We start from the raw sequence: 286,146 nt of genomic DNA on the forward strand, positions 1-286,146 counted from the left end.
ATTCTATGGCCATTTTGAGGGAAAACTTCGGAGAACAATTCATCTCAAGAAATGGACCGGTAAGTTGGCCACCAAGATCATGCGATTTGACGCCTTTAGACTATTTTTTGTGGGGCTACGTCAAGTCTAAAGTCTACAGAAATAAGCCAGCAACTATTCCAGCTTTGGAAGACAACATTTCCGAAGAAATTCGGGCTATTCCGGCCGAAATGCTCGAAAAAGTTGCCCAAAATTGGACTTTCCGAATGGACCACCTAAGACGCAGCCGCGGTCAACATTTAAATGAAATTATCTTCAAAAAGTAAATGTCATGGACCAATCTAACGTTTCAAATAAAGAACCGATGAGATTTTGCAAATTTTATGGGTTTTTTTTTTTAAAAAGTTATCAAGCTCTTAACAAATCACCCTTTATTTAGAAAGATGTCTTAGGTGAAGTTATTATGTTAGATTTGCAATTAAGAGAAATTAATTGGAAATATGTAATATCCGTTGAATAGAAAATTTTAAGAAATTCATTTGATAAAATATGGCAGTATTTTATTAACATTATCTTTGTAAAGTGGTATACACCCAAAGAAAAAATACTTTCCTCTGGAACGAAATTTAAAGCAAACAAAATTCCCCTTTCTTTTAAAGAGTTCTCTTTGAGAGATATTAAACCCGAGTTTATAACAAACGATTTAGCGATATCTCTAAACTATTTTTTGTGGAAATTTTTGCTTGTCTAAAATTTTATTCCTAGGAAAATAAAACACAAATTGAGATATTTTTAGTTTCGAATGGAAGTTTCCTTAATCGTAAATAGGTTTTCAAATTCTGGGGAGGGTTGACATTTCTCCGGAGGGAGATAAGGCCTAAAAACGCAAGAAAATTTTATGAACTGAATGCCTTTAAATTTTCAATGACATATAAATAAGTTCAATGCTAACTAAAAAACTAACTCATAAATAGCAAATATACACTACAGTGTGGTTAAAATTGCAATGATCACGGCACCTAAGATTTTTTCTTTATTTTTAGTTAGTTTTAGTTTTTCGAGAAAGGTACATTACGTGAATGGTAGTTAAAATTCCAAAAATGTCAGAAAATGTTCATTAATTTAATTAATCTAAAATTTTTGGAATACAATTTAGTTCAATTTTCGCACGAGATAGTTCATTTTTCGCATAACATAGTTTGCTTTTTCTCTGTTCATAAATCTATCCTCTAACAAGTGTGTTACATATCTGGCTATAAAAAAGAAAATTTTGCGGCATTGAAGTGAAAATATAATTGTACTTCAGTTCATTGTACTACCTTGTAAAAAGGTGTATAAAACCTCGATAACTTTATTTTTATTCCCTTTGAAAATATTCCATGACAAACAAAAGACTTAAGACACAAAAATTGTTTCACTCCATTTTGAATCTTGACCCTATCAAAAAAATTAAATTGATCTTTAAACCTAATTTTCCCATAGAAATTTCTTTAATAATCTCTTTTTAAATTGTTTTGAATTAAAAATTAATTATTACTTTAACTTTGCAAAAAGGTATATAAAATAATCTATAGGTTATGATTTACTTCTCTTTGAAAATATTCCACAAACAAAAGACTTAAGACACATACTTGTTTCACTCTAGTTTAAATCTTGACCATTTATTCATATCATCCCTTCAAATTTGTAGCTTTTTGTCTGGACCAACATTTAGTATTTAATGGCAATCGTAAATTATTTAAGAGTCAATGTAGAGGTCTAAGTTTTGATTTGACCAAAATGTAATCAAACCAATAAGCAACATTAGTGTATACCCCCATGCATATGTGCATATTTCCTTGAAATTAAATGCTCCTCATTATGTGGGTATGCAAATTTGTCTTGATCTAAAGCAACGAAAAACACAAGATACAGTTAAAATACAAGGGCACAGAATTTGTGAAAGTATACTAAAATTCATCTGAACAAAATTGAGTTTTCAATACGGCCCTCTATCAAGATTGATTGGTTTCAATTTGATCATTCAAAAACCGGATATTTTTTTTTTGGTAAATTAGGTGTTAGTAATACAATACAATCTTATTAGACATAAATTATCTATCTTGGCCATTATACATACCACAATAAATAAATCTATAAAAGTCGTATATGATTTATGCTAGGGCATTGTACGAGTATATCGTTCTTTGCGCAGATATAAGCTTTAAAAAAGTAATAATAAATTGTTAAAAAAAATGTTTTGATTTGATGTTGGCGTAGTAAAATGTTAAAAAATCGATAACTTTTGATTCTACTGTTTACAATTTCAATTTTTCGAGCCTCTGAATAAACTTGGACTGCGAAAGTGAAAAGCTGAATGTTAGAGTAATTGATGATAATGTCGATTTTTTGATTTTTACAGAGTTCCAAGTGATTAAGATTATAAGCCAAATACCTTATTCCCATTACACCAGAAATGCACTTTACCTAGATTTCAACTGTAATTTGCCTTATAGAACAGGGATTTCAGATCAATTTCGAGCCTAATGAGAATGGGCTATAAGTAAAGCTAGAATAGTAGATTTTGACCAATATCAAAAATTCAGACATTTCAGATCCACCTTTAGTAGATTTCGAGCCTAATGTGAATGGGACCAAAATCAATATTCGATTAATCGATGTTGGTCGTTATCTATTTGGTAATTGTGATTAATGTGAAAAATAACAGGTTGGCTGATAAGTCCCCGGTCTGACACATAGATGGCGTCGCTAGTATTAAATGCATATTATTTTATATAGTACCAACTTTCAAATGATTCGTGTCAAAATTTGACGTCAGTCAGTCAATTAGTTTGTGAGATAGAGCGTCTTTTGTGAAGCAACTTTTGTTATTGTGAAAAAATGGTAAAAAGGAATTTCGTGTTTTGATAAAATATTGTTTTCTGAAGGGAAAAAATACGGTGGAAGCAAAAACTTGGCTTGGTAATGAGTTTCCGGATTCTGCCCCAGGGAAATCAACAATAATTTATTGGTATGCAAAATTCAAGCGTGGTGAAATGAGCACGGAAGACGGTGAACGCATAAAATGATTTTGAATGACCGTAAAATGAAGTTGATCGATATCAAAGGATAAAGATATCAAAAGAACGTGTTGGTCATATCATTCATCAATATTTGGATATGCGGAAGCTCTGTGCAAAATGGGTGCCGTGCGAGCTCACATTTGACCAAAAACAACAAAGTGTTGATGATTCTAAACGTTGTTTGCAGCTGTTAACTCGTAATACACCCGAGTTTTTCCGTCGATATGTGACAATGGATGAAACATGGCTCCATCACTACACTCCTGAGTGCAATCGAGATTCGGTTGAGTGGACAGCGACCGGTGAACCGTCTCCGAAGCGTGGAAAGACTCAAAAGTCCACTGGCAAAGTAATGGCCTCTGTTTTTTGGGATGCGCATGGAATAATTTTTATCGATTATCTTGAGAAGGGAAAAACCATCAACAGTGACTATTATATGGCGTTATTGGAGCGTTTGAAGGTCGAAATCGCGGCAAAACGGCCCCATATGAAGAAGAAAAAAGTGTTGTTCCACCAAGACAACGCACCGTGCCACAAGTCATTGAGAACGATGGCAATTCATGAATTGGGCTTCGAATTGCTTCCCCACCCACCGTATTCTCCAGATCTGGCCCCAGGGACTTTTTCTTGTTCTCAGACCTCAAAAGGATGTTCGCTGGGAAAAAATTTGGCTGCAATGAAGAGGTGATCGCCGAAACTGAGGCCTATTTTGAGGCAAAACCGAAGGAGTACTACCAAAATGGTATCAAAAAATTGGAAAGTTCGTATAATCATTGTATCGCTCTTGAAGGGAACTATGTTGAACAATAAAAACGAATTTTCACAAAAAATGCGTTTTTCTTTGTTAGACCGGGGACTTATCAGCCAACCTGTTAGTTTAGTCAATTTGAAAACCCTGAAAAGTCTATCCATTAAATTCTATTTTAAAACCATCCAAATATCTTTCAATTCGAAGATTATCAAAAATTTACTTCGACTTTTGGAATTTTTTGAAAAAAAAAATCAATTTGGTATTTTAATTAAATGGTATACCCTTAAAAAATTCGCTTCTGTAACATATACCCCAAACACATTTTGCTTCAAGCATATATATTTTCAGGATTGGTCCAAACAAAATATTGTCTGTATTGTTTCACCTTAGAACATACACTGGTAGAAAAAAATGTTAATGAAATTTTCTTTGTGTGGATATATTTTTAAGGCGTCAATTGGTTACTTCCATTATTTTACTTGCAGCATACTCTCTAGGTCTCTCTTTCTAAACACATATATGTTTATAGGCTATTTCTAAATTAATATATGTTTGCATCCAAGCATATTATATTTACAAACATTTTATGTCCCAAACATAATATGTTCTAACATGTTAACATATATGTCCCAAACATGTTATGCTAGTTTATGAACATTATATACTTGCACTTAAAAATATTGTGTTAAAAATTTTGAATTCCAAACATATATTTTTTACACCCAAGCATATGAAAAACAGTCTTGTTGGTCCGTGTATATATCCTATTTAATCAGATAATGAGATTTAGAATGGGCATAAATTTCGACACATCCAATGGAACAAAAAGTTCATTTACATGCTCTAAAATAATCTTGAAATCGATTGCTTCATTAATGCATCGATTGCTTCAACATACATATTGTCCACATTTTAAGTATTCGATGAAGTTATTAAAGATTTATCGATAATTGTATGTAAACCTTTGTAAGCATAAATATATTTAAATCTTGCTATTGAAATCTTAGAAATACAATTTCATCATCAAAAATGTTTCGAAAATATTACAATAACCAGCAACTACAAATAAAATCTATGGTTTTTGTTATTGACAATAGTTGCACAGTGGCTTGATTATTATATAATACTATTTTTCTCCCCTCATAAACATAATATTTAAGAAATAAGATTATAGGGTAAATCTCCATCAATTTAGTTCAAATAGATGTATTCATTCATCCATATGGAAGACATTGATAGCCAAATAACAAATGTAATTGATTTGTTGCACTACTAACCAAGACAATGTAACAAGAAATCAAATCAAACCGTAACGAATTGGAATTAAAGCCAAAATCAAAACATAAATCGAACATGATTACATCAAACTAGCAATGGGAAGATCTTTACAGAAAGCCATACATCACAATTTGTTAATACAAAAAAAAAAAAAAAAAAAAAAACAAAACCAACAATAAAAATAAAAATAAAATGTTCAATCGAAAATGTAAACGGAATTTTAAAATAAGTAAACGTTTTTTGGAAGTTTCATGAAACTATTGAAAATCCAAGAGAGCTGTAAGACTCTCCTACACTTGCAAAGAGATTGCAAGAGCAATAATATAACTCTACTAAATAGCAGGTGTGTTGTCTATGGTCATGGCAAGTTGTTGAACTTTAAATGCAAAAGTATGACGTCTTGGTCTTACAAATATTGCTCTAGTTTTGTGTTGTTGATGTTTTTCTTGTTGTTGTTGCTCTCTTCACTTCTTTAATGTTTCTATAGAAATTGTGTAACATTGAATTAATTGCAAAACCACTTGCATACGGGGAAATAGCGACAATTACGGATAACTAGTTTTGATTTTGCCATAACAATATTACATATCAATAGCATGTGTAATTGCTGAGTCCGAAACGGGTATAGGAATACACTGGCCAGCATCCGGTAAAGGAAAGTCTTTTGCTTAAAGGCGCCAAATAAAACCATTTTTCTCATGGTTAAAACCAAAACAGGATGAAATTATTTTCTGTAAAAGTCGATATGAGAGCAGCTACATTAAGAAGGATAAGTTTATTGAACTGCAGAAATAAAAGACTGAATCCAAAATCTCATTTCAAAAATTCCAATCCGGTATGCATACATCGGCCCATTCCTGGTGATACGCCGTCTTGAAATGGGCGATACTTTAGAATTTTTTAGAGCCAACCTTTCTCCCCAAAATGTCCCAGGCGCAAAAGTCCAACGGATTGAGATCCGGAGATTTTTGTAGCCCTTAAAATTAAAGAGAGGAACCCCTTTTTGAAGACATTTTTGGTTGACGCGCACTCAGCACGATGTTGCAGGAGTCCTGTTGGAATGGCCATGATCTCTGGTCGAAATGTTTGTATGGCTAGGGCTTCAATATTCACCCTTATTCCTGAAGTCGCCCTCGCTCTCGCCGTCGCTTTTTGTCGTCTGTCGCTTTTAAGTCGTCTCGTCATTCATTTGGTATTCCTGTGAAGTGGCGACGGCGAGACGACGATTACATTTTGTACCAATTACAATACTCGGTAATAAAAGGCCGATATCACTAGAAAACAATCAGCTGATGTGCAAAAAATGAATTTTAATTTTTTCGGTTTAAAATATTTTTATTTCTGACACAATTCTGTGTCGGCAAATCAAGAAAAAATATTTAATTTGACGCGGGAAAAAATGTGGATATATATTCAAGGACAGTAAAAGCTTCCAAAACTATAAAAATGGCTATAATCAATGGCACAAGGATCATCGTGAAAGAAAACAATCAGCTGATGTGCAAAACTGAATTTTAATTATTTGCTTTTAAAAATAATAAATGATAAATTTGACTCGGGAAATGATTTACATTATCTAAGTTTAGTGCTAAATAAAATACATTGGCCTTGAAGGGTTTCTGTTAAAAATACATGGAAAAATCAACACGTTTACTTTAATTGTGCAGTTTTCTTTTCTATGATGTGAATGTGATGACCATAATTACTATATATACAGATCAATTTGGTATAAATAGCTCATTTTTATATCAATAGATTTGTGATCGTGGTCAGCTCAGAACATGAGTTCCTCAAAGAGTGGAAGCTGGAATAAATACTTGAACAGTATAGATTTTTTTAATAACAGTTACAGCTTTTCTACCATTTGTTACAATTTTTCTCTAAAGTTCAAAGGCATTAAACTACAAACCATTTGTTCCAACCGGGTTTAAATCGGTGGAGTCAGTCTAGCTCATCTAATGGCTGATCTCTAGTTCCTTTTATTCCCATTTTTTGTAATTGTTCAAGATTAGTCACTTTACCTCTTACCAATTTCCATTTATTAAATTTATGTTTCAATTATTCCATTAATAAAGTCTAAAAAACTTCTTCAAAAATAATCACTAAACTCGTCGCTGGTAAATTTAACGGCGACAAAAAGCGACGATATTGGCGACAAAAAGCGACACCAGGAATACCGATTTTTGTCGATAGCGGAAGATATCGACGAACGGAATACCAATTAGTGGCGACAGATGAAAAGCGACAAAAAGCGACGGCGATGGCGACTTCAGGAATAAGGGTGATTGTCTTTAGGATATTTTCCCAATAATATTTGTTTGACCCCATTGCCGATAAATACGAGCGGGGAGTAAGCATCAGACGTTACGGCGGCTCACACCACTACCATCGATGCCGCTTAAGTTCCGATGGCCCATTGAAGGTGTACATTTTCATCGGATTTCTTGGGCAAGTAAACCCGATCATTTTGTTTGTTCATAAACTACTCAATATGGAAAGGATTCTCATCGGATTTAACCCAAATCGGTAATTGTCCAGTTTCGTAGAAGCAAAGCAATCGCTTGGCTCTTTCCAGTCTATGTATTGGTGAACTCTTGCACTTTTTTGAATTTCAATGGCTTTAGCCCAAGCTCATTTTTTAATAAAGCGTGATACGGTCAAAATTTGGTCAATATAAACTTGACGTATTTCTTTCAATTTTGCATTTAAAAAACCTGAACACCCCGCATTTTGAAGGTGTGTGTGTAGAATGTTGCTCCTATTTTGATTTTGGAATTCACTCTTCAGTTGTCAAAATGCCGTCCAAGCAAGAAGAGCAGCGTATCAAAATTTTGCTCGCGCATCGCGAAAATCCGGGCTACTCGCACGCAAAGCTGGCAAAATCGCTAAAGTGTTTGGGAAACGTTTGTCGACAGCCAGGAAGTCTGGATCGGGGGAAAATCGAAAACCGGAAGCCGCTGAGACGACAAAGAGAGTTGCCGGTAGTTTCAAGCGAAACCCTAACCTCTCTCTCCGAGATGCCGCAAATAAGCTGGGTGTATCGTCTACAACCGTGCATCGAGCCAAAAAACGAGCCGGACTATCGACTTACAAGAAGGTACACACAGAGAAGAGATTGGTTGGAAATCGGTTGAAGTAATGAAAATTCTACATTTATAATTAAATATCAATTGCCCCAATCTATGCATTATATTTGCAATCATACGTGGGTCTCTACTACAATGTTTCGATTATTTCAATGGATTTACGTTTGTGATAGAAGACAGACAGTTGTAGGAGCCAAATGTCTCTACTTTAAAAAATTTTGCCCGTATTCGGATGACGCAACCTGCCGTAATTAGTTGTCGTAACTGTCACTTTGTTATCACAACTTACGGATAGCTTTCACAACCGAATGCCATTTGAATTATTGTACAAATGTCATTTCTATTAAAATATTAATTTCATGTCTAAGGAAGACGTATTTTTTAAATTTTTAATCTTCAAAACATAATTTGTTACCTGGAGAACTCGGAATGTAATAGATCGGATGAGAAAGAGAAATGCACTTCCACAATGGTCAAGGAGTGCTCCGAGACACCACTTTAATGTTCCAATCTTCACAGTTCCAACAGGTATTTAACCCTAGCATCCAGTCTGTGATTTGATCAATTAATCAAAACTTTTGTCTTTTAGTTTAGTAAAATACTGGCCAGAGAGGTTGACAACTTAATTCCGTGCTAAAGCAAATATAAACTCTCTCGATAGCTGGCGACGACGGCAAAAAGTAAATACTTGTAATCTGCTATAATCTCAATAGTAACGATTTTCACAATTTTACGTACATGTCAGCTAAACAGGTGCAGATGTTCATGCAATATGTTACGAGATGAGTCTTCAAGTAAATTTCTTATGTGTCCTCCATTGAGTTGGGTATTATACCCTCCACCATATGATGGGGTGGAGGGTATCGAGATATGGCTCTGACACCCCATAAAGTATATATTCTTAGTCGTGCTGAAATTCGGAGTCGATCTAGCCATGTCCGTCCGTCTATTGAAATCACGTTAACTTCCGAACGAAAAAAGCTATCGACTTCAAACTTGACACAAGTAGTTGTTATTGATGTAGTTCGGATGGTATTGCAAATGCATATTGCCCACATATAAACCGACCCCCCAGATTTGGCTTGCGGATCCTCTTAGAGAAGCAACATTCATCCGATTCGATTGAAATTTGGTACGTGGTGTTAGGTCGATATCGGTCCGTAATTATATTTAGTCACCATATAAACCGATCCCCAGATTTGACCTCGGGAGTCTCTTGGAAGAGCAAAATTCATCCGATGCTATTGAACTTTGGTACTTGGTGTTAGTATATCGTCTTTAACAACCATGAAAAATTGGTCCATATCGGTCTATAATTATATATAGCCTCCATAGAAACCGATCCACAGATTTGACCTCCGGAGCCCCATAATTCATTCGACTCGTTTGAAATTTAGTACATTGTGCCAGTATATAGCCGCTATCAACCATACAAAGACTGGTACATATCGGTCTATAGTTATATAGCCCCCATATAAAACAAACCCCATATTTTAATTCTAGCTATCTAATTAACGCGCAAAAGTTCATATCGGTTTGATCTTTCTGCGTATTTAGTTGTTTTCGATACGAACATATATTAATTAATTTATTAATCAATTTTTATTTTGTTTGTAGTAAAATTTTTTTGCAACATAGGATGATGCGCAAATCCATGGCGAAGGATATACGAGCTGATTTACAACCAACTTAATCGCTAAAAATTATAAATTGTAATTTTCATAATTTGATATGAAATACAATGAATTAAGATTTATTTTCATTTCATATTTTTAAATAAAATAAAATATATTTAATTGGGAAGGAATTGGTTTTTAATTTGGCCATGAGTATTATTAAGGTTGGGCAACACAACCGAATGATGAAGGTAGCTACAACCAATGTCGTCGGCAGACCCAACCAATATCACATTAGGCATTAGTTGTGTCGACCGAATCAGTCGGGTGACACAACTGCCAACTGATAGTTGCTACAACTGCCAAAAGGAGGTTGGCAACAAATTCGGTTGTCACAGCCAATCTGTATTATCTGTGTAGTGACTCCAAATCGGGATGATAAACAAAATACGACGGCCAAAGCGCGATCCCGGAGGCTGTACACGACGATGCTGACGAAGTTTGACTGCGTGGTAATGGACGACGAAATCTACGTCAAAGCCGACTACAAGCAGCTTCCGGGACAGGAATTTTATACGGAAAAAGGAAGGGGAAAGGTAGCAGATATTTTCAAGCACATAAAATTGTCAAAGTTCGCAAAGAAATATCTGGTTTGGCAAGCCATCTGTACCTGTGGCTTGAAAAGCAGCATTTTCATAGCTTCCGGGACTGTCAACCAAGAAATTTACGTGAAAGGGTGTTTGAATAAACGTCTGATGCCTTTCCTGAAGAAACACGGTTGTTCCGTACTGTTTTGGCCGGATTTGGCATCTTTCCATTACGGTAAAAAGGCCATGGAGTGGTACGCCGCCAACAACGTGCAGGTGGTTCCCAAGGACAAGAACCCTCCCAACACGCCAGAGCTCCGCCCAATGGAGAAATACTGGGCTATTGTCAAGCGGAACCTAAAGAAGACCAAAAAAACTGCTAAGGACGAGCAGCAGTTCAAGGCAAACTGGCTTTCTGCGGCGAAGAAGGTGGACAAGGTGGCTGTACAAAATCTGATGGCAGGTGTCAAGCGTGAGGCCCGGCAATTCGGATTTGGAAAAATGAAAGCCTAACTGAATATTTTTCCTGAATTGTATACTAATTGAACTTGAAAAAGAAATTTAATTTGATTTTTTAAATAAACGATTTCACCGATTTACACGCGTTTTCCCTTGACCAAATTTTGACCGTATCACCCTTTATGTGTTGCATTCATTCTCGCGATAAGTTCAGCTCACGAGCAAGTTATCTACCATTGCAGCGCGAATTTCGGTTAAATCTGGCCTTCACTTCACGGATCATTTCTGGTGTTGTTACCGTGTTTTTGTTCACCTTATTGAACGCGATGCAACACTGTCAGTATCGCGGTAGTGAGAAATTTATTTCTGATTGCAATGGATCATATCAGCCAGCCCGTAATCAAATATATCACATATCAATCTACAGATGGACTAGAGAATCCATTTCGGGGTTCGAAAATATAAAAGATAAAATCTAAAAGTACATGTAGTGTGTTTTATGTTAAAATATTTTAATTAAACTTACGGCCATTTTAATGTAGCTCCGTTAGGCTTTACCTGCCAGTTAACAGAAAGAAAAATGGAAATAGATTTTATGCGGTTAACTCTAACTGAAAATTTTTTCAGCAGTTAAGTTCCTAACTGGCATATGGAATATATAAACAAGATGACAGATATGTCCATACTACGTTTTAAAAGTTCATTAACGGAGCTTCATGAAAATGAAATATTACTTAAAATTGTTCTATAAAAAGGCAAAATTTTTCCTTAAAAATTCGATATAGTGTAATTTCGTTATTGTCCACATTGTAATTATTGAACATTTTTATAAAAAGTCCATAAATATATAAATATTATAATTCTATGGATAAATCCATACTAATCAATGCAATGGACCATGGACTTTTTCTTATTTACCTTTAAGAAATCTCCCATCCAAATCTAATATAAAATCATGTTATGTTAATGAAAAATAGAAAATCTTGCCGGTTACTGTCCCAAACACATTTTAATTTGTCAAGTAGCCAAGATGCATGTCAAAGAGGTCAGTCCACTTAAAGCAATATTCAAAGATTTAAATCGCCTACAAAATTCAGTAGAGTTTTTTTTTATATTAAGAGATATTACGTTTTTGCTACTCTTTGCTTTGAAAATTTCTCTTTATTTTAAGCATATGGCCCATACCGTCCGTTACTTGGCTTAACACATTAAACTCTTTAGCTTTGCTATTCAGTTAAGTTTAAAACGTCGTCGATTAAAGTCATAAACGCTGGTAATACGCGCAATAAAAGGTGATTTTATATATGAATTTAAATGTAGTATATTTTAGTGAATTGAATAAACAAAAACAAAATTATATTGAAAGTAAAAAAAAAAGAAATCACAAAATATTTGGAATTTTGCCAAAGAAAAAAAACATGAATAAAAAATTTAACAATAAAGTGATGTACAATAAAGTTTGAGTGATATATGTCGAAAATATTTTGTCAGATGAAATCTTTATGAAAGAAAAAATTAAAAATTGAATTTTATGAATCTTAACCTTTGAAGATATAAATTTATGAGTGTGTGTTTGAGTGTTGACAGTGAAAATAACTAAAAAAAATATTTGGTTTCATATACATATACAGATTTTTACAACAAAAGTAGGTGAAAGTAAAATCAATAAAACCAAAATCAATAAAGCTAAAAGTCAAACCAAAAATAGCATACCATCTTGGAAATCGACAAAAAAATTATTAAGAAAATTAAATCAGATCAATATAGTGACACATAAAAATTACATATCTATGATTCATATCCTTACGTAGTTTACACATATTTTCTAATGAAATAGAAACCAATCACTAAAAATTTTAAAAAGTGACCACACAACTTAAAAAGACCAAAAAAAAATTCAACTAGTCATTTAAAAGATTATACGTATTACAACAATAGCAAAAAATTAAACTACATTCACCACCAATTTTAAAAAACCCAAAAAAAAAAAAAAATAAAACAAAACAAACCCATAATCAAACAGCCAGATATTGTATTTACTCGTGGACTAGTAAATGCAACAGCAGCCTTACAGAAACCCAAAGTGACCACAAAGAGACAGTAACTGGATTGGTTTTGGTTATTTTGACGTTGTTTGCCTCCCTGCTTGGGCTAGGCTGTTGTCTTGTGTTTATTTTTTCAGTTCCATACATTTGGTGTTCATATTTCATTAAGACACAAGAATTTTCCATTTAAAATGTAGCTCACGTCTTTGCGTTTCAATTTCAGATGGTAAAAACATGGCTACGTTTAAGGAAATCCACACATAATGTGTTAAACCAGATTATATATAAATCATTTGAGTTATTCCTTTCTTGTTTGCTTACAATTGGATGCTGTACCACAACCTCCCCCTTCCTTACTCCTACCCTACCCCAAAAACAGTATATTTGCAACAACTTGTTTCTAGATTATACGCAAAAACTGAAGAAACTAATGAAGCTGACTTGTGGCTTATGGGACATCCTTACCGATTTAATTCCATCACTGTCGTCTGCTTAGTGTAACCAGTTACTTTTTAAAGATCTCCATTTGAAAAGTGACAGCTTACCAAAACGTCGCCAGAGCAGGTGTATAGACACATGTTAAGAAACTAGCTACCAGGCATTTGTATCATTGCATTTGACTCGTAATTGGCACAAAAAAGATTTAACTAAAAACCAAAGTGGTTTCAATACCAACCACGCATCTTTTTTTGGTTAAAAAATTGCAAAATGATAACAGGCAGTTCATTAGCAAATAGTACCAGATTTTGTCTGGCAAATTGTAGTGAAAAAGTAAAAACATCATATTGGGAAAAGTATGTCAATTCATTGCTTGAAAGAAATTTCAAAAAAATCCAGGTCTTAAATTTTGATTATGCCTATTTGCTTTCACATAAAATATTTTCATATAATATTAAAACATGTAAAGTATAATTTATATTATACCATTATAATGGAAATCAACATAAATAATAGAAATTTATTAGATAAAATATAAAAGTTGTTTTTTATTATTTTAAAATAGTCCTTATGGATCATAGACATTGATAAAACGAAAGACTTAAGCAACGAACTTAATTTTAACGTAGAAGCCTAATGTAGAGAAAATATTCTCATAAATCCAGAAAATTAAAGAATTATGTTTCTTGTGCTGGAAATATTGAACTAGGATACATGTATGTTGGGAATTTGGGATCCATAATGGAACTGTATAATATGGACTTATAAAAATTACATAGAAATTGAGGTGATTGTTAGGTAAATGAACAAACAGTCTAACGATATTTTATATCAGTGTACGGCTATTCGATGTCCATCTGCCTTTGTAATCATGCTACGTTCTATAACAGGGAAGTCATAGTGAGGAATGCAACGTAAATTTCGAGGATAGGCTATTACAGTCCTCATATAAACCGATTTTGCGATTTGACTTCTTTAGATATAGCTTTTATCCGATTTGACTATTTCGCCCACCCAAAAAAATGGTACTTTGATCGACTATACATACCGATTTTCCGTCATGATTGTTTTTTATTCTGGCTTTATTATAGAACTATAGGAGATATGTGCTAAATATAGTTCTAATCAGCCCATTTTATTTTTCCAAAACTCGGAACTTTTGGCAATTTATCCAATATTTAGAATTCCTATCTGTAGATCTCGTAACTCATCAAGAAATCAAATATGTCAAAAGTAAATTTTCCATCTATCGAAATTTGTCTATTCCAAATTGTGAGAAACGAAAATTAAACTTTTTAAGGTGGGCATGATTTATCCCTAGATAATTGGGAACTTAAGTTTTTTCTTTGTGAAAAATATTTTCTTAAAAATCGTGGTTTCAAAAGGCTTCAGTATTCAAAAATTCCATAGCAACTAAAAAAAAGAAACTTTTCAGCTGCAATGATAAAAGGTATGCCAATATAACCACAAAATTGAGGCCTATGGAAAAACGCATTAAAATAAAGTGCATTTATACATGAAATTTACTACCCAAACTATACTTGAGAAAGATTTTAATGAACAATGAAAGGTAACGCAATAAAATTCAAGTCTTAACAATAAAAATCTATAAAACCGTTGAGGGGTCATCTTAGACCTGACATAAAAGCCATAAATAACAATTGTTCGATTAAAAAACTGACGTAATGTTAAAATTAAATGTTATTGGGTTTGAGAGAAAGGAAAACGGAAAATCTTGAAAATTAAATTTAAAATCGAAAACTATTAAAAGTTATAAATAAATGTTTGGCAACAATTCGAACAACTACCAATCATGTTCAATAATAGTTTTAAATATATTACAAATACATAATTCAATAATGTTATCCACATAATTAATACACGACGATTAAGAATCTCAACTAACTCAATACACCAATAAAATTCAATGATATCTTCAAACGAACTGATGAAGTATACAAGAGCTTTTCTTTGCTTAGTGCGTTTAAAAATGAGTGTAATTAATTTAGTACGTTTTCATTAATAAAACATAGTTTTGATAAATGTGGGAAAATATTTATGATAGATAGATGAAACAGTTTGAACTAGGGATAGAAACTTTGATTTTGAGACTTATCGACTTTTAAAAATGATGTAGATTTTTTAAGGTAACTCTTTTTTATATATTTTGAAAAAGTGGAAAACTCGTAAAATTTAAATATCACAAATTTGAAAATAGACAATGAATTAAACTTTAACAAAAAGGTTGCGAACCTTTTCTATATGCGATGAGAAGGGTTTACATCAATATCCACCTATATTCGATATTCGCCTGCCTTTGCAATTATCTTACATCCTTTAATAGGGAAGTCATAGGAAGTCATCGTACATTTCGAAAATATGCTATTAAGAAAAGAGAGTAAAGAGAGTTATTCATCAACCTCCTTTAGATTTTTAGGTCAAATTTGGCGATCGGTTTATGTTATATAGGGCCCTAAACTTAGATTTTTGCCTCGCGAATTTTGGTTATAGTTGATACTATAACCCCCATTTTCATGAAACTCCGTTAGTGCTATGTTAGCTAACCAACTTTTAAACCGTGATATGTACATATCTGTTATCTTGCGTATATATTCCATATGCCGGTTAAAAACTTAACTGCTCAAAATTTTTCAGTTAAAGATAACCGGAGAAAATATTTTTGCATTTTCTTTCTGTTAACTGGTAGTTAAAGCCTAACGGAGCTACATGAAAAGGCCGTAAAGCGGATCTGTTAGATCGAGTTTTCGCAAAATCTAACACTTGTATAAAAACTCAACTTTTAAAAGCGTAACAAATTCTATCTTTCATAAATGACCATTGCACCACGGGAGCCACCGTGGTGCAATGGTTAACATGCCCGCCTTGCATACACAAGGTCGTGGGTTCGATTCCTGCTTCGACCGAACACCAAAAAGTTTTTCAGCGGTGGATTATCCCACCTCAGTAATGCTGGTGACATTTCTGAGGGTTTCAAAACTTCTCTAAGTGGTTTCACTGCAATGTGGAACGCCGTTCGGACTCGGCTATAAAAAGGAGGTCCCTTGTCATTGAGCTTAACATGGAATCGGGCAGCACTCAGTGATAAGAGGGAAGTTCACCAATGTGGTATCACAATGGACTGAATAGTCTAAGTGAGCCTGATACATCGGGCTGCCACCTAACTTAACCTTCATTCTGATACTGATCAAGGTACCTCTTGCATAGATTGCGCTTCGCTAGTGTACCATCTATAAATCTAGACTATCGATACGTCGATATAAGATACCATGTAAAATAAATTGGTCTATTTAAGTCAATTTTTACTCAATTAGTCGAATTTGGAGATTATAAAAAGTGCAAAAATGATTTGAACTTTAAATTCTCCTATTTTCCTTGAAATTACCAATGTACATAAATGCCATGTTTTCAAACATAAATGGTATTCTCTATAAGACCAAAATGTGTGTAAAACTTTTTTATTTATTTCAACTAAAAGTTCATCTATTATGGTACATAGTTCTCCAATATAGACTTTGTTCAATTATTTTCTTGCTTTTGCATTACATTAAATAATACCTAGTCTTATTATGTATTTTAATTTGATAATTTTGAAGACCAATTATTTCAAATTTTATTGTATAAAAATCAAAAGCAAAATTAAGTTTAAACACCATCTAAGAATATCCAATACAAGTTTTTCTATTGTAAATCTACCAACCTTTTGACTTGAAGGTAAAACTAGACCAAGGCATTCTAATACTAAAGTTGATTTGTTTTTGTCCATATAAAATTTTAATTTCATAATCAATACATTTGATGATTTTAGAACGTGTTTTTAAAAGTCTGGGGAGTTTTTGTTTGTAATTTTCTTAAAGAGTACAAAGACCAAAGAGAAACGGTGCCACTCTCTTTGCTGAAGGCAAAACAATGCTAATCTAACTCTTGTGTTTGTTTTCTTGCTGGAGACCGGGTCGTTTTTTTTTGTCTAGCGTCTCATGGAGACATGTTGAGCTTGACCTTAGACAACTTTTAAAGGTCCGCTGCTCTATAGACTATCAACAACATAACACCAAAAAAAAAGCAAAACAATTATTGTATGGTGGTTGGACTTTAAAATTTTGTGAATGAATGAAATTAAAAAAAATATATATATATATATATATATAAAAAAAATTAAAATGTGAAACTTTAATCAACATACGCCAAAAGAAAAATATAAAATGTGACAATTTATTAGATTACACTATGTAACAAATTGATATTTTTTAAGGGAAATTCTCGCAAGTTTATTTATTTGTTACTCTCGATTTTCCACAAATTAAGTGTGGAGTTTCTACATTTAAGACGTCGTTTTGAAGATTTTGTTCGCAGGCACTAACGATAAATAAATGTTTGTTTCTAATAATATTTAGTTTTTTTTAACAACATTCATTTTCCTGGATGGAAAATCATAAAAAAGTCGATTTTGAAAACATCAACAATAAAATTTGGTGATTACGCAGACTCCTTTAGATCGATCAAACAACAGAGGTAGAAATTTTTATCCGATTTTCACCAAATAGTGGTAATTTAATGTAGAATTTTGGCTAAGTCATCTCTTTCGCCATTACTTGGTTAGAGCATTAATAGTTATGAATGTGTCCACCAAATATTGTGTTCCCATATATGTCATTATTTATATACCGACCGACTTTTCGTCTGAACATCTATTTTGTATTTGAACGAGTCCACAATTTTTATCCTTAATATACTGTCTGTTGATTCTCTAAACATCAAAAATCTATTAGTCCATTTTGGCCATTTGATGATTAGTCTATATTACAATTTTCGGCTTTTATCGCAACTTTAGTGTGAGGGTATAATATGCATGAAAATACGACAGATATATTGGCCCTAACCGCGTCTCATAACGTTTCAAATTTGGCTTCCTTATTTTTATAGCTACATGGGTCAAATTTCAAGGAAGATATTCATTTTATATTTAGCCTTATCGGTTATGATTTAGATATGGTTGACATTTATAACTCCTAGATATTAAGTCAATATGGTAATAAATGAATTAATTATAAAAAAGTAAAAGTATTGTCAGAATGTCATATTCCCAATCTTATTTATTTATCAAATGCTATAAATAAAAATCATGTCAGTTAACATATATACTTAAAAACCAACTTCAAAATATATCGCACCAAGATATTAAGATATTTCTGTTGTCTAGTGTTACTGATTCATATTTTAAATTGATGACTGACTTTTTTTAATTAGCAATTTAAACTTTGTCCAAGAGAGCAATTTAAATTTTAAATACATAAAATCTTAATATTTAAATTTTTTATTTACAAACTGATTTGATTTTATTTGGAAATTATGAGTTTTATGTGAAATACATTTTATAACTGTATTGTTAGTGTAGTTTTACATAAAATTTATATTCATAAATTTATTTATAATCATTAAAAGGTTATTGCCCTTTTTTATTTACCGGTTACTTGCTTAACATTTTCTTCGGGGTTTTCATTTCTCACTGCTATTTCCTCAAAATGCATAATCGGTTCCACTTTAATTTCATATAACGATCCATGCATTTCATTCAAATCTCTTAGGTGGTCAAAGGGTCGTCGTCCCTTGTAGACATACATGGAATATAATATACGCACAATTTCATTATAGCCGTCTTCTTCCAAGACAATTGCCTCTTTATGACTTAATGCCATATAGGTAATTCGAGGCATATGCATATAGCTGGCCACAAGTGAAATGGCATTGAAAAATCTTATCATAAAACATTCTTGCGACTCTAACCAAGGCTCCACATAATAATAAAATAAATGTAAACCATCGGATTTCTCATGTTTTTCACGAGCATAATCTTGAAGAGCTATGTATGTAAAATCCATTAATTCTTTGAAACGATTTCCATTGATTAGCAAACGTAGAGAAATCCACGAATACCATTCTTCCGTCATACATTTGAGTATAGCCACGCCGTATATTTCATTATATTCAGGATCCGAAACCATTATACTGCAATCGTTTTTCAAACAATGTTTGAGTATATTTACTAAGTCTATGTGGAATTCTCTATCCTCATGATATCCCAAAATTTTGAAGAGTTCATTGTCGAAATAATGTTGAAGGACATATTCTATGACATTTCCATGTTGCTTCTCATGTATATCATGTATGGGAAGATTATGATGTTTACTCCATTCGATGGTATTTAAGGTAGCCATGACAAAACCAATAAAATGATTTGTTTTAAATTTTTTTCTATGAAAAATATATTTTTAAATTGATTTTTTTTTTTAATTTGAAAACATTGACAATTTTTTGGGAACTAGATGAAATTTGGAAATATAAATGCCTTAGGTTTCATCATATGGGCTTTTTCGTTTTAAGTTTTCAATATCTGGGTGGGGAGGGGGCTGCAATTTGTCTGCAGGGGCCTAAGCTCCCTCCCTCCAGAGGCCTTTTTAGCTTATAAGCTACTCTCAAATGGAGAATGCGATATATACAGGTGCACCACCGTCTGAAAAAAACCCCACTTTTTTAAATTTTGGTAATTTCGAATTTTCTACCTTTAGACTTTTTTAAAATTTGGAATAGTCGACATTTCGAAAAATCCCTTATACCTCATTCACATTACACTTCTAAAATCCACTTTTACTAGATTTCAACTGTCATTTGCTTTATAAAAAATTGATTTCAAATCTCGAAAATGTAGATTTTGAGTGTAATGTGTAGAGCCTATTAATTTCTCACTTTCATATTCAATGTATGTATTCCTTTTAAAATAAATAATATCGTCTACAGATCTCAGAGTTACCATAGAAATATTTTCAGCAAATTCCCCCTTTAATCCAAGGTAGGCTTACGGACTTTTTCATTAAAAATCGATTAGACGATTTTCGAAATATCAAAAGTAAATGCCGAATTTGAAGATTACAAAAAGATTACGACTTTTTCACTCTTTTTTGATAAAAAAAAATTGTTTGATAATGGCATATTAGTAAAATATACCATTAAGAAAATTGCTCTACCAAAGTTTTTAAAAAGCTCTTATAGAAAAGAGGACAAAAACATTAACGACTTCATTGCTAAGCAAAATTTGGAGAAATTTCTATAATACCATATATTATTGGAAAATTTTTATTTTTCTGGTCAATAACTATGTCGATCAAATTTTCAGTCATTCGTTAATAGGAGGTAACGCAAATGAACAAACGTCAATGGAAAAGTTTTATTAAAGAAAACAGGGCAGACATTAAAACAAAATGAAGTTTGCATTGGAGCGCAAAAAAGGTGACATACTCATCATTCGGACGGACCAATAAATATTGCAATAGAAATAAAATAGCGGGTTGTGAGGGGCAAGAGTTTGCCAACAAATCAAGCATGTTGCTTAAGTCTTTTGATTTAGAGTCGAAAAACAATAGTATACAAAATTTCTGGTATGCAATGTAATGAAAAGTTATTAATAATTTATATACTTTTTAAGTAATAGCTACAGTGATTTCATTAATAGAGCCTATTAATTTTTTCGTTAGACATAAATTAATATGTTATATTAAAGTGTGAGGAAATCTAAGGCCAATCTGGTTTGAGAGGAAATATCAAAGAAATTACTTAAGATTTTACCAAATCCTTTTAATTTTGTTGTCTAACAACAATGTAGTTAATCACAATGTTGTTTGCAATTATGTTATTATTTTAATAAAGCTGAGGCACAAAATATTTGAAAAAACTAATGACTCTCATATGGCTATAATTGTACTTTAATATGACTTGCTATGAATACAGTGGAATAGATAATAATTAAAAATGTATACTGGAGTGGAAAGGAGCATGAACTCTAGTTTGTAGTATAAACTAACCTACTGTTTTGTAGGGAAATGTTATGAAAGAACATTTTGTACCCATTTCTGATAAAGTTCATTTTCCAAATGACGAGGTCTGTATCTGTTAAAAGTAGATCAATGAAAGATGTAATGCTGAAAATACATTATACACAATTTGAAATGTCTGGTCGGAATTCTTGGAGGCCATAATTTCATTCAGTAGCTATTTATCCTTGCCATGTGTAGTGGTTGCCGAGAATGATGGTCATAATATTTCACCCAATGTTGTTTCTTACTCTCTTCTGCTCCATATAACATTTGATTCCATAAAGATTCATTCTTGGTAGTCAGTAATCTTGATGACTACTTACTTTTCTCTTATATAAATTCTAATGTCTGCCGCTTTCAGGATATTTCAATTTTTCTCCTTCATAATCATCATGGTCTAAGCCATAAGACTATTTGGAATTGTCACGTTTAGTCCGTGGGAAGTTTAATTATCGTTGTAGTTCATTTCGATCCATTTTACTTATGAAGTTATATAAAATGGATCAACATTATTCCCAATGGAAAACACTGTCTTCTGTCAAATGGATTGACAGACAGGCACATACGTAATTTCTTGCAAATTTGCCGCATACGTCAGATTCGGCACAAGCAGTTTCTATTGAAATATATTCAAAAAATACATGAGTTCAATTGTGTGCTCCGTCTTTATACCTGTTGTCTTGCATTTTGATAACAATTACATTTTTGTTTGTTAAAACAATTTGGGACGAGGGGGAATTTACTCTACTAAAAAAGGTAGCATAATAAACCACAAGAAGAAAACTGAAAATTACGTCAACAAACATGTTAACTTATTGCATTAAATAATTTACACGCAATATGTGGTGTATATTACTTGCAGAGAAATAACTGGCTAAATGTATGTGTGTGTGGTTTTGGGGGTAATTGTATAGCAGACATTCATTGTTGAAATTGTCGTTGTTGTCTATTTTTCTTCTTCTTCATTATTATTATTTACTCACACTTACTTATATAGTTAAATACATTTCCAAACTAAATGAAAATCCAAAAAGAGGAGCAATTTTATGCTTGAGCACGTGTTAAACTGAGTGGTGGCCTCTCAAACGCACATACACGCAAAGAAAAAAAAACGTTTGGAAAACGTGTACCGAAAACGTTTTTCTTTTGTTTTTTGAATTGCTTCGAAAATTTTAAACTTTTATCACCAAAAAAATTCGTTTGTTACAAAGTTTTTATTTTTTCAATAAAAAAAGTTATTTTTGTCCACACAGTCCATTTCGTTTATATCAAACACTGTTCTTTTCTGACTTTAGGTCTTTAATAAGACACATTTTACAGTTCAAAATTTAATATACTACAATGTAATGTTGAACATTTTTTCGGAATCTTCCGAACATATCTGGAATATATGTTAAAAAAAAACTTTGGTCGAAGCAGGGATCGAACCCACGACCCTTGGCATGCAAGTCGGACGTAGCAACCACTGCACCACGGTGCCAAACTAAATGTTTGTTTCTGTTAAATAAACTTTGTTTATTCGGTTCGTGGGCGCCGCAAGCTATGCTATATAAATATAACGTATATGGATATTTATCTATTGATGACCATAACAGGTACATAGCTCAGTGGTTAGTGTGTTGGCTTACAAAGTGCATGGTCCGCGGTTCGATTCTCCGTCCAGGCGAAAGGTAAAAAAATTTAAAAATTTATAAAATCGTATAATTTCTTCTACATTGTTGGTATTACAGGAAAAGTTGTTAAGAACTAAAAAACATCGTGGATGTGAGAAAGATGTGAGGGAAAATGCAATTAGCAAGACAACAATGTTTTTTTTTTTTTGAGTTTGTCCTTATGAAATTGTTTTTACATCCTGGAAAAGAATAAACGTTTATCACAAAAAGTATTTACTTTTTTCCCAAATACACTTCCTAACAGCGAAAAGCAAATGAGAAACGAACTTTGTTTGTCTAAAATTTCGTTTGGGAGGAAAGAATTATTTTTTTGCGTGTACACATCCATTCATAGATATCACATAGATTATCTAAAGAAATTGTTATGGATTATTTTGAAACGTTTACCACAAAGCTAAAACCTACTCAAGAGATTGATGAGGCATTTAGCTACGATGAAAAATTTACAAATTTTTCATTTCAGTTGTGTGCACATTTTATGTGTTGGTACAAAAGAGAATATTTTAAGGAAATTAGGTAAAATAAATTCAAAACATTTATAATTGTGAAAATAAGGAAGTTTCCATCTAATCACATTTAATATAAAATATTTATTAAATAATTACATGCTTTGCCATAATTGTGTTTATGATGTTGGTACATTTTTTGATTTAACAATGGTTAATTTAAGGGTACGCTTGTCTCTTAAGTCTTTTGTTTTGATAATTGTTTTCTGTGGTTTTTGTTTGCACACCGTAGCAACTATGGTACAAGGTAATAGTGTAATTTGTATTAATCTATTAAAAATTTGTTTAAGTTACTCACAAAGAGAAAATATGTAAGAAAGAGTTAACATTTGTAGGAACTTTTACACCTTATACTAAACCTACTTATATGGCGGTACACATTTGAGTGCTTTACGACAAGAAGGGGTTATATGTTTTTGAATGGGCTTATTATCAAAATATTTCCCAAAATAGTTTGTTACATATTTGTGATAACTACATCTGAGAAAGAAATAAACTGTTTTATAGGAAGAATGAACTAGCTCTTGCAAAAATTGAACTAAATTGTATTTCACATTTTAAGATTTCCACAAAGCGTTGTTAACCCACGAAATTACTCCCTATTACTAGAAGAAAAAATGAACTAGAAATAGAGAAAAAAATCATTGGCGCCAAATCATGACAATTTTAACTATTTTTGGGAATCGTACGAAAATTTTCTACTGCTTTAGTTCATATTGAACTTATGTGTATGGTCATTGAAGTTTTTACCCAATGTTTGAGACATACTTATAAAAAGGAAATTTTCATTGGACTGTGGAAAATTTCGAAAAAAATAATAAAACTTTACTACAAACAAATAATTTTTTGCAATAAAATTAAGTTAAATTCTTAACGTTGACTACGGATTTTTTCGGTGTATCTGTATAATACTTTTGTTTATGAGAATGGTCTTTGTAGGGAATTTGAAGACGACTGATTATAAATTAAGAGGTAATATAAAATATTATCTTGTGCTAAATTTTTGAACGATGTCTTAGGAAATCACGTTGACTTAATTTTTTTCTTAATTGGCCAAATTCAGCGGATTGGTGTAGATTTTAGATTTTCTTTAAAGAAATCCATATTCAATGGAGATGAATGAAATATTATACAAAGCAACAATAAAGATCTGGTATCTAATTTAAACTCTCTGAGAAATAAATAGATCTTATCTTTATACCCTGTGCCACACTGTGGAACAGGGTATTATAAGTTAGTGCATATGTTTGCAACACCCAGAAGGAGACGATATAGACACATGGTGTCTTTGGCAAAAATGCTCAGGGTGGGCTCTTGAGTCGATATAGCGATGTCGTCTGTCCGTCTGTCCGTGAACACATTTTTGTAATCAAAGTGTAGGTCGCAGTTTTAATCCAATCGACTTCAAATTTGGCACAAGTATGTGTTTTGGCTCAGAATAGATCCCTATTGATTTTGGAAGAAATCGGTTCAGATTTAGATATAGCTCCCATATATATATATTTCGCCCGATATGGACTTATATGGCCCCAGAAGCCAGAGTTTTACCCTAATTTGCTTAAAATTTTCCCCAAGAAGAACAATTATTACTATAGTCAAGTGTGCCAAATTTTATTGAAATCGGTTCAGATTTAGATATAGCTCCCATATATAGCTTTCGCCCGATATGGACTAATACGGTCCCAGAAGCCAGAGTTTTACCCCAATTTGGTTGAAATTTTGCACAGGGAGTAGAATTAGCATTATAGCTATGCGTGCCAAATTTGGTTGAAATCGGTTCAGATTTATATATAGCTCTAATATATAGCTTTCGGCCGATTTACACTCATATGACCACAGTCGCCAATTTTTTGCTCCGATTTAGTTGAAATTTTGCACAGGGAGTAGAATTAGCATTGTAGCTATGCGTGCCAAATTTGGTTGAAATCGGTTCAGATTTACATATAGCTCCCATATATATGTTTTTCTGATTTCGACAAAAATGGTCAAAATACCAATTTTCCTTGTAAAATCGCCTCTGTTTAGTCGAAAAGTTACAAAAATGACTATAATTTTCCTAAACTTCTAATACATATATATCGAGCGATAAATCATAAATAAACTTTTCCTTAAAATTGCTTCAGATTTAAATGTTTCCCATATTTTTATTTACTAACATTGTGTTCCACCCTAGTGTATTAGCCGAATTAAATTTTGAGTCTATAGATTTTGTAGAAGTCTATCAAATTCTGTCCAGATCGAGTGGTATTTAAATGTATGTATTTGGGACAAACCTTTATATATAGCCCCCAACACATTTGACGGATGTGATATTTATGGTATCGAAAATGTAGATCTACAAAGTGGTGCAGGGTATAATATAGTCCCCGCCCGACTTTAGACCTTCCTTACTTGTTTTGTTATTATATTTATAATATCTTAATTAGCTAAAGCATTATTACACATTAAAAATGTATTCCGATTTAGCTTTTGACTTTATATTGTCACAAAGTCTACTGGACTGAAAAACTCAAACAACTGACACAAAACTTAATTTTTTAATTAATTATATCTTCCATAAGCTGTTAACATCTATATCTCAAATAAATATACATTCGTGTCATAACTCTTTTGTTATATGTATTATGTTCGCTTCCGTTACCCATTTTTATTTTTTGTATGCAGATTTGACACCTATCAATAAAACTACAAAAGCTATCACCAAAAAAAAAAAGAAATCTCGACACTACACTCTTGATTTCACATCTTTTCACTTCTATTTAGGCATTGCTTTTTTTATGATAGTTGGAGGTTTGTTGGGCTTTAATTCGATACTAAATGACTTAAAATGCTTATCAAAAGTGTGTGTATTTGGGGGATTATGTAATTTTGGCATAGTTGGCTTTTTGTTAAAAAAATGCATTAAATTTCACACTTTTTAAATACATACATATGTATTCATTTTGGTCTCCACAAAAATCCCATTGACATTGGTTTGTTAAACATTAACATATAAATTAATTGCGGTAGACAATGCAATGCTAACCTTTTTTTTACGCCATGCTTGGTAATTATGAAAGGAATACTTGTACACTTGTCAATGACATCTTAAATTTGAAAAACGAAAAATTAGGTTAACATATTTGCAAAATTTTTATGATAGCATTTTGGTAACTGGAACTAGATAGAAGTAAACAGATCGTAAGCTAAAGGGAGTTGATATAATTACTAAATAAACGATTTGAAATTTAATGTTAGATATTAAAAAAAATATAATTTTTAAATTTTAAACTTTGAATGTTCTAATGTACTAAAATGTGGTTTTTCAATAATAATTTATTCGTAGCATTTTTATACTCTATTATTTTCTAAATAAATTAAAAATTTTTTGCACAACAATTCATTTGCAATAAGTCATTGCATTTGAAATCGGCAAGTAATTGCATTGTAACAGCCATGACGAAGAATTCTTCAATATCATTAACCAGTGCAATTAACATATTCGTGTTTTTTTTCTTAATTTTTAACATTAATAGGCATTTTTTCTAATAGCTTTCCTTGACATAGATTAACTTATGGTACGAATAAGTGCAGTATTAAAAAAGTGCATAGTCCGTTTATGACTTGCAAGTGCAATAATTAAAAGAGACATAGCATTAATCATCCACAGTGATAATTGCTTACTGAAAAAAATCATATTTACTTAAATATTTAGTTTCATGAGTAGAAGGTATGTGCACGAGTTTTTTTTTATCGATGGGGTCAAAAAATTTGGAACATCATGTTGCCTATTGTGCCAAGCACTGTAAACTGTAATTATTGCAAAAAATCATATCGAAAGATAACCGTGAGAACCCATTGAGTAAATCTTATCAGTTTGTGTAATTTTTTTGTGTAATAAATATTTCCGTGCAAAAACTCTATAAAATTGGTTCACCCAAGCAACGACTAGAAACATTTCTTTAATATTTGTTTTAATTCTAACTACTGTTTAATTGCCGTCAACTGTGGTTGACGATAGAGTTGCAATATCCATGGGAACTCTAATAGTTTGTTTCCTTGATTTCATTGGCACTATGCGGTGAAGTGTGTTGGGTAACGACGGGAATAAAATACCTGTTTGGAACATAAACTACAATTAAACAAAATTTGATTTATAAATAACTACTGTCCATCAAAGACAAAGCGAGATCAAAGCGAAACCCCAGAGGTGATATGTAAACAAGTAAGACGAGAAAATCTCTATGACCAAAGTATAAAAAGGAATATCCTTTCACAAAACAAAAACTACCAAAATTAATACAGTAAAGCAATTTGTGTGTAAATCAATCACTTTAAACCAGTTCTTGTATTGGAGAGAAACCATTAAAAAAACAATTCACTAAAGATTATATCATTTTCCACTTTTCTTTTTCATTACAGCAGTCACAATGAGAAATCCTCTCAAATTAGTGCCACCTCGCTGGTGGGCCATAATTCTTTGTCTGAACCTACTGCCTAGTATAGTATTTACATTGCCTACAATAGAATCGTCGAATGCTTTAAGGGCCAGACTTCTACAACATGTGGAGAGATCATTTTTTCAACCACCAGCCTTAGAAGAGACCATACATGAAGTTCAACAGATTTTGAATAGGGATCCCAGTTTGCCACGTTTGACAAGGTAAGTTGTAGTTGTAATTAGGCATTAATTACAAAATATTCCCTATCTTGCAGAGGTGAAATTGAGGAACTCTATGAGAAAGTCACACGTGAGGAATACCAAAAAAGTTTGGAAGCTGGTGATAAAGTTAGAGCTGATAGCATGCGTGCTCTTATGCTGGTCTTGCCCTATAATACAGATAATAACACAGAGGAAAATCTACAGGTTCTCAAGAGGAAATCATTAATATATAAGGAAATTTACATTAACCTTTTATTCTTCTTAGGAACTATTTACTCGCCCTCCTGTTACCAAAGTGGTGGACTCTTATACATCGCATCAGCCCATACAATTTCTAACACCTTCCGGCCATAATGAAGGTAAATTCGATAATGTGGCTGTGGGCCCTGTGGACGCTACCACCTATAAACCCTCGTACATGGTGAAACCTCCAGCGATGGCTCCAAATCCCACTACCTATCATCCTTCTAATCCTCCACCAGTATTTTATCGTATGACTCCTTCGGTGAATATTGAAAATTTACCTCAATTTAAACCATTGTCTACCAATCTACCCTTGAACCATGCATATGGACCCGACTATCCTAGTCAGACCCCTAAGCCTGGACAACGTTTTAGTAGTCATTATAGTGCCAAAGATGTGGAATTTCTTAAAAAGGCCTTGGAGAAAAGAAAGCAGCCCTCCACCAGCACTATAAAGCCAGTGGCTGATGTACTCGAATCTATGGGTATTGTAGGACAAACTCGTAATCGTGTGACTATAGATGATTACTATGCTGCTGAATCGGCTCCTTCTCCTCAAATTGTCAGTGTGGCAGATTTGAAAGGGTTACGTCCACAAAGCTTGGCTCCACAAATCAAGCCAGATGCCTATTCAATGTTTAAGCCTCTGAATATAGGAGAAGAGATAAGAGTAAAGCCCGAAGTGGAGGGTTATCTAACCCGTTTTGGTATTGTGAGTGGCCGCAAGAGGAAAGCCATTAAGAAGAACGAAGCAGCTTCAACAACCCAAAATGCTTTGGAACAATTTGGCGAGGGTAGTGAAATAGCCACAGCCAAAGTTCCTGCGGGAAGTTTGAAGCCCAAAAAGAGTACTTCCAGTGGTAGTAGTACAGATGAACTCAGCAAATTGTTGGAAAATCTAAGAGAGTTGGAACGTTTAAATCTAAGTCCCAAAGTTGTGGTGACCACCCCAAGACCCACAACAAAAACGACAACAACTACGACTACCACTACAACAACCCCCAAGCCACCCACAACTCCTGCCCTAATAACCAATGGTGATCCTTTGCTTATCGAACCCAAGAAGCCTCGTAGACGCATAGATCCCAATTTTGATATAAATTTTGGCAGCCAGGGAAATCAGGAAACAGCTCCAGATGACGAATTGTCCAAGCTGTTAAAGAATTTACAAGAATTGGAAAATCTCAATGTTAAACCCCAAAATGCCATAAAGCCCACTTCACCTGTTAATAGGGGTGGCAGTGCCGCCGCTTCGAGGCCAGTTGGTGTGGTTACACCAGCCCCCATAACGGCTGAAGCACAAATTTTAGCCAATCGTTTCTCCCAATCAGGTTTGACGCCACAACAACACCTATTGCAATTACAACAACAAGTTGGTAGAGGTGGTAATCAACCAGATTTGCAACAACTTCAATTGGTTCTACAACAATTACAGGCCTATGAGAAGGCCAATGTCAAAACCTCGAAAAAGCCCACAACCACCACCACTACCACAAATAAGCCGTTGGCCTTTCCAGGGCTAACACCGCAACAAAATCTACTCTTATTGCAACAACAAGCAACTCGAGGACAAACTCAACCAGATCTAGATCAGTTGCAACAAGTTCTGCAACAATTGCAGGTGTATGAACAGCAATCCAATGTCAAAACAACTAAACCCCCTACCACTACGAAGAGACCAGCTCTTAGTCAGGATGCCCAATTGGGACCCACAAATTTATGGCAATTACGTAAACTCTTAAGCGATGATAGTGAATTGGAGAAGTTGTTCGAACAGGCCAAGGCCAGGCAAAAGCCTAAGGCAACTACCACAACAACATCTACCACAAGTACAACGCAGAGGCCAGGACCAACATTAACGGATTTGGTGGAGCTACAAAAATACTTTGCAGAGTTGGATAAGGCTGCGCAGAGAACTTCTACGACGACAACAACTCCGCCACCACCAACTACGACTACAACAACGACTACGACTACTACAACTCCTCCACCAAGCACTACGACCAGCACAACTACAACCACCACCCCTACACCTCGTACTACATATTCTCCACCCATTGATTATGACACACGAGGCAAGAAGCAATCTGCTGATCAAGCCCAATTGGAAGAACTCATAAATCGTGTACAACAATTGGAACGACTAAATACTCGTCAAACTGGTTTGGGAAGTCCCCAAGCTACAGATACTCCCCTTTCCCCCCTTTTAGGATTTACTACTCGCAACGTTAAGGCTCCGCCAAAGGATGACTATCGTCTACCCGTCAACGATTTCGCCAATTTGAGAACCCTCTATAATCAGGTGGGAAATCCTGAAAGATCTCAATTTGGTGAAATTGAAATTTCTACGAAGGCCACGGCAGCCAAGGCCTATGAGGAACAGTTATACGATACCACAACAAGGAGATCGCAGAGTTTTGCTCAACGCATAATTGACATCACCAACGATACTGGATCGGGAAGCAGTTTAAAGGAAGTGGACGCTAACGATTTTGTGCAATTGCAGAAATTATTGAGCAAAGTCCAGGAACTGGAAAGAGTACGTATATCGTTGCCCACTCCAAATCCAAAGACGAAAAATGAAAGAGAAGCCACTCAATCTCCAGCTCTCCAAAGTGCAGCATCTCAAAGGTCGCAAAATGTCCAGAAATTAAATGGTGCCCAAGTTGTGTATCCTAGCAAAGATGATTATCTTGACATCTATGGGAAGGATATACATTCTCCACCCAAGGACTCAAATACATTTAGAAAAGTCGAAGATCTCTTGCTGAGAGATTCTGAGGTGGAAGATTTGAGATTGGATTTGCCAGCATATAAACAAACTTTGGAGAAACCTTATGTCCCTAAACAACAAACCTCCAGCGAGGAGCTAAGAGAAATTGTCTATGCTAAACCTTATGATGAGAGCACCGCTTACAAAGATTTACAACCTCCTATGATACATAAAACGGTGACCAAGGAACCACCTCGATTTGTGGCCACCAAAGCTTCTTCGGAGGTTCATAAATTGAAGCATCAGCAAACAGATTTGGAAGAACTACAAAAGCTACTGAACAATGCCCAGGAATTGAAAAAGCTGGGAATTACCTTACCCAAGGAATTGACAGAGAAACTGGAAACAAAACTAGATCTGAACGGTATTAAAAGTGTAGGGCAAACCCCAAAGAAGGAAACTGCTAGAGAAGAATATTTTGAAGACAAAGAAAGGCCAGTCTTCAGACCTACCACAGAATCGCCGGAAGTATATGAGCCCTCGGAAAAGACTGCAGTGTTTTCTTTGACCACAATGAAGTCTCTAACACCTCGTGAACCTAAGACTACCACTGAAAGCACAGTAGAATTACCAGTATTCAGTGCCACAAAAATCATAGAGGCTGCTATTAAAAGGGCTGCCAATAAGATAGGAGTTTCCACTGAGTTCCCTGAAGGATTTAAACGTAGAAGTGATGAAAATGCCGACGATCTACAGCTTGATGATGGTGAAGATATGGCAGCTGCTTTTAGCGAATTCAACTACCAAATGGCTTTGCCAGAAGGTGACGACCAAGTGGGAGAATTCAGTGAAATGGATTATCAAGTAGCTTTGCCCGAGAGTAGCCCTGCTTCAGAAAAAACAGAAGCTGACGCGGGTACCACTGAGAACCCTATAAAGGATTTGGGTGAATTGCAAAGATTAATTAAAAATCTAGAAGAATTGCAAAAGCTTAACATAAGCAACAATCCCGAGCTTTTGAGAAAGGCAGATGCCCAGTATTTGGAATCTTTGAAAAGTACAAAAACACCTGAAGATGATACAATAAAGGAACGTAGACAAAGTACTGGAACTACTGAAGCCACTTCAAATCCCACGAAGGTTCAATTAAACTTGAATTTAGATGAAGTTTCACCATCATCCACCACCGTAAGCACTACAACTGAGGCCACTTCATCTACCAGTACTACCACGGAGGAATCGCGAAATGGTTCCCTGGCCGATTTGGAAGATTCATTTGGTCCTAATCCAATTACTGAAGAGCCTCCGCCGCCCCAAAAGAAAAATGGTTTCTATTTCTTGGCCGATTGGAATTCCTTCCTTGAGGTGGGTGATGGTGATGATCAGGTGGTGGTTAGGCTAAGTCCCAAAATAGGAGATCCACGACTATTTTTGCCGGTTAAGATTCCATAGAGTAGATAGGGATGGATACCTTGAGGTAATCTAGTTAAGCACTTGTAAATATTTTCAGCAATATCGTGAATAGGTTAAAATATTCCACAAATGAGTGATGCCAAAGATGATTTGTTGAGTGTTGGAAGTTTAGGAAACAACGATTTCGAGTATTGTCAAAATTAATAAAAAACAATTATGAATTGGTTAGTAGTTATCAGAAATATTATCCAAAAATTTGCAATTAAATATTTAATCAAAATCAAAACAATAAAAAGTAATAGATTCCTTACATATTTTAATCAAATCTAAGACAAATTACTCCTAACTACCCAGCAAAAAAAGCGTCGCCCAAAAAGTAGTGAAAACGTTCTTTTTGGATCCGAAAGTGGTGCCAAATTGACGCAGAAGCGATGAATTTAACATGGGCTTGTCATAGGACGGATGCCCACCATTTCAACAGCCGCTGCACTGAATTTGCATCACTTCTTAAGGTGTGAGACGAATTCACTCTTTTGGATGTTAATTAAGAAATGTTGTGATATTTTGACAAATAAGTAATTTTTTAAATTTTTTATGATTTTGAATGCATTATAACGCTTGTCTGGAACGTTTGCCATCAAATATTTTCAAAAATTCGCAATATTTCTAGAAAGAATTTATCATTTTTCTAGGAAAAATTTAAATTATTTGTACCATTTTATTAATTCTTAGTCTGTTTTTAACCTATTTGAAACAAAAAATATAAATATCCCATTAAAAGTATGAAAAAAGCTCAAATGAACTTCCAGTGCAGTTAAAATAAAGAACATCTTTTTGGAAGTTCTTTTAAAGTTGTGCCTTGAGAAGAACTTCCTAATTTTTTTGCTGGGTAATGTTTCGAACAATTAAATTTTTCCATATTTTTTTTTATTATTAAATTTAAAAACAAACAAAAATATTACCAACATTTTTTTTAAATAAAATTTAAATTGAGTTGGAAAAAGTAGTAATAGATTCAATTGATATATTGTAAAATTAATTGAAACCATTAATTTTTATTTGAATTACTGTGTTAATTTGATTACCATTGTTCCTAATATCTATCCCTAGAATATCTTGGCTAGCTCTGTGGCGATTAAAAAATCTAGTGGAATTTTTGTTGTTGCAATTATTAGTTTCATAGTAATATTTATTAATTATACAAAAAAAATAAAGAATTTTACATCGACATAGCATTAAACATAAACCAGAAAGGAGTTGAGATTTTTCCCATAATGAGAAAATATTCGCCTCGAATGAAAAGAACAGTCACATTTAAACGAAATAAAAAAGAACTTAAATAGCTGTAAGGCAAAATTTTATGATGGTAATACATATAAGTAATAAGTAATAAATAAACAAATAAAAAATATTAAATATTAGGCCTTACTATTTAAACACAAGGTAAGAAGGGAGGTTCTCGGGATATACCCATGGTTGAAATTTCATAGAATTTCATTTTATCAGCCAGCAATAATACTAAATAATAATTGGGATTTCCTTGCGAATTGGGCAGAGTTAAGGTAAGGATTTGTTCAATTTGCGAATCACTTTGGAAGCTGGAAAATTTATCGAACCCTTGAGTACCCCGATATTGCCAAATTTGAACTTCACAACAATTTTCGATGAACATTAAAAGAGTTTGTTGTTTAATACGTAATCCAGTCAGGGAATGAGGATTTTGAACATTGATCATTTGATAAGGATTATCTTTAAGATTAGGATTTATATACAAACGAATCTGAGAATTTTGACCCTGAGTCATTGATGACATAATTTTTGTTAGGGCTATTAAACGTTTAGGTCTATTAATGGATCCAACTTCCAAAGAAATTAATTCTTCTTTTATTTGTTTTGTTTGAGGAATTTCAAAATATTCCTGATTCTGTATGGAAAATATACGATCTGTTCTATTAGATGCAGACATTTCCATAGGATCCTCATTGGCTTTTAAAATGTCCACAAATTTATGTAGCTCTATATCAAAAATTCTTAATCGTTCTACGACCTTGTGTAGATGTTGTTCTTGATCTACTGAATCGTAGATATAAGCTTCTTTCAATACATCTCCCATTACCGCGGCTAAAGAATTCCTTATTTCTATACACAAGGAATGGTCATGGGTTTCATTATTTTTTATATGATTATGTATATCCTCCAGCTCTTCCACTACTGGCCAAACTATTTGCAAAACATGACCAGCCAATACTTGAGCAGGTGTTGTTGGCAATGATATGGCCTCATAGTTTATATTTAATTGATCCGGTGTTAAGATTTTCTGTTTTTGCAAATGCTCCATAATGGCCAAAAAGTCGGGTATTAGATATTCATCGAACAAATCCGATTCAGGTATACTCAATTGGGTAATATTCACTTGTCTATTAAGTTTCTCTGATAAATCCAAGAGTATTTGTTCCATAGTTTCTTTGAAATCCTTTAAAGCAAATGTTCTTATCAAGGATGTATTGGGCTTTAGTACAGATATAGTTTCATATTCTGGAAAACCAAGCCAAGAAGGGAATTGTGAAAATGATGGAAAGAATAAATTGATTATATCCTTCTTGGTTCTAGGTGTGTCGAGGGAAACTATTTCACGGCCATTAGTAATAAGGACTTCTTCGTAGCCTTCATGGTTATAAATAAAACGATAGTTTTTATTATCAGTTCTTTCTTGGAATTTAAAGCGCCATTTCTCCAGAGTTTCGAATGTTCGTAAATCAACTTTCTTAACCACATCTTTGCCTAAAACCAATATCGAAAGACCTCTTTCATTGGATGTTTGAAAATCCAAAACATCATCAGTGAATGATTTTTCATGGTTAGTAATATTTTGCCCAGAAATCCACAAATTAATTCCTTTTCTGGTAGGACAATTGAGGGGCTCTGTAGAGTCATAATTTGTTATGAACTTTAATTGTGAAGGATCACTCGATGGTATAACCATTATTTGGTCTATTGGGCCAGATTCATAGATATGTTTGAATTCGAATGTTTCCTCTTCACTGTTCCATTGATAAATATGGGATATACAATCAACATTCAAAAGGAGGAAATGTTTGTTGTCATAATTCAAAGAAAACATTTTTCTTCTTCCATTAGAATTGGTCCTGTTTTTCAGTTCCATAAAGAAGCTCTCCTCCAAATGTTTTATGATAACCGATTTTTGTTTAATTTTCTTCCATATATTTTTGAGCATAGCACACATTTCCATTCGATCTTTAGTTGAATAGCTTCTGGGATATCTTATATGGGAATTATATTGCCACGATTCATAACCATTAATGGGGTATTGGAAATAATTTGGATCTTGCTTTACTGTCAAAGTTCGTGCTGACCAATTTCCTGTTATATTATATTGACCCTCCATGTTTTGATATTTCAAAGAATTCTCAAACCAGTGATTTAAATCAATACCCGTTACCAAATCACTTGTAATTAAATTGGGGCTATATAACGACTTGAAATATATGGGAGATTGTATTTCCATATTATCCTCCAAGATGGCCACATCACTAAGATTCTTGTTACCATTGACTATACCCAGAACTTGAAGGTCCGTTAATATCAAAATAGATTGAATTGATAAAGGTGTTCTTATATGTTGTCCGCCATAGATCTGTTAAACTTAAAAAATTAGAGCATGTAAAGATGAAATATTAAACTTTCCCCATACCATTAAGGTGTTATTGTATTCTTCCAATAAATCCAAATTATTAACAGGTCCATTCACCTCAATGGATCCTTGTAAATAGACTTCGGAGAATTGTATGAATTCTTCAAATTCCTGTGGTGTATTTAAAGTTATGATACGTGACAAATTCAAGTCATTGATAAAATGAACATTCAAAGAGTTTCCATCCAAAGCTCCCTGGGAAAATTGTAAATAATCTGGAATAATATAACAAAAAAGAGTTATTATGTTTAGAGTTGAGTAACATTTGTATTTCATTCAATGTTAAAAAGGTTTATCTGAATCTGTTACATTCAAACATGGGCCAACATCAAATGAGGAGGTTTTGAAGGTATAACTCATGGAAATCAAAATATAGAACCATCTGCTGAAAATTATGGGACCCTTACTTTTTTTAGGATAATCCTCTCCATATAATGTATATAGTATGTGTGTGGACTTACTGATAGGCATCCGTTGAACTAGAAATGATTCGAGGATGACTACGTGGTTAATAATTCTAACAAGTAACTGAAAGTTAGGGGAACCCAACTTGTTTCTTCTCTAAATTAAGAAAATTCTCTCTATATGAATATGTTATAACTTCTATCCAGTACCTTTCAGGATTGGCATCTTTATATGCACTATAATTGGCAACGCGGTTAACACTTGTAGTAAGTTCCTGGCGGTATTGACGATTTTTCTTTGGGTGTATGCTATTTTATATTTCTTACTTACGTGGTATATACTGATTTTGGTTCACACTCAGTGTATCATTCAACCAATCGGCCAAAGAACATCCATTAACAAATTTTGCCTTTAAAAATTTTTGTACGGAGATCTCTTTGAATTCAACCGAATCTTCGAATACCATAGATGTTCCAATAGTTATAGGTTCTAGACCTTGAATAAATATCAATTCTTTGAAAAGAGTCTCCACATTTAAACCATTTAGAATTTTCACAAAAGCTCCCTGCTCTATGGAAACACGGCCTGTAAAATTATTGTAACCCTCAAGATGGCAAGGTGATGTTTTATATATCAAATTGTCAAAGAAATTGCTCATATTTCTCAGCTCATTAAAATCTTCCAATACAGTTAAATCTTCTACAGAGATAGGATTTTCAAAATGAATATCTCCCTTGAGTACAAAATTCTTCCAGTAATCATTGTAGTAGAGGATATTTTCCAAATCATTGAGATCTTTATCATTTACTTGACCCCATATTTCTAGATGAGGGGTTAATAATTTTCCTTTGATTTTAACTGCACCTTGAAGTAGAATTTCCTTAGTTTTCAAAGCCATATTCTCAAAGGGTACACCATTCAAAGCTTGTATTTGGGAATTTTGTAAAACATATACAGGTTTAAAGAAATTTTTAGGAGCTGTTATATTAATAAGTGAGCCATTGTAATCCCTCATTACAATATCCTTCATAAATTGAGGCATATTGCGATCTTGATAGTTTCCTTGTATGAACAAATTTCCTCTGATATCCAAAGGGTTCTTGAAGGTTACTCTTGTGGTCAATAGATTTGGACGATTTAGCCATACCACTGACATTTGTATATCTTCATCAAATAAAAGACCATTGAGCTTATTGGCTTGAACGTCTCCAGTTACCATTATGCGATCTACTTGTATTTGACCATTTAATACCATTTCGGGCATCTCTTCCATATTCCTGAGGAAATCCAATAGAATTTCTGTATTAATGCCATGCAATTCATCAGCTTGTAAACCTTGCGTGGCATAAAGCTCATTAAGAAAGAGGTTGCCCTGTACAGGAGGCTCATTCCAAGATCGTTCTGTAACAAAATCGTGCAATTCAACATTGTTCAGTTTGCCAGGACCCACAATATCTTGAGAAAATTCAATTGTATTCGCTTCAAGATGGTCAAATTCTGCTGTCTCCAAATGCAGATCATCATCCAACAGTTGGAGATTATCCTTAATGGATAAATCATTAATTTTTTCAAGTACTATTAAAGTTTCTGCTTGTAATTCATCCGGAAAAATTAATTTAGTTGTACTCAAATCTAAAGGCTTATCCAATTTGATTATCTCCTTTAAGTCATCCTGTATATTTATACCATCATAGAGTCCTTTTAAAGTCAAATTATAGAAATATACATAACCCTCAAGGTTGGTAATATCCAAGGTTTGAGGTGTATGTACTGTAACAAATTTTTCTACGGGTATTTGGTTAATCAAGCTCGTCTCCAATTCAAAATCCACTGGAAATGATATACGGGAAAATGATTTGGAAGATTCAACAATAATTTCTTCTGTGGGATTCTCTGGAACTTGTAGAACATCTTTTAAAATATCACCCAAAGGTTGACCATCTATATTGCCTTTTAGGACAATGGGACCATTAACTTCCAAGTCATTGAATATACAAGAGGCTTCAATAATATTGGATTCCATTAAAGTGGGATTCGAAGGGAAATTATCCACATTGCGTCCATGAGCTGTACCATTGAGCTAAAAAGATGTTGCGTTGTAATCCGAAATTACTTTTGTAAAAATATTTCTCATTACCTCCAATATTTCAGATACTTCCAATTGACTAAAAACAGTTGATCCCAGCCACTCTTGACGATCCCTTAGTGTTATGGCATCCACGGGATTTTGACCATTTATAACACCATCAGTGTCTACGGAATTGGCTGTCAAAGTATTATTGAAATATTTTTCTGCACTCACTATTGAGGAACGAGGTCCATTAGCCACTAAATACTCATCCGGAAACTCCAACGAATTTAATGTATTAATATTTAAAATGTCTTCCACAATAACTTCCTGCAAAGGTATAGAAAGTCCATGTTTATATAAAATCTATTAAGGAAATGTGTTAGTATAAATAGATGTATCTCTTCTCAGTTGCTGGAATATCACAATATGTGTATGTACGAATGGTCCGCTGAAGTGGCTAGTAGAAACAATTAAAATATTGGAAACGTTGGAATACTTTCTCAGCTGTATCTACTTACGAATTTCTTTGAGTGTATTTATGTAAAATTTCTTGTTTTTTCTATTCAAATATAATTAAACTTACCCCTTGCACTTCCAATGATTCCAATTCCTGTTCTTCATTTGTTAACACAATATTATTTATAAAATCATTCCATTTTACACCATTGATAAAATCAAATTCCAAATCTCCATCCAATTCCAAATCTCCATCCAAATCCTGTGCCGATTGTCTTTTTTCCACCACACGATCCAGAACTTCTAGCTCGGAAATAATCAATTCGCCAGGAAATTGTAAAATACCATTTTGTATATAGAATGGTTCACCATTAAGATTATCAATTTCCAAATCTTCCACATCCAGAGAATCAACAGTCATTTCTTTATAAGCCATATGTGATGAAAGTTCCAGTTCTCTTTTTTGTCTTGAGAAAGTAATGGATTTTTCCAAATCTTCAATACTCTCAATCAAAAAATTCAAATCAACTTCACTGTCTTGAAGGGACCATTTATGATCGTTGAGGTATAACTCTTCTAAATCACCATCAAACTGGATTTGAGGTGTGTGTAAATGATCCAAAGGCGGGGTGGGTTGATTCAACATTTGGCAAAGGATTTCTTGGGGTAAATCAAGAAAAAGTTCAGCCTGGGCAACCATATCGTCGCGTAAACGGATCCAAGCTTTAAGAAATTCAAAAGCTTCTTGCAAACGTAAGAAATCAGAATTTTTTGCTAGTATTTGGGTATGAAAATGTATGAGTTTCGATTTTCCTACCCTGGAGGGAATAATTAAGGAGACTTTACTCTTTGAAGTTGATACTGCAATGGCTCCTTTCAGATTAGGTGTTAATATACAAGCTTCAGAAGGGAGCTTTTGCTGATGTTTAAGGCACTTTACCGGCAGATTGGATATAAAAGAATCTCCATTCCATATTAAGATTTCTATGGAAGAAATATTTTTATAATGATATTGAACCAATAAGATTAAATCATCTCGATAACTCTTCGCTGGTATTGGAAGAAATAAATCTACACATCCAAAGCTTTCATTAAATATGGTATTGAGAAAGAAATAGCCACCTTCGTAAAGGAAAATTTTAGGATGTTTGCCGGCTATAGCTAAATACGATTTATCTGTAATCTTGAATGCGTTAAGAGAACTTAAGCCTTCTGATTTTATGGTTTGCTTTAATTGGAAATCTATTTTATCTCCTAGACTTTCGGATGGATCAAAAGCATAAATCATAACTCTATTACTTTGGGCTATGGCCAACATAATTTCCAGGCCGGTTTCGAGTAAATGGAAATCTTCACAAGGATTTGGTAAATCTATAGCTTGAACCAGCTTTGCAGTTTTGTTGACAATATCAAATTTTAATATATCCACTTGAGCTTGATTAAATGCTATAACCAAATAATCTCCCGAGTCCAAAGAGAAATGTTTGATCTTCTTTATAAAAGTATCTAAGGTCCAGTTTCCAAATAAATCAAAATTTTCTTGGTTTGGAGAGTTTTTGAACCACAACAAATTCTTTTCACTGGCAACAATAATAATTCCCTCCTGATAATTTTCTTCAATATTCCAATAGTTGTAGATTTCCAAGGAGTTTATGGTTTGATTTACTTTAACAACATCCATAGTATGCTGATGATTTTTATGTTCGGAAATAACTAGAAGATCTTTCAAACGGCGACCTATATAATAATTATGGTAGTTTCGCCGCATATGAGACCATTCCAGAACACCTTGGTCGGGCCAATTAAACGAAATGTCTTCTGCGATAAAGTTTAAAACCAAAGTATCCTTAGTTCTGTGCTGAAGCTCTAGGAGATTTTTTAGGTCCTCTTCACTAAATTCTTCAAAATTTCCAGAGGAGTTTACTATTGTAGGTCTTACACTATTAATTGGAATATTTCGTTCTAGTGATTCATAGCTATCATTATTTTGATACTTCCCAGCATCAGATTTTATTTCATAACCAGATTTCTCTCCATTTTTTCCCCTTTTTTCAAGTATGAAATTATCCACATTGTCTTTTCCGGGGTATATTTTTTCCAAGTTAAGGCTTTTCGAAAAATCATATTCCCAGTTCTTTTTTGGTTCAACTTTGCTCGTAATTCTATTTAGTTCGGACTGCAACTCGTCATCGATATTGTGTTTTGTTTCCAAGGCACAAACAGAAAAGGTTATAAACACATTCTGCGAGAGATCAAATCAAAAATATTAAAATTTTAGATATTTTCAAAAATATATATAAACCAACTCACTTTCACTATAAGACCATTTAATACAAAAATTAGCACACCACACAAAATTTTCAACATTGTCCACAATATTGAATTAATTAGGATTGAAATGCCAGCATTTGTTGCTAAATAAAGAGTAAGTTATTGTTATCTCAGATAACGGTAATAAATTAATAATCAACATAAGGCAAAATACTATCTGTCTTCTCTAAAAGGCAATGAAGACAGTAGGGACTGGCAGAATGTCACAAAGATGGGAAAACGGTTTTTTTCTCTTTTAAAACCCATCAGAATTGGAATTGTCAAAATTTTTAAATAATTAATTAGTATTTAATTAAACATTGTTTCAATTCAATTTAAATTTAATATAATTTTTTATAGTGTTGATTTATTACTAAGTCATTAAAAATGTATATTAATTGATCCTATACGAAATTCGGAAAAAGATAAAATTTATATAATATATTATATTATATTGATTTTATCTATCTATTATCTATTATTTATTGTAATATACATTTTTTTGCAATATTTCTTTTATTGATATTGCAAATTGTTGCAAAATATTTGACATCAATTTAAAATTGTTAATACAAATTCATATAAACAAATATTTACATACATGCACTTTAATGTTCAAGCTATTGAAAAGATGTAAACACAGTTACATACCACCCTGTTCAAATGAGCATAGAGAGTTTTCAGCTATTTTATTGCTCTGTCAAAACAAAATTAACATTTCATAACTACTGTTAACTTTATTGAGTGCATACTAAACACTGCTCTCTGTAAACATTGCTCTATGTAATGACAATGTAACACATTCTTTGAAGATATAGCCAACGCTATGAAAACGACCAAATCAAAGATGTGTATAATGAACATCTTTGACCAAATGTAGAACCAGTAGTTGGCAATTTACATGTAGATATTCATACACTGAAAAAAAATAATAGTTTGCCGGCTAAAATGTTCTAATAGAAGCCGCTACACATTGAATCAATGTCCCATTCTTTTAATTAAAAGTTCAAGCCATTCTGAAAAATCGGTTTAATATTATTTACATAATATTAACCAAAATTTAATGTAAATGGCAATGGACTGAATGGTCTGATTTAGCTTGAAAGAAAAGGCTGTCACTCTATACCTAACATAACCCAATATAAATGGACATAAATAATTATTAATTATTAAATTAATTCTCAGTCTAGTTTTTATTACGAATGTCTCTTTTCTTTGTTCGGATTCATCTACATGAAGGTGTTTTCATTGATTTTATTTAAGCAGTTTCTCTATTAGTTCCTCACTGATTTACTTATCCATAAGTAAATAAGTCTATTATTACATTTTTACTATTCCCCACAGTGCAATGTTGTTTGCATCAACGAGATTAAATTTTAGAAGATGGGAAATTGGCTTGCGTCATACCAAATGTTGCATTAACGGCGCTAGGTCCATACATGTTTGTAATTTTTTTATTTGCATTTTTGTAAATGAAAAACTTAATTTTTTTAATTGAACAATGTTAAATTTTGAGCAATAAATTAAAAATTATGTTTTCCCGTTTGTTCAAAGATATTTCCAACACTTAATTTCTTCTTATTTGCATTTAACCAAACGCGTAAACGACAAGTAGGGACCTAGCTCCATCAAGGGTTTGAGTTCTCAGCAGCCAATTTCCCATCTTCTAAAGTTTATTGTCTTTGGTTTCCATTTCATTGCCTTAAAGTCCAACTGCTACCAACTCAAAATTTAATTTAAAATAGCCGGTCTCATTCGTAAACAATGTTAATTCTGTATACAGTCCTCTCCGCAGCTATGTTATTCCTAACATTGATGTTTAACATTCGTATCTGTCAAAGTCATCTCAGCACTTACTTCATGCTTACTTCAGTTCAATGCGAAACGTCAAAACGTGAGAACGAGTTTGTATTGTCGCTGTTGTGTAGTTGAACTGAATAGCCAGGGTTTGCAGTTACACAAAGGACAGACACCAGAAAGGTGGATAAAACAAAAAATAAAAGCAAACAACACAGATTTGTTTATAAAATAAATGATTAATATCGCATAATCGGAGAAATTAAAAGCGAAGTGATTGAAAAAAGCGAAATTTTGTTTTGTGAGGTGGTGAATAAAAAAATCCAATGAGATTATTGGGAATTTTAGAGTAGCAGTGAAATGTGAAAAGGAGCAAAAGAAAAATATGCAACTTGCAAAGAGATATATTATGCATTGATTAAAGGATATTTATTTATATTATTATCCACAAAAATACAAATTTTAGAAAATATTTCAATTATTTCTGAGTAAAACCTCTGTGAAAACCTATGGGAAATATTGCAAAAAGTGTGTTTGTGTTATTGCCATTCAGTGCAGAAAAGGGTGTGTTCGTCGTGCATATTAAAACTCCTCAAAGTCAAGGACTTTGTTATTAAATATTCCTCTTAAAATGAATTATTTAAATTACGACATTTAATGAAACTTATAGGATTTCTATTTAGAAAGTGAAGGTAAGTTTTGAGATAATTCCCTCAAATATACGATTAAATTAAGTTGAAGATTTCCTCCCCTTTTTATGTGTGGATTGTCATCATCGCTCCCTTTTATACCCTGACCTTTTTTTATAGCGACGGCGCTTCTAAATGTTTTTGCTATTTTTGTGAGTTTATTAATGGTACTGGAGTTGCTTAGCAAATATGTACACATAACCAGTGCCTCTACCCTCCGTTTAGTGTTCATAGTGCGAACCTGGGTATTTTGTTGATATTCGGGTCGCTGTATGTTCCTATTTCCCTTTTTATGTTTGTGGTTCCCAGTTTAGTAAGAACTGTTTTCTGTGTGCCATATTTTGGCACTCATGCCCAAAACAACAACTGTTTATCCCTCCATGCCACTATTGTTGTTAATTTCCCGTTGTTTTTCTAAAAATTGTATTTATATTTCTTGGAGCGATTTGTTTCGGTTGGCGCGTGCTGTTGAACTCCTTGAATATCAGCTTTTTAACTTTGGCGAATAATGCTTTTCTGTTTTCTTGCTCAAGTCATAAAATCTCAAAATAGCGGGGAAAATGTGCTGAAGTTTTATGGCTGGCTAAAATTGCATTTGGAATAGCCGGTCATTTGTATGGTTACAAACAGTAAGCAACATGCCCTCATTGGCCATGTTGCTTACTGTTGCTCATATTCCTACAACAAACATTCACTACTACTGGTTGTTGTGAACGATTTTTTGTTTTTTTTTTGGGAAAAATCAATAAATGTATCCGGGATTTATGTGTCAAACCGATGCCACGAATCTCGATTTTCCCTACTCTTATAAACCACCCCCTTGCGCATGTTCCTGCTGTACTGACACATGTTTTTCATATATCTCAATCTCTCTTTTGCAACATATTCAGTTCTCTCTGGCACCCCTCTCTCGCTCACTGTTATGTTTTAACCGCTATCCTGTGACATATCTTCTTAACTAAAAAATGTCAACAACATAGTGGCATTCACATATTTTTGAAAAACGCATCTTAAATTTGAAGGAATGCACTTGTGTGTGGTGTAAGCTATTTTTCACGATCGACTACAAAAGGAAATGGGAGCATGAGAAGGTTCAAAAATAAAATATTCCCATCATAGTGATCTCGTGATGATGGGCCATAATGTAAAATTGCATTAATATGAAGATAAATATGATAGACTAGTAGACCACCACGTGAGGGAAGATTTGGTGTAATCCTTTATAGATGCAAAAATGTTTAAATTTTTGTAACAAAAAACTACCACAATTTGATCACCTTCATTTGATAGAAATTGAAACACATTACTACTTAGATATAAAACTGACATAAGAATACGAAAGATGAAAATTCGATTTTTTATTATTTTCAAATTCAGCTGCTGATATCTTACCAAATTTATGGCGATCAAAGTTTCATGCAATATTAAAAATTCCACTTTTCCTTAAGTGTAAGAAATTAAAAACGCTTGCAATGCCAAAGCCAATTTTCCTAAAGTTTGAAAAAGTATAACTTTACTAATGTCAAAAAGTGTAGTGTCGGCTTTGTACAAATTAGGAAGTTAGTTTTTTTACTTTGATTATAACTTGATGAAGACACCATATTCATCAACGAGATGAGTATAAAAACACGTTGGTATATATTTAAATATAAATTTCAATTAAAATGTATAAAATATATCACAGTTATTAGACCATGAAATTTATAAATCAAATAATTACATTTATTTCTCAATGATGGTAATATTCGTAGTTATAAATTTAATGCATAACAATTATTGTCTATTATTTAGGCAAGGAATTAACAATGTTCCGAAGGTCAAAAATCCTATTTAGTATAATTAAACAAATAACTCGTAAAGTACCGAAAAGTACTTGGACATTTATGATACTTATCTAAGGACGCGTAAGAGCATATGCTACCAAAAATATGTTTATTAAACAAACATGATAATGTGACGCTTCTTAAGGGACGATTAGTCCATGGTTTATAATTTGGCGGTTTTGCAGCTGTGCAGCCAACACGCTCACTCACTCAGGGTGTTGTTATCTTTGAGATCTCTCGGTCTATCTTACCCAAGTATCGCTTGATAATTTTACATCATGCCGTGTAGTTAAGTATGGGCAAGTGTGTGTCTTTGCATCGTCATTGGCAACACTTTGGGGTGGATGTTGTTAATATATTCTTTGTAATTTATATTTTCCCATTTCTGGTTTAGATTTAAAGCTGTTATTGTTGACTAGAATAATTAATGTCATTTCATAGTATGCATTATATGCATATACTGGGATATAACAGTGGAGAGCAAAAGTGTAGTTGTAGATCTTAAGGCATATAGAAAATTGATGGTTCTTCGAGGGGGTCAAACCGTCTACACAACAATTTTCCTATGTGGTAGCAAAAGCATGGTTCAGACATGGATATAAAAAGAAAATCTAATGACATGAGATAAATCAGACTTTTACTACAATGAACTACCATGTAAGGCTTATTAATAAATAAGTAAATACCTAATCGATCGCTACAATGGATACAAATGTCGATAATCGATTTATCGACTAGTCGACTTTTTGTCAAAATAGGGGAAAATATAAGTCGATTTTTGTAATCTTCAAATTCGACTTTTGTTATATTTGAAAATCGAATAAAATCGACTTTTCATGTTGGCGAAAATCGAATAGTCGATTATTAACGGAAATATGGAAAAGGAAATATGAAGTTCACCACTATGTTATCACAATGGACAGAATAGTCTAAGTGAGCCTGAAATATCGGGCTGCTACTATACCTACCTATCCTAAATATGAAGCAAATATTTCTATGGTACCTTTGAGTGTATATCTAGACGATATTGTTAAAGTTATAAATGGGGTTCGTAAGGACAGGCGTGCGGTGAGTACGAATATGTGAAATTATCCGGTTTAACCGTAGATTAACAAGTTAAGAGTTGGAAAGACGATTCTTCAAAATTTCCAAAAAGTCGAAAAGTCGAATTTCCCTAATTTTAAAAAGTAGAAAGGTAGATTATTCTAAATTAGCAAAACAGTCGAGATGTCGAAAATTATATTTTTTCATTCTGATTACAATTTCTAATCGCTACAAGGGATATATGATAACTACTGTACAAGTGAGTGTTCTTTCCTACAAGGAATTTGAACCCGTCTGCTACACAGAAGATGTTATGGAACTTTTAAAGATATTGTCTAAACAATCCCAACAAAAAGTGTCGCCATAAAAGTAGTAAAAATGTTCTCTTTGGTGCAAAATTGGCGCAGAAGCGATGAATTTAACATGGGCTGTCATAGGACGGATGTCCACCATTTCAACAGCAGTTGCACTGAATTTGCATCACATCTTAAGGTGTTATCCAAATCAGTGTTTTGGATGTGAATTAAAAAATTTTATGATATTTTGCAAAATAAATAATTTTTATATTTTTTGACGATTTTTAATGCATTCTAACGCTTGTCTGCAACGTTTGAACTATTTTTTTTTTCAAAAATTCGCAATTTTTCAGGAATGGATTTAGCATTTTTGTCGTCAAAATTTTAATAATTTGTACCACTTTATTAATTCTTACTCTGTTTTTAACCTATCTGAAACAAAAAAAGTTAAAATTACCCATTATTAAAATGTGAGTTATGAAAAATTTAATTAAAAAAACTTCCTGTGTAGTTAAAATTAAGAACTTCTTTGGGTGAACATATCAGGAAGTGCCTTTAGAAGAACTTCCAAATTTTTTTGCTGGGAAGTCTATACATACTTTTATATCGATTAATCCTCGGATGGAATAAATATAACAAATATAAACAAATAATCTACATCTACTTTTGTCTTTCACTATACCAGGCAAAGAAAAACAAACTGTTCCATAGACAAAGATGTCCTGTCACCAGCCCCTACTGGGTTCTTAGTGGTTCTCGAGTTTTGATGCAACGGCTGTAATGCACGTTTTTTTGTAATGAGTTTTCTTCTTGTCTCTTGAATGTTTAAGGAAGAATTGTATCCTGCAGAGAATTTATATATGTGTGTGCAATTCAGCCACCCCTATGTTATGACATAGCCTATGAGAGGAATGTGGACACACGTTTCTTATACAAATGGCATTGAAAAAATGTTGAATCGGGTGGTTCTATTAAATAAAAAATAAACAATAGACACTAACAGAAAAATGAAAGTAATTTGAAGAACAACAATAATTTTCTTTTTTTTAAATTGGTTTATGGTTTTAACAAAAGATCAATAAAGCTGTTGGGGTTTTTAACCAAACAACTTATTGAACATAAATCAAATGGACCAATAATGTCATTTCATGAAAACAAAAGAGCGGCATGAAAACATTAAGGAGAGGGATGATATGATGAAAAGTAGCCCAAGTGCATATGGGGTGTTAAATAATTAATTAAACCCTTTTTTCAAAAATTGCCATATGATGAAAAAACTACTCAATTGACTTGACATCATAAAACATAAAACCAACCGCATTCAACACCCTCTACATTGCTTTTATTTCATACCACCTATGAGTCATTTAAAATTTTTTTATAAAGGATTTTAAATCATTATCCAGTATGATTCATTTGCAATGGTTGTTTATGGCATTTGTGAATATCTATCTGCTTAAGTCGTTGACACCCTGGGTTGTTCTCGGAATAATATCAAGGTAACAGTTTCCATTGCCAGTCATCTCCTTGTGGTCGCTACCACTAAATGTCCATAATGAATGGATTTTTTGGCATTGAATAATTTTTTGTATTTTTCTGCTTATTTTCTGATAAGAAATCGACCTGTACGTAATTTGCGTATGAGTTTCAGTCATCCTTAATATATCAAGATGTCCACTAACATGTCTTAAAATTATGTTTTTCAATAGCATAAAACCCAAAAGCCTTTCGGGTATCTCACATAGGTCCCTTACCTTGATTTTTTCAGTGAGTGAGCATAAACCTCCAAACATAATTTTCATTCATTGCCTATAAAACTCGATTACCTTGTCACAACATTTGTAGTCGCTTGTGTTTCGTGTATGATACGAAGTATTTTTGCACGCCTTCTGAAATAATAGTCCAACAGTGGGATATTAGTCTAAAAGTTGAGATTGGCAATAAGGGGTTTAAATACTCGGATAATGGGAGCTGTATTAAAGATGAAAACGATTTTTAATCAAGAAAAAAACAGTCAATCTAAAAAACACAGTGGGTATATCACAAAAAGACGGATGAATAGCGCTCTATACATTTCACGTTTTGAACGTGAAGTTTTGTCGATCATCTGCTTATTTGGCGAATATTTTTCTCAGCTTGCATTTTTTTTTTGAGATCAGAGAACCGGAGAATGCGATAGTAATTCGAAGCCCAATTCATGGGATTTTGCAATCGTCTTTACTGACTTCTTAGACGGTGTTTTAACAAACTGGGATTGAACTCACGATCCCTTTTATGCACAACGGTAAAACTTTTAATTCTGTCGATTAAACTTAACGACGGAATATTAGGAAATGTTAAAGTCCTGCATTATTCCATCGTAAAATGTGATAAAAATCCCAAATTGTTTGTCTCCCAGGGTTCCTTAACGCATCTGCATACCTAATGTCTGCTGGTTTTAGAGACTTGACTTAAATTTTGTCTGGAAGTCAAAATTGATATGAGTGGCTATGAGAATTGCTAAGAAGTACTCTTTAAGTTCTTTTTGCTACATACGTCGACGTCCATACACTCATGCGATATGTTGAAAACCGGTAACCTTAAAGCGCCAGTCATTGGCCACGAGACTATAGTTGAATTCAAGAAAAAGTTTTGTTTGTGACAAACAAAGCAAATCAAAAAATGAAAAAAAATCTTCTTTTCATATTCCTCAGTCCTTTCATATGACAAGCGCGTGCTTTTAGCTTTTGTTAGTTGTTGTCTGGTTGTTTGAGGTTTTGGAACCTTCTATAGGAGTTCCCTTACAATGCTACTTTGATGATTATGTTGCTGAGATTAGCAGGCAATGGTGAGAAAGAGATACATATCCTACGTACTTTGGGCGCATTCTAAATGAAAACCGGTTGAAGTGTACATAGCATATGAACAACCCACTCATTTCACTTTTTAGTTGATTTCATTTTATTTGTGAGTGAAGAAAAATGAGGTTCAGTTTACACTCTAAGAACAATAATGATGACAATTGCTTCATTCCACAAGGATTTTTTTCTATTTGTTTGAGGTACGAATAAAAAAGAAGTTATATGGCTAAAATATTATACCAAAAATGTAGCAATAAATAATCTTTTGATACAATTATTGCCCGGGAATAACAGGAATTGTCAGCGTAGGATTAAATCCAATATTGTTCCGCCTTAATTGAAGAAATCACATGGAAAAAGCATACTTGAAAAACGCGTGATAAGGATTGGTGCTGATATTTGTAGATGGTGTTCGCATCCAGAGGCTAGGGAAATTCCTATAATTTTCCGTGCCTGTATTTCTATGGATTGGTGTCATCCCCCATTACCCAACTTTACATTTGGATATGAAAACTACAATTGCTTTTCTTTAGATATTTACGACTATGACGTCTTCTTTAATTAAAGCGTAAATTTTTAACTAAAAAAATCACATTATTTATGTATGTATTTGTTAATTGCCCACCTAGATTTTGCTTTCGTTGATCATTAAGTTACTAATGAGTCTACTTCCATAGAAGTAGTGATTAACTTATAGTTGTGAACTACTTTATGAAGAAGATAAATGGTTTTTCCAAATTGTCATTTATTTAAAATGTTGTCACCTTGACAATGATTTCGGAAGTTTTTGGAATGCAATTTTAGTATTAAAAAAATGGCACAAATCAATAGTGCTATTAACAACCTTCTACGAAGATTATGACTAAATAAGGACCAGGGTTTGCGATAATCATCTTCGAAGAGCAAAGCATTAAAATTTATCACATTTTCACTGCGAGTATAATGAGCATAAAGTATTTGATAGTAAAGAATAATGTTTTTTAATTATTTGTAAACATATTTGAATTCTAAGATGAGATTTTGTTAATACATATCTTCTTTCTTTAAAGTAAGGCAAATTGCTAATGGAAATATACTCTTTGTTGGTATAAAGAAATAATCTTTAAAAATAAAAGCATCTTTATTCTTTTGCAACAGTGTATCTCAAACTTCAAACCAAGAGACATCGTGTGACTCCATTGCTGTAAAAATTCGAATTTGCCAGCAATATAGTTTTTACAATCCTATACAAAATAAAATCAATATGCCACTACTCATCTCCCATGCATCGATCTAATTTATGATAGATCCAGATTTGAATCTCCCACATAATTTGCGCAGTTAATCTTCCAGATACTCAAGTTTGCCATGATGGATTATAATGCTTGTTGCATTAGATTTGTGAATACAAGTTTGATTTTTCTTAAAAACTCAAAGCGACATCATTCACCAAAGATTCAGATTTCATAACATCATCCAACAACTACAATAAACAGTGTTAAAGAAAAGAAGACCCAGCTAGATTTTAAAGAAAATCTTCTTTGACAGCTTAACAAAGTGAACATATGTTTTTGTGCTTTGTTTTTTGTATTCAACAAAAGAAAAAAAAATGCTTTTATTATATATGTGTTTCTTAGTACTTTGACTCTATTCAACATTTCCTTATATCTAAATCTTTTAGTGCAGAGGCAATTTGTTAGTTTGCTTGCATATTTATAATCTTTGTTTTGCGATGATGGGGTTTCGTCTTAGTTTTTTAGTTTGCTGTTGTTTTTTTCATATTTTGCAAAATTTGCATAATTTTTTCCTATATAATATGACTGTCTTTATCGAGATATGTGAGTTTATGAGGCTACAGTAGTTGAAAGAAGTATGACACAACCATTTTTGTTTATTTCAAAAAAGTACTTAAATCCAAAGATTTTGACCTTCCCTTCTGGTACTGATTCCGAGCCAAAGATGTGGCTTCTTTAAAATAAAGACAGATTTTAGGAATTTATTTAGCTTTCAATTATTCAAGTCATCAAAAACAAGTCTTGGTCTATATTTGAAGTTTTTTATCTTAAATCCAAATATTCAATATCTCAGTCAATTTAAATATTATTTCTTTAAACCAAAAATATTTTTCTTTACTTTAAGGACACGGCACGACTTTAACTAAATTTAATGCAAAAAAAAAAAACTAAAGCAAATTTAAACCTTCTTTTAATTAAAACATCTTTTTTTTTTAAAGAAAATAGTCCTTAATCTTGTATAAGCAGCGCGTCAAAAAATTTAGGTTGCATAATTCTCCAAATAGGTCAATATGTTCTTCAGTGTATCAGATACTTTAACACTTTTAAAGGAACTTTGATCTTAGAGAAGTTTAAACATATCTGAGTATTTGATTTATATGAAACTTCGATATAGTTGTCGCCTCAGACAATCGGATTCGTAGTTCGGACGTATGTGAAGGGTTGTCCTTTATCAATCACATAACTTTAGAATCCTGATAATCGCACTGAGATGTGAAATAGGTTCAATTCCCGAGAAATTTTGCAAAATATGATTTTTAATTACGAAAGATTCTAATGTAAAAACAAACAGCCAAAAAAAAAAAAACATAATACTGTTGTGACCATATTCCAAAATATTTTCTCACTATATAATTTAATTTTATTATTTGCCATGGTGCAAACTTTTCTCTCCAAATGTATTATTGGATATCATATGAAGTTCTCATGTGTTGGACAAATAGGCTTGAGAAACTAAATAGAGTTAATTATAAGAAGATATATTATTGCAATTTTATTTATTAAAAATAAAACCGTACATATTGTTTAAATTAAGATACAGTTACATAATTATAGGACTGCAACAAAAACAAAAAATAAGATAATCACAAAACAATTAATTTTATAATAACATGTCAGTTATAACAGCTTGAGAATCTCCTTGGGAAAAAAACTTTTAATAAAATGGGGGTTTCGTGATTGATATGATGTTGGCAAGATTATGAATTGAGTGATATATTTTTGTCTTATTTATTTTAATTTAAGTATAACAAAGTTTTTTCTTTATTGACACATTGTGGTTTTTACGACAAAGATGTTTGTCATACATTTTATTTGAATGTGTTATGAGAGGGTAATATAAACGAATTGAATTAACAGCTTTCAATGATTCACAGATAAGATTTTTAACTTTTTCAATGAGTGAAAAATCACAATGACAAATAAAAGAATGAAACAAATATATTGTTGTCCTTATAAAAGGTTAATATCACAATAGAGTGATCATTGATGTATGATGCTATGATTTCGATTTTGATCCATTAGACTTCCAATTGCTAATAATTTTATTTTATAAAATTCATATGAAAACCATTTATATATATTTCATTAGGAAGCATCATATTCAACGGTTATTGTCTATGAAGTGATATTCCATCATTATATTATAGTAAGAGGAAATAAGATAAGTTCCGTATAAATTTAAAATGAAATTGTGATATGTCCGTCCGAATTTTATCGAAAAACATTATTTTAAAACATTATTGAAAATTATTAACTAGAAGTAATCAATATTTAGAATTATTTAAATGTTAAAGTTTTTAACACTGTGTTATTTGTGAAATGTAATTTCTATAAATTTGTTGTAGACTCACGAGGAAGCGATTTAATGTAGTAATCGCTAAATATTGGGAAACAAAATATATAAAAAAATACCTCGAGCCCGATGTTCTTTTGTTGTATTTTTTTTTCAATTTCTTCGAAAAATTCAAACCTCTGTCACCAAAAAAATTTTGGTGTTTCAAAATTTTTATTTTTGTTCCACAGCGTATTTCATTTATATTCATTCGTTTTATGTGTGTGAAGATAAATTCGAATTTGAAATTTGCAGCAAAAAACTTAGCCGAGACACAAACCGCCACCAAAAATATTTTTCAAACTCGAATTATTATTATATTAGTATTTTGCTTATTATTCAAAAACTAATCCGCGTGCGGTATAGAGACTAGGTTAATTGGAAAGGGCTTAAACTCAGCTTTGATACTCACGAAAGTCTTCATTAGAAAAGTATTTGTGAAAAGCGCAAATTGGAAAATACAATTTTAACCAAATTTTCAAAATTTGCCAAGACTAAGCCGAAAAACGCAAATTGGAAAATAAAATTTTCAACACATTTTCAAAATGGGCCCACTATGAACTTTTATTTTAGTTTTGCAACAGTGGGCCCGTTGTAAAAATTGTGGCAAATTATAGTTGTATTGTATCTCTTAATACTGAAAAAACGTATGCATATGCACCGATGAAAAAGAATGTTTTTCATATGTTTGGGTGTAAAAATTATATGTTTGGAACTCAAATTTGTTAACACACTATTTTTAAGTGCAAGCATATAATGTTCATAAACTAGCCTAACATGTTTGGCATAACATGTTTGTTCATATGTTTGGGACATAAAATGTTTGTAAACATAATATGCTTAGATTCAAACATATATTAATTTGAAAATAGCCTATAAACATATATGTGTTCAGAAAGAGAGACCTAGAGAGTATGCTGCAAGTAAAATAATTGAAGTAACCAATTGGCGCCTTAAAACTATATCTACACAAAGAAAATTTCGTTAACATTTTTTACTACCAGTGTATGCCCTAAGGTGAAACATAATATGTTTGATGAAACCAAACAATATTTTGTTTGGACCAATCCTGAAAATATGCTTGAAGCAAAATGTGTTTGGGGTAAAAATCGCTTCTGTCGATTTTTTTGAGGGTGCAGCTACCGAAAATACATAAAAATAAATACATACATCCTTTCGAAATATTGCGAAAATTGTTTGGAAAAAAAATTAGAATATATGTGAAATGGGACCGACTTAAGTTTTCCCTAACTAAAGTCTCTTTACATCGTCTTGTATATGCCCAACAATGTGTTGCTTGTTGTGGCTATAGCAAAAATTTGTGTGTCCATGACAATAAGAGCTACATGGTTCAGTGCTTACAAACTATATTCGATTCTCCGTCTGTCCACGTCCAAACAAAATTCCTTACAGCGAAAGGCAAGTGGTAAACTATGGTTGTTTGTCTAAAATTTCGTTTGGAAGAATAGAATTGTGTTTTTGCATGTCTGGGAGTTCATACACAGTGAGATAAAAATGTAGCTCTAACTTAACTTTTGCATAAACTAAATGTGTTAATATTCTCAAGACTTAATTTATTAATACTGTTATCTGCGGTAGCGGATACGAAATAAACACTAGATTTAGACGGTTAAGAAATAAACCTGTTGATTGCATGTATGAAATATTGCTAATTAAAAGTTCCTTTTGTACAAAATAAGATCTTAAGCTTCTTGTATCTTAAAACACAAAAAGCTTTACAATTTCATTTAATGTCAAATATTTTTTAATCTGTCTTCCCAAAATTTAAAGCAAATGCTATACAGTAGCATTAAATATTACCCGTACTTTACTCTAAAACATATGCAAAGTTTATTGCCCCAATATTCATTACTTTGGCTTATCTCAAAAAAAGAACAAAAATTAAAAATATACAGAAAAAGTACAAAAATATAAATAAGAATATTAAAATGCGATAAAAAACGATAAATAAGACAAACATCATGCTCACACAAAGGCTCTCTTTTGCGTATACAAAATTTTATTTATTTTGTTCGTTTTTTGTATGTGTGATGTTGGAGTTTTAAATAACAAAGGGGGAGGCATGTCCGTGATTGGTATTCTGGCATGGCAAAGGCTGGCATTAATCAATTTGAAAAAAATCAAGAGCAAGTCTGTCCTTTCATATGTCGCACATGAAGGCTGGTATGATATGTTCAATGCCCAGTAAACATACATAGCCATATCCATCAGAATTTCCATAGGCACTGTTGGTGATTCTGTTTTTGCTTGCACTTACAATACTGTAAACAAGTGCAAATTTAATTAAATACAAGTACGGAAGTTAAAAAAGTAGTACTACTATGTTTTTTTTTTAATATACTCGTATCTCTATTCATTCATGTTTTTCCATGACTCCATTCATCAGACATAAGGGATGCATACGGTTAATCCCCAACGTGGTATTAATGAACTCTGACAGTTCGTATTGTTGAGATACAGTCGTGGGCCCACTTTTGTCTTGTTTCCAGCCATGGCATTATATTTGTGAGTAGGCCTATATTCTTTTTGTCTTGAATTTGCGGTACTTTCAGTGTAGTATTGACTCCCTATGTTGCCTATTGACTCTGAGGTTGAATTCACTTCCTTGTCTCTCGGTTTGACAGCAATTACTTGTACTTAGACTTAAATAGATAGATCTAACGCCAATTGAATTTTTGTTAATCTATTGTAGTGTACTGGTGTGTTTCCCTTCCACAAAGATGGGAAGTTTTGTTTACTAAAATTAGTGGAAATTATATATACTCCGTAAAAAACATAATGAAAATATATAAATGAAAACAAGGGGCTAATTGTTGATTTCTGCTGAAATGTTCGTTTCATGAATACTGGCCATCAACGTCCGAATATATATATTTCTTACTTGCTCCATATTATTATGTATAATAATTAAAACTAATTTAATTCCCCTATATGGGATTACTTCCCTCAAATATGTTACTCGTCAAATAGTTGGTGGTTTTAAGTGTGGTTTAATAGGAAGCAAATGCGTTTCAATACCCAGTAGTGCTCCTGCTACTATAACTTTCAAGTTAGCATTGGAAACCCTGCACTAAAGGTAACAATGATAAACTGTGAATGAAGCCTTAAAATATTTCAATTTAATTAAATTCATTTGATTGAAGCTATTTAAAGGTGAGGTGATTGTTAACACCCGCCAATACACTTATAAGCTTTTGTGATAACACTTTCTATGATTAATGGTTGTTTACCTTCACATTGATTGTGTGTTTTTGGTCTGAATATGGTTCCTCTAAGAGGAGCACATTTTAAGTCTGGTTTTGTTGTACATAATATTTTCCAAAAGATTCCAATATGTGAGTAGATACTTAAATTTTTGTTATTGTTGGAAATTGTTTAGCAAATTCTTTTCAATTGATTTCTATGAAATTCATCACATGTTGCTATTGAAGACATTTGACTTTCTGTTTTCGCTTTCAATATGAGAATTTGTCTGTTGACTTTGCAAATATTGTTCACATTAAGAGTACACTGAAAAATATATATTTATAATCACATACAGAAATAATTTTATATAAATTTATAATTTAAAAAAAAATGATTTAATATTAAGGTTGATAGAAACCCCAGTGCAGAGATATTGAACCTTAGAATATATGTCATACATAACTCTGGATATATTGTAGAAAAAATGTTTGCTTTGGTCAGACACTTCAATAATAGCACTGTGACATAATTAAAACAAAATAAGTTTAACTTAAGATTTTTATTTACTTTGCTTCATTAATTGATGACACATTTTTATTGCCTTTTCTGTTGAATTCTTCGAATCGGGCAAAAGTTGGATTCATTTATTTACGCTTACAGTTGCTTGGGTGCAATCCCATAAATAGTTCGATAAACCATAAGTAACCATTTTAATTAATTGAGTTCCCTATGGGTCAGACACATTGTTTAATTAAAGAAAAAATTTATTAACGTTTAGAGCTGGTATGAAACTTTGCCAGTTTATTTGCGTTGCTTTTTGATTGTCAGCAAATAGTCTATGCCTGAATGCAGTTGGTTATAGCTAATTATGAATCAATATAACAGCTGACTCAAATAGATCTTTATTTTGATGGTATCCACCATAGGATGGAGGATATGATAAGTTTGTCATTCAGTTTGTAACAAATCGAAATATTTATGTATAAGAAGCAAATTCCAAGACCATGTCTGTCCGTCCGTCTTTTTTTGTAATTAAGCTACAGAATTCATAGGTCCGCCATGAACATTTTATAAACACTTCCTAATGAACTTTTTTTATAAACATTTCCTAATGAATTTTGTATAAAACGTTTTCTATAAAAAAAAGTTCATAATTAACATTTTCTATAAAAAAATCGTAAAGAACTATTTCTGTAAAAAACATTCATAACAAACTATTTCTGTAAAAATTTCATATCTTAATTTCTGTGTAAGGAAGTTTATAATAGACTTTTTGTAATTAATGTATAACCTTCGTAAGTTCATAATGAACTGTTTATATAAAAAGTTCATAGTTAACTTTCTCTGGAAAAAGGTTCATAATAAACTTTTCTCTAACTATTTTTGTAAAAATATATAATATTTTTCTTATAAAAATTTTCGTTGTGAACCTATTCCAAAAAAATTAATAACAAACAATTTCTACAATAAATTTTTGATCCTTTTCTAAAGTCCGTAATAAACTTAATTGGCGGGGTGTTCGTACCTTCGAATTATTGAGAGAGAGAGAGAGACAGTAAGATATTTTTTTACAATAACGTCTATTATGGAGTTTTATATAAAAAACAAAAAAAAAACTTATTGTACATTGTACCACAGTAGTGGTGAAGGATCATGACAAACTATCGCTATAAAAATTGTCAGCAGTTTTTGCTATAAAAAATATGTGAGGACTCGCTATAAAATGTGAATGATGAACATTTCTCTTGAATTTCTGGTATAAAACATTTACTATAATAGACCCTTTTATGTACCAATTAGTTTATAATAGAGGGGTGCGCGTGACTGAAATTTCACTCACACTCACGCACATTCACGAAACAAAATGTTTATTCACGCACGCTCACGCACTATACTTTTGGTAATCAATCACACTCACGCACATTCACGAAATGAAAACCAGTACTCACGCACGAACTACTTTTAAAGACTCACATGCACGCACGATTCACGACAAATTCACGAGCCTCACGACATTTTCCAAACGTAAATCAGCAAAGGTAACAAAATTCAAAAATAGAATATAGTTCCAGAGCTAAATTAATTTCAGTTAACACACGAGTACGAATTAAATCTTCACTTTTTTCGTGAGCGTGATTTTGCAGAAATTTTATTCATGCACATTCACGAACCGATTTTATTTATCTCGCACGCTCACACACGACATATTTATTTTAGTCCCATTCACGCACATTCACGAGACTTGCGTTGGATTTTGGTCACAACTCATGTGATTCACGTGTGAATAACGCGTGTCACGAGAATTTCGAGTCACGCGCACACCTCTAGTTCATAATGTACTTTTTCTAACAAAAAACATAAAGGCTGTTTTAATAAGGACTTTACCTATAAAAAAATACAATCAAAAAGATTCATAATTAACCTTTCTATACACGCTGAAAAATTATTTACGTGGTATTAAAGATTACGCAACTTAAATTTTTGGATGCAAAATTTACACAATATTAAGGATACATTTCTTTAAAATAATGAAATTTTGATTGAAAGAAATATTTTGGAAATTTTCGTCCCTGCGTTAAAGTCGTATATCTTTGAACTAAGGCACATTTTCTTTAAAGTAAAGAGAAGCATTTTCGTCCCTGCGTTAAAGTCGTATATCTTTGAACTAAGGCACATTTTCCTTAAAGTAAAGAAAAACATTTTTGAGGTAAAGAATTCGTCCTTAAATTAAATGAATTTTCGAATCTTTAGATTTAAGACAAACGCTTCAACCATAGGCTAAGACTTATTTTGAGGACTTTGCATCTTTGGTTTAAAGTTTTTTTTTTTTTGGAATTAAGAAAACATTTTTGACTTTAAAGTATCTGTCATAATTTGGATTTTTAAACTGGCATTTGAATGAATGAATTACTTTATTAATATATCGGAAAAGAGAATACAAATTTCATAAACGAGATCTATATCCTAATTTTAATTTTAAGTATCCTAGACTTAAAGCCAAAAAGCTCCCTAACAATGTCCTTATTTTAAAGAAACCCCATCTTTGGATCGGAATCAATATTAATGTCAAAATCGTTGTATTCAAGTAAACTTTTTTTTGAGTGCATGATGAACTTTTCCATAAATCACCAAATTTTTTCGAATTTTCAAAAACTATTTTTAACCCCTTTTGCATATTAACTACCGTTATATTTTTATTTATTCAATAATAAAAATATATTGCTGAGTAATCATTGGATATCAGTCTATGTAGTAACCCACCAAACAGCAAACAAGGCCAGCGTTGATGAGTTGTATGTTGCATGAAAAAAAGGAAGGCAAATTTCCATATCAATTACAGTAGGGTCAAGAACAATTTATAACATCTATCAATTCTTTTTATTATTCAATATGGAAATGGAAAATTATTCAATACAGCTATTGTCAATTACACATGTTCTTCATCTATTCTAATTTATTTTATGAACATATAAGAAAATTTTATTTTTTAAATGTTTTAGTATAGAGACGGCAATTTGTTAAATAGAAAATTATAAAATAAAAAAGCATATTGTGTTTGTGAAGCTACCCAAAGGAAAAATAGTTTGTTCCGGGAAGAAATTTGAAACAAACGAAATTTCCCTTTAATGTAAAGTGTTTTCTGTAAGAGCAAATGAACATGGATTTGTGATAAACGATGGAACAATTGTCCCCAAAATTGTTTATTTGCTGTTAAGGAAAATTGTTTAGCAACAAAAACAAACTTTGTCTAAATTGTCGTTGAGAAAACTCTTAGTGAGCCTATATAGTTTTTATCTGATCAGCGAAATAAGGCTAGATGTAGCATCCATGTCAACCTCTACAACCGGTTTTTTTACACAAAGAAAAGAATGTCTAATCCTTTATATGCTGTTCGCCTCTAGTAGAATTTAGTTAGGTTGTTTTACTATCTGTAGGTGTGTTTTGCTAAAAAACGCTTCATGTTTCAACAAAGCTCATCTTTAGGCATTGGGTCATTAGAGGGTTAATTCTTCAACCATCCTAAAATTTAGTACAATCATGTCGTTTTTTATGCAGTTTAAATAATCTTCATATATAAGAATCATATAAAATTCCCGAATAAACCAGTATTATTTACAGCCGTCATTTCCAAATTCCATAAAAATTTTTCTTTTGTAACAATTCTTATATATTTAAATATTTTTATATAACTGATCCCATTGTGCAGAGCTTCACTACTAAAATTAATTCATGACTATTTGCAGAAAACTAAGCGGAAATATAGGGAACTATCACTTAATTAAGAACCAAAGTGATGCGTAGTATCTTTCATTGATTATTTCTCTCTTCTCAGTTCATTTTATTTCTTGAAGTTTTTTTCATCATGTAGGCTGAACCCATATCTCCAAAAAGAAACCGAAGATGTCTTTAACATTTTTTTTAATTCAATAATCCCACCTTTTCCTGTTTTTCCCAATTTATAATAGTTTTTAAATCCCCATGCGGCAACAACCCAACATTTGTCATAGTTTTTTTCTTAATTATTTCCTCTGAATATGTAACGATGAGCTTACATGGGGATTTATGACAAGAGTTTATGCTTCAATAAAATTTCATTAGAATGTCAATCAAATTTTTTTATTGTGTTTCTAGTAAAGTCTTCCTCTCACTCCTTGGTGCCATGGAATCACAACTAAAATTAAACTGTCAACAGAATAGTTTACTCCAGGAACAATGTTCGATGTAATGTTGAAGTGAAAATGAAAATTGCTTTATTCATACCCAAGCATTTGAAACCAATTTTGTAGTTCCCAAACAAACCAAACTCGAAAAATGATTCTCTTGGAAAACATATGGCACGTGCCTTCTAGTATATTACCACTTTGCTTCCGATTCCACAGTTCGAGCTTATGTGAATGTTTCCCTCATTTGTGTGTCCGTCTGTCTCTCTTTCGTTGGTTCTGGTCTTGCAGAGAAGTTTTGATATGACTAACCCCAGAGCAATAGCAATGCAGCAGTATGATTTTTTGTCCAGATAATGGTGTGGAGTTCTTGAAATATTCATGGAAATGCACATGTGGTATATTTTTAGCAATTTTTAATGGACAGACTATTCAATGGAGCTGTCAGTATGAGTATCAGGTTAAAATGTCATTGTTTTATCCACAATCACTCTGTAAGTATTTCTGTTCATTGTTCTTGATCTTGGTCCCTCTACATTATTGAATTGCACCCTTGCTTTTCCTAATTTTTGTAATTTTTGGTTGTCATTCAGAGATCTCATTATTGTCTAGCCGCTCCATAACATTGGCATTTATCATCAGTGACAGACAGACAGACAGACAATTTTGGGGATCATTGTAAATCGAATATAAGAAAATTGGAAATTGAAAATTGTTTCTGTAATGGTCCTGTACCCCTTGAACAATTTGGGGAGAAATATAATTCAAATTGGAAAACAAATGTTCTTTGTGTAAAGGTCATGGGCTCAACGCAAAAAAACCGACTATGTAATGTGAGGGGTGATGGGATTGGTAACAGAACTCACCATTAAAATTTGTTGAGTATGATTATCTTTGTTTTGCCCTCCAAAATAAGAAGCTTTTGTTGCCATGGTTAATGATAGTGAAGAAAATATTCTAAACTGTTTTTCAAACATTTCTAATTACAGGCAATTTGTGGTGTTATTGAACCCAGTTTTAATGGTTTCAATTTCTATGGGGAGGAGACTACTTTCTTCCAACCAAATTTATCTTTTAAAATACATTTCGAGTAATGGATTGTTAGCCATTAAAACAAGAGCTTCCATTTTAAATGAAAATAAATCAACAATTCTTTTCTGAAAAATTTATAATTTTTACTATAAAAGCACTGCTGCCCTGTACATGGCATCAGCATAAAACTTTTCAAATTTGAAGTCATGAATTTCAATAAACTCTAAAATATTATTTATTCTTACATACTGTTCTTTGCTTCAAAAGACGTGATTTGGGAGTTTATTGAAATTGAGAGAATTGTAGTGAAGCACACACTTTTCTTGTTAACTTTATTTGTTAAAGGAAATTTTGGACAATGTGAAAAAGTTTTAAAGATCTCCATACCGCACGCGGCTTAGTTTTGGCACAGTGGGTGCCATTGTCAATTTTTTTTTTGAAAAATAATTTTAAAATTTGAGCTTTTCACAAATTATTTTCTAATGAAGGCTTTTATGATTAATAAAGCTGACCCAAAGCCCTTTCCAATGAACTTAGTCTCTTTACAGCACGCTACTCAGTTTTTGGATAATAAACCAAATACTAAAACTCCAAATTCCTATTTGAGATCCTAAATTCGAATTTGAAAAATAAAATTCGTATTTAAATTGGAGGTATCGGCTAAGTTTTTTATACTGCAAATTTCAAATTCAAATTTATCTTCACACACACACACTTTATTTCTATATAACTATGACAACATTTAGACGGAGGGTCGAGGCCCAGCGGTGCAAAGTGGGTTGAAATACAAAACTAATTTGTATATCGTCTGCCATTCGTAAACGAGTAATGATAATTTTTTGATATTTAGAGCTGAAATGCTGCAAAATGATGTGCAGTCCCGTATTTTTAGCAGCCTGTCAAATGGATACCGAATTATATACCTTCGGAATACAGTGTAGTCTGCCAGAATTCTGAAAAAAAAATAATTTTTATTTTATCGTAACGTTATTCTATTTTAAAAAATAATTTAATATATATAAATTAAATTTTTTTAAATAAAATAACGTTTCTTTGCATTCCAACAAAAAATCTGATTTATATTCTTATTTAAAATATAAATGAAAGCAATGCCTTTGTCTTGACAAAAATCAATAAAATAGTGGAAATGCCCGTCTTTATTAAAACTTGCCACTTTTGGATTTGCGGATTTTTTTTGTGCTGTCTCCACATGCTCCATGCCTTTTTAGTCTAAGACAACAATCGCATTTGACTTGATGGTCACATAAAACACGAACCAGCAGGCTGCTAGTCAGGTCAGCCGACCAGTGAGCCAGACATCTAGTCTGTCCAATTCTAAATAAGAAAAAGGCGGAGAAAAAACAATCTGGTAAAATCATTCTAAATATCGACATTTAACGGTGGTTACTCATGGAGCTTTCATTCTTTTATGAGATCACACAAATCACAATCGTAGGTCGTGAATTCTTCTCGTTTTTATATAGAGCTTCAGTTAGTCTCTGTTTGTTTTTAGTTCTATCTTTTTTTGTGTTCATTCTTGGTGTAATGGTCATTACCAGGGGAGCACTAAATTGCAACAAGGGAAACCACTTTGCTTGATAAAAGGCGTTATGCGGTTTAGAGTGACTTATCGATTATGGTCAGTGGAGTAGTTGGTCATGTTTGTCTATGTCTAATTGATGGACATTGAGCAAGAGGGAAAACTTTGCCCTTCATTTAGAGGATATCTAAGAATGAGAAATATTCTTTTTTAGAATGCGAGAACTTTTTTTTTAGTTTAGATACAGTTCAGAAAATGGCGTCTCATATGCATTTAATAAGACAAATTCAGATGCTCTTAATGTCAAGTTGCAAACTAAAGCTAAATTTAACTTGTTTTTATTGGAAAAAAAATTATTTGCTTGTAGTTAAATTTTATTATTTTTATCGAAATTTTCCACAGCTTAATGAACTCTTTCTTTTTTTAAGTATGTCTCAAAAATTTTATGAACTAAACGTGAGTATAAAGTTCAATGACCGTACACATAAGTTCGTTCGTACGACTCCCAAAAATAGTAAGAATGAACTACTGTAAGGTTAAAATGGGCATGATTTGGCGCCAATGATTTTCTTCTTTATTTTTAGTTAATTTTTTAATTTAATTTTAATTAATTTCGTGAACTGCAGTTAAAAAGTACAAGAGGACATTAAAATTGCCTGGTTTTAACAACGCTTTGTGGAAATCTCAAAATGTGGAGTAAAATTTAGTTCAATTTTCGTGCGAGGTAGTTCATTTTTCCTATAAAACAGTTCACTTTTTTCGGTGTACGGACGAACATGGAGGTTAGGTTATGTTATGTTGGGTACACACAAAAAAAATTTTTCTGATTCAATCACGAAATTAATTGATCCAATTAATTTTTTAATTGAAATGTCTTCAATCACGAAAATGATGGTATCAATCACAGTTTTAATTGGGCATAAACAAAATTCTTGATTAAAAAATTAATTGATTTCATTGCCATATTTCAATTAATTTTTTAATTGATTCAATTAAAAATTTAATTGATGTTGATTGCAAAACTCAATTAATTTATTAATTAAAAAAAGGTAACTATTTTCAATTAAATTCTGAATTGGCTTAGAATTTTTATTTGGATTAACAATTGATTGTTTGAAAAAAAATTAATTAAAAATTTAAAAAAAAATGTTCATCATCATCATAAACTGACTTAGTCTTCCGAATTTGATTAAAAGTTAATTGTATCAATTAACTTTTTAATTAAAAATTTTAAAATTTTCAATCATTGACTTAATTAACTTAATGTTTCTATCTTGATTAAAAAGTTAATTGTACCAATTAATTTATTAATTGAAAAAATTTCAAATTCAATAAACTTTTTAATTGGAAATATTTTGGTGATATTTTTTTCTGTGTATAGTGGCAGTCCGTTTTTCAAGCTCACTTGGACTATTCCGTCCATTGTTGTACCACTAGTGTACAATTAGTGCTGATCAACTCTATATTTAGCTCATTGACTGGGAAACTCGTTTTTATAGCCGAGTCCTAACGACCTCTCGGAAACCCTCAGAAATGCCAATGGTAGGACGTTGTGTACAAAGGCCTTTGCATACAAAGGGTTCTCAGTTTCGACCAAACACCAAAAACAAAAAAAACAATTCAGCGGTGCAATATCATGGAATTGGGCAGCATTCAGTGGCTAGAGAGAAGTTTACCACTGAATCACAATGGACGAAATAGCCTAAGTGCACCCGGAGAAGAAATATGATCACATCCTAGAGCAAAATGTTATTATTGGACGGTGAACAAGTATCATGTTTGTCGCAACCATTTTAGTTTGTCGGACATTATATATCTGATTTCGACAACCATTTTAAAAAATAAAATTTTGTTCGATCATATTCCTTATCTGTGTGTGAGTCTGAAATAACGGATTGCATAACCTAAGGCTCATGGGAAGTAAAGATTTCTTAACGAAATGGAACCATTGTGAATTTACGCATCTTCACCCTCCGTGAGAGTCATTTACGCGTCATTTGCTCTCGATTTAGCGACCATTTGGCACGGAAATAAAACCAAATGAGAAATTTTGGTCCCGTTTAAAATAACTTGAATGAGCGTAAGTATTTTTTCAGTATCTGTAAATATATTAAATGTAAAATGAATCATGGTATCAAAGTTCAGACGATTTTTTATTCATTATCTTAGGCCTTTAGATCCTTCTTATTCCAACACCCTTTTTAAGTCCATACTAAATATTTAATTTTCACTACAAGATGACACATAGCTCATAGTGTATTTACTAGAGGATTTGGGAAGTTGTCTAGCATAGTCGGGACAGAACAGTCCTTATCTCCATCTACGAAATAAAAAAATATGTTCATTTTCTTGTTTTATAAGCAGAAAATAGGTTTTATTCAATGAAAAGAAACTTCCATTATAAATTTTCAAAAAGAACGAAAAAACAAATATTGTCTTCATCCAGAGTTTTTATTAAAGATAAGTCAAGAGAAAAAACGCAATAAAAACCCACAGAAACCCAAGGAATAAGATTCTGTACTTCGCCTTGAAATATTTACGGAGAAAACTTAAGAAAAGATGGAAAGCAAAAAAAAATGTGGTAAAGTAACCACTTAATCATGCCTTGAGGCATGATTGTCGACAGTTAAATAGCCACCCACCCATCTGATCATCTATCCCAATGGATGGGGGCAAAAGTGATGATAAAGGCTCGAACATTTTTGGAGGGTGGGCTCTATGTGTTTGAATGTAAATTTTGCGTATCGCTTTTCCATTTTCTTTCTTTTTTCCCTTTTTGTTGCTTTTTCGCTTGCCACAATCATTATCATTAACACAATATAAAAGTTGAACAACCCTTCTTAGATAAGTCAGCAGTAGCAAAGCTTCCTGTTTTATTTTTGCTGATTTTATTTTGCAAAGCTACTACTAATTGTTCCAAAAGGGATTTGAAGTTGCCTCCCTCAATCGCCCTGTAAAAACAAAACATATGCATTCCTCCCAGACACCTTGCTGCTGCAAAGAATTTCAAATGTTCTAAAGGGCTTTTAGCTTCAGGCCCTTTAGGCAAGCATTGACCTTTCTCGAGGAAAAAACAGAAAACAAATCCCTGCACCATTCTAGCATACATAGATTTTCAATTCATGTCCCGCTGGTGTATGCATCTGTAAATACATCAACATTCTCAGGAGTTGAAGGACCATTCACACCAATCTATCTACCATGTCGACATGTAAGCAACCAACAATCCACCCTTAAAATGGGGAATGTCAGCATATGCAGTCTCGGGAGGCTTTTGTTAAATACACCAACCTATTTGTTTGTCTGTCCGCCCTTCTGTCTGTTGGTTCTTGTGTTACAATTTTAATTGTTGCTGGAATTTAACACCAAATGTGTCATTTCAGTGAAAAATTTCGTGTGGCATGTATTAGTTATGTGATTTTTTTTTCACTCTCTTGTATACCAAGGTAATAAAATTGTTCACCGTGAAGAGTCTAGGATAAATGCCCAAGAAGTGTTCCAGTAATAGAGTTAATGTAGAATTTAAATATTTACATATGCACTTATTTAAAATATGTTAATTTTTGCTGTGCTCTACTTGATTCCCAAGTTCGGGAGTTGGGGTTTCCATGGATATGGATCATAACATTCGTATAATAAAATGGTTGTAATCCAATGTGATTCAGTTAATTCTTTCACAGATGGTGTTATCGTACAGGGTGCGGTAAAAGATGCAGTTACTGTTTGTTCAAATGACAAAGATTGTCTATTATTTGTTAAACTCGTTTAGACTAAAACATCGTTTAGTTTGGCTGAAACAAACAAAAATGGTAAATTAAGGGCTATGGTAACACAATAAAAAACAAAACATTAGAAAAATAGCTTAAATTTGTTCAAAAATCGGAATTCTGCTCAAATTAAGGCATAACAGTAAACATTTTGTTTTAGAAACTTTTAGGGTAATTAACGAGTTGGAATATAACAAATATATTTATTTGTTCTTGAAAATACTTTGGTTGAAGAAATCTCGAATGCCGGAATGGTACTGTGACTGCACAAGAAAGAAGAGAATGAGGAGAATTTCGTTTGTCTAAAATTTCCTTCCGGAGGAAAGTATTTTTTCTTTGGGTGTGGATGCAACAGTCATTGAGTCATATTGAATGTAGATCTAATAAAATTTCAATATGACTCAAAGAAGTTTACTTTGCGATTTCTACATTTCTTTAGATATTTCTATAAATAATCGTCAATAGCTGATTATATTGAAGGTAACTTATTTTCAATTTTAACGAGAATGTTCTATGAAAAAAGTACTTTTCGTTAAAAAATCGAAATCATTCCTTAATTATAAGACATTATTTCCACACCACAATATCGCTGAGGTAAATATATGAATGGTTTCGGTAACAGTTGTCTCAAATTCCAACCAGTTTTAGTTGGGTTAAGGTGAACCAATATATATATATGGACACTTCCCAAATATTGGCAAAATTTGGTAGCGACCGTGTGTATCCATCTCTGAAAGGTTTCACTGTATATAGTTCTTCGAGATCTTTGCGTATCTTAAAGATACAATGTTTTATTAACAATCAAATGGGAAACGATATTTGTTTGTCTAATATTTCGTTTGGAAGGAAAGAATTCTAATTTTTAATTCAAAATAAGTGACTACATGTAGTCACTTCCGGCTAGCATATATTGCATAAATGTACTAAAAGCTTATTATCAAGCATATCAGCATAGTTGACTCCATAAGTGTCCCAACAGGAAAATAATCATAGTTCGTGTTCTGGTTTTTGCCATATCACTTGAAAATGAAATGGTAATAGAATATTCTAAAGAAAGACCTTTCAATGTAAAAAGAGTAGAACTTTTGCTTATGGCATACACTCCTTCTTCCAGCGTACCGATCTGTATTGGATTCTGAAGATTAGGGTCAAGCCTGCGTTAGTAATTGTTTCTTTCAAGACTTTATTGTTCTGCTCTTCCGTAAATCTTATTTTTCTTATCTTTCCTTAAAGGTAGAAGGACCTCAGACTTATCCATCATTTGTTTCATTCCTTCCAACTTGCTGTGTTCTTCATTTTAATCGTACACTTATCGGCCCTCTTGTAGAAATCATCAGACATTGAATTAGGAATAAATATTGCAAGGTTGGAGTTGCTTCACAATACCATATGTTAAAAGATTAAAAGGCACGTGTCCCATCAATATTAAAACATACAACTAACCATAAATGAAATTGAGTTTTCATCTGTCCATATCGATTGTTATATGTGTCAGTTTTAACATGCACGTGTCCTTACATAAGTGATGCATTTCTAATGTCTTTTTGACCAATGGACAAAACCATCTAAATTACCGGCTATACATATGGCTAGACCTTTCCCACCACCATTAAATAAAGGATATTCCTTTTTCCCATACCTAGCATTCTTCGTCTATTAGAATATAACAACATATCCTCTTGGATTGACCTTTCTTTATTCCATTTTGTCTACTACCTCTATATCCTAGGGTTGGGTTGTTTCATGCTGTTTTAATTTGTTTAATTAACCCTCATAAAAATGACCACCAAGGTAAAAGTTAAAAGTGTTTATTGGTAGAAAACAAATATATTTAATTAAAAAAATCACATCAACCAGAAAGATGGTAAAGTGATCATTCAATATTGGCACATTAAATGCCAATTTAAGTTATCACAAATGAATTATCACCTCGTTGAGGGTATTATAAATCATTTTTCAAATGTTTAAAATACGATGTAAGTATGTTTGCGTATATGCACACACATACATTGCCAATTATCATTAAGGAAATTGCAATAAGGAAATAAATTGAAATAGGCTTATTGATGTGCAACATTGTAACCAGAAGGGGTATATGACAAGCGCGAGGAAATAGGCATTTGGGAAGTTCACACAATGTGAAAGATTTTTTTCAGAGACTTGGGTCTTCGATATACGTTATTGAAAGGAAACTAAGGAGTTATAATGACGATAATTTAATACGATTGAGTACACTTTGACATGAAACTGGAAAAAATGTAGTGAACTGTAGATCCTGTAACAAGCAGTTATAAGACAATGTTTTGTTTATTGCAGCCTTATCCTGGAAGGTCAAGAAATAAAATCCTGCTCTCGGTTTTTATGAGGGCTATTACATTAAGGACCTATATGGACCATTATTTTATATTCACATATGAAATGTTAACAAAATCCAATCAATATGGTGTCTTCTGAAGTCTCGATTCTCTCAAATCAAAGTATTTGAATTTGAAATGTAGTGAAAATTCTCAAATCTGGACGCTCTGAAAAGTGGAACATTTTTTTGAGACGTTTGCTATATTACCACATTAAAAATAATCTTTCATAAGTCGACAACTTCCAAATAAGGACAAAATTTAGGAAGTCGTGGGTGTCCACCTCTGGAAGGTTTCTTTGTAAATAGTTCTTCGAGATCTTTCCGTATCTTATATGATACAATTCTTTATAAATATGACAAAATATGTTCGTATATATGTTGAAAAAAAAATTAGACACCTTTCGAGGGGTTGCGAACATCCCTATTTATTACAGATCCAAGCAATCAATTCAAAATAAATAACTAACTTGTACTCCATCATTCCGGCTAACATATATAATGGATAAATGTGCTAAAAGCGTACTACTAAACATATAAACATAGTTGACTCCAGAAAAGTGTCTCAACGGGAAAATGTTCATAGTTCGTGTTCTGGTTATAATAGTTTTTGTCATGTCACTTGAAAATGAAATGGTAATAGAATATTCTAAAGAAAGATCTTTCAAACTAAAAGAGAGTCGTTTTTGTCATGTCACTTGAAAATGAAATGGTAATAGAATATTCTAAAGAAAGATCTTTCAAACTAAAAGAGAGTCGAACTTTTGCTTATGGCATTATAAAAAACACACCCAACACTCGTACCACAAGAAGAACTTACATTGTATCTAATACTCCATTAAGACCAGAAACACCTTTGTATGAAGTTTAAGCCTAGACAATTGCGGAATGTGTTATCTTTGAATGAAGCATATGGCTGGGTTCTGTCAAGACCACTAAAATATTGCCTCGATCTACTAAATGTAAAACTAACATATGTGCATTAAACATATGAGTAGATGTGTCATAGCCACTACTACCCACTAAAGAGGAGTTGGAACTCCTACAGCCAGACAGTTAGACAGATAAATGAACAGGGTGATATTTACAATACAAAATGAAAGATGTGCTTCAATATTTGGCCTACCCATTTATTTTTGTTTTTTTTTAGAGAGAGAGGGAGTAAAAAGTCCATATGGAAAATATAAAAAAAATAGCTATACCAGAACAGACATTACAAACACTTGAAGACTTAAATGAAAATATTGGAAGGGGATATTTAATGACGTTTCATACCAACAAAAAGTCCAAAGGAAGTGTTAATAAAAATTAGCCCAAATTTCCCATAAAAGTTTTGGAAAATAAATTTAAAAAAAAAAACACAGAGATATACATACATTTATTATCAAATGCGTTTCCTTTATATAGAACGAATTTTTAATAACTGCTCGAAATTTTTATATAAATATACTGGCGCAGAATGGACTACGGCGATAAAAAAGGTGCGTTTTTATTGCCTCAAGTTAGAGTTCTGTGCTGATATAAACCTACTTACATGATAGCTGATATGTAATCAAAAAATGTGGGAAATAACATCAAATTTTAGAATAAATTTAGATTTGTTTGAAGTGTCAACCTTTGGACGAATTACGACTTTCAAACTATCGACAAAGATTTGACACGATGCACGAATGTGGCTCTGCGGTATTTTGGTCCATTCCCCGCAAAGCAGCATCTCGAGATGATCGACACTTTAGTATTTTTTAGTGTCAACCTTGCTCTCAAAATTCCCCAGGCGCAAAAGTCCAACGGATTGAGATCCAGAGATTTCTGTGACCATTGTGCGGTAGAAATGAAGCGAGGAAACTCTTTTTTGAGCCATTATTGGTTGACGCGTGCAGAGCTTGAGTTCTGGGGGAAATTTCCAGCTGACCCTTTAGCAAGTAAATCCGATCATTATTTTTGTTCACAAATCTCTCAATTTGGATTGGCTTCTCAATACAAATTCGTGCAAGCAAAGCTACTCCTTGGATCTTTCCAGTTTAACTTTTTTGTGTATGATTGAGCTCTTGCAATTCTTGAATCTTCAATGGCTTTAGTCCAAGTTCGATCAAGTATGGTCTTCACTTTTCCGTCCATTTCTTTCGGCGCAGTGTCGCGATGTAGCACTGCCAGTATTACGGTAACAACAATGATACGAGCAGCAGATGATTTATACACAGCGGTTTAGAAATTACAGTTGTTTGCAATACAATCTTATTTGGGATGTGACTTCTCCAGCAAGAAAATCAATAAATTTAAATACATTAAATACCTCGAATTTAATTTAATATTAATCCTTCATTTCGTCAAATGTTTTAGTTATTTCCTTCCTTCCTAACTATCTTATGCCCTTTCTCCAAAAGCCTATATACAATTTGAACGAATATATTGACGTTTATCTGAGATGCGACAAAAAGAAAACCTCAAACGTTTGTAAATAATAAAGACCACAATGATTTCATCTTACAAATTACTCATCTTCACTTCCTACTGTTTTGTTGGGAGTCACATCTATACAGGAAACTCGGTCGGCGCCACAAAACCATAAATGCTAAAAACGCCTCATTTTTCATCATTCGAATATAAACAAGTCCGCCTCTCCTGTGGTGTTTGGCCTGAACTGGCATAGTGTGTAGTGTAGTGTCCAAAAAACGCTTAACGCACTGCATGACATAATTTCCTGGGCTTTTGTGTATTCATGTCCGAAATCCCCTAGTCATCAATGCCCCTAAAGCAAAGTGTTCTCATAGCTCTACACTTTTGGAATCACTTTCCTTTTCACTCAACACTAAGAAGAAGCCTAGCGAAAAACTGGCACACAAAGTGTCTAAAGTTCTAAAGAGGCAGGCAGGCAGGCTGGCAGGAATCAATAGTTTCTTGATGAGTTTCATACTTTGTTATATGCATGTGGTGGAACGACCCCAAAAGAAAAAACTAAAAGAAAAGAGGGAAGGGCTTTTTGGATTGGGCCATAGTGGCAAAACAAACCCTCGTATCATAGAATTGTCGCTACCGTTACCGTCGCCATTTATTGTAGACGAATTTGTAACAAAATTTTACCATCAAAAATAAAATAAAAACAGTCTGGGTAGAGTGCCTTCCTTATATGCATGCAAATGACATAATTTCAACTTTGTTGTTGTTTGTCAAAGTTGTTGTTGCTATTTTGAGCTTTTGGGGTCATAAGTTAACTAATGTATTTTTTTTTTTAGTATTTCAATTTCGAGCTTCATTTAGTTTCTTCATCTATAAGAAATGATGTAATTTTTCGTACATGAATGAATATTCTCAGCTGTTTGTTTCTCCATATTCTGTACCCTTAAGTATGTTACTAGTTCGTTAATGTTTGTTTTACATTTTAAATGTGTATTTTAATAAAAAAGTAAAAGTTATTTAGGCTTGATCCTTTTACAACGGGTCGCCTTAGGATAAGTGCACAGACAGAATCACAGTTGAGTCATGACAACATTACTCGAATTTTGTTTGAATGGTAAGAACAACAGGACTCTCCTTTAACTCATGACAAGTACAGAAAGGTTAATGTCTTCAGCATTTTTAAAGTGAAATAAAATTAAAAATTATTTCATTATTGGCTACTGAAAATAAGGAATATTGTTTTCTGGTTATTAGTCCCAGATCTTATAATACATACCAAACGACTGAAACGACAGGAGTCCCATAAGTATGTTACTTAGCCTACACAAATCTGTACTATTTCGTACCATTTCGACCAATTTGGCGGTTCATGGCGGAAGAGGTGAGCAAGTTAGTCTATTTTTCTTCTTTTCAGCGTCAAACAGACCCAAAAATGCGTCACAATAATTTGATATTTTTATTACACTACATGTAGTCGATGTGGGACTACCTTTGAACTCGTTAAACCCATTTCTGAAGGCGAGGAACCACCCTTCACAGTGTCCAAAGACTCTTTGATTTCGCTGCGCGAAAAATTTTTCAAAACCGCTGGTAGATACTTCCTCTTTTACCCCCGATAAGGCGATTGTTGGTCCACCCTAGTTAATCAGAGATCTGTTTTTTTTTTTTGCCAGAAAACCAAATTTTACGCAATTTTCGTCGACAGGACTCAGGTCGTCTACTTCGTAGGTGTTTTTCTTTGAGAGGGAAAAGTCAATACATAACAGAGGTACAATTAAAGAGTGCAAGTCATCAAAATGTCAACTATGTCCATTCCTTGCTGAGTAATGCGTTTCTTTTGTCCTACTTGGCAATTCAATTTAGTTTTTCTTTGTTTATGATTGACAAACATTATGGTTCTGGTTATTAAGTCCTCAAGGAATCCTTAACAACAAAACTCCGTCATTCATTCACAAGTCATGATATCGGGAAATCAACCATTCTTGGCAACTACCTCTTAATGACGTTTCGGTTGAAAAGCTATTGGTCTTTCAATTCCCTATGGCACTGTAGCACGCACGTTTCTCTTTGTGTATTGTCCTTTTGGGTAAACAACCAATAATTTGTAAATTTTTGTTGAACTTTTTCCTTTTGTTTGTTCGTTTCAGGAAGAATTTTGGCTCTATATTTTTGTGAACAGATTTTTGCTGGAATAGTTTCCAATTTTGTTCAAAAGAAAGACGAGACTGGGGGTTGATTTTTGGTATTTTTTTTTTGTTACAGCTTAAATTCTTTGCTGTAATATGTTCTAGACATGTGCCGGTAATTTGTGAAATGTCGTATTTGTATTAAACTTTATGGGTCCTTGCGTGCTTTTGATGGTTTTCTATTCCAAAGCCAAGTCAACCACAACAAAAGTACATTAAATTTTAGCCAATTTTCGTCTGGCCATGACTATTGATTTTTTTTTTGATAGACTTGTCTACGAGAACTTAAAAAAATAGCATAAAGAAAAGCCTAACGAAGCTGAATTTTTTATTTATTTTATAATTTGTATATTTAAAATAAAAAATAATAAAACAAAAATTTAAATAAAAATTTTAAAAATTAAAAAAAAAAAAATTTTTTTGTTCAAAAAATTAAAATATAATTAATATATTTTATATGTTTTTTCATTATTCAAATTAAAAAAAATCAATATTGTTTTTTTTTTCAAAAATTTTACAAAATATGTCTAAAAATATCTTCTCTTAATTTTATAATTTGTATATTTACCTATTAAAAGAAAAATTAATTGTTTTTAATTAAACAAATATATTTATTTTAATAAAAAAAATATTTAAAAATATTGTCTCTTTCTTTTTTAGGTAATCATATGAAACCTTTAACCTCATACGCAAATACACCCCACAATTAGACGACGTAAGTTGATTCCTTAAAATAAATAATTTAACACTTTACAAATTCAAATTGAAATTCAATACGGACAGTCCTATGGAAACACATAGAGAATCTTTTTTGTATAGAATCTACTTTCTGCTCACTTTTATTAAATCGACAGAAAAAGGGTGCCATAACACATTTCAACCACCCTTTTGGACAGACCCTCATATATTTCTTACCTTCACTTTAGAAAAAAAGAGAATATAGCAAATCCTTCAAAATAGTCTTCAAAAAATCTTTTGTCGTTTGGCTATTTCACTGTCTAGTGTTCACTCTTAGCCCCAGAGAGGTTTTTTCAACACACAACAAACCTTGAATAAAAGGAGACACTTTTCTTATATCTTTCTTTTTTTATTCTCTTATTTTATGGCTTTAAGAAAGCAAAGCCCTATAGACTATTGGTAAACGAAATGGGTTTCCATTTTAAGTTGAAATGTTATATGTATGTATTATTGTTTTTGTGGTTGCCTTGAAAATATCCTATAATCTAATCGGACTTAGAACAGAAGTTATTTCATGGCCAAGAATTCTCCCCCTTAGTTTTGGAAAGTTTCCTCAGTAGGATTGGTGGTGTTCTTAAAGTGTTAAAGATATTTCATATATGGCTATTATGTTACAGCCAAAAGGTATGCTTTAAGTTTTAGGGTAAGAGTGTTCGAACATCAGTGATTATAGTATATGCCTTAAAGTATACTATGGATTTTAGTTTCAATTCGAATTAACTCGTAACAGTGGTGGCTATATACAGTAGTAAGTAGAAAAACAGAATTATACTTTATACAGTGCAAAGCAATAAATTTGCATTATGAATGCCATAGTTGGCATTGGATTATAAATTTTATACAAGTCTTTTAAGCAAATTAAAATATATTTTTTCTGGTAAACGAAATTTTAGACCAAAAAATGTGTCTTTTGTTGTTAAAAACGTTTTCGTGAGTGGTGGAAGCTATACCATAATAAAATCTTTTTTTTTAAATCCAGCAAATTTCTTTTTCTGCCAAAACGCTAGTCTATTCCAATTTTTCCACAGGTAGAATAACACATGTGGACAGACGCACGGGAAGTAGGATATATCGATTCTGTATCAATCGCTATATATGTATAAAAAAAGATCTAATGTCGATATCTCCCAACCTTTTGCTACACAAAAATTCGAATTAAAATGAAAATACCCAAAAGTTTTCAGTGAATTTTCAACATATTTGTATAAGTGTTTTTATTTTCTGCGAAAAAGCTAAAGTTTAAAAAAGAGCTTTGTGTTCAACTATGTATTTTTTTATTTATATCAGTTCTTAAGTAGTCATGACATTTTCATAATTATTATCTAATAAAGAATTATTTATAATTCAAATCTGTTCGATATGATTACATTAATGCTGCCCCCAAAAAATGATTTGCAATTTGCGTAATAAAATTTGTGCGTTGCAATTCTAAACAAGTTTTCTATTCAACGTTTCAATATTCCTTTCCTTTCCTTTGGCAAAGAAGCTTCAATCTTGGCCATAACAAATGCGAGATGTACACGGTTGTAGTAAAAAATTAAAACACATCCATCTTCGATTAAGATGCTTTGATAGTAGTGGGAATGTTGATGGTGTTGGTCATTTGGTCAGCTGCTATGGGGCAGCTCAATGACTCTTGAGAGGTACTAACGTAATCCTCCTAATTGCAACATTCAACAAAAACACACACATACACACTACATATGATGGACAGTTGAAGCCGGTAGGTAGGCCAGAGAGTGGGTTCCCTCAACTGCATAAGCCAAGATTCGGACAAGGAAACATGTTTTGAACATTGTCTATAATGGTCCCAAATGCTAGTTAACCCTGTCCAAATGACACAAAAACGGCACACAAATAACCATTTAGTTAAGCTTTAGTGTGAGGATCGAAAGATGTGGAAAGATGCGTTTTGTTCAACCACTTTACGAAACAACATTCCAGTGGCTGACATCTTATGCAGCCCCAATGCGACATATTTTTTATTTTTATTTATGTTTTTTTTGTAGAAAAATGGCAGACAAGTGACATACATTTTTGGCTATCAGTCATGTACATTTGAAAAAAAGCAAGATCTAAAAAACTATGATAAATTCAAATTTGGAATGCCATTTTTATTGGGATTAAGGATTTATTTTTTAACAGCACTAGGAATATCCTGAAATCAACATTAGTGGATGACAATCACAAATAATAAACACAAGCAAGCTCATATCAGAAGGGTACACAGAAAAAAACCCTCTATAAGTCAATGCTAAATTTTCATTATTTTTAAAATATTTTTATTTTTTTCTGAAAATTCTTACAGCTAATTGCAAATTTCTTTTTCCTAAATATGTACCCAAAAATTCTATATACTAAACATATAAATTAATAAAACATATAAATTAATATACCTTTTGTCCAGGAATTACTTATTTTTTCCGTGTAGAACATCTTATTTGAACTTCAGAAGTCTTAGGTTTAGGTTTATGTTATGTGGCAGGCCGATGTATCAGGCTCACTTAGACTATTCAGTCCATTGTGATACCACAGTGGTGAACTTCTCTCTTATCACTGAGTGCTGCCCGATTCCATGTTAAGCTCAATGACAAGGGACCTCCTTTTTATAGCCGAGTCCGAACGGCGTTCCACATTCCAGTGAAACCACTTAGAGAAGCTTTGAAACCCTCAGAAATGTCACCAGCATTACTGAGGTGGGATAATCCACCGCTGAAAAACTTTTTGGTGTTCGGTCATAGCAGGAATCGAACCCACGACCTTGTGTATGCAAGGCGGGCATGCTAACCATTGCACCACGGTGGCTCCCTTCAGAAGTCTTGTCTGGCCTACTTAAATTATATACATTTCATTTAATTTTAATTAATTTCATTTATTTTAGTTATAAATTTAGTATAGAGTAGTTCAACTTAATTGAATTTGATGGCTTCCTCTCTTATTACACTGGAAAACACTGACCTAAAATTAAAGATTACGCAATTTACAATTTAGAGACATAATCTACACAATATTAAGGACAAATTTCTTTAAAATAAAGTACTTTAATTGAAAGAAAATGCATTACGTTTGCTTTAATTTTTTTCTTTAAATTTAGAACAATCTCTGAACTTTCATAATAGTCGTATATCTTTGAATTATGGCAAATTTTCCTTAAAATAAAAATATTTTTGATTTAAAGTAATAATCTTTAAATTAACTGAAATATTGAATATCGTTGGATTAAAGATACACAGAAAAAAATGTTACCAAAATATTTCCAATTAAAAAGTTGATTGAAGCTGAGAACTTTTTCAATTAAAAAGTAAATTGATATAAATAACCTTTTAATCAAAATGGAAACATTAAGTCGATTAAGTCCATGATTGAAAATTTGTAATTAAAAAATTAATTGATACAATTAACTTTAATTAATCTAAGAAGACGAAATCTGTTACTATTTTTTTTTAAATTTGTTTTTAATTTTTTTTTTGAAAATTTATTTGAAGCAATCAATCTTTTAATCGAACTAAAAATAAGTACTTTTTAATTAAAAAAACTAATTGTGTTTTGCCTTCAACGCCAATTAAATTTTTAATTAATTAAATGAAATTATTTGCTTTGAAATCAATTAATTTTTTAATCAAGTGATTGATGTCCAATTATTGAGGATTGAAGACATTTCAATTAAAAAATTAATTGAATCAATTAATTTCGAGATTGAATAAAAAAATATACAAAATATATAGCTTCCAATAGAGATAAAGGCTTTGTTTCCCATATTTGGTTTAAATATTTTTTGAGATTAAGAAAACATTTGTTTCATTAAAGCGAGATAGCTCCTTTAAAATCTCCTTATTTTAAAGAAGCGGCGTATTTGGCTCAGAATTAATACCCAAATCCTTACGGGAATCAATGACCGTTTCGCACGATAATTTATTTTTTTGTTTGGGTGTAGACCATCATCCATGGCTAACTTAAATTATATAAATTTAAATTAATTTGATTTATTTTACTAATAAATTTAATGACTTTCTCTCGTATTAGAGATCTCTTAAAATCAAAAACCTACTTTTTAAGCCAATTTAAAATATATTTTTCTTTGTTATTCCAAAGAATTGTCTCATTTTGGTAACACCTTCATACTATTCCAACCCTGAGATGAAATGGTAAGTAGCCCTAATAAATTCCAATTAGTGTTAAAGGAAATGTGTCCCAGATGGCACGGAATATTCTTTTTTTACACCACCGCCATAACTAACACCACATCATAAGAGCCATATATGGTTATTGGTTGTGCTGCTGTTTGGCTAAGATTTTTTATGGATATTTATATTTATTACAGTTAGTCAGACACTACCAGCAATTTTGAAGTTTATCCAACTGTCTAATATGTCCAAGTCTATCTATGGCTGCACATTATGCCACACTAGGTCATCATCTACTCTGACTGCCAGTAGCTCATTGGGGGGCAAATGAGCTGTGTTTTGCGCCGAAACATCAAAACGGACAGACACAACATAGGCAAACGCCCACCTTGGCTCTTTATGGCTAAATGTTTATGCTCTAATGAAGCTTTTCGAAGATTATGAGTTCAGACGCATACGTCAGATATTGATTTCTTTACGACAACTTCGTGATAAGCGTAACCTTACTAATTACATACCACATCTACTCGTCTACTAAGTTTATAAGTCCGTCTTTTCTTCTGGCTCACTGGTTGCCTGTCAATCTAGACACTAGACATTAGTACTTTCGTTAGATAGTTTAAACTTTGAAATTTATAAAAAAATATACTTATAGCCATTATTGTTAAATCTTTCGCCTGCAAAGCTTAATGATCTGACATCGGAGGCGTTAATATATCTGGGGATATTTTATTACAACAATAATGATAAAAAGGCCACGTTTTGTAAAAGATCCATGTTGTATGTAAAGGTTATGTAGGTTGTAGGAGATCCAAAAGGTCATGTTGTAGGTTAAACTTGGTAAAGTAAAATAGAACGATATCCAATACAAGAATTTTCAAGATAAGAAATATCGTATATGGGTGGGTGAATTTGAGGCTTGCAGACTTAAGACAAATAAAAACGGAAGTATGTTCGGTAAAGCCAAAGCGTTTACAAATCTATAGAATAAATGATATTGAGAAATGCATATATGAGGGTGGCGCAATAGGTTCCAATAAGAAAGGTTGAGGTTTTAGTCATAAATGTTAAATGACATTAAGAGCATCTTCGCCTGTTTTACTATATGCGCCTATAGCACACAGGGGCTCCATTAAAATATTTTTATAGATGCGTGGATACTCCATTAGGTTAGGTTAGGTGGCAGCCCGATGTATCAGGCTCATTTAGACTATTCAGTCCATTGTAATACCACATTGGTGAACTTCTCTCTTATGACTGAGTGCTGCCCGATTCCATGTTAAGTTCAATGACAAGGGACCTCCTTTTTATAGCCGAGTCCGAACGGTGTTCCACATTGCAGTGAAATCACTTAGAGAAGCTTTGAAACCCTCAGAAATGTCACTAGCATTACTGAGGTGGGATAATCCACCGCTAAAAAACTTTTTGTGTATGCAAGAAGGGCATGCTAACCATTGCACCACGGTGGCTCCATAATCTGTATACTCCATAATCTATGCAAATCTTCCCCAAACTCTTTGCGTTACCAGAGTTTTATTTATATAATATTTATAAATATATACACAAATATAGTCACCCTTCGTCAAACAAATTCCAGCTCACTTTCCCTTAGCCCACATAATTTCCTTTTACTCAACTACCCATCCTCCTCGCATTTCGATAACACTTTATAACAATTTCCGTTTCAAATCAATGATACTGCAAATGCAAACCAGCACCTGTTGCCTCTACGGAAGTCATTTAAATGTGAGAAAAGCAAATAAACAAACTCTTGTTAAAACTTTCAAAAAATCAACAAATTACAAAAAACCAAACAAACAAACATATTTCTCCTTCTAATATATCAGCCCATATCACACGCAATGATAGGTCAAGGCTGGGCGTACAAGAGGGACGATTGGGCTACTAAAAGAATTACCAACAATAATCTATCCAACACCCGCCAAAGTAATGTTTGAAGTTAACATGAAACCGTTGACATTTCAAATTGAACCCCCAGACATAATGGCCTACTGAAAAGACCAGCCAAAAAAGACAAAATATGGAGAAAACAATAGGAAATCATGGCTAAAGGTGGTAGTGGAGGTGGTACTCTGGTGTCTCAGGTAATGAGGACGCAGGCAGGTTGGGTTAGATTCATTGAAATGTGTTGATTTGTTTAAATGGTCGGACGAACGGATAGACGTAGGGACAGCCGTTTGGCAATTTTAAGTGCTGGTATTGTTTATATCTCAGAGCTAATTTGCTATGAATTTTTGGCTAGGTTATATGCTTCTGGCTATTTGCAGCCAACTTGGGTAATCAATCAAATTCTAAAAAGCCAAACAAACTCACACATAAAAATTAAATTGACAATTTGGTTTTGGACATAACTAAATGCGTGTAAAGGGTGAAAGTTGTTGATATCTATACTCCACATATGGTTGAGGATAAAAAGAGAAAGATAGGCGGATTATGCACTTGTTTTCCCAGGAGAAAAATTGGGCTAATGATGACAAGACTATTTTGAGATTAAATAGGGTCAAAACATTGTGAGGGCAATAAACTATTTAGGTGTTAACAATAAATTTGGTATTAATAATTTGGTGTCTCGGCTATTCTTCTCGAATAGGCTTCAAGCAAATTGTATCTTCCCAAGTTCAAAATGTATCTTGTAGCGATTCTTAGAATACCATCCTGATCAGGATCACCCTTTTTTTTAGTTTCACAACCTAATACTCGTGTGAATTTTTTTTTTTAAGTTGCATCAACTCTTTCTAGGTTATTAGGTCTGTGGCAATACGGCAATTTAGACTTATTAATATTTATATTGACTTTCTTTGTTATGGTCAAATTGTATTGTGGCTATTCGGAGATTACTTAATAATGTTTATTGTCTCTTTCTTTGTTGAAACTTTCTTTTGTTTCCCCCCACTTAGTTTTGGTGTTGATATCAAAGTAAATGTTTGAATGAATTTATTATAATGATAGCATTAGCAAAGAAATATTTCAAATATTATGCAATAATTTCAAAAAATCAACAGAGGTGGATGGACCCAAAACCTCCAGATCCCTCCGCTGTCGTCCGTAAACAATTGAGATGTGGTAAACTAATGAGCGAACGAACCCATCTTCACATAAATGTGATTTAAGTTTTGCAAAGAGGTGTAACACCCATTTGATTTGATGTTATGCTCTATTCCCCAATGAAAGACTTTCATTTTCATTCACGAAATAAAAAAACATCAGAAATACTACTGGGCTAATCACAAAGAAAAAACAAAGAAATGGCTATTAATTAATGGAAATTGATTAAGAAAAGGAAGAAAAAACAAATTCGGACATGGTCACTAAGTCAGCAAACAATAGAAAATGTTAACCCGACACAACACAAAAAATTGAACAACACATAATGACCAGCTTTTCATAAATTAACCATTGAAACGTAGACCTCAAGTCATTGACAGCGACTACAAAAATTTTATAAGGCCGGAAGATGTGCAAAAAGAGGCCGCTGTAGCCACCATCACCACATAGCTGCTGCCACATAATCATGCGTTTCATTAAATCATCGTAAGAGTTAATCAAATCAACCAGCAACCATATGGCCCCAAGGTGGGAGGGTCCCCAAAGTGGTCAAGCATCATGGCATCAAGTGTTTCGGGCATTTATACATAACAGACAATTTGAAAATGTGTTATTTTCATAAAGTTTTAGGAAGTAGAAATTATTGGAGACATTTGCAATGATTTCGATTTATTCGATAGACAAGCCTTTCTTTCGTTTTAAAGATGAGTGAAAGTCAAACTTTTAATTATTATTTGCAAAAATCCCGGAATTGTTAAATAATCGGCTTAGCAAAAATTTGCGAATAAAATTTTTATTTTCTAATTAACGATAATGATATGGGTAACATGTTAGAAAACCCATCAAGAGACATTCAATAAAAATTATAATGTTATAGGAAATATGCTTAGTGCCTCATATATGTGGAGTTCTAGAAAAACGTACACACGAAAAAAGTTGATTAAAATTGACACATATCTGATATATGGCCGGTCTCCCAAAAAATCTTTTTATACCCTATACACAGTATGGGGGTATACTAACTTTGTCATTCCGTTTGTAACGCATCGAAATATTGGTCTCAGACCTCTTAAAATTATATTTTATGTTATAGGTCGTGGTGAAATTCTGAGCCGATCTACACACAAATTTTTTTTTCTGATTCAATCACGAAATTAATTGATCCAATTAATTTTTAATTGAAATGTCTTCAATCACAAAAATGATATTATCAATTAAAAAATTAATTGAAGGTCAGTTAAAAAGTTAATTGATCCAATTAAAAAATTAATTGATACTATTATTTTTGTGATTGATTTTTGTTTCAATTAAAAAATTTGTTGAATCAATTAAATTGTTAATTTAATATTTTTTAAAACTCAATTAAAATTTTAATTGGAAAATTTTTCGTGAAAAAATTTTGTGTGTAGCGATGTCCGTCTGTTGAAATCACACTAACTTCACAATGAAACATGCAATCGGCTTGAAACTCGGCACAAGTAGTTGTTATTTATTTAGATTGAATGGTATTGCAAATATGCAATATCGGATTAGTTTTAGATTTGACTTCTTAAGGTTTAATGAGGAACAAATGTTGACCCAATTCGATTGAAATTTGGTACATGTCTTCTAACAACCATGAGAAAATTGGTCCATATTGGCCTATAGATGTATTTAGGCCCCATATAAACCCACACCAAGATTTGACTTCCTGAGCCTCCTGGAGCCTCCTTCCTTAAAAACGTATGACTTTTTCTTAAAGTAAAAAAAATCTTAAATTTTTGATTGAAAGAAATCATCCTTAATTTAACTGAAATATTGAATCTTTAGATTTAAGATAAAACGCTTCAAATATAAGCTTAGACTTATTTTGAGGATTTAGTATCTTTGGTTTAAAGATTTTTTGACGTATTGGAGGATCAAATTTTTTGCGATCCCGTAGAAATTTGGTATATATATGATCTCTAATTCAAAAAAAAAAAAATGTCCATATCGATCCATAATTATGTTATATATCGTCTCCAGATTTGACTTTTTGGGGTTCAAGGAGGCATCGTTTTGATCGGAATGTTACTCATATAGGTATTTAATCTGCCTATCTTATAATTTAGATGACAATGCTATAGAGTTTTAAGATACATTATTATCGCAACTGTTACCAAACCGGAGTAATTCGATTGTATATGACAGTGTTCAATAGAACTTTGTGCGTAATTCATGGTGCAGGGTACATCAGATTCGGATTGGCCGAACTTCGGCCGTTGTACTTGTTTAATCTTCAATTCATAATATTGAACCCATTAACCTTAACATCGGAATGATTTGGATTTCGCAGCGATTTTCCCTCTAAACATAAGAATCGAATCACCGATCGATATTGCTCTTTTCTTTTTTTTTTTAGAATCCTTGGGAACTTTAGTGTTTCAATAACCAATCATTACTTGCTGCTGTTTTTATTTTTACTTCCCTCTCCTTTCTTATAAAAATAAAACAAACACAACAAAGAAACTGGGAATTAACCTTATTCCAGTTGGCATTTGTAATGTCTTAGCACTGATGTTTATAAATTCAAAGTTTATGGGCAATTTGTAACAGCCAACACAATCGGTATTTCTTAAAGATAACCTCATCAAGTGCTGAAAAAAATCGAAATCAAACAACTGATATTGTTAGCAGAGAACAAAACAAAAAAATGATTACAAGAGCACTCCAAGAATAACAACATTTCCATTAGGAAATGTAACCACAACAGAAATGGCAAACCTATAAATAAATTAAAGTCAATTTTGTAAAAAGGATGCTTAAAAAAATATTTTTTTAATAAAATATTCCAAAGAATTTTGTAAATGACTGTCTATTCATAACTTATATTACTGCCTTGACCTTGGAACCTTTTTTGTAGAACTTTTGATTGTTAATACTACCAATGAAATATTGCCCACCTAGGGGTCACTCTGTCTCCAGTCTAGCCTGCAACTATCCGCCTTTGCAATACTTTGTCATCGCCTTTGTTTTTTGTTATTGTTCCATGTTTGTGGTTTATATATTTTTCAAATTTAAAATTCAAGCAAATTACCACACAATGCATCTACTGCAATTGGCATTTTGAGTGCGAGCGATATTTTGCCGCCGAATAGTTATTGGTGCTGATCTCAGCAGTTAAAGCATAGACTATTACCACCATCAACTAACCGGCATTGTTATTGGTTCCCTTGTTGCTAGACAATGCAAGACATTAACAATTTGTTAAAGCTGCAACAAATAAATAAAAAAAAAACGTTATGGCTAGACAATCATCAATACGAAATGGTAGGGACGAACTGTTCGTTCGAAATGTAAAATAAGTCACCAGTTTGCAAACTTCATTGAATGCTGGATACTGATTTCGGGTGGCTGTAGACTTTCTTACCATCCTTCAAAAGAGTAATATTGACTTAACTTGATGCAGTGAATGCCATGCAAAATTCCATTGGATGGATAGATGATGACTTTGCTTGAGAAATGCTTTGTGATATTTTTAGCATTTTTTTCTAGGAATTCTGAAAACCTGGAAAATTACTTATGCAGCCGTAAGAAACATTGAAACAATCAATGTGGTCCCCTTTTTGGTATACATCTTGGTGTTATTTTTAATAATGTAAAGTTTTTTTTTTTATTAGCATTTAATCAACTATTTCAATTACAGATTGTTGAAATTAGATTTTATATGTTGAGTAGTTGTATGAGTGCTGTTTTAGTTTGATCGTTTTGCTTATTTAAAGAACTTGAGAAAAAATATATCTTGGATATAGAGTTAATTGAAATTGATACCCTTCAAGTACATGCAGAGAAGGAGTATGATCCCCCCAACCATGTTCCAAGAGCAAAATGTTACTTTTTCACGGAAAACATATACCATGTTTGTCGAAAGCTTGTTCTTCTCTCGGAAATTGTGTATCTGATTTCGGAAAATATGTTATGTTTGACAAGAAAAGAATATTTTTGCGACATAAATGCTACATGGTTGCTGTGAAAAAGTAACATGGTACTGTTGAAACGTGTTTGATGTGATCATATTCCTTCTCTGGGTGTACATTTTAAAGTAAGATATTCCCTCATAGGTTAGGTTAGGTGGCAGCCCGATGTATCAGGCTCACTTAGACTATTCAGTCCATTGTGATACCACATTGGTGAACTTCTCTCTTCTCACTGAGTGCTGATCGATTCCATGTTAAGCTCAATGACAAGGGACCTCCTTTTTATAGCCGAGTCCGAACGGCGTTCCACATTGCAGTGAAACCACTTAGAGAAGCTTTGAAACTCTCAGAAATGTCACCAGCATTACTGAGGTGGGATAATCCACCGCTGAAAAACTTTTTGGTGTTCGGTCGAAGCAGGAATCGAAACCACGACCTTGTGTATGCAAGACGGGCATGCTAACTATTGCACCACGGTGGCTCCCAAGATATTCCCTTATGCTCTGGTTCACGAATACGCTAAAGGCAACATTTTGAATTGTAATGTTTTTTTGGCAAAAGATGTAAGCCAATTAATGTTTTGCAGAAAAATTTCTTCTTTATCTATAAGAATAGTATATATAAATTTTGTTTTATATATTATACACACAAATTTTTGGTTTTCTGATTCAATCATGAAATTATTTGATCAAATTAATTTTTTAATTGAAATATCTTCACTGAAAAATTAATGATAGTATCAATCACAGTTTTAATTGGGCATAAAAAATACTTGATTAAACAATTAATTGATTTCGTTAGCAAATTTCAATTAATTTTTTAATTGATTCAATAAAAAACAATTAATTGATTTCGTTAGCAAATTTCAATTAATTTTTTAATTGATTCAATAAAAAATTTTTATTTCAAAACTCAATTTTCTAATTAAAAATGTAACTATTTTCAATTACTTTCTTAACTGACTTTGTGTGTTTTAGTTTGTTGAAAAAATTTATTGTATCTATTAGGGTGTCGAAACAAATTAGGCAAATTAAGCTTTATCCTTCTTCTGATCGATTTATTTTTATTTCTTCCTATGGTGCTTCTCTGTTAAAGGTGTCAATCGTAGCTTCCACATACAATTATATCACCCAAAATTTTATACATAAACTATAAATTTATTTATTTTTTTTAATTTTAACTTAGTTCGTATCATTACATGAACAGCATTACATGAGCAAGGCTTAGACAGAAACTAGAAAACTTGCCTTAAATTCCAGACGCTCAAAATCATGATATAATTATTATATCAACTTTGTGGCAAGTACCAGTTTCTTTGCATAAGTCTCACTACTCAAAATGGTATTACAAAACGCCGAAGAGAGGGTCAAGCAACAGGAGATTTTTCCATTTTGATGGTCCACCAAATAGTTTGCTCCATTTCTGCCACCAGTTCCACATTGAATGACATATTCATTTTCCCCCCCTGGCATAGGCTTGTTAACAAATAAAAAACAAATTATTTTGCAGTTACGTTTCTTAATTAATGTTTAATTAGGAAAAATATGAATTTAATTAGGCCAAAATCTAATAGTAAAGTGGTAAATGTATATCTTCCTCTTGCCCGTAGTAGCATGATAGCTTGATGTGTAGAAATTTTGAAGAAAAAAAAAAACTGAAGTTTTACATAATCTTTTGGTATTTGCTGATAGTGAATGGGTTTGGTGTTCACTTTTTATTTAATTCGTAAATTTAACACGCAATTTAATAATAATCATAACAACAAAATTTAAATACAATGTGTTGGGCGATTTAGGAGAATTTAAAACTACATGGATATTCATTTGCCAGCATTACTCACTCACGGGTGTGAAATCATAACAAAATTGTTGGTAATGTATATGGCGTATAACCAAATGTTGTTTTGTTAATTGGACTTTTTAATTTGTGGTCTTTGGCCAATTGCTGCAAATTTTAAGCGTTACTTATTCGCCCATCACCATTATCATTATTCCTTTATATATTGATCATAAAGAAGCTATCATTAAATTCATATAAGGCTGATTTTATATGCGTGGTGATTGTTTGATATACTACAGGTCTGGTCATAAACTTTAGCCAAAAACATTGGTATTTTGTGTAAGTAAGGAGATATCATGGTGGTATGAGGATGGTCACAATAAAGATTTGAAAGGTAGAGAGAAAAAAATCGTGTTAAACTAATGCTCAAATTAACTTCTTTTTATTGGGAAAAAATTATTTTGTTTTATTTTTAAAGTTTTTAAGAAAAAATTTCCAGCCCAATGGATTTTTTTATTCCAAGTATGTCTTTCAAATTTTATGAACTAAACGTGGGTAATATTAATGTTAATAGTAAGAATGAACTACAGAGTGATGATTTGTCGCCAATGATTACTTTTTTATAGAAAATTTAAGAAACTGGTAATGGCAAATGGTACCTAAAATCATCAAAAAATGGCAGTAAATTTTTGTTATTAACAACGCGTTCTGAAAAATTTTTTGGCAATCTCAAAAAATTGAATAAAATTTTGTTCAATTTCGCACGAGATTGTTCATTTTCTCCTCACCCTCAAAAAAAATCGCTTCTCTAACATATGTTCCAAACATATTTTGCAGGAAGCACATATATTATTGGATGCTGCCGAAACATTAATATGTTTGTTTTATGTGATCATATTATATGTTTGGAAGCATTTTGAGCCCAAAAATATTATATGCTTGGAAGAACTTTCCCCAAAGAAGATTGTGCTCATTCCCTAAGCCAACACACTATCCACTGGGCTACGTAGCAGTTATAGTCACCAGTAGACAATTATCGTTATAAGTTACATTTATATAGCATAGTTTGCAGCGCCCACGAGCCCATGCAAACATAACATTATTTCAAAGAAACATACATTTGTTGGCCACGTGGAGCAGTGGTTAGCATGTCTGCCTTGCATGCAAAGGGTCGTGGGTTCAATTCTTGCTCCGACCGAACCATTTTTTTTGTAATTTAGACATTTATACTATATGAAATTTTTATAATGAAACTTCGAAATGTGGGTTATTAAAGATTTACAGTTAGAAACAGTGCTTGATATAAACGGAATGGCTTTTTAATAAACTATTATTTTTTTTTCAAATCTCTATGCTCTTGGTTCCGAATGTCTATTCTCTTTACTTCGAATACTCGTTCTAATATTCAAATTAAATAATATTTAGACTTAAGCATATCAAATTTGTGGCCTTATCATAAAGCAGTTTTCCGAAACAACATGCAACCGTTTCACAGAAATTGTAAACATATATATGTTTACTCGAAATTTGTAAATTTATATATGTTTACATTCAACATATTATTTTTATGAAACATTCATGCCCCAAACAAAATATATTTTAACATATTAACATATGTGTGCCAAACATTTAGTGTTAGTTTAGGAACATTACACATTGGCACTTAAATATATTGTGTTTAAAAATTGTGCCCGAAACACATTTTGTTTATATCGGAACATATGAAAAACATATTTTTCTAACAGTGCTGAAAGCAATTTATTTTTTTTTTTTTGTATAACAAACACTGAAAGAAAAATCCGTAGCTAGAGTAACGATTTACTTGTTTGTAATTAAATGTATTATTTTTTTCGAAATCTTCCACATCCAAAATTTTATGAACTAAACGTGGTTATAAAGTTCAATGATATTACATAGATGTTCAAAATTAACTAAAGCATGATTTCCAAAAATAGAATTACTGTATCGTTAAAATGGTCATGATTTGGCGCCAATGATTTTTTCTTTAGTTTTAGTTCATTTTTTCTTCTATGAAAGGATGTAATTTCATGAATTGTAGTTAAAAAGTTCACCAGTTCACTAGATTTTTCTTTCTTTTAAAAACGCTTTGTGGAAATTTCAAAATGTGGAGTACAATTTAATTCAATTTTCACACGATGTAGTTCATTCTTCCTAAACCAGTTTACTTTTTATCCCTGCGCCACACTATGGAACAGGGTATTATAAGTTAGTGCATATGTTTGCATCACCCAGAAGGAGATGAGATAGACACATGGTGTCTTTGGCAAAAATGCTCCGGGTGGGCTCCTGAGTCGATATAGCCATGTCCGTCTGTCCGTGAACACATTTTTGTAATCAAAATCTAGGTCGCAGTTTTAGTCCAATCGACTCAAATTTGGCACAAGTATGTGTTTTGGCTCAGAATAGAACCCTATTGATTTTGGAAGAAAACGGTTCAGATTTAGATATAGCTCCCATATATATATTTCGCTCGATATGGACTTATATGGCCCCAGAAGCCAGAGTTTTACCCTAATTTGCTTAAAATTTTGCACAAGAATATATATATATATATATATATATATATATATATATATATATATATATATATATATATATATATATATATATATATATATATATATATATATATATATATATATATATATATATATATATCTTTCGCCCGATATGGACTACTACGGTCCCAGAAGCCAGAGTTTTACCCCAATTTGGTTGACATTTTTCACTAGGAGTACAATTAGTAGTGTAGTCAAGTGTGCCAAATTTTATTGAAATCGGTTCAGATTTAGATATAGCTCCCATATATATCGTTCGCCCGATTTACACTCATATGACCACAGTGGCCAATCTTTTAAACAGATTTAGTTGAAATTTGCACCGGGATTAGAATTAGCATTGTAGCTATGCGTGCCAAATTTGGTTGAAATCGGTTCAGATTTAGATATATCTCCCATATATAGCTTTCGCCCGATTTACACTCATATGACCACAGAGGCCAATTTTTAACTCCGATTTAGTTGAAATTTTGAACAGGGAGTAGAATTAGCATTGTAGCTATGCGTGCCAAATTTGGTTAAAATCGGTTCAGATTTAGATATAGCTCCCATATACATGTTTTTCTGATTTCGACAAAAATGGTCAAAATTCCAACATTTTCCTTGTAAAATAGCCATTGCTTAGTCGAAAAGTTGTAAAAATGACTCTAATTTTCATAAACTTCTAATACATATATATCGAGCGATAAATCATAAATAAACTTTTGCGAAATTTCCTTAAAATTGCTTCCGATTTAAAGGTTTCCCATATGTTTTTTACTAACATTGTGTTCCACCCTAGTGGATTAGCCGACTTAAACTTTGACCCCCATATTCATAAAAGTTAACGTAAACTTTAAACCTACTATTACCATACAAATTCCTTCGATAAACTATCAGTAAATTATTATGAATATGGGCATGAGTCTATAGATTTTGTAGAAGTCTATTAAATTCTGTCCAGATCGAGTGATATTTAAATCTATGTACAAACCTTTATATATAGCCCCCAACACATTTGACGGATGTGATATGGTATCGAAAATTTAGATCTACAAAGTGGTGCAGGGTATAATATAGTCGGCCCCGCCCGACTTTAGACTTTCCTTACTTGTTTTCTTTGGAGGTGATTAACTTTCAACGCTTATAAGCTAGACAGTGGACCCACTGAAGAAGTTTGTAAACTTAGATGGAAACACCTTAGCTATCACACAAAGAAAAAGTTATGTTGACTTCTTCATCTTGAAGTAATTCTTCCAAAAAAGCTATTGGAAACCACAGTGCGGTGGTGAAGATTTACCTGAAGGAACTGCAAATCATTCAAGATTTTCAACGACTGCCACTTCAGTTGCTTTGTCGTCCTCAGAGAGCTCGACTACTTAATATCGAGGCCGTCGAAATCGCGCAATCTGAATCAGACTTCTTGTTTTCAGTATCAGAAACTGGAAATTTCATATCTTAATTTTTCTAATTCTGTATGCTCTTGGTATAGGCGGTAAGTCGTTCTCGACCTACTCTAACTCAGCTCATTGCCGAATTTCATGGATTAGGATCTATGGGCTCAGTAATATTCTGGTAATAAACTGGCGGTTTGACGTCTGTAGCGTGCTCCAGGAAATCTTATCAATCATTGTGTTCCAAATTTACCCCATGTGGGATTTGGAAATAATCCATGCAGTTTGGTAACTGAATCGTGCTACCCCGATTGTCAGCATCAAAAAAACTTGTCAATGCCATACACAACATTTCTACCCTTCACGTCGATATATTACTGTCTTTGCTCGGGTGCCAATATTCTGTACATTAAATGCAAAACAGAATATGCAATAATATCATTTACTAGAGACGTACAGTAGAAAAAGGGTCTCAAAATTGCGTATTTTTCGTTGATTATTCAAGAATTACATACTTCTTTAAAAGTCAACGAAAAATTAATTTTAGAGCCCACCGAAATGGAAAATATTAAAAGCGTATTTAGATTACTGCCTCTACTTTAAAATAGCATCGAGAAGTAAATCGAAACTAAGTGGGGAGTTAGAGTTTGGTATCGTTTTCGAATGTTCTCTGGAGTGGACATTGGTACTCAAAGGGTTAAGTGAAACTATTATTTAATTTGCGTATTCTTTTTAACATAGTTGCCTAAAATTGGTACAAAAAACATTCGTAATATTCAGTTAATCATTCATTTTTTTATTTTTCACTATAATTTTACTGCTCCTAATAAAAAAACGACAATAGAATATATCCGTTTGCCATTTAATCTTAAATCTATTCTTTAAATGAGATTTAGCTTAAGTTTCTGTTACTTTTGAAACTTGTATTCGATTACGCTTCAAATATTACTGACCTTACCTACATAAAAATTCTGTTGAGTGTTGAAATAGAGGCCATAAAGTAATTATTATTCCATTCAAAATATTCTCACACCCACATCGAATTCTGAATAATGATTATCGAAACTTTTAACAAAAAAAAATGGTGTGTGTGTTTGGGCGATATCATGCAATGGCTTCACTTTCAATTTCATTATAGAAACCAAAACAAAGAATTCTCCTTAAAAACGTAACAGCTAGAGTGATATTTGTTAACCAATAATGAAAGTGAAATTATTAGCATAGTCGAGTTAGTACCCCATATGAATTCTTAAAATCCCCTACCTACATTCACCAGTTATAATTTCAAAGCAATGAAATCCAATTGAATTTCATTACTTATGGACATAAAAACAAAAGAGCAATTTATTCGTATTTATTGAAAGCATTTAAGTGACAAATGGCCAAAGCTTGGGTGATATAAAAAAAGTGAAAAGTGTCTAAAGAAAATAAAACCAAAATAAAATTTACCCCCATCACTCGAAGAGCCAAATGGCTTAGAGAGTTTTCTTCATCCGGCAAAACCCTTTATTTAAAATTCCACTCAGCGAAAAAATACGGTTTCACTGGCCATTCAGACCCATATGTTTAGCCAGGCTAATTGAACACCCTCCCCTTGTTGTTGAAATGTAAAAAAGCAAAGAAAAAATCTTCCCCCAAACTTACTCATTGCTCACTCTATCTGTCAATGACAAATGGAAACTTTGGTGAAGTACGTGCGTGCCTGGTGCACTAAGCGTTTGAGTAAGCATTACTGCGCATGGTCTTTTTACTTTGTGCTTTTACCCGTTTTAATCATATTCAAAAGAAGAAAGTTTCTTTGAATTTTGTCGGCTATAAAAGTTGAATGACTTAAAATCTATAATGGAGGAGAATTACTAACCATGGTCAATGTGTCTAGCAAATAAATTTGCCAATTGGATGGTCATCCAAGAAAACGTAGTACCACCCTCGGTTTAAGCATTCGGGCTGCGTCAACCAAATATGCTTAAAAGTAGAGGCTAATGCCAACAATTTCATATGGTCACTAGAGGAATAGGCTAGGTGCCTAGATAAGCCATCATTAGCACCATCTGCAACATCATAAAAATAGTATTGGTTGGCCAAAGACATACGAGTACAATGGGCTCAACCTGCGGAAAATGCAAAAAGTCGAAATGTCATTAAACATTTCGGGTTAGCTATTTTAAATATTTTCATATCAATATATAAGAGCGGACGCCAACCCAAAATATACACGCAGATATGGAATTTGATCACCTCAAGCATGTTTCAAGAGCAAAATGTTATTTTTGTATGGTGACCATGTAACATGTTTGTCACCAAAATGTTATTTTCTCGTCAAATATGACCTGCTTGTCGAAATCAGATACATGATTTCCGAGAAAATAACATGGTTGCGAAAACCATGTTACATGGTCACCACCCAAAAATAACATCTTGCTCTTAAAACATGTTTGAGGTGATCATATTCCTTCTCTGGGTGTAATACTTAGTTTTATACTCTACACTTGTATAGAAATGTATAGCTCCCCTTGTACTTTCTAATATAGTCCTTGCTCGGGCGCCATCATCAAACAAAACATGTGGCAACAATATAAGTTAAACACCTAAAACTTAATGAGAGATCAATTGAGAGTATTCCAAGTTTACAATTTATTAAGATAAACTTATCGACTTTTTCAAATTTAATTCTTGCAAGTCAAAAAATCGAGTACTGAATTTTCTAAATTTTGAGACCTTAACAACAACTTGATTATTGAAGACATATTCAATTATTGTGTTATTTTATTCAATTTTTTATTATTTTTAGTTTATTCAATTATTATCATTAGCTATCAAGGGATTGAAGTTCAATTCCGTTTTGCTCTTTGGAACCCACTGTGCTTAAGGTGCAATTATTTTCGCCACAAGTAGTGGCATAATTATCATGCTTAACATGTTATTGTTATTTTCAATTTTTATTCATGTTAATTTCTCATTTAGTGATTTATTTACTTTGCATTTTTTTTTTCGTTTGCTTTTAACCTCCTGATACTCCCAGTCATTTGAAACTTTAAGACACATTTACCCTAGTAGCTTATATCACCGAAACCCTGGGGGCAAAGGGGTATAAGTTGATACAGTACAATGCTACTTTTTCTAACCAAAAAAGAAATGCTTTCTTCTCTAACATTTTGAGATGTATGCCGAGTAGGCAAACACGGACTTGCAAACATACAATTGTGACTCTTTATGAATGTGTTTGTAATGCGTCTGCTTTTGGTGCAATTTCTAGAGACTTTTACCCAGTGCATGGTGTTGTTTATTTACCACCAATCATATATGAGCATTCAAGTGTCTAACTATGGGATTGTTTCGGAGACTTTGGTTTGTTTTTCGACTTTTCTTGGCCATGATGAGGTCTGTCGGTGGTAGGCCACAGCCTTATACAATTTGATTTATAACATTTCTCTAAAAATATATTGCTGATGGATGGATGACTAGCTGGCTGGATGGTTGATTTGGTTTGCGGAAATCTAGATTTCTATCTGCAACGACCTTAGTTGTTTCTACAGACATACTACATATGTCAATGACTGGCACAGTGCTACGCTCATGTTGTAAATGTTGTATTTATGGGCAAAACTAACAAATGTGGATGTGGGCTCTTGTTTTGGTACTTAATAAACTTGGCAAAGAAAAAGTGAAATGTTTGGCTTCTTAAGGTGCCAGAGAGAGGAAATTTCCTTTGGTCAAGAAGAATTTCTCCATGTATGTTTATCTTTTGTTAACATGTAGCTATTTTATTGCAAACATTTTGCTGGAGCAAAAGTAATTAACGCCTTTATTTTTTATGGTTTTTTATTGCAGCATCCCAAATTTTAAGGTGTTTCCCTCCATTAACGCTTTGGAGAAATAGCAGGTGTGTATAATTATTTCGCATTTTCGCCAAAAATCTTTAAGAAATAATTAAGTAAATACTCTATAGAAAGTAGAGATGAACTGTATACGTTGAAACAGAAAAGGCAAGAAAAATATGATCGGGTGCCAAAAATATTTATTTGTGTATGAATTAAAGTGCAAATAATTTTTTATAAAAACTTTTCAACAGAGAATCCGATATTGTATATTGAAAGATATAAAATTTTAAAAATATAAACTGAAAAATAGGATCCAATTAGTACATTTCTAACTAGAGTTTTGTTTAGTACACTTACAACTATTTAGTTGAATTTTCGAGAAATAATTTAGTTCACTAAATAATTTTATGTTTTTAACTGATAAATAAGTTTAAGCCTGTTTTGAAAATAACACACTATATATGTATAAATATTTAGTTATATAACATTCAACTTAAATTTTTTACATACACTGAAAAACGAGTTTCCTTTTGTAAGGAATGACAAAGAAAGTTTTTTTTTTGGCTCTAAAAAATCTTTAAAAAAATAGACACGATTAAATACAATCTTTGCATCGCTTATCATAAATTCGGATTTATTTGCCCTGAAAGAAAATAAGAAAGTGGAATTTCGTTCCGCAGGAAGGTAGTTTTTCTTTGCGTGTACGGATATTATAAATAAAATTTCGCGTTTAGAATTCATAGAATTTAAAAATGCACTCGTGAGTAACGAATAATATAAGGGTCAATTGTATAACATATACTGAAGGCTATGCTCTGGCCGGCGATGAAATATGTATATCAAGGCTTGTATAGATTGATATCTAGCATTTCCTTTATAACAACTTAATAAAACCTTCTTTCACGCACCTTCTTTGTCCAAGAAAACTCGTATATAGTTATCATAATATGTCGATTGATATTTTAAGTCAATGTTGATAAATCATTCAATCGGAAAACTAACTGAAATATATCTGATGGTTAGGTTAGGTTATGTGGCAGCCCAATGTATCAAGCTCACTTAGACTATTCAGTCCATTGTGATACCACAGTGGTGAACTTCTCTCTTATCACTGAGTGCTGCCCGATTCCATGTTAAGCTCATTGACAAGGGACATCATTTTTATAGCCGAGTCCTAACGGCGTTCCACATTCCAGTGAAACCACTTAGAGAAGCTTTGAAACCCTCAGAAATGTCACCAGCATTACTAAGGTGGGATAATCCACCGCTGCAAGGCTAGCATGCCCGCCTTGCCACCCACCATTGCACCACGGTGGCTCCAAATATATCTGATACTGTATTTGTTTTTAGTTGAACTAGATATTAACCCGGTAAATGTCAACGAACGCCATTTAAATAAATAATACAATGTCTATGCTCGGGCGCCAGTTAAATTCACTAACATATTTGTCGCTCAATTTAATAATAAAATTAATTTTTTTATAGAATGAACGTATGTGCAGTTTTTCCAATATTTAGGGGTTCCGTAAAAATCGGTGTACTATATCTCTTGGAGCGATATATATCGCCATTGACCACAAATATTATTCCTCATTATTTTCTTTGCATTTTATTACTATCATAATTGTTCATCTTACTACATCAGCGTTAGAAAAAAAACTTATGATTAATGATGTAGGATGTGTTTTTCTTCTTTCTGAAAAGCAAACAGGATTAGTTGCGTTGGTGCAGCATGTGTGCCACGTTTATGGTCTCTCTAATGGGATAATGAAAAATGCGCTTGCGCAAGATTTTGATAACATTTAATGACAACTTGTTTGTGCATTCATGCATCTATGGAAATATTCAGATAAAATAAAATGATGCTTAGATGATAATCGATAGAGACGTGAATTTGCAACTGGTGTAGGTCTCTCTCAAAAATAAAAAATGAAAATTAATTTTTGATTTTTTATTCATTGACGATTGAACGTATATGTGAAAAATAGGTTCTTATATAAAACACAAACTCTTATTTAATGTCGATTAAAAGTCTTGATGGAAAATTATGCAAAATATTCGGGATGCAAGCAATTGAGGCTATAATGGATATTTTGCTATTCATTTGTTTATTGGAGATAGTTTCGTTTAGATAGAAATCCCAAAAACTTGAATCGAAATATAATCTCATTACATGATTAAGACATTTTTATAAAGTAATTTATTACATACAATGAAATATAATCATTTATGCTTGTCTACTTCTTTCATTCACTTCCTTATAATTTCAAAACTCTCTAATTTAAATGTTTCTTTGATTACCAAGAATAGAATATGCCTATAATTTTATATGGCATACCTTGTTATTCACCGGTCGCCAGCAATCATTCAAACTAAATCCATACTTAATCTTGTGGGTAATTTGAAAAACATGTCTGGTCGTTATGGAACTTTTTTTAATTAAATCATTTTTATGATTAAAAATTGTTCAGTCTTCATCATTTCTTTCTTGGACCCTCCTAAGTGTGTGGAAAGTGGATTTGAGGCTACGTGTCTCTATGCGTTTGTATAAAACAATTTATGGAGGAACATTTCGCATGGCTAGGCCAGAGGAGAGCTCTCACATCAAACCACAAAATAAAAATAATAAAATGGACAAAAATCTAAATATGGGTTGCATTAGAAATCGTGATGATTAACAAGGGGCCATAACATGTTATTTATTTAAGTTTTGCCGGGATTTTTTTCTAACATCGAAAATAATTGCAACATTAATGGGCAAGGAGGTATAAACCATAAAAGTTGAGTAAGATTTTGCCTAAACGGCCAAGATGCATAAGCTTCACCAAGCTAAAGGTATGCCTTTAGCCTAGCTAAAATCTCCAAGTCTTCATAAGTTACAGCAGTTTTATGATGAATAATCAAAATCCCAGATGGACATAAACAGAATCAACTATCATCACCACAAAGATCATGATGATCAGTTCGTGTAGTAGCAGCAACAGCATCTAAGGAATGGGATGAAGTAATAACATCATCATTCCATGATCAGCAGCTTTAAACTACTGCGTCAGCATCATCATTCCATAAACAAAGCAAAAAACCTAAAACAATAAACACCAGCTTCATCACCTACCAGCATCTTCAACATCTACCTCAGTTAGTTCCAGAGCTAACTGACTTCCACTTCTGTTGGTTGGTGTTATTCAAGCATAAAGTTATGATGATAGATTGCACTAGACCTTATGCATTTGTTGTAAGTTTGCTTTAAACCGCTCATCATATTTACAGCAAAGGAACATTTTAAACAATTAGTGTTAGATTTATTTTGTGAAACATAAATATTTCATGTCTTCGAGATGAATATGAAATGAAAAGTGCTTTCTTTTCTATGGGCAGAATCCAATAAATGAAAGTGCTACTTTTTCTCCAAATTAATCAAGATCTCTTAGTCATGAAGATAGGATGTAATCATCGTAACAGCAAAATCATGAATTTTAAAAGGTTTCTTGTAGCAAACAAAAAAAAAAACGAAAATATTACAAAAAGACACAACACAACAGTTTAATCTTAAATTATGAGGCTCTAAATAATGGAAAGTGTTAGGTTTTAATTGGAAAGAAATTCTTTTAGTGACAATGGTTATGTATTTTATACGGGCGCCACATTGAGTAGGGATCATGATAAGCTATCTGAAAAATTCAAGCTACGATCATACAGTTAATAGGTGGTGACTGATTCAAATTTATTAACAATATGAACATCGACATAGCTGACGTTTATAAAGTTTATCTATGTGGCTCTTTTCCTTGAAATCTTAAAATTCTCAAATATGGCGACCGATCATAAATCTCTTTAGAGATTGAATAATATGGATTGAAAGTCTAACGTTTTCCCATTGAATAAGGTTTCTGGTTATTTGCATTTTTTTGTACAGAGCATAATAAAATATGCTTATTTTCTTAATATTACAACATCCTTTAATTTGCTTTAAATTTTTGCAGTAATCTATCTCTGTGAATTATTGGTTGACCTGATTTTAAATCTTTTGCGAATATGAATTGTCTTAGCTTTAGGGTTTCTTTAAATTAATTATTGCCTACATTTTTGAAGGTGCTTTCGATTACCATAGATTTCAACTTTTGATTAACTATGACACTTCGAGTGTGCGTTGCTCTTGGTCATTATTCATCCAACAGTATAAGGTGTAAGCTGTGATAATCGTTTGTCATGTGCTACAGTTCACTGATTTTCTGCTACTACAGCATCACTTAACTAATTTTTTTTTTAAAAATTGTCACTTTTATGCTTGTACTTTTCCCATTCGAATCGAAATAGTAAAAAACACATCAAGCTAACTTGAATGTCTTTTGTTTTCGGTTTCCTTTTGCGCATGGCATACATCACTCTTTGGAATGCATTCTGGTACTTGGTGCTTGTAGAGAGCCACCATCAGCCATATATAATTATCAACACCGAACGTTTGTATGAACTTTTGTTTATTCCAGTTTGTTTATGTTTTTTATGACCGAGTTCATGGAACAAATGAAGGCATATTACGCTCATTTGAAGCTTGCCTTGTTTATAAATGTGTTAATTTTTCCTGCTAGATTTAATTACATTAGCTATCCATGTAAAAGGTAGGGGTTTACTGGTGTTGTTGTGGGGAACGCTTAGTAGACAGTAAGTAAATGCATTTAAAATTGTAAGAGATTGTTTTTTCTCCCCTTTGCAACCATGACAAATGACAATAAATGACAGCATATTAAAAAGTGATAATCAGATCATATTTAAAAAGTTTCACACGCCATAAATAAATAAAACTAAAAATTTATTACATTATCGGATGTAAATGTATGTATGAAAATGTTCAAACATATTGCAGGAAGATTACAAACGGTGTTTAATGCTCGGGCGCCAACGTTGAGGTAGGACGATAAGCTATTTTTTATGTTGTATTGTAATAATAAAAACAAGGATATTGAACGAAGTAAAAAAATTTTGGGAAAATTGTGTCCACATTTTGTTGATATTTCTGGAAATTTTCCAAAACTGTTGTATTACCCATCAAAATTTAAGTGGAATTTGTATATTTTCGAAATGGTCATAAATGAAAAGTTGAAGAATCTATATAATGCATATGCGTATGCTCGGGCGCCATATTTATAGCATTTATCTGCATTAAATAAGACATTCAATTTATATCGTGATCGTCCACTTGTATGGCGACAATGTATAATTTGTCATGAATAGCAAATTGGCCTTTAACAATTTATGCAATATAACTTTGTCTCAACTAAAGCAACTTCGATATTTAACATTTTTTTGTTTATATAATTGATCGGGCGCCAGTCAAAATTAAACACAAATATTTTCCCTTTTAATATTAATAAATGTTATGTTTGGTCAACTTTAGTTTATACATTTCAGATATTTTCTTGAGTGTATAACTTTCATATGAAAGCCTTTTTAATTTTTATTTCACTTATGCTCCAAAGGAAGTGGCAAATGTTACCTGCTGTGTAATTAAAACCAAAGAATTGCAAGCACTTTCCCATGTAGTTTAATGCTTGTCCAGGTTAGCATTCAACAAAGTCAGTCAACTCAATTTTACTTTTCAATTTGTAAGTTAAGGCAACCAAAAGGAATATAATGGACATTGAAGTAAAGCTCCATACATCCTCCGCTTTACATATATGCATCACATAATTAGTATGAAAAATGTTTTATCCTAAAGTTTTGCCCCTTAAAGTTGGTGTTGACACACATGACAATAATTTAGTTTCTAAAATGGAGAAGCATATATACCGAAGAACATCGTCGGATAAGCTTAAGTTGATGTTCCTTTTTTGTTGTTATACATTTATTATAATTTGTAATTAAATAACAAAATATTAATAATGACAAATTAAATTGAAGTAAAAGTGTATGACATTGGTTTCTATTAATCGAATTAAATTAAATTTAAATAAATTAATTAAAATTCATAAATGTAAACTAAATTAGATGACATAAGTAAATCGAAAATGTAGTTACAATAAATTAAATTAAACTTTATATACATTCACTTTAAATTTAATCAGTCAAAATCAAATGAAAATAAATACAATTAGACCAAACTGAATAAAATTTAATGTTCTGGTTTAAATTAAATTTCCTTTTTGCATTTATGCAAAATAATATAATCAGTCAATTTAATAATTGTCAACTGCGAGACTTTCTGATCGATGTCTTTATTATAAAATTCATATACATTTTTTGGGGTTTCTGTTTTAATTTACATCGCCTATAGAATTTGTATGTCCCATGATGACGAAATGATGGTAATGCATTATTTCAAGTGTGTTTACTTTTGCCACTTCGGACCTCCACAAAATGATATGTTATGAAAAAAAAAAACACTTGACTTAATTTATTTATGATAACAAGTAATTGTTTTGATTTATTGAAAGTCATCCAAAATAAAGGTTAGTGACAAACGTCAGCTGTGGGAGTGTATATCTTAAATGATTTAAGTCTAATTTAAGGTCATTTTTTACACTTAGCTAAAAATTTACCACTTATTTGTCCAGCAGATACTTGTTACCCCAAGCCACCTTACCATCATTAAAGTGGGTATTTTGGTCAAATATTTGTCTTGTTTTTGCACCAGCCACTGTTTTGTTTTGCTTAACTCATTAACACCTTTTTTAGCTATGATACCAATGCTGATTGTGATACTTAAAAATATACATCTATTTTTTATGCAACTAACTGTTTATTAGCGGTGTTTTGTCCAAAAAATTATAATAATAACAGTAACAAATCAACGTGTAAATGAACAATAGCCAACCATGGTAGCTTAAGTATCTGTCAATAGGCAAAAAGATTTTAAGTTTGGCAACTTCTTGGCTTTTATGGGCAATTTTTTCGGATGGTTTCGTTTGTTGTCTACGTATTATTGGAGGGGTTTTACTAAAACAAGAAGCTTAAGTTTTATTTGTTAACAAGATTTTTGGTTTGGTTTTGTGCGCAAAATCATTGTTAATTTGATTTGAGGTAGACTAAACAAACGGCAATAACATAGATTCACAGTCAATAAGGAATATCAAAACAAAAGACTTAAGACACAAACTTAAGACGGTTGCACATTTGCAAACAAAAGAATCACAAAAGCGTGCGATGCCAAATAAATTTCTACAAAATTGAATTCTATTCAATTTTGAAAATGTCACATAAATTATTTTGTTTTTTTTGTCACATTTAACAAAATCCAAAAAATTACCGTTTTAAATATTACTACTTTAATATAAGTATTAATGGATACAAGTAATATTTTATAATTGGAAAGTTGGTAATTGGTAAAATATTAATGTTACTATTCATTTTTAATCAACTCCACTAGATGTAAAAAAAAACAAACTAAATTTTCAACTATTTATTATATTACTCTATTCCTAATGGGGTTATGTTAGTAGTAAACTGTAAGAAATGAATACTTTGTGGTACTTATCATATTTAATATTGATATGTATTGTGATCCCAAGCATAAAATGGACTAGAACCCAAAAAATCAAAACAATTTAATGGTTGTACATATAGCCCATATTCAAAATAATCAATAAATAGTTTATCGAAGAATTTATGTGCAAAAGGTAGGTTTACAATTCAATTTAACATATTTGAATATGGGGAATAATTGCTTATTGGAACGCTGTTTCGTCTTATTTTTCAATTTGTTACCAAGTTGTACTCTCATCCGTTCTAGCACATACTTGAATTTTAGTATGATTGGTGTAGGGTATATTATAGTCGAACTCGTTTAATTTTGATCACTTTACTTATTTATTTTGTATTTTAGTATGATTGGTGTAGGGTATATCATAGTCGACCTCGTTCAATTTTGATCACTCCTTAGTTCTTTATTTTGTAATAATCTTGAATTATAATAAATTTACTGGGTAATTTATTTTATTTGATAAATTTAAAAAAATACTGTCGTACCACCTCTATAAATGTTATTTACATAAATAACAAAGCGGCTAACCATTGATCTCAAAGACTCCTCAGGAAATTCTATAAAAAATGATATTTAAACTCCATGCTATTAACGATGGTGAATTGCCAGAAACAAATGACAAATAAGAAATACCTTAAATGATCATATAAAAGGAACATTTCTGCAAATTATATAAAAAACTTCTAGAAAAAAATTTATGACTATTCTTAACAAAAATATTAATAGACTCGAGCCTAGCTCTCAAGGAGATGGACACTCATTAATAAACTTTTAGATAAATGGCAAAAAGCTACACACATTTTCTCCCTTAGAACTTTATAGTTTTTCTTTTGATGATTTCCCATAAAAAAACCAGAATGGTAGTTAATTTGTTCCTTCTTAGATAAAGATCCCTGTGAAAATAGCCATTTACATTTAAATATGAAGTAACAGCCTTTTCGAATTTTTCTATGACAATTAAAAAAGTGAAAAACAACTATAATCTTGGTAATTGACAATAAAATTGTTAAAGCTTATAATTATAAAATTGTTATTAGATTTTAAAACCTTTGGCTAATGGCTTTATAAGAGATTCTTAAAAATGTCATTAAACAAAGAAAAAAATATATTGGAATTTGTTGTCGTCAACAGAAAATCAAAACCTTAAAACCTCTTATGGTTTTACAACCTTAAGGAAATCCCATATTTTTATACGATTAAAGTAATTGTGTTATAATTTACATTTCTCTACATGCTATTCCATTGTTTGTAAAAATTTGCATTTACCTATATGGAATAGTAGGTGATGACGATTGTAATAAAATATACTACAAAAACACGATCATGTAAAACTGACAACATTCCCAGCACAGCCTGTAAGTATAGCTGAGTTCTGTGAAATGTAGACATAATATCAAAAATGGCATGCCATGTATCTATGACAAATCGATCTACAAATATGTCAAATGGATTAACATTTCATCATGCAAAGAAAGTGGGAAATGTAACCACAAAAATAACGACAACAATGCGATATCTAATATTTTGGCATTAAAATCTAAAAAAGAAAAAACAATTTAAATATAAAAAAACACAAATTATTTTAAATTACCATGTCAAGTGAATACGAAACCCAAAAAAGAACTGCAAATATTTTAGAACGGGTTATGTCGGATCACTTATGTCATATAATCGATCTTCCCGTTTTACTCCTTGAGTAGCCAAAGTAGGGATATCTTGTAACTTTTATTTGGACCCACTAACGGGCCTATTTACAATGAAGTCTCAACATGGTATATGAGCTTCGGACAAGCCAAACTGGTTCTTTTTGGCTATGTTGACATTCTTTTAATTAGAATGATTTTTGACATTATTTACTTGTACTATCATAAACTTTATTAGAATGTTCTGCAAATTCAATGTTATTGTATATATATTACAAACTCAAATCATTCTAACTGAAAAATAAAATGTTATATTTTCCTAAAAGGGCTTTATTAATAATTAGATTACTGTACTCATTTAGTTTTTAGTTTGTATTTGTTAACACCAAGAAATTCACTCCTCCACCCACTAATTAACAGAACTTTAACAAACAAAAATTTCAAAATAACAAAAATGTAGAAATTTTACATAAAACACATAGTCATAAAAGCGTAAAATTACATTTCGCAAAAGGAAAAAAATAAACTTTGCAAACAATTGCAAAAATACTATGACCACCACAACACCTTCGCTGTGCGAGCCATGCTACAGTCTATGGCAAAAAAATTAAGACTGTATAGATTTACTTTTGGCTGGGAGAAAAAATCTCAGAAATTCACAAAATGAGTTAAGATACAAAATTATGAGAGATTGCAAATAGGTTTACTACAAATGGGGAGTATATGTGGTTTCTTCAAGTGGGCTCTCTCGCAAAATATTGTTTTTCTCTTGTCGTTTGTCTGTGTTTGTTAAAAGTGGCTCTCTGTTTATTATGATTGTTTAAACAGCTGCATACAAAAAGCGCATGTTTTGTCATTGCTTATGTGAGGGAGCACAAGCAATAACATATTTAAGAAGCCGGGATTTCGCTCACATGTTTGCCCTGAGCTTCAGTCTGGTGGAAAGTTATGCTCTTTGCCGTTTCATAATAACAACTCTGACTGCATTTTTTAGGGGGGCTTTTGTGGTTGATTTCATTGCTTGAAACTCAACACTCTTTACTAATGCCAAAGCACCTGTTTTAACTTGAGACATAATTCTCTTGGTGCATGCTTTGTGTATGTATGAGAGTGTGTGTGTGTATTTTGGAGGGCAATGAGGGGATTTGTATGTTGTTTGGCTCCCTCATTCATGTTTACCAGCCCCCAGACACTTTTATTGCTATTGGTGTTGGTAAGTGTTTGCGGTTTCTGCGAGTCTCTGTTGAGCGCCACTACTACTACTACTACTAGTGCTAGCTAGCCAAGAGTTTATCAAGAGTTTCTTAAGGTTTGACCAAAGAAATCATAACGTCTTAAAACATTGAGCTTAGTGCACGTTTCGTCAATGTGAACGCGCTTCGAAGCTAGCAAAGCAAACGTTTGTTGTTACGGAAATCAAAATATAACGAAACGAAATATCTGCAAAACGCGTTAAACAAATACGTGTGCGGTCTATACTAAAACAATCTTTTGGATATAAGCGCCTCTTTTAATAAAATGTACCAATTTCAAGAAAAATAGATATCAAACATAAAAGTTTTTATAAACAATGCAAAATAAAATGAAACAAAATTTATAAAAATATATAAAAAGACATTTATTAATTGCTGAAATATCTGAGATTTTAAATTTATTTGTGAAAATGTAGAGAAACCGAAATCCCCCATAAAAATATGAAAATTGATAAAATTGTTGATACCAGAAATTCTGCTATAAATCTTATAAAAAAACAATAGAATCTGAATTAATCTAAAAAACTTTCATTTTTAGCAGAGCTAAGGAATTTTCGGGCTCCCCAAATACCTCCATTAAAATGCAAATTATAAAATTGTCACTTTTTTACTAAAAATCAAATGCAAAAATGTACTAAGCCCCATAATTTAATATTCAACACTATATATTTTTAACATAAATTAAAATGGTTAAAATCGAAGAAAGTTAAAAAAAATATTTCAAAACCAACCTAATTTTACTTATTATTAAACAAACAGACACACTCACATAGTCCAGCATATGTAAAACAAGTCTTTAACACCCCTGAAATCATCGAATGTGGACCCCAGCATAGCTAACGAATCCATGCACTTTTTCTGTCCCCCCATTAGTTGTTTTGCATACATAATTAAGTCTTTAAGAGAAATTGTTATGATAATAGCAACAAAACATAGCTAATGTCGCTAGTGATGATGTTATTTATAATAAGGGGATTTCACAAAAACATATAAAAAATGATACCAATATTTAAATAAAAAAAAAATACAAACAAGACAAACAAAAAATATATTTTTGTAATTTTTTTTTTTTTTTGAAAAAACAAAATCGAAACATACAATTAATAGAATTTTTAAATATCAAAAAATCTTCCCTGGTGTAATTTTCAAAAACTTAAAAAAAGAACGGACAATGTTAAAAATCTGTGTTCAAACTTAATTTTTAAAAATAAACTGAGTGTTTGTATTTATGTGTCAAATTGGTGTTAACAATTTTTAATATCAGTTCTATTTCTCTCCTTGGAATTCTACATAACTTTATGTTACTTCAGTCCAGATAAATTTAAAACATCAAACAAAATGTGTTCGAAAAATCAAATGACCAACTTAATGGAAAAAATTAATACGGTGAGTTTTTTTTTTGAAAAATTTAGAGGTTTTTATAACTCAATACAATAAAAATAATAATTGGAATCAGTAGGTTGTCCAATAGAGATAACCTAATGGGAATTTGGAAATCCGAAACAGGTGTCTTCCCTCCATAAAAAGGGATCCATTCAATTTTGCACACAATTTGAGAATTGTGATTTTTTTGATACATGCACAGAAGGAATATGATCACCCCAAACATGTTTCATGAGCATAATGTTACTTTTTCATGGGAACATGTAACATATTTGTCGTAAGCAGGATACAAGATTTTTCGTGAAAAGCTAACATAATGCTGTTGAAACAAGTTTGGGGTGATCATATCCATTCTCTGGGTGTACAAGTCGAATACAGTTGAAATAGGTTTCGATTAGGATGATACGCTTACACGCAGAGTAGGAATATGGTAACTTAGAGCAAAAGGTTGTTTTTGAAAATGGAGAAAACCACATTTTTGCCGCAAACGTAAAATGGTTGTCGAAATCAGATACATAATGTCCAGAAAATAACATGGTTGCGATAAACATGTTACATATTCACCGTCCTTATTCCTTCTGCGGGCGTACTCTGAAAGAAAGCTGGCATAGTTCCAAAGATTTTGTCTTTACTCTGATTACATTAGTATTGATTCCGAGTCCAAGAAGCGAGGAGTTGAACGAAAGATGCATATAAGATGAATTTCTCTTTTGAATTTATTCGTTTCTTGTTTTTAAGTAAAAGTAAAAAGGGGTTTTAAAATAAAGATTTGAAAGATGTTCCATACTTGTGAATGCCTTTTGGTGTTATAGTCAAGTTACAAAAAATCATCGAATTAAAAAGCGATTTCAATACTATTGAAGATTTGTTTCAGATTTTTTTTTAAGTTGACCTCTGCCCTTACACAGAAAAAAATATCACCAAAATATTAATTGAAGTTGAAAATGTTTTCAATTAATAAATTAATTGATACAATTAACTTTTTAATCAAGGTAGAAACATTAAGTTAATTAAGCAAATGATTGAAAATTTTAAAATGTTTAATTAAAAAATTAATTGATTGATTGAATTCGAAAGACTAAGTCAGTTAAAAAAGTGATGAACATTTTTTTTTATTTTATAATTAAAAATGTATTTCAAACAATCATTTGTTATTCCAAATAAAAACTCTAAGCCAGTTCAGAAAGTAATTGAAAATATTGACCTTTTTTAATTAAAAAATTGATTGTGTTTTGCAATCAACATCAATTAAATTTTTAATTGAATCAATTAAAAAATTAATTGAAATTTGCTAAAGAAATCAATTATTTTTTTAATCAAGAATGTTTTCTATGCCCAATTAAAACTGTGATTGATACTATTATTTTCGTGATTGAAGACATTTCAATTAAAAAATTAATTGGATCAATTAATTTCGTGATTGAATCAGAAAATTTTTTTTTGTGTAGAGTCACCTTACTTTAAGGGCAAAACGCGTTCGTCGCGTTATTGAAACAAGTAAAAAAACATGTATGTCAGAGAAAAGCATCTCTATGCTAAGTAAAACTCGCATTCGTATTTTGAGGACAACAAATATTTATGGTTATGATAATATTTTTTCAGTGTACATGAATACATTTTAAGCCGGAACATTGATTTACTTGAGATTTTCCACAGAGAGTTGAGTCATAGCTGAATAGGCCGAGTTTGGGTTCATATTTAGATACATCTCTCGTTCAGCGAGGCTAAAATTTTTTGCCGGATAATTAGCAGGCTAGCGAGGGAGTGGCCCAGGAGATGATTCTGTGTTGCTGGGAAGAAACTATATAAATCGATTTTCACAATATTCGAATCTCCAATATTGAAGATTACATTGCGATACAATGTTGAACGGCAAATTCCTTGATTTTAAATTTTGCCCGTGTTAGCCCACATAACATCTGTCCATATATATGAAAGCTTTAAATATATTATCTAACTATGCTCTTCAATAAATCCATTTACTGAGAAATTCAAGATCTTAAGCGAATACATTCTAATTGCTTGTCCTTAATGACAACTTTTATTGTGGAATAAGATTTATGGGCTTTTGTATGGACATTAATCAATAAAAGTTAAAGAGAACAGCACAATCACATTCCCTGGTTTATTGTGCAAAACATATTACCATGTTCCTGGTAGACTGGAAATTCTAAGAGTGGACTTGTAACATATGCAAAATATATTATTGTTATGGCATACATTCAGTGTAAGTCATGAAAATGGTAGGGGGAGACACAAGCCACCTAACTAGACATGGCAAAAATGCCGGTTTTTTGATCTTTGGATAGCAATACAATATAACTTGTATGACCAGAATCTTATAAACCTCTATTGACTTATGTAACCCCATTTCCATAATATGGAAAATATACCACAGCCACCTCCACCTCCACCACCACTTGAACCATTACCATCATTATGGTTTGAGAGAAAAGGTAATAGAGACCAAGCATTCAAACTCAATGGGGCCAATAGAGATAAGACAACCAACAAACAAACAGAGGCCAAAATAGAAAAGTCCATTGGTTTTGATTGGAAGAGAATGCTGTTGCAGTTGCGCAGCATCAACTGCCAGTTGTTATTGGAACTCAAGACAACTGTTGCAGCATTCGACATTCATGGAAGATAAGACTCACTGAACGAGCAAATATGGCCACAAAACCCACCAGGTTAAGAGACTTAGCGGTAATAGCTGGCCGCAAGAGGAATCCTCTTTTTTAAAAGAGGCCAATGAAGATTCAAAAATGGGTTAACTGCATCATGGCCACTATTGCACAGATTTTATAATATAAAATGCTATGGAACCTGGGAACAAAGGATGGAATTAGATATGTAAAAAAAATAAAATGTACACGCAGGAAAATTGTCATACAATATTTTTAATAGGATTGTCATCCTTGAGCAAAGTAGAGACTTTCCTTCGCTTGGGAGAAAACAAAAAGAAAGAAGAGAAATTAAATTAAATTTAGTAGAACTTACTAATTAAATATAATTATTTTTTTAATTTAAGTTTAAAATTAATTAAAACCATAAGAATTAATATTAAATTTAACCTAATTTAAATTAATTAGAATTAAATTTAGTTTAAATGATATACACTGAAATAGATTTTTTTATTGGTTTAATTTTTATTTAAGTTTAATAGAATTACATAAACTTCAAAATTAAACTATGTTGCATTAGATTAGTTTCATTGGTTAGATCTAATGGCGATTTCGATTGGGAAAAATTGTGCAACATTCTCCAAATTAATTGCAAAATATGAAGGACCCTGTCATAGATTTCGAATCCTGTGTCCCTCACAATATTATGAATTAACAATAACATTGGAATGACACTATCATTTTGGCTAAAATACAATGAGGGAGAAAGTAGTGTAACACCAAGGCAACATATTTCTTGCGAAACGAAAACGCCCTAAGTTAACTTTAATTAATTAAATTATCGTACTTCTACAATATTTCACATCCACACTCTTAATTTTTATCTTCACTAAGTTCACTGCATAGAAAAAAAAATCAATAACGAAATTAGTTGATCTAATTAATTTTTTAATTGAAATTGCTGCAATTACGAAAATGTTAGTAGTATTAATCGCAGTATTTATTAGAAATAAAAAATATACTTGATTAAAAATTTAATTGATTTCTTCGAAACATTCAATTAATTTTTTAATCGGTTCAATTAGAAATCCAGTTGATTTTGATCGCATTACTCAATTATTTTTTTTATTTAGGATATCATTAATTATTGCATTATTATTTATTTATGTACAATTATCTAGTGTTACCTTTAGATTAAATAATCTTCTTGTAATTTTGTAAGAGTTCATCTTTTTCAATTATAATTATAGTTGGATTTTTCTTTGTATTTGAGTCAAAATTTTATGAAACTAATTATTTCAGGAAAAATATTCCATTCTTCATTGAATTTTTTTGAATAAATTAAAATATTAAATGTATTGATGTAAACATTTTCAACAATTTTCAAAATATTATGATGATATTTCTTTCTGTGTGCGATTTTATTTACTTTAATTCAATGTACCGTTAAAGCACATTACTCGCCTTTAGTTACTGCATATCTTAACACTTAAGACTCATAGCTTTAAACTCCCAAAAATAAAAATTGTAGAAGTTTACATTCATTCAATGGTTTCCACATGTTGTGACATAATTTTTTGAGTATTTTATATCTAAATATGTTAATAAGGTTACATAACTGTTTTAAGTTATAAATAAAATTGATAAGAATGAAATGGAAGTAGTCATACTAGTAGATAATAACCCACATATTTTCGTAAAAAAGAAACAAAGCCCCAATAAAACGTGTGACCCATAGAGAAAATGGTCGAACTACTGATCACGAATGCCATGATAGCAGCCACACGTTTTTTCCTATTCGGATGAAACGATTTATTGAAAAGTGGAAATAGATAGTTTGTCTAACCTTAATGACTTATTTCAGAGTTTTTCTGTTTCTGTTGTTTAAGGTATTAGTGGCCTCAGGTGTCAAGATGCTAAATATTCTTAAATGTTTCAGCACTTTCTCTGATCTTCTTTTCATATTGAAATAACAAGTGATTAGTCAAATTTGGTTTGTTGTGGCATAGAATTAAAAAGGGTTCATTACAGTTTTTTTTTCATAAACAGGTGGTTCAATTAGGAAACGAAATAAAGTAATAAGAGCAAAAACATATATTTATATTTTTTTTTGTAAATTATTTTAATATTGGTTTTACCTTTTGCATTTTTGTTTTAGAATATGTTCAATATATGACCAAGGAGACTATTTAGTAGGGTTTTCTTTTTCCAATACTTTTTCTATTCCCGGGAAAGCGGGCCCTGCCGTGCATCTTCAAAATATTTACAAATACTTAATTATACTAAAAAGTAATGGTTTGTTCTTTTACGAGAAAAAAAAAACAATTTAAATGGTAAATTAGCTTACAATTATCTAAAAACAAAAAATGATTTAGAAAACGAACTTGTTTGTTTTGGTTTACCATTAATTTAAAACATGTGCCAGCTAATTTTTGCTTTCATTTTATGTAAAGTGGAAAAAGAAATATAAGGAAATTATTTAGAAATTCTATTCAATTAACCAAAAAGTATTTAAACTTATGGGAAACTATGTAACACTAATTGGAATAAAGTGGAAGACAAAATTCAACAGATAAAACATTTTTATCCTATAGGCTTATTTATTTCGACCATTTTTAAAAACAATAAAGTTGTCCAAAATGGAATAGATTTACTTTTCGAGTGTTTAAAATTTTAAACAAATCGATATTGGACTTTTGCGATTGTTTGAAATCAATTCAGCTTCTGTAATTCATGTCATAAAAGAATAAATAATTATTATTTTTTGCGAAATTTTCCACAGTCCAATGAAGTTTTCCTTTTTTATGTGTGTCTCAAACATTTTATGAACTAAACGTCGGTACAAAGGTTCAATGATTGTACGCATAAGTTCAACTAAAGTAGAAGAACATTTTCGTATGATTCCCAAAAATTGTAAGAATGAACTGCTGTATGGTAAAAATGATCATGATTAGGCCCCAATGAGTTTTTTCTTTACTTCTACTTCATTTTTCTTTTATGAAAGGGTGTAATTTCATGAATTACATTTAAAAGTACACCGGTACATTAAATTAATCCTGGTTTTAATAAGGCTTTGTGGAAATCTCAAAATGTAGAGTACAATTTAGTTCAATTTTCGCAGGAGGTAGTAGTAGTTCATTCTTCTTATAACACAGTTCGTTCACTTTTTTCTGTGTAACATTAAGGGGCTCCTTGAAAATACTATATTTCAAAATCTATTATATAATTTTTTTTTTCAAGAGCTCCAGTAATTTGCATTTTTAGTTGTTATGCAGAGCATTTAAGAAAAGGCTAAGCTTTATGCTTTGCTAAATAGAACTGCTTAAACTTTGGTTGTTAAAACTAACTTGTTTAATTTGTATTTATTAAATTCTTATAAACATTTACTTCACAATAAATGCACAACTAGTTTTCTTATATGTATGAGAAATATAAAAAAACAACAAATAATAATTAGTAACAGTCAACTATGCAAACATTTGTACCAATAATTGTTTTCAGCCGTTGGGTATTAAGTCATAAACATGATTTATATTAAACAACATTAAAAAAGAAACCAAAATAAAAGAACAATCTACTAATTAGTTTGGTTTTTATTATATATTAAATTTATATAAAACTTAAAAACTTTATACAAAAATTATGAAACAATTTTTATATGATAGTTTTATATGATAATTTTCAACATTAATTTTATTGAAGAAATTAATTTCTGATAAAATGGATAATATAGAGAATTTTGAATTTGTCTAAATGGAATCGATCCATAAACTTATTTTTTCATGGTATAATTTATTTTGTGTTATAAGTCCTATTCCATTTCAATTAATCACTGCAAGCAATGACATTCGATATTTTCATTTTAACAATAGTTGAACAATAAATATCAAGAAAATGTATTTGTTAATATAAAACAAAAGACATGATTTGTTATGTTTTTCTTCTTTCAACTAAAATTGATTTTTTTCCTAAGTATTTAACACCAACAGAGATAAATTAATGGTATCCATTGATACTTGAATTCCGTATTGTTCTACACTAAGTGAAACTTCTTTTATTGTATAAACATCTAGCGGTAGTTCTATTTTCTAACAATGAATTCTGTTTAGCTGTAGATTTATATCGAATTTGTTAAAAAGGCGATTAAATATATTAAGGTGGAACGAAAAAAGAACTGCTTCTACATCAAAGAAAAAAAAAATAATTACAAGTTGCCACAATGATTTTATAAAAACATTTTCTTAAAACGGTGTTTCAACACTTTGCATTCCTCATTCGAACTATTGGGCAGTGGATAGGCTGCTATTGTATTCTTTGAGTAGGGCAATTATTTTTCCAACTCAGCGTGAAAAGTTCGCAGTGGTTGTTTTACCATTCTCCAGGACATTCCTCATATTCTTCAGAGAACATCTCTCAACTGTCAAGAAACTTCCACGCAGTGCGCTTAAAAAGTGTAAGTAGAGATTGGGAAAATTAAAAAGGTGGCACATTCAACATTTGAAAAGGTGGCATATTCAAAATTTGAAAGTGAATTTTTTATGTCTAAAATTTTGAAATTTGTATTTTCGTATTTTGCTACTATTGAAAGTTTGACATCAGTGACAATTATTGATTTGTTTTATTATTATAAAATTGCATTAGTTATTCAATAAAATTGTGTATATTTTTGGCTGTTTTACCCATAAGGTATCTTTTATTTTTATACCATCCACCATAGGATGGGGGTATATTAACTTTGTCATTCCGTTTGTAACACATCGAAATATTGCTCTAAGACCCCATAAAGTATATATATTCTGGGTCGTGGAGCTTGTAACTTGGCACAAGTAGTTGTTATTGATGTATGTCGCATGGTATTGCAAATGGGCTACATCGGTCCACTTTTACGTATAGCCCCCATATAAACGGACCCCCAAATTTTGCTTGCAGACCCTCTAAGAGAAGAGAATTTCATCCGATCCGGCTGAAATTTGGTACATGGCGTTAGTATATGGTCTCTAACAACCATGCAAAAATTGGTCCACATCGGTCCATAATTATATATAGCCCCCATATAAACCGATCCCCAGATTTGGCTTGCGGAGCCTCTAAGAGAAGAAAATTTCATCCGATCCGGCTGAAATTCGATACATGGTGTTAGTATATGGGGTCTAACAACTATGCAAAAATTGGTCCACATCGGTCAATAATTATATATAGCCCTCATATAAACCGATCCCCCGATTTGGCTTGCGGAGCCTCTAAAAGAAGCAAATTTCATCCGATCCGGCTGAAATTTGGTACATGGTGTTAGCATATGGTCTCTAATGACCATGCAAAAATTGGTCCACATCGGTCCATAATTATATATAGCCCCCATATAAACCGATCACCAGATTTGACCTCCGAAGGCTCTTGGAAGACCAAAATTCATCTGATTCAGTTAATATTTGGCACGTGGTGTTAATATATGGCCTCGAACACCCATGCAATCGAACCGATTCCCAGATTTGACCTCCGGAGCCCCTTGGAAGAGCAAAATTCATCCGATTCGGTTGAAATTTGGTACGTGATGTTAGTATATGGTATCCAACAACCATTGGTTTATATCAGCACATAATGATATATAACCCCCATATAAACCGATTCCCAGATTTGACCTCCGGTGCCTTTTGGATAAGAAAAAATTCATCCGATCTGGTTGAAATTTGGTACGTGATGGTAGTATATGATATGGACTATGCCAAAAATGGTCCAAATCAGTCCATAATCATATATAGCCCCCATATAAACCGATCCCGAGATTTGGTTTTGGAGCCTCTTGGAGGAGCAAATTTCATCCGTCAGTTGAAATTTAGTACATTGTGCTAGTGTATGACCGTTAACAACCATGCCTAACTAGGTCCATATCGGTCTATACTTATATATAGCCCTCAGATAAATCGATCCCCAATCACACAAAAATTGGTCCATATCAAGTTCATAATTGTATATAGCCCCCATATAAGCGACCCCCATATTTAAATTGTGGCTCCCTACGTACCGTGCAAAAGTCCATATCGATTCGTAATTATTTGTAGACTTACCTACACATACCTTTTTTGTCTAATATATACCACGTATGGACTAACTCACAATTTAGAAAACGATTTAAGATAGCACAACCCAAGTAATTCGATTGTGGATGACAGTCTTTCGTGGAAGTTTCTACGCTATCCATGGTGGAGGGTACATAAGATTGTTATTGTTGGTTCTTTTCGTTATTGTTGCAAAATATTCAACTTTTTCATGACAACAATTTTGTATAGAACATCAACAGCTGCGCGATATTTTCATCGGTCATTGCAAAAAAAAAGTGTATTTACAAAACACAAAAAAACAGCAACTATAGATTAAAACCAACGTGTTTTCTATGAATAGAAATTGACAAATTTAGTATGGCGTTTAAAATGAATGGTTATATCAAAATCATTTATCTACCAATAAACTTCTCTAAAAAAATCGTTGTTCTTGGCGGTCATTGACCGCTTTCATTTTGCAAACATATTGCGGGTATTTATGATTTATAATGGAATCTGTCATAGTAGATGAAGCGAAAGAAAACATCTTAAATTTGTTTAATTATCAAGATTATAATTTGATTAGTATGAGTATACTTTGGAAACTACATATAAAATAAGACTTATTTATTAGGGGAAAATGAAACAATATTTTAACATTTACCGACAAAATAAAAATATTTTTGTAGTAACTAATTAATTTTAAATTAGTATTTTTAAAAATTAATTAGTATGTTAAAAAATGTTTAATATATGTTCAATATTTTTCTTCAGTGTTTTTACCTTACAATATTAGCCCTTCTTTCAGCATCACTTTGAAGGGATACAGGAATAAAAACTGAAAATTTTTTTAAGAACATAAAAGGTCTTTAATGTTAAAATGACTGTTGAAACTGTTATGAAAGGACTTAGTATTTTTTATGTAAAACATTATTTATATTTTACTATACGTACATCTTATACAAACAACTGACTTTTGGTTTTTCTTCTCTCTTTTTTCAGGTATGTTCCAAGGGTGGTTATTTAACAGTAAACACAAATTAACTTCCCAAGTTATGTTTATAAATAATTCGTTATTATTTAAAAGTCAACAACTATTTATAAAAAGCCTCAGAAAATTCTTTTATATTCGAGAAAAGTGGAAAAAATTATACCATTTTATATCCCTTGTCTCAGAACAGAGTTTGCAAAACCTTTGTGATTAAAGTCAAAAGAGATATATTTCGAAAAAAAAAACTAACGAAAAGTAGTCGTAAATCGTATTGCGTCCGTAAAGGGTTACAATTCGGCCTCTATTCCTAAACCTAATTCTGTATTTATGCACATTAATATCAATGTTTCTCTTATGATTTCAAAAGATTCCTCCATATGACCAACATAACACAGGGACATAAATTCATTGAAATTCAAATCAAAACGTTACACTTCATCAAAATTTCTTGCGCCCATAATGTGTTAATTACAGCAATTTCAATATGTTTATTTTGTATTATTTTTTCTTTTCTCTTGTTTATTTTGTTTATAAATTCCAGTCTCTTCTTGAATGTGTAATTGCATATTTTCGTAAAATTAATCAATCACAACAATTTTCACTTTCATTTTTCTTTACAATGACCAGCAAGTGTAGAAATTGTGTACTTTTTTTTACAAATACAAAAAAATTAAAAAAAAGCTTAACTAAAAGATTATGTATGAATAAATATTATTATTATTACCTATCTCATCGATTTCAAATGTATATTTAGTTCAGTATTAACAAAGTATTATTGCTTCAGCTTGAAATTATGAATTTGAATTGAATACATTGGAAAAGCAGCAAATATTTAGGCATTTCAAAACAAAATTAACTGCATGAAACTAAATGGCTTGATTAATACACGTAAAAAAATAGTGAAATTAATTCAAGTGGTTTACGATAATTTGAATAGAAATTAATTCAATTGAATCACATATTATAATTTTCAAGTTGCATCCTTTGTTTTTCCAGTCAAAATAAATTCTCTTGAATTAATTTATTTTTGTTTTTATTGGACGCAAATGTACGAAATTTCAAATTACCAAAGAACTACTCTCCTTAAATCGTGTCCCTTCTAAAAATTCCAAGGGAGATATGCATTTCTTTGAAAAATTCCATGGGAGATGCATTTCTTTATAGTCAAAATAAATTTTAGCAATATTGAATTTATTTGTTCACATTAGATATGTACCTAGAAGAAATACATTGCATTTTAAATCAAATCGGACGCCTAAATGATGATGACCTCTGGGCCACGATATTTTTCAGTCACAATGAACCATTGAACAGTTCTCCTCAATGATTTGGTTGCTTCAAGTTGGGCACCAATATATTAAATTACCAGCTTCTGAAATTTATGGTTAAATTGATTTCAATATAAATCACTACTATATTATTTCTTTTAGTGTAATTAATTGGTGTTTGGTTCCAGTGGCCACGAGAAAAACCAATACAAGTTGATTTTATACATAATTTGTTAGCTTAGTTTGAAAAATAAATAAAAAAATACCAATAAAATAAAATGCCATTAACAACAACACCGAGTAAAGGCTATAGGCAATATTTAACCATTAAGCCAGAGCAACAGTAATACTTTTTTATTGCAATTTCTTTGACTAAGCCACCAGTACGTTTATTACAGCCGCTGTAAGCAACAAACATTTCTTTTTAAATAAACACTCTATAAAATTTAGAAAGTAATATGGGTGACAATATTGTTGCCTTTGCATTGATTTTCTTTGATATTTAATATCACCTGAGCAAACTCACTCTGTGGTGGGCTAACTGGCTCGCTGGCAGCCGCTAATATCACCAACCATTACCATAGACAAAAAACATCTATAGTAACAGTCGAATATCCATAGTTGTAAGTGATAGCTGCTCATAAGCGTGTATAAGCTTTATCTGCTTTTCAGCCTTACCAAAATGTATGCTAAATGAATAACTAATTGGCGTGTGAATGAAAAAAAAAAAAAATAAGTAGGGAAAAGGTTCCCTAGTCTGAAACGACGTCATGAAATATGTGTAATCTTAGCAAGTTCCGTTGAGAAATTTATTTTCCCAAAATTTGTTAATGTTGTGTAGTCGGTTTTGTTGACTAACTAAAAAATAAACAAAAGAAAATTTTAATTTTATAAAATTTCTTTTTTTCTCAATATTTGGAAATCGTTTAAATGTGCTAGTAGAGTTAATTCGACAGAGAGTTGGAATTTTGTGGAGAAAACCAATTTCGAGATCATTTCAATTGTATTGTAATTAACTACTGAAGTTTGTTGAGAACATATTTTTGTATTGTTTCCAGCATGTATAAATTATTTAAGGATGTTGTGCCCACGTTTGGCGCCATTTTTATTAGTTTTTATACAATAGTAGCTTGTATCATATCCTTTCATCAGGAGTGAGTAATTATTGGATCACCCTCATATCGATGCTTTCTTTCCAGAGTACGCTAAGTCGACTTAGGATGTTTTGATGGAGTTCATTGTTTTTTATTCGGACTGAAGTGAATTACATCCTGTCAAAAGTTAGAATTTATTGGACACTTCTATGGTTATGGTTAATATTGTACTTAGCCTGTGACTAAAGTTTTAAAAATGTCAAAAAAAAGTTTGAACTTGTTTCCTGTAAAATTCACTTTTTAGACTTAGCGTACTTTGGAATGGAGACATCGATATTATGATCCTTTAATTTTATTATTTTTTTTTTAATTCCGCGGACCCTACTCACCTTTAATAATACATACAATTTTTGTCCGCGTTGGTGATTTATATTGGAAAAATATTGTTTCAACGAAGCTTCTTGTGTTGGGCGCCAGTCAATTACAATTTTATTTTTATACAATCATATTAACCCTCTATACGCAGAGAAGGAATATGATCACCTCAAACATGTTTCAAGGGCAATATGTTATTTTTAGGCGGTGAACATGGAACATTTTTGTCGCAAAAATATTCTTTTCTCGGCAAACATATGCATGGTTGCAGAAATCAGATACATAATTTTCGAGAAAATAACATTTTTGCGACAAACATGTTAAATGTTCCTCGTCCAAAAATAACATTTTGTTCTTGACACATGTTTGATATTCCTTCTCTTGAAACATGCTTAATATTCCTTCTCTGGGTGTAATAAAAATTTTTCGTTCCGCCAAAAATATGTTGCCTTGGCGTTACACTACATTTTCCCTCATTGTATTTTCACCCAAAAGATATGTGTCATTCCAAAGTTATTGTTAATCATGTGAGTCAAAAGTTATGACAGTGTCCTTCATATATTGCAATCAATTTCGAGAATGTTGCATCTTTTTCCTAATCGAAATCGTCATTAGTTATAATTCTACAAGAGACTGTAGTATATACTGGATTTCACCATATAGATCTTGTTTCGTTTTCTTGATTTTGTGTCATAAACCTTGAATATTTTATCAGCTGGTAAAAAATGGAACATTAGAGAGTTAAGAACTCTTTTGCGACAAATGTTTCATAAATGACGGTCACTCGACGTTGAATGCCAGTTACTTAAATAAATTATACATATTGTATATGACATAGCTTTGGAAACAAAAGCATTTAGCCACCAATTTTTTTAATATACACAAATATATTATTTCAATTATTTAAAAAAAACAACCTCTTTTGTAGAATACTGCCGTCCAATTCTAAAAACCATTGTGTGATAAACATTTTTAATAATAAAAATTATTACAATGTATTCGAGCTTTGATTTCCATTGATTTTTTCCCACAATACAAAAATACGAGTACTAACCCATATCTCTAGAAATATTTTTCATCAATAGGCCCATAATTATATACCAGTGCCAGCAATCATTTAACTAATGATTATATTTTTAATATTTTAATTTTTAAATTAATAATAACCTACATTTTGCTATACAATCAGAGAAATGTACGCATGTGTATGTAAACCATAAATTCCCACCAATCATTTCAAAAAAAATACCATTCACACAAAAACTCATCATAGGTGTTAATTTATAATTTCATACCTTTAGGGAACGGTTTCTATATAAGCAAATAACTTAAAAAAACTAAAATTCTACCACTCACAATGAATTACATTTGTAGTTTTCTATGAATTAAGCGGGTGCTTAATAGATTAATTATAATACGAAAAGAATGAACTATTTTTTTTTTTGTTTAAGAATGAAACAAATTAATTCTTCTTAATCCATATCTAGTAACCAAAAACAAGTCATTGGCCTTTAGTTAATAGACACGCTTACCTCAGATCATTGAATAAATGATGGAATTTTAATTTTCCTACAGACAATCAAAATTTTATCACTTCTCATTCATGAGTTAAGTGGATGTTTGTGTCTTAAGTCTTTTGTTCAATAATAGTGTGCTGTTAAAAGAACTAATCTTTGATATGATTGAATGAATTATAATTATATAGTGGAACTTGTTTTTAATATTAGAACTTGGATTAGCGAATTATATAATAAAGAATCTATTGGACTACATTTGCTTTGAAATAAAATTTAAAGTATTTACAAAATCTATCCTATATAATGGCGACACTAATGTTACACATGTACTTAAAAGATATTAGAAGAACACATGCGCTTGTCCTTGGCACTATTTAATTTTGGTTATATATGTACTCGAATCACTATCGTTTGGAGAATCTACCAGAGACAAAATATTTACCACAACATCTCATCCTTAAGCACTTGTAATTAAGCTCAAATAAAAAGGAAGTTTAGTGGGGTTAAGTCTCCAATAAACAGAGTGATCCTATTCCTTATTTTAGAAATGAAATAGAGCAGCGAATTCAAAGAGCGCAGTGATGATATATACGGCTACCTTATTTCTTCGATGGGTACCGTCAAAAATGGATTTAAGGAGATTAAATAGGGTCGCCAGACGTCCCGGAAAACGAATGTGACAAAGGATTTAGCGACAAAAGTCCACGATATCATTTAGGTAGACAGCCGACTGAATGTACGCGAGATAGACAGTAGGGTGGACCATAGACCGTAGCGTAGACCATATTCGCTATTTTAATCGCGATGAGTTTCGCGTTTGTTCACAAGAGAAACCGTAAGAACATTTCATAGATGCATTATCGCTGTTTAAGCGCAATCTGAGACAGTTTATGAGGTCGTTGGATTTTCTGATACACCCCGGAGATCAAGCTACAGACGAAATAGAGGACTATACTCAAAGAAGACGAAATCTGTCTCATCGGCTAAAAAGGCGATGTCCTGCTTACTCTGGGAAACACAATTTGTGACCCACATCGAATATGTGAAGAAGTGCCAACTGATCAAAAGGCTGTACTATGCGGAATTAAAAATGTGGTGGTGCACAAATGTGTTCTTTCGCCAGGATAGCGCAAAAACGTTTGTTCTCCTTTGTAGGCTAAGTACTTTTCGAACCACCCTCGTATAATCTCGGATTGATACAACACGTCCATGAAATTTCTCGCTCACAGGCACCCTTGCACCCCAAACTGTTTGGGATCATTTATCATCCGTATACTAATATATTTAGTATCTAATGGCACTACAGACTCGATTCGTAGGAAGTTTTATACAGTTTCAATTATGGGAATATTTGCCTATGATATCTAGTCATCTTAGACAAAAATATTAACTTAAAAATGTGACTCACAATTAAAGAAAAAATTGGGTAACGATTTTTTTTGGTTCATCAATTATTTGTTTGTCTCTATTTTTTAATTTTCTCACTTTTGTATAAATTTGAACTGAATGGAAATAAAGATCAAAACGCAATAGGTCTTCCGTACAAATAATGAAACTAATTCTTAAGCATGTTCTTCTGTTTCCGCAAGAAATAAAATTAATTAAAAATGTATTTCAATAAAGAACATATCATTGGGAACTGAGCTATTAACTCTGATCTTTATTCTTAATAAACCAATGTGTGTCTTAAGTCTATTGATTTGTTTCATGTGAATTCTATAAAAATCAATTATTTTAATTCTTGGAGAAATTTCTTTAACTATTATTGACTAATTAAATTTATTGTCCATTTCTTAAGTCGTTATAATTTTATGATTATTCAAAATGCCATTAGAGCGGAAGTTTATCTATGTCAATAGCTGAGGTATGGTTATGGTATTGTATATTATTAATTTTACAAGAAACTCAATAATAAATATAAAGAAAAAAAAAATTGACCCAATTTCTATAAAAGGCCAATGGTGACACACAAGCACATTGCTGCTAACAAACTGGAAGTTTCGAACTAATTGCGTTTGTGCAAAATGACGTCAGGTTTACTTTAATCGTCGTAACCCTCATTACCATGATTACACTAATATCAACGTTAATGTAGACGCTTTTATTATAACATAAGTTTAATTTTTTCATATTTACAATCAGATAGCTAAAATAAGCATGTATATATTTTTGTATATTTTTTTTAAATTTATGGAGCTAAATTGTTTTAAGCAATGCCATTTGTCATGGATTTTTAAATTTATTTCCACAGACAAAAGTCAAATCCGAAACCAAGAGGCAAATACGTAAATAGAACGTAACGCCAACGAAATATTCAACAAATTATGAATGAAAAATATATGCTTCGCTAAAAATTACTACGAAATAATGTAGGAAAAAAACATCTAACACGAATAACATAGACTAAAAAAAGGCAATGAAATGAAAATTATATGAGCTAATTTCCCTTACACTTAAAAGATAATACAAAAAATGTCTAAGAAAGAAAATGAAATTTAATTAGGAAAAAGTTTGAATAATTACAAAATAATTAATTTAAAAGAACTGATGGGAGATTGCTTAAAATATGGAAGGCCTTAGTAGTAGTAAGTTAATAGTGAAATGTTAAAGTATTTCAGAAATGTGAATATCGTTGCAAATAACAAAATCCCTCGTTTGGAATAACAAAAAACTATTTTTTTTTAATTAAACGAATAATATAAGAAATTTCTCTTCTCCGACCCCTCCGATAATATTGGATTGCGTAACACTTTCAATAATCTCCAATTTTGAAATTTAAGTCTTAGCGTCTTAGCCCACTAAATGTGTCTCAATAATTTATAAACCATTTAAGTGCATAAGGCGGTTTTACATCAAACACACCATTCACAAGCAAATTAAAGCCACCTAATAAAGACTTCGAAATCAGTCACCGTCAAATGACCACACACTGTTTTTATTTACTCCAGTAAACTAAAATTTTTGGTTAGACTCGTGCCCATAGCAAAATATGCATTTAAGTTTTATGAAACAAAAACCGACTTACAAGTTAACTTAATCTGATTTTCCGCTTCCTGCATAAACCAGGTGATGACGTTGATTTGGTTAAAAATGCTTTTCTTTTGTGTCTTTGCCAAAACCCCATATGGGAGTACTGATACAAATAACTTTTGAGGTATAGGTAAATATATATGCAAATGATCGACTAACTGGTTTAATGCTACTATCGGAGAGTTAATTGATGTTTATAAAAAAATAATTCAGGATTTGTTTCAGAAAGGCTGAAGAAAATTAATTTATAATAAAATTAATTATTTTTTAATTAACAAAACAGTATGCAAATTGTAGTAATAAAATTAATAGTGGCAGAAGTAATATTTCAATATTTGTTTTAAATAGTTTGGTGTTCCCAAATTAACAGGAAAATTTTGCTGGGCCGTATTACAAAAAAATTTTCTGAAAAAAACATTTTTATGCAAATTGTAGTAAAACAATTAAAAGTGACAAAAGAAATATTTCAATAAATATTTAAAGTAGTTGGTGTCCATATCCTAACATATTAACATGGCTGAAAATTCAGATGGGCCAAATTACAAGAAATTTCCCTTAAAAGACACCAACTTCTACCAAAATAATATATGAAGTTCTAGGTATATGATTTTTAGGTGGAATGAAATTTGGGATATATGGTAATTTGAATTAATTAATGAAGCTTTAGAAGCCACAAATACATTTCATGTAGATTTAATAAAAAATGCTTCATAAGGATATTTAAGGATGGCCTCACTGTCCGCCCCTATGAAGATTGCACTAATTTTCCGTATTTAATGAAAGTAGATGTAAAAAAAGTATCGCCATAATTTTCTCAGTTCAGATTTTGATATAAATAATACATAAACATATTAAAATGTCTTTCTGGTTGAATCAAGAAATTAATGGATGAATTGAAATTAATCAATCACAGAAATAAAATGTATACTTGATTAAAAGTTTAATTGATTTCTAAATTGAGATAATTTTTGGTCAGTTTTTATATATATTTTTTGGTTGATATTCTTTTACCTGGTAGGGCCTAACGCATTGCTGTAAATAAAACAAATTTAATTATATGTTCGACACTTTTAAATAATTTTTGAATTTATTCAATTAACAATGTAATTGATATCGATCCGAAATTCAATTTATTTTTAAACCAATTACTTTATTTAATCAATTATTTAGTTGTATTTCTTTTGTTATTTCCGATCAATATTTACGTATATATTTTTTTGTTTAATTAAAATATTAACTGGCATAATTATGGATGTTCTGGTTATGGTCACCCTGGGTTTTAAACCCTAAAAAGAACTCTCGTCCATAAAACAAATTTTAAATGTTGAACATTGTAACAATCAAAGATCTCACCTCATAAATTTCTATGCCCATCAAGGTTTTCTTCCCCAACAGGAACTGGATATCCCCCTACATTGGTCTGCACAACAATATAAACAAATATTCATTCCATTTTCAATAAATGAAATTTTCCGCATATTTATATTCCTAAACATACCATGAAATTGAATTTCAAACTAGCCACCAAAATTTGCATAACAAAATTCGTAAAATACCTCCAATGTAATCAGTCAATATCCACTAAAATGTAAAGGAAATAAAAACATGAATTATTGAACAAATTAAAAACTAAGGTGTAAATAATAAATAAAATTTAAAATTCCATTTCCACAAAAAATAAAACAAGTTCGTTGAATCTAAAGTCAATTTGAGATTAAAATAAATGTTTATGTTTATTTTTCCCACTCTGTCTGCAAATCGTGCCGAACGAATATTTCAAATAAGAGTGTTTATGCAATAAACAATCAAATAAATTGGCAATTAAAATTGTTTTGTTTTCTTTTTTTTTTTTTGCTTCGTTTTTTAAATAAACGTTGGCTTACTTATAATATATGCAGGCTGAAGATGATAAGCCAGCCATAGACAATGGAGATGGTAGCGGCAAATTGATTAGGCCTAAAAGGCAAAAGGCCAAAAATCATATCAATTGTATTAGGTAGAAAACATGACTACTAACATACATAGATTTTGGATATTTGTGTTGAAATCAAAAATTATTTAAATACCCTTGATAATTTTGTTTTCTCATGGATCTAATATTTTTGAGGTGAATAAAGGTTCTTTTAAATTATGTGATTACCGCAATGAAGGACATGAACTGTAATTTTTAGTGAATGGAAAATAATTATGAGATATATTTTAGATAACCAAATGTCTTAGCAAGCAATTAGGCATTGGTCAATAAAGTATTGTTAATTTAGCATTTTGTGTAAAATAAAACCTCATAATTTATATGTAATCTATTTTGCTCTTACACTGGGATCCCGATAATTTATCTTAGGTTTTCTTAAAAAAAATCACCATTTTTTCTGTATTCAATTAATGCAGTTAAATCATTTTTGATAAAGAGATCCCATATTAGCCATTTTATTTTAATACCAATTTGTAATTTCTATGATATATCTCACCGTGGTGCAATGGTTAGCATGCCCGCCTTGCATACACAAGGTCGTGGGTTCGATTCCTGCTTCGACCGAACACCAAAAAGTTTTTCAGCGGTGGATTATCCCACCTCAGTAATGCTGGTGACATTTCTGAGGGTTTCAAAGCTTCTCTAAGTGGTTTCACTGCAATGTGGAACACCGTTCGGACTCGGCTATAAAAAGGAGGTCCCTTGTCATTGAGCTTAACATGGAATCGGGCAGCACTCAGTGATAAGAGATAAGTTCACCAATGTGGTATCACAATGGACTGAATAGTCTAAGTGAGCCTGATACATCGGGCTGCCACCCAACCTAACCTAACTTAACATCTCATCTTTAGTTTTATCATTATGTAATACAACATTATTACCCATAAACTCATTGGTCTAATGAAGATTAATCAAATTTCTCATCTGAAAGGCTAGGTTTGTAGTAAATTGAATTTTTAAAACTTTCCCATAAACTTAATTTATAGCTCATAAAATTCATCTACATGAGTAGGGGAAATAAATGTCGATGTAAAAAATAATAAAGCTACCAACAGACAAACTAAGATAATGTTACTATAAAAATGACCCTCAAATACAAATTTATGATTATGTGTGCGCTATGACAAGAGTTATGATTAAATGGCGCCCAATGTGAGTCATCAAATAGTTTAAAATTGTAATGAGTATAACAATCTCACTTGAGGCAGGTCACTGGCTGCCTTCATGTGAGCTTAGAATGTCTGAGGAATCTATATGTTATATATTTGCATGAATTTCGTTTTCAGTCATTCTAATCAAATGGATTGCGTCCGTCCGCCTGACTGACTTAATCATTAAATAGCTTTTAGAGTTTATTGGTCGATACAAATTTTATTTTAGATTATTTTCAAGTTGCATCATAGTAAATTGCTCCTCACTTGTAACCGTCAAAATTTAAGGTAACTTTCAATGACTTTCGATGGAAGCCTAAATTAGGTATGGATTAGAATGTTTAAAAGGAGGACACTTTATGAAAATTGTCAAATTAAAGACATAAATTTTTTTCTTTCGAAGAAAACTTGTCGAAATTGCCATAGTTCTAAGAGAAGAGTTATGCCCTTTTCCTGTATATCGAACGAAAGCTTTCTTTCGTATTCCAAACGAAAGAAATTTGATTTTGGTTCCACTATGTCGAAAGTCAAGTCACTTCATATTTTGTTGTCGAGTAATAAACGAACATATACAATATGAGTCAAGAAAAAAGTATCAACATTGTTAACATTTGAATGAATTATCAGACCAAAAATTTGAAAATACTCATTTTTAATAATCAATACATTCTCATACAAACGAATCGAACTTTCAAAAATAGAAAAAACCAAATACATTCGAATTCGAGTGACTGCCTTCCTTTGGAATGGGTTTTCATTCGATATACAGGAACAGGGCATTATACACTTTTCATAATTTTCCAATTCGAAACTCAAGGAAATTTTCATGATCTTTTCTTACAAGCGCAATGCGAAAAAGTTAAAAATGTTATCTAATCACTATTAGGTTACACGCAGAGAAGGAATATGATCACCTCAAACATGTTTCAAGAGCAAAATGTTATTTTTGTATGGTGACCATGTAACATGTTTGTCACTAAAATGTTATTTTGTCATCAAATATAACCTGCTTGCCGAAATCAGATACATGATTTCCAAGAAAATAACATGGTTGCGAAAACCATGTTACATGGTCACCACCCAAAAATAACATTTTGCTCTTAAAACATGTATGAGGTGATCATATTCCTTCTCTGGGTGTAGGTGGCAGCCCTATGTATCAGGCTCACTTATACTATTCAGTCCATTATGATACCACATTGGTGAACTTCTCTCTTATCACTGAGTGCTGCCCGATTCCATGTTAAGCTCAATGACAAGGGACCTGCTTCTTATAGCCGAGTCCGAATGGCGTTCCACATTGCAGTGAAACCACTTAGAGAAGCTTTGAAACACTCAGAAATGTCACCAGCATTACTGAGGTGGGAAAATCCACCGCTGAAAAACTTTTTGGTGTTTGGTCGAAGCAGGAATCGAACCCACGACCTTGTGTATGCAAGGCGGGCATGCTAACCATTGCACCACGGTCGCTCCCATCTAATCAGTATTTAAAAAATTGTAAGTGACCCATTTCCCGTCTGACACAATTTGAATGATTTACGATCTCTATTTCTTTGACATACCCTCTATGTTAAGCCTTTATGAATGAAATACCTCGTACGAAAATTGAACTAAATTGCATTCTATTTGTGAGATTTCCACAATTAAAATAACGAAAATTTAATAAGATTTTTGAATTTGTAACTGCCATTTACGAAAATATTCTTGAACTAAAAGTAAATCACACCGTAGTTCATTTTTACTATTTTTGAAAAGTAAAGAAAAAGTTTTTTTCTGCTTTAGTTAGCATTGAAATTATATGTACTGCCAATGAAATTCATACCCACGAGTAACGCAAAAAAATTTGAGACATACTCGAAATAAAGAAAATTTCTTTGAGGGGGAATTTTTTTTTTAAATTTAAAATTAACCATAACAAATTAAATTATAAACGTACGTTAATTTTAGCACTAGTTTAAATCGAATGTTATCTCCGTGTAATGTGAAGAGTTCTAATCTAACACGCCTTTCAAACTCGATTATAAGATTGAGTATCACTGAAATAAAAATAAAATGTCTATGGCAACTTTTCCTTTTATCCCTTGGTAGACCTACTTGTGGGTCTGACGTCCATTTTCATTTATCTCCGTTAGACTTTAACTCCCAGTTAACAGAAAGTAAAATCGAAATATCTTCTCTCCGGTTAACTTTAACTGAACAATTTTTAGAAGTTAAGTTCCTAACTGGAATATGGAATATATAGACAAGATGACAGACATGTCCATAGCACGGTTTAAAAGTTCGTTAGCTAACGTAGCACTAACGGAGCTTCCTGAAAATGGGGGTGAAAAATATAGTCTAATCGGATTAAAAATTTGTCTTCAATGTTTTTGAGTTAAAAAAGATACCTTTGGTTAACTTTTAAAAAAACATGCAAGTGTATTTAGCAGTTTTTAATGTTAGAATATATTTTAAGAAAATATCAATTAATATTAAAATATTAAAATATTAATTAATATTAAAAAAGAAAAATAGTTGCAACATGTTTTAGGTATATGGATAATGTTTAAAATAAATATTTTTAATCTATTTTGGAGCTGTAGAGTTTTCATTGCTTAAAGCATTTTTCTTACTCTTCACTTAAAAACCAATACAATCTTATTTTAATTGTTAAACATTCTTGTCGAAAATTCTATATAATTGTATTGTAATTCATTTTCTTTTTCTTAGTTTCTCATGCAATCTAAGCTTAGAGGCAATGAAGGGGTTAAATATTTCCCATAGAACAAAAGACTGAAGACACAAACATTTATTAGGTGTCATCGTTGAGAATAATATATATGGTATAATGTATGGTCTGTAAACCACCATGATAAGATTATGTACGTAGGTTATTGCTTACCAATATGTGGATAAAATTTTTCTCCTTATAGTTAAAGTATTATTTAGCGGCACTTGTAGGCATAAACCTGTCGAAGATTACACCATTTACGGCACTTATACATATTTCTTTACACACATGATAGTGTTGAATAGAAGACTCCATTAATTCATTAAATCTCTTGTGGAGTTCTCTTCCTTCTCACTTTTCTCCATCATTACATTGGCGGAATAATTATTTTTTGCAAACCATTAACTGCAATTAAAGCTTCCTTAATAGAAATATTTATAAAATTCGAAGGCAATTTGCAAACGAGTTATATGGCCCATGAGTAACTTCTTGGTAATAATGTTAGGAGAGCAAAAACAAATTCCCTCCATAATCTTGTCTATGGTATAATGGATATCTTAATGCTTGGCCAGTAACTAGATTCTCGAATAAGCTGGCTAATAGCTAACTGTATTTTAGCAAATAGAGAAAAAACGGTAGAGGAAAATGTTAACTTTTCTAGGAGGTTTACAACTGTCTTGTCATAAGCCTATAAAATGATTTGTATTTTTTAGGTTTTGCTTTTTGTTTTTCTTTACCTGTGTTATTAAAACATAAATCAGTCATAGTTTATACACTTAGAAATTGTATGTTTAAGAAGAACAAAGTTTGTTCAACAAACACATTATGGCATAGGGTAAGTTTTTAAACTTTTATGGAAGTCAATATGAGTTCTTAGACAAGGCTATAGAAAGTTTACAGCAATATTGGGGTGTCATAGACGGAAAGACAGACGGACATTGCTAGATTAATTTAGAAGAGAATAATCCCGGAATCGATCTAGTCTGTGCTGTCCGTCCTTACTGCCCATTTGATTTTAATCACATAATAGAAATATCAACTATAATTCGGCAGCTATAAGATTTAACAAAGTTAGCTAAATGACCTAATGTCCGCTTAATCTTATATAGTACAATATATTCCTTTTGTAGTATCCCCTAAATGTGAAAAATGTCAGCATTATAAAGGTTTCATAGGCGGACAGACGGTACAGAATATTTCCTTATAGTACCCCCTAATTGTGATTGACCTTAACTTGGAATCGTGCAGCACTCATTGATAAGCGAGAAGTTCACCAATGTGGTATCACAATGGACTGAATAGTCTAAGTGAGCCTGATACATCGGGCTGCCACCTAACCTAACCTACCCACTAAAGCAAAATATCAGCTCTATGTGCTGAGTGAGACATTGCTTGATTTTGTTTCTAATCATTTTCAAATACCCCACTTTTTCTCAGTGTATGTTTTGTTGTGCTTTATGTTTGCTCTTGAGTCAAACAACATCTTTAACTGTTCAACGATACACTTGAAATCTTAGAATCTGTCTATGGTGGCAATTATAAGGCGGCATGAAAACTACCATTGAATGAGATAAGGGAATTCAAGCCTTACCATAAAGGCTACTAGCATATCGGCAGTGGACCGGTATTATGATTTAGCAGTAAATAAAGATCTAGCAAAAACCAAACAACAAATTGAAATAGAGAATTATTAAAAGGCTACAGTAAACTAAACTGTGGGTAACATTGTCACAACTTTTCACCCAGTACTTGTCATCAATATTTATTCGATAATTATATGGCTGTATAAAAAGAAGGAATCTCTAGAAAAGTTAAAAGATGCATTGCCTTTAATTGCCTGAAAAAAATGGGAAAATAAAATTCCATTTCCTTGAAGGCACTTTCCAATTTGCCACATGACCTTGCAGTTTTCTGTCCCGTTTTTTGATTGCAACTTAAAAGTGATTTTACCTTTTTTGGACGGGGATTAAGTGCAGGTCTAGACCTTTTCGCTGGCTGATGGTAAGTGTTCATGCCTGCCAGTCTCTGGCATATTTTGGTTGAAAGTAAATAATTGTTTAATACATATTGTTGTGCAATATCCGTATAAACAAAAACTAAAATCACTTTGCAAAAAATCGTAATAAAAACTAAAAAAACGAAAACATAACAAGTGCAAACACCATAATCATAGCCAAATAATGCACAGTGAAAAGCATCATAATTTATGTTTAAATTAAAAAAAAATATTCACTTTTTGCAGTGAACGTTTTCTGTAAAACAATCCTCCATAATGTAAAGATCGAACTAAAAAAAACTTTAACTTACAGGAGTAAGTAAGAGTTCAGTTTACTTATTACTCAAGATTTGCAAGAAACCAAATCGGTATGTTTAGGGGTATCATAAAAAAGACTTAAAGACCAACATATACCAAATTAATGGCAAATCGATCGTAAAATAGAATTGCTCATGAATTCAAACCACGAAATTCTTCATAATTTAAAGATCGAACTCAGTTTACTTATTGCTGAAGACGTGCAAAAAACCAAATCAGTGTTTAGGGGCTTCATAAAAAAGACCTAAAGAAATAGAATTTGTCAAGTATTCAAATTATGAAAGGAAGGGATATGTGAAAAAACCCTAATTTTAGCGACCTTGTTAGACATTTTATTACAAAGTTCCATAAGTTTTTCTTCTTAAATATTCTCCTGGAGATCACAGTGCAACACCACCGCCACCTTCAAAATATAAATCGCATAACTAAAACCACACGACAATATGCCATGTTGCATTGCATGCCATTACAATCAATTTTAACACGGCTCCGTGTGTTTTTTCCTCTTGGTTTTATTCCTTGTCTACTTTATTTATGTCGTATTTATTTTCAATCCCACCTGAATTTTTGGGCTTTTTGTACCGAAATTGAAAAAAAAAAAGAAATACAAACCGAATTAAGTGAAACGGTAAACAATTTTAACAGGCTTTGTCTCAAGCTTAAGCTTGACTTGAGCTGCCATTGAGAGTAGGCATATGTAGAGTATCACTTGCCAAAGTTCATTAATTTTTGTTTTGTCGTTACATTTTTGTGGTATATAAATTGAGTGACACCTTAAGGGAAGTATGGATATTGGAAACAATTTTTGAAAGGATTTGCTAAAAAAATTATAACAATGTCCATATAAGTTTAATAGACAGCATAGTAGTTTTATGAAACAGTGTTAAGATAAAAGAAAAACAATTAGTTACTTTACTTTAGGCCATTTACGAATAGGATCGAAGAGGGTACAATGGGACCTGACTTCGAAGATCTGATAGGTTGATCCTGATGTAATCTGTTGAAAATAAATGGAGAAGGGAATGGTGAAAATAATCCAGATCACTTGTTGTCTCGTCATCAGAGGGGTAATGAGGACCACGTCTAGAGGGATATTTTAGAAAATGTGCTTGGGTCAAGAGTTTTGCGGCTAACCGCTTTAGGGAAGAGTGGACCGAGATACGGAAAAAGATGAACCAACATTTGTTCACGCCAGAATACCCAAGGAGACTCTGAGGAGTGGTGGACCTAGGCACAGAACTTTCATTCTGCCGCACCATAAAATGGTTATGCAGGCAGAAGTTCGATGATGAAACACACAGAGAATGAATATTATCACCTCCTAGAGCAAAATTTTATTTTTAGACGGGAAGAATAGAAATATTTTTTCCATAAAAATTTTGTGTTTTTTTGTTTTCTTGCCTATCATAAAATGGTTGTCGAAATTTGATACATAACGTTCGAGAAAATAACATGGTTACGACAAACGTGTTACATGTTGACAGCCCAAAAATAAAATTTTGCCCTAGGAGGTGATCATATTCCTTGCCTGGGTGAAGATATCTGCAATATATTCCCAGATATCTGAAACGCTATAACAGCTATATCAGAAATACAATAAGATTACGATCCGTACTGGAATCCAAGAGTACTATAAACGGTTATTGTGAAGACAATAGAATTAACTTAATTTAGGTACGTAGCCATATCGGAATAAGAGGAAAGTAATAGCCAATAATCTGGTACACAGTATGGGAAATAACCAACCCCTATCTTCATCGCATTATAACCTAATCCAAGCAGCACTGTCACCAAACAAACAACCGTAAAAATATACTACTACATGTAAGGCGAACCGTAGACGGGTCTAAAGGCTGTAATATCTCTATAGTAAGTTGAGTATTTCCTAAGTCAATTACCTCGAACTGGGAATTGCTTTGTAATTAATCGAGAATTAAATTTTTAAGAACACTGAAACGAATGCTGTTTATATTTCTAAACGCAATTACTATTGGTTTAAAATCGATTTTCTTAAAGATTTTGGGCATCTGTAAAAATTTCCAGGTTTACTTTGCTCCTACTTCCCCTTATTTGTTAAAAAAAAAAGTTACTAAAAATCTTCCAAAAATTTTAACTATGTTATATGATAGCTTTCAATTTCATGTTATGTTCAATGGCTACTGGTTTCTTTCAACTCCCAGAAATGTTTTTATCTCATGCCAAATTGCCAATAAAACTAAACACCAGCAAGACCAAGAAATGACACTATCAGTATTAAAATCTAAAAGAAAAAATATGAGACTACAAATAACTTTTACTTTACCAAAATATTGTTTTTCATTGTGAATTAATTTTTTTGTTATTTTATTTATTTATTTTTTTTTTTTTGCAACAGTTCCCATTACAAGGAATTTCTTGATAATAGCAAGCACTTAATACTTGCACGCAATAACCATTGACATGTCCAAAATGATTTAAAATCAAGAGTGTAAAATTTTCCATGGTCAGTAGGGATCATGTTAAGTCAGTCAAAAGTGAGGACCATCAACAAGACAATAAAGATAAACAACAGCAAACAAGCAATTTAAAAGGAATCTTTAAGAGAAATTATGATTTTGTATAAATGGAGGCGATGTTGGGATACTAGGGCCAGAAGGCTTTAGACATGATCATTTTTCTGGTTAATGTGTTGCATTTACCATCCAGCCAGCTTGTCTGCCAGCCATCCCGTCTACTGTGTTTTTATAAATTTCGTTGATAAGGAGGTGTTATCACTTGCCCTCGTATAAAACATTTAAGAAATGTTGTACTTATTTTTAGCACAATTCAATCTCTTGCTGTAGGTTCCTTTTTATATTATGTAAGTCAATTTTGTTGTTATGGCTTTTTGCGTGAAAGGTTTTTTGGGGCAAAACAAAATTAATTCAAAGGGTTTTGTTTTCTTTCCCTTTGGTTTTTATTTTACTTTCTTGGGACAATGGCCCATATATCTTTTTCTGGGCATCTGTAAACAAAATATGGAGTGGTTTTACACGTAACCTGTACAATCAATCATGTTAATATTATTTAAGTAAAAAACAACATACAACATAGCAGATATATTAATTGCTTGGACAACATAAATGTACTCTACATGACGTGCGATGACTTAATGGCAAAAAAAATCTTTTTGTTATTATACTTAAAAATAAAGACAAAATCTGTACGTTAGTAAGTAGAAGAAATATTTTCACAAAAATATTTTCAAAACTTTGTTTTGAAGATTTTTCATTAAATCTTCTTTGAAATTTGGTAGTTCTATTAGTTTTTTATAGTAATAAAAATTGTATTTATACCAAATAAAGGCATATCAATTGAAATGTAGAATATGTGTTTAAAAAATAAAAGAGTTTTAATAAATAGATTAAGTTTTATTTTTAAAAACCTACGTATCATTAAAAGTCACATATGATGATATGCCAGAAAACTGAACGTTTGCAAGATAAGAATTCCTTCCATTAATTGAAATCACAAAAATTCTAAGACCATCCTTAGAACTGTATATTAGGGAGGCTAAATAAATATCAAATGAATCGAACCCACGAACTTTTGTATACAAGGCGGGCATGCTAACCATTGCACCACGGTGGCTCCCATACTCTCTAGGTCTCTCTTTCTAAACACATATATGTTTATAGGCTATTTCTAAATTAATATATGTATGCATCTAAGCATATTATATTTACAAACATTTTATGTCCCAAACATAATATGTTCTAACATATTAACATATATGTCCCAAACATGTTATGCTAGTTTATGAACATTATATTCTTGCACTTAAAAATATTGTGTTAAAAATTTTGAGTTCCAAACATATAACTTTTACACTCAAACATATGAAAAACAGTCTTTTTCGTCCGTGCAGGAAGTTTTTTAATTCAATTTTTTATAACTCGCTTTTTTCATATTTTTAATAGATTAAAAACGGAGTAAGAATTGATAAAAATGGAACAAATTGCGAATTTTTGAAAATATTTGAAATCAAACGTTTCAGACTATCGTTAGAATGCACTAAAAATCATAAAAAAAAATTATGAAAATTATTTAGTTGGCAAAATATCACAAAATTTTATAATTCACATCCAAAACACTGAATTCAGATTACTCCCTAAAAAGTGATTCATATTCAGTGCAAAGGCTGTTGAAATGGTGGACATCCGTCACAAGTATGTGTTTTGGCTCAGAATAGAACCCTATTGATTTTGGAAGAAATCGGTTCAGATTTAGATATAGCTCCCATATATATATTTCGCCCGATATGGTCTTACATGGACCCAGAAGCCAGACTTTTACCCTGATTTAAATATTTTCCCATATTTTTTTACTAACATTGTGTTCCACCCTAGTGCATTAGCCGACTTAAATTTTGAGTCTATAGATTTTGTAGAAGTCTATCAAATTCTGTCCAGATCGAGTGATATTTAAATGTATGTATTTGGGATAAACCTTTATATATAGCCCCCAACACATTTGACGGATGTGATATGGTATCGAAAATTTAGATCTACTAAGTGCTACAGGGTATAATATAGTCGGCCCGCCCGACTTTAGACTTTCCTTACTTGTTTTTGCTGGGATAATGTGATTGACATTACAGGGGTAAACAACTCCAACGACATATTATAAATACGATCAACTAATTCATGATTAGAAAAGTTAAAATTTAGTTTTGTTTTTATGAAATTTTCTATTGTAAACATATAAGTAAACATTTGTGATGTTACATTTTTTCTTTCTATGGATTGTATTTATGTATTTTTAGCATAAACTTCTTAGTTAAAAATTTTCTTATAATCAAAATACCTAGTGTAGGGTACATAAATTGATTATATCACTTCTCTTGAATTGATTTCTTTTTGTTTGCGTCCTCCAAGTGTAAAAAGGTAGTTAATTGTGATTACACCTTCTTCTTCATCTTGTCCAGCAATTATGGTGTATGGCTTTTTAATTAATTGCCATACGCATACAAATTGCTTTCGGTTAACAATCAATAAACCATATAAGCTTTCCATAAATATATTGTTGTTAAAAACTGTGGTGATAATGAAACATTTTTGCAGAAATATTTCTTTTGATAATTATATAAAGAGATAAATATGTAGGTACTTGAATATCTTTGATCATATATGATTGATTTCTTTCAATTGTAAAGCAATAACAAAAGAAAGAAATAAGGAGATAATACTAAAGTATCAATAGCAGTAAAATTCCACTGGTTTTCAATATACATAATCAAGTATATGTACCCCCCTTAGGAGAAATGGAATATTTTGAAGTTTATGCATTAGGTGGGATCCTTTTATCCCATATCTTGCTCTAATTTTTAACAGTGTATACAAAAGATAGTCATTCTTTGTTTTGTTATTATTCTGTGGGCAAGGACTATACACCATTAAATTTAGGAAATAAAATTATTATGTATTTTTTAAAATCAATATTTATTTTCAAACTCAATCAAAAAAGAGGAATATATTCTGTAGGTCTAGGATCAGAATCAATGATCCCAATCGGTTGACAATCTAATATAGCTCCCTTATAAAACAATGTATGGATATTGCTACTTGAATAACCACTTTTTAATCACAAAGCAGATAAATTTTGCCATTCCATTTAAACCTTTAGACAAGCTCAAGAATTACCCAATTATAGGTCCATCGCTACAATTTCATTAATTTGCATTTCAAAATATATTTTCAATAATGAAGGTGGTGCCTTTGTTTATTCAAGTTTCGCAAAAGAATTTTAATTTAGAATTTTTGCCTATGACTTGTTTCTCAAGTGCCATAGCAATAAATGTTAAAACCCCAAGAATATCACATTCATTTGATATTAATTACATTTAGAATTGAATTTCGAAATTGAACAAGACTGCTACCACAGAATAGAATACAAAGACCCTATATAGTAGAAATGAACAAGCAAACATCGAACCACTACCATGAACAGTAGTAACATTCAAATGCTGTTTTTTTTTTATTTTATAATAAAACCACAAAGAACAACTTGCATTTTTATTGGAAATAAAATAATCGTGAGTTTAGATTTGTCACTTCTTTGCTGAAATGATATTTAGATTTTTAGGAAAATAGTTCGAGGGGAACGAGACGGACTAAAACTTAAGTAGTGAGTGATTCAAAGAATGACAGTCGGAACAATGTGCGGTAAACAATACTAAGAAATATATTTTAAAACTTAACAACACTAAATATTCTTACAATAATGTTTAAGATAAATTAATAAAAAAAATCATTATTTTTAAATTAATTAAAGAATTGCATTTTTGGAATATACATCAACAGTTCCATTGAAACAGTTCCATTGAAATGATATTTTTATAAGCTTTTATTATTATCAATAAACGAAAATCCTTGTTTACGGGACTATACGAGGACAGTTCGGAAACTTCTTAGCCTAATACAAAAAGCGCGGTATAAACAGAAACAAGTATATACGGCCGTAAGTTCGGTCAGGCCGAAGTTTATGTACCCTCCATCATGGATTGCGTAGAAACTTCTTCTAAACACTGCCATCCACAATCGAATTACTTAAGTTGCGGTAACGCTTGCCGATGGCAAGGTATCTTAAAACCTCCTAACACCATCTTCTAAATTGTATGTCCATACGTGGTATATATTGAATCAAAAAAGATCGATCCAATACGTATATAATTCAGTTTGACAAAGTAGACATAACATTTTGACAAAATTTTCTACAGAAAGAAAATATTAAAAAATTTTCTATGGAAATAAAATTTTCACAAAATTTTCTATAGAAATAAAAATGTTGACAAATTTTTCTATAGAAAGAAAATTTTGACAAAAATTTCTACAGACATAAAATTTTAACAAAATTTTCTATAGAAATAAACTTTTGACAAAATTTTCTATAGACATAAAATCTTGGTCGATTATTTTTGGCTCGAGTGGCAACTATGATTATGAACCGAATAAAATTTGAACAAAATTTTCTATAGAAATAAAATGTTGACAAAATTTTCTATAGAAATAAAATTTTGACAATGATGAAAATTTTATTATGAACCGAATAAAATTTTAACAAATTTTCTCTAGAAATAACATTTTAGTAGATTATTTTTGGCTCTAGTGGCAACCATGATTATGAACCGATATGGACCAATTTTTGTGTGATTGGACCAATTTTGGTATGGTTGTTAGCGACGGTTGTTAGAGACCATATACCAATATCATGTACCAAATTTCAGCCGGATCGGATGAAATTTTCTTCTCTTTGAGGCTCCGCAAGCCAAATCTGGGGATCGGTTTATATGGGGGCTATATATAATTATGGACCGATGGGACCCAATTTTTGCATGGTTGTTAGAGACCATATACCAACACCATGTACCAAATTTCAGCCGGATCGGATGAAATTTGCCTCTCTTTTAGGCTCCGCAAGCCAAATCTGGGGATCGGTTTATATGGGGGCTATATATAATTATGGACCGATGTGAACCAATTTTTGCACGGTTGTTAGAGACCATATACCAACACCATATACCAAATTTCATCCGGATCGGATGAAATATGCTTCTGTTAAAGGCTCCACAAGCCTAATCTGGGGATCGGTTTATATGGGGGCTATATATAATTATGGACCGATGTGGACCAATTTTTGCACGGTTATTAGAGACCATATACCAACACCATATACCAAATTTCAGCCGGATCGGATGAAATATGCTTCTTTTAGAGGCTCCACAAGCCAAATCTGAGGGTCCCTTTATATGGGGGCTATACGTAAAAGTGGACCGATATGGCCCATTTTCAATACCATCCGACCTACATCGATAACAACTACTTGTGCCAAGTTTCAAGTCGATAGCTTGTTTCTTTCGGAAGTTAGCGTGATTTCAACAGACGGACGGACGGACGGACGGACATGCTTAGATCGACTCAGAATTTCACCACGACCCAGAATATATATACTTTATGGGGTCTTAGAGCAATATTTCGATGTGTTACAAACGGAATGACAAAGTTAATATACCCCCATCCTATGATGGAGGGTATAAAAAGTTAAGTGTTTTGGAAACTTCCATCTCTGTTATGAACACATGTTAAATTTTGTTTCGATCTGGCAACTCCTTCATATAGAGACAGGTGTTCAAAAAAGACGCATCCGCAATTTTTTTACAATGAAATGGTTTTTAAGCGTCGTTTCATAACTGTTGATGAGACGAGGATCCACCACTATACTCCAGAGACAAAAGAACAATCCAAACAATGGACTGAAGCCGGAGGAAGTGCCCCAAAGAAGGCAAAAACAATCTGCAAATCCTGGCTTAGGTTAGGTTAGGTGGCAGCCCGATGTATCAGGCTCACTTAGACTATTCAGTCCATTGTGATACCACATTGGTGAACTTCTCTCTTATCACTGAGTGCTGCCCGATTCCATGTTGAGCTCAATGACAAGGGACCTCCTTTTTATAGCCGAGTCCGAACGTCCTGGCTTACAACACAAAAAAATAATTTTTTTATCAAGACAACGCACCAACGCACAAGAGTGTTTTAACAATGGCTAAAATCACCGAATTAAAGTACGAGTTGCTTGACCACCCACCTTATTCTCCAGATTTAGCTCTCAGTAACTTTTACTTGTTCCCAAATCTGAAAAAATTCCTTGCTGGCAAGTCTTTTACCGCAAATGAAGATCCAATTACAGTGTAAACCACTATTTTGAAGACCTTGAGGAAAACTATTTTAATCAAGGATAGAATTGCTAGAAAAGCTTTGGACTAAGTGTATTGAAGTTTCAGGAAATTATACATTTTTGAAAAACTAACTATTCTCTTTCATTAATAGGCTAAGAAGTTTCCGAACCGCCCTCGTATTATCAAATTACTCTTATTTTTTGCTATAAATATTATTTTTCATCAAATGTTCTACACGCAAAGAAAAAAAACGTTTGGAAAACGTGTACCGAAAACGTTTTTCTTTTGTTAGAGTTTTTTGAATTGCTTCGAAAATTTTAAACTTTTATCACCAAAAAAAATTCGTTTGTTACAAAGTTTTTATTTTTTCAATAAAAAAAGTTATTTTTGAAACAACAACAGAGTCCATTTCGTTTATATCAAACACTCTTCTTTTCTGACTTTTGGTCTTTAATAAAACACATTTTACAGTTCAAAATTTAATATAGTACAATGTAATGTTGAACATTTTTTTTCGGAATCTTCCGAACATATGTAGAATGTATGTAAAAAAAAAAAAAAAAAAAAAACTTTGGTCGAAGCAGGGATCGAACCCACTACCCTTGGCATGAGAGTCAGACGTAGCAACCACTGCTCCACGGTGCCAAACTAAATGTTTGTTTCTGTTAAATAAACTTTGTTTATTCGGTTCGTGGGCGCCGCAAGCTATGCTATATAAATATAACTTATATGGATATTTATCTCTTGATGACCATAACAGGTACATAGCTCAGTGGTTAGTGTGTTGGCTTACAAAGTGCATGGTCCGCGGTTCGATTCTCCGTCCAGGCAAAAGGTAAAAAAATTTTAAAAATTTATAAAATCGTATAATTTCTTCTACATTGTTTGTATTACAGAAAAAGGTGCTAAGAACTAAAAATCTTCGTGGAAGTGAGAAAGATGTGAGGGAAAATGCAATTAGCCAGAAAAAAAAATTTTTTGAGTTAGTCTTTATGAAATTGTTTTTACATCCTGGAAAAGAATAAACGTTTATCACAAAAAGTATATACTTTTCTTCCAAATACACTTCCTTACAGCGAAAAGCAAATGAGAAACGAACTTTGTTTGTCTAAAATTTCGTTTGGGAGGAAAGAATTATTTTTTTGCGTGTATTAGTTTTCTAACTATAAAATAAATTAAAAATAATATATTAAACAATTTTATTTTCTTTTTTCAGGTATGTACACATTAAAAATACCACAAATTTGATTAACAATAGAGCAAGAAAATCCGTAAGTAACAAGCTGCGATAGACACAGAGAAAATGTACGTATGAGCTCGTACTATTTCGAAAGTGAGAATTATTTCATACCATGAGAAAGAATGTGCCCAATATTATTCTAAAAATATTTATAAGGGATAATGAAGTTGTTACTTAGTACAATCTATCCATCTTATTTCATTTTAAATAGTTAATTACTACAAATATTTGAAATCCCCCACAAAAACCCACCATGTCGCATTTTTTAACAGAAACCTTGATCTAGTTGTAGTTTTTTGGCTATGGCAAATCAAATCAAATAAAACCAATCATTTTTTATACATATACTTTGCATCTTATTTTTTGGTCAATTTTCCCATTCACTTCTTTATTAACTTAACATTATTTATCATTTCTTACAATTTATTTGCACTTACAACATTATTTATCTATATTGATTTTCAATATAGCGTCTGCTCTCAGACGCACACGCATATAACTCTTCAAGGTTAATTAATAGAAAAAATGTGCGTTAGCATTTGAATGTTGAAAAGTATATCAATTGCAAATATTTGTTGTTCGTTTGTTTTTTTTTTTCTGTAAAAATTTTTGTGGATTTACTCCTGGCTGTGGTCAAGTGCAATTTATTATAAACAAATCGAGTTTTTCTGTTTGCACTGTGTAATATTACTTTCCGCTTTAATTCATATATGAATCAATGTTTGAGCTCCGGTAGTTTCAGAAGCCGGTTTATGTTTAATAAACCGATGGCAGATAATTGAATATTTCTTTCGATGTGACAAATACGTAACGCTCGAAGACATAAATGTATTAATAACTGTAAATTTTGGCAACTTGTTTAGGTAAACATAAGAAATTGAAAACGAGAACAAAAAAAAATCTGGTTTGGAATTCTATCAACTTTTATAAAAACTAATTTTCAAGAAATTTTAAAATCTTTTGAACAAAAATAAAGTTAACCGCTATATGATTTCTGATTTTTTAATCTATCTGATATCATAAATCTGCCAAATATCACTGACTGATATTTACTGACCTATTTTTCATTTATTGACTTTAACAAATTGTGTTATAACAATCAAAATGAGCGGTATTTCAAAACTAATTTCCCATGTTGAGATCAAACCGATTTCTCCCCCCATTACTTTCATGGCTAAGATTGCAAGTTAATTATTTACGTTTAATCTATCACCAACAATGATCTTGAAAAAAATTATTTTGAATAAAAAAAAGTGAGCAAACTGTATATTTTTCCATGTTTTTTTTTTTTTTTTTTTTGTTTTAATTCTATTGTTGACACAAGTGTGATTGCCAAGAAAAACGGAACAAATGTCATGAAGCGACTCATCTGATAAGAATATAATATTTACAAATGTACGCCTTAGATATACGCTTGGAGATTAATTATCTAACTCAGTAATTCCTTAATTTTGCTTAAAGTTAGAAGCAGTAGTAGTAATTTAGAAATACGAAAACAGAAAAAGTTGCAGTGTTTAAAGGAAAAACAAAGTATTCAATGTTAATAAAGAGTTTGTGGTTACTTTTAATATATAATAAAATAAGAATTAATAAAATAAAATGGTTAGTCAAAAATATATAATGGTGAAAACTTCGCAATAAATTATTATCAATTACTGAACATATCCCATATGAGAATACTATTAACTATAAATAATTAAGATTACTCAAAGTCAGTTTGGTGCTATGCTGAAAATTATTAAATAAACAAAAATAGCTTAAAATACAAATCATGCATAAAACATAAATACTTTTCAATCTATCCTTTGGACGATTCAATGATTTTGGTACTCGTTTAAGTTCGGTTAAAGCACATAGAATAGAAACAATAGTTGGATTATAATTAAAAGTTATATTCAATCAATGAAATACAAAAAGTATAAATTGTAAAGCAATTTATGTGCTAAGATGTATTAGTCAAGGAAAAGTTCACATTATTTGAACTCTCAATCAGGAAAATCAAACGAAAATTACGACCACTTTTCAGGAATCACTTCTTGAGCTTTAAGTGTCTATGAGGATGCTTACTACACATCAGAACCAAATTAAATGGGTCTTCATGGATCTAAAAATATTGGTGATTCGAAATCAGATAACCCTTTCTAAGGCCTCGAGAAGTATAAATGCATCAACAATAAAATTGTATTCAAATTTTTATGCTAAACAAATGAAAATTCAAGCACGATCAGTGATGAATTTATCATGACTATAACAGTTAGAAAGACGGACGTCGATATACTGTGCTGTTCAAAACATTTGCAACTAGCCCTACCATGAACTTAATCTAGGTATATCTCCCATAATAATAGCTTTATTGTTTAGCTGCCACTTAAAAAATAATCGTTATGGAGCGGTATTTCAAATTCTAATTGGGAAAATGAATTTTTAATAACAAAATTGATATTTCACGAAAGGTAAAGAATCGTATGATTCGACCTGTTAAAAAGCATTTTTAACTACCTAGCACCCTGTAATATTTTCTTCTTTAAGGGCATTATTTTTTGTATTTTTCACCTTAAATAGTTATTAGGACCTATAAGAAAATGGATTAAATGTACAAAAATTACATTGTATGAATATCGTTAAGTTCATTGCTTAATTTGGCCATAAACTGATCGCCATAGGCCTTTATACCCTATTTTTTTTTTGAATAAATGGATAAAATTACCGGCAATAAGCATAATCAACATAATAAAACGCAAAATATCGATGATTTTAAAGTTGGGGTCTCACAAAAATTAATTAATTTAGAAAGAGTACAATATGTAAAAGCCAACTACGTCTCAAGGTATAAACAGTGGATGCACCAAAACTGTACACTGGGGTATTAGAAAACCTAAGACTACGCCAATAGAAGATCATATAATCCAAAGAACTATGCAACAATTCAATCAAATATCATCTAGAGAAGTCAAAAATTAAATTCAACTGGGTATATCTACCATAACGGTAACGAGGTAGAGCATTAGAAGTCGGAGTACAATTATACAAAAATGTGAAAAATCATTTATTTCAAAGAAAACTAGGTTAGCGCGTCTTCAATTTTCACAAAAATTCCTTAAATGGCCTAAGGAGCAGAGGATATATGCTATATTTTTCTACGACTCAAAATTTAACTTGAATGGATCGGATGGTAGAAATCTAGTACGAAGGCTGCAAGGAAAGCCTTAATCCAAGAAACGAACAAATATCCCTCAATATGGTATAATTGTCAATTCAATATTTTGCTTGTTAAATTGTGAAAAGCTGTCAAAATATAAAAGCTAGCAATCAACCTATAAAGACCCTGGACTTGCCCTTTACTGTATTTTGGAATCTCAGTACCTCTTTAAACGCTCCAAGCAATGTTTTAAAATTCCGAAAAAGTTTTACCAGAGATAAAAGATGGATGTAATGGGTGAATGCTATACCTCTGAAATGTAAAATTCTGAAATTTAATATTACTTATAATATAGAATATAAAAAGGATAATTATATATAAATATACCCTAAATTACAAGGTTTCTGTATTTCAAAATGACAATACAATTAAGCAACTAAAATTGTAAGCATTTACTGAACATACCCTTCATACAACTATAAACATTTATATAACTGTCAATCATATACAAATTACTAATCACTGACAGATATATTCGAAGGACCCAGTAAAACAAATTTATAAACAACAACTGAAATTAATATATTACAAAGACAATTTGTGTATTCAATAGAAATGTTTATATAAGTTTATCTATTACACTAAGCGGTATGAGTAACAACATGTCACTCTAATAACATCTGGTTCAAACATCTAGATATACCAATAATCGATCAAACTTATCAGTTTGTTATTACATTTTTGCAAACATTGTAATAGTTTCGTATTTCTCCACCGGTCCCATGTTAACGTATATTAATTTTCAGATGTTTAATAAAATATATATTTATAGTTCAGCAAAAAACTACGCAATACTACTAGGAATAAATGAGATTTTTATCTAATCATCTCTAGTGGCCAAGATAAAAATCACAAAATCAAAAACAAAGTGATAACATTTAATAAATGTTAACTGTTGAAATAATGATTTTGAACTTGCGAGTCAAATGAACAGACATAAAAATAAACAGAAAAAATAATAAAAAAAACACATCGCAAAATTCATTGTTAAAGCAATTACTTAGAGGTAAAACAAAAAAAAAGAGAAAAAAGTATAATTTTCAATAAATGTCAGTGGTGCCATCAACAAAATGCCAACAAGAAGTTGTTGAATCGTGGCTTGTAGTAGGTAATCGAGTCGTAAGAAATCAAATGAACACAAAATGTAAAGTTAAATATTTATTTAATTACGCTTTCATCAATGATTAAATTGACCATGCATGTGTTGTGTGTCGAAAGGAGGGGAGATATAACCAAAGCCCAAAGGTGAAATAATTGAGAAGAAGCGACCATATTACATTGGTGCTATTCAAAAACCCGATAATAATAGATATTTTAAAATTGTGAAAGAAAGGTAATAAATAAATAAACAACATTTGCCCAAGCACATACAACTTAAACGATTTTCATTTTAAATACTTTGATTATGGTATTTTTAGCAATTGCAAATTGAAAGTGAAAAATATTTTGAATGGCGCCACAAGTGAATGTTGGACATTATTATTAATTTCAAATTCCAAAATGTCATACTGAACATACTCCTCAAAAAGGCATAAACAATTTAATAAACATTTAGCATTGAATAACATTCACAATATGATGAAGTGCAAATATAAGGTAATATTTCAACTAATTTAATCTATCATTAATAATAATATTCGTAAACATTACATGGAATTGGCTGAACGTACCCCAAATTTTCTAGAGAGAAAATGTACGTAACAACATATAAATGATGGATTACTCAGCTCAAAAGCTCAATGTCGGCCTAATTCATAATTTTTTGTCTGATAACAGGTTGGCTTATAAGTCCCCGGTCTAACAAAGAAAAACACATTTTTTTGTCAAAATTCGTTTTTATTATTCAACATAGATCCCTTCAAGAGCGATACAACGATTATAATGACCTTCCAATTTTTTGATACCATTTTGGTAGTACTCCTTCGGTTTTGCCTCAAAATAGGCCTCAGTTTCGGCGATCACCTCTTCATTGCAGCCAAATTTTTTCCCTGCGAGCAATCTTTTGAGGTCTGAGAACAAGAAAAAGTCGCTGAGGGCCAGATCTGGAGAATACGGTGGGTGAGAAAGCAATTCGAAGCCCAATTCATGAATTTTTGCCATCGTTCTTAATGACTTGTGGCACGGTGCGTTGTCTTGGTGGAACAACACTTTTTTCTTCTTCATATGGGGCCGTTTTGCCGCGATTTCGACCTTCAAACGCTCCAATAACGCCATATAATAGTCACTGTTGATGGTTTTTCCCTTCTCAAGATAATCGATAAAAATTATTCCATGCGCACCCCAACAGAGGCCACTACCTTGCCAGCGGACTTTTGAGTCTTTCCACGCTTCGGAGACGGTTCACCGGGCGCTGTTCACTCAGCCGACTGTCGATTGGAGTGTAGTGATGAAGCCATGTTTCATCCATTGTCACATATCGACGGAAAAACTCGGATGTATTACGAGTTAACAGCTGCAAACACCGCTCAGAATCATCAACACGTTGTTGTTTTTGGTCAAATGTGAGCTCGCGCGGCACCCATTTTGCACAGAGCTTCCGCATATCCAAATATTGATGAATGATATGACCAACACGTTCCTTTGATATCTTTAAGGCCTCTGCTATCTCGATCAACTCCATTTTACGGTCATTCAAAATCATTTTGTGGATTTTTTGATGTTTTCGTCGGTAACCACCTTTTTCGGGCGTCCACTGCGTTCACCGTCCTCCATGCTCATTTCACCACGCTTGAATTTTACATACCAATCAATTATTGTTGATTTCCCTGGGGCAGAGTCCGGAAACTCATTATCAAGCCAAGTTTTTGCTTCAACCGTATTTTTTTCCTTCAGAAAACAGTATTTTATGAAAACACGAAATTCCTTTTTTCCATTTTTTCACAATAACAAAAGTTGCTTCACAAAAGACGCTCTATCTCACAAAATAATTGTCTTACAAACGTCAAATTTTGACACGAATCATTTGAAGGTTGGTACTATATAAAAGTAATATGCATTTAATACTAGCGACGCCATCTATGTGTCAGACCGGGGACTTATCAGCCAACCTATTAGATGATATGCAACAGAAAAAAATTTCGCGAAAAATTTTCCAATTAAAGAATTTATTTTTCAATTAAAAATTTTATTGATTCAACAAATTTTTTAATTGAAACGAAAATCAATCACAAAAATTAATAGTATCAATAATTTTTTATTGGATCAATTAATTTTGTGTGAATGTGGCAGAAATGATATCTTATAAAGAAATTTGCAGAATTCAGGCTTGGGGTATTTTTTTCCTATTTCTCTGAGACATATATGTGACCATTTCTCCAAGTTGTTTTGATGAAGTTGTCGTCTATTTTTACATATAAGTAGACATGTGAAAGAATCAAATCTACTTTTGGATTCGGCATACAGGAAACCTATTTATACAACCACTTTCGACGGAATTTTGAGAATTCCCAGAAATGTCTTCAGCAATACGTTAGGATATTCGGCTTAGACTAGGGTTATACTTTAGCGAAATTTCACCAAGATGGCTCCTGCAAAGGTATACGAATTGTATCTTATAGGTGCTATAAGTTCCTTCTGAAACCATCTGCTTCTGACATTAATGGCCTTTAAAATCTGCATGCGGATTCAAAATGTTGACCCCTTATTATTTAGAAAACTTTTTTAGTTGAAAGTCGACTTCTGCATTCAATGTCATATGATGGTAATTTCGGTTTTACTCCTTTTTTGCATTCAAATAATTTTATTTTCAAATATTTTGAAGTTGTTCGCAAAACAGTTCGATGTGACCTTCGGCTCTTTCCTCAGTCCATCTCTCCACCCATCCCATAAGTATAGATAACAAAATTACTTGGAGATTTATTCCACGCTTTATGTAAGCTCCTCCCACATCTACGTTGGCATTAGCTCCGCCACATTCTTTACAAAGCGAATTGTGGTGCACTTCAAAACCAAGATTATAGATTCATAATAGAGTTACAAGTGCATAAGAGATACTTTTCATAGTTTCTTTTTTTATGTTTCCAGTTTTGATCGCACAAACTTAGTCGCCGACAAGTGGCGTTAAATGTTAACAGACCCTCAGGGCGAACTTTACAGAAAACCGTAAATTTGATTTGTGCCTTTAAAGGCAACGATCAAGACTCGTACACTTTAATTGAAGCTTCGATTGTTATGAAAAGTTTTTTGTGTTTATTCTGTGGTCTCTGGGCTAAAAGGTCTTATCAAGAAATTATACATACCCCCCAAAAAGAGAAAGACAGCCATAAAAGGTTAAATCTCCTCTTTAAATTAATGATTACGAACAATCTTCGGAGACTTAATATAAAATTTGTATATTTTTTTTTTATATGGCAAAAAATTAAAAATTTACTCTAACTTCAAGTATGAGAAATTAAAGCTCCAAACAAACTCCCATCCGAACTCTCTCAGCCAATTAAATCTGGTTTCCTAAGAAGATAAGAGTAGGGGAATACCTAGGCTATCTTAGCATGTAAATGCCAGGCCTTGAATATATTTAACTGACCTCTCTTAACCTTACATGACAAATGGGGGAGCTGATAACGTGTGTGTGTGTGCTTTTTTTGGGGAAAAAGGTAACTTTTTCTATTCATAAATATTCATAAGGTTAAAGAAATGCACGCCTCAATTTCCATTTTCAAAAAAAATCTCCAGCTAGTTTTCACTTTCATTGAAACTATTATCAAAAATCATAGACTCATCTTATGGACACTAGTGGCCGAACGCCACCATTATTACCATCGCATCGTATTAACCAAACTAATGACTCTTACTTGGGCTCCAACTATATGCGGCTATATTGGTGGTGATGATGTTGATCTTAGAGCTGAGAGAAACATTTCCACCACATGGCCTGTGATGTATATGGAAACAAGAAAGAAAGAAGGAAAAGATGAGGCGGTAGAGCATATGGTGACCGGATGACATGCAAATAGTAAATTCATATATGTTTTAGGAGGATTATATAAAAGTTGTTGAGGAATATATATAGTTTTTTAATTGTATTAAAATAATTAATATATTTATAGAAAGATCTATAATTTTTAACCATTCTTTAAATTTTTTTATTGTATTTAGGGCAAACCCTATGGAAATAGGATAAAGCATTCATATTTTAGTTTAGTGGTTTTTAGTATTAAATTAATTAGTAAATATTATAATCTAAAAACATATCGATTTGTTGCTGCATAAAACGAAATCAAAAAAATAACATCAAGGCATTGTAATTATATGCAAATATGTTGCACAGTGGTAGTGGAAATAGTTGAATTTTGGGAGAATAGTTATCTTCTGTTATTTCCATTAATAGTTAGCATATAAACCAGATATGTACTGAAGGCTATGGAAATTCTAGCCAGCGATGAAACATTGGTATCTGGCACTTTATTTTCCATAACTTAATAATAGCAATACCTTCACGTTTTGTCCGATATAGCCTATTATCGAAACATGTTGTTTTTGTAATATTGAATTGATATCAGTGCAAGATTACATATTTTATAATATCCAACATTTTTTTCTATGCAAAATTGTATGACATTTCCATGTGTACCATCATTCTAAACCGAAATTTGAACATAGGTTAGGTTAGGTTAGGTGGCAGCCCGATGTATCAGGCTCATTTAGACTATTCAGTCCATTGTGATACCACATTGGTGAACTTATCTCTTATCACTGAGTAATGCCCGATTCCATGTTAAGACAAGGGGCCTCCTTTTTATAGCTGAGTCCGAACGGCGTTCCACATTGCAGTGAAACCGCTTAGAGAAGCTTTGAAACCCTCAGAAATGTCACCAGCATTACTGAGGTGGTATAATCCACCGCTGAAAAACTTTTTGGTGTTCGGTCAAAGCAGGAATAGAACCCACGACCTTGTGTATGCAAGGCGGGCATGCTAACCATTGCACCACGGTGGCTCCCGAAATCTGAACATACATATCTATATCTCATGTAATCCAAAAAGAATAGAGGAAAAAGATGGGAAATTAGCAGCAAATGTTATAAAAACCTCGGTGCGATAACGGTGATAGGTTCAAATTTGCCGTATACGTGTTTTGACGCACTGATCAATTTAGAATAAGAAAAAATTACGGACAGAAAAAAATTTGGAAAATCGGACAAATGATCTGTATTAATAATTTTTCACAAATTGTTGTAGTAAAAAAATGTGTCAGTTAGTTTATGATAGTAACTGGAACCCAATTATTTTGTTTGGCAAACAAAAATTTTGTATTTTAAGTGCATCTTCCTTTGCTAATTGGTTTTCATCATATCAAGAATAGTGACTAAAAAACTGGATTTTTGAAATTCTGGTTTTCTCGGTTTTAAAATACTTTTTCCAAAAGTAACAAATGAAACAAATAACCGGCGTAAACGGTTCAAATGGTTTTCATAAAAACGGATGATTTTGAAAGGAAAATCTAATTTTATGTACACAAAAAATCTATGAAAAAACTGATTCGGTACTTTATTAAAAAACTTTTTAATTCAAATGTACGTTGCACTTACTCATCTATGCGCCTATGTTTCCATTGCAGTTTATTAACCCTCTAATGCCCAATCCCGCCTTTAAGCGGTCTTCATTAAATAAGGAAGATTTGAGTAAATCACACGTTGAGGCAACAAAAATCGGTAAAATAAAAAGAAAACTTAGTTGAAACTGTTCAAGAGGCTTTGCAGCATATACAGAATTTTACCGTATACATTTCTCTTGTTTAGTTTTCTTGCTTTGGTGTCGTTAACATTGAATATTTAATCAGCTGACAAAAAAATTGGGGCATTAAAGGGTTAAAGTACCTAGATGTGTTGGCAAAAATTTGACTTTAAATAGGCAATTTTACAATGAAAATATAAATATCGAAAGTCAATTGTTGAGGTCTTAAAGCACCGGTTTTACCTGTCAACCAAAAATGGGATTTTCACTAAAACCGACAATCGGTGTAAGAACATTAACCGATCCACCGGTTTTTATCCGCCTGTTTTAATCACTCTATCGAGAACACATTGAATATGGGTATAAAGAATTGATATTTCAACTCTCAAACACGCAGTTCTCATTGTTCTTGAAATATTGCTTTTGTTAGATTAGTTTCATTTCATTATTACTAGTAATTCTATAAAAAATATTTTCATAAAAAAATTAAATTTCTTTTCGGCACGCATAATTCACATTTCTTTTCATTACCTTAGTATTACAAGCTGATTGGTTTTTTTCTCGTAATATCAATGGAAAATATTTTTATTCACAATCCAAAAACGTGATGTATTTTTTTCACATTTCACACACAAACGTGATGTATATTCTTCCATAGCTTATCATTTGACCCTCGTCAGCGAATTTAAAATTTTGATTTCAAGTGTGTTTTGTCTAGCTGAAAATGAAAGTGAAATGAAAATAAAGTTTGAATTTAAATAAATTACAAATGTTCAACATCTTTCCCCGTAAAAAAGCTAATTGTAAATGTGTAAAGGCAAATAAATGCAAATGCAAAGAAATATATTGGTGAGACAATGCTATTTATATATTTTTACTGCGATCGCGGCAAATCAATATTCGATAGTCAATATTGGATATGTTGACTATTTGTTATAGGCGGTGTTTACTGGATGGTTTAGTGAGCAGTTGGTTTTCCGTTTTTTGGAGATTGTGAGGTGTGTATGGATAGACAGCCTTTTTTTAAAGATTGCATTTGAATGCATTCATCGATAATCAAATGTGAAATATTTTTTGTTGCCGTTGGTGAAGTTACAATCTTCTGCATTGTTAAATTCAAGTTTAAAAACTTCGACAAAGCCTGGCTGCTATGTAGATCTCCCTGACCAAAAATCGCCGGTATTTTTATATAATTTTTGAACATCTTTTGTCGTTTTCTGTTGCATTTTCCAACGACCAATTGATGAGGGTCACTTTGAGTCATTGAAATCCAGTGGCCAAAAAACAAGTATCAGTTTTTTTCCTATCATTTTTAGAGCCTTGGAAAAACGTGACATAAACTTTACCATATTTTAGTTGTTTATAGATATATTTAAAGATGCTGTTAAAATGTGGTTTGTGGGCCTAGTGTTAAATAAATTAATGAACTTGTCATAGAAAATGGAAAATTTTACAGATAAATACTTAGATTGGCCATTAATTGTCCATCCAAAAAAAGGCAAATGTCAATGATTTCTAGAAAAATAATTTAAATCATAATGGTGATTCATCTAATGGTTTAAAAATAACTGAATGATAAATTTATAATAAAGCGTTGACTTTTTCTGGAATTTTATTGAATGGCTTGTATAAAAATTTTGTCTTAGAAATTATTATTATGTAGATTCTAGTTTGTAATTTCCACCAATGTCATTGGTATGAAGAATAAATTAATATCACCCCAGAGTAATTTAAATTAACATCACTTATAGTTTTGTTAATCAGCATTTTGTTAAATCTATGAACTTAGTTTATCTGGTCTACACTGAAAAAAATATTGTCGTGAGACCAAAGATTCCATATCCCTAAAATACGAATGCTTTTTTTGCTTAGTATAGAAGACGAATTTCTCTGATATAAAGTTTTTTTCTTTGCCGGAATGACGATGAACTTTTCTATAAAGTCGTTTTTTCTTTATAATTAAGTGATTCAAATTGAAAATGGGTATCTTAAAATGAAAGAAAATTTTGTTTGACTAAGGTCAACTTGTCTTTAATAATTATGAAAATTTCTTCACTATTAAAGAAATTGTCTTTAAATTTGTTGTCTTTTTGCATCTTGACAACAAAGCAAGAAAGCGTTTAAAAATAGAAGACTTTTTTCAACACTTTATTTTAAAGACGATTTTTACTTGAGACATAGCAAAATTTCTACTTGAAGTCGAAACTGAATTTGAAAATTTAAGTTATCGTTAACACGCTTTTAAAGGACTTTAATTGCACATGAAGAAAAAAAAAACAGAAAAAACTAATAATTATAATTTGCTGCCTAGAATCAAGTACGCAAAACTTAAATTTAAAACAAAATCTTTGGAAACGGGCATGCTTTTTTCAGTGTAGGCGCAAACTCTTATTAATTACCTCCTTAAGAAAGTACATTCCAGCAAAAAAAGAAGATATCGTTAACATTTCCGTTACGTCTAAAAAGCGAATTCTTTAAAGAATTGAATTTTTGTGTTTTTCTTCCACATCAGTTAAATTGCTTTGCAACATCATATATAAAATTCTTCCAGAACTATTTACGTAAATCTCCAAGAATGTCAACTTATGCAACTAAACAAAAAAATATAGTGTTTAAATTTCAATTAACTCTGCATGTAATTTACATTTCAAATGTTTACCTTGATCGTAGAACTAGACACTAAAGCTCAACAACTTGCCACAACTCTGCCGTTTAACCCAACCTGTTCTAGTCTTAAAAATGCCGGTATGTCTGTCTCTTCAACTCTTAAAGCTGGGAAATATCCACTAGACATACCCATATCGTTTGGTGTATCATTTTTGTACATTGTTGCTAGAATCAAATCTAAGCTCATAAATATAAGAAATATCATTTGTTTGAATGTTAAGAAAAACTAAAATATGTCATGTTAGTTTTTGTGTTTTACTTCTTAATATGCCAACAAGTATCATTAGACCAAAACCGTCGATGGAAGATGGAAGGGTATGACAAAGGTTGATGCAAAGACAATTTAATAGATATTGAAATAAACTAAAGAGCAAAAGTATTCTTCAATCATTTTTAAGTTGTGATATAAACCAAAAAATATTGGAATTTACATTTCAATCAAAATTGTTTGAGTAATGGAGATAATATGGTCCCAGAGGGACGAAAGGCCCACATGCGCATAAATTGATTAAGAAGGTGATTCTGTTCTGGTGTGTATGAGAGGTCTTCAACGTAAATATACTATAATAAAAATTATCCATATATGCCCATAATCCGATAAAGCCCTCTCTCCATCTTTTACCTATCGAACAAGACGATGGCACCACTCTCATCTAATACAAAACATATTTGCTCATGAAAACCGGACGTTTATTTCATTTAAGTTAAAGCCTCTTTCCGAATCGTATGGTTTTGCCGGTAGTTTGACAGGAGTGGCAACTTTTTACCCAGTGGTCCCAGGAGCCAAATAAAAGTGATTCTTATAGATTCAGAATCTGATACATTTTAGGTTAGGTTATGGAGGTCCGTGAAAAATGGATTTGGTGTCTACATAGCCCATACGGTTCCTCAAACTAATTTTCTCATTCTCTTCATGACTGTTCATTGCGTCCTGATTAATAACTTCCCCCACCCATAAGCCAGAATGTACCTTGTTTCCTCTAAAATATAATGCTTGATACAGACACAGAAAATGGTAGGAATCTTTCGTAGCCTCAGGGTCCATACACCATGTACAAATAACATAATACGTTAGATCAATCAATAGCATGTGTTTTCCCAGAGTATAGTGTCCTGCTATGATTCCTATTACGGCCTCACTACCTCTCTATGCAGTATTCCAGCGTTTCTACTATTATTTTAGTCCCATACCGCTTACGCATTCCTTAGCAAGTACATTTGCTTCTTCATTTAATATATGTCATAATGTCCTGGTCCCAGCACAGGGTTATATTATGTTGTTCATTGAGAACCGTAAGCTCTCTACGACAGCTGACTATCGATGAAAACGTTGATATCGCATCTAAATAGCGGCCTCATCGATAGTAGTTCTGCAGCTTTTATAATAGTGAATATCTCCGCCTGAAATATGCTACATTCGTCCTCCATCTTAAAGGGCTCTTCAATTCCAAACTCTTTGCAGTAAATACCACTGACTATGTCCTCCGTCATTTTAGATCCATCCACATTCAACATCCTTATTTAGATCATCAATTATGTTCGTAACTGCTAGTTTTCGTAACAGAAATGGTCAAGAAATTTTCACTTTTTATTTAATTTATCTACCCCTTAGAAACCGAATTTACCTCCTTTAAGGCCAGCAAAAAAAGTAAAGCGCAGAAGTTGATTTACTAAATCGTTACGAACTGGCGTCTTCTGGAAATTTTTTCTCTGCGATCCTTTGTGATGGGTCAACCCCTAGGCCAACTTCAATTATTATTAATTGAAATTATTTCCTATAACTCATAGCTTGAGCTTTTTGTATGAACACTTTTTCTCTCTAGTATTTTTGTAATTGCCTAGGTATGCTTCTCATACCTAGCCCCTATGCGTGCCTAATATCGTTCGTGGTGTTTGAAATGAATAACGACACAAAAAATGACAATAAATGTTAACGTGCTTTTAATAATTTGCTGTCTGTGGTGATAGTGTCTGTTCACATTTTCACAATTATTAGCATCGAGGTTGGTTTTATTCAAGTATTTTGATTGTGTCGTGCTTCTAAAATGACAACCAGTGCTTTGTTTTTTATCTTCTCATGGGAGTTAGAGGTGTTTTTTTCTATCTTCTAGATTCTTTGCAATTCTATTCTTTTATAATTATTCGATTTTTTTTGAGTTAAAATATTTAATAGAACAGGTACTATTTCATGTTGTTTTGTGGATTTGTTAGTTTTGTTTTTGTTTAGTGTGTGCTCCAAATGGGAAAATTTCCATTTTATTCCGCATTCCTAAATTAAAAACTTAAATTAGAAAATCATACAGATATATTCACATTTTTAACCATAAATAGATACACCAAAAGAAAATATAATTTTCTCCGGAAGAAAATGTTAGACATAGGAAATTTTCATTTAACCTAAAGCATTATCGGTAAGAGCTAATAAATCGAAATTTTTGACAAACGAAGCAACGATTGCCTCTAATATTTCTTAGCGTAAAAAGAAAATTTTGTTCATCAGAATATAGAAAAAAAAATTTTAAGAGCTATAAATAACTAAAAACAACACATAAAATTCAGAAAACTGAAGGTAATGTTTATTTGAACCTATAGAATGGTCCATATAATTTAACGTTTGAAAATTATTTTATGCAAATGTTGACCGGGACTACGGCCCAAATGGTCGATCCGAATAGTCCAATTTTGACAAACTCTTTACAACATTTCGGCAGGTATCTCACGAGTAAAACTGAAACTGTGAAACAAAACACGAAACGTGCGTCAGCTGTTTAAACCAGTGTTGTCAAAATCATAATATCTGAAATATTATCCTTTACACAGAAAAAAATTTCACGAAAAATTTTCCAATTAAAGTCTTAATTGAGTTAAAAAAAAAATTCCATTAAAAATTGAATTGATCCAACAAATTTTTTAATTGAAATAAAAATCAATCACAAAAGTTAATAGTATAAATTAATTGTTTAATTGGACCAATTAAATGTTTAATTGACTGTCAATTTTATTTTTATTCAATCACATAAATTAATTATTTTATTTAATTTCTGTGATTAAAGACATTTCAATTAAAAAACAAGTATATACGGCCGTAAGTTCGGCCAGGCCGAATCTTATGTACCCTCCACCATGGATTGCGTAGAAACTTCTACGAAAGACTGTCATCCACAATCGAATTACTTGGGTTGTGGTATCTTAAAACTTCTTAACATCGTTTTCTAAATTGTGAGTTAGTCCATACGTGGAAGAGAGCCAGAATTGCAATATGGGGGCTATATACAATTATGAACTTGATATGGACCAATTTTTTGTGATTGGAGCAAATTCCTCCAAGAGGCTCCAAAACCAAATCTCGGGATCGGTTTATATGGGGGCTATATATGATTATGGACTGATATGGACCACTTTTGGCATGGCTGTTAAATATCATATACTACCACCACGTACCAAATTTTAACAAATCAGGGGATCGGTTTATATGGGGGCTACATATAATTATGGACCGATTTCGACCAATTTTTGCATGTGTGTTTGAGGCCATATATTGACACCACGTACCAAATTTCAACGGAATCAGATGAATTTTGGTCTTCCAAGAGGCTCCGGAGGTCAAATCTGATGATCGGTTTATATGGGGGCTATATATAATTATGGATCGATTTTTTGCATGGTCATTAGAGACCATATACTAACACCATGTACCAGATCGGATGAAATTTGCTTCTCTTAGAGGCTCCGCAAGCCAAATCGGGGGATCGGTTTATATGGGGGCTATATATAATTATGGACCGATGTGGACAAATTTTTGCATGGTTGTTAGAGATCATATGCTGACACCATGTACCAAATTTCATCCAGATCGGATGAAATTTGCTTCTCTTAGAGTCCCCGCAAGCCAAATTTGGGGGTCCGTTTATATGGGGGCTATACGTAAAAGTGGACCGATATGGCCCATTTGCAATACCATCCGACCTACATCAATAACAACTACTTGTGCCAAGTTTCAACAGACGGACGGACGGACATACTCAGATCGACTCAGAATTTCACCACGACCCAGAATATATATACTTTATGGGGTCTTGGAGCAATATTTCGATGTGTTACAAACGGAATGACAAAGTTAAAATACCCCCATCCTATGGTGGAGGGTATAATAATTGGATCAATTAATTTCGTGATTGAATGAGAAATTTTTTTTTGTGTGTAGTTTCAATTAACAAAACATTAAAGCCATTGGAGGATTTAGTGGGGAATTTTGTAGGCAATCCTTGGTAGAGGTAAGTAAGATTCGATCCGGTCAAACGGTCGGCCACATATACTAGTTTTTATTTACATAAAACTGATTAATAATACCAGACCAAAAAAAATATTTAATAGGTGTTCTATTAGAATTACCAATAAACTTATTTAAACAGGCATAAAATTAAAACTTTAGGGCTACCACTATTACGTTAATTTTGAACGTGCTATTTACCATTCTCTACAATCCACTTAGAATCTTAAGGCATCACTTCATAAAAACTGACTCTATATATCAAGTTTCTATTAAATTGAATTCTATTCTGACTTCAAGCCAATTATGCATATATATAACAAAGGCAGTTATTTCATAATAATGAAAAGCAAATAAACCTGTCCACAAGCAATATTTGCAGTGACAATTTATAACCTGAATACTCGACATGAAATAGTTTGCGTTGTTTTGCCTTGAGGCTATTTTTTAAAATAACTAACCGTTAATAAGCTTTAAGCCATTTAATTAAGTTTAAAATATTTCTGTTTTTTTATATGGAACTAAGTAAATAATTGACAAAAAATTTTCATTATAAAACCTCAACAAAAGCAAATGCCAAACTTCCTATCTGGACGGTATACAGTTTCAAGCAAACATAAATAATCAAACTATGGGCAAGGCCCTTTAATATATAAGGTGGTTAATTGAACAAATCTGTATTATATATGGTTTGACATTTAAGAAGCCTTAACCTAACAAATATTTAGCAATACTTCCTGCTCCTTAGTAATAAAACTAGCACAGTTTATCAAATATCATCAATCTAAACGGTAACAAATGTTTTGGTCTTTGACCAAAACACATAACCTTGATTGAGTTTTAAGATTGTTTGCAATGATACCAGCATTAAATGTTTGAGTCTGGTTAATTATAGATCTCGATAAAAAATTATATAATTTTGTAAGCTCTGTTAATAAAAAATTCTAAAACAACAAGATTTAATTGTCTTTTTAAGAAATTATTTTATTATTAATAATAGCAACATATTAAAATACTATTTATTTTTTCTTTTTGCAGGTATGTTTATGAAAATCCCTCAACTCTTGGCTAAGTATTGTTGAATAGTTTTATATAAAATAAATCAATTACTCGTATATATTTTTGTGTTACCCAAGTAAAGACATTCTAACAAATTTTGCCTATTTTGAAATGTCAAAATATCATATTTTCTTATTCATCTCTATTGCTTCTCTGCTGCTTTTGCTTAGCTGGTGGCATTCAAGATTTTTTTTATAATCTTAACTTTATTGAAGTTTATGGAATTGGCCAAACCAAAACTAGCAAAGCTGTTTCTACACCAATCTCTAGCTAAGATTATAGAATTTATTTTATAAATCATAAGAGATTCATTATTATTATATGTGAGTTTGATATATTTTTCCAGTTTTCATTGTAAATTGTAATCGTCTCTAACGACCATTAAAACTCTAGTCTAAACGGAATGCGATGAAGTCATTATTTTTATTGTTTCAAGTAAAGAGCAAACAGATTATTATATTCTAACAATAAAAACAATGTTGCATTTATCGATTGTCGATTGAAGAGAGATATGAGAAGAGCAGATAGTAGTATTTTTTATTATTTAAATTTCTCTACCTACATTGCACATAAACATTACTTCCACTTCTTAGATAATTTAAAGATTATTTCTTTAAATAGAAAACTTTTTTCTTTGCTTTGATAAAAATTTCAAAAAGACAGACAACTGTAACGGAGGGACGCGAATTTTAACGATTCGTTTCCTTAATTTAATGAACCAAAATTAATTAAAATAATATAAAATTAATAATAATAATAATCAATATTTTTTATATTAATATAAATAATAATATAATATTATTTTTATATAAATTTAAAACAAATCTACTCTGAGAGAAATATTGACTTAAAGTTTAAGATTATTTCTCCCAAAAAAAATTTAATGAAATATTTTAAATAAATTTGTCTTTAATGTTGTTTAAATTGCAAGTTCTAAAATTTAAGTTGAATAATCTTTCATATTTTTATACCCTCCACCATAGGATGAGGGGTATATAAACTTTGTCATTCCGTCTGTAACACGTCGAAATATTGCTCTAAGACCCCATAAAGTATATATATATATATATATATATATATATATATATATATATATATATATATATATATATATATATATATATATATATATATATATATATATATATATATATATATATATATATATATATATATATATATATATATATATATATATATATATATATATATATATATATATATATATATATATATATTCTGGGTCGTGGTGAAATTTTGAGTCTATCTACGCATGTCCGTCCGTGTGTTGAAATCACGCTAACTTCCGAACGAAACCAGCTATGGACTTGAAACTTGGCATAAGTAGTTGTTATTGATGTAGGTCGGATGGTATTGCAAATGGGCCATATCGGACCACTTTTACGTATAGCCCCCATATAAACCGAATCTCAGATTTGGCTAGCGGAGCCTCTAAGAGAAGCAAATATCATCCGATCCGGCTAAAATTTGGTGCAAGGTGTAAGTATATGGTCTCTAACAACTACGCAAAAATTGGTCCACATCGGACCATAATTGTATATAGCCCCCCTATAAAACGATCCCAAGATTTGACCTCCGGAGCCTCATGGATGAGCAAAATTCATCCGATTCGGTTGAAATTTTGTACGTGGTGTTAGTATATGGTCTCTAACAAACATGCAGGAAATGGTCCATATCGGTCCATAATTATATGTAGCCCCCATATAAACCGATCCCCAGATTAGACTCCGGAGCCCCTTGGTAGAGCAAAATTCACCCGATCCGGTTGAAATTTGGTACGTGGTGTTAGTATATGGACTCTAACAACCATGCAAAAATTGGACCATACCGGTCTTAATTATATATAAACCCCAATTTAAACCGATCCCCCGATTTGACCTCCGAAGCTCATCCGATCCGGTTGAAATTGATCCATATCGGTCTATAGTTATAAATAGCCGATCCCCAAAAATAATCTACCAAAATTTTATTTCTATAGAAAATTTTCTCAAAATTTTATTAGTATAGAAAATGATGTCAAAATTTTATTACTATAGAAATTTTTGTCAAAATTTTATTACTATAGAACATGTTGTCAACATTTTATTACTATAGAAAATTTTGTCAATATTTTATTACTATAGAAAATTTTGTCAAGATTTTATTTTTATGGAAAACTTTGTCAAAATTTTATTTCTGTAGAAAATTTTGTCAAAATTTTATTTCTATAGAAAATTTTGTCAAAATTTTATTACTATACAAAATTTTGTCAAGATTTTATTTCTATAGAAAATATTCTCAAAATTTTATTTCTATAGAAAATTTTGTCAAAATTTTATTTTAATTTTGTCAAACTGAATTATTTACGTATTTAATCGGCCTTTTTCTTGGTTTAACATATGGACATATGGACCGTATGGACTAACTTACAATTGAGAGGCGGTGTTAAGAAGTTTTAAGATACCTTGCCATCGGTAAGTGTTACCGCAACCCAAGTAATTAGATTGTGGATGACAGTCTTTAGTACAAGTTTCTATGCAATCCATGGTGGAGGGTACATAAGATTCGGCCTGGTCGAACTTACTTACTTGTTTTATATTATATTATTATTTTTATTTAAATTTAAAACAAATCTACTCTGAGAGAAATATTGGCTTAAAGTTTAAGATTATTTCTCCTAACTTTTTGGACAATAATTTTAAACAATATTAAGGAAAAATTTCTTTAAAATAATTAAAAATAGAAAGTTCATAATCTGAAAACATTTTTTACAAGTTCTTTATTTTAAAGAAGCTGTATCTTTGACTATTTAATAACAAGTTTTTTAAGTTGTTATTAAAATCTTTTAGTTCGATCAAACCTTTTTTCAGTGTACTAACTATAAATTTTAACATCAATGTTAACTGATGTGAGGTGAATGTGATGACGAATTCACTTCTCAGAGTCTTTGTGATAGTGATACATTGCTTTACAATTATATCTAAAGTAGACAATTTTGGATGGCATTTTTTATTCATTGTTCTTTAAAAATTACCCATAGAACAATCTTAAACCCATTATAATTTTAATTTGGACAAACATAGATTAAGTCATTCGTGTTGTGAAACCAGCATCTAAAAGATAAGGCATTTGCGACGATATATTTCGAACTGGATGAGAAGACTACAGGTAAAATATGAAGGAAATCATAAATAAGAGCAAATATGAAGGTTATTTGAGCATTTAACGAAGTTTATCCACTTTCAAACATTTTGTGTTAATTCTAATAGCTTTTGTATTCATTATGCGCAGTTGTATTCCAATTGTGCTAATGATGTGTTTAAGACCTAATACTCTATTAAATTTAAGTTTGGCGTATTTAATGTTGGGAAACAAATTTGAATATTTCAAGAAAATATTTTTTAAGAAAGTCTAGAAAGAAGTCTTCTAGTAAAAGCTACTAATGAAGTTGGTATTTAAGACACAATTCTTTTTTAAATTTGAGTTGTGAGTACTTGATTCTTCGAAACAAATTTTAGATTATTCCTTTTTTTCTGTTCTTTTCTGCATGTGCTATCAGAATTCCTAAAAAGAGCCTTAACAACAAGAAAAATGCCCAAGTAAAAACGTCTTAAAGTATTGACAAACATCGCCTATTTTTGAACGCTTTTTGGCTTTGTAGTCAAGATACAAAAATTCAATAAACTTAAAGTCTATTCCATTAATCTTAAAGAATTTTTCAGAATTATTAAAGCCAAGTTGACCTTAGTTAAACAAAATTTTCTTTCATGTAAAGATATCCAGTTTTAAGTCGAATTACTTAACTACAATCAATTATCAAAACGACATCACTGAAAAGTTAATCAATTTTTAGACGAGGAAAAAAATATCAGAGAACTACATATTCTATGCAAAGCAAAATTCGCATCCGTATTTTAAGGACAAGAAATCTTTGTCCTCGCGTCAATAGTTTTTTTCTATGTACGTAATTAAATTCAAAATCAAAAATCATTATTCTTTCAAAGTGACAGAATTGAAATCCCTCCCAATATTTTATTCTATATGCTAACAAAGAAATATGCAAATAATTGAAATATTTTAGCGTCATTCAATACACATAACTTGTCAAATAATAAATAATAATTCCATTATAATTGGTTATTATTGCATAAGTAAAAATTATTTTCATTATTCAATTGATAAATGATATTTAATTGAAAGTATTTCTGATTCTGCGGAAGAATTTAATAAATGCGGATTTAAAAATAAGTAATTCAAATTTGTTACGCCAATTGTGTTCCTTAAATAAAGAAACAAAAATAATAAAACTGAAATACTATTTAGCCATTTATGTAATTTAGAAGAAATAAGTTTAATAATGGCGTCCACTATTTTAAATCTTATGGAAGAGAGGAATATAAGATTCAAATGTAGTTTGATTAACGGTTATTAGGAATAAAAAAATTGCAATGGAACCCATAGCCAAACGACCTGGTATCAAATATATAGTTAACCTAAAAATCTGATTTTTCTACAAAATTGTGTATTTGTTTAAATCAAAAATACATTTTTGTCAGTATACACTACAGGAATCACTTTCGTTCTCATTTCAAGTCTTGTCATCTTAACAAAAAAATAATATCCATTTTTCTGATTGATGATTCTCTCCCTTTTTACACTTTTTGTCGTAAAAGCCTAGGAGTAATAAATTGTTGAACTTTTTACATTATGTCTGGAGAGAAAGATACCATAACTACGAGTATAACTTAAACCCATTGACCTATATAGAGTTACACTAATTCTTTTAAAACCATACTCGTGTGAAACTGGAACGGGGAACTTATGAGGAGCCATATATCATATTCATTAGGGTCTATTGCCCATCAGCAAGATATCACATGCACGAGTATGAACTATGTTAAAAGCTGAAAATGAATTTCCAAGCAATGTTCAAAACACCAGAGTACCCTCTACATTGAAGTCTCCTCTTTGAAAGTAGCATGAAAATGGCCTCCATTACATGCTTTCCCAATACTTTAGACGAGTGAGTAGTTATTCCATAAAGATGACTAAGCAAAAAGCAGACCAGACAATTGAATCTGGCATAGTCTTGCAAGGGACCATTGAGTAGGAAAATGTATTTCTTCTTAGGATAGAAAACCCATTGAAAATTAATGAATTGCATTGAACTAAGAAGAAATTTTGAAAATGAGATTGACGAGGGAACTATAGACTACCGAGAAGGGTTTTCAACTTCAAATAATTTTCACCCAAGCAGAAAATGTGATTTAGCTTCTATACAAATGAATATTTGACATCAATAGTAAGACATTGTTCTTTAGATTACTGTGAAATGCATTAGAAAATTGTATCATTATCTATGGATCAACCCCAATACAATGCCGCTTTAACTTCATAGAACAATGTATGTCTCAACGGTTGTGGGTAATTTAGAAAAATTGTCTGACAATTTAGAATCATAAGCGAAATAAGGTCAATACTAACGAGACTAGTTAATAGCATAGAATATATGTAAAACATTTAAGACATTAAGATTAACATACCATTTATGGAAATTGAACTAGACTATTTGCTACGCTACGTTCATTGAAGAAAAAGCCAAGTACAACTATCATAGTACATTCAAAAAATAAATGAATGATTTTCTCCATAGAAAATAGACTGAAATGTAATGTTCCAATAAAAGTTGGGATTAATGGCTACATACTCAGATTGTCGTCCAGATGAAAAAATCCTTGAAATATTCAGTTAGCATGTGTGCTTGGCCACGGGAAAAGGTAGTAGAAATTATTTGAGTAAACCCGAAGTAACCACCTGTCATTACATCTAATCTAAAAATAAGTACTTTTGTTCGTGCCACATGAATATTTCTCAGTGAACTTTTAGTTTCTAAAATTTTGATTTATACACTGAATTAATTTGTTTTTTTTTTGTATCTGAGGATTTTTTTAATAACTATTGTCCTTGGGGTATAACCATGAAATATCATTCTAACTCCCACGTAATGCAATTAAACCTCACATGTAGTGCTCTTAATGGCTTTAGTGAAATACCTTGAAAATTCTGGTAAATAGTACCATTACCTTCTAGTTTGGCGTTAATGCTTTTATGGTGTCGTGTGCCACTTTAACGCCTGGAAAATATTTAAATGTTATACATTGACATATGGAATGACTTGCAGTGATGACAAAGAAACCCAGTTGTCATGCAAGTGTTATTCTTGTAGAAAATTGTATAACTTCTATTTATGATGACATTATGTCATGCACAACCATGACAAAATTATTATCCAGTTATCTCTGACCATCCGGTCACCGGTGGTGGTTGTCATGGTTATTTGTGACCTCTTTTAGAAGGTATGGACACATTAACAGACGTACATTCCACTATAGCCTAGACGGAGTTGGATATTACAATGTATTGCATGTTAAGTGTTAGCGGTGAACTAGGTTCATATCACGAATGACTATGGAAGTCTCTTATATTTTTAATTAACAATAAAGGTTTTTGCCAACTTATAGGCGAACCTTCCGCCAAAGATAGCGATTTGGTCAGAAAAAGTAAAGGCTGCGTTAATTTAAGGGATCGTACTGCCTTACATTAACGCAACCTTCATCACATGCACACAGAAAATAATTATTTCCACCGAAACTTTATTTTAACCATTGAAGTTTTCAATTTACAATTAATTATTATTCGAGGTTTATGGACAAAGAAGATTTTCTTTCGCATATTATAATAATATTTATCCGAGCTTACTGGATAAGAAGATGAAGGAAATTGAAACTATTAGCTTATTAAAAAAAAAATGCACACAGGTCCGACTATAAACGTATTTTCTTAAATTGATAAAGTCGTATTCCAGAAAATTTAAATCCACTTTGCCAAATTTGAAAAAAATCCACTTTTTTGATTCCGATAACAATTCCCGCAAACCCTATTCCTGACACTGTCAGCTTTTATCATCTCCATAAAATGACATAGTTGTATCCTCATGATGCACAGCTATCTATTCAGAAAATATGAAACAGATTTTTTTGGAATGCTACAGCCCACTTGATAAGAGTGGAGCAATGACGCTTAGGCGACATCTCGTTAATATTTATCAATGATCAAAACTTGTTCTAAATCTCAAAGTAAATCCATGTTTCTTTTTGATGTCTCTACTAAATGACCCACAAAACAAACTAAAAACAAATGGCCTTCACACTCGCTACAAACAAAGTGGTGTTGTACATGTTTTTCCAATAGATTTTCTAATTTATTATTATTATTTTTAAATAAAACATAAAAAAAGTGGCAGACATTGAGCGAGGCATGCAAATAATGCAACAAAATTTTAATCTTAGTCACTCAGAAATTCTAGGCATGTAAAAAGCTAGAGAAGAAGAACTTTTAGACATGGTTTTAATATCCAAAGCCGTTTCATTGATAGCTGAAGACTTAGAAGTTAAAACTTATCGAAGGCTATTTGGTCATTGCATTGATTATAGCACTTCACAATCTGGCCACAAAAACACACATCACTTCCATCACCAATAAAACAAAAAGGTTCCCTGTAAAACACGTTTCCAACAAAAGACGTTCAAAGAATTTCAAATGCCTAACAAGCTATTAATGCCAAGTATTTGAATTCGTTTTTTTGTTTTTTGCTCTATTACCTTCATGTTTTACTTTTAAATTGTATCTACATTTATATTTTACGTATTTTATCAAATTATTTAACAGTTTTTGTTCACTTTGGTAAAGTCAAACAGCCGTTAGTTTGATTTAGATCTAAACAAATATTACTCCCATTGCAGTGTTGCATTAAACCTAAGGCCAAACACGATCTTTTCTTATCCCCACAACAATCTGAAGTGAGCTAACAAATCGACAGGAACCAAGAAAAACAAAACTCAAATCAAAAATATAAAGAAATAATCCAAAGGAAATACAAACGTCGCCGTAGCCATGGCAGTTAACTGTATGTGGATTTGACTTGCTAATAAAGCTACACTAAAGGTTAATAGTATACAGCAAAAATATTGATACTGAAAATGATAAATATTTCTAGAAATGGTTTTCAAAAAGCCTGCAAATAAAAACATAAAAATAAATTTTGTGATCGGGCGCCAAAAAGAAATTCCAAATTAGTATGAAATCGGCAAGCAAAAGGGTGCAAATACAGTTTTGAAAATAGGGCAACATATAGGCTACTATTGCTGAAAACGATACATTTTTCTAAACTTTTTGTTCAAAACGCATGTACCCTGTCAGCATTTCAAAGTTCCATTTCATCCTCATCGCTACCACAGACTCGTAAGTGACACTGCAACAATCGCCAACTGTGATAGTATTTTGCCATCATGAAAGTATTGTTCCATCACTATTGTTACAAGAGGAATTTTTATTTTGTGAAACACCAAGCACAACTAGCTTCTTATAATTTATTTAAATAAAAACTATAATGAAGTGCTGAATTTCGTTTAAAATTGTGAAAGGTATATTGGTGAACAATTTTTGAATTACCAAATGGATAGTTTTTCAAATATTTTTCCAGACACGCTACCTCCATTGGGAATGAAAGCAATGGCTGATAGACGCTACAACATGTAACTTGCAACTTGTAACTCAACATCAATATTTTATTAATGCTAAATGTGATGTGCTAGTCGTATAAAAGTTATATTTATGAGAATTTATAAATGTTTAATAAAAATAATGAACATCTAAACAATCGTGTTTTACTTGACCACAATGATTCTTTTACAACTATCTTAAAATGCACTTTGTCTGATTGTTTGAAGGGGCTCTTATTAGCGTCTTTCTAAATGTATCCAGAAGGGCACCTAATAATTGCACTCATGCGATACTTTTTTGTAGTAACTTGGCGTGGTACAACTTCTCAATAGTGACGGCGCTTTTCCGAGGAGTTTTGGATATCGTATACGACTGTTTTCGACGTAGTGAGGTTTCTCAGAAGCGCCCCCAAATTCAAAAAATGTTGGCAGGGTAAATAAGTAAATTTATAGAATAATATAAATTTTATGATCGGGCGCCAAAAAAAGGAATTCAAAATTCCTAAAAACATCGGGCGATATCTGGGAGCTATATATAAATGTGAAGCGCCAGGTTTAACTGATGGAGGATAGAACTGTGTTAAAAGTTTAAGATAAGGTCCTTAAAAATTCAAACACGAATTCGGATTTGAAAACTTTGATACAAAGCTTCTTTCGTTGAAAAAAGGTAGGTCAAAAAGTTTCCTAGTATCTCGTGGGTAAAAATCATATTTATAAAAAGAGCGTCTTAGTGCAATTCTCTGCTTCTTTTGACCTGGTTTCTATACCCATATCGTTAGTGGAACCGGGCAAGCTTTTCTCCTAGTGGCAGTTTCTTATTTCAGTCTGTTATAAATTAGATCAACCCGATTCTATGCTTAGCTTAAGGACAAGGGACCTCATATTTATATCTGGGCCTTGTATATCTGAACCGATATAGGATCGGGCGCCATAATATTTTTGCCTTAAACCCCAATGGAAATCCTACAGTTTTCCTAATAATATTTTCATTATTAACAAATATTACGTTTTATTATGTATATAGTAAATCATGCTGGGACCCCATCAATATTCTTTAAACGGTAGAAAAATTTTTTAATTGTGGGTATTCAAAGGTGTATAATTAAATTAATTTAGTTGCTAAATTTGCTTTAACACCAGATCTGATTTAATTGGCAAAAGTGCTGTGATTTTTCTAAGTCTTAATTTTGTAGGCTGTTTTATTATTTATTTCTCTAATTAATTATTTTCTATTTACCAAGATAGTAGTTAAGTAAACTTTCCTTTTATAATATTTTCCAAATATGGCTCACGTTTCTGCCATACTGTAAAATAACTTCCAAATCATCCAAAGAAACAACCACAAGCAAGACTATTTGAACATACACCTTCTTAGCACATTAGCATGGTTTAAATTCCAAATCCAAAAAAAAAAAACAAACATTTGAAATCAACTTCACACATTCTGTGTAAGACTATGCCTGTTTAGCTAATGGTTAATCGAGACCCACACATACATTTTTATATTGGAAACGCCGCCAAAACTTTAGCATAATACTCAGCACTAAAATGCAGTGTTAAAATATGCAATGAATCAAGTGTTAATGTCACGTCTCTACTATAAGTGTAGATGGTTTTTGCTTTTGCCCACAAGTTTCCATTCAAAATAGACGGACACTTTAGCACCGGAGTTTTTGCCGGCAATCTTAAATTTCTTGCTGAGGTTTTGCATTAATCCAATACTCTCCTCTATTCTATGCAATGCATAAAAGTGTGAAATGTTTCTTATAAAGACTGCAGAGGTATATAATTGGTATTGGTTTTTGTTTAACAAAATTGCATAAACTTTGGAATAACGGGTTAGGTAGTATATGTGAAAAACAATTGAATTTTTTATTTAATATAGAATATCTCATTCAATTTTCAAAATACAAAAATTACGATAGACATTTCAAAGTAAACATATTCTTCAAATTAAATTGTAGCGTGTTTTTGAAGTTGTAGACATAAAATCTAAATCCAAGACAATTTGTCTTTAAATTCAATCTTCTATTATATTTCTTTACATTAAAGACAATTTGTCTTATTTCAAGTACTTGATTCCAAAGATTTTTTCTTTACGCTAAAAGTATTTGATATTGATACCAAACGAAAAAAATCGAAGAATAGGAATAAGGTTACTTTTAAGATAGCATTCATTTTTAAATTTAAGTTTAAAACCCAAAACTTAAATTATCCGTTTTGTGCATTTTTCAAAATTCAAGTACATATCATGAAACATGTTTCATTTAAAAAGCGCCTTTAAAATTGGAAAAAATCTCCTTTTTCTGAATTTCAATAATATTGAAGATTTATTTCTATTTTTTGGGACAAATTGACCTCAGTTCCATTGGATTTTCTTTTATATAAAGATACCCAGTGGCATACTTTAAGGCAATACTTTAAGGGCAATAAAACGTCTTAATATTATGTATGTTATTTTGGAAATCCAAAAGATAAGTTAAAATATTGTTTAAACGTTGGATGCTTTGCTTTACCTGTGAGAACTTTTTCCTTATGATAGAATTTAAATTCCAAATACAAATATTATAAATTTTACGGAAGGCTTCCCTAAAACAAAACTATTGATTAATGCAATTGATTTTATATCTGACAAATTCGTAGTATTTAACTCTTTGACTACCGATGTCCTAATGTAAAATGTATTTTTATGAACTTCTTCGAAAAATACGCATTTTTGAGACCATTTTTACTGTATGTCGCTGTTTTGTATTTTGTCTCACACTTCGTTATAGGCCAAATAGCGCTTTTTTCGCAAGTTTCTTTTTACTAAGATAGGCCCTCACAATTACAATTTTTAACAATTCGATGTTTTATTTCGTTTCCAAATTTTTTTAACTAACAGTATTTGTTTAAAAACAATATACAGAGAAATAGGTTTTATGTTTATATTGTTTTTCTGTGAACAGTTCGTACACTGAAAAAACTATTGTCGTGAGATCAAAGATTTCATGTCTTTAAAATACGAATGCAAATTTTGCTGAGCATAGAAGACGCATTTCTCTAATATAAAGTTTTTTTCCTTGTCCAAAAGTCGATAAACTTTTCGATGAAGTCGTATTGACCTTATAATTAAGTGATATGACTTAAAAATGGGTATCATAACATGAAAGAAAAAATATTTTTGCTAAGGTCAACTTGACTTTAATAATTCAGAAAAATTTTTTAAATTTAATGAAATTGTCTTTAAATTTGTTATCTTTTTGCATCTTGATTACAACGCAAAAAATCGTTCAAATATAGGACATGTTTTTCAACACTTTATTTTAAAGACGTTTTTTACTTGAAACATAGCATAATTTCTACTGGAAGTCGGGTCTTAGAAGCAAGTACACAAAACCCAAAATTTAAAAGAGAATTGTGTTTTAAAAGTATCCCTACTTGTATTCTCCGCTTCTTTGGCTCGGAATCAATACCAAAATTTTTAAAGTAAAGACAAAATCTTTGGAACCGGGCATGCTTTTTTTTCAGTATATGCCAATATTGTAAACTTGACACCTGTTTTGATTTTTGCTTTCCCAAAAAATAATTTAACACCTTAACCCCCGTTTTCATGAAGCTCCGTTAGAGTAATTTTACTTAACCAACATATAAGTCTTACTACAGATGTGTATGCAATCCAGCCTATATACTCACACGCCAATTAGGAACCCGCAACGAAAATATCTGCGATTCACCTTTTGTTAACTGACAGTTAAAGCCAAACGGTGCTACATGAAAATGTCCGCAAATGGGATTATTTTCAGCAAACCTTTTCAAGTTCTTTTGTTGATTACACATCGGAGTATAAACTAAAGTTCCTCTATTGTTAAAACATTGCCAAGGAAATATTGTATTCGTTACTTCTTATTATTTTTTTCTCCTTTTTATTTGTATAAAGAAATTTTATATAATATAGAAACGCATATTTTTGTATTATTTTTCTTTTAATTTGGCTATGACTGGCTAATGGTGTTGTTAGTTTTTTTTTATTGTTTTCCTCACATGGATCTTACATTGCCATTTCTTCCAAGACATGGTATTCATTACAAATATTCCAACGTCATTGTAATGCTGATTAAGAGTTTTCTCTCTGTTTTCTTTGGTATTTATTTGTTTTTTTTTTTTTTTTTTTAAATGCGCATTATTATGTCATACATGTCACAATAATATGGCCATTGCATTGCATTGCTGCAGTAATTATTGAAGCGCAATATTTAGGTTGCATGGTGGCATTTTTTTCTATTGGCTCTACTTCATTTCTTTAAAGTGTAGATTTTCATGAGAAAATGGGATCATACCATTAATTGGTATTTCAACTAACCAGGTTTTCCTTTTCTGTGTAGTGAAAGGTGTTAAATTTCCAATAAAAGGGAAATACAAGAAACCAAAAATGATGGAAGATAATGTGAGAAAGAATACTACATAACAAACTTGTATAGCTATACGAGCTTCATAAAAGTGCTTTATAAGTTAATCACCAAAAATATGAATGTAATATTTCTAACAACGTTGAATTAATATACGAATACACCATTAGAATAAGGCGTCCAAGACTTACGATATAACACCAATATCCATAAACTGAGAACGTGCTCTCGCTTTCTTTGGACATTTTTTGTGAGGTTGGTGCGATAACTACGTAGGAAAAAGACGGAAAACTAGCGATTTGTACTTCAAAGTAGCCTCCATACACTTAGTCCAGCGAGGTTTGAACTGTTTTAACCCGTTTGACATATACATTTTCTCGATGTCAAGCGAGAGACCGTTTTAAGTTTGGAAATGAAAATAAATCGCAGGGGCCTAAATCAGGCAGCTGTCCGTAGGGTACCAGTGCGTTATGGTTTTTTCTTCTTAAAATGGGAAATTTTCTTTAATTAAGCGTCGAATCAACCCAGATAGTCTATATGAATCGCACATTTATATGAATCATCCATTTGTCCATACCCTTTCTGGCCGGTGAGACAATCTTCTCCTTCTTCGGGACGAGTTTTCCGGGTGCAGGCCACTGTTTCATCTGATTCTTAGCCTCCGGTTTGTACCAATAGATCCCTATCACGCGATTCTGAAAACCCTAGGTATATATCTCTCTGCGAATTTATTTCCAAAAGCGAAGATCGAATTGCTAGCTCTTTTTCAGACTTTCCTTACAGCTTATAAGGACCCTGTTGTTAAGTTTAATTGAAACCGATTAATTTTTCCCACAAAATGTTTCTCATATGAATTACAAAAATTATTTGTAAAAAATCTAAAGCACCATGGTGGATATTTAATAAAATCCCTCAAATATTATATTTTTTATTTAAAAAAAATATTGCATCAATATTTTGTAATGAACCAAAACAATTTCCAGACTTTGTTTGTATTTCACATTACCCCCAAACATAATCCCATGCATGTCAAACTTAGATTTACAAAAATATTTATTAAATATCTCTTGGTAACTATCGAGAAACAAAAATCCCAATATTAATTTATGTGGAAATCAAATGAAATACACCAACATTCTATGGCCAAATATCACCATGCCAATGTTTTGTTTTAGTCTTAAAGCCAAGCCTCCAAAAACTATGGCAAACTAAAAAGGAAAAAAAAATACCAACAATCCATCTGTTAACTTCATCTTAAAGAGCCATACTTTGCTGGTGTTGGACATACTTCTTCTGGTAATACTGGTGGTTGGCAGCAACTGGCTTATAAGACTCAATATTTTAAATATGTTTTTCAACTTAGCTACTGTGACTAACTTTTTTTTTTTGCTTAGCTTTTCTTTGGAGCATTGTTTTTTGGTTTTGCTCTATAGATTTTATGACTGAAAATTACAGCGCCAATTTAAGAGAAAAAACAACGTTATGCCCTTTAAAAATGAAACATTAGCGATCGAAGCGAGAGACGGACACGTTGTCTTAAAAGTGAAGACAACAACAACATCAAAAAATTGAGGCATGAAATCTGGGCAAAAGCGAGAAAATCTAGTGATGTTTTACTTTTCGATTATATGCCATGATCTATGGATGATGCTTTGGAATGTCAGGGAAACAAGTTTTACCACATGCCAACAGGCCAAAGGAAAATATCCATTTTTTCTCTTTGGTTTTTTTTTATTCTTTTATTTAACAAAAGTTAAAATGTTTAATAATACTTTTAGTTAGGCTTCTGCTACACGCTATGCAAAAGGTGTCAAACACGAGAGCATCACACTTCATTCAATGCGAAAAAAAAATAAAGACTTTTCTGGGGAAAAAGTTAAATTTACTTTACAATTACTTTATTATTATTATTTTTTAATTTTTGAAAATATAGATCTCAGTAATATTTTTCATTCAAAATTTCTATACACTTATAGGTAAAGAGTGTACACAAAAAAGTTTTATGGGAAAAATGAACTACCTCATCCTAACTAAATTCTATTCCATTTTCATAAAGATTAATAATAATGCGTTGTTAACATAACGACAATTTTTTACCATTTAAGGAAAGCTTCCTTGTGTTTAAAGCAAAAACTTATTGGTGCTAATTATTATTATCTTAAACACGCTCTAGATCATACTTACTATTTATTATTATTTATATTATTATTTATTAATAGATTTATTTATTCCGTACCATATAAACATTTAATAAACTAAATACATATAAATTTCAATTATAAATCTATATAGGCGTAGCAAAATTGCTGTTTGCCTGATTGGCTTGTATATTGTACATTTGTTAGTATTTTGTTTATATGTAATATCTTGAAGAAAAAAATGTTTCCTCATTTTGTTCTAAGTGCTGAATTCATTTATAAGAAAAGTTCTATATTTTATGCATGATTTTAGATATTTATATAAGGTATTAAAATTCGTGCCATTTAGTATCGTATATACTTCATTTTCAGTAAGGATATTTCGGCCAAAGTATTGTCTTCTTAAATTGCGATATATTGGATATACGCCGAAAAAGTGAATCGTATTTTCAGACGCATCCATGTTACATATTAAACACAGTCCGTTAGTATTATCTCTAAAACATCTAGCATTCAGATCTAAAAGACCACATCTAGCTCGGATAATTAAACCAGTGGCACGACATGAAAATACGGTAGATAGCGCTGGAGCGATATTGTAACTCAGTTGGGGGTACAGATCGTGAAATTGCGAATTAGACGCATCTATGCAGAAATTTTCAAATTCCTTAGACCTAAACCTTTCCATTATGTCTTGCCAAAACACACATATAGGAACTGACGTGTCCGGTGTAACATAGTCAAGGTACTGGCATAGAGTTGACCATTCATTAGCCCAATATATATTTAGTTCAATAACCCTCTCAGCAAGAACACGTGGAAGTCTATGATGTCCGAGTTCAGAACCTAAAATGTGACTCTAAAGTAGATGCGTACATGGAGCCACATCCCATCTCTAGATGCAAAACATAATTCGGAGTATTTCTGGGGAGATATAGCATTCTCTTAATAAAAAATCGGAGCAGTTTCTCAACATCTATAAGTTTTTCGAAGCCCCAGATTTGTGCGGCATAACACATTATCGATCTGGAACAGGCATCAAATATTCTCATCTTATTCTCTTTCGAGATATTTGGGTGGTTAATATACTTCCCCCAAGTAGAATTTATAGCAATCTTAGAGGCAGTGAGTTTTTTGTTTACATGCTTTCTAAACGAAAGATTATATGTCAGTTCAACCCCAAGATAAGTATAACAATTAACCACTTCTATCCGCTGATTCGCCAAGTACCAATCCAAATTAGACGCGATTCTGGAGCTCTTGCGAAAAAACATAACCTTAGATTTTGTTAAATTGACCTTTAAATCCCATAGGGAGCAGTACCTTTCGAGGCTATCAATCATCTTCTGGAGGTCTACAGAATTATCGGCATTTCGAGATATTTGGGTGGTTAATATACTTCCCCCAAGTAGAATTTATAGCAATCTTAGAGGCAGTGAGTTTTTTGTTTACATGCTTTCTAAACGAAAGATTATATGTCAGTTCAACCCCAAGATAAGTATAACAATTAACCACTTCTATCCGCTGATTCGCCAAGTACCAATCCAAATTAGACGCGATTCTGGAGCTCTTGCGAAAAAACATAACCTTAGATTTTGTTAAATTGACCTTTAAATCCCATAGGGAGCAGTACCTTTCGAGGCTATCAATCATCTTCTGGAGGTCTACAGAATTATCGGCATTTTTGAGAAGTGTAAGAAAAATGCCTTGTGCTTTAGTTGGCATAGAACTTATGAAGGAAGTAAATAAAATAAAGAAAATTATATTAACCCTAGAACACTAAACCCGGCCTGTGAGGCGACTCATATGAAAAAAAAATAGAAAAAAAGTTATTTCTATTTAAAAAATATAGTGAAATCTCTCTTATTTTCCTATTAAATATCGTTAGCTTAATGTGTAAAGGTGCTAAGTCAACCTCTTACAAAAAAATGGTTTAAGATGCAGATCGACAGATAAATCAAAAATACATAGTTTACCATAAAAAAATATATTAAATATCTGTTTTTATCTCTGTTTGATAATGATGTGTAAAAGTGCTAAGTCAGCACCTGTTAAAATACACGTGCTAAATCAAATTTTAGGTTGAGTAGGCTTTGCTAAAAAATTTTAATAGCAATTGTTTGTGTGAATTTTGCGGAAAGTATACTGTTTGTATTGAAAGCATTTATGGTAACTACATTTACAATTTTTCGAAAATTGGTTTATTTCACAATTTATTATGTTTTTTGTCTCTCCTGTAAAAGTTCGAAAATTTGACTTAGCACTTTTATACATAAAGCTTACGATATTTGTATTCTTCAAGAAAAATTGTTTTGTTTTAATAAAAAAATTATTTTATTCACGAAAAATTTTATACTCTTTGAAAAAGTAGTCTCAGAGGCGAAGTTCAGTATTAAAGTGTAAAAAAGAGGTTTAGTGTTCTAGGGTTAAGCTGGGGAAAGTTAAAAAAATTAAATGTAATTACAACAAAATATTTTTTTGACAAAAAATATGAATTTAAAGATGATACATTGGAACAATTGACCTCTAAACCATTTAGAAATCGAAATTTTTATATGGGTTACTAAGCTATTACACAGGAAAAAATTCGGTGTTAAACTAATACTAAAATGAACGTTTCAGACAAAAAAAATTGTTTTGTTTCAGTTATGTTTAAAAAAATGTTTGGGGTATAAATTTCAATGAACCGTACTCATTTAACCGTTTAATGTCAACTAAAGAAAAATAAACTTTTCCCACACTTCTCAGAAATAATAAAAATTAACTGTGATGTGGTTAATATGGTTATGAGAAGGAAGAATTCCGTGAATGGTAGTTAAATATTCAAAAATCTCAGCAAATTATAGTTATTTTGACAAGACATTACGGAAACCTCAAACAATTTAATACAATATTGTTTCCCACGAGGTAGTTCATTCTTCCCAAAGAAAAAGGCCACTTTTTCCTTTGTATAGGCTGATGTACCCAAAATGCCTTCAGCATTACTGAGAGATGACAAATCGATAGAAAACGTTTTATGGTGATCAGAGTTGAAAACGGGCCTTCCGAGTATAAGAAGGCCGGTAGTCCAACCATTTACCTTTAAAAATTAGCATTCCCTTAAAACTAGCTCTATATAACAAAGTTTCCCAAGATCGAACCAGTGTTTCGATAATAAAAAAGATTTTATTTTATTTACACATTTAAATAGGTAGATAGGTACGATTATGAAAGCTTCCTAAACTAACGAGAAAAAATATTTCGATGCAATGAGATGACATTTTCAGTTCAATGACTCAAAGTATGAGAATGTTGTACAGTCACCCAATTTTATTTACCAGTAACGTTTTCATAACTATGACTCATGAAATATAGGATTTCAATCTTTTAGATGTACTATAAAATATAACTTTTTCCTATCTACCACTCACAAATATTTCCCTTGTTTTAAACCTCCGCCAGACTTGCGATTGTTTCGCCATTGGTGTAATAAAACAAATGTTAACATTTTAAAACAAATAATAAACATTTGATATGAAAAACCATACTCATCCAATTGTTGTCAAGTAGGAAAGTTTCTTTTACTTGGGCTCGGTAATAAGACAAACTTAGTTTTTCTTCTGCAGCATCACTTGAATTAAGTTTAAGCTCCTCTTTACCCACTTCAAGTAATTTACGCATCATAGAGGCATGGTCAAAAATCATCGACTAGTAATGGCCATGGTGACGATGACATGACGAGAAGACAGACAGTTGAAGAGAAGATTTTCAGCTTCAGCCACCAACTTAATTGATGAAGACAACAGACAAGCTGTCGCAGTCAAGCCCCAGTGATGGATTGTGGCATTTGGCTATCTGGTCACTATGCAATCAATTTCAATTGACTTTAAGACATGTTTAGAGAAAAGCTTAGAGAAAATCTTAGTCAATGTGCATGCGATTACAATACCTTAAACAGTGACCACACCATGAACAGGATTTAATAGTAAATAAAAGAAAAATAGGTCTGTTTTGAGCGAAACAATTCACATGCAATTTATTATTTATTGTAGATAGGAATTCGCAAGTTGTAATATAAAAAAAAAATTATGAAACTGCAATATATATTTTTTGAAACAGTAACTGGTTTTCCAAAAAAAAAATGAAAAAAAAAACTTCTAGGGTGGTTTGTTGAAAATATGGTCTATGACTCAATATATTTTAATTGACTTGAAGTAGTTGTTAATAATCATGTGGTTATTTATGTTAATTTAACATTTGTTTTATTCACTAAGCGATACCTAATAGTTACCAGTTATGTTTTATAATTGCCGGTCCAATACAATCACTCTTACTCTCTCTCTTATTGGCTTTTAATGGACAGTTTTTCCTACTAATTGCCAAAGAAGGAGTGCTCAGAAAGTTGTTGACCTTATCTTATGACAATGACTGGCTATAAAACATACATCATTTTTTATAATTGTAAGGTGTTAATTTTTACACCTAAAAACTATGAAGATGAAATCTTAGTATACACTCAAGCAAATATGATTTTGATATCAGAAATTGATAAAATGCTTAAAAAACGAAAGTTGTAATTATCGAAAAATTTACTATTTTGAATTGCTCTTGAATAATCTCAATATCTGCGAAACAAAACATGGGATTTTATCTCCTCTCGGCAATGCCGGTGACATGTCTGAGTGACTGAAATCTTCTCTGCGTGGTTTCAGTTGACATAGATTAAGGCAGCACGTCTTGATAAGAGATAAGTATACTACATTAAGTGTCACAATAGAATTTAAAACCTAAGTATACCTTTGGCAGTCACTGTACATAACCCTAACCTAAAATATCGCGTATAACTTTCTAAAACAGCATATTGATAGCCATGCAAATTCTTAGAGTGTACGTAGGGAAAGAATTTAAACTACTTTTTTTACTTTTTATTCATAATAATAAAGATAACTTCTCGAGAAGCAGTTAGAATGTTATGCTTTGATGTCATATCACAAACATTTGAATTAACGGTTTAATTCATCATTTATGGCTGAGTGTGCTAAAGCGTTATGTTAACATATACCAAGATTCAACCCCCGGTCTTAGCGAAAAACTTTTTCAAATGATAAAAATAAAAAGTGAAATTTGAGATTTTGTTCAGTTGGTTTTTAAATTTCTAGGAAGCCATCAGAGTGCAATAGTTTTCATCCAGCCTTGTATACAAAGGATCGCGGGTTCAATTCCAGTTTCGACCGAATACCAAAGTTTTTCAGCGGTAGTTTATCCCTTCTCAGAAATGCTTGTAATATTTCTGAGTGTTTCTATACTGCACGGCCAGAATCTCAGTATGCCTGTAGACTGTCCTCTCCGGCGTGTTCAAGCTCTAAGGTCTCAGAGGTGTCAGTTCCGCCGTCTTCCTTACGTGTAAATCGAGTGGGATAACTCACATCAGTACCTCCAAAGCGACAGTGGCTGTGGTCCTCATAGCGCCTGTCATGTAAATAAGTGCAGTCCTATTTATCCTATTTTTTCTCAACATATGATTTTGGTGGCTTACGATTGTCCACCAAACATGACAACCATATGTGGCCACAGGTCCTACAACCGCGGTATAAAGCCAGCCAAAAAGTGAAGGCCTCATTCCCCATCTCTGCCCCACGAGTATAATGCCGCATATCCAGTTTAGTTTGGAATCCAAAAGAACTCCCAGGTACCTTGCTGATTCCTAGAGGGTCAGCTTCGTGCCCTGGAATTCAGGCGACTTGTAACCGACAACGTTTCTCCTCCTGGTGAACAGTACCAGCTCCGTCTTTCCAGGGTTCACCCCTAATCCGCATCCTAGTGTCCACTCCGAAAGATACTTCAAAGACCCGCTCAGCACATCCGAAATAGAGTCCAGGAATTTCCCCGATACCATTATCACAATGTCATCCGCGTATGCCACTACCTTGATGCCCCTACTTGTCAGCCCAGTCAATACCTCGTTCACCACCAGTAGCCATATGAAAGGTGATATTACCCCTCACTGTGGCAATCCTCTAGTGGTCCTAGCCCTCCTTGTGGAGTTCGCTAGCTCGACCACCATTTCCCTGCTAGCAGCATCACCTCGATCCACTTTATAACGAATTTCTCGACACCATTCTTCTCTAATGCCTGTACTAAAGGGTGATTTGTTAAGAGCTTGAAAACTTTTTTTTTTTTAAAAACGCATAAAATTTGCAAAATCTCATCGGTTCTTTATTTGAAACGTTAGATTGGTCCATGACATTTACTTTTTGAAGATAATTTCATTTAAATGTTGACCGCGGCTGCGTCTTAGGTGGTCCATTCGGAAAGTCCAATTTTGGGCAACTTTTTCGAGCATTTCGGCCGGAATAGCCCGAATTTCTTCGGAAATGTTGTCTTCCAAAGCTGGAATAGTTGCTGGCTTATTTCTGTAGACTTTAGACTTGACGTAGCCCCACAAAAAATAGTCTAAAGGCGTCAAATCGCATGATCTTGGTGGCCAACTTACCGGTCCATTTCTTGAGATGAATTGTTCTCCGAAGTTTTCCCTCAAAATGGCCATAGAATCGCGAGCTGTGTGGCATGTAGCGCCATCTTGTTGAAACCACATGTCAACCAAGTTCAGTTCTTCCATTTTTGGCAACAAAAAGTTTGTTAGCATCGAACGATAGCGATCGCCATTCACCGTAACGTTGCGTCCAACAGCATCTTTGAAAAAATACGGTCCAATGATTCCACCAGCGTACAAACCACACCAAACAGTGCATTTTTCGGGATGCATGGGCAGTTCTTGAACGGCTTCTGGTTGCTCTTCACTCCAAATGCGGCAATTTTGCTTATTTACGTAGCCATTCAACCAGAAATGAGCCTCATCGCTGAACAAAATTTGTCGATAAAAAAGCGGATTTTCTGCCACTGATTTTGGTAATAAAATTCAATGATTTGCAAGCGTTGCTCGTTAGTAAGTCTATTCATGATGAAATGTCAAAGCATACTGAGCATCTTTCTCTTTGACACTATGTCTGAAATCCCACGTGATCTGTCAAATACTAATGCATGAAAATCCTAACCTCAAAAGAATCACCCTTTACTTTATCAATTTTCGTATAATTAAAAGCACCTTCAATGTCCAGAAACGCCGCCAATGTATATTCGCCATATGTCATGGATCTTTCTATGTGATGCACCACTCAGTGCAGGGCAGATTCTACAGATCTACCCTTAATGTACGCATGTTGACAGATTGATAGTTTCATGCCTAGCTGGTTCCTTATATGATCATCCAGTATCCTCTCCATCGTCTTTAGCATAATTTAAATTCACTTAAATTATGTTAAATAAACAAAATTACTTTAAAAAGGATAAATGTCCTTGTTGTTTATTTCCAAAGAAAAAAACAAAGGTTTATTTTTATTCCTCTCAAATATAATAATTACTATGACTAGAATTTTCGTGCATATAGTTAATTTACACTAGTGGCTTCCGTAGTTGGTGTATTTGCCATCAACAAAGAGCAATGTAATCAAAACACAATCAGTGAAACATACAAAAACAAATATATAAAAAGGTCTTGTTAACATGATTATGTTACTAATACTGGGTTGAATTGTTTCGATACGGATGGAAGTGGGTTTGTATTGCAATTGTCGAATAGCAAAAGTCAAAATAGCAGAGACCCAAACAATCTAAAGAAATGATACACCACCATTTTCAATATCAAAAATTATAAAAATTGGAGTTTAACTATCAAAGAGTATACCAGGGTAAACCGAAGGAAATATGGAGGTATAATAAATAAACTTTGTTGAGTTCATAATGATTTGGGTCAATTTTAAAAACATGTGTGAGAAACTACACAGAACAAAAATTCCGCAGTTAAACTAATGCAAAATTTAACTTAGTTTTTTGCAAAATAAATATATTTTTGTAGGTAAATTTGATTACTTTTTTTCGAAATTTTCCACAGCCTAATGAAATCTTACTTTTTTAAGTATGTTTCAAATATTTTATGAACGATACGTGGGTATAAAGTTCAATGGCCGCACACATAAGTTCAATATGAACTAAAGCAATAGAAAATTTTCGTACGATTCCCAAAAATAGTACGTATGAACGATTGTAAATGGTTAAAATGGTAATAACTTGCCGCCAATGATTTTTTTCTTTGCTTTTAGTTAATTTTTTCTTCTATGAGAGGGCAGTTATAACGTACAACAGGTAACAAACGTTCAGTTCCTCACAACAACTCCATCCATGAGCTCTGTAAATCTATCAAAATTTTGGAAACTTTATGCTCCTCTGTTGGTTCAGGCTGATGCCCAATTTAGTCTGTCACCGTGGTGCAATGGTTAGCATGCTCGCCTTCCATACTTGAGTATGCAATCGTGGGTTCGATTCCTGCTTCGACCCAACACCATCAATTTTTCAGCGGTGGATTATCCCACCTCAGTAATGCTGGTGACATTTCTGATGGTTTCAAAGCTTCTCTAAGTGGTTTCACTGCAATGTGGAACGCCGTTCGGACTCGGCTATAAAAAAGAGGTCCCTTGTCATTGACATGGAACCGGGCAGCACTCAGTGATAAGATAGAAGTTCACCAATGTGGTATCACAATGGACTGAATAGCCAAAGTGAGCCTGATACATCAGGTTGCCACCTAACCAAACCTAACCTAGTCAACATGGCATCACAAATTAATACGCAAAAATGTTCAACGCTACCGTTGAATGGACCATTAAATTTTCCTGGTTTTAACAGCGTTTTGTGGAAATATCAAAATGTGGAGTACAATTTTCTGACGAGTTGGTTTATTCTTCCTATAAAACAGTTTACTTTTTTTTTGGTGCAATACAGGTATTGGTAAATCGTAAACACTATTATTTATTTAAGACCATCATAGGCTTCCAAAATATATAAAATTATTTATTCACTCTACCCATACCAAATCATTTACACACTTTATGTTTACAGTAGAGTTGTCGAATTTGCTTCTCTTGGTTTTACTAACTAATCTTGAATTGTAATGTAAATAATTTCGTTACACCCCAATACAAATAAAGGTCTTCCCTCGTACTCTTACTACTTGTTTTAGGTGTTTTAAGTAGTTTTTGATTGAAGTTTTCTCACTGAGGGTTCCCTCCTTTTAAGAGGCACAGCTTGCTTGTAAATAGATGTTCAGGTTCGTTTGAACCTTTTTTTATTTCTTCAAATCAAAACAACAAAAATGGCATGGCAGTGGCACTTGTTGATGCTGGTCATGTTGGTGTTCGGAAATTGATTAATTTTTTTTTTTCATACGGTTCGTGAAAACATTTGATTATGTTGTTTCTTGTGGTAATGATGGCTGGTGATGATGGCTTTTTAGTTTCAAAACCAAGCTATCCCAAGTTAGCATGACTTTGGACTACAGGTGATTGCAAAATTCGGGATATTTACAAATTCATCTTGGTTGAGATTTTTGCATGCAGTTAATTTGAATTTGATGGTATTTTTGAGATTTACACTCATGCTTTTCTTTTCTTGTGGTTTATGGCATTGTTAGATTTGAACTTTCGATTTATTCGTGATTCCTAGACTCTAATCAACATTGTTGAAGTGGGCAATTGGACACTTTGTTGATGTTTGAAAGATATCTAGACATTGTAGTTCAACTAGCTTGAACATAGATAATGTTAGCAGGCATAAATTGTTTTATCAATAATGAATTTGACCTTATAATTAATAGTTTTTTTTTTTAATAATTGCCGGCTCCATATCCATCTCTAAAATTTATTATTTACATTTAATTAAATGCCTCAAAATGTTAAAGTGACTGGTCCTTTACATACGTTTCGAAAAGAACTGGAACTGGTCCATACACGGATGAAAAATACTGTTTTTCATATGTTTGGCTATAAACATTATATGTTTGGAACACAAATTTTTAAACACAATATTTTTGAGTGCAAGCATATAATGTTCATAAACTAGCATAACATGTTTGGGACATATATATTAATATGTTAGAACATATTATGTTTGGGACATAAAATGTTTGTAAATATAATATGCTTGGATGCAAACATATATTAATTTAGAAATAGCCTATAAACATATATGTGTTTAGTAGCTTGGAGCGCTATTTAACAGGGAGCGATATTGAATTAAGTTGGTGGTTGTTGCTTGTTATTACAAAATTAACATTTTATTTTTCCTTGGGCAATTGATCAGCTACTTCTTTGATCCTTACAAACTGTGTGGTTCGCTGTTCGAATCCCCGTCCGGCAAAAGGTAAAATTAAAATAAAAAAAATCATACAATTGAATAATTTCTTCTACAATGTTTGTATTACAGAAAAAGGTGTTAAGAACTAAAAAATCTCGTGGAAGTGAGAAAGATGTGGGGGAATATACAATTGGGCAGAAACAAAATTTTGAGCATTCAGGTCGAAAACCTATGTTGTTAGCACCTATATTACCTGTTTATTTTCATAATTCATTATGATTGTAAATATATAAATAAATAAATAAAATTTTGAGCACAATATTGTTTGGGAGAATTTTTTTAAGCATATAATATTTTTGGGTGCAAAATGCTTCCAAACATATTATATGTTCACATAGTAACATATTGTTTTTTGGAAGACAACATTATTGAATTTGGATGCAAAAATACAAAATGTTTGGAACTTAGACTACCCAAACATATATTGTTTAGACCAATATGCTTTCAAACATATTATATATTGGAAGAGATCAAACATATAAATGTTTGGGCAATACCCAAAAATGTATATGCTTGAAGCAAAATATGTTTGGGAGTATATGTTACAGAAGCGATTTTTTGTGAGCGTGTACATACCAGGGACTAGCCTTATAACGGTACTGGGATTGAACAATTTCTCGTTGAGCTAGTTCTACATTAAAACGACCTCCCGAAAACAGTGTAATTTAAATGTTTTTATATAGTCCTAATGCGGACAAATCTCCAAATGTTTCTTGAGTATCCAGAAACATCTATACTTATCAGATTTTCTTGACAATTTTATGTTTTTAGGGCCCATAAATAATTTGTTGAAGAGTTGGTGGACAGTGTTCAAGTTTTTAATATATAGCTACCACACGCAGAGAAAGAATATGATCACCTCAAACATGTTTCAAGAGCAAAATGTTATTTTTGGACGGTGAACATGGAACATTTTTGTCGCAATCATATTCTTTTCTCGGAAAACATATACGTGATTGCCGAAATCAGGTACATAATTTTCGAGAACATAACATGGTTGTGACAAACATGTTACATGTTCCCAGTCCAAAAATAACATTTTGCTCTTAAAACATGTTTGAGGTGATTATATTCCTTCTCTGGGTGCATATAAGTGGATCCATATTTTTCTCCAATTTGCCCGAAATTTCTAAATTATTGTTAAATTTGTTTGAATTGGCAAATACAGTGGTTTTTCAATCTGGGCCCGAATATGGTCGTTTGCTTACATAGACAAATCTCCCATCTATAAAGTCTCATTTTTTCAGACCCACAAAAATAAATGGTGAAGATTATCGATATCCATCCAAACTCTCCTTTTCATTTCTTGAGGAATAAGAATCTAATTATTCACCAAACCCGTAAATCGATATAGCGACTTTTTTTGTAAAATTTTTAATTTTTAATTTTTAAAAATATTAAAGAGTAATTACGATTATTCATGAATCTATGTTGAAAGATATATTGAGTACGGTCTGACCGAACATATTTTATCGATTAAGATCCTCAAATACTTGCTTCATATTTAAGTAACATTTTTTTTGTCAAGACAAAAAATACCACACTTCATGCCACCAATTTGGATATTTCAATGACGCGTCATACAGTCGCCTGTCCAGATATTTTACAATTATTAGACAACGGAAAATTCGCGTAAAGTTTCATTTTATTGTTGTCTTTTTTGGGCTTTTGCAATATTGTTTTTTTAGTGAAAGTTCCATTTTGCTCACCAAGATATATATGTGAGCATATCATCATTGTGCATTACCTCTAAAATGTACTCCGATGATGATTTGATGTTGGTGGCATGAACTGTCTGTTGCAACATTAACATCCAATGACCAAATCAATGCCTGTCGAGCTACGGGCCTTTCAGCCTGCCACTATACGTTAGTATGATTTGGGTGATTTTTCAAGCCACCGACAGAGAGACAGACATACATACCCACCATGCATCCGATGACCAGCATTTGCATGGTTTTCATGGAGAGGAGTATTGTTTATTGTGTTAACACTGGACGCATGTTATTTTCACGTTATTGAGATGACAATCAAATGCAGTCATTATACCCGTATTGTACGATTAGTTAACAAATTATTTTGGCAAAATATTATTTTTCATAAAAAGTAACACAAATGGCGGCAAGACTCCAAGTAGGGTGAAGGAAACAGGAAGCCCAGTTTAGCAATGGAAAATACCAGATGTTATAATAATAAATTTTGAAAACGCCTTAAAGAAATATTAAAAACAATGGCAATTTATGTATAAAAACGGTCAAGAAATACAATCTAGAGATCGGTTGAGCAATCGATTTGCTGTGATCTCCCTAATCCTCTACGTTCCCAATTTACCACACCCAGAGAAGGAATATGATCACCTCAAACATATTTTAAGAGCAAAATGTTATTTTTGGGTGGTGACCATGTAACATGGTTTTCGCAACCATGTTATTTTCTCGGAAATCATGTATCTGATTTCGGCAAGCAGGTTATATTTGACGAGAAAATAACATTTTAGTGACAAACATGTTACATGGTCACCATACAAAAATGACATTTTGCTCTTTAAACATGTTTGAGATGATCATATTCCTTCTCTGCGAGCACTGATCCAAACGGTCCACAGATTATTTACCACTTATTCCAGAATGTCACTATTTGGACATGCGGTCGCTAATGGGATCGCATATCTTGCCTCGTACTACCAGGTCATTAGCTCTCGTTTGTTGTTAAATCCAATATTATGCAGATCAGAGAGTTTTCAATCGATCTATATCTTCATAGATCTAAAGTTGACTTGTCAAAGCTATTTTTGCTGTCATCCTAGATGGTTATATACACGTATGTTAGGATTAACTTAACTTATGGACCAGTTTCTCTGGCGGTATTCAGAGTATATACTAATATCGTGGACCGAATTTCAAAGCCAAATCTGCTATTGGTTTGTATGGGTGATATATATATAATTATGGACCAAGTTTTGCATGGTTTTCCGAGCGCATATACTATCAACGCGTACCCAATTGTAACCAGATCGGATGAAATTTATTCCTTCAAGATGCTCCGGAGGTCAAATCTGCATATCTGTTTATATGGGGGCTATATATAGTTATGGACCGATATGGACCAATTTTTGCATGGTTGTTAGAGGGCGTATACATCGGATGAAATTCAAGAGACTCCGAACATCAAACCCGGAGATCAGTATGGGGCTATATATAATTATGAGCCGATATGAACCAGTTTTTTTGCATGATATTCAGAGAGTATATACTATCATCGCGTACCAAATTTCAACTGGATCGGATGAAACAGTAAATTTCCGTAATTCAAATCTGTGTGTCGTTTTATATGGGGGCTATACCATATAAAATTGTACCAAGTATCAAGTCGATAGCTTGTTTTGTTTGGAAGTTAGTGTGATTTCAACAGACGGACTGACATCATTAGATCGACTCTGAATTTCACCAAGGCCCAGTATATATACCAAAGCTATTTTTGGTGTCATCCTAGATGGTTATATACACGTATGTTAGGATTAACTTAATTACATTCCCGTAAATCCAGATTGAAATTGGTAAACTTAGGCCCTATTTCGACGGTAGAACTCATCAGCATAATTCGTAGCCTTTGCAGTTTATTTCTTGTGCTTCTAATCAACTTTATCCGGTGCCTGAATAATCTTTCCCTTTCGACTTTCGACATAAAGCTTGGATATGTTACACCTATTATGATATTTGTTTCCATCTGTAGACTTAGGCCCTATTTCGACCGTAGAACTCATCTGCATAGTTCATAACCTTTGATGGTACTCCTAATCTAATCCGGTGCCTGAATAATCTTGTCCTTTTGAATTACTAGACAATCGTCGCCTGGAAAATGATTTTCCTTGGAAAGTTTTTTGTTCTGTTCTTTCCTCTTAACTAGATTCCAGTGGTTGAATGTCAGCTCCGGTATTCCCTGGACTGGCCTTATTATCACCAAACAGGGTTCCCATTTTGGTCCGATCGGACCAAAATTGGTCCAAAACATTATTAAATTTTAAATTTGGTCCGATGGTCGGACCAAAAATATTTGATTGTTTTTGGCCCATTTTCGTTAAATTGGTAATTTTTTAAAAATTTTCTATAGAAATAAAATTTTGTGTAAAATTTTCTATAGAAATAAAATTTTGCAAAATTTTCTATAAAAATTAAATTTTGGAAAAATTTTCTATAGAACTAAAATTTTGGCAAAATTTTCTATAAAAAAAAATTTACAAAATTTTCTATAGAACTAAAATTTTGGCAAAATATATAAATAAAATCTTGACATATTTTCTATAGAAATAAAATTTTGATAAAAATTTCTACAGAAATAAAATGACATTATTTTCTATAGAATTAAATTTTGACATAATTTTCCATAGAAATAAAATTTTGATAAAAATTTCTATAGAATTAAAATTTTCACAAAATTTCCTATAGAAATAAATAAAAAAAAGTTGACAAAATTTTCTATCGAAGTACAATTTTGGAAAATTTGGAAAAAATGTCCGCTGGTACGAATTTTGGTCCAATTTTGGAAAAATGATGATCCGAAATAAATATTAATTGTGGCAACGCTGACACCAAATCACCCAACTTGAGAACAATCCTATTACCTTATTTTACTACAATAATTTAGAGATACTCTTAAACATAATTATTAATTAAAACTATGTTATTTTGTCCATTGCAGACTTTGCAGTCGTGTCCCACCATCAGTTGCACTAATGAACCTGATACATTAAGTGCCAACAACGACTCCTTACAAACCACCCCGGATAGCACACTGCAAAAACCATCCAGCCTCCAACAACAGCAGAAACAGGCTCACAATAGTCCACACCATTTGCATCCCCACAGTCAGTTGCACAATTCCACTACAAATAGTGCCACCAGCGACACATCATCCACATCCTTCCACCAGCGTTTTGACTTCAGTCAATTAAAAGCCCGTCTTCCGGAACTAAATTGTCTGCATAGTTTACAACGTTATTGGCAACAAAACGGTGGCAACGGCGGAGGTGGTGCGGACGCCAACGATCCAGCGTCCGGGGCAAAAGATGATGGTGGTAACTCATTTTATGCGAATAATATTTTAGGCTACACTTTTGGTTACACCTTCAGCGGTAAAGATTCAAACAAAAGTGAGGCTGTCCGTGAGACGCCACTGCAGAAGTTCTATCGTCATCAGCAGCAAAAGAAAATGCCAGCGTTTCGTGGTAGACGCGGTTGGTGTGGGTGTTTTCAGGTGAGTTGTGGTTAATTGTATTTGAGCAAGATTACGAATAGTCTTCAGTTAATTATGTAATAACACTTGTAAATTGGAGGTTACTCCAAGTAGGTCTCTAACCATTTCCTTTGTTTAAACGGAAATAGTATGTCGAAGTTGTTGCAAGAACATTTTAGCTTTTAAAGTTTTGCAGAGAAACAAAACCCACACATTACAAATGGAACTGATTAATTTGTAAATTTAACAGAAATGAGCTGGTTTGCCTTAAATGTTCGTTTGTAGAGTTTTGTAAAAATATAACATACATGCATACAATGCATGGCTTATTTTGAGAATTTTATTTAGCATAACAAACTAAAAATAAAGCTGAAAAAAATTGAAATTAATTGCTTAATCCCTTTAAAGGTTTGGAAACCCCGATTAAAATTCACAAAAAGTTCACTTTCGACTATTTCAAATGTGGACATTGCAACTTTTTGTAGTCTTCACCACTAAAATTTACACAAAAAAAAAAAAATTTTAGCCACTATGTGTTCAGTAATTTTTAATGCCCGATATTGGTTCATTGGTCATAGAACGACTCTTAATAAAATTGTATAACACCTATGACCATATATGGACCATTTAGTCGACTCACTGTCTGTCGATTTTGACTTTTCTAGGTATTAAAGAAACTTTCAGTAACGTAAACACGACTTCAGTAATACTGCCAATGTCAACTTTAAATGTTGATCAGAGGGCACATGTGCTTAATTCAAAAGACGTATTTTAGATACACTAGGAGCACGTTAATATTCTGAGATAAGTGAACAGGGACACTTCCCAAGGGAGAGTCCGATTAAATACTTATATAAGCCTCCATAGTTCGTGAACAGTTTTTAAATAATTATGAACCGATATGAAACAATTTTCGCATGGTAGTTAAAGGACAAAATTTCAACCGGATAAAATTTGCTCCTGCAGAGCCCCCGGAAGTCAAATCTGAGGATATATGGGGGCTATATATAATTATGGACCGATACGGACCAATTTTTGCATGGTTTTCCGAGGGCATATACTAACAACGCGTACCAAAATTTAACCAAATCGGGTGAAATTTACCTCTCCAAGAGGCTCCGGAGGTCAAGTCTGGATATCTGTTTATATGGGGCTATATATAATTATGAACCGATATGGACCAATTTTTGCATGGTTGTTAGAGGGCGTATACATCGGATGAAATTTGCTTTTTCGAGAGATCCGAAAGTCAACTTCGGGGATCGGTTTATATTATGAGTCGATATGGACCAGTTTCTCCCGCGGTATTCAGAGTATATACTAACATCGTGGACCGAATTTCAAAGCCAAATCTGGGGATCGGTTTATGTGGGTGATATATATAATTATGGACCAAGTTTTGCATGGTTTTTCGAGGGCATATACTATTAACGCGTACCAAATTGTAACCAGATCGGATGAAATTTATTCCTCCAAGATGCTCCGGAGGTCTAATCTGCATATCTGTTTATATGGGGGCTATATATAGTTATGGACCGATATGGACCAATTTTTGCATGGTTGTTAGAATGCGTATACATCGGATGAAATTTGCTCTTTCGAGAAATCCGAAAGTCAAATCCGGGGATCAGTGTATATTATGAGCCAATATGGACCAGTTTCACCCGCGGTATTCAGAGTATATACTAACATCGTGGACCGAATTTCAAAGCCAAATCTGCTATTGGTTTATATGGGTGATATATATAATTATTGACCAAGTTTTGCATGGTTTTCCGAGGGCATATACTATTAACGCGTACCAAATTGTAACCAGGTCGGATGAAATTTATTCCTCCAAGATGCTCCGGAGGTCAAATCTGCATATCTGTTTATATGAGGGCTATATATAGTTATGGACCGATATGGACCAATTTTTGCATGGTTGTTAGAGGGCGTATACATCGGATGAAATTCAAGAGACTCCGAACATCAAACCCGGAGATCAGTATGGGGCTATATATAATTATGAGCCGATATGAACCAGTTTTTTTGCATGATATTCAGAGAGTATATACCAGGGATGGAAAATACAATTTTTAAGAAAGTACAAAAAAGGTATTTTTTGAGCGGAAAGGTACTTTTTACAAAAATTTCGCTGGAAAATTATTGTCAAGAGACTAAATTTTAAAGAAAATAAAATTTTGACAAAATTTTATATATAAATAAAATTTTGCAAACATTTTCTATAGAAATAAAATTTTTACAAAATTTTCAATTGAAATAAAATTTTGACAACATTTTCTACCGAAATAAAAAATCGATAATATAGAATCGCATTCTTTTTTCGACTAAAACATTCTTGAAGATCAATAAAATCCTGTTTTTGACTATGTCTTTTACACAATCGAGATTTTCTTCCCACATGAACATGTCTGTTTTGCCATATTTGTAAAAGACTATTAGCAAATAAGGTTGATAAAGACTTTCTCAAAATATTAAAATATTTTGTCAAAGATATTGTACCATAAATCTGATATCGACTCAAAAATGTCTACACAAAAGGTACTAAATCATTCGCGGGGGTACTACGGTACTGACCGGGGTGAAAAAGTATTGAAAAAAGTACTATAGTACTGCATTTTCCATCCCTGGTATATACTAGCACCGCGTACCAAATTTCAACTGGATTGGATGAAACAGTAAATTTCCGTAATTCAAATCTGTGTGTCATTTTATATGGGGGCTATACCATATAAAATTGTACGAAGTATCAAGTCGATAGCTTGTTTTGTTTGGAAGTGAGTGTGATTTCAACAGACGGACGGACATCACTAGATCGATTCTGAATATCACCAAGGCCCAGTATATATATATGGGGTCTGTGACCATTATTTCGATGTGTTACAAACGGAGTGACAATGTTAGTAACTTATGGCGGTTCGTATAAAAAGAACACATAGCGCCCTCCGGAAGCCACGAATGTGGACGGATGTGGGACGCATTGAAAATGCGTTTTATGGGTATGGAAACTACCTTGGAGTTATGTTTGGTCGAATTTTACGATGACCCTGGAGCATAGGGATCATGCAGAGTAGGTACTTGATCTTCTCTATATATTCTTCGTCCCCACGTAGTTTGCTGATTAGTCAGGGCAGGGATTAGCTCTTTTTACGCGAGGAAAATGTAGGTTATATTGACCTGGACGTTTATTAACTATTCTTCCTTGGTCCTCTAGGTGTCAATTTTATTTTTTATATTGCCTTCAAATGTCTTACCCAGCTCAGCTGTGGTCCTACATCGATTGCGAAGAAATAAAAAATATAAAAATAGTTTTGAAAATCCTTCGAAATATTCAATCCAAATCTAAAAGGATGTGAAATGGGGTCGATTTTTTCCAAATTCATGAAGAATGGATAAAAGATTCGATCTACAACTTGAACGGACAGATGGATTGATTCGATTAGTATGTAAAATGGACGTCAATTTTTTCATGCAGAACAAAATTATTTTAACTTTACGAGTAGATATTGCTCATTACTTCATTCTGGCACACTTCGTAGCTTTAACCATGGAGTCCTTATATGCACATGCCAATATCACTATTCTTATACATATATATATATATATATATATATATATATATATATATATATATATATATATATATATATATATATATATATATATATATATATATATATATATATATATATATATATATATATATATATATATATATATATATATTTTGGTTATTAGAGCCACAAGCCAAAATCTTGATAAATCACCAAAAAACAATCACTAACAAAGCAAAATGTTTTGTTTTAGAAAAATATCCACAATTTTTTAGTTCAAGAGTTTGGAAATAGGCAGGTTACTCCCAACCCCTTTGGAACATGGGTATTCCACATTGATATGGAATATATTTCGAAAGCAATTGTCCAATAGTCTAAGCCATTATGATAAAACAAAGGAAACCCCAAAAGCAAAGCGTTAGGAAAACTTTAAATAAGTTCACCTTAAAACCAGCTCAGTAACAATCACTTCGGTCGGTATGATCACCACCACCACCGCCAAAACAGTCAATGAGTGATTTTTTGTGAGTTTTGTAAAATAAAAATTAATTGGTTATGCACTATTAATAAAATCAAATTAATTCAGATGATAAGACTTACGATACTACGCCCTGTTGCCTTTCATTAGAGTTAGGGAGGCATATACAAAAAGAGCTTAAATTAATCTCCTTTCTGTTTTGGTTTTTTGTCAGGATGACGAACCACCTGAAATTTGTGTGGTGGAGGGGGCATTCACTCTCCAAACACTGACACCCACACAACCCATGCCTTCAGTCGATGAATTGGATACAAAATTTGCCGAATTGGTGGAAGAATTGGATCTGACAGCCCCCAATAAGGAGGCCATGTTGAGTTTGCCTCCACAAAAGAAATGGCAAATTTACTGTTCACGAAAATCTCCCCTCGATACCATCGATGGCCAACCGGCCAGCAATATAACACAACCTCCCACAGCTGAGAACTATGTAGAACGTCTCAAAGATTTAACTCTGCATATTTCCATTAGCCCAGAGGATTCACCGTGCCATGAATACAATGCTCGCATCGAAAGTCATACACATTTCCTGGATGCATTGAAGACAGCTCTGAGGACATCCACACACAGTTTCGTGTTGCGTTTTGTAGAATTCGAAGGTCTGCCAGCTTTGCTGAATCTCTTGGAGAAGATGGACATAAGGGTGGCGAATAGCCCCTTGCACACTAGTCTTATAGGCTGTATCAAGGCTTTGATGAACAATTCGGTAAGAAATTGAAACAAGCCACGTGTATTCTACTATTTCTCATGATCCTCATGATTTTTGTTTCTTACAGACGGGTCGGGCCCACGTCTTGGCGCATCCCAGCTCAATTGATATCATAGCGCGTTCTTTGGCCGCCGATAATATTAAAACCAAAGTTGCTGCCTTGGAGATCTTGGGTGCTGTTTGTTTGGTTCCCGGTGGTCATCGCAAGGTCTTGCAGGCTATGTTGAATTTCCAGGAATTTGCTGCAGAGCGTACACGTTTCCAAAGTATAGTCAATGATTTGGATCGTTCGACGGGTGCTTATCGTGATGATGTGAATTTGAAAACAGCCATTATGTCGTTCATTAATGCTGTCTTAAATTATGGTCCTGGCCAGGAGAACTTGGATTTCCGATTACATTTACGTTATGAATTCTTGATGTTGGGTATCCAGCCAATAATCGATAAATTAAGAAAACATGAAAACGAAACCTTGGATAGACATTTGGTATGTATATAGTGGGGTCTCATGGGCACCTGCAGAAGCATGCTGATATATTTGCTCTATTTTCAATATAGGACTTCTTTGAAATGGTCCGTGCGGAAGATGAAAAGGAATTGGCTCGCAAGTTTGATCATGAGCATGTTGATACGAAAAGTGCCACCACCATGTTTGACTTCCTGAGAAGAAAACTAAGTCATTCACCAGCCTATCCTCATTTGATTTCTCTACTGCAGCATATGCTGTTGCTGCCTTGTAAGTTTCTTTAGCAAATACCATTCGAGCATAATTTTTCTTTAATTTTTCGATTTGCACCATAGATACTGGCCACTGTACCCAACACTGGTTAATGTTTGATAGGGTTGTCCAACAAATCGTCTTACAAACAGAGGGTCGTCCCCGTAGTGATATCGATACCGATGATCCAAACAAAGAAAAAGAAGCCCTGTCCCCAGTGCACGATCCCGATGTGGCCCCTCTGGAGATAAATGTCTCTAAACTAGTCCATCTATTGGTTAAGGAAGAAGAATTGACACAAGCTCGCAAGCGTGCTGATGAATTGGAGAAGGAAAATTTCGATATACAATCGCGGTTAGCCAAAAAAGAACAAGAACTAGATTTACGCATGCAAGAGAAGGAAGATCTAGAGACAAGTTTGGCACGAATGCGTGAACGTTTGGAAAAGGAATCATCCAATCATTCACAAGCTGTACAAAGGGCTCAAACAGCCGAAATGAAATTGGAAGATATGCAACACAAGCTTATGACGGAACAACAGGAAAGAGCACGCCTGGAACGATTGGTAACAGAAGGCAGTATACCGGATGACCAGAAAGTGGCAGGATTAACGGGCTGTAATGGTCCTACAGAGCCCATAAAGATTGTGCCGCCTCCACCACCTCCAATGATGGCTGCTCCACCGCCACCACCTCCATGTCCGGGACCACCACCACCACCTTGCCCTGGACCACCACCACCTCCTGTAATGACACCTGCAATGGGTAAGTATAAATGAGAAGAGTAGACATGGATATGGGCATTCCGAACATTGAATGCATACCCGGGTGGGTTCCTAACCACATGCTTCTATACTCCTAGCTCCACCTGCTCCCAAAGCTGAAGTACCCAAAAAGAATGTGCCACAACCTGCAAACCCTTTGAAAAGTTTCAATTGGTCAAAATTACCCGATGCCAAAGTTCAAGGTACCGTCTGGAGCGAATTAGACGAATCGAAATGGTACAATAACATTGAATTGGAAGCCATTGATAAACTTTTCTCAGCCTATCAAAAGAATGGTGTAGCAGTAAGTATATAATAGAGATATTTTTAAAATGGGTCTGAGGAAAATATACACTCATCATTGCAGCAAGTGGCCGATGGATCAATTGAAGACTTGCGTCTCATGGGTAGTAAACCACGAAATAAGATTTTATCTGTTATCGATGGTCGTAGAGCACAAAATTGTACTATTCTCTTGAGTAAACTCAAGATGACTGATGAGGAGATATCCAAGTGAGTATTATAGTTTTGCAATGTTGACAATTAAAAGCGCAGAAGGATACGAAGATCTGGCAGCTGGCACCACATAAAATAACTGTGGAATGAAGTTCTAAGCATCGCATGAAAATATCCGTGGATTGATTCTCCAACAGATTCTAAAATAACTTTGGAATGAAGTTCTAAGCATCGCATGAAAATAAAAGTGGATTGATTCTCCAACAGATTCTAAAGGGCCAAGGATTCTGACATAGTCTGGCCAGGTCCTTTTGTTACCACACATTGAATGACTAAACTATGGGTCTGTTAACAAAGTGAAAGTGAACAGGTGGCGTGTGTCCTTCTTACGGCAGAGCAAACGACTTTAGAAACCTTTTCGTGCACATCTGATGTTTGCATTAAACCCATAACCTTCTGAGTTCAAAAGGGACATACAAACAATAGCATTTGGGCAGGTTTTGCATCGAGACATCGAGTTTACCTTACCTTAAGGGGTGTAGTGAAAGCAATTATATGACTTGGAGTTGTGACCTTGGGTACTATGTACCCTAATACGGATTGGTAAATAATTCTTCTCCAAAAGTAGACGACGGATTTGGTCACAACTTAACAATAATTGCCATTTCAACGTTTCTCTAATTGGTGTCACAAACAGTTTGACACGATTGCCGAAGTAGCGCAACAAAAGTGTACGAGACAATTAAAGCTCGGTTCCTGTCAGAAGTTCTACTCTAATTCAAATGCCTTTATAATCTACCATGTTCCGATATTCGGAATCGCAAATCGAAAGAATTTACTTTTCTTGTAAAAAAAAAAATAGAGATACTCTTGGACCCTAATACAATACTTCTCATTAAAGAGAACTATATTACCATTAAGTTTAAAAGTTTCAGGGTTAAGCAATTATGGCCAAACGAAAATTTGGCGATTTCGAATTTCGGAACATGGGGGAATATGAACTTTTTGCTATTATAAATTTCACAGGGAAAAAATCATTTCCTACTCATAGTTAATAATTACATCCTAAAATCAAACTGGAATCATTCATCGTTTTTCTTTTCAGAGCCATTCTCTCAATGGATTGTAATGAACAATTGGCCTTGGATATGGTCGAACAATTGTTGAAATTCACCCCCTCAGCAGAGGAACGAGCTTTATTGGATGAACATAGTGAAGACATAGACTCTTTGGCTAGAGCCGATCGTTTCTTATATGAAATTTCCAAGTATGTAAAACCTGCTAGCAAACGCAATGTTAAAATCTCTAACAATGAAATGATTCCATTTTTGTCTTCCTTGTAGAATTCCTCATTATGAGCAACGTTTGAAGAGTCTGCATTATAAGAAACGTTTCATGATTACAGTGAACGATTTAATACCACGTATAACCAGTGTTATGGAAGCTTCGAGAGAAGTCGCACGATCAAGACGTTTGAGAAAGCTTTTGGAATTGGTCTTAGCCTTAGGTATTAATAAACCAAAATAGTTTTGTTTTTTTTTTTTAATTTCTTAAATTCTCTTTGTTTTCCAGGTAACTACATGAACCGTGGTGCTCGTGGCAATGCCTCTGGCTTCCGTTTGGCCTCGTTAAATCGTTTGGCCGATACCAAATCGAGTGCTTCAAAAGGCACAACTTTGCTTCACTTTTTGGTACAGGTTATCGATAAGAAATTCCGCGATCTTCTTAAATTGGAAGAAGACATACCTCATGTCCGTGAAGCTTCCAAGGTGTCCTTGGGAGAAATGGACAAAGATATCCAAATGTTACGCACTGGCTTAGCCGATGTGGCTCGTGAAATTGAATTCCATCGATCTTCGGGCCCAGCTCAACAGGGAGATCGTTTCTTACCTGTAATGCGTGAATTCCATGCTCAGGCTTCGGTACGTTTTGCCGAATTGGAAGATAAATTCCAAGATATGAAGACTAGATTTGATAGAGCTGTTCGTTTGTTTGGCGAGGACGGTTCAGTATTGCAACCTGATGAATTCTTTGGTATTTTCGATGCATTCCTCACCGCCTTCAACGAGGCCAAGCAAGACAATGAAAATTTGCGTAAACGCCAAGAGGAAGAGGAAAAGCGTGCCAAACAAGATGCCGAATTGAAAAAGCGGACCATAGAGCGCAAGAATAAGGAAGGTCTAATGTCTTCGGTGGCCAGAAATTTGGGTCTAAAATCTTCGAATGGACCCATAAGCCCTGCTAAGGGAGATAATAAGGGAGAATTTGATGATTTAATTTCAGCTTTGAGAACGGGCGATGTATTTGGCGAAGATATGGCCAAATTTAAGAGATCACGAAAAACTCGTTTAAGCAATGGTAGTACTTCACCTCCACGACATGGGGTGCATAGAGAAGAAAGTCGAGAACGTACTGTAAGAAGGCAGTGAATGATTAGTGACTAATTTCATATAAATGAAATAATTTTTGTTTTTATCGACAGTATCAATGTCACGAGAATGTTTGGAAAAATTATCAGAGATAAGGTCAAGTTATATGGGGAATAACGAATTAAACAGTTTATGTTTTTTTTTTGGGAAATTTTAGGTCAAACAGATTTGAATGTAAATATGTTATTTGAATTTTATCTAGAATTTCTACATAAACTCCGTTATTGCATGATTTGTTAAGGGGCAGATTCTGCCATACTTGTTGTAAAATACCCTTATTAGTTCTTAAGGATATTTCCCATGGCCTATTATTCTGAGGAAAAACATCGGGATAGGGTCAAGTTATAGGAGGAAAACGTATTCAACATTATCTTTTTTAAGTTTATGTGAAAAAAACATTTAATAATTGGAGGTTTAACATGTAAACCAAAATTTATATAAATTTTCTATAATTTTCTTCATCTTTCACACTCAAAGAAATTTAGAAGTAGTACGAACAACATAATAGACCTATTTTTTGGGTGTACTAATATATTTTTTCAGTAGCTTCAAGGGATTCCTTATATTTAAACTTATTATTTTCTTCCTCATTGTTTGTTGCGGTGGCAAAAAAAAACTCAGAACAGGTAGAAAACTTTTGTTTCAGTTATAATTTTTTTTTAACTCATTTTTTGCAGCTCCTGTTTCAGCCAACTTTTGGCATTTCAGTAGTATTTTTGCTATTCGGGCTTTATCAAATAGCAGAACATACACAGAGCTATGGTTAGGTAATATTTTCGAAGCTAAACACTTCCCCGATTGATCTTCGTTAGACTAAAATTACATGTGACAGAAATCACCGAGAGACTTTTGGATACTTCCTAGATATTTTTGAAATTCTTAAATGACCGCTGCGTTTTTTTTTTTATTCAAAGTTTTGGCCTTATTTTCTATATTTTTCTATTTACAACAATGCTTTCTGTATACATATTCTTGTTAAATGATTGTAAAAAGTAAAACTGGATTAAAAAAATATATTTAATTATATATTGTAATTATAAAAAAAGTAAATATTTTTATGCAATTAGGATATTATTAAATGTTTAAGTAAAATCAATTATTGTGCGAGCATATAATTTTTTTATAAAAAAAACAAAACTGTAATGAAAGCAACAAACCAAAATTATTTAAATAAAAACAAAATATTTATCAACTTCCCCCTTACAAAAATAAAATACACACCCACACACTTTTGTATTAATTACACATAAAAACTTAGCAAAAAAAAACAATTGTTTATATGTATCAATCTTACTATGTATTTAATTTGCTGTTCTGTTTTCACATAAAAAAAAATAAGTATATTATTATGTTTATCTAACTTTTAGCGATAAGATGAAGCGGCAACATAAGTGTGGCGGCCCAAATAGTACCACAGCAACTTGTATATGTAATATTAAGCATATGAGTTATATTAGACCATATTATATAATATAATAAAATAATAAAAGAAAAATAAAATATAAAACTAAATACTCGAAAATCGATTTTTTTTCCTTTTATTTATGACACGATTCATAGTCTTGTACTAAATTACGGTACAATTTGGCTATTTTAGAATTTTGTTGGCAAAGAACCCCACCACCACGCATCAATTGATGCTCTTGACGGTTAATATCACCTACACAAATCCAATTACTTGTACTGGGTAAACGCCAACGCCAAAATTTCAACCCCACACTTTGTGAAACGGCCCATTTGGAATGATCTTGGGAAGTTTTAAAATCGACCCCGAGATCTTCGGATTTAAGACTTTTCACATTATAAACATTATCATTACGTGAGCAATTTGAGGGTAAATTTCCAGCTCCATTACGCCAAGTTTCTACCAGAAGATTAGTATCTAATACTGGCGCCAAAAAATCTTCATATAATTCTTGATTAAATTTACTGGTCTTAGCAAAGGATTTGAAAGTATTTCCTTGTAAGGAAACCAAATTTAAAACATTATTAAAAGGCTTTTGTGAAATCCATTGACCTTTTATGACTTTTTCCAAAGTAGGAAATCTATCAACCAATGTCTTGGGAACATGGCTGTGGTATATATTGGGTTCATTAAATAATAATTGTTCGCCCACCTTTTCCATTTCGCCAGCTGGAAAAGTGACACATAAGAAGCTTTGACCATAATGCGCCCCTGTAGAGGGATATTCGTGTTTTGGTATGGATGGATATTTTGGTACTGAATGTATTAGCCATAGTCCAGTTACACCATCACTGGCTACTACCCCTTTGGTATGGCCTCCAGAAAACACTACAGTACCATTGGGAAATTCATCATTGTAAGCCAATAACAATATTGAATCGTTGGCAAACAAAGGACTCAAAGTTGAAGCTGCCATCGAGTTCGATTCATTAATCGTTCTATTCGACAAACTCCACTGTTCAAAAGATACGCTTGATATATATAGATAATGGAAACCACTATTATCCCTAGTATTTGTTGGATCTTTGGGGGCATAATGCATGGGTAATTTGTATAAATAAAACCTGAAAAAATTAAAAGATTTTAAATCTTAAAGTCAAATTCTAAATTTTCTCTACCCACCAATCGACATTATCACCATTTTCATCTTTACACGATACCTGGGCAGGACTTGTTGCACACAAAATCCCAGGTAGATTTATAAACAATAGAAGCATTAAGCATTTAAGTAGTATTTTCATTGTTTTTCCTAAAATCAAACAAATTTAATGCGCAAATGTACTTCTTGTTCGGAACTCGTTGAAAACTATACTGAGCGGACAAGCTCAACTGAAGATAAGAGTTAGAGGTTTGAGTTGAGTTAAATACACAGAAAGAGCGGCCATAACGCCGAATGCAATTCAATAACAACAACCATGAACATATACAATGACAATAAGAGGGTCGCACAAAAGTGTATAGTCCTTGTATACAGTACAGAGGCGTAACGAGAAAAAAATACATAGGAGTTCGAATAAAGCCCCAATACAGTATTCATGAGGGCTTCATACAATTTAAAGGAAGAAAGCTAAACTTTACAAATGAAATCGTTTACCTCAGGTTAGGTTAGGTTAAAGTGGCAGCCCGATTTAGTTTCAGGCTCACTTAGACTATTCAGAGAGAAGTTCACCACAGTGGTATCACAATGGACTGAATAGTCTAAGTGAGCCAGAAATATCGGGCTAACCTAACCTATTCTGTCCATTGTGATACCACATTAACTAAAAGTACCTGTTACATATGGGCACTTCAAGATTATTTTCTTCTGTTGAAGCAACCAGATTGGCTTAACTTCAATATTTGATATCTACATGTTATTAATATTACATTTATTATATCTCACAGAAAATACACTCATAGAAAAAAGTCTGCCAAAAACAGCAGTCGATGTCTGCTGTTATATTTTTGTACTTCAGGGCGAAATGAACAACAATTTATAAAATTTTTAGGTTATACAATTTCCCCCAAAGCCTATTTAAGAACCAAAAGTAGTTTTTGGTATATTTTTGCACTGTAATATACTTACAAGCTCCTAAATACGATCAGCAAACATTTTGTTTGCTGTTATGCCTCAATTCGATAAATATTCAGATTTTTGGTCAAATACTATAGATATTCATAAAATATTGTGTTAATTATGTTAGGATAGCTCCTAAGTTGACATTTTTATTTGTTTTAGCCAAAATAAAACATGTTTTAGTGTAATCGAGCTTCAAAAATAGCAGGAAATGTTTGCTATTTCAGCAAACAATGACTGCTGTCCCTTTTTCAGCAGACTTTCTGCTGTTTTAGCAGGCTTTTCTGCTGTCCCTACTAACAAATTTCTTTGGGTGTAGATATAAAAAAGAAATTCAAATAGAAAGCCTTTACAGAAATATCAGTGTCCAAATAAAAATTAAAAAATTTCAAAATTGATTGAATCTTTTATATGGATTAAAAAGGTCACGTAGTCTTTAATTACAAAAATATGATATTCTAAAAATTTTGAATAAATTACAATACCTAGAGCCACTGTAGTTGTGCGGCGTGTGATTAGTCAGCAATATTATGGTGGACTGGGGTTGATGCTCATATTATTCGCCAAATCATCAAATCACTTGCATACCAAATCGTAAATATGGAATTTTGCGGACATTATAAAAAAATGCACAACACTACTTGGCTTCCATTGAAACTTTATTAAATTACATCATTCATTGATGATATACATTTTTCATAAAAGATGTGTTTAATTCGTAGGGTCTTAAAATAGATTTTGGGAGTATATTCTAATGACTTAAAACATTACCCACCCAGAAAAAAATTGGAAGTTCTTCTAGAGTAAGAATTAATAAACTGGCACAAATTATAAAAATTTTGTCGAAAAAAATGCTAATACAAGCGTTAGAATGCATATAAAAATTATCGACTCGTAAGTGACACTGCAACAATCGGCAACTGTGATAGTATTTTGCCATCACTATTCGCATGAAAGTATTTTGCCATCACTATTGTTACAGGAGCCATTTTATATTTTGTGAAACACCAAGCACAACTAGCTTCTTATAATTTATTTAAATAAAAACGATAATGAAGTGCTGAAACATAGTTATTTCGCTTAAAATGGTGAAAGGTATATTGGTTAACAATTTTTTACTTTTCAAATGGAATAAAGTGATAGTTTTTTCAAATATTTTTCCTCCATTAGGAATAAATGCACTGGCTGATAGACGCTACAACATGTAACTTGCAACTTATAACTCAACATCAATCTTTTATTAATGCACAAAAATATGTTAACTGTGATGTGATAGTCGTATAAATGTTATATTTATGAGAATTTATAAATGTTTAATAAAAATTAATAAACATCTAAACAATCGTGTTTTACTTGACCACAATGATTCTTTTACAACTATCTTAAAATGCACTGTTTCTGATTGTTTGAAGGGACTCTTATTGGTGTCCTTCTAAATGTATCCAGAAGGACACCTAATAATGGCACTCATGTGATACTTTTTTGACGTGGTACAACGGCGCTTTTCCGAGGAGTTTTGGATATCGTATACGACTGTCTTCGACGTAGTGGGGATTCGCAGTAGCGCCCCCAAATTCAAAAAATGTTGGCAAGATAATTATTTAGCAAAATATCACATTTTTTTTTTAATTTACATCCAAAAAACTGAATTCGGATCACACCTTAAGAAGTGATGCAAATTCAGTGCAACGGCTATTAAAATGGTGGACATCTGTCCTATGACAAGCGCATGTTAAATTCATCGCTTCTGCACCAATTTTGCACCACTTCCGGAAGAAACATTTTCAGTACTTTTTTGGCGACGCTTTTTTTGCTGGGCAGTAACTAAAGTGTGTATATAACCGAGATATTTGTTATTACTAAAAAACTTGGCCTGGAACGTATATACTACTTTTACCCGAACATTTCCATTCAGTCACTCCCGATCTGAAGTTTGACAAAGCTATTACCCCTAAGCTGGGCATTACTTCGTTCCAAATGAATTATGGGAAAATAAACTCTCCAATCTCAATTAATTTGCACATTATAGTTTTAAAATCATCTCCAATCATGTGCTCGTCGATTAATAAACTTTTTGTGTGAAAGCTTCGAAATTAGATCAGTAAACATTTTGTGTTGAACAGCGCACAAAATTTGAAAAAAGTATAGATTTTTTAGGAAACGAAAGGCATATTCTTAATAATAAGTTTTTATTGTTTTACAATTGCCAGAATATTACATTTTTTTTCAGGCAAATACTTCTTTTCCTTTTCTTCTCTTTTCAAAAATATTTATTTTAGCAACCTCTGGATTTTATGGCAGAGGAAAATGCTACATTGGCTATTAATTAGTCCAAACCTCATCATGCCAAAAAGTTTACTTTTTTAAAAATCGCAACATAAAAACTGAATTCAAAAAAGTGGGAAATCCACTACTGTTTTGGGAGTTAGACCACCCATAGAACCGTTGAAACGAAAATTCTGTTGGTGAACTAGCGTTTTGGGCTCAACTTATTGGAATGAGTATAGAAAAGGACAACACGTTTTGATAAGAAAACCACCACTGTGGTATACCATTAAACTTGATGGCCAAAATACGAGACCCTCACACCAAAACCCCTGGAAAGGACGATTTGGAAGTCGCTATAGATCAAAAAGAATGACAGAAAATTTTATATTCAGTTTTGGGAGTTCAATCACAACCCATAGAACCGTAAAAAAGTTGGAAGTTCCTCTAAATCAGGCAGAATCTAGACCACCCAGAAGGCAAAACTCTTTAATGAGAAACTCACCACATTGGTATACCAATAAACTTGATAGCCACACCAAAAACTAACCTTGGCGTAGATAAAAAAGATAAAATTGGTTCAATTTACACGCTACGTGTTCGCTTGCACATGATCTTTAGAGCACTCACTTAAATATAGTTACCAGACACATGACACCTTCATTAATGCAAGAATAATACATTTCTATAATGCTGATGTAGGCCACTCCTCCAATGAATCGAATAAATGGAATTTAGTACTGGAATTCGACTTCGCCAACGATGAAACATGGACATATATGGTCAGGCTTGGGAAGATTGGTATCTGACATTGTTTTTAATAACTAAATAATACCAATTAGTCATGTCCAATAAGCTCGTATTACATTTTGTAATAATATCCTACGGGAAATGGATCAACCACAGAACAGGTACAGGACTAGTCCCTAGTGTGTATGTACCAGTCCCAGTTCTGGTCAAAACGTATGGAAGGGACCAATCACTTTAACATGGGTTTGTCATTGACGGGGTAAATTTACATTTTAGGACGCGTCTTGGACTCATCCCAAAGGACACGTCTTGGGACAATTTAGCAGGAGCACCCCATAGACAGGTCCTCAGGAACCAGTCTCGGACAAACTCTTAGAAATCTGTTTCAATTTGGGCATCCCAATCGAACCCGAAATGAAAAAAATAAAAACTTTGAAATTAGTCGAACAATAGGTTATTCTGATAATTTTATTCCACTAAATGTGAAAATGCTTGATATTAAAATCTTAATGGATCTAAGATTTTAATATCAAGCGAGTACGGAAATAAATAAATTACGACTATTTAAAAATTGCAACTAACTGGAGCACAGTTCTGTGATAGGTCCGTCAGTGGCAACTTGCACTAATTTCCAGTAGGGTATGTAAAGAAATTAATTTGGACGAAAAACCAGCCTGCATTTTTTATATATTCCACCCCCACTAACGTGATGCAGCATGCGATCAGAAAACATTCAGACTCTGTGTTGATTTAGCAGATGTATCTACTTGTAATTTTCTTTAAGTGTGAAGATCCAAGCAACGCACTATTAAAAACATATTTTATTGTTTTTTTGGTTTTTATTTTTATATAACAATGACGTTTTAACTACCAAATCTACGTAATATATACATATGTCTCCATACATTTTACTTTTCACCTACCTTGTTGCTTCATTTGAATTTTGCGTTTCAAACTCTTGGCCAACATAATATTTTCAAGATTCTTCTTGGGTCTTTTTGCATTATCGATTTCACCATTAGCAGTACCTGCGGATGATTTATCACCTCCTTCCTCCTCACCATGTCTACGTTTCAATTTTTCATGTATCAATTGTTCCATACCTTTTGTTTTTTTGAAATGGGGATCTGTGGGATCAATATTGAATTCGTGTGATGTGAATACAGCTTTAAAGCGATTGTCACTGAGATTTATGTGGAAATTATCTTCGACGGGTTTATTGGAATCTTCGATAGCTGTTTTAGATTTTTTCAATTGTTTTCTACGTTTCTTTTTCGATTTGGTGTCCTGTTCATTTTTCAGTATCTTTTCTAAGCTAAAGTGTTGTTTACTTTCTTCCTCCTGATTATCATCGAGTAGGAGTTCCAATTCTTTAGCTTGTTTTTCGTCTTCTTCCTCTTGCTCTGCCTTGAGTTGCTTTTGTTTCTTTTGTTTTTCTTTGCGTTTTGCCTTGGGATCTATAAAATCTCCATTGGCAAATTCTTCAGCAAAATAGGGATCATTCATATCGATACCATCGGGTAAGGAGTCAAGATCGGACTCAGAATCTACACCAGCAGCTTGCAGTTTCTTTTTCTTGCGCTCCTCTTTACGTTTTTTGTTCTTCTCACTGCGTTTTAACAGGACCTTTTCAATGGGAGTAAGATCTGCCTTAGGTTTATTCTCAAGATCTTCATCTTTGTCTTTCTCATCATCTTTGTTGGCTTCATTAACTTCCCAAGTGAACTCCATAGCATATTTCTTTTTCTCCTTTTCTTTTTGTTCCTTTTCGTTAATTTCTGCAAGCAGTGCTCTGTATTTGTTGATAGCTTCTTCCTTTTTGGCTTTCTTCTTGGATTTTTTATCGACTTTCTGGGTGGTATTGGGTTCTTTCTCTTTCTTTACGACTTCTTCTTCTTCTTCTGAGACACTAACGTCCTCGCCCGTTTCGTTGTCTTCCTCTTCTTCTTCACTGCTATAAGCAACAATTTTCCTTAGATCTTTGTCACTTATGCCATCTAATTTTCCCGATGATAACTTATCGCCCAATTCTTTTCTGTCCACTTCTGTTTCGTCCCATGTTAAATCCACTTTGGCTTGTTGCAAAGCTGTCGTAGTAAACTGCCGGGGCTGATATGTACTAATATCTGGCATTTCCGTACACACATCAGACGGTTCATCATCATCAAATGTAGTATCATCGGGAATATAGCGTAAATCGACTTTTGTTGCTGAACTCTCATATTCGATGCCATCACATTCTTTGTATATCTTATCGGCTGTTTCAATACTATCGAATTCGACTACGGCATAATAATAGCGCAGGCGGTTCAATTGATATTGTCTCAGTTTTTCCATATGGTAATCATCGCCTTCTTCAGCATCACTATCTTGGGCCAATGTCAAGTCATCTTCGCTATCTGAAGATTCAGATTTCTTCTTGTTCTTGGCGTTGGCAGTCTATGGAAACTAAACGATATTAGCTGATTTTTACAAAATTGGTAATCCTAACATACCTTGTCGTTGTTTTTGTTCCTCGAATCTTTGTCTAATCCCACCAATTCTGGAGGTCCATGCAATTCTTCTTCCTTCATACGTTCTTTTCCGAATTCCGAGGGATATATTTTCACACTAAGAATAGTACCCCCTCGGGGAAGGAATGAACTAAACAGTACCATTAAGTCTACTGCTCTAATGCGATCCCAATCCATGTTACACACTGCTAAGCGTCTTGTAGATTCATCGGTTGTATCGGCGTCATTGTCCAATTCCCCCCATACATGATCAATATACATTTCGGGATCTTCATCTTCGGACGATTCGTCATCGGAGGATGAGTCTGTTATAAGACGTCCTTCACCTCTAGCATAATCTATGTCGGGATTTAAAAGGCGTTCCCTAAGAGTTTTGGGGACTTCTTCGTCATCACTAGTCAGAGCATCATTTTCATCCTCGACATCACTTTCCTGTACAATAGCCTTCTCCTCTTTTTCTCGTTCTACATCTTCATCTTCGGAAGCTTTCTCTTCACTGTCCTCTTTTCTATCATCATCCTCATCTTCTTCGTCACTCGAGTTCAATTCGTAGTATTTTCTCAAATCTTCTGAGGTGCTTTTATTCACACGGCGGCCGTATTTGTCCACAGTGTATTTTACTTTGAATTTGTCGTTCGTAAACATTCCCTCAAAACGTTTATCAATTTTCACTTTCCTTTGTACCTTTGGAAGGTTTTTAAACCGAGGATCAGTGACCAAATGCTGAAATCGCTCATCCTGCCAAATTCCACTAGGTCGGGCATCGTCTCCTTGTGTGGTTTTATTCTGTTTAGATGTACTAGGAGTTCCGCCTTTTGGCTTTGTGTGCAATTTATCTTTTGCCATGGCCCTTGATTTTTAAAATTGCCTTCGAATATACACGAACTAAATTGAGGAGAAAACAAACCGTTCCTGCACGTGCAATTGTATAGAGTTGTCAAGTACAGCAACAGAGGGCAACAGAGATAAATACAAACAAATACTATGGTACAATGCGATAGGGTATAATGGATATAGCAGCTGATTTTTTATGTTGAAAATATCGCCAATACTACGTTCACACTAGGCTCTAACAGCCTATTTCTGTTATGCGCTTTACAGACTATCAGTTATTCCGGACGGAATGTCGGTGTTTGTAAAGAATCTTACAGTGTGTCGAATCGACACGACTTGTCGGCGATGACTAAATAATCGCTAAATGTGTTATCGATCCCATAAACATACAGCAGTATCGATTATGCCTTCGGACTTAACTTATAATGTGCACAATATATGGGATATGTTCGACACGAGCACTGTCGTCCGGAATAACTGATAGTCTGTAAGGCGCATAAGCCATGCGAACCAACGAATGGAAGTTAGAGAAACCCAAATTTGCGAAAGTGAGTGAGGACCGTTCGTTCGCAATAGCTTTCGTTCGGATATCAGAAATAGGCTGTTAGTTGTTCAATCCATAGTTTTGTAACAATATTGGAATAATACGTATGTTTCCATGGGCATCTGACCAGTTTCAATTTGAATTTTATAAGAAAAAAGCTAAACACTTGATAATAAAAATTTACAAAATTTTCGCTACTTTTTTTAATAGAAGAAAATGCCACAGATCTTTTCTCGTCCCAAAACAGAATTTGGAAAAGACTTTAAAGTATTGTCACCATTATCATTTCCTACAGGGGCAATATAAACAGATGATAAATCAAATCAGCTGGATTCATAACCTCACATTCAAATCTCATCTGTTCTTGTTGTAGCCCCCAAAAATATTTTTGGGCAAAGAATTAAAATCCAATTTTTCACTAATATATTTTGTTTATCGCCTACTGAACTATGTTAAGTTTAATAAAACGTGGCTATAACTTTAGAGTATCTTTAAAATCATCCCTACAGACTAAATATTTGTGTAGTAAGAGTGCACCGGTCTCTCAAGGTAGGACACCATTTCTTTACTAAAAATGTAGATTTATCCACTCATGGAATCATGTTTTGTATGTTTTAGCTTCCACATCTTCATTTGAGGAATTTGTGCTAAATCGACAAGAACAGGCAGCTCGCAGCGTTGTTGTGCAAGTAAGTTCCGAGAAGTCATTTCCAGAGTTATACAACTATTGTCGAGACTTTGGCAACATAGTGGGAGCTTTTCATTATTGTGTTAGACATGATGACGTACAACATTATATTCTCTTGGAATATGAAGATGCTCAGCAAGCTTCAGCAGCCATTGATTCATCGGCTTATAATGAAGATCTAACAGGAGTGCCAGTAAGGTCGCCGTTTTTGTGGTTCAGAGCATCAGGTCGTAAGACAGTACAGCGAAATGCGGCATCTGGGGAGAAAACAAATCTCGGTGCTTTAGATGGCAATCGTGTCATCGAGAGCGAGTCTTTAATTGCCATACTAAAGGAATCGGAAAATATTGAACAACAGATTTCTCGCTTATATGAAAATACTAAGTTAAATGATTTGGGCATACGGTTACGCTTTCTGGCAGCATCTCAAGTTCAGCAGGCTATTTCGGGCATGTTTCCTCTTGCCAGGGCATTACCATTTGGTTCATCTGTAAATGGCTTTGGAAAAATGGGCTGTGATTTAGATTTAATTCTACGATTGGATGAAGAATGCAAGGGACCTGACTCCAAAAAGCGGCCAGAATCACGTTTAGTTTTTCATACTAAAGAAAATCTAACCAATGGACGTTCGCAAACCCAAAGACAAATGGAAAGTATTGGTGATATGCTGCATTTATTTTTGCCGGGAGTATGTCATGTTCGGAGAATACTACAAGCCCGTGTGCCAATAATCAAGTACCATCATGAACATTTAAATTTGGAAATTGATTTATCAATGAGCAACCTGTAAGTACATTTTATTTGTTTAATTTTACTATTTTCGTGTATATGTGTTTGTTTGGAATCTATGTAAACTGGTGTCGTCTGGGATTTGAAAAAATTCAGCTATACAGGGAGATAGTTTTGGACAAAATCGTTCAGGGTAGTAATTCGGACTTATCGTTCCTTTGGTAGAAAGGAACTGGCTCCTTTAAACCGTTCATTCGTTCCATCTCATTTTAATAATTCTTACCAGTTTTAATATTTGTCATCACTGTCGTCTACGACTGCCAGATGAACTAGAGTCTTTATATCGTTTCTTCGTTCCATTTATTTCCTTTGAATATACAACCGTAATCGGTGTATTTTTATACCGAATTCTTTTTTTATTACATTTTTAACAAAGGCAGCTTAGATGGTCCGTTTTATTAGAATCTATGAAATTCAATTTTCACATTGAATTTCATAGATTCCTTTTCCTTCTCTCTGAGAGAAGGAAAAGGAACTCTAGAACTGTAGTTGCGAAAGTGACGGAACTAGTACCGATCGTTCCATTTGGTGAACCGTTCATCGTCTAACGGTGATCTACGCATTCCCTCGATTAGTTAAAAATCGTCGCTTGCATTAACCAATCCGAAGTATGCGGCTAACGCACCACAAAAGTAGAATGTGTCCCAATACAGAAATTCCTGAATTTAAACATCCAACTTTTTCTATTCTTCCCTTGATAGAGAAGAAATTGTGTTTTTACATGTTTTTTATTCAAATATTCATTATTTCAAATATTTGTAAAAAAAATACAAAAAAAATATTAACTTAAAAATTAAATAGTGCATAAAAGTGCATTTGTTGTAAAAACCAGTTCGAATGGCGTCTTATGAAAAGAAAGGCTATTGATGACAACGACTTATGATATAAAATGAAAAAGAGCTGACAACTCCCTTTCATCAGAACTGAACAATTTAACGTCTGTAGGCTTGGACTTCTTCTTCCTCTTTCTTTACCGCTTGTACCAAAACTAAACTCATAACTCCACAAATAATATTGAGCATGCCCAATGCCAAGGCTATGGCCACGATCCAAGAAGATTTTCCTTCAAAGAACCAGGTTAGCTCATCCACACAGCCGTTAAAGAAAGCATTACCACTGACAGCATCACGACAAGAACTGGGCAATGGTTGGTGTAAATCCAAATAATCCCAAGGACCAGTGGCTCCACAACAACCTATATTCTCTTGAATCATATTTAGGACATACGACGAATAGGGTGATTCCGATGTACTGACAAAACTGCTAATGCTACTTTGTAGCAAAGGTTGTAGACTAGAATGCATAGTACTGTACTGCATTAATAGAGCCGATCCAGCTATACTGACTATAAATCCAAAAATTTGTGTTCCTATAAACACAAACAATGCCAAAGTGTTTTCCATTAAAGCCGAAAGGCAACCCAAAAAGCATACTGCCATCATGATAATACTGATTGCAATTAATATATAGACACCGATATAAAAAGATTCTGCTTGTAAAATTTTCAACCATTCATTGAATCCGGGTTCAGCTCTTAGCCATACAGTTAGGGCGAACAATGAGGTAGCCAACATCCAAGCAATTATGTTAAAGCAGAAAAGTGTGTATTTAACACATCCAATTTGTTTTTCCAAAGTATTTTCCGTGGTAGCCATGATGATTTAACCTTAAAGAAACAAAAATATAAGATAAATTAGGTTTTAGAGAAAATTAACTTTTACAGTTCTTATAGAGGTCATAATTTCAATATATATTTTTTTTAAATTTATTTTATAAAAAATCAAAATAATATTTTAGAGATTTTAATGTATATGATCAACATTATCCATTTATTATTGTCATTTTGGCAACTAAAATGGACCTCATGCAATTGCCCATACCCATACTCTGAATCACATACTTAAAATACTATTTTTTATTTTTTTGCGCTACATTGCCTATAAAAAAAATGTTGTTTTAAGTAACTGTATAAGGCCTTTGTAAGGCTTAGTTACATATGAAAATAAATAAATTAAATTAAATTAAATTAAAAAGATATTTCCAATTTCCTTGTTGAGTAACTAGATGATGCTCCTTATCCGATCTTACTTATATTCGAAACAAGTGTGGCTTTATTTCAATCTAGCATTTACAATTTGAACTCCTGCAATGTGATGTATATATTGCTAATGGCTTTTAGCAGAAGAGTCCTAAAGGAAGATACATGAGCCTTACAATGTCTGATCTGAGTTGTGTTGTTTAATACAATTTATCTCTAAATTTTCATTAGCTTACTGGAAACTATCGTCGTGAAATCATTTGGCGGGAGGCATGCATAAAAAAACTATACTGGTGTAATTATTGGCATCTCTCCTTGATACAATACCAGACTCGCATCAAAACCAAAACATTTTCAACATTTCTGAATATTTTAGCCTCTCATACTGTGTGGAATTGAATGTGCATTCTTTGACTCAGCGAATTGCCTTTGCTTTTTTATGTAAACTTTTGTGTGCCGTCAAATTTGTAACACTCCAAATACTGTACAACAACGGTTGGGTTGGGGTCCCCAGCTAGCGTTATCAGTGATCATTTAGCAAATAAACCTTATCGTAGCTAGTCAACCTGTGTCGATGATTAATACACGCATTGTCAACGTTGAATAGTGCTGGAATTTTAATGTTCACTTTTCTTAAGCATTTTGGTAGAGATAAAGGCATTTTTACACATGTTGAAACATAATGATGATATTTGTAATTTCGAAATTAGTTAAAAACTACACACGTAAACGTAGAACGTTTTTAAGAATTTTTTATATTATAAAAACTGTGTATTATAAAACCATCTAGGCAAAAGCCTTGTAGCTATATTCAGCAAATTTTGAGTCACCATTTATTTTACTTTTTTTACATTTTATGAACACTTGACCCAATTTAATAAATTACAGAATAGACACAAGAAATAAGCTTTATTATTTTTGTTAATTGTTTCATTTTCATTTTCACTTTATTTTATTTAGTTTAGGTTTTTTATAAACTTTAACTTGATATTTAGTAAATCACTCTTTCATTTGTGTTCACCTTTTGAAAATGTTAAATATTTCCTGTAACTCCTGCCACCCGTGTATTTTCAAATCTTTTTTTCGTTCGCAATTCGTTAAAAATAAATTTCGTTATGAACGTTGCTTTATTCAAAGCAAAGGTAGACCAAACGATGATGATGGCATACTTGCCTGTTTCCCTTTGAAATTGTCTAAAGCTTTAGGTTCCAGTAAGATAAGATAATGAGTTATGATATGAATGAGTATGGGTCGCTACATAAGATAAGATAAAGTTATTGCTAAATTACAAAATTTTGTTATTCACAACAAATAATAAATGAGAAAACAATGGATGGCAGAACTAAACATATCAATATTCAAGAGAGGACCACAAATACTCTCTCAAGAATCAGGGAAAGTAAATTACATTGACAAATGACTACCACTAGCTCTGAATCATTTCCGTTCATTTCCCATGACACCAAATGTATGTTTACTATTTTAATAAAAAAAAACTAATAATTGTTTATCTCTTTTCACCTTGACTCCTCTAATTTCAGTTCGGGTTTCTACATGTCGGAATTATTGTTTATGTTTGGCGAATTTGATAATCGTGTTAGACCATTAATATTCTGCATTCGGCGCTGGGCTCAATCGTGTGGTCTGACTAATCCTTCACCTGGCCGTTGGATATCTAATTTCTCTTTAACTTGTTTGGTTATATTCTTTTTGCAACATGCCAAACAACCAGTTTTACCCGCCATAAATACCCTAATGAAATCGGCCAAACCCGACGACATACGTGTCACTGAGGATGGGATAAATTGCACTTTTGCTCGCAATTTCCAAGATATTCACTTTCGCAGCAATAACACATGCAGTATAAGTGAATTACTATTGCAGTTCTTTGAATTCTATTCGCAGTTTGATTTTCAAAATAAGGCCATATCATTAAATGAAGCTCGACCTCTTTCCAAACCTGATCATTCGGCTCTATATATAGTAAATCCCTTGGAACCCTTGTTGAATGTGAGTAAAAATGTGAGTCTGGAAGAATGTGAACGTTTGCGTATAGAAGTACGCAATGCAGCTTGGGTTCTAGAATCGGAAGTGGAAAATCAACAACAGGTGGATATGGATAAGAATGAAGAACCTTGGGGTTTACTAAATTTATTTAAAACTCCCGACAAGACCATAATAAGACCAAATATGTTTTTCAAACCTCGCATATTAGAGGTTAGTGAATTATTCGATCAAACTGAAACAACGACTACGGCATCAACCCAATCACATCAAGCTACAAATACTGCAAACTCTTCAACGGGATTGGTTTTTAAAAATTCCCAAGTCAAACAGAAAATCGAAAGTATTAAATCCAATGCCAGACAGGATTTAAAACAAATGCGTCTGAATTCTTCTTCAGGGTTACAAACATCGACGGCTAAGTCTTCGTCTTCAACCAAAAGCTCGAAACGTAGTAGATGAGTAAAGTAGGAAGAATGAATGTGTAGAACATTATTGTTTCTACCCATAGGAATGTAACTGCCTAGAGTCTGTCTAAATATATTTAAGATTTTCTTAAAAAATATTAAGAAATATTTGTTTTTTAATTTTAAGTTAATTGACATCTATTCTTCATAAAAAATTAAATCCAAAGCCACTAGTTTTTGTTAAAGATTTTATTTGACATAAGAAAAAATAAATAAAATAAATATTGAAGTTTTGATTACCCTATTGTTTTTTTTTAGACATAAGGTAACTTTATGAGCCCTAAAAATATTAGATTAGCATTTTTCGAAGAATATTTAAATACGATTTCGTCGTAAAGCTGGGTAAATCAGTAAAAATAAGTATATAGCTATACCTTTTTGATGCAAATTATAACTTGATGATGAATAGCCCAAAGAAATTTTTGATAAAGTTTATATTTTTGAAAATAGATTATTAAAGAAAATCAGTCGTGAAAAATGGCGATTTTAGCGGCTAAACTCGAACTTAATACTCACCTTAAGCCAAAATTGAAGATTCTAAGTTCATCTTCTTGATCTTGACTTTCGACTTGAAATATCTTTTGGTCGATTGTTGTATCTATGGTTTAAATAGCGTAGAAGTTTCCATGGATTTTTTTCTTTCGAAATGAAATTTTCGCATCCATAGTACGTAAAATATTTCTATAGATGCATATTCAACGAAATTGTTCATAAAATACAAAATTGAAATTCTGATTACCTTTCAAATCCTTTTTACCCTTCACCATTTCTGCACGGACATTTTGGATATTACAATTAGATTCGTAAGATTTTTTTACATTTAATTTGTATTAGTTGTATTACCCAAATTATGCGAAGCGAAATGGATTTACTAATTTCTAAATAAAAACTCATGTTATTACGTTTGAATATATATGGATTCTCCACTTGTTTTTATCTTTATTTACATCTTCAAATTATAAATAATTAGTATTTATATAATATGAACTGATATTATTTTAAACCTAATTTTTATATTAAACAAATTAATTGAAGTCTTGAAAATATTTGCAAGATTTAAAACAAACAAAAAATGTATAATCGAAATAGCAGTAGCAACGAAGAATTAGAATAAATTTAAAGGGAATAAGCTAAGTAGGTAAATGCTTTTCATTTCCTAAATGTTCTGTGTATCTAGCGGTCTACATTGAGATATGTTAAGAGTTTCAAACATAATAGTGTACATTACGAGGGATTCAATCGAAGGAAACAAGGATAGGGGCAAGGCTTATTGCAGTCGTTTTATTGCATTATTCATTATGCTGTTACTTGATTGGTTACGGTTTATTTATTTTCGAGTTGTATGTTTTAGTAATGAAAATATAAACTTAATAATTATTAGGTGTGAGCTAGAAATATTTCAATAGAAATTGAAAATTCTATTTTACATTTAGCTTTAAAAATACAAATACTCATTTATTTTCTATAGAAACCAATTTCTATCTCATAACCTTTAAAATCAGAACACACCAAGGATTATATGTAACCTGTTTTTAAGACACTTGGTTTTGAACATATTTCGAATCATTTGAATAAACAATAAAATTCAAAGAACATACGCAAAATGGCTACTATTTGACGAAATAATTAGTAAAACATTTGAGAAATACAACAAATTCTTAACTTTTTTAAAAACTTCTAAAATATGAAAGTATATTACCAAACAAAATGGTTATTTGATTCCCTCGAATACTAACATTATTCTAAAAAAATCATTTTCATAATTAATTTAGAATTTAAAATAAACCTAATAAAAAGACGTTTTTAGTATAAAAAGTAGATGTGTTTGTGTTTAGTGATAGAAGGAAAAAATAATTATAATTTTCTAATTAACTGCATTTTGTGCTACATAAAATTTATTGTTTTTTTATGTTTTATTTCGATCTGGTATTTTGTTTTGTTTGTTTCGATATATTGTTTATAACCAAAATATTAAGGATAACAAAATGATAGAAGGAAAACTCAATAATTAAAGTACATTAAAGTAATTTATTATGTATTCGGATAATTTATTGGTGGTGTTGGTTTGCATTTGTTTTTGTTCATTTTCTTGCATTTGCCTGTAATTGCAAAGATTTCCATAAGTTTTTGTTGTTTCTAAATTTTGTTTATAAATAATCTCATCTAAACCATAATTTTAAACGTAGTGCATCTACGCCATTTAAATAGTAACGAAATAGACGTTTATCTCTTACGAAACCCAAGTTTTCATACAAACGCAAAGCGGGCAGATTACTCATTTCAGTTTCCAGAACGACTTCATCTGCTTTATCCGCTAACATGGCCTGAAAGAAATATATAAATAAAGGAATTATTATAAAAATGGAAATGAGAAAGTGAAAGTGAAGAAATATTTAAAAATTATTAAGAAATAAACTTGAGAGCTTTTGAGTTTGTCAAATATTAATATAATTTTCTGGAGAGAATATTTGTATCGACTCTAGTATAAACTAATGACTGCAAAGATAGCTATTGATATAGTGATTGACCAATGGGGACCCTACATTTCGAAGTTACCTAACAACTTTAGAGAAATACAGAAATATGAAATCAAAGCAGAAGACAGAACCTAAACTATTTTAAGATAAATGAAGATGATTATCACCCTTTCTCGATACATTGCCAATTAGGAATATTAGACGAGCCCATCGTGTACCACTACGCATAATATCTTTACAAACAAACCCGAACTATTTACCTTTCGTGATTTATTATTTTTTTTCAATAACGTTTTGTTTATTACGTTTCTGTAAACCAGTCAAGGTTCACATTACAGTAGATCAACAAAAGCTTCCTTTCGTTTTTATCATGAAACAATTTTATCATTAAAGGTTTTACCACAATAGCTATTATTGAATAGAATAGTGATAAGAAACTGATATTGTTTAGATAAAAATGACCCTCTAGTACACTTCAAAAACCTCGAATGTTAGGGGATAAAAATTGCAATAAAATTGAATTGTAGGTATTTATTACTTCATTAAGCTAAAATTTACCATACTGTGTCCTCCAACAGTATGGTAAATTTTAGCTTAGCTTCTCCAAGATGCTACAAGAAAAAGACGAATTTCATTGCCTTATATAATATCTCACAATCTGTAAATTCATACAGCGTTATGCTATCAGGATAACGAATGACCTAGAAAGTCTCCCAGTTGATAAGGGAATTCTGAGATGTATACATGCAAAAATCAATAGCAAAGTATATTTCGATTAATTGGCTAGAAAAAGTCGAAAACAATTTTAATTTCAAATCTGAAACCGATTTTCAAAATTAAGTTTTTTTGTTTGACTATTCCTTGTCAACATATAAACCGAAATCTTGAATATTGTGGACGTTTTTATATACAAATAAAAAATAATTCAATTTGGGACCATCAATAGCAAAGTACATTTTGATTAATTGGCTAGAAAAAGTCGAAAACAATTTTAATTTCAAATCTGAAACCAATTTTCAAAATTAAGTTTCTTTTTGGACTATTCCTTGTCAACATATAAATCGAAATCGTGAATATTGCGGACGTTTTTATATACAAATAAAATATAATTCAATTTGGGATCATACATTTTTCTTGGAAATATTTCTCTATGATTCTTTAGGTATACAAAGGTCATCTTTTAATATGAACTAATATTTCCTTCATTGACGATATATTTTCACTTACCTCAATAGCCTTTTGCACTAAAGTTGTGCCTATTTTTAATTTTCTATATTCTTTGCGTACAGCCAACATGGCGATATAGCCACGCCTCACATTCATGTGCAGGTCCAGCTTGCACACAATAGCACCGACATATTCATTACCATGGGCTGCCAGAAAGCATAACTTTGGCCAGTTGTATATAAAGTAACGATAAGTATAAATTGAATATGGTTCGGACAATTCGGCCTGTATCAAACGCATAATATCCTGTTTAGGAAAAGACATGGCGTATAGGCAGAATAGAATTATTACTGGGACGTAAAGAATACATTACTATGGTACTTACATGCATTTGGAGCTCAGACTCGTATTCTTTGTATTCAATGTGGACATTTGATAGATCTAGAACAGTTGAAGTGATTTCGCTTCTAGCTTCTTCTATAGCATCAGCAGACCTAACTGAGTCCTTTGAGGAACCTTTACCATCACCCATTTTTGTTGTATTTTGTTCGTCGGATGGCGATTTGGTCATGGCAGTGTTGCAGGATTTTTCCCTTTCGATCTCATCATTTTGTGCCTTTGTTGGCGGTTGTTGGCATTCCTTAACCAACTCCTTGTTTATTTCAACAAAACCATTGCGTAGATGGGATTCTTGGCTTATATCTTCAGCATAATGACCATTTTCCTGGTTTGTTTTCCCTGTCAACTCATTGGGTGGATTCTTTTTATTATTGGGTTTTCTTTTAGATTTTTTGCCTGTTGTTCCTATAGAAGACGTCTCATGACTTTCTTTGTGATGACCATTTAAAGTGGGCTTTTGATGTATAGTAGGGTCACCATCCAAGTGCAAGCTTTTTGTGCTTTCATTGGCGGCAAAGGAGTTGGCGGGTGGAGTATTAATAGGGCAGGCTTTACTTTCCAAATCTTTTTCATCTAAAAGGCCGTTGACCTTAACATCACTATTATTACTACATTTGCCAATTTGCAGTTGTTGCTTCAATTGATTTTTAAGACCATTGACGGCATCTACTGACCCCACTTGAGACTGCTGATCGCTAGAACCATCAATGAAAACATTCGCTGTCATTTCATTTCTGGAGGTTTTCTTTTTATTTTTAGACTTTTTCTTCGACTGTTGTTGTTGTTGTGTACTCTCCACCATCATAGGTGAGGAGTCTTTCATTTGTTCCATTGCACTTGTTTCTATTCCATAAAAAAAGCAAATAATGTTACAGTCTTAAAATTTCCAAAATAGAGATCAATCTGTGTCTATATTTTCTTACCAAGATATCCTTCCCAATGCTAGAAGGAATGAACTATAAAAATGACAATTCTTCAAACACACCACTCTCTTCTTATTGAAGGGTTTATGACCAAAGTCTTGTAGAATTTTCGCAAAAATTGTGGCAATCACATGGTTCTCATGCTAAATATCCAGTCAAATGATTGCATTTGAAAATTTTAAACAACTAAAAGACTACGCAAATATATGATTTGTTTTTCTTTTTTCTAAAGATATTCCTAGATTTTCCGTCGTCACTGTCACCGTTTCGTTTTTCTTCTCTGTCACTGTCACTGTGATTTGCACTGAATTTTTTTATATATCAAGGGTGAATACAACCCTGTACAACATATGTTCACCTTTTGTCCACTGTTTATTAGGAACGTAATCGTAGTGTAGAGTAATGTCAGCTGTTAATTGTCATGTTTTGGATACATGACAACTTATATGAGTGGCAACATCCATTTTTTCTTATCCGCAACGAACGCTTTCGTTCAACTGAAAGTCAAAAATTTTCGTTTTGGATATGGGAAATTAGCCGTTACCTTTTATTTTTCCACCTCCTTTATTGCGTTACTTGAAGAAGATGTTACATTGGGGTTGTTACGGTAAGGGCTGATTTCCTCTTACAATGGAATTAAACAAATATTAAATATATACATTATTGGTATGTAGGGTATTCTTTTTAAAAGTCTCGCGACGAGTGCAGAATTTCTGAATTTGGTAAATATGTCATTAAAACCGTTTGTATTAAATTCACAAAAGCAGTCATAATTTAAATAAGAAATAGACTTCCTCCAAAATTTATATTTCCAAATTTAATGTCGAAACATTTATTTTCTCTTAAAACAAAAAACATATTTTGAAATTTGAAAGTCATTACGGTTCAAAATGAATTGAATGAATGTAAAATAGGCATTAAAAATTATTACTGGCTGAGAAGCAACCAACTACTCGACTGAGAGCTAATTCGCCTTTTGTGCTCTCGCGTGTTTGAGTGAGTTTCCGCTTCCATGTTCTTTAGTTATTAAGTATTACATTTTTGTTCTGATTCGGTTAGAATTTAGAACAGAATGGAACTCTATGGGAGGAGATTTATTTTACATTTCCTTTATTTTACTCCAATCAATTACTACTGATTTTATCATCTATGAAATATAGGAGCGAATCTCTCTTGCTCGCTAACTAAAGCTGATTGAGTTTCCGTTTCCATTATGATTGAGTGAAAAGTGGTGAGCATTCGCATTTCTCTCTTTGCTCAACAGGTTTTATTTTGCAACCCAACAACTACACCAGCAGTTTAATATTTGCCCTTCCGTAGTTCAGTTGTTTTTAGGTGTTGCGATCATTTGGGAGTAAAGTGGAATGTTTGGCCAAACTTTTGTGTGTTTTATTTATTTATATTAAAAAGTGCAATCCAACAACCACACCAACAGTTTAATTCTTGTCCTTGTGTAGTTCAATTGCTTGTTTGGTCAAACTTTTGTGTGCTTTATTTTTTATATTAAAAAGTGTAGAAAAAAGTGTTTAGTGTGTTTATATTCGATTTATTTCATCATCCCTTTCACCAATTCGTCACATGTTTAGGCTTATAAGCAATTAATAAAGGCAAGTAAGTTCACTTTTTTATTTTAATTTGTTTATTATACAAACATTTGTTGGCGTAAGTCGAGTGTTCATTTTATTTAATGAGTATGTACTCCATTTATCTTGTCTTCCCTCGCCTTCCTTCATCTCTTGCTCCAAGAAAACAAATTTCCCGCCAAAAATTCTTAACTCTCACTCTCTTCAATTATAATCTTACTGAGTAGTATTCGCCATAGTTAAAAAGTAGGGGTCGTCTAAGAGAGAAGTTAAAATTCAACACGAATAAAATAAAAAAACAATCTTAGAGAGGGAGTGTAAGAATCTGCTTCACTGAGTGTTATCAGTATTTGTCAGTGATGCCAATTTGGTGCTTTTAACACAAAATTTAGTGCTTTTTGACTTCTAAAAAGCAACAAAATGCCTTACAAAAAGCAAATTAACATCACTGAGAACCAACTAACTACTCGACTGAGAGCTAATTCGCCTTTTGTGCTCTCTCGTGTTTGAGTGAGTTTCCGTTTCCCTGTTCTTTAGTTGAAAAAGATAAGCATTAAGTGTTACGTTTTTGTTCTGATTTGGTTACAATTTAAAACTGAATGGAACTCTATGAAAGGAGATTTATTTTCCATTTCCTTTATTTTACTCCCATCAAATATTTCATCTATGAAATATAGGAGCGAATCTCACTTGCTCGCTAACTAAAGCTGGTTGAGTTTCTGTTTCCATTATGATTGAGTGAAAAGTGGTGAGTATTCGGATTTCTCTTTTTGCTCAACAGGTTTTATTTTGTAACCCAACATCCCCACCGTCAGTTTAATTCTTGCCCTTGCGTAGTTCAGTTGGTTTTAGGTGTTGCGATCATTTGAAATATTTGACCAAACGTTTGTGTGCTTTATTTATATTAACACTTTTTAATTTATTGTGTTTATATTCGATTTATTTCATCATCCCTTTCACCAATTCGTCACATGTATAAGCTTATAAGCAATCAATAAAGGCAATTAAGTTCACTTTTTTGTATTTTAATTTGTTTATTTTACATACATTTGTTGGCGTAAGACGAGTGTTCATTTAATCTAATGAGTATGTACTCCACTTATCTTGTATTCCCTCGCCCTACTTCATATCTTGCTCCAAAAAAGAAAAACCAAATTTCCCGCCAAAAATTCTAAACTCTTCAATTAAAATCATACTGAGATAGTATTCGCCATAGTTAAAAAGAAGGGGTCGTCTGAGAGAGAAGTTAAAACTCAAGACGAAACAAGTAAAAACCAATCATAGAGAGGGAGTGTAAGAATCGGTCTCACTCAGTGTTATCAGTATTTGTCAGTGATGCTAATTTGATGCTTTTAGAAACATACTTAGTGCGTTTTGATATCCAAAAAGCACCAAAATACCTTTTTAGCGCCGTTTCGAAAAAAAAGCACCAGCTTGGTGCAATCTGGCGTCTTCATTTAGTGCTTGTGGTGCGTTTTTAATTTGAACAGTATGGAGTTTATTTGACGACATCTTTTCATACAAAACTTCTGATTAGACTGTCATAAGTTAAGAAACTCAACTACATTGCCAAATATAGAATTTGATTGTTGAGGTGGTATTGATCCTTTTTATACCCACCACCAAAGATTGCTGATTGGGGCTAAATAACTTTTCATTCCGTTTGTAAAACATCGAAATATCGATTTCCGACTATATAAAGTATATATATTCTTGATCAGGGAGAAATTCTAACACGATATAACCATATCCGTCTGTATGTCTGTTGTAATCACGCTAAAGCCTTGGTTATCGCCCTGAAATTTGGTACAGGTTCGTTGTTTATTTGCAGGCAGGTTAAGTTTGAAAATGGGCTATATCGGTCCAGGTTTTGATATAGTCCCCATATAAACCAACCTCCCGATTTGGGTAGTTGTGCTTATAGAAACTGCAGTTTTTATCCAATTTGCCTGAAATTGGAATTCTAGAGGTATTTTATGACCATAAAAAGGTGTACCGAAAAGGGTGAGTATCGGTCCATGTTTTGGTATAGCCAAAACATATAGACCAATTTCCCGATTTTGCTTCTTGGGCTTGTAGAATCCGTAGTTTTTATCCAATGTGCCTGAAATTGGAAATCTAGAGGTATTGGTATTGAGACCCTCAAAAACCTGTATGGATAGATTTCACTTCTTGAGGGTAGAGCAGACGCACTGATCATGAAAATTGCTTGAAACTGAATTCCACATTTTACTCCTCGCAATCATTTAAATAATGGCGTTAAAAATCTACAGCTTTTAGAATTCAAATCATGGCGTTATTTCATCATTTTCTTGGACACTTAGACGAGATTTTTATGATTCCTCTAAAACTCAAACAAAAGTGGTTCTTATAAACCCAGAATCTGATCTAGTCTTCATAGTTGGAATCTTTAACTTTATCTTCGGGAAGCGTACTGGTTCAGCTGGTCTGTATGGGAGAATATCTGTCATCAAATTTCTCTGTAAGTTTATATATTATCAAGTAACCCGCTACTACGAAGAGTTTTCATAGGAAAGTATAATATTTGAATCATGGTGGTGGGTGTTTAAATTCGGTCCGGCCGAACTTACTTGTTGTTAATCAATATTGTAATTTAGGGTATTCTTTTGAAAAATATAGCGACGAGTGCAGAATTTTTTGAACTTTATAAAGATGTAATTAAAATCCTTTGTATTAAATTCACAAAAGCACTCATAATTGAAATAAGAAATACACCTCTTTCAAATATTAAAAAGCTTCTGAATATTTCCAAATTTAATGTCGAAAAATTAATTTTCTCCTCTGAAAAAAAAAACGCATTTTGAAATTTGAAATTCATTACTGATCAAAATGAATTGAATGAAAGTTACTACACGCTCACAAAAAATCGCTTCTGTAACATATACTCCCAAACATATTTTGCTTCAAGCATATATATTTTTGGGTATTGCCCAAACATTTATATGTTTGATCTCTTCCAATATATAATATGTTTGAAAGCATATTGGTCTAAATAATATATGTTTGGGTAGTCTAAGTTCCAAACATTTTGTATTTTTGCATCCAAATTCAATAATGTTGTCTTCCAAAAAACAATATGTTATTATGTGAACATATAATATGTTTGGAAGCATTTTGCACCCAAAAATATTATATGCTTAAAAAAAATTCTCCCAAACAATATTGTGCTCAAAATTTTATTTATTTATTTATATATTTACAATCATAATGAATTATGAAAATAAACAGGTAATATAGGTGCTAACAACATAGGTTGTATATTCCCCGACATCTTTCTCACTTCCACGAGATTTTTTAGTTCTTAGCACCTTTTTCTGTAATACAAACATTGTAGAAGAAATTATTCAATTTTATGATTTTTTTTTTATTTTAATTTTACCTTTTGCCGGACGGGGATTCGAACAGCGGACCACACAGTTTGTAAGGATCAAAGAAGTAGCTGATCAATTGCCCAAGGAAAAATAAAATGTTAATTTTGTAATAACAAGCAACAACCACCAACTTAATTCAATATCGCTCCCTGTTAAATAGCGCTCCAAGCTACTAAACACATATATCTTTATAGGCTATTTCTAAATTAATATATGTTTGCATCCAAGCATATTATATTTACAAACATTTTATGTCCCAAACATAATATGTTCTAACATATTAACATATATGTCCCAAACATGTTATGCTGGTTTATGAACATTATATGCTTGCACTCAAAAATATTGTTTTTAAAAATGTGTGTTCCAAACATATAATGTTTATAGCCAAACATATGAAAAACAGTCCTTTTCATCCGTGTATGTAACAAAACGAAATAAAAATAAGATTAAGGGACTTGTAAGTTATATGAAAAGATGATGTACAGTGGGAGAAAAGATGATTCAATTTGTAAGAGGAAATTTCCCAAATGTTTTCTCCATAAGGAGTTAGCATAAAGGGCCCAAAATTGAGTTATCTCTCCCAGCCAGATCTATACTAAAGGCTGTGGAAAGGTTCATTCGCCCGAACCGAAACATGTACAGTCCAGGCGTGTATAGATTTGTATCTGGCGTTTTCTTTTCAATGGCTCTATTAACCATGTTCCTTAATCTATATCTGTCCATAAAGCTCGAATAATAATTGTATAATTAGATATAATGCATTTGGACGTCAATTGCCTGTTTCGGTATCAGGCTAACATGTAATATAATAAGCAACGATGAGCCCGTCGTAAAACTAGGAAAAACACGACTAATGTACGCGTTAGAATTGTTGTTGTATCCTGGAAACCAGTTTCTGTTAATTGTCATATGTTGTAGTTGACTGTAGAAACAATAAGCATTGTTCGACTGTTCACCACTTAGGTGAATTCTAACAAATTAGCTTTTTAGAAATAAATTTCGTGTTGTTGCATTACTATGTAACAAAACGAAATAAAAATAAGATTAAGGGACTTGTAAGTTATATGAAAAGATGATGTACAGTGGGAGAAAAGATGATTCAATTTGTAAGAGGAAATTTCCCAAATGTTTTCTCCATAAGGAGTTAGCATAAAGGGCCCAAAATTGAGTTATCTCTCCCAGCCAGATCTATACTAAAGGCTGTGGAAAGGTTCATTCGCCCGAACCGAAACATGTACAGTCCAGGCGTGTATAGATTTGTATCTGGCGTTTTCTTTTCAATGGCTCTATTAACCATGTTCCTTAATCTATATCTGTCCATAAAGCTCGAATAATAATTGTATAATTAGATATAATGCATTTGGACGTCAATTGCCTGTTTCGGTGTCAGGCTAACATGTAATATGAAAGTAAATAAGCATTGATAATTATAAAGCTGTAAACTTGGATCGAATTTTATAATTTTATTAAATTAAAAATGCTATCAATCAAATCAATACTCAAATGTTCTATAATACATCTTTGAAAGTTGTTTTGTTTTAGTAGTCATTGAATTTTAGCTGGCTGTAGATTCTTTTATGGCGGGAACTGGCATGTTAGAATTTATAATATATTTTTGGTGTTTTTTGCCCTTCAGTGTTGCTTTGGCATCACCGATTGACATTTATTGTTCAAGTTTTTCTTTAATCCGTTCAATTGATTTATTTGGATGAGTTTGCATGAAATATAAACATTTGTAAGTAAACTATAGAGGACTTTTTATGCAATAAATTTTATAAAGCATTTATTACAAAATTTCCTGCTTAACTACTACATGGAAAAAACACGTAATAAAATTGTTGAAAAATAAATGTCTCTGCGATGTTACGTGGCCTCTGGGAGATCTTATGCCATACAGTAGATAAAAAGTAACAATTTAACTTGATATCAGATTGATGCAAATTAACGCTAACGATATAACCAGTTGTCATCAAAAAATAATCATATACTGCCAAGGAAAACGATTTCATTTGATTAACAAGATTTAGTTGCAGGATATTAAATTTGTGTAACTTGTTGATTTTCCAAATACAGAAAGTGATCAACTTTTTAAAGTTTTTTTTTTTGTGTAAGTTGATATACTAACCTACTAATTGAAATAAATATGGAAATTATATTATAATGCTGCACAGTGTAACAAAATATTCACATTTTATAGCATTAAATTAGATATAAAAATAAATAATATTAATAAATTGAGGAATCTAGGCCACTAAGAAATGTTCGATTTGTGTTTCTGCACTGGATTAATCTGCCTTGCGTTGTTAGCCTTTCAGAACTAATAACGCGTACAAGAACAAATGATTCAATTTCCTCATTAAGACATTCCAAAAAAAATTAACCTGCCAGTTGTTTCCATGGTACAAGGGTTAGTATGGCCGTCATGTATTCTCCTTTTCACATGTATTTAACCATTACATTGAATTTGTGTTTCCAAAATTTTTGTTTAATTTTCCAACAATTAAACAAAAAAGAACATGAAATTGTTCTTTTTGGATCCGATACAAAATTGGCTCAGAAGCCATAAATTTTACATGGGCTTGTCGTAGAGCAGAAGTCATCCTTTTAAGCTTACGCAGCATTGATTTCGCATTAGTTGTTCAAGTATGATGATATTTCGGTATTTCGGATTTAATATTAAAACATAAGAAAATAAAATGCTTCTTAACCTTTTTTTTTTACTTGTGTGTCAACGTAAAGGTGCAAATTCCATGTCTGTCGAGAAATGGATCCTTACTATGTTTTTTGACAGGTAAAATAACGAAAATTTAAATTTGTGAAAACTGAGTACACCGAAAAAAGTAAACTGTTTTTATAACAAGAATAAACTACCAAGTGCGAAAATTGAACTAAATTATACACCACATTTTGAGATTTCCACAAAGCGTTGTTAAGACCAGGAAAATTTAATGACCTGGTGTACTTTTTAACTACAACTCACGAAATTACACCCTCTCGTAGAAGAAAAATGAAATAAAAGTAAAGAACAAACTCGTTGGTGCCAAATAATGACCATTTTAACCATACTGTAGTTCATTCTTACTATTTTTGAGAATCGTAGGAAAATTTTCTTTTTTGTTAGTTCATATTGAACTTATATTTACTGTCATTGAACTTTATACCCAGGTTTATTTCATAAAATGTTAGAGACATACTTAACATAACAAAAGGAAAACTTCATTGGGATGTGGAAAATTTTTAAATAATTTTTTTTTTCAATAAAAATAAGTTAAATTTCATTTCATTTATTTAATAATAAAGTAAGCCTTCGTGGCTAAAATTTAGCGCTAAAATTTTGCGTTAGTTTAACTATGATTTTTTTCCAGTGTAAAACAAGGATTTTATATATCACCCCAAAAAGAAGTGCAAATTAAGTCCATCTCTAGAAGAGCAGTTTTGGATGTACAATAAAATTAATGACATAGGAAAAACTTAAAAATTTTTTGCTGGCAGATTATATAGATCTTTAATTCTTGTATATATTCTTTCTACTGGTCGATTGGGTACATTATTTATAATATTAATATCTGTAGCGTAATTGCATAGCATTAGAAGAAAATTAATTCCTAATATAAAAGCTAGCTTAACGTTAATTTCTCGCCTTTATTATCTAACAAAGCTATATATGAAATTTTAAAAGTATTTGTTTAAAAGAAAAAAAAAAACAATTATTTCATATGTCTAATATGCAGGAAGGCGTAAACTCCACGCCACTATACTCATTTGCAAGTGAGTGCACGCCACAACTCTATAATATCTCATCAGATATTGTAAGTAAAATCTTGCAACAACTTAGGCTTAGACAGAAACAAAGTAAAGTTTGAACAAATTGAGTTGTACACATATAGAGAAAAGTAAATGGAAATTATTCAAACACAAAATGCAAAACCGCATAAAAAATGTTTAAGTGTCAATTAAGCGTTAAATTGGGTTAAGCACTGGCTGAATCATAGTCTTTCGTTTTAACATTAGATCAACTATTGGTTACTGTCTCTGGGGAACTCATACATTTATTAGGTAACCTTTTACCTAGGTCTTTAATTAGGGCAATGACCGGTTTGTCTTTCTCCAATTAGTACTTAATCGGGGAAGGAGTTTTTGTATGCGTCAAACCGTTTTATCGATAAGATAAATAAATAATAAGGCATTTGAATTTCAAGAAATGTTACCAACATTACTGAGAGGAGAAAACCACCACGAACAAAACTCTTTTGTACACTGAAAAAACAGTGAACCCACCAGGAAGAAAACTTTCGGTTAATTTTAGAAAATTTTGAATATTTGTAGAAAATGTTAACTAAACAGTATTACAAAAGTTGGCATCACACCGATGTCATAAAAATAAGTAAATATTTTTCGACAAATTCAAGAAAATTTATTAGACATAACTAAGTTTTTTCACTTGTTAAAGAAAATGTTGTAGTTTGAAGGAAAAACATGGAGTTCAAAATTGCAAGAATGTCTTTAGTGACATACGAAGAGTTCACTTTTTTTGAGTGTAGTTGAAACTACAATGAATTTTTAGATTTAGGTATATACAAGGCATTAATCGAAATACATTTTTGGAACTGGTATGATTTGCCATTTTTCTTTACAATAGGGAGCAGATATTGTTCCATTTGAAAAGATGTCATTACAAACCATTCTTCTATTACCCAAATTATCTCCACGTTTTAGTGGAACTGGTGGCATACATACATATCAGCAGCACCCATTGACTTAATTTTAAATTTGGGCCTTGCGCCATATGGTTGTGTTTGCCTCCTTGGCAATAAGGAAGTTTAGGAAAATGTCGAAGCTTTTGTTGCCAGTAATCGTATCTAAACCACCCGCAGTTCGGCATTGTTTGTAGACATAAATGTGTCACACATACTGTAATACTTTCCTTTTTCGGTGGTACTCCGACTGGCTGATCGATCCATCTGAAACATAAATTATCCAAAACCAAAAACACAATCAACATAATAGTAAACCACAACTGTCATAAATGGTGGTGACTGCTACTCAAACAAATCATCAGCCAACAAATTCACCAATAGATATAGCCATTATAGAGTACCTCCTTCATTGGCTGAACTATGAAGTGTTGGAAAAAATTGGTCAATTGCCAAGTGTGTCATAACAATTTGCATGATCTCAAGACATATAAGTAGAAAGATAGGAAGCTTTTACACCGGTCCCAACATAAGGAGAAGGAAGGTTTCAATTTATTACAAATAGCTTTACTCAAAACACTGGAGTACGTTACAAACCGTGTTTAGGTATTTTCCAAAAAAAAATATTTGAACTCTAACGAGGGATGATTTGTAAATAAGGCATTTTTTTAAAAGCAGCGGAAATTGAAAATAGCTAAGGCTACTATATAAGGTAGTTTTTTACACAAATTACTGTAATAATATTATTTGTAGTTCTATTAAGAAGATAATTAAATTAATTTTAAATTAAATAAAACTATTATTTAAGTGATAAAATCTTTTTGTTAAGAAACATATTAAGCTTATTTAAGGGCAGAAATTCACATCTAATGCAATTTTTTGACAACAATAGTATTTTCAAAAGCATAACAGTTTTAATAATTTATGAGCAAACAATTATGATTTCTGGACGATTTATTCGAGGAATACATGGAACAATTATTAAAATTTCTGATTTAAAACTGATTTACAATTTGTTTCCATTATGCTTCTCTACACAAAGCATTTATTGTCGGAGACTTAAATAGATTTTTGCTATCGAAAATTTCGCAATAGGTGGATACCGGCCATACGAATAAATTTTTTCATGCCTTTTTCATGATTGCTGTTGTTGGGTTTTGATGATTATTTTTGTATTTTTAAGGCACTTAAACAAAATATAAAATAGATTTATTCAGAATAAGTAAAAAAATAGATGTAGCTATTGACAATAATTATATATTTCCAATAGTGTTGAAGTCTTAGTTTAGGTTAAGTATGGCCCGAAATTTTACTCTCATTTAGACTATTCAGTCCATTGTGGTACCACCGGTGATAAACATGCCTGTCTTGCATGTAGCGAGTATGGATTCGATCTTAAACCCAAATGATTCTGGAGCATAATTCATTAGCTAGTAATTTTTATACCACAATTTTAATTTGTATTGGGGAAAACCCCCTACTAGTTTGATCACAATAAACTAAACCGGTCTGGCCTATTTACAAAATGAAATTTCATACAATTTTCCGACTTTTTCACTCACATTTAACACATTTACAAAAGTTGAGGTTTGTATTAAGCTCTTTAAACCGCCATTAAATCCCGACCTCTAATTACAAGTTGTATTATTGTGGTTTTTGCTGCTGCACTGATGGTGTTATGTTTGGCATTTACATTTTAATGCGTAATTACCTTGCACTTGCTTTTATTTTTGGTCATTTTGCTACAAGTATCAACGATTTTGCATTACGTCTGTATTGAGTTTTTCTTTTTGCTTAATTTTGTAATCTCATTGTACCGGTATTTTCAAACGGACTTCAAGTTTGAATTGCCAACAAATGCCATGGTGTGATCAAGAAAAGTGGATGCTTCGGTTGCTGACCAGGCAATCTCGAGTAATTCGATTCGTGTTTGTACACATTTCTAATGATCACAATGTACACGCACGTTTGAACTGAACTAATCAAACGATTTAACCACATTGAACCGAAAAAATGTGATTTAAAGCATATGGGAAATTTTATTGAAATTTCCATGGCTATTCAAAGAAAAGACTTTTTAATATTGCACGATAGGCTTAATAGCCGAATTCTAAATAAAGAGACGTGTTTTTGTCACTCCTCTGCTTCTTCACATTTATAGGTATTCAAACAGAGACGTTCCTTAAGCAGAATTTCTATCATATTTTCTCTGTAGTGTTACTCTAAACAACCATTGAAAATTGAGGGATACAATTGGTGTCAAATTCTTATTATTTCTAGCTAACGGTCGGGCAGTGTTGTGCCACTGTATTGACAAATTTGTCACATTTTTCAAGCGAGGATACTTTTCTTGTGCTACTAAATGTGAAACTTTTCACATATTTACATTTATATATACTGAACATTTTAATTATATCCGTTAATATTACGGATATGATCGGTGTTTTAACAAATAATCGAGTTTCCCAGTTTAATACAAAATTTGGGAACAATTTCCCCTTTGTTTCCTAATGTTCTCAACAGACGATTGTTCCGCCTAAAAGTATGCAAAGAAATTTTTCTATAGCAGATAAACCAGTTAATCTTCTTTATATTAAATTTCAAGAAATGGTTTTAAATAAAATGTAGATAAAATTATTTGTAGGCTTGTGAGGATGTAAATTAAAAAGTTACATCACAATTCTATATAAAACACTGATATACATTCTTTTAATTGTTACTGTTTCTTTATAAGAAAGTGTGAAACTTTTTTAAAATCAGTGTGCCACCTTTTATTGTGTATGCCAGTTTTTGTGCAAATTTTCAGCAATTCTCAACGGTAACGCTGGATCAAAATTTATAGATCACATTAATTATAACATGATTCTCTTGATTCATGGATGATTCTCTTAAAGCAAGGATGGTCCTGGAACATTGGTAGTTTTCATGAACCTTTAGAGATTCATATCAAGCCTCGTGTGACCCCTCATACATATAGGGTTCGCTTTAAAAACTGTTCTCTTGGATCAATAGTATTTTTCGCGAGTCCATTGTAATTTCCATGAATTGTAGAAAGTATTTAAACCATAAAATCGAAGAGGTAAAAAAAAACTCCTCCTATAATAAAGTTAACCTAGGAAGGATTTGGCTATCCAGAGTTTTAATATAATACATAATGTGCTCACCAAATGTTTTATTCCAAGCCGTAAATTCATGGAATTTCTCCTTCATATTATGCCACATTGTAATAAGCGTATACGTAACAAAAACTTTGCGGAGGTCTTTGACAACCGGGAGAAAAGGAGCCTCTGTCGCCAATAGTTACCTCAGCAATACTCGTAGTCAATGAATAAGTAAAAGATCTCATAAAACCCGATAAACGTTGGCAGGTGACAAGAAGCAATCCAAATAGTAAATAACTATTGCACATTGAATGATTGGAGTTGCTAGTTTAGAGAGCAACATTTATCCACGGACGAAGCTGGGACGGGAATAGCAGCAGCTGTTGCATTTGTTAGTTAAAGCAATGAGTACGTTCGGTGGTTGTTGATCAACCACTAGCAGCAGCAGCAGAAATAATTGGTACATTTAGTTCGTCGTTTGGATAATGTGAAGAGCTCATACCTTCATTCAGTATGTTGTATACATTGTACCTATAGCGCCAGTCAATAAGTCTGCATGCATACCTATGATGCATTTGCAGCTTAAACATTTCTGCTCAATGCTGTATCTGCTGGCGCTTCAGCTGCTGCCTTTTCCATCCGCCCAGCTAGTCGAACTATGTGTCCGTCTGTCCTCCTATATCCATGTTTGTGAGTTGTTGACTGGGGGTATAAATCGAATCTGGATTCCTACCATAATCACAGTCAAAGCCAAAACGTCTTAGAGCAACGTACTCTAAGCCAAATTCAAATAAAATAACTGAACGCAACGTCCAATGAGACTTTTGTGATATACTTGTGATCTCTTGCCCATTTGTGATCGCGTGTCTAGGAAGCAAGTTCAGTGGATTTACCATAAAAAGAAAATTACATTAAAAAAAATATACCCAAAACAAGGAAATTATTTGAACAAAAACAAAAACCACACTGACAAGAAATAAAAATGATGAAATTTTTGGTAAGGAAGTGTTTTGCATATCAACTTAGTCAGTGTAAAAAAAGTCGGTTATTTAATCCTTTTCAATAAAAAAATTCCCATAGATTGTTTGTACTTTGATAGTGGCCTCAGCAGCTTCTTTGAAAATCCATGAATATGCGGAATATAACCATGAGGGTGGAATTGAACATGGCGGAGAACATGGTGGCGAGGAAATCGAACACCATCATGAAGTAGAGCACAAGCATGCCACCTCCCATCAAAGTGTAAAATTCCATCACTATCATCCAGTACCTGTCTATATTAAGAAGGAAGACCAACATTTGGTCAAGAAACCCATTGAAATTGGAGGAACAAAACAAAAATTGAAAGTCCTTCATCCCGAGGCACAAAAGAGTCATAATCATGGTTTAGTTTTGGAAGAACATAGCGAATCGAAGTTCCATCACATCGGCCATCATGAGGAGGAGCCTGAACACCATCATCATGAACTTGAACATTCAGCTCATTACGAGCATTACTATCCCCATCATCATGAGTAGATAATTGAACAAAGCTGAATATTTTCTTAAAATCTAAGTTTTAGTTTAACACCAAGATTTGCTGAAAGATTGCCAAATTATTCCATATGTTCTAGAAGTGATTTAAGACTTGTTAATTTGTATATTTTCGTTTTTATTTTAATTATGTGTTGAGATTGTTATTTTTATATACTCTATAAAGTATAGTTTGTAGTTTTTTATTTTAATAACAAACAAATCCAATTAAAAAAAAAAAAGTTTTTTTTTGAGAGGAAATTTAAAATTTTCAATGTATGGTATAGAGCTATATAAATTGATGCTGTATACATATTCAATGATGAAAGAGACAGATCGTCCTCATTGATATCAATGAAAATGCTAATGTTGGTTGCTCCTATGAAAACTAGGTACAATTTTCGGTTTTTGTACCGAATGTTCAATATTTTGCCATTGTTTTTGTTCGTAATTGATTTTAATATTAAACAGAAATATGCTTGTAATAAAGTTGTTTTTTTTTTAGAAATACGTTTAGCTGACTAGACCGAACATACTAGACCGAAAAGTGAGCTCTCCAGGACACGAAAGCCAAATTAATTTTATTTTTTTTTAGTTCTTGGAAAATTTCTGCAATTTGGGACAGTTTTCTTGATATGAATTTTGTGTACTTTAGTTAATTTACATAAAAGGCTAAATAAAGCATAAGGATTTACTAGATTCGTAATTCCTTAAATTTTTTTATTTTCTTTTCATTTAAGTAATTCAAAGCCTTTAAGCTGCCGATTAGTTCAAATTTTCTTAAAATTGGTAAATATAACAAATGCACCCATCTTAAACTTCGTATGGCTCCAAAAACATGGTTGCAATTTCAAACTTTAATTTTTTCCTTCAAACTTCTTTAACAAATGAAAAAAAACAAATTTGTCCAAGGAATATTCTTAAATATGTCAACAAATATTTACTTATTTTTGTGATATCGTTTCGCGTCTGTTAAAGCAATTTTTTTTTTTAATTATCCGACATTTTCTTTCCTGGTGGTTTCACTGTTTTCGAGTGTAGTAACGGGATTAAACTCCATAAAACAAAGCAAAATATTTCTAAGTACTTTTATTTGTTGATAAAAACATGACTTTAAGTTTCTTCTCATTTATATTGGTCACGATATTTGTATGATATATTCACAAATTCGTTTTCCTGTTGTCCATACCATCAACAAAAATCGCGTCGCCACTGGACTATTTTTGAAAAAGGTATATTTCATTAAGTCACAGTAGCAGTTTATTGTGAATAACTTGTAAGCAATGCTAAATTTTAATATTAGGACAATCGTATTGTATAAAAACTAGAAGACTTCAAATATTTAATATTAATTTTTTGAACAGCTGATATCAGTGTTGATCACATCAGTACTGTGATTTTAGATTTATCGGCACCAATTGGACTGGCTACTAATTCACAATAAACAAATATGTAGATTACGTTATCTGTACAAAAAGAAACTAGCTCTTCAATTATTAGGTCTTTTTGCGTACTTCTACATTAAAAATTATCCAGTACAAACTTGCTAGATAGTAAGAATGTATTTTACTCTCTTTGCTACAGTTTGCAGAAATCTTCTCAATCGACAATTTTAAGGGTAAATTATAGTTAATAATAGTTATAGTTATAGCTAAATTATAGTTTCCAAACCAATTAAAACAATAAACATATTCATATTTTTTACTACACTTCTAGTTGACATTGTGAAATATATCGCAGTGCGATCATAGACCAATTAAAATAGAGACATACCTTGACAATTCACCATGGTTTTGTTTATTTGCAGTGCGCAATCATTCCACTCAATTGTGCAGTCAAGTGACTCAATTTCTTTTTTTGAAAACGAGAATTACCGTATAAATCAGTAAATTTTTATTACAAAAAAGCTGTGGATGTATAGAATTTTATATGCTTTTACAATATTTGGTGTTTCATCAAGAAAACAAAGGAAAGAAAACAAATTAAAGCCAAATTAAAAAATCACTCAATTGCAGACGAAAAGGAGCCCTCTACGGTGTGCAGACAAACTACAGCGCTGTGAATTCACTTTCGTTGTCTATACCTTCCTTGGTCTATGCGATAATCGCACATATGATTTGTTTATGACTAAAGCTGGTAATTATGTGCTAGACGTCTTAAGTCTATTCATTGTCTGCACATTGTAGATGACATTTCTTCGTCTGCAAATGAGTGATTTTTAATTTGTTCTTAATTTGTTTTTCTTTCCTTTGTTCTTTTGATAAAACACAACATTTTGTAAAAGAATATAAAATGTTGTACATCTACACCTCTTTTTTTAATGTAAATTAACTGATTTGTGCCGTAATTCTCATTCTGCTAAAAGAAATTGAGTCACTTGACTGCGCAATTGAGTGCGATGATTGAGCACTTCAAATAAAGAAAATTATTGTGAATGGACTTGAGACATCTATACATTTATTGGTGTATGGTGCTACCTCCTGCAAGCTTTTCTGAAAAAAACATGCAACTTCTTTATTTTTCTTTTGATTTGTGATAATTATCAAAACTTATCGGGTACGCCAAAGGAGCTGTTTTTTGCATAGATTGTTTACAATAGTCTGCTATTGTGATTGCCATGCTTTGGAGCTCCGAGAGTTCCATTAGACTTTCGGTTTTATATTTATTTATTTTTATTACATCGGCATTTGTAACAAAATGTAGATAAAATTTTCTAAAATTAATCTACGTGTTATGGGTTTTAACGCAGCAAAACCGCTAAAAACGATTTCGAAATACATAATTGCTTTCTGATGTTAATAAGATCGTATCCTTTATGCACCGTTCATACTACCATTTTATGCGTACAAAAAAAGGTCTGTTTCTGAAAAAAATCTTACAGTGTGGTCAAACGCTAAGAATAGTGTGTGATAAGTTAAAAATCTATAAATGTGTTATTGATCACATTAATAAGCTGTAGTATGGATTACGTCGTCGAACGTAAAGTATGATATGAACAACATTTGGGATGTGTCTGGAAACGATGGATTAAATGAATAAAAAAATTTAAAATATTAAAAATAAAAACAAACAAAACTATATGTTCACAACTATTGTGAATAAAAAACTTTCGTTTTAACTATAGTATATCTTTAGGCGTTAGTAATACGTTTAGCTGACTAGACCGAACATACTAGACCGAAAAGTGAGCTCTCCAGGACACGAAAGCCAAATTAATTTTATTTTTTTTTAGTTCTTGGAAAATTTCTGCAATTTGGGACAGTTTTCTTGATATGAATTTTGTGTACTTTAGTTAATTTACATAAAAGGCTAAATAAAGCATAAGGATTTACTAGATTCGTAATTCCTTAAATTTTTTTATTTTCTTTTCATTTAAGTAATTCAAAGCCTTTAAGCTGCCGATTAGTTCAAATTTTCTTAAAATTGGTAAATATAACAAATGCACCCATCTTAAACTTCGTATGGCTCCAAAAACATGGTTGCAATTTCAAACTTTAATTTTTTCCTTCAAACTTCTTTAACAAATGAAAAAAAAAACAAATTTGTCCAAGGAATATTCTTAAATATGTCAACAAATATTTACTTATTTTTGTGATATCGTTTCGCGTCTGTTAAAGCAATTTTTTTTTTTAATTATCCGACATTTTCTTTCCTGGTGGTTTCACTGTTTTCGAGTGTAGTAACGGGATTAAACTCCATAAAACAAAGCTAAATATTTCAAAGTACTTTTATTTGTTGATAAAAACATGACTTTAAGTTTCTTCTCATTTATATTGGTCACGATATTTGTATGATATATTCACAAATTCGTTTTCCTGTTGTCCATACCATCAACAAAAATCGCGTCGCCACTGGACTATTTTTGAAAAAGGTATATTTCATTAAGTCACAGTAGCAGTTTATTGTGAATAACTTGTAAGCAATGCTAAATTTTAATATTAGGACAATCGTATTGTATAAAAACTAGAAGACTTCAAATATTTAATATTAATTTTTTGAACAGCTGATATCAGTGTTGATCACATCAGTACTGTGATTTTAGATTTATCGGCACCAATTGGACTGGCTACTAATTCACAATAAACAAATATGTAGATTACGTTATCTGTACAAAAAGAAACTAGCTCTTCAATTATTAGGTCTTTTTGCGTACTTCTACATTAAAAATTATCCAGTACAAACTTGCTAGATAGTAAGAATGTATTTTACTCTCTTTGCTACAGTTTGCAGAAATCTTCTCAATCGACAATTTTAAGGGTAAATTATAGTTAATAATAGTTATAGTTATAGCTAAATTATAGTTTCCAAACCAATTAAAACAATAAACATATTCATATTTTTTACTACACTTCTAGTTGACATTGTGAAATATATCGCAGTGCGATCATAGACCAATTAAAATAGGGACATACCTTGACAATTCACCATGGTTTTGTTTATTTGCAGTGCGCAATCATTCCACTCAATTGTGCAGTCAAGTGACTCAATTTCTTTTTTTGAAAACGAGAATTACCGTATAAATCAGTCAATTTTTATTACAAAAAAGCTGTGGATGTATAGAATTTTATATGCTTTTACAATATTTGGTGTTTCATCAAGAAAACAAAGGAAAGAAAACAAATTAAAGCCAAATTAAAAAATCACTCAATTGCAGACGAAAAGGAGCCCTCTACGGTGTGCAGACAAACTACAGCGCTGTGAATTCACTTTCGTTGTCTATACCTTCCTTGGTCTATGCGATAATCGCACATATGATTTGTTTATGACTAAAGCTGGTAATTATGTGCTAGACGTCTTAAGTCTATTCATTGTCTGCACATTGTAGATGACATTTCTTCGTCTGCAAATGAGTGATTTTTAATTTGTTCTTAATTTGTTTTTCTTTCCTTTGTTCTTTTGATAAAACACAACATTTTGTAAAAGAATATAAAATGTTGTACATCTACACCTCTTTTTTTAATGTAAATTAACTGATTTGTGCCGTAATTCTCATTCTGCTAAAAGAAATTGAGTCACTTGACTGCGCAATTGAGTGCGATGATTGAGCACTTCAAATAAAGAAAATTATTGTGAATGGACTTGAGACATCTATACATTTATTGGTGTATGGTGCTACCTCCTGCAAGCTTTTCTGAAAAAAACATGCAACTTCTTTATTTTTCTTTTGATTTGTGATAATTATCAAAACTTATCGGGTACGCCAAAGGAGCTGTTTTTTGCATAGATTGTTTACAATAGTCTGCTATTGTGATTGCCATGCTTTGGAGCTCCGAGAGTTCCATTAGACTTTCGGTTTTATATTTATTTATTTTTATTACATCGGCATTTGTAACAAAATGTAGATAAAATTTTCTAAAATTAATCTACGTGTTATGGGTTTTAACGCAGCAAAACCGCTAAAAACGATTTCGAAATACATAATTGCTTTCTGATGTTAATAAGATCGTATCCTTTATGCACCGTTCATACTACCATTTTATGCGTACAAAAAAAGGTCTGTTTCTGAAAAAAATCTTACAGTGTGGTCAAACGCTAAGAATAGTGTGTGATAAGTTAAAAATCTATAAATGTGTTATTGATCACATTAATAAGCTGTAGTATGGATTACGTCGTCGAACGTAAAGTATGATATGAACAACATTTGGGATGTGTCTGGAAACGATGGATTAAATGAATAAAAAAATTTAAAATATTAAAAATAAAAACAAACAAAACTATATGTTCACAACTATTGTGAATAAAAAACTTTCGTTTTAACTATAGTATATCTTTAGGCGTTAGTAATACGTTTAGCTGACTAGACCGAACATACTAGACCGAAAAGTGAGCTCTCCAGGACACGAAAGCCAAATTAATTTTATTTTTTTTTAGTTCTTGGAAAATTTCTGCAATTTGGGACAGTTTTCTTGATATGAATTTTGTGTACTTTAGTTAATTTACATAAAAGGCTAAATAAAGCATAAGGATTTACTAGATTCGTAATTCCTTAAATTTTTTTATTTTCTTTTCATTTAAGTAATTCAAAGCCTTTAAGCTGCCGATTAGTTCAAATTTTCTTAAAATTGGTAAATATAACAAATGCACCCATCTTAAACTTCGTATGGCTCCAAAAACATGGTTGCAATTTCAAACTTTAATTTTTTCCTTCAAACTTCTTTAACAAATGAAAAAAAAAACAAATTTGTCCAAGGAATATTCTTAAATATGTCAACAAATATTTACTTATTTTTGTGATATCGTTTCGCGTCTGTTAAAGCAATTTTTTTTTTTAATTATCCGACATTTTCTTTCCTGGTGGTTTCACTGTTTTCGAGTGTAGTAACGGGATTAAACTCCATAAAACAAAGCTAAATATTTCAAAGTACTTTTATTTGTTGATAAAAACATGACTTTAAGTTTCTTCTCATTTATATTGGTCACGATATTTGTATGATATATTCACAAATTCGTTTTCCTGTTGTCCATACCATCAACAAAAATCGCGTCGCCACTGGACTATTTTTGAAAAAGGTATATTTCATTAAGTCACAGTAGCAGTTTATTGTGAATAACTTGTAAGCAATGCTAAATTTTAATATTAGGACAATCGTATTGTATAAAAACTAGAAGACTTCAAATATTTAATATTAATTTTTTGAACAGCTGATATCAGTGTTGATCACATCAGTACTGTGATTTTAGATTTATCGGCACCAATTGGACTGGCTACTAATTCACAATAAACAAATATGTAGATTACGTTATCTGTACAAAAAGAAACTAGCTCTTCAATTATGTCTTTTTGCGTACTTCTACATTAAAAATTATCCAGTACAAACTTGCTAGATAGTAAGAATGTATTTTACTCTCTTTGCTACAGTTTGCAGAAATCTTCTCAATCGACAATTTTAAGGGTAAATTATAGTTAATAATAGTTATAGTTATAGCTAAATTATAGTTTCCAAACCAATTAAAACAATAAACATATTCATATTTTTTACTACACTTCTAGTTGACATTGTGAAATATATCGCAGTGCGATCATAGACCAATTAAAATAGAGACATACCTTGACAATTCACCATGGTTTTGTTTATTTGCAGTGCGCAATCATTCCACTCAATTGTGCAGTCAAGTGACTCAATTTCTTTTTTTGAAAACGAGAATTACCGTATAAATCAGTCAATTTTTATTACAAAAAAGCTGTGGATGTATAGAATTTTATATGCTTTTACAATATTTGGTGTTTCATCAAGAAAACAAAGGAAAGAAAACAAATTAAAGCCAAATTAAAAAATCACTCAATTGCAGACGAAAAGGAGCCCTCTACGGTGTGCAGACAAACTACAGCGCTGTGAATTCACTTTCGTTGTCTATACCTTCCTTGGTCTATGCGATAATCGCACATATGATTTGTTTATGACTAAAGCTGGTAATTATGTGCTAGACGTCTTAAGTCTATTCATTGTCTGCACATTGTAGATGACATTTCTTCGTCTGCAAATGAGTGATTTTTAATTTGTTCTTAATTTGTTTTTCTTTCCTTTGTTCTTTTGATAAAACACAACATTTTGTAAAAGAATATAAAATGTTGTACATCTACACCTCTTTTTTTAATGTAAATTAACTGATTTGTGCCGTAATTCTCATTCTGCTAAAAGAAATTGAGTCACTTGACTGCGCAATTGAGTGCGATGATTGAGCACTTCAAATAAAGAAAATTATTGTGAATGGACTTGAGACATCTATACATTTATTGGTGTATGGTGCTACCTCCTGCAAGCTTTTCTGAAAGAAACATGCAACTTCTTTATTTTTCTTTTGATTTGTGATAATTATCAAAACTTATCGGGTACGCCAAAGGAGCTGTTTTTTGCATAGATTGTTTACAATAGTCTGCTATTGTGATTGCCATGCTTTGGAGCTCCGAGAGTTCCATTAGACTTTCGGTTTTATATTTATTTATTTTTATTACATCGGCATTTGTAACAAAATGTAGATAAAATTTTCTAAAATTAATCTACGTGTTATGGGTTTTAACGCAGCAAAACCGCTAAAAACGATTTCGAAATACATAATTGCTTTCTGATGTTAATAAGATCGTATCCTTTATGCACCGTTCATACTACCATTTTATGCGTACAAAAAAAGGTCTGTTTCTGAAAAAAATCTTACAGTGTGGTCAAACGCTAAGAATAGTGTGTGATAAGTTAAAAATCTATAAATGTGTTATTGATCACATTAATAAGCTGTAGTATGGATTACGTCGTCGAACGTAAAGTATGATATGAACAACATTTGGGATGTGTCTGGAAACGATGGATTAAATGAATAAAAAAATTTAAAATATTAAAAATAAAAACAAACAAAACTATATGTTCACAACTATTGTGAATAAAAAACTTTCGTTTTAACTATAGTATATCTTTAGGCGTTAGTAACCTTCTGTTTAATTTGCAGTTTAATCAAACACAAAAAAAAAAATTTAAATTATTTTTTTTTAATAAATAAATCAAAAAAATGTGGGAAATTTTAAAACATTTCAGATTACACATACATGCAAAAACTAAACAATAAACTACAAAAATTCGATATAATCTTTTATAATTCTCAAACACAAACATAAGTCTATTTCCGGAAACATATGGATTCAGAATATTGAATATAACGAAAAAATAATTTATAATAAATAAAAAGTTCTAAAATAAAAATTTTGTTTGACTGTAATCGTTTACAGTTCTCAAACACTATTTTTCCGGAAAGGAAATATACAATATGCAGAATATTGAATATAACGAAAAAATAATTTATAATAAATAAAAAGTTCTAAAAATAAAAATTTTGTTTGGCTGTAATCGTTTACAGTTCTCAAAGACTATTTTTCCGGAAAGGAAATACATAAAATTAGAATATTGAATATAACGAAGAAATAATTTATAATAAATAAAAATTCTAAAAATAAAAAATATGTTTGGCTACAAATTAAAAGATACTCTCCAAGCTCAAACTTTAGGTGGAGGACGTAGGGCAATATTAGCTTCAAATTCCTTCATGGATGTGCTACGTAAAGATTTCTTAGATTGGCTTGGATGAGGAGCCCCACCGCGTTTTCCTCTCTTACCAGGAGCATGGCGACTACTCAAGTGAGCTTTGTAGGTCTGTTGGTAGCCATATCCTTCGGGATTATTATTGTATTTTGGATTATAGCTGTCGAATTCTAAAGGCTTATATTTATGGCTGCGTGGTTGTTCAATGTTAGACGAAGTATCCTCATATTTACTGGACATTGCTTCCTTTTTAAGGACATATTGTTGATAGGGATTCATGACTGGATATCCGTCCTCTGATATGGCTGAACTAGACATTTCACGTTCTGCTTCCCCAGAGGGTGGCTCTGCATAATAGCCACTTGTAACTCCAGAATAACCTTTGTAGTCTGGATGAGGCTCCTGACTTACAATTTTCTTACGATACTCTGGACGATATTCATTTTCAGCCCTTTGCTTTTGTTTATATGGCATAGAATTGATATCATGATAGATTTCGGAGTTAAAGTACAATTTACTGGGTTTACTGGTGGAGGCACTTGTAATGGACTGGTGATCATCAGGGTCTGGTGTGGTCACAACATGTGAAAGATCAAATTCTTCGAGATTCTTTAAGGCTGTGGAATGATCGAATTGCTCATAGCCATGTTTGATGGGAAGGCTATAAGGTTTCGATACGGTTTTTACTGTGGCCGTATGTAGAGGGGCTTTTGTCTTTATCTTGTAGATAAATTCCACATTTGGGGCTAATACATCGGTGACTTCGTGCCCAGAATTTTGATAGGTATTCTCATTTTCCGAATGGTAGCTATTTTTGGAGCCAGAGTTTTTACTATATTTAGTAGCTGGTGCCGCGTGAGATGATCCTGAAGATGGTGTATGAGCAATGGTGTGTTTATAGCCTTCTCCGTAACCATTGCTAGAGGGATTATATTTGGGTTTCAAAGTCGATGTACCAATATGCTTCTCATCCGATCCTGGTAGAGTAACGACTTTGAAGTAGGTTTTAGGTTCCTGACTTTTGGGTGCTGCTACAATTTTACCCTCCGCCTCCAACTCTTTCATATATCGTATTACCGATTTTTCAATCTGTTTCATTATTTCAGCCTTGGGTATTTCTGTGGAAGCTGAAACACGAATTTTCTCTTCATTTTCATTAGAGGAACCACCATGATAAGACGATGCGGCAATTGGCTTGTATATATACTTGGTGCGATAATTACGTTCCACAAGTGCCTGATTGGAAGCGTCATATCCCTCGGTATGATCCTCATATATATTGTAGGATCGTGTGACGGGGTCCTTATCATAGCTGCCGGATTCATCGTTAGGTTGTTCAGGCTGCTCTTGCTCCTTGGCTACTAATTGGGCTTGTTGCATTTGCTCCTGTATCTGGGCCTGCATCTGAGCTTCCAACATAGCCTTGGCGGATTCATTATCACCCTGAGCTGGATCATATTGATACTGAGGAGGTGCAGGACTTTGGCTTTCCTCTTCTACGGGTATAGTAGGCCTTTGTGCATCTTTATGGGAAAATGAATAGTAATCATATTGTTCGGGTTTTTCATTGCTCTCATGGAGATTTTGTAAATGTTGATGTTCCTGGTCATGCTGCTGCTGCTGGTGTTGCTGTATAAATTGTTGGTGATGCAATTGTTCTTGCTGATGTTGCAACTGGTGTTGTTGTTGCAATTGATCATGTTGGTTTTGAATTTCTTGTTGTTCCGAAGCATGGTGGGGGCGATTATGATGAGTCTGTTGATATTGCTGCGATTGCTGTTCTTCTGGTGCTACTTCGGGTTCACTGGGAATGCGTATGGGTTCACGTAAACGTGAACCATACAAACCCATTGCCTTGGCCACATACTCTTCGGCCGTTTCTGTATCCTCCAGAGAATCCGATGGTATACTTATGCTACTGGTATATTTAGCGGTAATCTTCGTATGCAGGGGTTTACTTTCCGGTCGTATTAAATTAATATCGGCATTATTGTAAGAATAATCTGAAAAAAATGAGATAATTTAAAATTCAACGCTTAAATAATGGTAGCAAGGTTGTATTATACCTCCTGCATCCGTCGAGTAGGCACCACCTCTACGGTATTGACTTGGCTCGGTATGACTGGAAGCCGCTACCACTTGATCGGTTTTAGATTTTTCCGTTACTTCACTGGTAGCGGGTTTAGTGCTGCTGGTGTTTGTCTGCCCAAAACGACGTCTACTTCGTCCATTAGCTGTAGCATCATTGAGACCAATGATAGCTAACTGTAAATAAAGGAGGCGAATGTTTACATTTTGTTCAATTTCGAATGATGATGCAATTTCGATTTCTGATCATCTACCAGTACTGTCGACGTATAATTCTTCCTGCCTTTCAGCTGAGGAAATCTTTAGATACAATTATAAAAATGCAAATTGGGGTAGTTTTAGAAATATATTCAATCAGGCTAATGGCCAATTCCTTAATATGCAATTAACTTCTACTGCTCAGACCGATGACTTCATTGCTGACCTCACCGGGCACATTACACACTGTGTTGATGCCAGTGTTTCGAAAACGGTAATGGCGAACGGATATAGTGGGAAATTATCCCGATCTTTATTATTTATATTATTATTTGATAAAACATCGCAATAACATTAGAAGACTACGGATTCGCCGTAGACAATACTATCTTAAGGAAGACATGAAATTTCTTAATAGGCTTATTCAGTAAAAGATTTTCCAATTCAGAAATAGCAAATGTAATGAGATGCTAAGGAATCTTACCAAGTCCTCAAATACGCTTTGGAATGTATCTAAAATTCTAAAAAGAAAGGTGAGAACTATTCCTTGTCTTAAGGATGATGGGATAACATATTACACGAATGCGGAGAAATCTGAATTACTGGCAAGGCAATTCCTCTCGAACCATCTTACCACTTCAAATTTTAGAAATGCCTCTGTAGAGGCGTTAGTTCAAAGTTAAATTTCCACATTAGAAGCATACGTGAGAAGGCTGTTATGATAGCAAATGTTCGATGGAAGAATTGCAAGGGCTCTAACGACACCAAGCAAATATGGTCCATTTAAACTTAAACCGCACACTAGATATGCTAGTGTTCTCGAGACGTCAGATATCACTCCTGATATCTGCTACAACAGGTCGCTGCCTGATAGGCGATTTTGCAAAAACTATAGGCGCGAAGTATAATGACTATTGTATGAGTTGTCGTGATGCGGAGGAAAAGGAATCAATTAAACACTTCTTGTGTGAGTGTCCTGCATTTTGTGTAAAGCGCAAAAAACTTTTAGGAGCATATAGCTTCAGATTACTGGCGGATCTGGAAAACGTTAACTTAAGCAGTCTGCTAATGTTTTTGGAACAATCTGGTTGGTTCAACAGAAGAAAATAATCGAGAAGGTTCTGCGGTTAAAACTAGAAGTGCCCATATGTAATAGGTACTTTTAGTTAATGTGGTATCACAATGGACTGAATAGTCTAAGTGAGCCTGAATCTTAATCGGGCTGCCACTTACCTAACCTAGAAGCATACGTTGGCTACGGGCCAGTAATATTGGTGGATACTGTAAGGGGCATAATTAGGACTCTTTGTAACCGGAAAAGTCCAGGCCTCGATGGGACCAATAACACTCTTCTCAAAAATCTTCCTATAAAGGGGATACAGATATTGACTTTTCTGTTCAATTCTTGTTTGAAATTAGGGTATTTAGCGTGGAAGCGTTCGAAGATTGTGGCGGTCTTGAAGCCGGGTAAGGACAGCTCTCTTCCGTCATCATATAGGCCAATAAGTTCCCTAAAATCGACCGGCAAACTTCTTGAGAACATTTTAAAGGAAATTATTGAAGACTATATAGAAGATAATAATGTGCTTCCCCCTCAACAATTCGGCTTCAGGGAGGAGCACAATACGATACATCCCCTCGTTAGGATTAAGAAATTAATAAAGGATAACTTCAACGTTGGTAAATCGATAGCTAGGGTGCTACTGGATGTTAACATCAATTGGTATCAATCTGTCAGTAGTGAGTATTTTTAGAAGTTTTTGGAGGATCGTAAGTTCAGTGTCCACGTTGGACTGAATTCGTCTATGGAATATTTATACGCATGACTTTCCCCCTCTAGAAGGTTGTAAAGTCTCTATCCTTGCTGATGACACTGCCGTTTTAAGTTCAAATTTGCTTGCAATATATGCACTAAAGAGTCTACAGAGTGCCCTGGACTGTGTTCTGAATTGTTTCAGCAACTGGAAGATAATGATATACTCAGCTAAATCACAATCTATTTTGTTCACAAGAAGAAGAAAATTATGTTTTGTGCCGAAGACAATGATAACTGTCAATGGACATGAGATTGAATGGGAGAATCAGGTTCGTTACCTGGGTGTAATTCTCAATATAAAACTTATTTTTAATCTCTCATATAATCGACATACTAAACTTAACTATTAGAATACTATACATCTTCATTAATAGGAAGTCTTAACTGAGTATTGGTAATAAGTTGCTAATCTTTAAGTTTGTCTTTAGCAGTATGCTCTGTCATATCAAGCGCCTATAAGTAGTTCAGAATAAGATACTGAAGATGATATATAATCTTCCATATTTCTACCTTACCTCGAGTCTTCACTTTATCCAGAATATTCCTTTTGTCAAAGACAAACTTTGTGCTGTTGTCAATAAATTTGCCTACAAATGCTCTTGGTCAAGATATTATTATATAAATTCACTTTACCATTAATCGATTCCTCTTTTATTCAATCTTAATTGTATGCAGTAGTTTTTAGTTTTTTTCTTTTTTATAAAATTTGTTTGTAAGGTTTTTTTGCGCTTTTTCCTCCGATCGTTCATTCGGTTATAAACTATAGATTGTAATATTAAACTGTTTTGTAAACATTCAAGTTGCAAAGTCGCTAAGACTAATCTCTGTGTATATATTCTATTGTACACAAGCTTATATTAGTTATCAATAAATAAAAAAACATAAACGTCAGTTTAAAAATCCAAATTAAAACAGATACGACAAAAGCAAACTTTAAACCAAAATCCCCAAACTAGGTTAGGTATAGTCGGAGCCTGATATTTCAGATTCACTTAGACTATTCCGTTATTTAAGATACCATATATGCTGAACTTCTCTCTTATCACTGAGGGCTACCCGATTCTATGTTCAGCTCAATGACATGGAACCTCCTTTTTATTGCCGAGTCTGAACCCGTGACCTTTTCAAAGGAAGACGGGCCTGCTAGCCATTGCATCAGGAGATTAGCCTATTGATACCTTTAAGCCAAATATTCAATACCTCAGTCAATTTAAAGATTATTTTTTTTAAATCACAAATGTTTTCCTTTACTTTAAAGGGAATTTGCTTTAATTCAAATACATACGACTTTAAAGGAGGGGCGTTAATTTCAAATTTCTGGAAGGAAATTTTAGACAATTTTTGTAAAATGTATTCGAAAATTTCGTTCCTCACAAAAAGCCCTTTATCTCAGTGTAGTCGGCTTCGCCTACATTAAGGTTTTCCTTATTAGTTTTGTGTTTAATATTTTGTAAGAATTATTAGGCAATTTAGATTAGATTATCCTATAAAATTATGTTAGATGTAAATTTCATACACCCAAAAAAAAATACTTTCTTCGGAAATGATGAATTTTAGACAAAAAAATATTTTCTTTGAGAAAAAAATGAACCTGAATTTTAATAAATTCGACAAATGTCTCCAAACTTTTTTATTTACTATAAAAGAAATGTTTTAGCTTCAAAAGAAAACTTTGCTTGTCTAAAATTTCGCTCCTTAGAAAATAAAACTCTTCTTCCACTGTATATGATATGTTGAAAAGGGCTCAAGGTTAGTTATTAATATTTACACATAATAAGAATATCAAATACTGTCTTTATAATGAATTTATATTCATTACCAACCATGGTAATATTTTGTGATTATTTAAATAGCACTTTGGTAAAAAACCAGCCACTTGATAAAAAATGCATTTCTTATTGTTCATGACTGAAATGGTTTAAGACTATGATGTTCTATTCACTTCCTTGTTTAAATGTTATTGACTTTGTTACGTTTAGGCTTTAATAAAATACAGAAACTTTCGCCTTTTTTGTGTTGCTTATAGGCTATGATTTGATTTATATTTGGCATGCTTGGTTAACATTTAACGCCATCACCAATTGGATTGCCTTGGCAGGCGTATACGAAACACCAATTGTTGCCAAAACACCATCAATACGGCAAGAAGTAAATAGACAATGTAGTTTTTTTTTCAGAGATTGATGGAAAAGTTCATTAACACAAAAGCATTTTGCTGTGATGTATAAATGAATTGTAATTGGCCACAATTAATTGAATTGCACATTGAATACACTTATTAAGTAACAATCAGAGTTATATTATTTAAAAAATAAATCATGTTTGTTTTTCTCCTCAAATTATCCTGATATTGGAGATAGTTGTCCATGGTCCATGGTTTTCATTAGAGCTGTGTATTTGTTTTTTTTTTTGTGTGAGATGATAACTAGGTTTTTTTCAAAATCTTTTTACAGCACATAATATCACTATAATCCAGTTTTTATTGTTTTTTCTTTATTGTTGATAGATTTTTATGAATTTGCTTATTTTGAGAAGGATATCACATTTGTTGATTTGAATTTTAGTTGACCGTTATTTTTTTTATTTGCTGCTTCTCTAGCATATGGCCTTAACACTGAGCCTTTGCTCTTATATCGATTGCCTTTACTTACTATAAGCAAAGCTGTATAAATATATCTCAACTGCAGCGCGTACATTTCACGACGGTATCTGAACATCAATTGTTTTCGCAATATGTCCAGTCCATAGCTTTTATAAGGTGTATTGTGAATTTTTCTTTTGGATGAATTTCTTCGATTCGTTTTCATTTCAAAAAAGAAAAAACTGCGTTACTTCTCGTATCTATGCCGATTAAAGACATCAGTCTGGACTGTGGTGGGCCTTGTAGTGTGGTGTGGTGTTTCCCACTTGCATAGAAATTGCATGCAAACATGCAGTCATCATCAGGCAGCAGCACTATTATTTCCCATTCATATGGAAGAGCTCTCTGCCCGCTAACAATCTGTTCGTCCGTCCACCCAGCCAACTCAGTGTTAAGGAAAAATTAGTGCATTTCAAAAAAACGCGAAACGAAACAAAAACTTGGCTGTGAAACAGTTTTTTCCTCCATAATGGCAATTACAATTTTGTTTTGGAATTAGCTGAAGACAAATAAAAAATTATTTTTAAAATGTGGCTATTTAGTCTCAATTTCTTTGAGGGGTTAAAAATAGTTAAATAATACATACAATAAAATACACACCTTAAAAAAATGGGAAAATATTTAGAAGTATTTGCATATTTATATCCCCATCTTAAGCATCATATATCAGCATTCATTTCGTTTGGAACGAACTGAATTTTAGGACTGAAATTCCGAAAAACATATAAATTTTTGATCATGGTGAAATTCTGATATATAAAACATGCTGCTAATCCCACACACAAAGAAAAAATACTTTCCTCGGAACGAAATTTTAGACAAAGTTTTCTTTTATCTTTAAAAAAAAAATTCTTACAAAAAAAAAAAACAGTTTGGTGGCAACCGTTAAATCACTCGTCATAAAGTAGGGTAAATTCTGTTATAAGCATAATTGTCTAAAATTTCATTCCGGGGGAAAGTATTTTTTATTTGTGTGTGGGATTAGGAGCATGTTTTATATATCAGAAAACTTACATTATCTTACATATTCATGGAAACTACAATAGAATCAGTTTGCATGCTTCTATTAGTAGAAAAAAATTGGATGTTCTTCCTACGACATTACACGCAAAAAAATAATTCTTTCCTCCCAAACGAAATTTTAGACAAACAAAGTTCTTTTCTCATTTGCTTTTCGCTGTAAGGAAGTGTATTTGTATTTCCCTCACATCTTTCTCACATCCACGAGGTTTTTTAGTTCTGTAATACCAACAATGTAGAAGAAATTATACGATTTTATAAATTTTTAATTTTTTTACCTTTTGCCTCGACGGAGAATCGAACCGCGGACCATGCACTTTGTAAGCCAACACACTAACCACTGAGCTATGTACCTATTATGGTCATCAATAGATAATTATCCATATAAGTTATATTTATATAGCATAGCTTTCGGCGCCCACGAGCCGAATAAACAAAGTTTATTTAACAGAAACAAACAGTTTGTTTGGCACCGTGGATCAGTGGTTGCTACGTCTGACTTGCATGCCAAGGGTCGTGGGTTCGATCCCTGCTTCGACCAAAGTTTTTTTGTTTTTTTTTTTTGACATATATTCTAGATATGTTCGGAAGATTCCGAAAAAATGTTGAATATTACATTGTACTATATAACATTTTGAACTGTAAAATGTGTCTTATTAAAGACCTAAAGTCACAAAAGAACAGTGTTTGATATAAACGAAATGGACTGTGTTGTTGTTTCAAAAATATTTTTTTTTATTGAAAAAATAAAAATTTTGTAAAAAACGAATTTTTTGGTGATAAAAGTTAAAAATTTTCGAAGCAATTCAAAAAACTCTAACAAAAGAAAAACGTTTTCGGTACACGTTTTCCAAACGTTTTTTTTTCTTTGCGTGTTCTTTTAATGTACATCCAAAATTGATTTTTTAGAGATGGACTTCATTTTAAATTCACAAGAAGTTCTTTTGAGGTGATATATAAAAATCTTTTGTTTTACGTATTATTCGTAATAAATTTTCTAAAATTTATTGTGTATAAAAAGGGACAAAAAATAATGGAAGTTTCCCCAAAAAAAAAAAATATTTGAAAATTTGTACCTACGTGAATTTGCTATAAAATATTTGCTAATATTATTATTTATATTATATATTAGTAATGAATATTAGTAATGATCATAAACTAGCATAACATGTTTGGGACATAAAGTGTTTGTAAATATAATATGCATAGATGCAAACATATATTAATTTAAAAATGGCCTAGAAACATATATGTGTTTAGAAAGAGATACCTAGAGAGTATGCTGCAAATAAAATAATGGAAGTAACCAATTGGCGCCTTAAAAATATATCCACACAAAGCAAATTTCATTAAAATTTTTTTCTACCAGTGTATGCCCTAAGGTGAAACATAATATGGTTGAACAATACAAACAATATTTTGTTTGAAGCAATCCTGAAAATATATATGCTTGAAGCAAAATGTGTTTGGGGTATATGTTATAGAAGCGATTTTTTTGAGGGTGTACTATGCGTGTTCCCGAGTTATCGTTCCTGGTATCTGTAATAAAGAATTAATGGAAAGCGTTGCAACGATTAAACCTAATCTTTTTTATGTGCATTAAAAAAGTTTTTAGAGTAAAAAAAAATTTGTTTGTCTAAAATTTCGTTTCTCAAAAAAGAAAACTCGGTCTAGCTAATCAAATCATTTATTGCCCCTTTATCCATTATTCTGTTCATGAGCTGTATACGAACGTTTTATGTTTTCTTTTTCAAAAAAGATTAAAAATATTTTTCAAGTGTGTTTTTCAATACTACATGATTCAATAGCATTTAATTGTGTTTAGCCGAGACCGAGTTATGAAAACTGGCTTGGTAATTAAGATATGCTTTCGCAATTTTTTTTTTTAATTTCGTAAATCTGCAATAATGTTCAATTGTTTCTGATGACAATGACGTTGACTTTCAGTCAGTTTAGTAAACTTCTACGGTGGAAAAACAACTTTTCATTTTCCTTCGTCTTCTCCTAGTTTTAACTTTTAGAAAATGTCCCTCTCTCTTCATCTATGAATGTTGCCACGAGATAATGATACAACATAATACTATGATGGTTAAGTTGTCAACAATACAAGTAATATCAACAATTTCATAGATTTCAAAAATTTTTCCTGCAGTTGTTAATGTCTTTAACTCTATCCAGTAGAGTGGGTTTTATTTTATGTTTTTATGAATATACTCTTTTTGTATTTATTGAATTTAAATGTCTATTTAGTAACAGATCATAAACTAAATTATTTTATATCGTTTATCGATGGATGTGACGTAATATGAAATAATTTACTATGTTGGATTAAGTAGTACAGGAAGAAATTACATTAGTATATGGTTCATATTTCGATTGGAAAGGATTTAATAAAATTTGTGGGTTAGTTAATGTGGGAGACTGTTGGCTGTTTGTTTATCAACAGCTTTCATCTTTGTGTATTACTTCCTAAGGGGAAAAAATCTAATAAAATTCCTGTATACAGGGGAAAGACATTATTTTTGCAGTTCAGAGGATAACATTTATTCACATACTTTTCCGTACTATATGGAAAAAAATCTTTAACTAAAATGACCTTGGGAATATGCAGTTTGAATGATAAACTTCTCCATTCCTTACTACTTAAGCTCCATATAACCAATTCAATTGTCTTCAATTTTTTCAAACAGCCACTTACCAGTATATTCAGAGATCATAATAAACCACACAGAAAAAAAGGAAACCCAAATGGAAACTGTAAACGTTTTGCTACAGAAAATGCTACTAGTTTTAGTTTATATGCTCAAAAAAAGTCTATTACATCTCTAGGAAAACATTTAAAATGTTAATGAAGCTTTGGAAGAAAAATACTTAGGAGGCAGCCAACAAGAAAATCCAAGACATTGTTCATACAACAATTTCCTGACATAATTTATTGGCCCAAAGATTTCAAATTTAATGTTATGCAAATTATGACGGAATTGAAATCACATAGAGTCGGATCATCAGACCAAGTACAATGATAGTGTGTTGGCAGATTTTGATGACATCTGCCAACGAAAAATGTATATTATCGAAGAGGAAGTACTCAGGAAATCATCATCTTCATTTGAGAGAAAGAAGGAAATTTGTAGATGAAAAATAAGGATGATCTATGGCTAACAATTAACAGTATTTTTTTAGTTCGTAAGAAGTGTGAAAAATATTTTCGATTTAATGTAGTACTCCATGGACGAAGACAAACCAAGCCGTCATGCCGTGTGGTTTTAAATGATGGTTTTCTTTACTATTTATTAATTTAGCTCAGCTATTTTCTTGTAGTTACAGCAAAGATTAATTGCTTCAGTTTTGAGTGTATTATGTCTGACAAATGGGAATATTATTTAAATTTGATTTTACTGATAATGAAAAGGAATTTCTTTTTAATGAAGACCATTAACACTTGCGAAAACGCAAGTGTTTAGATCACTGTTAGGTAATTGAAATAATGAATGCCGTACGGAGATTTATATTTAAATTGACCTTTCCTTGGACTTGTAAAGGTATAAATATCAGCATGTTGGAAGATCATTGTTATGAGATTGCATTAAATACGCTGGAACTAAAAAGTTTCTCAACGGCATTTCGTCTCTCAGAAATGGTTATTCAAAGCTGGTCTAAGCTATTTTTGAATGGTTACGAGATCGGGTTGATAAAGTTATAACTTTTGTATTTTTTTATATTATTTGAGTAAAATAAGTATCGTGGTAATCCCACAACATAATTGGTACCCTTTTCAACATTTTTTAATTCAAAAATTACAATATGAACGCTAATGAAAACCAAGCCAGATCTATACTGAAGACTGTGGAAAGGTTCATTCGCCCGAACCGAAACATGTACAGTATAGGCGTGTATAGATTTGTATCTGGCGTTTTCTTTTCAATGACTTATTAATAAAAAGTTCCTTAATCTAAAATGGTCCATTAAGCTCGAATAATAATTGTAAAATTAAAGAAAAAAACAATTTATCCTAATAGTCAACTGGGATATTTCTGAACACCTAAAGCTGGTGGTGGATAATTGTCAATGCAGAGAATATAAAATATAACGTTGTTAACCGTTGGTATTGATTTCGAACCAAAGAAGCAGAGAATTGAAATAAAGATACATTTGAGTTTTGTGTACTTGAGTTTTTCGTACTTGATTCTAGGAATCAAATTTTAATTTATTTGTTTTTTTTCTTCATGTGTTATCATAGTCGATCTCAAGTAGTAATTATGCTATGTTTCAAGTATAAACGCCTCTGAAATATTGTATTGAAAAACATCTCCTATTTCTAACGCTTTTTTGATTTGTGGTCAAGATACAAAAAGTCAATAAATTTCATTTCATTCATTATAAATTTTTTATTTTCAGAATTTAGGCAAGTTGACATTTGTCAAACAAGATTTTCTTTCATGTAAATATACTTAGTTTAAAGTCGAATTATTTTACTGTAGGGATAAAACGATTTCATGAAAAGTTTATCAACTTTTGGACAAGGAAAAAAAAACTTATATCTTTAACTTTTGGACAAGGAAAAAAACTATATATTCGCATTCGTATTTTAGGGATATGAAATCTTTGGCCTATTTTTTTCAGCGTAAGTCACACAGTGTTGGACATGACCATCATTAGCTGCGTTGACCTATCCTTGAATGTTCGTAGTTCCCTTTAATTAGAGCTTTCAAGATATCGATAAGACTAAGGTTCCAACCTTCATAAAATTAAGTATTACAAAGTTTTTGGTACAAAGGAAAGAATCAAACGAATTTGTGGTCAAGATACAAAAAGTCAATAAATTTCATTTCATTAATTATACATTTTTTATTTTCAGAATTAAGGCAAGTTGACATTTGTCAAACAAGATTTTCTTTCATGTAAATATACTTAGTTTAAAGTCGAATTATTTTATTGTAGGGATAAAACGATTTCATGAAAAGTTTATCAACTTTTGGACAAGGAAAAAAAAACTTTATATCAGAAAAAATGCTAAGCAAAATTCGCATTCGTATTTTAAGGATATGAAATCTTTGGCCTATTTTTTCAGTGTAAGTCACACAGTGTTGGACATGACCATCATTAGCTGCGTCGACCTAGCCTTGATTGTACGTAGTTCCCTTTAATTAGAGCTTTCAAGATATCGATAAGACTAAGGTTCCAACCTTCATAAAATTAAGTATTACAAAGTTTTTGGTACAAAGGAAAGAATCAAACAGTTTTAGTTCATATTTTAGGTCTTTATGTCTTCTTGGTCTTTTGTGGACTACAATTTCAAATGTCATTAAAATTCAATAAAGGTTTTACAAATTCATTTGCAATCAAATGCGTTCCACTTTCCTCAATTGTTTTGGATTAGCATCAAATGAGATACTATCAAAATAATATTTGGCTAGGAATGCATTTTTTTTATTTTCCAGCCACCATATACACTCCCACCTTTCCATTCATTAATTTAATTACCTATGCACTCATTCATGTATATGCAAAATTATATAATAATTTTGATACATTTTAAATTTCCTTCTAGGAAACGCCTTGGTTTGTACATTTTTTTACCTCTTCCATTGGTGTCTGCAGCAATTTGAATGTATTTTTCAAATTTTTAAAAGACCTTTCAAAACCGCACAGTAATAATGGATGAATTAGTTGAATATAAAAAATTTATTGGCTTTGTAAATATTTTACAATTTGGCATCGGATATGAATTTTATTGTCTATGGATATGGGAGTACATAATATTTTTAGTTTATCAAAAGGCTTGCCCAATTATCTTATATAATAACAAATAAACAGTCAAAATTTTTAGTTTACTAACATCCCATAACAAATAGGCACAAAGAAATAAATACTTGCGTAAAAATCTTTGGAGCAGGGCATGTTTTCACTCTTGTCCAGTCATAACTCCGGCCTCTTTTTAAGAATTCTTTTATGTGGCATTCGACACAGATAACAATGACAGCCATACTAATGTAGACAAAAGCACGACGAATGGATTTCGTCGGGAAATTTGAATTAAATAGACCTATTATTTATTAGTTGTGTACGTCCATCCGTCTCACTCCTGTTATTGCAGAAGGCAGATAGAATAAGAATAAGGCTCAAGTAAACCGATCTAAGCGTTTGACTTATCTTACGTCTAGGCGCTTTGAAATATTAACACATCCTAAATATATAGATAGGGTGATCCTGATTCCAATTATACTGGTATATACTGTCCATTCTATTACCACGGACGGATGTTTGTGTCAACTATCCGCATGCGTATGCGATTTACAGTTTTGTATAAATGTATACACTTGTTTAACGACTACAAACTTATGTCACATGGAAATGCAAGAGGCAGCAGGCCGAACAGGTTGTAAACTATACAAACCATAATTAGTGACTTCAATGAAGAAGTCGGATTTTTTTCTTTGTTATTCAAAGACATAGAAGAGGATTTGTCACAGGAATTGGCAACTATGCTGGCCAATAAATAATATCACGCGCCCATATGTGACAAAACTATTTGCAATATCGATGAAATGGAAGTGGAAAGTTACCTCATAGGTAAGACAATGCAATAGACGGAGATTGATAAGTTATTGTCAATTGTTTTAGTGATTTATTGATGGACAATTAAATCAAAGACAGACAGATAGGCATAAAACCAAAAATCAAGTTGCAGATGTTACACTGATTAGACTATTGGCATTCCGGCTGGATGAAGTATGACTGCAACGAATTTGAAATTAATCTAAAACGATTTTTCCAGTAGCTATCAAAATGATTTTTAAACCCTCCACCATAGGGTGAGGGTATATTAACTTTGTCATTCCGTTTGTAACACATCAAAATATTGCTCTATATATTCTGGGTCGTGGTGATATTCTGAGTCGATCTAAGCATGTCACACTAACTTCCGAACGAAACAAGCTATCGACTTGAAACTTGGTACAAGTAGTTGTTATTGATGTAGGTCGGATGGTATTGCAAATGGCCCATATCTGTTCACTTGTACGTATAGCCCCCATATAAACAGACCCCCAGATTTGGCTTGCATAGTCTCTAAGAGAAGCATATTTCATCCAATCTGGATGAAAGTTCGTACATGGTGTTGGTACATAGTCTCAAACAACCATGCAAGAATTGGTGCACATTGGTCCATAATTATATATATGCCCCATAGAAAAAGATCTTCAGATTTGGTTTGCAGAGCCTCTAAGAGAAGCAAATTTCATCCGATCCGCCTGAAATTTGGTACATGATGTTGGTATAAGGTCTCTAACAAGCATGCAAAAATTGGTCCACATCGGTCCATAATTATATATAGCCTCCATATAAACCGATCCCTAGATTTGGCTTGCCGAGCCTCTAAGTGAATCAAATTTCAGCCGATCCGGTTGAAATTTGGAACATGGTATTGGTATATAGTCTCTAACAACCATGCAAAAATTGGTCCGTATCGATCTATATTATATATAGCCCCCAAATAAACCGATCCCCAATCACAGAAAAATCACGATTGCCACTCGATCCAAAAATAATCTACCAAAATTGTATTGCCATAGAAAATTTTGTCAAAATTTTATATTTCTATAGAAAATTTTGTAAAAATTTTATTTCTATAGAAAATTTTGTCAACATAAAATTTCTATACAAAATTTTGTCAAAAATTTATTTTTATAGAAAATTTTGCCAAAATTTTATATTTATAGAAAATTTTGTCAACATTTTATTTCTGTAGAAAATTTTGTCAAAATGTTATTTCTATAGAAATTTGGTACATGATGTTGGTATAGGGTCTCTAACAACCATGCAAAAAGTGGCCCACATCGGTCCCTAATTATATATAGCCCCCATATAAGCCGATCCCTAGATTTGGCTTGCGGAGCCTCTAAGTGAAGCAAATTTCATCCGATCCGGATAAAATTTGGAACATGGTATTGGTATATAGTCTCTAACAACCATGCAAAAATTGGTCCATATCGGTTCATATTATATATAGCCCCCATATAAACCGATCCCCAGATTTGACCTCCGGAGCCTCTTTAAGGATTAAAATTCATTCGATCCGGTTGAAATTTGGTACATTTCGCTAGTGTATGGCCGATAACAACCATGCCAAAATTGGTCCGTATCGATCTATATTATATATAGCCCCCAAATAAACCGATCCCCAATCACAGAAAAATCACGATTGCCACTCGAGCCAAAAATAATCTAACCAAAATTTTATTGCCATAGAACATTTTGTCAAAATTTTATATTTCTATAGACAATGTTGTCAAAATTTTATTTCTATACAAAATTTTGTCAAAAATTTATTTTTATAGATAATTTTGCCAAAATTTTATTTCTATAGAAAATTTTGTCAGAATTTTTTTCTGTAGAAAATTTGGTCAAAATGTTATTTCTATAGAAAATTTATGAATCATTTCATAGTTCGAGAGGAATATTTTTCTACCAATCTACCAAACAGTAAAAAATCTGCCATTTTTGGTAGACTCGTGTTCATAATTGTATATAGCCCCCATATAAAGAGAACCCCATATAATTACAGCACAAAAGTTCATATCGGTTTGTAATTATTTCTTCCCTATATATACGTGTCAAGAACTGAATATATACGTATTTAATCGACCTTTCTTTTTTGTACTATATATCCCGCATTGACTAACTTACAATTTAGAAGATGATGTTAAGAAGTTTTAAGATGCCTTGCCATCGGCTGCAACCCAAGTAATTTAATTGTGGATGACCGTGTTTAGTAGAAGTTTCTACGCAATCCATGGTGGAGGGTACGTACGATTCGGCCTGGCCGAACTTACGGCCGTATATACTTGTTTTAATTTTATTGTTTTTTTTTCGGTATGAAACAAATCGTTAGTTTATAGAGGTATTCCGTTTTATTTCAAGCTTACTTAGAGATATCTGTTCATTTTGATACCACATTAAGTACGTATTACACATAGGACCTATAGTTTTTATCATTGTACCTTCCAACTTGTACTTTTCTGTTGAATTAATCTAACAGTACCAAAACACTAACAGCCTGCTAGAATTAACATTTTCTTGGTACGCCAGTTTATGACCCAAAAAAGAAATGAACCCATTATGGAAGAAAATCTTGAAAATTTTAATTACAATGTATTTTTGTCATATACACAGCCATTTTTCTAACGGCCTTTTGGAGTTCCTCGCTCTTTCCTCAGTATTAGGCCTTTAGCCATGTTCCTGTTCAATATAACCCCTAGGTACTTTGCATACTCATGAAATGGAGTTGCAGATTCAAGATTACAATGCATTTATTATTGAATTAGGATGAACGTTGTTGAATGCCCTTATATTGAAAAAAAAAAATATTATTAATGTAAAAATTAATTATGATGAATTAATTAATAAAAATTAAAAATATAAAATAAATATAAAAAATCATAAGATCTGGTGTTAGAGCAACCATGTTGCCATTTTGAAAACAAACTATTTATAAGATATATATGATTCTCCATAATCTGAAGAATGATAATTAATGATATAGATGTATTGGATGGCAGTTGTTCACATCTCTCATGCCAAAACGTCGAAAGAAACGAAAAAAATTAAAAACAAAATATTTTTTCTTGGAGCTTAATATAAATAGGAACCTGCCATTTTGAATCGCCAGTTTTCTAAACTAATTTCAATTAAGATATGTTTTTTTTATTTTTGCTTTTTAACAGTGCCACAAATAATTGTAACGAGTGATTTCCTGACTGGATACAAACATCAACCTGGCATACCTCGGCGATATTTGATTTCCAGCCTGTCTGCAATTTTTTTTGTTGATATGCAACCCAGAAAATTTAAAACATAGCTTGTATATCATGACGGGTAAGTACTTTAATTGGTATAATGAAAATATACCTAAAGAAGTTGTAATGCACTGCAATTTATGTTAGTGTCCATATCTAGTCTTTGAATATGGCTTAGTTTTAAACAATGCCTGCCATAGTTGTTTTGTTGGATATATAATATATTCGAAATATTTCCATTTGCTGATAGTATGCGGAATTTTATTCCTTTGAAAGTCTTGTTGTTATGTATCATTATTAAGCATGGCAGGGGCGTAGTTTTCAAAGAAACTTAATTTTATCAAATTTAAGAAAAAAATAAAAATTTATAATTTTTGACTGAATAGTTCTGAGAAAATCAACAATTCTTCCATTGATTAAACTTCTCTTGTAGTAATCAAAACAACGAAAATAAATAGATTTCCTCTGATATTATATATAATCGTGAACTTTCTTATTATTCAGTAAAAATTTGGAAGAGAGTAAAAATAGGATTAACTATCTTTTCTCATAGTTTCTTTTGAAAACTATGTGTTGCTCATTTTATGAGGAAAGTACGCGAACACGATTCAGTAAATATTTGCGAAGAACTAAATTGAACATTAAAAAAATAAATAAATAACAATTTTTGTACACATGATTACTACTAATTGTACTGTTGAATTCGTTCTCTGTAAGCGAACGACTGGTAGTATGAATTTGTGATATTAATTATTTCAGAGTATTTCCAAGTTTATTTCATTTATTCACTTTTATCTATACCACCATTATTTCTACGTCCCTGTCCTTCTTATTAGCTAGTAAACTGATTTTTTTAGTTTTTTCTTTGTTTATGTTTATGTTTACCCAAACATTCAAGATAGAGCGCATAGTTTTGTGAGTTCCTTGACCATAACACTCATTACAAAAATGAATTATCATTAATACATTGTAGTTGTTTGAAAAAAAGTTGCATGTTAAATGTTGGTTTTACAGCAATTTAAAAAAAAGCTTGAAAAAAAGCTTCAATCGCCTTTACGGCAAACAATACTTTTAAATTGTCTTGATTCGAAGTAGCGTTTTAGGCTCTGAAATTTTTATACACCCAAAGAAAAAATACTTTCTCCAGAACGAAATTTTAAACAAACTAAATTTCCCTTTAAATTAAAATATTTTCCTTAAGATGCCAAACGATGCAACAATTATCTCTTTAAAAAAAGTCTTTTGGTTACAGAAGAAAATTTTGTTTGTCTAAAATTTCGTTTCTCAGCAAGAGTATTCTTTATTTCTTTCAGTGTAGTCTTAAAAAAGATAATATTCAGAGAAGGCGGTTTAACGACTGAACAGACACAAATTCTCGACGTCGGTCAGTTACCCATTAAAATATCAAACTAAAGTAAGCGAACCGCTTTGAGATAAATCGTAGATGAATCTTAAAATCAAATTTACATATGTTCTATTATCACTATTTTGAGTTCGTACATACTAAAAAAATCTATAATAAATATGATTTTAAGACCGAAAAAGGGAATTTCTATATTATACGGTTTTTGAGAAATTCAAAAAAAAAAAAACGTTTAACTTGTTTCCTGCAAATTTCACTTTTTAGACTTAGCGTACTTTGGTATGAAGCCATCAAAATATTACTTTAGATATGTTAATCCATAAAAACGGATGAATTTGATATATCTAGGTTACGTTAGATTGAAAAGAGGATCCAAGTTTCGTTGTCTCATGAGGGCGTTTATACACCGATGTCAATATTCGCCTTGATATATGCTATAACTTCTTTCCAGTTCACGGTTTCAAACTGCGACAGGCGTAGGTAGTGTTCATAGTTCACAGTAACATCCTAACACGTCCTAAATAAACCATTATTCACGGCTCTTGTTCGGTATAGATGTACTCTCAATGCTAGATTCCCGTTTCGGCCGAGCACCAAACAAAGGCTTTCAGTGGTAGTTTATACCTCTTAGTAATGATAGTGTCATTTCACAGCTTCTGTTCGTCCATAAGAAGAAGGATCCTTGTCGTTGAGCTAAATATAGAATTGGGTAGCACTCGTCACCTGTGGTACCACAATAGACTGAATAGCTCCTTCGACTATTCAGTCCAAATAGCGGGCCTACGGAAAATTGGAGCCTATTGTCACTAACGGACCTATCACAGGAATAGAGCCAGTCCTCCAGTTTGTCCCAATTTTTATTTTTAATTTAATTTTTTTCTTGGGAATGCCGTTCTTTTGGATGTTTCCGAAGGACGTAAACCATTCTCTCAAATATTTTATGCTTCATTTAACTAAAATAAACCAAAAATTATTAAAGTAAAGAAACATTTTTCATATTTTGGATATTGTAACTAAAACGTAATAATTTCCATAAACTAAACTAAAGTTAAATTCGTTTTAGCTTCGTTTTTATACCCTCCATCATAGGATGGGGGTATATTAACTTTGTCATTCCGTTTGTAACACATCGAAATATTGCTCTAAGACCCCATAAAGTATATATATTCTGGGTCGTGGTGAAATTCTGAGTCGATCTAAGCATGTCCGTCCGTCCGTCCGTCTGTTGAAATCACGCTAACTTCCGAACGAAACAAGCTATAGACTTGAAACTTGGCACAAGTAGTTGTTATCGATGTAGGTCGGATGGTATTGGAAATGGGCCATATCGGTCCACTTTTACGTATAGCCCCCATATAAAGGGACCCTCAGATTTGGCTTGTGGAGCCTCTAACAGAAACATATTTCATCCGATCCGGCTGAAATTTGGTACATGGTGTTGGTATATGGTCTCTAACAATCATGCAAAAATTGGTCGACATCGGTCCATAATTATATATAGCCCCCATATAAACCGATCCCCAGATTTGGCTTGCGGAGCCTCAAAGAGAAGCAAATTTCATCCGATCCGGCTGAAATTTGGTACATGGTGTTGGTAAATGGTCTCCAACAACCATGCAAAAATTGGTCCACATCGGTCCATAATTATATATAGCCCCCATGTAAACCAATCCCCAGATTTGGTTTGTGGAGCCTCTAAGAGAAGCATATTTCATCCGATCCGGCTGAAATTTGGTACATGGTGTTGGTATATGGTCTCTAACAACCATACAAAAATTGGTCCATATCGGTCCTTAATTATATATAGCCCCCATATAAACCGATCCCCAGATTTGGCTTGTGGAGCCTCTAAGAGAAGCATATTTCATCCGATCCGGCTGAAATTTGGTACATGGTGTTGGTATATGGTCTTTAACAATCATGCACAAATTGGTCCACATCGGTCCATAATTATATATAGCCCCCATATAAACCGATCTCCAGATTTGGCTTGCGAAGCCTCAAAGAGAAGCAAATTGCATCCGATCCGGCTGAAATTTGGTACATGGTATTGGTATATGGTCTCTAGCAACCGTGCAAAAATTGGTCCACATTGGTCCATAATTATATATAGCGCACATATAAACCGATCCCCAGATTTGGGTTGCGGAGCCTCTAAGAGAAGCAAATTTCATCCGATCCGGCTGAAACGTTCTCCAGATTTTACCTCCGGAGCCTCTTGGAGGAGCAAAATTCATCCGATCCGGTTCAAATTAGGAACGTGGTGTTAGTATATGGTCGCTAACAACCGTACCAAAATTGTTCCAATCACACAAAAATTGGTCCATATCGGTTCATAATCATGGTTGCCACTAGAGCCAAAAATAATGTACCAAGATTTTATTTCTATAGAAAATTTTGTCAAAAGTTTATTTCTATAGAAGATTTTGTTAAAATTTTATTTCTGTAGACATTTTTGTCAAAATTTTCTTTCTATAGAAAATTTTGTGAAAATTGTTATTTCTATAGAAAATTTTGTGAAAATTTTATTTCTCAAATTGGATCGATCTTTTTTGATTTAATATATACCACGTATGGACTTACATACAATTTAGAAGATGGTGTTAGGAGGTTTTAAGATACCATGCCATCGGCAAGCGTTACCGCAACTTAAGTAATTCGATTGTGGGTGGCAGTGTTTAGAAGAAGTTTCTACGCAATCCATGATGGAGGGTACATAAGCTTCGGCCTGGCCGAACTTACGGCCGTATATACTTGTTTTTTTTTTTTTTTTTTTAATTTTTCTACGCGAATCTATCCCAGAAGATAATATATTCAGAACATAATTTGACATTTTTAGAAACACAATGTTATAAAAAAAAGTATGAAAATCTTAGAATCCAGAATAGTATGCTTAGCATAAATACTACGGTTTCAAAGTTCCGTCATTGTTTTATATTTGTTTAAAAATTCTTTATGTTTAGAAAGTGAAGTTTTTGGTAATGTTTTTTTTTTTATTAAAGTATAAAAACAAAAAAACAAATATTTATAAAAAATGTCTTATTAACTAAATATTGCACATTTTTAATACGATTTGTTTTGATATGTTTTGGGGATAAGTAACAATAAAAAAAAGAATGAAAAATATTCTAAATAAATTCAAGCTATAAATGGGAAAGTTAAGATGCCAAACATATTGTGTCCAAATCAGAATAATGATATATTTCTCACTATCATCATGAATGGCATATCTCAAAACCGAAAAAAATCGAAATTACATTCCCAATTTCGGCAAGTCGAGACATTCTTTCGAAGGCGACTGCATTTCATATCGAATAAAGATTTGTATAAAATTTTTCGAATTTTTTAACGATATGCCACTTTTGAATCACACAGAAAAGGAATATGATCACCCCAAACATGCTTCAAGAGCAAACAGTTATTTTTGGACTGTAAACATGAAACATTTTTGTCGCAAAAATGATATTTTATCGAAAAACATATACATCGTTGCCGAAACCAGATACATATTTTTCGAGAAAAAATATGGTTGCGAAAAACATGTTATTTGTTCCCCGTCCAAAAATAATATTTTGCTCTTCAAACATGTTTGAGGTGATCATATTCCTTCTCGGGGTGAAGTTAATGAAAAATAGTTCCACATGAGATACATTTTATAGTTAATGAGTTAAAAACAAAAATCAGTACCATAATATTATATTTGCAAATAGCTGAGACCATGAGATATAGACAGACGTATATCTCTCCTCTCTCTATCTTTAGGGATTTATCACTTTTGTGGTTTTATATTCCACTGTTGTTCCCGTCTCTGCACCCAATTTTTCACGTACATAGTCATTGATTTTCTTCAGATCGTCATCGTTTTTATGAACTGCTGTACCCGAGGCTTTTCTTTTGTGAGCAATTCTTCCACGAGTTCGGGCCTTTATAGCATGAGCATGGTAATTGAAGGGTCTTTGGGTAATCGCTACCACATGCTCATGTTGTTCCGGGGCTGAAGCTTCTTGGTGCTGATAATGTTTTGTAGATTCCTGCGATTCCTGTTGCACTCCCTGATAATGTGTTTGGTCCTGATAGTCCTGATGATAATTGGGTATTGAATGTGGTGGATGTCTTTCGTTTGGCTTGATCGATGGTAATGGATAACCATTGGAATAATCTGAACCTGCATGTTCTGTATTATGTGTAAATATAACTTTGGTATGTGAGGATCTGGGATTATTTTCGCTAATAGGTAAAGTGTTGTGTTCTTCAGCATCCCCTGTTGCAGAAGGTTCATGAACATACATTGTCTGTGGCTCCTGAGGCAATTGATGATCATCTACGTAATCTGGGGAAGAAGGACCAGCCATTGCTATCACAAATACATGTTGATAACTATTTGCTGGGGGTCCTTCGGGTTGAGCATATTCTTGTTGGTGGGTATAATAAAATTGTGGTGGATCTTGTTGATGTTGTTGTGGTTGTTGTTGCACAGCAGGAGCATAGTGTTGTTGGGGTTCTTCTGCTGAACTATGACCATTGGGATAATATGATTGTCCTTGACTCTCTGGTTGTTGGGCTTGCTCAGGATGTGATGGGTGTCTATGCTTGTAATGTTGATAGACATCTTGAATTTCGGGATATTGGGGTTGAGGTTCATATTGTTGTTGTGGCTCATATTGTTGTGTCTGTTCATATTGGTGCTGTTGTTCATATTGAGAATGTGATTCATACTGGGGTTGTTGTGGTTGTTGTTGATAGCTATGTTGTTCTACGGAAGGGCTTTCAGGATGATGTTGTCCACCTTCCAAAGCCGCTCCATGACCATAATCAACGGTTTGTAATTGCGGTGCTTGATGCTGTTGCTGTTGATTACGATGTTCCGCCTCTTCCAAAATACGCAAATATTGTGCTGCTCTTATTTCCAAATATTGCTGTAGTAAAGTTTGCAAATGCGAAGCATATTTTGCTGGACCAGGTATGCGTAACACTATAACAGGTTCTTCATATTGTTGTGGTACACTGACATGTTGCTGTGGTGGTGGATTCATTTCAGGATGTGGCAAATCCACTTGTGCACCAATACCACCACCATTTCCATGATGTGCTATATATGTTTCAGGTTTCAATTCATACGAATAGGAAGGCTCTACAGATACTTCCGTTTTTGGGATATAATATTTGGGAGCATCATTGGGAATGTCCTTTTGAGAATATGGATAGAATGCGTATTTTGGAGGACTGTAATCGTAACCATTATGTGAATAGCCATAGCTGAAAAGAATCGAAGGAATACAGAAATATAAAAAAATTAAATCAAAGTGTTTTCTATGAAAATTTTATCACTGGGGAGAAAAAATAGAATACGAACTAGGTATGACACGACATACAGAAATGCCATAGATATAGGATTACCTAATCACTGTAGTGTTTTCAGGCTGAAATATTAGCAAAAAGAGAGGTGGCGAATTGGCTGAGAAGTAATAATCCAAAAAATGTGGGCATTAATATATACTCAGACAGTCAACCTGCAACCTTGGACAACCTTGGACTCTGTGTTCCTCAACTCGAAAATGGTCATCGACTGCCGCAAATCTCTCAATGAGATGGCTCAGAAGTACAATATTCACCTAATATGGGTGCCTGGCCATAGGAACATACCGGGGAACTGCGATGCGGCAAGGCTAGGGACTACCTTACATATTCCAGGGGAACTAGAATCTGTTGGTATGCCCCTGGCTACCTGCAAGCTCATACTGCGTGAGAAGGCTATTATGATGGCAAATGTTCGATTGGAGAATTGCAAGGGCTGTAACGACACCAAGCAAATATGGCCCTATTTAAACTTAAACCGCACACTAGATATGCTAGTGTTCTCAAGACGTCAGATATCACTCCTGATATCTGCTATAACGGGTCGCTGCCTGATAGGCGATTTTGCAAAAACTATAGGCGCGAAGTATAATGACTATTGCATGAGCTGTCATGATGCGGAGGAAAAGGAATCAATTAAACACCTCTTGTGTGAGTGTCCTGCATTTTGTGTAAAGCGAAAGCAACTTTTAGGAGCATATGGCTTCAGATTACTGGCGGATCTGTAAAACGTTAACTTAACAATGTACTGAATAGTCTAACTGAGCCTGAATCTTAATCGGGCTGCCACTTTAACCTAACCTAACCTAAAAACAGACGGACAGACATGAGGATGGTTAAGGTTATTTGATTTTTTACAAAATCGGCTTTCACAACAAAATAAAACTATCATGACCACATTTGTGAAATTATGTATCATTTTCGTTCATCCTTGAGAAAAACCCATTTCAATGCTGAATTCCTTAGAAGTCGGGTAGAGTAAGGGATTTGGATAGTATTTTCAAAATATAATGAAGCAATTATCTGGACTAATGTAAGAAGATTGGTTGTGCACAATAAGTTTCTAATATTTTCTTTTAAACCCAAAACTTCTTAAAATCGACGTGGGATGCAACTTCTTCTTTGAATAGTGAAATATCAATTGAATATAATCTCTTACCCCAAATCTCCATCGATAGTTCGTTTACTATTCTTTGTAGTTACTGTTGAATTATCATTTTCCACCTTGATTTTCACCTTGCCACCATGTTGTTTAAATTGTTTATCCAACTCTTTGATAAAGGCCAAATCCTCAGCAGGCAAATCTTTAAACTTGTCTGTTATATCAGCTACCTTCTTTAATGAAGATTTCGATGGTCGTTTTTTCAATGTGCTGACCTTTTTCGGATATGAGACTGTTTTGTCAACGCTTTTGGCTGTAGTGGCTGCCGGTGTTGTGCTGGTAGCTTTAGTTGTCGCAGATTTGGTTGAAGCATAGCCATGGTCCGTTAAAAGTAGAATCAATAGACAGAACTAAAATAGTAACAAAAATTAAAAATAATTCAATACATTTGGAAAATTTATTATTTTACAAAGGAATCTGAACCAATAAACCTAAATTGTATTTAAGCAATGACAAACTCTGACTGACCAAGTCAATCATGTCTATTAACAAGTTTATAGCCATGGAGCTGAAGTTGTTGCAGCTATTCACATAACATTGTTTGGCTTTGCCTTGCCTTGCATTGAACGTAAACTTTCGATTTTCAATGTTTTAAAGTTTTTCTCCATTATAGAGCCAAGTGTTTTTTCTTCTTGGAGTGCGGCGGCAACAACCAATTCTTCTTTGGTTTCATTTAAACGTTGCACTTAATTTTCAGACAAGTGGTTGTAGCCATGATCCAAAAAAGAAATGAGAGTATTGTTTATATATGGCCGTCTAGTAGAAAACCCCAATATCAGGGTGGCCAGATATTAGAGAATTTTTGGGAAAAGTTTCACTAACTTTAGGTTACGTTACCAAAACTCCACCAAAATTTAGTTTACTATGTCACACTTTGACATCGTGATGTTAAGTTAAAAACAAATATTTTCCTTTTCATCATTGTTAGGTAATCCCAGTGTCCCCGTAGCACGATTTTTTGTAATTGCTGGTTGGGGAGGAAAAAAAACAGGAAATAAATATCTTCGTTATTTTTTGTTTGTGTGTGGTAAGTTTGCATAGATGACCAATTGCTATTTATATGTGGTTAACTTGGTATTTTCGTTTATACAACACAACGCTAAGATATTAGATATAGTGTGAGTGTATACTAAGCAAAGCCAATGTTCAGATCAATGTTACTTATGTCCCAAAACAAGATACTGCCTATATTTTTGGTGTTGCAATGAAAACTTTTACTTTTGACAAACTGGTGTCGAAGATATGATTTCAATAAGGAAATGAATGAGAAAATATTTTCGTGGATGTTAGAGCCAAAATATCAAATCGGCTAAAATTCATAAAACAAATAGTAAAGTCTTCACAAACAAACGTCAAGCATTCTTTATGTAAATATGCTTGGAATAAAAATATGCACGTTTCCCTTTTTATGATTATAAAATTGATAAATTTTCCATACTAGAAAAGGGGAAAAATTTAATGAATTTTAATACGAAATTTAAAAACAAAATCAGCATACGATTATTTTAATTGGCTGTATGAAAATCCTACGAAACAAATGGGTAACTAGGTTTGTGTCTTAAGTCTATTGTTCTAATACTAGTAAGGATTTTTTATTTTATAGAAAACTCAATATGTTTTCGTGATTTCTTTAACATTCCAACATTTAACGAAAGACAACTGTCAGTTTAAAAAGTAATAAATAAAATTAATATTGGTGCCTGAATACATTACATATTTAAAAATCAAAGTTTATGAATGAAATCAACACAAAAATGTTTGTATACTGCAAACAACAATGCTCTGGATCAAATTTAAAAAAAAAGAAAACTGCTATATAAAATATATAATAATGGGAGAATCAAATGATCATATTTCCTATTTTCTTTTTTGCCTCCCCACATAAAATACTTCTTTGTGTTTTAATTATATATACGCTTTTGATCTAGTCTTTGTCACGCGCAAACAAACATGTTGATAGCAATTGTTTCCACGCTTTTCATAAATTCACTTTATAAGCAAACAGAATTTATTTTATCTCAATTATGCGTATTTTTCTTTATGTGCATTATGCCATATATGGTCACCTTGACTTCTGCAAATCGATCCATTATATCATTTATATATTTAAAGAAATTCTCTTTAAAAAAAACTAATACTAATTGCTGTGCGTAAAATTTTTATTTTTTTGATTGGTTTAATTGTTGGTGATCTAGAAATTATTTCACATATAAACAAGTTATTTATCTCTAGCTTGAAACAGTCTAAAGGTGATTGTGTTGGGAAATAATATTGAACATTGATTGTAATGCTGAAGTCATGAGAAATGTAAGTAGGTGTCTTAAGTCTTTCATATGTGATATCATTGCCATGAGAAAATTAATCGATTTTATGCAGTTTGCATATATTGCCTCATCTAAAACAAGACAAAGACTTGTTAATAACATCCGGCTTAGTTTAGATTAAAAGAAAATTTAATGTTAAACAAAATATGTACTTCAAGGGATTATTGTGCAAATGTGCACTAAACATTTGTTTTACACTGAAAAAAACAGGAAGAAAATTTTTGGTTAATTTAAGAAAAATTTGAATATTTTTAGAAAAATTTAACTAAATAGTATTAAAAACGCAGACATCACGCCGATATCATAAAAATAAGTAAATATTTTTCGACAAATTCAACAAAATTTATTAGACACAAATAATATTCTTCACTTGTTAAAGCAAATTTTGTAGTTTGAAGAAAAAAATTGAAGTTCAAAATTGCAAGAATGTCTTTAGTGACATACGAAGTTCATGATGAACGCATTTGTAGTAAAGTTTGCAAAATGAATGAAATAATTAACTATTTTGTGAGAAGTACGAATTAAGTAAATCTTTGAACTTCATATGTGTATAATTTTTTCCAATTTTTTAGTTAAATTAACTTACGCAAAAAAATATTAGAGTGAAGGAAATTTTCCCCAACATAATATTTCCATGAACTAAAATAAAGTTAAATTGGCTTTAGTGAAATAGAGAGTTCACTTTTTTTGAGAGTACTTTTAAAAATTTTCTCTTTTTTGTGTGGCTTAAGTCGACTTGATTATATGACAATCTCAACAAATGGACTGGTTAACATCTCTAAATTCGGATAGTTCTCTAAATTATTATCTACACAGAAAAAATTTCACGAAAATTTTTCCAATTAAAGTCTTAATTGAGTTTTAAAAAATATTCAATTAAAAATTTAATTGAATCAACAAATGTTTTAATTGAAATTAAAATCAATCACACAAATTAATAGTATCAATTAATTTTTTAATTGGCTGTCAATTAATTTTTTAATTGATACTATCATTTCTGTGATTGAAGACATTTCAATTAAAAATTAATTGGATCAATTAATTTCGTGATTGAATCAGAAAAAAATTTTTTTGTGTGTATCTAAGTGGCTTCACATACGTTTAAATGGGTTTCGGACTCAGCTATAAAAAGAATGCCCTTACTCTTTGAACATAACATAGAGCACTTATTGATAAGAAGGATAAGCTAATGGTGTCTGCAGCAATAGCAAACAATCAAATGTTAGACTGGATAAACCCCACCAACGTAGAAAGTGTAATTCCAAATATAGGTTATGTTAGGTTAGCTCCCTAGGATTTATCTAACTTGAATCGAGTTCTAATACAAACTATATCAACCATCTCTTTCTCATATTAAAATTACTTTATTAAATAAAATTAACGAAATTAATTTAAATTAAATTCAAGGCTTGAGGATCCATCGACCCTTGAGCTTGCTTAGTTTCTTTTCTTTACAACTTTTGTGTTAAGTCATTGCATTATTTCCAAATATATACATATTTTAATACAGTTATTAATAACCGTAACCCACTAAGGTAGCGTGAAATGTACGCTAATTTCGTGTGAATTATAGCCAATATTTACACAGAAGCCATTTACTACTACCGGCATAAAACTTGCGAAAACATTAACTCAATAAAAAATTAAAACAATCGCTACAATTTCTATGCAAATCTACAATAAATTCTCAGCAAATTATCTTGATATATACAAAAAAGAAAAAAAGTGAATCAAAGATAAAACAAGAAATAATAACGCATGTGACAGCTTAGTAAGCTAAAAGAACTCGTTAGGCTGCTATTGCATTATACCAGACTCAGCAGGAGGCCCCTTAGTCAAACAGTCCGTTTCCCTTATCCAATGGCCAAGAAATAAATAGTCAGTCAGTCAAGCATGAAAACATTACTAAGTTCAGTTACAATTAAAACAGCTGGGAGTGTTGGTTTTTTTATTGTTGGCAATTTTGAGGGTTTGTTCGTCCATTAAAAAAGTAAAAAAAAAAAATATTTAAAAAACCGCAAACCATAACATTATGACCATTTTTAGGGGGCTTTTTCAAGATAGTTAGAGGGAGAGAAAAAATAATATATTTTATTTTATATTTTAATTAAATTACATTAAACACATTTTGATTACACTCGACTTTTAATGGATGACCTTAAACTCTTTTGGGCACATCAAAATATTTATGCCTTCATTTAAATGTTGATAGCCTTAATGCTACTGAATGTCTGGTTGATAGTTTTTTTTTTTTTTTTTTTTGGTAAATATGTGATTACTAGTGAGATAGATGGTGTTGTTGATGTTGGCCATTGACCTACCCTCTGCAATGAAATGCGCGTTGATTTGATTCCATTCAGCTGTTTCTATCTTAAGTCTTCAGTTTTTGTCTTCATATAATACCAGTGTTCATGTTTTTTTTGGTTCAGTTACATTTGATGTGATCAATTTATTCAAGTATTTAATTAGCCTCAGGGGTATTTTAATTTCTTTCGGACTTAGTTTTAGTGTGTTTAAAATTTGGCAAATCAATTTAAATGCTCCTCAATTATTGAAAGCATAAATTATAGATCTCAAATATCAATGGCTACCAGCTTGGACACTACTTTAGCTATTAAATTTTATTTTGTGAATATGATTTTACAGGGTAATTGAAATGCTATAACATTATTGTCAATTATTTGGCAATTTTTAATTACAGCGTGTACGGTATTTGTGGCCGTATATTAATTGCAACACTTTTAATGGTGTTCCAATGCAATTATTGGCATTTTCAAAAACCAATGCATGGTTTATTCTTCTTGTGGTTCTATTTTAGGGAAATTTTTCTTATAGCTTTTCAATATATAGTATCATGAATTTATAGTTCGAATATCGGAAATAGTACAGACAAAAAAAATTGTGATTTAATTACGAAATTAATTGATCCAATTAATTTTTTAATTGAAATGTCTTCAATCACAGAAATGATAGTATCCATTAAAAAATTAATTGAAGGTCAATTAAAAATTAATTGATCCAATTAAAATATTAATTGATACTATTAATTTTTGTTTCAATTAAAAATTTGTTGAATCAATTAAATTTTTATTGAATATTTTTTAAAACTCAATTAAAATTTTAATTGGAAAAATGTTCTTTATTATTGACTAAAAATTATTAAATCCTCCTCCCACAAACAACAAGGAATGGTGTTTGCTCAACTATATGTAGCTGAGTAAATATTAGAGGTGTGCACGTGAGTAATATTGTGCTCACGCTCACGCACACTCACGACGGAGAAATCTTATTCACGCACACTCACGCACGATATTTTTTGGTAGGACTCACGGTCACGCACGCTCACGAAAAGAAAATTTATACTAAAGCACACTCACGCACGAAAATCTTTTAAATGTCATGACTCACGAAAAATGTCGTGACTCACGAAAAACTTCGTGACTCACGAATAATTTTATGAGTGATTTACCTATAGAAACTGACTGAAAACATGAGTATGGTTAAAATTGAGTGCGTTATAAAACTCTTACCAGCTAGGATGTCACTAAAATTATAAATGAATTCAACTCATAAGCATTTTATGTTCGTGAGCGTGTTTTTCCGAAATTCGTTACTCACGCACACTCACGAAGATATTAATTTCGTGACTCACGATCACGCACGACATTTGGTTGGTTAATCACGCTCACGCACACTCACGACGTTGCCGTCAGCGTGACTCACGCGTGAGTCACGAAAATGTTCGTGAGTCACGATAATTTCGTGTCACGTGCACACCTCTAGTAAATATACAATCAATAATGATAAATTCACTTTCATATGACATTAAATGTAATCTTGGTCATTCGTTTATTAAATTATTTTTTGACCTACTTGATATTAATAGATTCTCGTTGCCAATTTAAATATATACCAATTATAAAAGTTACTCCACAATTACATTACTAGTTCCTACTTCATAAGTTTCAAGTTTCCAAATCCATTGTATTTTATTTGTCTCTCTTCCTTTAGCTTTTTTGCTTGAGAATAATCTCCCATGTTTTCCATATACAAGTCATCGTCCTCACCCATTAGATACTTACTATTAAAAATACCTTAGTTATTTATGGAAACACCCCCATTTTGGAACGCACTAACAGAGTTAGCAATTAGAGTTAGTCAGTATTAATTAACTCATTAGTTATACTTCATCTTCGTCACTTTAATTAAATGAAAGCTTATCGACTTTTCATTTAATTGATTTTGAAAATGGCTAGACAAGTTCATGGTTTTGTTCAACAGAGATACTTAAAACATCTTTAATGAGTTGATTCACATCAAGTATGCCCCTTAAGTCTTTTGCAATGCAATTATATGTTAAAAAGACTCAAACATAATTTCTTTATGTCCAATATTTTAGTGAAAATCAAAATTAGATATTTGCGTGAGAAACCGAGAAATTCCAAGCAAATGTAGTATATACTCGTACTGACAGCAACAGCGCAACAAAGGACAATACTGTAAGTGTGGGTTAGGTTTGATAAGGACACGTCTAGACTATAATATCCACTCATCTTCACTTACAATTATTAGCTGGAAACCCCAATTATGTTCTAATGAAATTCGCTTTATGATATATTGGGTCTCGTCCGTCCGTCTCTCCAGATGTAAGACTAATCGATAACTCAGCAGGAATGAGCTGGTGTGGTTTCAATTGGTAAATCATAATATATTTTCCCAAAGATAGATCATTTGACAGTTTCTTTTTTATTGAACGGTCCCAACGCCCACTTTCCCGCCCCTACCGACCGTGAGGATCTCATCGTAGTAACGTAAGGACAGCGGGCAGAGGGCGGGGTGGAGTTAGAGGGATGCAACCAGCTGCAGATAAGGGCTAATCCACCGGACGGGAGCCACCGTGGTGCAATGGTTAGCATGCCCGCCTTGCATACACAAGGTCGTGGGTTCGATTCCTGCTACGACCGAACACCAAAAAGTTTTTCAGCGGTTGATTATCCCACCTCAGTAATGCTGGTGACATTTCTGAGGGTTTCAAAGCTTCTCTAAGTGGTTTCACTGGAATGTGGAACGCCGTTCGGACTCGGCTATAAAAAAGAGGTCCCTTGTCATTGAGCTTAACATGGAATCGGGCAGCACTCAGTGATAAGAGAGAAGTTCAGCACTGTGGTATCACAATGGACTGAATAGTCTAAGTGAGCCTGATACATCGGGCTGCCACATAACCTAACCTAATCCGCCGGACATACTACATTGTAAGACTACATACTAGCATAACATGCCATTTAAAGTATGCATATGTCCTTGTCGATTTGTTGAAGGTGAAGATCAATTTTTTTATCTCAAGATCGATAGCGGAAATCTAATTTTTGCGAACCTTTAAATTCGAAATTTCCAATCTATTTAGACAATATTAAAAGTCGTTAAGTAGATTGTCAAAAGTAGATTATTCAAAATTGGAAATTGTCCAAGTCGATTTTTTTTAGGAGAAAATGAAAAATTTAGTTTTGCACATCAAACCAAGATTTCGCCCAAATCGATTGTGATATTGGCTATGGTCCTATGGAAATGCAGCAATTGCTAACCATATCTTTACCCCAGTGCATAATTTCGAATATTGAAAATTGTAGTTGACAGCACTGTCTTCGAAAAAGGCATTATGCCTCGTTTTTAACTCAGATAATCGGAATGATTAAGCCATGAAGAAAATCTAGTTCCTGGTCAGCATGATATGTTATCAAAATTATATATTTAGTCCAATAATGAAAATTTGGCACACAAAAATAAATTTTTCATAAAAATTAAACACTTAAACATACTCATTGAGACAATGGGAATGTTAATTTGTAGTATTACATTTTTCGTAATTAAATAGGAAATTCATTGGAATAAAGTAAAATATAATTAAATTTACGAAATTGTTACGTTGGCTCTATTTTAATGAAAAATATCGTTAATATTATGAAGCTGTTTCAGTAAACTTATATGTTGACGAAAATTACAAACAGGAGTTTCCAACAAGGTAACAAAATCAATTACTTATTGTTAAATATCGACATTCTGTTGAGATTTACAAAAATTCTAATTCAGTATAGCACACGTTATTTTATGTTGAATATGATATTGTTAACAAACAAAAATTTTAAAAATATATATTTTGATCATGATCATGTTTTCAAATAATCAACATCGATCGTGAAAAAGTCTTTGGACAAAAAAGCCGGTACACAGCTGTTAGTTCACTGCTCCTACAAACTTAATATAGTGGTTCAATATTATAGCCAGTTTTTCTTCCTTCTTTTTTTCGTTTCTTTATTTTTGTGCAATAAAAATGTTTTTGCGTTTGTTATAAGTTTTCTTAAACAGGAGAGATGCTTCGTTATATTTTATTTATTTGTTTGTTTGTTTTTTTTTTTTTTTTGTAGGAAAAGATGCACATATAAATAAAAGCAAAAGAGTGAGAAAGAGAAAACTTCCGGCACGTAAATGAAAAGCGAAGGCAAATGTAGGAGTTTTCTTTTTCTTGCATTTATTTATTTTGTTTAGTTTTTCACTTGGATACTTCGGGTCTTGGCCAAAGAGATGCCAGTTTTGGATGCAGTAAAACAAGTGGAACCACTGTTTTTTGTGTTTTTTTTTTATTATTTTGGACTTGTGGATTGCACTTTTCGGTTGTCAAATTCATACGAAAAGAAAAAGCGGAAAAACTAATACCAATAAACTTAATAAAGTGATTATGTAAATTTTATTAGTTGCTTTGGGTGGTGGTCATGTAACTAAAAATCCAGTCTATAAACTCGGCAGGGATGCTGTTGTATTTTGCTTCTTTAAAATCTTGGCCACATCTTACCACTAATGATTGCAAATTCAGTTTCATTTTATTTAGTAATCAAACACCACACTACACAGCCGTTAATTAAGATGGTTTCTATCTCCAAATTTTTGTTTATTTCTTGGATTTCTTATATTGTAATTTTTCTTAAATGTTTTCTATGCACTTCATTATTTTTCTTATGTGTTTTTATAACTTTTGTATTTTTAAATATTTAGTTAACCGTTTATCTCCGTCGAAGTAATATGATGTTTGAGTTTCTTTTCGATTTTCTCTACTGTGTTTGGCGCATTGCTTGCCTTTGCTTTATATACTAACAATGCTCTTTGCTCCATACCAATAGATTCAAAAGACTTAATCCCAAACAATTCACCACACTTTGAGTGGTGAATTATGTTTTTAAATCAACGAGGCGTTGGATATTTTATCTCAAACAAAACACAGACTCTCTAACAGATGTTATTGGATGAGCATATAAAATGCTTTATGGCTATTTTCATAAAGAAGATTTAATGCATTCATGTGTCGAATAGGCCATTTAAATAAAACCATTATAGTTACAATTTTAACGCCTATATAAAATTCAAGCCTATTATTATAAAATATATTAATAAAAAAACTATATAATACATTTCAAGTTCAAAATAATAAAAATTGCATCAAAGTATCTGTAATCGCTTTTTTACAAAGGCATCGTACAGAATACCATGGTTTTTAAAAACATACCAAAAATTGGAGTTACATTAATATTGCATGTTATTGTTCGTTGGAAGAAAACATAATAGAAAGGTCACGAAAATTCTAAAAAAAATAAAATGAATTTAAAAAATTCTATAGATAGCCTAAAATTTTTAAAAGTTAACTTTTCTGAATTTTTCTCAATAATCAAAAATCCTAAAAGTTGCTTCAAATTTGGAGAGACTTGCGTTTTCTTCTTCTGAGTATATATAACTGATTATGACACTATTCCAAAGTAAAGGTGATAGAACTACCTCTTGTTGAATCCTCTTCTTCACTTGAGGAGCTAATATAGTACTTCTCGTTGGGAGATCATCTACAAGAATCTTCCATTACCAACAGTTAGAATATGTGGGCTGTATAAGGAACATGTGTTTCAAATTATTTATTGTTGAACAAATATTACGAAATGTAGAATATACATATGCCCCCAAAGGCTTGTGGTGCCTTTTGTCAATATTTTGAACAACTTTTATTTGTCGTAGCTGTGAACATGACATGACATATTTAGAAATAAATGACATTATATAATATTTTGAAGTTTGTTTAGTTTTACCTATAAACAAGGCCTTGGTCGTATGAAATGAGGTTTAGCATTTGTTTTGTTGATAAAATGATACCCAATGTATTAATTACATTGTAAATTCAATATCACAATTTCAAGTTTCCTCTGATTTAAAATTTAGGGTGTCCTTGGCACATTCTTACCATTGTTTTCCGAAATAGATTTCGTGGGAATTACGTATAATATTTAAACATTCACTCATATATTACAAGTAATCATGAGCGTTTTTTTTTCTGGTCCATGTAACTTCCTACTCTAAATAAAATTTCAAAAATATATGTAAGAAAATAATTAAGCTGTTATGCTTATTTTCATGTGATATCTGTAGTTCTGAATACTAATTGTAATCAACATAATCTTCATTGATCACAATTAACTCGTTTGCCAACCATTTGTAAGAAAAACAAAAGACTTAAGAAACAAACTTTAATTGTATTCATTACAATTGGATAGATTTGTGCTGTCTCATAAATCCATATTGGTTTATTATGCTTTCAATGCATTTGATGGACAAATCTCTAGCCTTTGGTGACTCCGCACACAATTCATTCATTTTTTATTCGATTAATGTGCCAGGCCATTATCATAACACAAAAAGAAAAATAATAATAAAATTAGCAATAAATTATTACAACAAAGAAGAGCAAAGAGAGATGAGAAAAAAAAACTAAAGCGTATTGGAAATACCAGTCATTGGGTCAAATGGATATTAATCGCTTGGTACATGCAGCTTCACATGTTAAGATGGAAGGCTGTCTAGCCTATAATTTAATGGGAAATTGTAAAAGTCCTCCATGAAGAGTGAAAATTATATGGGTGCATTTTTTTCAAATTGTATTCCCAATTTGTTAATTAACATTAAGATTTTGCAAGATAATTGCAAGTATGTAGCAAACATATTATTCGTTTCTTTAGTCTAATGAAAATCAGATATCTTTAACAAACCATATGGCTCTCGCCAATTATTATGAACACATATGCAGTTATACTTATAAATCTATGTAAGCTATTATTGCATCATATGGAACGCTACTTAACGCTAACAAAAATTTTTTTGTTAAATGACGTTCAAATGTGTATGGCTATGCACAAATTGTATTTTTCAAAAAATCTCCCAGAAATTTAAAAACGAAAAAAAATAAATAAAAATCCCATTTGCCTCTAATGGTAGACAAGGCAACAGCCTTGATCAGAAGAAATGTGGTAGATGTACACTGTTAGAAAAATATGTTTTTCATATGTTCCGATATAAACAAAATGTGTTTCGGGCACGATTTTAAACCACAATATATTTAAGTGCGAACATGTAATTTTCCTAAACTAACACTAAATGTTTGGGACATCTGTGTTAATATGTTAGAATATATTATGTTTGGGGCATGAATGTTTCATAAAAATCATATGTGTGAATACAAACATATATAAATTTACAAATTTCAACTAAACATACATATGTTGTGATATTTTATTCAAAGCGACAGAGAGAGTATAGAGAGAAATAGAGATGGAAACCGGGAGAGTTGACGAAAGATATCAATATAACACAGCAAAAGAGTCAAAAGAGAACAATTTCTGTGAAACCGCTTGTATGTTGTTTCGGAAAACTGTTTTATGATAAGGCCAAAAATTTGATATGTTTAAGTCTAAATATTATTTAATTTGAATAAAGAGAATATACATTCTGAACCAAGAGAATAGACATTTGAAAAACAAACAGCTTATGTTTTCGCCTTGAGAGCAGCATTTTATGTATGTGTGGACATGTGTTTTGTTTATCATTTTGGCATTATTTTTTTCTTGGTTCGTTAAAAGAAATCAGGGGTCTTCATAAAAATAACGAAAGGGCACTATACTCTTTTTAGAGTTGGGACGGTAAAATGAAATAAGGAGGAACTAGTGAAAAATTACACAGTAAAATGTAAAAAAACAAAGTTTAGTTTCTCTTTATTAAAAAGTAGTCCACGAGGAGTTAACGGACACCATCAAATATAAAAGCGGGCATTAAGTTCGACTTTTACAGCTAAAACAATTTAAAAAGTTTATTTTCTTTAAAATGAATTATTAAAGAAAAATAAAAGGAATTTAAGAGCGATGGTGTTAAATGCTAGTAAAAAACTGTTCACTCCTAAATAAATTTATGTTTATATTATAAAATTATGTATGTATGTGTATACTCGACTCCACGTTCTTCTTTTGTTAGTTTTTGAATTCCTTCACAATTTTAAAGTTTTGTACAAAAACAGTTTTTTATTACAAGATTGTTATTTTCGCAATAAAAAATAATATTTTATCCAAAAATCATTCAATTTCGTTTATATCAAGCACTGTTACTGACTATAAATCTTTAATAACGCACATTTCGATGTTTCATTTAAAAAAATTAATATAGTATAAATATAAATGTGTAAATTAAAAAAAAAAAAAAAAAAAAAAACAAAAAAAAAATGTTCGGTCGGAGCAGGGATTGATCCCACGACCCTTTGCATGCAAGGCAGACATGGTAACCACTGCTCCACGTGGCAAACAAATGTATGTTTCTGTTAAATAATGTTATGTTTGCATGGGCTCGTGGGCGCTGCAAACTATGCTATATAAATGTAACTTAAAACGATAATTATCTACTGGTGACTATAACAGCTACGTAGCCCAGTGGATAGTGTGTTGGCTTACAAACTGTATGGTCCTCGGTTCGATTCTCCGTGCAGGCGAAAGGTAAAATTTAAAAAATTTATAAAAGTGAATAATTTCTTCAACATTATTTGTATTACAGAGAAAGGTGCCCATAACTAAAAAATTTCGTGGAAGTGAAAATTACGAGTATGTTAGGGAATGAGCACAATCGTGTTTGGGAAAAATTCTTCCAAGCATATAATATTTTTGGCTCAAAATGCTTCCAAACATATAATATGTTCACATAAAACAAACATATTAATGTTTCGGCAGTATGCAATAATATATGTGCTTCCTGCAAAATATGTTTGGAACATATGTTAAAGAAGCGATTTTTTTTGAGGGTGTAGTATCATCAGTATTTTTTTCATGGGGTAAAAAGCTGTAGCGAGATTTCATCCCATGTCTGCTTGATCAGCTCTGTAAGGCTTTGCGAGACTTACAATGAATCCCAAAGCTAAACATAATGTTGAGGCAAAGGCTGGGATCTTCACTTCCTACTTGCATAAATATTTAACACTGTCATCATCATCTCCAGCAGCTTCTGCTTCTCCTCCTGTTTGAAGACAGGGAACCAGGCATGGAATTTATAAAAAAAAAAAATCAAACGTTATGGAGTGGCGCTGAAATGCCATACTCATATTAAAAAATATATATACAAACTTACGTGCATTACATCTCCACTAATAATCTACCAACTAGTCTCTTGTTTTTTTCTTTTTCTTTCTCCTGTAAAGAAGTGCGGGAATATCGTAGTAGCTATAGTGGCACACTTTATGGTATTCCAGTGCGGGATTTCTTTTTAACGAAAGTGGGTTTCTTTGTGTCAAATTGTGTCATATCTAAAATCCAAGTCATAAACTACATTTTCGCACTAATCATGATTTATGAGGGCAATTTGTGTCCCAAACAAATCCAAATACAAAAAGGAAAGTAAAAGGGTGTAAATAACTAACGTAACAGCCATATTAAATAATTGATATAAAAATTAAAACTTTGTTACATTTACAGTGAAATGTATACATAATATAAAATAATACTTTTCAGATTTTTAAACACTTAATAAAGGCAGTAGCAATATATCACTTCACAGATAGAAATATTCTTCAATCACGAAATTAGTTTAATCCAATTAATTTTTAACTGATATTTTTCAATCACAGAAATGATAGTATTCCTTGTGCAAAATTTCAAGCTAATCGGGATAAAACTCTGGCTTCTGGATCCATATAAGTACATATCGGGCGAAAGATATATATGGGAGCTATATCTAAATCTGAATCGATTTCAACCAAATTTGGCATGCATAGCTACAATGCTAAATCTACTCCCTGTGCAAAATATCAACCAAATTGAGCCAAAACTCTGGCTTTTAGGACCATATTAGTCCATATCGGGCCAAAGATATATATGGGAGCTATATATAAATCTGAACCGATTTCAATAAAATTTTGCACACTTGACTATACTATTAATTGTACTACTAGTGCAAAATTTCAACCAAATTCGGACGAAAATCTGGCTTCTGGGGCCGTATAAGTCCATGTCGGGCGAAAGATATATATGGGAGATATATCTAAATCTGAACTGATTTCAATCAAAGTACATATCGGGCGAAAGATATATATGGGAGCTATATCTAAATCTGAACCGATTTCATCCAAACTCAATAGGGTTCTAATCTGACCCAAATTAGGAATATGTGCCAAATTTGAAGGCGATTGGACTTAAATTGCGACCTAGACTTTGATCACAAAAATGTGTTCACAGACGGACGGACGGACGGACAGACGGACATGGTTATATCGACTCAGGGACCCACCCTGAGCATTATTGCCAAAGACACCATGTGGCTATCTCGTCTCCTCCTGGGTGTTACAAACATATGCACTAACTTATAATACCCTGTTCCACAGTGTGGCGCAGGGTATAATGAATTAATCCAAATAAGAAATTACTTGATTTTAATATTTTTTGTGATTATTTTTTTTTTTCAATTGATTTCAATTCAAATTGATTCAATTTAATTTTTTATATAAAATTTTAATTGGAAAATTATTGGTGACATTTTTTTGTGCTAATATTGGATATCTTAGAGACTTCAGTTTAAAAAAAACATAAAACTCAGTTGTAGGTCGTTTTGATATGGATATGAAGGATGTGGGGTTCAGTCATCTTGGATCTAGCTTGATATAAAAATATGTATATACAGTCGAAGACGTTTATATAGAACTACCGGTTATAACGAAAAGTTTTACAGGTCCTCCAGGATTTTCCAGACAAACGAATACGTTTATAACCAATTTTCGTTAAATGTGCTATGTTTATAACGAACAAACCAAAAAACATTAAGCCAAGAAAATAAATAAAACAAACGTTTTTCATATACACTGCTGTGTATGTTAGGTTAGGTGGCAGCCCGATTGTGATACCACATTGGTGAACTTCTCTTTTGTATGACGATGTTATTGTTGCCAGAAGGAGTATTTGGTAGGTTAGGTTAGGTGGCAGCCCAATGTATCAGTCTCACTTAGACTATTCAGTCCATTGTGATAC

At 32.3% G+C, this 286,146-nt stretch overlaps 12 protein-coding genes across 14 annotated transcripts; 4 read left to right on the top strand and 8 right to left on the bottom strand.

The window, feature by feature from the left end:
• Positions 1-12,060: 12,060 nt before the first annotated feature.
• LOC142228285 (uncharacterized) lies at positions 12,061-33,793 on the top strand. Of its 2 annotated transcripts, none has more exons than XM_075298672.1 (4): positions 12,061-12,110; positions 27,768-28,008; positions 28,062-28,212; positions 28,274-33,793. In XM_075298672.1, exons 2-4 carry the CDS (start codon positions 27,776-27,778, stop codon positions 32,414-32,416), a joined length of 4,527 nt encoding a protein of 1,508 aa, XP_075154787.1. In that variant the 5' UTR covers positions 12,061-12,110; positions 27,768-27,775; the 3' UTR covers positions 32,417-33,793. The 2 variants fall into 2 exon arrangements, with proteins under 2 accessions (XP_075154787.1, XP_075154788.1); XM_075298673.1 differs by lacking the exon at positions 12,061-12,110 and adding an exon at positions 27,108-27,570.
• On the bottom strand, positions 18,624-19,619 carry LOC142229392 (uncharacterized). The gene has a single exon (XM_075299946.1). The coding sequence runs from the start codon at positions 19,532-19,534 to the stop codon at positions 18,776-18,778; it is 759 nt and encodes a 252-aa protein (XP_075156061.1). The 5' UTR covers positions 19,535-19,619; the 3' UTR covers positions 18,624-18,775.
• Positions 33,531-41,466, bottom strand: fs(1)N (female sterile (1) Nasrat). The gene is made up of 6 exons (XM_075298671.1): positions 41,332-41,466; positions 39,149-41,263; positions 38,632-38,892; positions 36,825-38,574; positions 36,090-36,304; positions 33,531-36,032 (listed from the first exon to the last, which is right to left on the bottom strand). The coding sequence occupies exons 1-6, from the start codon at positions 41,386-41,388 to the stop codon at positions 33,810-33,812; spliced, it is 6,621 nt and encodes a 2,206-aa protein (XP_075154786.1). The 5' UTR covers positions 41,389-41,466; the 3' UTR covers positions 33,531-33,809.
• A 66,040-nt stretch (positions 41,467-107,506) lies between these two features.
• Positions 107,507-201,856, top strand: DAAM (disheveled-associated activator of morphogenesis-like protein). The gene is made up of 11 exons (XM_075298674.1): positions 107,507-107,743; positions 190,634-191,188; positions 195,417-195,965; positions 196,036-196,455; positions 196,527-196,704; positions 196,770-197,450; positions 197,548-197,753; positions 197,817-197,962; positions 199,011-199,172; positions 199,249-199,412; positions 199,478-201,856. Exons 1-11 carry the CDS (start codon positions 107,696-107,698, stop codon positions 200,332-200,334), a joined length of 3,966 nt encoding a protein of 1,321 aa, XP_075154789.1. The 5' UTR covers positions 107,507-107,695; the 3' UTR covers positions 200,335-201,856.
• On the bottom strand, positions 201,857-203,121 carry DNaseII (deoxyribonuclease II). The gene is made up of 2 exons (XM_075298675.1): positions 202,922-203,121; positions 201,857-202,863 (listed from the first exon to the last, which is right to left on the bottom strand). The coding sequence occupies exons 1-2, from the start codon at positions 203,038-203,040 to the stop codon at positions 201,873-201,875; spliced, it is 1,110 nt and encodes a 369-aa protein (XP_075154790.1). The 5' UTR covers positions 203,041-203,121; the 3' UTR covers positions 201,857-201,872.
• Positions 203,122-207,689: 4,568 nt separating this feature from the next.
• LOC142228288 (ESF1 homolog) lies at positions 207,690-210,335 on the bottom strand. The gene is made up of 2 exons (XM_075298676.1): positions 209,366-210,335; positions 207,690-209,309 (listed from the first exon to the last, which is right to left on the bottom strand). Exons 1-2 carry the CDS (start codon positions 210,227-210,229, stop codon positions 207,786-207,788), a joined length of 2,388 nt encoding a protein of 795 aa, XP_075154791.1. The 5' UTR covers positions 210,230-210,335; the 3' UTR covers positions 207,690-207,785.
• Positions 210,336-211,099: 764 nt separating this feature from the next.
• On the top strand, positions 211,100-216,981 carry MTPAP (mitochondrial poly(A) polymerase). Its single transcript, XM_075302760.1, has 3 exons — positions 211,100-211,310; positions 211,380-212,235; positions 215,818-216,981. Exons 1-3 carry the CDS (start codon positions 211,211-211,213, stop codon positions 216,740-216,742), a joined length of 1,881 nt encoding a protein of 626 aa, XP_075158875.1. The 5' UTR covers positions 211,100-211,210; the 3' UTR covers positions 216,743-216,981.
• On the bottom strand, positions 212,917-215,456 carry Tsp2A (tetraspanin 2A). Of its 2 annotated transcripts, none has more exons than XM_075302762.1 (2): positions 215,298-215,456; positions 212,917-213,904 (listed from the first exon to the last, which is right to left on the bottom strand). In XM_075302762.1, exon 2 carries the CDS (start codon positions 213,891-213,893, stop codon positions 213,171-213,173), a length of 723 nt encoding a protein of 240 aa, XP_075158877.1. In that variant the 5' UTR covers positions 213,894-213,904; positions 215,298-215,456; the 3' UTR covers positions 212,917-213,170. The 2 variants fall into 2 exon arrangements, with proteins under 2 accessions (XP_075158877.1, XP_075158878.1); XM_075302763.1 differs by lacking the exon at positions 215,298-215,456 and adding an exon at positions 214,513-214,664.
• A 1,774-nt stretch (positions 216,982-218,755) lies between the features above and the next one.
• Naa30A (N(alpha)-acetyltransferase 30 A) lies at positions 218,756-222,012 on the bottom strand. The gene is made up of 4 exons (XM_075302761.1): positions 221,714-222,012; positions 220,777-221,633; positions 220,452-220,697; positions 218,756-219,071 (listed from the first exon to the last, which is right to left on the bottom strand). The coding sequence occupies exons 2-4, from the start codon at positions 221,620-221,622 to the stop codon at positions 218,907-218,909; spliced, it is 1,257 nt and encodes a 418-aa protein (XP_075158876.1). The 5' UTR covers positions 221,623-221,633; positions 221,714-222,012; the 3' UTR covers positions 218,756-218,906.
• A 13,198-nt stretch (positions 222,013-235,210) lies between these two features.
• LOC142228968 (uncharacterized) lies at positions 235,211-236,717 on the top strand. Its single transcript, XM_075299491.1, has 2 exons — positions 235,211-235,483; positions 235,567-236,717. The coding sequence occupies exons 1-2, from the start codon at positions 235,469-235,471 to the stop codon at positions 236,002-236,004; spliced, it is 453 nt and encodes a 150-aa protein (XP_075155606.1). The 5' UTR covers positions 235,211-235,468; the 3' UTR covers positions 236,005-236,717.
• A 7,790-nt stretch (positions 236,718-244,507) lies between these two features.
• LOC142229213 (uncharacterized) lies at positions 244,508-251,933 on the bottom strand. The gene is made up of 3 exons (XM_075299752.1): positions 251,778-251,933; positions 247,091-247,289; positions 244,508-247,027 (listed from the first exon to the last, which is right to left on the bottom strand). The coding sequence occupies exons 1-3, from the start codon at positions 251,931-251,933 to the stop codon at positions 244,980-244,982; spliced, it is 2,403 nt and encodes an 800-aa protein (XP_075155867.1). The 3' UTR covers positions 244,508-244,979.
• A 14,986-nt stretch (positions 251,934-266,919) lies between these two features.
• Positions 266,920-279,885, bottom strand: LOC142229759 (uncharacterized). The gene is made up of 3 exons (XM_075300326.1): positions 279,636-279,885; positions 270,462-270,814; positions 266,920-269,203 (listed from the first exon to the last, which is right to left on the bottom strand). Exons 1-3 carry the CDS (start codon positions 279,660-279,662, stop codon positions 267,706-267,708), a joined length of 1,878 nt encoding a protein of 625 aa, XP_075156441.1. The 5' UTR covers positions 279,663-279,885; the 3' UTR covers positions 266,920-267,705.
• Between the last annotated feature and the right edge of the window lie 6,261 nt (positions 279,886-286,146).

Source organism: Haematobia irritans, chromosome 3 (assembly GCF_050003625.1).
Source record: "Haematobia irritans isolate KBUSLIRL chromosome 3, ASM5000362v1, whole genome shotgun sequence".
In the NCBI taxonomy this organism is placed as follows: Eukaryota; Metazoa; Arthropoda; class Insecta; order Diptera; family Muscidae; genus Haematobia; species Haematobia irritans.

What these genes read in the sequence shown, in the direction of transcription:
- DNaseII (XM_075298675.1), bottom strand. Translation starts at nt 203,040, where the DNA reads ATGAAAATACTACTTAAATGCTTAATGCTTCTATTGTTTATAAATCTA. An exon ending in AATGGTGATAATGTCGATTG is followed by an intron (nt 202,864 to 202,921) that starts GTGGGTAGAGAA and finishes TAATTTTTTCAG; the next exon opens with GTTTTATTTATACAAATTAC.
- Tsp2A (XM_075302762.1), bottom strand. Translation starts at nt 213,893, where the DNA reads ATGGCTACCACGGAAAATACTTTGGAAAAACAAATTGGATGTGTTAAA.
- LOC142229759 (XM_075300326.1), bottom strand. Translation starts at nt 279,662, where the DNA reads ATGAAACTGAATTTGCAATCATTAGTG. An exon ending in TGAATTTGCAATCATTAGTG is followed by an intron (nt 270,815 to 279,635) that starts GTAAGATGTGGC and finishes TTACTATTTTAG; the next exon opens with TTCTGTCTATTGATTCTACT. An exon ending in ACTATCGATGGAGATTTGGG is followed by an intron (nt 269,204 to 270,461) that starts GTAAGAGATTAT and finishes GATTCTTTTCAG; the next exon opens with CTATGGCTATTCACATAATG.
- LOC142229213 (XM_075299752.1), bottom strand. Translation starts at nt 251,933, where the DNA reads ATGAAAACGAATCGAAGAAATTCATCCAAAAGAAAAATTCACAATACA. An exon ending in TTTATACAGCTTTGCTTATA is followed by an intron (nt 247,290 to 251,777) that starts GTAAGTAAAGGC and finishes CTTTATTTACAG; the next exon opens with TTAGCTATCATTGGTCTCAA. An exon ending in CTACTCGACGGATGCAGGAG is followed by an intron (nt 247,028 to 247,090) that starts GTATAATACAAC and finishes CATTTTTTTCAG; the next exon opens with ATTATTCTTACAATAATGCC.
- LOC142228288 (XM_075298676.1), bottom strand. Translation starts at nt 210,229, where the DNA reads ATGGCAAAAGATAAATTGCACACAAAGCCAAAAGGCGGAACTCCTAGT. An exon ending in GGAACAAAAACAACGACAAG is followed by an intron (nt 209,310 to 209,365) that starts GTATGTTAGGAT and finishes TAGTTTCCATAG; the next exon opens with ACTGCCAACGCCAAGAACAA.
- Naa30A (XM_075302761.1), bottom strand. Translation starts at nt 221,622, where the DNA reads ATGGAACAAATGAAAGACTCCTCACCTATGATGGTGGAGAGTACACAA. An exon ending in AGTCTGAGCTCCAAATGCAT is followed by an intron (nt 220,698 to 220,776) that starts GTAAGTACCATA and finishes TTTCCTAAACAG; the next exon opens with GATATTATGCGTTTGATACA. An exon ending in TAGTGCAAAAGGCTATTGAG is followed by an intron (nt 219,072 to 220,451) that starts GTAAGTGAAAAT and finishes TATTTCTTTCAG; the next exon opens with GCCATGTTAGCGGATAAAGC.
- DAAM (XM_075298674.1), top strand. Translation starts at nt 107,696, where the DNA reads ATGTGTTCGAAAAATCAAATGACCAACTTAATGGAAAAAATTAATACG. An exon ending in GCATATGCTGTTGCTGCCTT is followed by an intron (nt 196,705 to 196,769) that starts GTAAGTTTCTTT and finishes TTTGCACCATAG; the next exon opens with ATACTGGCCACTGTACCCAA. An exon ending in TGTAATGACACCTGCAATGG is followed by an intron (nt 197,451 to 197,547) that starts GTAAGTATAAAT and finishes CTATACTCCTAG; the next exon opens with CTCCACCTGCTCCCAAAGCT.
- MTPAP (XM_075302760.1), top strand. Translation starts at nt 211,211, where the DNA reads ATGTTAAGTTTAATAAAACGTGGCTATAACTTTAGAGTATCTTTAAAA. An exon ending in GAGTGCACCGGTCTCTCAAG is followed by an intron (nt 211,311 to 211,379) that starts GTAGGACACCAT and finishes TGTATGTTTTAG; the next exon opens with CTTCCACATCTTCATTTGAG. An exon ending in GATTTATCAATGAGCAACCT is followed by an intron (nt 212,236 to 215,817) that starts GTAAGTACATTT and finishes CTCTAATTTCAG; the next exon opens with TTCGGGTTTCTACATGTCGG.
- LOC142229392 (XM_075299946.1), bottom strand. Translation starts at nt 19,534, where the DNA reads ATGGCTACCTTAAATACCATCGAATGGAGTAAACATCATAATCTTCCC.
- LOC142228285 (XM_075298672.1), top strand. Translation starts at nt 27,776, where the DNA reads ATGAGAAATCCTCTCAAATTAGTGCCACCTCGCTGGTGGGCCATAATT. An exon ending in AGTTTGCCACGTTTGACAAG is followed by an intron (nt 28,009 to 28,061) that starts GTAAGTTGTAGT and finishes CCTATCTTGCAG; the next exon opens with AGGTGAAATTGAGGAACTCT. An exon ending in ACACAGAGGAAAATCTACAG is followed by an intron (nt 28,213 to 28,273) that starts GTTCTCAAGAGG and finishes TATTCTTCTTAG; the next exon opens with GAACTATTTACTCGCCCTCC.